The sequence below is a fragment of the Paroedura picta genome, chromosome 14 (genome assembly GCF_049243985.1).
Source record: "Paroedura picta isolate Pp20150507F chromosome 14, Ppicta_v3.0, whole genome shotgun sequence".
Classification (NCBI taxonomy): domain Eukaryota; kingdom Metazoa; phylum Chordata; class Lepidosauria; order Squamata; family Gekkonidae; genus Paroedura; species Paroedura picta.
In genome coordinates, this window is record NC_135382.1 from 17,020,869 (window position 1) to 17,309,226 (window position 288,358).

Below are 288,358 nucleotides of genomic sequence, written 5' to 3' on the forward strand. Positions count from 1 at the left end.
CCAAGATCTTGCTGAGGAAAACTCATGGCCAGGGAGATTTGGTCTGAACCTTTGCCTCGGCGGTGTGAAGGTGGGGAGACTTTCCAATGAGAGGACATTTCCTCATTGGTCCTAAAACTGTGAGGTCGCCTGGTGATTTATAATTTATTTTAAGGTCTGAAACAGCTCCCCCCCCCCCCTTGTTTTTATAGGAATAACCTTGGCGGAGTTAATTAAAAAATGTTGACTGATTTATGTTTCAATTTACAAAACTCTTTACTATGCCATTAACAACACAACCTGGGTTTTTCTCTCTCTGAGTGAGATTTTTCCATTACTACTAGAAAACCAAGGCATTCAAAAGCAGTTGCAAGTTCCAGTGTAACTGGTGGGCTACTTTGGGAAAGCGAGACGAATGAGCTAGCAACGGCTCCCTCTTTTTGACTCTTTTTCTTCCCCTTAAGAAAAACATGATGCCATCCCTGTTAATGAAGGTGGCAATTCTGTGCAAGCGTACTTGGGAGAATGTTCCATTAACCTTAGTGGGACTTACATGCAAATAAAACATGTATAGGAAGCTTTGAGAGCAACATTTGGTAGCTTCAAATCTCTGGATCAGTCCTCGCTTAGAATCCTTTGTCATTCTGAAAATTCTTCAGTGTGGTGTCGTGGCTAAGAGCGGCGGCTTCTAATCTGGCAAGCTGGATTTGATTCCCTGCTCCTTCCCATGCAGCCAGCTGGGTACTGGTGTTCTCACAAAGCAGTCCTGTCAGAAATCTCTCTCAGCCCCACCTCCCTCACAGGGTATCTGTTGTGGGGACAGGAAGGGAAGGCGATTGTAAGCCGCTTTGAGACTCCTTTGGGTAGAGAAAAGTGGCATATAAGAACCAGCTCTTCTTCTTCAGTAATATCAGGGCTCTCTCAGCCCCACCTCCCTCACAGGGTGTCTGTTGTGGGGAGAGGAAAAGGAAGGTGACTGTAAGCACTTTGAGACTCCTTCGGGTAGAGAAAAGCGGCATATAAGAACCAGCTCTTCTTCTTCAGTAATAACAGGGCTCTCTCAGCCCCACCTCCCTCACAGGGTGTCTGTTGTGGGGAGAGGAAAAGGAAGGTGACTGTAAGCCACTTTGAGACTCCTTCGGGTAGAGAAAAGCGGCATATAAGAACCAGCTCTTCTTCTTCAGTAATAACAGGGCTCTCTCAGCCCCATCTCCCTCACAGGGTGTCTGTTGTGGAGAGAAATAAGGGAAGGCAATTGTAAGCCTTTCCTTCTAAGACTTGGTCCCCAGGCCCCGAATCATCTTCATTCCTTTCCTATGCCCCCTCTATTTTGTCCAGGTGCAGTCTGATCGGTATCCAGCTCCTTCACTTCCTGTCGGTCATTTGCTGCAAACTCCCCAGTGAGATCTCAGTTCCCAGGCACATGATTTCCATCAGGACCCTGACATACAGGGAATGGGTCCCAAACCTTTCTGCTCTGCAGCATTTTCCTAATCTGAAATGCATGAGGTGCCTTTTGCCCCATTCTACAGAATCGGGTGAAAAACATGCCATGGTAAATGTTTCAGGTTGTGAAAATGGTCTAGGTGGGAAGGCTAAAGCATCCCTTCCCTTCATGTCACACTGTTGATCCAGATTGGACCTCCACCAGCCAAGGGACTAAATTCCCTTTGTTGAACACATGTATGGTAGGAATAATTTTCGTACGTAGATATAGAAACCCTGTGGTTCAGCTGATAGAACAACTGCTAGGCATGCAGAAAGTCCCAGGTTCAATCCCCTATCTAGGTAGACAATATTGATGGACCAAGGGCCTTATTCAGTGTAAGGCAGCTTCATTTGTTCACAAACAAATAAAGAACCTGCAGAATTGCACGCATGCAGCACATAGAATCTGAATTGCCACACGTCATGATGCAATTAGCTTTTTTAGCGATGCCACTCATTTAGCCTAAAGGCTTTGAGCAATGTCACACTATGTGCAACAAAAAACAAGTAATTTAAATAATAGAACAGTTACCACATTTAAAGTCCTTTAAATTTAATTATGGGCGCAAGAAATTTGGCTACTGCCAGCATAACTCCTGAATTCACAACTGCCAACATTTTAAAAACTTTATCGATGCATTTAGCTTCAACGTAACAGGCCGCCATTTTGATAGTAATTTTCCTATTCATTTGATTGTTTTGTTATAGGTACGTAGGTTTTTCTTCTGAAGAATAGAGACAGCAGAAAAGAAATCAGAACTTTTGAATACAAAGAAATTCAGGTAAATTATGTGCCTTTCCTGTGCACGTAATTTAATTTCCAATAGAATCATAGAGTCGGTTCCTCTTAAATAAAACGGTAAGACCACTGTAATAAAACAGTAAGGCCACTGCTGATTGGCCCCTCACCCAGACTGACAGCCATTCCAGCCAGCCAGCCAGCCAGCCAATCAGGTGAGGGGCCAATCGGCAGGCGTGAAGTGCCTGTCGATTGACCCCTTACTTGACTGGCTGGAGCTCCGTGTTGGAGCTCCAGGCTGTCGGGAGGCACTGTGCACCCACTCACCCATGCTGTGCACCCATTCACCAGCCCTGTGGTGCCTGCACCCGGCCACCAACAGCACGCTGCCCGACGAGCCGCGCCAGCCAGGTCACTGCAAGCCTGCTGTATTTTAACTACAGTGGGCTTAATTTCTAGTCATAGAATAATAGAGTTGGAAGGGACCTCCTGGGTCATCTAGTCCAACCCCCTGCACTATGCAGGACACTCAGAACACTATCACTCACCCACTGTATCCCGCCACCTTCTTGAGCCTTCACAAAATCAGCCTCTCCGTTAGATGGCTATCCAGCCTTTGTTTAAAAATTTCCAAAGATGGAGAATCCACCACCTTCTGAGGAAGCCTGTTCCACTGAGAAATCGCTCTAAGTCAGGAACAGTTTAGATGGAACTTCTTTTGAATTAATTTCATCCCATTCATTCTGGTCTGTTCCTCCGGGACAAGAGAGAATAACTCTGCTCCATCCTCTATATGGTAGCCTTTTACATACTTGAAGATGGTTATCAGATCCCCTCTCAGTTGTCTCCTCTCCAGGCTAAACAGACCAAGCTCCTCCAGCCTTTCCTCATACGTCTTGGTCTCCAACCCCCTCACCATATTTGTTGCCCTCTTCTGGACATGCTCCAGCTTGTCTACATCCCTCTCCAACTGGGGTGCCCAAACTGAACACAGTACTCCAAGTGTGGCTGAATCAGAGCAGGGGTGTTTGTTTTTTACCTGTCCTGTTCAGGATGACACACATTAGCCTGATCTCTGAAGCTAAGCAGGGTCGGCCCTGATTTGTGCTTGGACAAGGAAGTTGAGGGCTGCAACTCAACAGCAGGCAATCGTAAATGATCTCTGCTTCCCTCTTGCCTTGAAAAACCAACAGAGGCTCTCGTAAATTGGTTGAGACTTGATGGCATTTTCTACCACCTGAAATTTGGCAAGAAGGAGTACATTAATAAAGAAATCATATAGAAAGGGAAAAAAAATGTTAACGAATAAAGCAATAAGCCCGAATTAACTTTCTGTGCACATTCCTAAAAGCCTATCTATCTAAACACAGGGGCTGTTTCCACATTTAACAATAATGTTTGGATTTGCATTTTTAAAGGGTTGACTTTTTCGTCCATTTCCGCACTAAAATTTGCTTCTTCAGGTGCAATCCCGATTTGCTCCCTCACTTGCCCTTCAGCAAAGGAATCCCCAGAAAACTGGATTTAATCTTTTCAAGCAGGGTTTAAAGGTAAAGGTAAAGGTATCCCCTGTGCAAGCACCGAGTCATGTCTGACCCTTGGGGTGACGCCCTCCAGCGTTTTCATGGCAGACTCAATACGGGGTGGTTTGCCAGTGCCTTCCCCAGTCATGACCGTTTACCCCCCAGCAAGCTGGGTACTCATTTTACCGACCTCGGAAGGATGGAAGGCTGAGTCGACCTTGAGCCGGCTGCTGGGATTGAACTCCCAGCCTCATGGGCAAAGCTTTCAGACAGCTGCCTTACCACTCTGCGCCACAAGAGGCTCTATTCAAGCAGGGTTTAGCAGAGTCTAATTTGGGGCTGCTCAGTGCAGAAATGTGCCCGATTGAGTTTTCACTGCCACTGCCATTTTCAGTCATTTGGGCATGCCACTTTTCCTTTCCACACCTCTTTCCTCCGTTATTTCTCTATCAGTGCATTTGCCAAGCATATATCTCCTTTGCCTTAATTTGGATTGTTCACATACCTCTTGAAGCCTTGCAAAACTGCCCCCCTATCTCTAAATAACACCTCTCTGCGTAATCAGCTGTGTCCTGGAGCATCTTGTCTAGTCCACTGCATCCTGCTTTGCACACTTGCTGCCTTTAGCTTACTTAAGATTCATATAACAATTTTAATGGTGTTAATCTTGCCTATCAAACTGATCCTGGTTGCCTGGGGATCAGTTAGCAGGCTGTCTCCAGCTTCAGCCTGGAGACTGGCAACCCTAACTGATCCTCTAAACAGTAAGGCAGTCTTCTTGGGAGTTAAGATCAATGCTGGACTGATGCACCTTTTTACCATGTCAGCATTTTGCTGATGTGCGGCTTCCTGCCCGTCCTTCCTGCTGCATTAGTGTATATTTTGGGGAACTGAGATGGAATCCACGAGGTGCCGGAATAGGCCTAGGATTAGTGACCTCTCTTCATTATTTCAACATGTAGTTAATTTTTCAGTGTTGATTTGTTATAATAGCTATAGTAATCACATTTTTGATAGTTTTTAATTGGAATGTACCCCCTCCAATAGATAGTATTGGATTTTGGCACCAAAAGGTAGCTTTTTTCTAAAGTACTTGTTGGTACATTTCTTTTTTAAATGTTCCATGTAGAAACTATTCTGTGTTTGCAAAGCAGCTGGATGGAATGAAGAGGAACTGAACAGTAGCATTGCTAATGTGTGGTCACATAGTTCAGACATGTGTAACATCCAGAGCAAACACATAAGGAAAAAACGCCCACATTCAATCTGAGCTTTATTTAGGATTTGTTATCCTAAATTTAAAAATCAGGCTGGGATGTGATGTCTCAAGCTTATATTTTCAAAGAAGAGTTGATCTTTATATCCTGCTTTTCACTACCCGAAGCAGCTTACAATTGCCTTCTCTTCCTGTTCCCTCAACAGGCAACTTGGGAGGTAGGTGAGGCTAAGAGGTATCCGAGAGAAGTTCTGTGTAGGAACAGCTCTAATAGGACTATGCCTAGCCCAAGGTCACCCAGCTGCCTGCATGTGGAGGAGGAGAGGTGGGGTGGGGCTTGGGGAGGGGGGTACAATGCTATAGCGTACATCTTCCAAAGTGGCCATTTTCTCCAGAGGAACTTGAGATCAGTTGTACTCCCAGGAGAGATCCAGCCACCACCTGTAGGTTGCCAACCCTAAAAGCCAATTGCATTTCACTCTTCCTGCATTTTCCAGGACATGCGTAATTTGGGTCTTTAAACCCCTAAAGCTTCCAGACAACCCACACAATCGGACATCCCTAAAATCCAGGTTATTAAAAAAGGTTTTTCCATTATGCATGAGTTATATACCCTGTACGCATAACATAAAAATGAAGAATCTGTTCGTTAACGCTTCCGTTTTTATTTTGCAAGAACTTTAAACCCCCTGAAATGGAATAGGAATAGATTCCCTCACATCAATAGGAAGGGCATGGCTTTCCCTTCTTGCCTCCGTCTCTGCCACCTTCGGGTTGTGAAAAGTAAGGTAGAAAAACCAACAGTTCTTCTTCCTGCAGGATTTCGGCATTGAGGGATTATGGGTGATGCGTTTGAGGTTTCAGCCTCATAGCAAACAAGTTGTTTTAGGGTACAGAATTTTGCATCGGTGGGCTATTGATGCACCTGTCAGACTCCAGATGGTTAAAACAGTCCCCAGTAGGAACAAACAGCTGTCGTTCCCCACCCCCATGTTTATTTTGAGGCAACGATGAACAGGCGAACGAGGGGATTACTGTCAGAGGGACGAATCCACCTTCTCCAGGACTTTATTTACATCACGGTAAACACAGTAGCGTTGTGAACCAAACAGCTGAATCAAGACTCTGCTGTGAATTACAAGTCACAGTGCATGCAAACATACACACACATCAGCATGAGTAAATGAGTCTGTGCATTTTTCATTCAAACAGTGTGTATATTCCCCACTTTTCTATTCTCCTTGGCACGCCCAGCTTGCTGGATTTTCAGGGGCCTCCTTCTGTGGGTCTTCCCCACCTTGCGGCTGCTTTTTCCTCTGACCTGGATCAGTCATCAGGATGTTGCAGAAAATTAGCTACCAGCAGGAAACGGATGCCATCAGATCTGGCTGGGCGATGGTATTACGGAGGAAGAGCAAAGGGCAACTGAGGACAATGGGAACACACAGGGAGAGTCAGCACCAGAGAAAAGCGATTTCCTTTCAGCCCCTCTGCACATTGAAGCCATTTTGCTATACAGGGTTTTTTTGGGGTGGAATCAGGCAGGGGAGTGGCCATTGGCTCCTTCCCCTGTCCCCAGCTCTCTGGTTTGTCTTCAGATCATGTAAATCTTTCACCTCAATTGTCAGTTGACGTTTTGTGGTTTCCTCTCCATCACTTTGAGGGATGCACTGACTGATTTCACCAGATCTCAGAAGCTAACCGGGGTTGGACCCTGGTTACTGCTTGGATGGGAGACCACCAGCAAAGAGCAAGGTTGCTACTCAGAGTAGGGTGGTCAACCTTCAGGTAGTGGCTGGAGATAAAGATCAGTTCACCTGGAGGGGAGCCTCTATGGCCTTACACCCCTTTGAAGTTCCTTCCTTCTCCAAACCCTGCCCTCTTCAGGCTCCATCCCCCAAATCTCCAGGTATTTCCCAACCCGGAGCTGGCAACCCTAACTCACAAACAGTCAGTGGAAAACCACAAATGGCTTGCCTTAAGTCACTTGCCTTGAAAACCTGATAGCAAGCTCTTTCATCCAGGGTTTTGTGAAACCCTGGGGTTTCTTGACAGCCCCGGAAGGCAGTTAATTAATTTTTAATGTATTTTAAACACATTTCTTAAACATTTATTGGGTCATATAGCTGTATATGGCCATGACGACCTGCTCCCCTCTCCCCAAATGGTCAGTGATGGGCCCGGATGGCGTGGGAAAGGTGAGCATGTACACAGGTGTGCTTCCCAGCCATATTCTGCAGGATCATGCCACTTCTGGGATTTCTCGAAGCCTGAAGAATGTCTCAGGGCTTTCTCAGAGGTAGAAAAGTTGATAAAGGCTGCCCTATGCGGTCGCCATGAGGCAGTTGTGACTCGATGGCATTTCCCGTTACCGGACCCCGAAACAAAACAAGCAGACCACACAGCTGTGTGTGCTACCTTTAAATGCTTCATTGGATGTATTCTCTGCAAACAGAAAGTGAAACACGGAGTTAAACCCACATCTCTCAATGGTTTAAAATGTAAGCCTCAGCTGGAAGCAGGCTTAATGTTCCACCACCCTGCAACACAAGACTTTGTCTAATCACAGCTCCAGGTGTTTCCTTGCCAAACAAGGGAGGGGGAGGGACAAGGAGCGTTATTATTACCATTTTTTTTCCTCCTGTTTTCCTTTGCCTTATAGCGAGGAGTCTGGGGGAAAGGGCAGGGTGGAAGCATTCCTTGCAAAATCTTATATATTTTTTCTCCTGCAACTGTGCAGGGCAAGGGCTGCTCCATTCTGTGGCCAAGCCACACAGCCTATTGGCCGGGCTGTGGGGCTTGGAGGAGCGAGGTACCAAAGCATCTCATGGGCTTGTCTGGTTCCTGGCCACCAGCATCCCAGCCATGGCATCACAGAAGGGGACCGGCCTCTTGTCTCTGGGCTTGTGTCAGTGTGGGTCAGGCCCCAGCACAGTTCCTGTGGCATTGTGAAGCTCTCCTGCAATACAGCCAATCTCCTGGAGACAGAGATCAGTTTACCAGGGGGAAATGGAAGATGGATTGTATTGCATTAGACCCCACTGAAGTCCCTCCTTTCCCTAACACGCCCCCCCTTCAGACTCCACCCCCCTCCAGATCTCCAGATATTTCTCAACCCAGAGCTGGGAACAGGACTTGCAGGGGGATAACATGGCTCTAGTTCATAGTGGCATAGGCCCAAGAATTATTATTATGCCTTGTTCCGAGGCAGAAAAATAACTTGACATAGCCCTAGGGCAGGCTGGTACCCGTAGCCATTGTTGCCTTTAGGCAAACTTATTTGCCATTACTGATCTTTTCCTTGAGGTACTTATGATTTGCTTTCAAAGACTGTCCGTCCTCCCCTCAAGTTTTCTTGGAAGCCATTCTGAAAGCCACCGATTTAGGATAATGTCTAGTAAGGTATATATTTAAGAGCTGCAATTTTGTCACATGCTAGGCTTGACCAGCAGGAGGCTGTTTCCCAACAGCTCAGGTGGTCCAGTGGCTACCTTCTCCTACATCAGGGGTAGTCAAACTGCGGCCCTCCAGATGTCCATGGACTACAATTCCCAGGAGCCCCTGCCAGCGAATGCTGGCAGGGGCTCCTGGGAATTGTAGTTCATGGACATCTGGAGGGTCACAGTTTGACTACCCCTGTCTTACATCGACGCAGCTGCATCCATCAAGGTTTCAGGGAAACGATTCTTGTCTTGTTTATCTCCTGGAAATGTGCCTCCTCATTACAGCGAATGGAATCCTTTCGACATCCTCGGAGAATTGTTCTGACTCTGTTTCTGTGGTTAGAACTCAAAACACACCAGTGTTTAAACATTTAAACCGATGCCTAAGACAAGAAAACTAAGGAGCCAAAAGGAGTGTGTCTCTCTTTTTGTATGTTTTTTTTTGTGTGCGTGTGTGTATGTGTGTGTAATATGAGGGAGGGGGGGAGTTAATGACAGATTTTAGTTTCTGGGAATATTTTATCTTCAGCCTTTTGGTGGCGGGGAGGTTAACAAGATGAGTTTTCATTTCCGGGAATGTTTCACCTTCAGCCTTATGGGAATATTTGAATTGAGAGCAATTTGTTTAAGAGAAATCATATAATTGTGGGACCACAGAAAACCAAATTCCTTAAGCCCACTGAGTTCCATTTTCTCGATGTGTTCTGGGAGAGCATTTCTTTTTGTTTCACCTCACATGTGTTTCTGGAAGTTGGTAGCCCTAATCTGTCATCTAGACCAGGGGTAGTCAACCTGTGGTCCTTCAGATGTCCATGGACTACAAGTCCCATGAGCCCCTGCCAGCGTTTGCTGGCAGGGGCTCATGGGAATTGTAGTCCATGGACATCTGGAGGACCACAGGTTGACTACCCCTAATCTAGACAATGCTAAAAGACCATTTCCAAAAAGAACCTTCGACACGGCCAAAGATCGAGGCTTGCCCAGTGGGATATTGGACTTTTTGACGGGAAAACATCTTATGTGGCAGCCAGTGCTAAGATATGCAATGAAAAATGCAATGGAAACCTGCTACGGAAGCAAATGTTGACTGACAAAATTTAAAGGACATGGAGACACAAGCTGAAAACGTCTAGGACGCCAGGCACAAGGTGCACACTTCACTAGTAAGCCAAACTCCACATGACACGGCCACAGGTAGCAAGCGTAACCCTCCAGCATTGCATTGCGACTTCTTAGTTATTTTTTTTGACAATTTCAAAACTTTAAAAACCAACAGTTTTGTCTTGTCGAGATCTTTTTGTTTACTGCAAGTGTAAACTGTAACCTTAATGCAATCATATTTTGTCAGGGGGGGGGAAATATGGAGTTTTAATGTTTTACGTTTTCACGTACGTCTTATGCGACAATCTGATTCTCACAAATTTTTAACCTAGGAAGAGCAATTCCCCTTTCCCTGTACCCCGGGCTGAATCAAAAAAGGCTTGGCTGCTGGCTGAGAAATGTAACAGAAAGTCCCCCTTGAATGTGCAGAACCAATTGTGCCATTTTTTTTGGATCTGAGCCTCTGCTTTGCACATTCATGTTTCAACAAGCTGGTTTGGCTCACAGGAGGAGGGGGAAAAATCCCTAGTCTGTTCTTCTCTAACTTGCAAGAACACTGGATGATTGATAATGCTTTGCAAAAGGGAAACATTATGAAATTATTCAAATTAATCCTAATAATGTTTATGCCAAGCAGATTGCTCAATTTGTCTCTGATGGGGGAATTAAGGCAGACTGTTTTACAACACAAATGTGCAAATTGCACAACTGAACTTACAGATTTCTTTCTTAAATACTAGGCCATGTTTTGGAAGATGTTGTGAGAGAACTTTTTATGCTCCGGATATAACCGTGATGTGTAGATTCATCTTTGTGGTCTGGAGATGAGCTCTAATTCCAGGAGATCTCTAAGTCCCACTTGGAGGCTGGCATCTCCACTTTCCCTGGTGGCACAAGGAAGTGCACACAGGTGGGAGTATAGGTGATAGCAGTCGAAAGTGGGGAGGGGACTGTAAGCAATGGGTTCTCCTAGAGGCCCTGGGCCTTGGCAGCTGCCCCACCTCAGTGTGTGCTGACACCGGTCCTGGTGTTTTCATACCATGTGTAATTAAGCTTGATAGAAGCATTCTCAATGGCTAAGTCTCCTGTGCCAAGCAATAACAGCTGTTGGATAAGTAAGTGTTCTGAAAGCAGGAAGAGAGCTTGCAGGTTATTTTTCAACTATGAATGACTATTAAGTGCATAGACCAGGCATGGCCTGACAGGCTTATAAAACAATGTGAGGGCTAGTCACTTGGGTGGACAACAGTGAGGAGCTAATTGATCCATAATAAGCATTGTTTAACAACCAGCACATTAAAAGAGCATAAAACATTGAACAGCTTAAAACAAGTCACATAAAACAGCTCCGAGGCTAAAAGCAAACCATTAAAAAAAGGGTATAGATCAATCCCTTAATTAAAAGCCTGGGTAAAAAGGAAATGTTTTAGTCTGGCTCATGAAAGAGAGATGGGTAGATAGCCAGGTGAGCTGCAAGGAAAAAACTGATTTTATAAACCATCTTGGACAAGGAGCCCTGGCGTGACAGCATGGCAATGTTCTAAATATGTAAACAAACAAACAAGGGCACTGTCTAAATATGTAAACAAACATGCCACACTGTGGCATTCATGTCACATCTGAAGGTGGGGACACGGAACGCAGGGCCTGTGAGGAAGACCTTAGTGGTGGGTGGGACACAGGGACTCCCCTTTACACCTTGGGACACTAACAAATAGGTAAAAAAAATAAGTCTTTCCTTAGAGTTGTATAATCGTTCCTCGGTCATTTACAGTCTGTCACATTCACCTTGCATCAATTTTATCTGAATGTGCAATTGCGAGTCAACAATAAAATAACAGTTGAGATTCAAATTAAATGTCTCGTGAATGGAAGAGGAGGTGTCATCCCTACCCATTCCCCCTTCCTACTGCAGACCCCCAGTTGGCCCTCCTCATGCCCAAGGGTCCGCCATTCTACAGGACCAGGAGGTATCAGTGGGCTATAGAAGGGAGACAGGCAAGTTCTGTTCTGCTGGGGGAAGTGCTTGTGGATGCACTCCTAACCTCTACACCAGGCGTAGTCAACCTGCAGCCCTCCAGATGTCCATGGATTACAAAACGCTGGCAGCAAACGCTGGCAGGGGCTCCTGGGAATTGTAGTCCATGGACACCTGGAGGGCCACATTTTGACTACCCCTGCTCTACAATATGATCCCACACTGCCATTGTCCTCCTTTCCAGTGTGGGGATCTGCTTTAAGGATGCAGCAGCTCCTACACTAAGGTTGCCAGCTCTGGATGGGGAAACACCTGGAGATTTGGGTGGAGGAGCCTGGAGTGGGCTTGATGTGGGGAGGAGAGGGATATCAATTGGGTTTAATGCCAAAGTGTCCATCCTCCCCAAAGAACGGATCTTGGTTATCTTCTCGAGAGATCAACTGTACTAGGGGGAGAGGTGCCACTTACCTGGAGGCTGGTAAACCGGTCTCACGCAGAATTGCCATAAGATTGGCCACAGCGGACATATTCATCTGCCTGCAGTCTCCAAGTTTCCTGTTGTGGGTTCTGGTCTTAACTGACACATGGATCTAAAAACTGGGCCTCTTCCATGCTGGGACAGCAGGTGGTCACCCTAAGGTGGCCCACCGGAAGGCCTGCATATTCTTCTCTTTCATGGAGGACTTTGTTTGCTTTGGACTGCACAGCAAAGGACATTATAACAGCCTGAGCCATCATCTTTACATGATGAAATCTCCTTTCTGTTCCAAAAGGGAGGGGGAAATCAGCAAACTTTTAAAAGCTTTTCAAAGAGTTTCATTTTACTAAAGCCAAATGCAGCTTTGTTACTTTTTTTTTGGGGGGGGGAGTATCACAATCCCCCCCTCCTTCCACCATACAGCTTTTGTGTTCACTCTCTGTTAATCAGATCAATTTACAACGTGACCTGAGTAATGGGGGAATTATTGCTATTTTAAACTACAACAGAGACACGCACAAAACCCGCTGTGAACTTTTAACCTTGAAAAGTCTCTTTTTTCCCAATGAAATCTCAGCGCTAACAGAGGAAAAATAATGTTTCTAAATAAAGGCTTCCCCTAGGACTGCATTTTTTGTTTGCCAAAGAAAACTGAACCTAAAAAAAATTTTTTTTTTGTTTCTCTAGCGACCTTCCTTCCCAAGAATAATACACCTGCAGAAACTACCCTTTGCTTCAAATCTGTGTTCTTTTTTTCAGGGCGAGTTACCCTGAAGGGGGCCAGTTTGTTGTAACAAGTTTAATTCACAGATAGCGGAAGAGAAATTTGCTGATAAACCATGCAAACTACAGTTGTTGTTTAAAAAAAAATACTCTGGCGCACGCAACGCATGGGTAGTGGCTAATTAACCATCCAGATTTCAACACGGCTATGTTCTCCATGGCCGGTACGGAAATAGAAGCGTCTCTCTTTCTTTCCAGAATAATTGGCACTTGCCCATTAATGATAAGATCCCGGAGATTTATGAAGTGCTATTATTGTTGTTAATTTTCACCGAGTCATTACTGTACGTAGCACTTTGGTTTAGAGCTCACATATGAAAAAAGGGATGAAGGGGAGGCAGAGACATCCCTGCCCCAGGGAATGTACAATCTACGTTTTAAGCAGGATATGAAAGCAAAAACATGAAGGGGGTGAGGACAGAGTAGGTGGGATAACAGAGGACGAGTGTGCTCAAAGGCCAGGGCCAGTTTATCCATGTAGCAAATGTAGCACGTGCTACAGGCCCTGTGCTTCCCGGGGACTTGCATAGTGCCTTCCCTACCATGGATCAAGGACATATTCTCTCTCTTGTTCCCCCCCCCCTTTTAAAGTACACTCAGACCATTTCCGCACATCGACTAACGCCCTGGTTAGCGGCCATCTGGTTGCGGGGCTAATCCTGCTTCCAGATGATGTCAGTGCTAGGGCTGGCGCGACTCAGGCTCTTGGTTGCCCCGCGGCAAGAGAATGTGTATATGCATTCCCTTCCTTGCTGTGGGCATGATCGAGGCCTACCTCAGTCAAGGCTCCTCTGGCAGAGAAGAACTGGGTCACCCAGGCCCAACTTCTCCCCCAGCTATGGCATCCCAGAAAGTACAGAAAATGCTCCAGCTGGCTCCATGGCACTGCGTAGCCCTGTGGAGCCAGCTGGGGTATTTTTTTTTTTTTTTGTATTTTCAAGAAGGTGGGATTGCATTGTAAAACAATCCCAACCTTCTTGAAAATAGAAAGCTGCCCCACACTGCTGTGAAGCGTGGCACAACCTCTCCACCCTGGTTGCTTCGTCAGCCTCTAATATGGAGTAGACCAGGTCTGGCAGGGAAAATGCTCCCCTGTCCATACCCAGGAAGGAGTGGGGCAAAGTGCCCCATCACAAACTCCCAGTGGCAGCCTAGTGGAGTGTTGCAGGTGTGGGGCAGGTGTCAAAGTGACACCCATTTCCATTGCGGGGGGGGGGGCCCTCCACCACCAGTCTGGCTGCTCCCATTGCAATGGTTCTCTGCTAAGGCTTCACAAATCCTTCAAGTAACTCTGGTGCTGCAGGCCAACAGGTGCCTTCTGGGATGTAAAAAGGAATACAAGAAAACTTGGATTACATGTCAATCACGGTAAGGATTTCCTGTTAGGATGCTTTCTTTTTCATCCACTGACAGAATAACAGATGAGGAAAACAAACATTTTTAAGTATACCCTGTCACCAATTAAAAATTTCACTCATCCATTAACACTCTAGTTGATTCTAGTTGAGTCTACCAACTTGATTGGCCTTGACCAGTCCAGTACTTTTCAACATTTTTATCAATTATGTGGATATGGATGAGGGGGTAGAGGGACTCTTCATTAAATTTCCACATGATATCAAATTGGGAGGAGTTGCGAACACTCCAGGAAACAGAGACAGAGTTCAACGAGATCTGAACACACTGGAAAAGTGAGCAAATGAGAACAAGATGCAATTCAATAAGGAACAGTGCAGAGTTCTACATCTGAGTCACAAAAATGAAAAGCATGCATGTTGGATGGGAGATGCATTGCTGGGAAGCAGTGTGTGTGAACGTGATCATGGGGTACCTCAGAAATTGACCAGGAACCTCAACATTCATCTCAAAAATTTTCCTTAGCACAGTAACCATGAGTTGATCAGCATTTGGAATACAGGGTTCTCATGGCTACAAGAGTTTTCCCCTCCAGTTAAATAATACGTTTTTTTTTTTACAGCTCTAAATTTGGGAATATTCATTTGACCATCTAAACTTAGGCTGTTTAGACTCACATGGGAATTGTGAAGAAGGAATTTTTTTTCGTCTCGAACAAACGTTCTGCATTTCATTTCTTCATGATTTAATTTGTTTTGGGTTCTCCACATTTTTTGTTGATTTTTCAGATGCATTTGTAATGCGGACATACATTGCCAATTATACACCCAATTTAACTACTAATTATATATGCCTCATATGCTATCTAATAAATATACTAAGTTATTAACATCCAGTTACAATGCTATCCTATGTGTAAGTAGGTGTGAGGGAATATAACACATATTTGCTTTGCTTAATGGAGAAACAATACTGAAAAGTGGATTTTGGGGTTAAAACAGTAGGGATGAGAGATTCAGAGATATCCCTACTTACTTCCATACTAGGGTGGTTTTCCATGATGGTCAGCTTGCTGGATAGATACTTTTCCTGGTTGCTTTAGACGCATCTTGCATTGAACAGGAGGTTGGACTAGATGGTTTGTCTATGTCTCTATGAGATACAGGTTAATATTTAGAATGAAATTTCTGGCTTTGTGAGAGCGCATCCACAGAGAAGATTCTCTCTGGTTACCTGCCAACTGCAGCTTTGTAAACCCTTTATTATTATTAATTTTTAAACCCTCACTCATTAACACTTGAAAGTCATAATTAGTTGGGGGAAGGTTTTCTTTCATTTAAAAATTAATAAACCGATTTAAGCCAATCAACGGACTAAATGTTGATCAGCCTATTTGGCACACATTAGTCAGGTAGGTAAACACTACCTAACTAATACTAACTAATACTAACTAAACACTACCTAGCTCTCTACCCCATCCCCCAACGCATACTTCGATTCCAACCTGGGAAATATTCCACCTGCTAAAAGGTCTCTTTGACAGATGGAGGGGAAAGATGACCCACGGCATCTTCTGTGAGAAGACAAGGGAGCGAGAACCTCCGCTGAGGTCCCAAATTCTCAACTCCAAGGCAGCAATCCTGGAGGTACTGCTTGCTGTTCATTAATCCTGTCCTGGGCATTTCTAGCCTGAACATTTAAAGGAAGTCACGCAATCCTGTTTGAAAAGGTGGGTTAGCTGTTGATGTAGATGTTGCTCCCAGACTTGTTGAAGAACGGAGTGCCTCGCCTTGTATTGACTGTGCCACAGGTATTGCATCAATTAAGATGGTTATCTTATAATGAAGGCATTGTTTCTAAGGAGTAGGCTTACACCGTGAAACTAAATTCATGATGCCTGAAGCTGTTTTCTTTTTTTAAAAAAATCTACAGGTTTTATGGTGGGAACAAGTAATCAGTACTTAGCTCGAAGGGGTTTGTCTGCCCTTGATTTATCTGTACAGCCCAGGTTACGTTCAGGCAACTGCTGATGAGAAGATTAAAAGGGAGGGGGATCCTCTGTAGAGAAATTCTTTTAGAAAGAGATTCTGCCCGACGTGAGATTTGAAGGAGGGGGAAAGAGATTTTTGCAGATAAAGTTACCAAATGGTGCAAATGTCATTAAGTTTAGTTCTGGCCTTCCCGCCAAACTGCTAAGGGCAGAAATGCTTGAGTTCTGAACCCTTATTCCATGGGTGACCAAACGGTGGTTCTTCCATGGACCACAAATACCATAATCCCTTGCCAGCATGCTGGAGAAAATGGCAGCATGCTGGCAGGGGAGGTTGGTATTTGTAGTCCATGGACATCTGGAGAGCCACTGTTTGGCCACCCTTGCCTTATTCATTAACTAGTTACTGTAATTTGGTGGACTATGTTAATCTAAATTAATCTAACAATAATATCACAATAGGGCCTAGAGATGGTGCCTGTGGAAGGGGAGGGGAGTTTGAAGAGGGATTTCAGCTTCAAGTTATAACAAACCATGAAGCCTTCCTTTTAAAGCCACAATGTTCTCCAAAGGAGTTGAAACCAAAGAGTCTCCCCCTTTACAGTTGCCATTTTGTATAGAGGAGTTGAAATCATAGAGTCTCCCCTTTCATAGCTGCCATTTCCCCAGAGGAGTTGAAATTATAGAGTCTTCCCTTTAGAGCTGCCATTTTCTCTAGAGGAACTAGTCTGGGATAACTCCAGGCACTACCTGAAGGTTCAAAAATATGGCAAAATATTAATCAAGTTCAATATTCAAATGTCAATCTGTGTCTTTTATTGTAGTGCCAAAATTACCAACACCAAAATGAGGCTCCAGATTAAACACTCGCTTTCAATGTAACATCACCTTCATCAGTGGTAACCTTTTTACAATGTAGTATAAGATGTATTTCTATTCCTTTCCAATTATGTTTACGCATAGCTAAATCAAGGAGACCCAATTCACCACATGAAATGGCCTGTATCTTATAAATGGACACTACAAGAAATCTGTTAGTCTTTAAAGCATATGGAATCCCCACTGGAACTATTCCTGAAAGGAGCACAGTATTATAAAAGATCTATGATCTGTTCCTCTTCTTGATACGTGGCCAGATTTTCAAAGCTACTGTATATTCAGAAGCCTATCATCATTTTTTAAAAGTCTGTACTGCTTTTTTGTAAACAGCACAGACAGTAATCCACAAAGGTTAAAATGACCATTTATAACCCATAAAATACAAAATGGGCATTTAAGATGACCATATTAACAGCAGAAGGAACCTTTCCACATTAGATGTGAAACTAGATCAGCCTTCTTCATTTTTTTTCACCATTGAGAAACACCTGAAAAATTCTTCAGACTTAACCCCCCCCCCCCCCCCAGAAGTGGCACAATCATGCAGAAAATGGTTGGGAAGCAGAGCTATATGCATACCCACCCAGGACCCTTCCTCTTCCCACCCTCTTCAGGCTCATCATTGGCCATTTCGGTCATATTACCCTATACATGTTTAACAAATTAAAAAATGTACTACATATTAGCTCCCACCCATTTGGGAAACGCTTCCAGGGCTGTCAAGAAATCCTAGACTTTCACAAAATTCTGCTTGAGAAAGTCTAGTATAGATAGACAGTTAACAGTTCAATCCTTAGCAGAGTTAATTTTTGTTGTACCCAAGGCAGCGACATCCATCACATTGTGAGCCCATAGAATGCACCAGTCAGGTCCAAATCAAGCCAGTGGCATGTTGACTTGGATCCAGCCAGTGGTGGCAGAGTCCAGGAGGAGATGTTCTTCTCAAGCTGATGTAACTGGGAGATAATTAAGCCCCTCTGACTAATCAGCACCTAACAAAGCAGTCACATGGTTTTCTTGGCATGGCAGACACTGGGTAGCCAAGAAGAAGAAAAACCTCACCCAGAGTCAGCTCAGTGTAGTGGTTAGGAGCACCAACTTTTAATCTGGCGAGCCAGGTTTGATTCTGCGCTCCCCCCCATCAACCAGCTGGGTAGCCTTGGGCTCACCACAGTACCAATAAAGCTGTTCTGACCGAGCAGTAATATCAGGGCTCTCTCAGCCTCACCCACCTCACAAGGTGTCTGTTGTGGGGAGAGGGAAGGGAAATTGAATGTAAGCCGCTTTGAGACTCCTTCAGGTAGAGAAAAGCGGCATATAAGAATCAACTCTTCTTCTGCTTCAGTGATATCAGGGCTCTCTCAGCCTCACCCTCTCCCCTCACAGGGTGTGTGTTGTGGGGAGAGGAAAGGGAAGGTGAATGTAAGCTGCTTTGAGACTCCTGTTGGTAGAGAAAAGTGGCATATAAGAACCAACTCTTCTTCTTCTTCCTATCATCTTGATGGAGTGACAGATGTTTGTCAGGTGACAGGTGAGTGCCCAGGGCAGCCAACTGCAAGAGTAGAACTAGAGGCAGGTGGTGGCAACACTTCTCCCAGGATTCTGAATATACCACCAGCTTCAGAAATTCCTCGGGATTTGGAAATGTCACGAGTGTAAGGTGGGGTTGGAGAAGGGGAGGGGCCTCAGTGGACTAGAACACTGTACAGTCCACCTTCTGAAGGTGCTAACTGAACTCTGCTATCTGCAGATCTGTTTTAATTCCAGGAGATCTCCAAGCCCCACCCAGAGTTGGTCATCCTTATTAGAACCCAACGGGAAAAAGGAAATGTGTTAATTTGTCTCCGGTACATGGGGTTCCCAGAGGAATTTTCAAGACCTGACCCATATACCACAATGTAACGAATGCTTACTCGTTTGGTAACTGGGCCTGTACAGTATCTTCCCCCCTCCTCACCCCTTTTTTTAAAAACAAAAAACCCCAAACCCCAAGCATAATAGGAGCATACTGTACCTGCCGTCCCACCACTGGGAAGGGAAGCGGGTTGTTTGCCCAGCCAAGATGCACAGCAGTTTTACCAGAAGAAAATATATCTTATCCCTCAAGAGCTGTAAGGTTTGGGCAAATGTACTTATCCATTCATCGCTCAAGGCAATGGTAACAAACCACATGCTTGTGGATTAGCCCACTTTTTCCACATTCAGCACCCTCAAAACCCAACGTTTGGTGCCCGTGGTTTAACCTCTGTTTCCCTAACTCCTATTTATGAGTGGAGCGGTCACACGCCATCCTCATTTGGAGGAGGGGGGGAAGTGAACACAGGGGGATAAGGAGGTGGAAGTGGTTCCATATGGCAGAAGAGCAGAGCCTGCCAAGGTTTCTCAGAAGACTGAGAGCAATACGGCTGCATGGGGATGTGGGATTGCAGACGAAGGAGCAGATCATCTGGGAAGTGAAAGGAAACTCTGATTTGTAGGATACGAATCCAGGGGTCACCGGATAAGAAACACAAGTCATGGCCGATCCAATAAAGCTGCAGAGATTTGTTTCTGCCTTCTCTTCCTGTCCTCCCATTTTGAGAAAAAGCCGCAAAAGGAGTTCCAGAAAGGGACAATATTCCAGAAGAGTAGCCCTGTCTCCGTCACAGCAAAAACAGGTAGGAGTTTTGTGGAACGCAGAAGAATACCAGGTTTCTATTGCAGTATAAGCTTTTGTGAAGCAGAGCTCATTTTGTCACATGCATGCATGTGGACAAGTGAAGACCCAGCGCACATGCCTGCCCAGATTGGCTCTGGTGTCATGAATGCACATGCTACAATTAAAACTTGGTAGCTGTTCAAGTGACACAAGAATCCTACCCATACAAGAAAAAAAGAATGCCAAGATGAATGAAAAGACACTACTTGAAATGGAGAGAGAAGAAAGGGCTCATCTCATGGAGGTTCTTACAGGTAGATTCATGGAGGGTAGGTCTATCAGCAGCTACTAGCCATGGTGACTGATGAGATGTAGAGGCACTAAACCTCTGAATCCCAGAGCCAAGAGGCAATGTCAGGGGAAGGCCTTGATTCCTATGCCCGGTTATTGGTCATCCAAAGGAACTCATTGGCCACTGTGTGAGACAGAATGCTGGAGGAGATGGACTAATGGTCTGACCCAGGAGTCCTCTGCTCATTCATTCATTCATTCATTCATTCATTCATTCAGTTTACATACTGTCCCTCACTGTGACGTCTCAGGGTTGTGGACATAGAGCCAATATAACAGAATGTGTTCTTATGTAGATGCAAGGACCACAAAAGAGCACAACAGAGGGAAAATGGGGTTTACAATATTGTAGGGTGAGTTAAAACATTCATACCTATTTCATTTCAGTCGGAAATGTGGATGGATGTGTAAAGTCAAAGCTTTCATTGAATAGGTGGATTTTAAGGAAGGGTATGAAGGAAAAGGAAGAAATGGCATAACAAAGGGGGCGTTTTGGAAGGATGCACATTGCAGGCATAAGGGGCGTCAAGGAAGAACAAGCGGGGCTCATTAAGGTTTTGAAAATGAAATGGTGCTCTTGTTTTCTGAGCACTAGTACAAATTTATTAATTTTCTTAGTGATAATATATATACCAGTAGGAACAAACACCTCCTCCCATTTCCTTATCTACAAACAAAAGCAAAATCCCAAAACTTTATGCATGGATTTTCTGGGGAAACCTTCTTCTAGCTTCTCCATCAGTCCTACAAACAGGAAATTTATTGTGAGGAGGCATAAGAGTATATTTGGGGAAGATTGCCAAGTACCCCTGATCCTAAACCCTGAGATCCACCAGGCAGAATTTGATATCATGAGTCAAGTCCAGTGATGACTCAGAGTGAGACACGGTGACTTCATACTGAATAGCAGTGTTAATAATAGTACTTCCAAGTGGAAGGCCACAACTAAGGATGGGCACAAGCTAAACTACAAAGGAAATCCATCAAGAATTTTGCCCTGTTCATGGTTCACAAAGTCAAGTTTGTGGCAATGTGCCTGGCATGAATTTTCTACAAATTTTGATGTTCATGAAGGTTTGTGCTGGTTTGTGGGTGGATAAATTCCAGAACAGCCTGTCTCCACTCAATCAAAATACCTGCAAAACTTCAAAGCAACAACATGGAGGGCATGAAAAGGAGTACCCAAGGGAAGTCCCTTGTGATTCTGATGTCTCTATGACAGTGCCCCAGGTAAGGCCCGCGATGGACCCCGGACAAGCCCTCAGAGACAGCCCCTGCTGCTGCTGCTCCCCCTGCTGCCGCCAAGCAGGAGCTGCCCCCGCCCCTGCCCCCACCCCGCCCCCACCATCTTGCTTTAGCTCCCTCACAATCTGGTTACCTTAGGGGGGGGCAAGTTGAATGACCATACATAGTCATATCACGTGATAAATGTTTAACACATTTTAAAAATATAATAGAAATTAATTCACTCCGACCTCTTTGGGAAACCCTTCTGGGGGTGTCACATATTGGATAATGCATTTTCAGTGTACTTTAGGAGCAGATTTCCCCATTTCGCCCAGGAAAATCCAGCTGCAGAAGCCCATTGAAAATGCATTGTCCGACGTGTGGGAGGGAACGGGCCAAAGTCAGGTTTGCTTTGCTTCTTCTTGTGCTGGGCTCCAGTCGGCAGCGGGACAATGTCTGAAAACTCATCTCATGATGGATGTTTCAGCACGCACCTCAAGAATGGCTCCATAAACCCGACGAGCATTTCAAAGTAACTTTATAACTCTGCATTAGAACTGGCTCTTTCGGTGGTCAGATGTAGACAAGCGGCCCTTTGAAAAGTAACCTGGAGGAAGCCGCCGTGCAGCTAAGAATCAATTAGTTGTGTGTCCAGGGGAAAGTGGCTTGCAGACATTCTTTGCCAGCCTTCATTTTCAAGCCCTGTTTCCAGGGCCAGCTCCAATGTATTAACTTAGTGAAAAATGATTTACATTTTCATTTGCTGCGAGATGAGGGTGGGATCAAATGCTCATAGACTTCCCCCACCCCTCATCCGCTCGGCTGGGACAAAAACACCTTTAAGAGGAAAAGAATTACTTGTGGGGAGCCTCGTTTCGGGTTCCGGGAGGAGGAAGAGCTTAGGGGAGTGGAGACAGGGCGATGCTCTGTAAGAGAATCCAAGGACTGTTCTCGGATACATCTCTGGTCGAATTGAGAAGGAAAGTCATGCTTTAACCAAATTGGTCATGCTTACGCTCTTTATGTTTCGTGTTAACTGTAGAAAGCTCGTCAACAAAGGACTGGTGACTCTTCATACCCACCTTTTCTGCTAGGAAAAGGATTGATTGACTGAGTGTGGTCCCATGATCCCCTGCCAGCGTTTGCTGGCAGGGGCTCATGGGAATTGTAGTCCATGGACATCTGGAGGACCACAGGTTGACTACCCCTGGTGTAGTGGTTAAAGAACTGCGGACTCTAATCTGCAGAACCCGGTTTGATTCCCCACTCCTCCACATGCTGCCATCTGGTTGACCTTGGGCTAGGTACAGTTCTCTTAGGGCTGATCTCACATAACAGTTCTCTTAGGGCTCTCTCAGTCTTCCCTACCTCACAGGGCATCTGTTCTGGGGAAAGGAAGGGAAAAGTGCTTGTAAGCCATTTTGGGACTCCTTCAGGCAGTGAACTTAAAGCTCTTTTTCTTCTTCAGCATGCATACCTTACACACGCCTGGTTAGGTGTTTAGAGTGATAGTTGATCAGCCGTGTACATTCACCCACTTGTTTCTGCCAACAGCTCAGGTTTTCCATTTGTGGAAGAGGGAGGCTGCAATTTCCACCCTCTCTATGGCAAACACCCATTTTACCCCCAGGCTGTTCTTAGGGGTTACTGATGCTGAGAAACGAATCAGAGGTGACTCAGTTGGCGGCAGTAGAAAAGTGAAGCAAAGAAGGAGAAGCAAGGAAGCTTTGCAGAGCTAGTAATTGGTCAAATAAATGTGAGACTGGTTTGTGGAATAATCACACATTTAATGTGCACAGAGGTAGAGTGGGACTATGGTACTTTTTTTAGAATCATAGAATCATAGAATCATAGAATCATAGAATTGGAAGGGGCCATACAGGCCATCTAGTCCAACCCCCTGCTCAACGCAGGATCAGCCCTAAGCATCCTAAAGCATCCAAGAAAAGTGGAGAAAAAAATTTCTCCAATGTGCACTAGGGGTATGCATAATGAAATACCTGAGCTCAAGATATCAGTGGAAATTGCCTTTTTGGGGGGATTACTGTGATTTTCCAGAACAGTATTAGGAATATGTGATTCTTACTGAAATGAAACTATCCTCCCCAAAGAAATCCATATTGCTTTTGAGTTTGGTAGCTGCTAGCAGGCTATAGCATATGATCATGTTTTTCCTTGATTCTACTGATTTCTTGAGCAACGGCATTTCTCCTTTCCAATCAGGTTCTTGCAAGGGAGGAACATGGAGCCATCATCTTTGGAGATATCCACAGTTCTCTTTCCCTCCCTCCTGTGAAGGGGGGTCACTTTGTTCTTTTATGACTGGTAAATAGAGAGCTGGAGCAACTGGTTTGGTGGCCCTGGAATTTGTCCCCCTGGTCCTACACCTCTCAAAGTGCCTTATGCCCCACCACCTCCAACTTCCTGGTGATCCTTGGCCCCAAGGAAGCTCGCTTGATGTCAACCAGGCCCAGAGCTTTCTCCATCCTGGCCCCCACCTAGTGGAATGAGCTCCCAGAGGAGATCAGGGCCCTAAATGGAGCTCCTCCACCAGGCATTTGGTTGAGGTTGATCTGAACCACCACTTCCTATTGACCCCTGAGCCTCCCTCCTATGGCAATCACTGCAGATCTGTCCCACCCACTGGGCTATCACATGCATTAATTTAATGTTTTCCTTATTGTTCTATTATTCTATGGAATAGTAGTCCCTTTAAAGTTCTATCATTCTACTATGCTGTTTGCTGTTATCACTGTATTAGTGTTATAAATATTGAATTATCTGCATTGTTCCTATTTTATGTAAACTGCCCTGAGCCTTCGGGGAGGGCGGTATATAAATATAATGAATGAATGAATGAATGAATGAATGAATGAATGAATGAATGAATGAATGAATTTGCTTGAAACCTGGTTCTTAGCAGCACTTGCCCCACGGCGATTTTGGTGTCATTGGTTGACAGCCACTCTACACCCCCCATGAGTCATAAGGACAGGATGTACTGACATGAATGACAGGAATGCCTACTGGGAATTATATGAAGTGCCTGAAGGTTGATTGAATATAATGGGAACCAGGAATGCCAATTGACTTGCTCAGATTTCAGTGAAATACAATACAGCCCTCAAATGTTTGCCATGAAAATGTGGAATGGATTATGAGAAGCTGTATGAAATTACTGGAATGATGGTTCCTGGGCCCAGATAAGTGGTTCAGGGACTAGAAAGACAAGCCTCCAAATGGAATGACAATCCCTGGGGCCATATAAACTGCTGTGGGACTGGGATGACAATCCCAGAGCAATGGTCCCATGGGCCATTTCACCATGGGGCTGTCGTCTCAGGCCCGGGACAGGTTTCTTGTAATCTGTTCTGCATTTTCATTGCAGTTTTTATGTACCGTAATGTACGTCAATGGAGCCTATGCAAGTCAGTTGGCATGCATGGCTCCCATGATGTCCACTGAGTCTTCCAGCCTCTCCATTGTTCCCAAGGTGCATTCCTCATATTTGATTGGGTACATTCTGTTATAGCAGACCAATAGAAAGTGATGGGTCTGTGTGCGCAAAGAAAGCCACTTTATTTTTGTGCAAGGAAACAAACTGGCCACAACAAGGAAGGCCAGCAATGCAGTAAAAACTGACCGGTTGATTTTTATAAACTGTCATGAAACTTTTCTGTTAGGTTGCTGCTTGACTGGCATTTTATGAGCAGCTGTCTAGAGCAGCTGTCTTGTGGCGCAGAGTGGTAAGGCAGCCGTCTGAAAGCTTTGCCCATGAGGCTGGGAGTTCAATCCCAGCAGCCGGCTCAAGGTTGACTCAGCCTTCCATCCTTCTGAGGTTGGTAAAATGAGTACCCAGCTTGCTGGGGGGTAAACGGTAATGACTGGGGAAGGCACTGGCAAACCACCCCGTATTGAGTCTGCCATGAAAACGCTGGAGGGCGTCACCCCAAGGGTCAGACATGACTCGGTGCTTGCACAGGGGATACCTTTACCTTTTAGAGCAGCTGTACCAAAAAGCATTTTTTCTTTTCTTTTTTTTTGGGGGGGGGAGGTGTCTGTAAAATTGACCTCCTAGGTCCAATTCAGTTGAAACTTGGCAGACTATAGATTAGACCAGCCTTTCTCAACTTTTTTACCATTGAAAAACTCTTGAAACATTCTTCAGGATTCAAGAAACTTCTGAAGTGTTGTGATTGTGCAGAATATGGTTGGAAAGCAGAGCTGTGGACATGCACCCCCCACACCCCCAGGGTACCTCCCCTTTCCACCCTCTCAAGGCCCATCATTGGACATTTTGGGAGGGGGGTGCAGGATGACAATACTGCATATGGTCATATCACCCAATAAATATTTAATAAATTTTAATAATATATAAACAATACTCCCACATATTTGGGAAACCCTTCCCGGGCCATCAAAAAACCCCTGGGTTTCAGGAAAGTCTGGATTAGAGGGAGGGGTATGTTCTTTTCTTTCATTTTTATACCCCGCTTTTCACTGCCCGAATGCGGTTAACAAGCAGTGTGACCCTTCCTGCTGCAGCCCTTTCTCTCTCCACAAAGGACATCCTATGGGGTTGATGAGGCTGAGAGAGCTCGGTCAGAACAGCAGTATCAGGGTTGTGATGAGCCCATGATCATCCAACTGGTTGCATGTGGACGAACGGGGGATTGCCAGATTAGAAGCCACCGCTCTTAGCCACTACACAGTGCTACTACAGGGGCTACCAGGGAAGGGAAGGAGAGGATAACAGGGGAATGAGACACCTCTGCAAATTGTTTTGGATCCCCTTTATTAAACCCCTTCATAGAAGTCAGTAAGCTTTGTTGTTGTTGTTGTTAGGTGTGAAGAAGAAGAAAAAGAACAGTTGGTTCTTATATGCCACTTTCCCCTACCCGAAGGAGGTTCAAAGCGCTTTCCCATTTCTCTCCCTATAACAGACACCCTGTGGGGTGGGTGAGGCTGAGAGAGCCCTGATATTCCTGCTCGGTCAGAACAGTTTTATCAGTGCTGTGGCGAGCCCAAGGTCACCCAGCTGGCTGCATGTGGGGGAGTGCAGAATTGAACCCGGCATGCCAGATTAGAAGTCCGTACTCCTAACCACTACACCAAACTGGCTCTCAAAAAAGTTTCATACACCAAACGAAGTCATGTCCAACCCATCGTGACTCCATGGACAAGGAACTGTCCATAGAGTTTTCAGTAAGCTTAGAAGGGTATAACTACTGAGAATGGTGTTCAAAAAGGTATTTTTTTTAACCAACCCACCTTGTCACTCTTTGCCCCTTTGTTAACGAGTGCAAATCCTTAATACTTCATTAATATTCCCTCTCACTTGTCCTGTCCCAGGCTGGAATTGGTGAAGATACTTGGAAGTTCCAAGATAACCCCTACCTAAACATTTATTCTAGGAGTTCCTTGGGGACACGATGGAGAACAACAGGCCTTTCTGTGAAGGAAGACAACTTTACCAACAAGAGGTCTGACCTCTTTTCTCAGCCAGGTTTTAGCCATGGAAATAGCACAGATTTCATTTCCTCCTCTCTTGACATCCCATCACATAAACCCTACACTCCCAAGATTGGTGGGTGGCTTTGGTTTAACAAGAAAAACTCATTTATCCAGACCTCCCAAATCTGGGCGCTTCGATGTACTAGACATGCTTTATGTCCCCGCTATATCTCAGAAGCCTCGAGAGGGCAAACACATGTTCTGGATTCCAGGGGATCCGGATAATAGAGGTTCTACTGTGCTTCAGTCCAATCCCACCCTCGCGGCAGTCCGCCTCCGTGCCAAGTGTACGCAGGGAGAAAGCTTCCCGCATGTTTGCGTTCCCAGAGTCATCTCCAAAAGCCTTCCACGGTTTTATAAATCGGTTTCGCTCTGTAGGATTGTTTACCCACCACTTTTTAGAGCGTCTCCAATAAATTAAAATCTGCTGAAGTGGTAAAAAAAAAGAAAGAAAGAAAGAAAGAAAGAAATCACAAAAGACACAACGAATGGCCTGCTGGCGGCACAGAGGGGCCATTATGCAAAGAGGAAGTCGGGAAGGCAATCATAAAAATTTGAAAAATTATACAATAACTTTGTACTTATGGCCCATCTGTATTCCGCACAATGATGTGCTTCAGAAATATAAATAGAACTGGCATGCGTAACAGGTATGCTCTTTGCCTCCAGACATGGCGCGCGGCTTTACGAAATGAAATTCAATTACAGACTGGGGGTGTGGGGGAACAGCGTCGGAAGCCTCCATCAGTGCTTTAAGCAAAGACCCTCTTCTCTTATTTTCCTTGCCTCTGCACCTGGATTCCCTCCCCCCCCCTCCCCCAGTTTCTTCTTCTTTTTTTGGAATAAAAGACGGCACCGTTTAATTGGCTTCATTTGCTGGGCTACGCCGATGCACCCCATGAGTTCATTCTCACCGAGCTTTAAGCCCCGTAAATCACACCTTGGGAATACACCCGTTCCTGTAAGATTCCTCTTTGCCTAATGTTCTCCGCGTTTGGACCACACAACACTAAGTCTATAAAATGGTGATTGACTCAGAGGAGCTTTTCTAGCACACGCTCAATTCCAAGGGCTTAACTGAGATTGGCGTTTAGTCATGCGTGGGCACAACGGGGCTCTGATTCATGAACATACATTGGAGGAAGCGGCTGATGTTTGCCAAGCTGCCACCTCTCCGCACCCTCCCCCAACACACACAACCACCTCTGGCCATGTCATCTACAAATAAAAGCAAAATTCTCTTCCCCCCCCCCCCCCACCTCACTCTAGCGCACACATTTTCCTGCTCCCCTGAACCATCAGAGAACACCTTGGCTATAGAAGAGGCCCTTTAAGGAGTAGTTTGGTGCCAAAGTACTTTTAAAAAACCCTCTTTATTGCATCCCAGATCCATTAGGTCACAGATAGCCGGTTCATAAAGCCAGTACCCCACGCACAAACAAAGCAACGGACAGCAAGAGGGCATGGGCCTGCTGTTACAGCTGGAGGGGCCAGGAGCCTCTCAGGAAAGGCCTGCAGGAACGGCATGGCTTATGCTTGTGGTGTGTCCATGCACGCATGGTGTTTCCTTCTCTCCTCCTGGTATTAATCGCTGGATTTTCACACACATTAAGGTGACCAGATTGTCCCACTTTTGGAGGGACATCTGGGGGCACCTGGCAAACTGTACTTATGTTGAATTTATATATATATATATATATATATATATATATATATATATATATATATATATATATATATATATATATATATATATATATATATATATATATATATATATATATATATATATATATATATATATATATATATATATATATATATATATATATATTACAATACTATTTTTGCATTCTATGAAACTTTTTGTTGCTCCATATAGACCAAATTTTTAATCAAGAACCCTCCCGGTCAATGGTGTCCCGCTTTACCAATGTTAACATCTGGTCACCTTAACTTACATGCCCCCCTATGGCCATGCAGGCTCTGAGAAGTCATTATGGGGCATAGAGTGCAGCCCCTCTGTTAGGAATCAGTGCAGCTTTTTACTCTTCTCCACAAGGTTAGATGCTTGGGGGGAAATTTGGCCTCTGGCTGCAAAGTGTTTTGTGTTTGAATTTTCCAAGGGTCTTCTCAAGAAGTCTACAGAATCCTGGTGGCCCATCTGCAACACCCCTGTAAGTCTCATCTTAATGGAAATGGGAACACAACAATGTCCCACTGCCCGCTACAGTCATGGGACCTTGATGAACAGTGGCAGAGAGCCAGCTTGGTGTGGTGGTTAGGAGTGCGGACTACCGATCTGGCAAGCTGGGTTTGATTCCCCACTCCTCCTCCACATGCAGCCAGCTGGGTGACCTTGGGCTGGCCACAGCACTGATAGAGCTGTTCTGACCGAGCAGTGATATCAGGGCTCTCTCAGCCTCACCCACCACACAGGGTGCCTGTTGTGGGGAGAGGAAAGGGAAGGTAATTGTATGCTGCTTTGAGACTCCTTCGAATAGAGAAAAGCAGCATATAAGAACCAACTCTTCTGCTTCAGTAATATCGAGGCTGTCTCAGCCTCACCTCCCTAACAGGATGTCTGGAGTGGGGAGAGGAAAGGGAAGCCGATTGTAAGCCACTTTGAGACTCCTTTGGGTAGAAAAAAGCAGCATATAAGAACTGACTCTTCTTCTTTTTCTAGAATGGAACAAAGTCTTCTCATCAGCTCTGCTCACTTTCATCCATTAGTTATCTTTCCCCTTCCTCCTCTGCTTGCAACCCTTGCCTCTCCATGATGATGATAACTATTGTTGTTTGTTATTGTTATTGTTATTATACTTTTATTCCTTGCTGACTCAGCATGGATCGCGGCATAATTAAAAGCACAGCCCCTTCTAAAATACAATATAAAATCTGATTAGGTTTAAAATGTCTAATCCCTTCTACATGGTGTCCCATCTACAGGTTCATAATTCTTTGGAATAGGGAGGGACCTCTGGCAAGTGATGGGCTCTGTACTCTTCTTGTTTGTGAAATGCCATGCTTTGTATGTCTTTGAGTACGCGCCAATGAGCAGTTATGATCAACTTGGTAACTATGGACATAGGGATCCTCCCCCTCCGTATTCTGAAGTCACATGATTGCCTCACACACATTATGTGATCCCTGACTGGCTAGGTCGATGTAATGAGGGCAAAATTACATACCTGAGATGGTCCCTGAGTGGCTAGGAACACGTAAAGAGGGAATACGGTATCACGTACCTTATGTGATCCCTGATCCCTAGGCTCATTTTATGATGGAAAAATGTTGGAGAAGCTTCTGCTGGAAGGGGCAGAGAACAACACTGATGTAACATAAAGAAACTCTAACTGGGTGCTTTTTTGCCTCCCTCAGACAAACATTGTGATTTCTAAAAGCTTCTAGTTGAAAGTTCAGCTCTCTTGTATGTCCTTTGGCTTCCCTGATCCCAGGTCATTCTCTTAACTAATATTCTCCATTTTAATTAATTAAAGTCATTTACACTACAGTCACAGTGAGCTTCTCAGTGTCTTACTCAAATACTTCAAATACTTGAGGGGCTGTCATATAAAAGGTGGGGTAGACTTGTTTTCTGTTGCCCCAGAGTGTCAGAATTTTCGGCTAAACATCCAGAAGAAGTTCCTGATAGTTACAGTGGTTCCTCAGTGGAACTGGCTTTCTTGGGAGATGGTGGGTTCTTTGGACATTTTTGAGCAAAGGCTAGACAGTCATCTGACAGAAATGCTGATTTTATGAACTTAGGCAGATTGAGAGTTGGTGGGTGGGCAGGGAGGGATATGCCAGTATTTGTCTCTTGTGGCCCTTCTTTGCACACCCAGGAAATTGCTACTTGCCACTGGGATGGTAGGTGAATTTCCTCCAGGCCAGGCTGAATTCTGGAAATTTTTGGTGGTGGTGTGGGGATCCCTGGGGCATGAAATTGGAGTCACTGTGTAAAGGCTGGTAGTTGTGAGTTCCGGCATTGTGCAGGTGGTTGGACTAGATGACTCTAGAGGTCCCTTTGAAATCTATAATTCTATTCTTCTACTCGTTTGGCCCACCATAAATTCAGGAGGGTAGCCGTGTTGGTCTGAAGAAACAGGACAAAGTTTTGATTCCTGCAGCACCTTTAATACCAGAAAGGTTTGCACACTTCTTCATGCACACCAGAGCTTTTATCCAGAGTTCAACTTTGTGGGTCTTAAAGGTGTCACTGGACTCAAACTTTGTTCTATTGAATTTCCATGATTTGCCCAGTTAAAAATGCTACCTTTGGAAGAAAGTTTCTGGTTATTTCCCAATGTAGAACGTTGCTTTATCCACCCGGCCTCTCCTTTCAGTCTGAAATATCCTGATGATTCAGACCAATATTTGCTTAACCTTAGATGATCAAAGGAATGAGATCTAAGGCCATTTGGACAAACATCATTCCAAAATAAAGTAATGCAGTGAACATAACGATCCATTGTTAAGCCTGTACCCCGAAAAATGATTGCTCGGACAGGAATGGAACACACAACCATCATTTATTTTATTTGAACATCCATTAAATTATGTGGCTATTAAAACATTTACATCTGGCTTCATCTATGGCAGGTAAGGCAAATAATTAAACTAGCTAATTACTAGATCGATTTCCTAGACCAACGACGTCAAGCACGTCTCTGAAAGAGGATAATCTCTCATCTAGATTTGCTTAGGGCAGGTTCTCCTTTCCTGGCACATGACTTCATATTGGGGTATTGTAATGAATTAGACAGCAGCCAAAGCTTATTAGGAGATGAAAGAATGAGTGACAATAGCCGCTGAATGGGGCCGGTTCTTACACGTTTCGAACCTGGCCCTCCGTATTTGGAACATTCCTTTTGTACTGCTAAAGGCAAGGGATGAGGATCCAGGGTAAAACCAATGACGGCGGTGTGGGTGTTATCCCACGGGATATAAAGAGTCTTCTGTTAGGAGAAGCTCTACTGTACTTGCCGTGTTCTGAGTGCCTGACAATATGAGACATTCTCTCTTGCAGACTTCTGCAGGGCACCGTAAAAGTTGTGTTATTTCACCTCTGGAAGTCAACTCCTTCTCTTAGCAAGGATTCAATGACCTGCAAGTTGGGTCCATCTCCCAGGCATGTCTGCTGAGGAGAAGAAAAGGTGAACCCCACGACTGTTAGCACAAGTGTCCCCCCTGCACTAACTATCCATGTTAACCTTATTTCCTCCTTTCAAACATTTCTGTTTTGCTATCAAAATAACCATGGTAAAATAACATTCAGTGGCTGCCACCAGCAGGCAAAATTACCAACAAGATGGTTTTAGAGAGGAGCAAACCAACTATGTCATTAGAAGGCAAGATGTTACAGCTAAAGCTCACTTGCTTTGGACACATCATGCGATCAGACTCGTTAGAAAATCGTTAATGCTCGGCATGGTCAGCGGCAAAAGGAAATGCAAATGATTGCTCTATTATGCCATCACTGCAGTATCCAACACTGTGTGGATGCCGTAAAAAAGTACAGAATTTTTCTAAGATCTCATAGCTGACAAATAAATGCACCAACTGGATCTCAGTGTATTTCAGAAAAGATTAATCCAGGGAAACAATATGCTAATACATATCCTGTAAGACTGATCACGGTGCTGAGGTTTGCATCCAAATATCCACAAAAAGGAAGATGTTTCACAAGTATGCTAATTTCATAGACTAGGGCCTAGTCTGCACACGATAGATAATACACTTTCAATGCACTTTAGAAGTAGACTTTCCTGTTCTGCACAGGAACATCCAGCTGCCAAAGCACATTGAAAGTGCATTATCCTATGTGTGCAGACTAGGCCTAGGGAAGGACAAAAATAGCCCGGCGGGATAAGAAATAGCAGCCCCAAATCCCAATGCAGTTCAGCAAGAGCCCAGTACTTTGTGCCATACTTGGGCAGCGAGTATATTCTATATTACCAAATAATCACAACGGCTTGCCAAATTCATGCTCTTTTTTGCAAAATCCTCCAATCGTAAAAATCACTTATCTTCGTTTGTGGAGAAATCTTTCAGGCATTATGCACATTAATTTGTTCCAAATATTTACAGCATGCAACTCCAAGCAACAAAGCTCAATGCAATTTGTGGTGAAATGCCTTACACTCCAATATTCATCCCAAAGGTCACAACCCAAAGGGATAATACTTAGGTTGCACTAGGCACCGCTATAAAGTCTGTCAGTTTTGTTTGGTGGTTAGCAGGAGGGAAAGAGGAAGAGACAAGTCTGTCAGGGTGAGTCACTTCTCCAAGTACTAAGGCAGTGGTCCCCAACCTTTTTATCACCGGGGACCGTTGAACGTTTGACAATTTTAATGAGGCCTGGGAGGGGGGTAGTTTTTTGCCAAGGGACATCACCGCTGCCTGAACCCTTGCTCCACTTGCTTTCCTGCCAGTGCCCCTGACTTCCCGACGGCCAATGGGGGGCGCTGCCAACAGCAGCTGCGCAGTGCCACACCAAGGCGGAGCCCCAGCCATGGCAGCCGCTGGAGAGCACCAAAGGTGAGCCAGTGGCAGAGTGGTAGGGCAGCCCCCGAGGCAGCAGCTGGGGAGGAGGTTGAAGAGGAGCCGTGGCCGACTATGGACCGGTACTGGTCTCCGGACCGGGGGTTGGGGACCACTGGACTAAGGCATTCTGTGTGACAGAACTGTAGCTGCCCTAGACGGAGAAGAACAAAAGGCAGGCAAAATCCCACCTAATTGCACCTAAAACTATACTGCTTAGGAGATGAAAGAAAAAGCAGACCTTCCACTTAGACAGGAAGAGAAAGAAGGTCTGAAATGGAGGTGAGAAGAAGAGATAGCAAAAACTCTGGCATGTGGAAGAAGTGTGCTCAAAAAACAGGAAGTCTCCTGTTGAACCAATCAGGACACTGGAGGAGATAATTTGAAAATTACCAGGATGTTCCTATCCTTTCTATACTAAATATAAGCGTCCTTCGATGCCCCTTACAGGATACTCTTTATATTCCACTTAGTTGATCACACTGCAGATCTTGCATATTCCAACACAATTCCAGAGGACAGCCATGAAGGCCTGTTGCTGAGACCACATGGCGGAAGCCCCAAAAGTCTTAATAAGGCAGTGGATGATTTCCAGATGCTTGCAAATTCAAGATTTAGCCTAGGTGAATTTAGTCTAGTAATGGTTATGTCAGGGCTGTATTTATATCATATTTTTAAATCTCTTGCTCAGTCTGTTGTGTCTATATATGCTGTCGGCTTGCTGTTTTCTTATCAAACATCCTTTCATTTTTAATACATTCATTCTGGTCCCTGTGGCCCACATGATGCCATGTTTTGAGCCTCATGAACCAAAACAGAAGAGAGTGAAGGGGACAGCAAATCAGCTTCTCCCATGGAATGTCACTCCCCACTGGAATGGCTATTGAAGCTCACGAGATGGGGCTGTTGAGCTCAGCCTACAAGGTCAATATAGCAGAGGGAGACTATAGGCAGGCCTGTTGACTGAAAATTCCTTTTAATTATTGACCTTCTGGTGGCCACAATACCCAAAGACACAGAGAGAATTTGCAAGTAGCCTTGCTGTGTGGGCAACCCATGAGTGCTGCATGATTTTCACACTCCTGTGTGGGCACAAATGAGCACTTGCAAGATTTGTTTCCTTGTACTATATATGAAGCAAGACAACGATGCATGTCACCAGCACTGAGCTGCATGGTCACTTGACCAGAAAACCTACCTAGGTCAGTATTGTATTCCACTGAGGTCCCTCCTATCCTCAAACTCTGCCCTGCCCTGCTCTGCCCTGGACCCATTCCGCACACATCAGATAATGCACTTTCAATGCACTTTAAAAGCAGATTTTCCCATTCTGCACAGGAAAATCCAGCTGCAAAACACACTGAAAGTGCATTATCCAACGTGTGCAGAATGGGCCCTGGTTCCTATCCCAAATATCCTGGATTTTCCCAATCTGGAGTAGTCAACTCTACCTCACAGTCAGTGGCATCCAGCATTGGGAAGTGGTCACCTGCCAGACCACCTCTACAATGAACAGATCCATTTACCTGGGAATCTATAGCAGACAATGCACTCCTTGCGTTTTTATACGTTTAATAGATTGTAGCCAATTTCATTCCACAAAAGAGCAACAAGTTGCAGTTCTAGGTAGGGCACAAGTATGGAGCAGCCAACTAGAAAATCATGGAAAGTGTAGTACAGGGTCCCCCTATCAGATTTCAGGGAGTGCAGCTGCAACACTAAGCCCACAGCTACCATTCCTCGGCAGGAAGGGACAGCAGGGGCCTGGTGGGAATGAGTGATCCTGTCTCACATGTGGGTGGTGAGATTTGGGCCGGGATGGTTATAAAAGACAGGGCTGGTTTGGTTGTTGGTCTCTCCTTCGTCGCCCCAAGGGAAGAGCTGATTTGTACAAAGTGGCTTACACTTGCCTGCCCTTCCTCTCCCACAACAAACACCCTGTGAGGTAGGTAAGGCTGAGACAGCTCTGAGAGAACTGTGAGGGGCTCAAGGGCACCCAGCTGGCTGGATTTGGAGGAATGCGGAATCAAACCCAGTTCTCTGGATTACAGGCTCCTTAACTACTACACCAAGCAATGGAAAGTTTCTCAATTATAAGGCCTACTCTGATATAATCTGGAAGGAATTGCAACCCAAACCAAAAGGATCAATGGGGTATTTTTGGAACACACGTTCGTATCCATGCCGGTTAACACCCACACTAGCATGGGGCCAATACCTTTCTTTCTGACATGCTTTTCTAGTATCCTTTTAATTCTTTATTGATAGAAATAGTCCCTTGAAGTCTGCTGAAAAAAGAGGAACCCCTCAGGAATGCACCAAAGAGGCCTCAGGATAGCAGTGGTGAGGGTGCCCCCCCCGCCCTCCCCTGAGCGTAGAGCAGCATACTTTGGGGTGGGCACCAGAAGTTGCGTTCTCCGACTCCTTCTCCCTTCTCTCTGCTCAGCAACGCTGCTCGCCTAAGGATTGAACGCCGTGTGAGGTAAGCTAGTTTGTACAAGCCCTGGATCCAGCAGCCCTGTGTGGGGGGTCTCTGGAAATTCAGGCAGGGAGGGCAAGCTGTTAACATGTCACAGGCTTGTTAGGGTAAATGCTTTGAAGCGCAGGTGTGCTGCGCCTGCCAACTTTACCCGCTCAGCTGGCCAGCAGCTCCTCCAGCGACAGAGTTATGACGCAGACTTACAAAAGAGCATTGGCTGTTTGCATTTTGGGGTGGGTGGAGGGTGGGTGGGAGAGTCAGGACTTGACAATTGATTACTCTGTTGGATCAGATTGGTAATGAAGTGGGGATGGGTGGGGAGGAAGAAGAAGAGTTGGTTCTTATTTGCTTCTTTTCTCTACCAGAAGGAGTCTCAAAGCAGCTTACAATTGCCTTCCGTTCCTTTCCCTACAACAGACACCCTGTGAGGTTGGTGGGGCTGAGAGAGCCCTGATATTACTGCTTGGTCAGAAGAGCACTATGAGGGCCGTGATGAGCCCAAGGTCACCTAGCTGGCTGCATGCGGTGGAGGAGCAAGGAATCAAACCCAGCTTGCCCGATTAGAAGCTGCTGCTCTTAACTACGAAACCCACTGGCTCACAACAGCCTCGAGATTAGGTGTAGTTCTGATGTCTTCATCATGAAAAATAGTCTTTGGGCTGAAGAGGATTGCTCAGAAGCAGAGCCTGACAATGCAATCCTAAACAGAGTTGCCTCTTTCTCAGACCCTTGACTTCAGTGGACTTTGAAGGACATTATGCTGCTTAGGATGGCGCTGTCACAAAGTTGACATTGGGGTCTGCGGGAGAGTAGAGTTGAGTGAACTGCTTTGTGAAGATGCAGGGTATACATACCTGAAGCGCATGTACTTCACACCAGCAGTGTTATTTCAGAGTTCAGTCAAGAAAAGAAGGAGAAAAAGAAGAGCTGGTTTTCATACCCTGCTTTCCCCTAACCTATGGAGTCTCAAAATGGCTTACAATTGGTTCTCCTTCCTCTCCCCACAACAGGCATTCTGTGGGGTGGAGGGAACTCCGAGAGAGCTGTGACTAGCCCAAGGTCACCCAGAAAGCTTTGTGTGTCTCAAAGCTGGTTACAATCGCCTTCCCTTCCTTTCCCCACAACAAGTACCTTGTGAGGCAGGTGGAGATGACAGAGTTCTGAGAGAACTGTGACTGGCCCAAGGTCACCCAGCAGGCTTTATGTGTCTCAGGATCACTTACCATCCATCGCCTTCCCTTCCTATCCCTACAAATGGCAGCTTGTGTGGTAGGTAGGGTAGATAAAGTTTTGGGAGAACACTGACTGGTCCAAGCAGGCCATGTGGAGGAGGAGGAGGGGGAAACTGAACCCAGTTCTCTGGTATAGGAAGGAATCAGATCCACATCGGCATTCTTAGATTCACAGACCGATTTCTGGAAAATTTGGAATTAACTGTATTCTATAAGAGGGGAGAGATTAAATGCCCCTTTGTTTTGCAGGGGAATATGGAAATTTGAGCAAGATTCAGGGCTTTTCTGAACATTGGCCATTATTGTGAGAAATAATCCCAACTCATTGGCAATCCACATCTCTCGAGCTGTCTCTACTGTTCCTGGGTGCTTTTTGTACATCTTGCACACTTCACTTGCTGCCAGATTGACACATGAACTTCCGGCAACAACCAAACTTTAAAAAAAAATAGACTTATTCATTTAAATGCCTATCCGAATTTTCATAGAGGCACAGAAAATCACAGCCAAGGCACGTGTCTGCCTATTCGTTGCTCCAGGTGGTTCTCCATTTTTAAAAAGAACTTCCTGCACCGGGAAGAGGGGAGAGGGAGGTGGGTGCAAGGTCTAGACATTGGAGGTGGAGATAGCACTTCTTCACCTCCATATATTTCCTTGGCTGGTGGCCTGCTGGTTATCCAACAAGGGATAGCGCTTTTTAGGTTTGTGAATCCACTTTTTGGGATTCACCAACTTGCACTGTAAAATGCTGGACATAGTGAGCAGTTTGCTGGCCAGACACAGAAGATTGGCAACATCACACGGAGTGGCCGGAATATAGTGTCTTCTGATGGTAAGCATGATGCTAAATTTATGGCATGCAGAAAGTACTTGCAATATATTTTCAGAAAACATCTGCCATCGGAAAATCATGAAATATACGTGTAGAATTGACAAACGGCATTGCGCACTGTGGATTAGATATGTCAAAACTGAAAGTATTATTTATTCAAAACAACAACCGCAAGAAAACCACCCGAAGCGTTTGATGTGGAGGTGAAAGCAGTTGGGGAGGGACCCTGACTCAGCAATAGAGCACCTACTTGGCATGCCAAAGATCCCAAGGTTCAATCCCCAGCATCTCCAGGTAAAAGGGTCAGGAGAAGAAAAGGCACCACAATGAGAAAACATCAGCCTGGCTGTAGCTTGGTGACAACATCTTGAATCACTCAATTACCATGCGGCTTGTGCTACATTTGACAAATGTGAAACCAACGGAGGATCAAGAAAAAGGCTAACCTCTCCGTCTAAAACCTCTAAAACTTCTCGGTCTAATATTGCCTTGGCTGAGGCATCCGCAGGTTCAAAGCCCTTGCTTCTCAAACCTCTTCTCATTGGACGGCAAGAACTGTATCGAACCAAGAAATGTCCAAATATGGCAGCCGCGAGTTCTCGTTTTATTACGGCAGTGGCCACAGCAACATTCTCTCTCTTCTTGGCTCTGAGTTGGATCCGGTTCCTATGAACAGATGCCTCAGGTGACATGAGGGAAAGGAAGAAAGAAATGGGGACAGGGAAAGGGTGAATCAGCACCTTGTTCCATCCCTGAGAAGGGGTCGGGGAGGTGGCAAGTTGGTTGGTCCTTCCATGATTTATTGTCCACCTTGACAAGTGGAATGCTGTACCTCTCAGAAAGAGTCCGCTGAATAACTAGATATCCCACTGAAAGCTTTAATGAAAACAGAGTTCTCTTTGAGGGATTAAAATAATAAAGATTTGTTCTCAGCTCATTCCTTGCCATTCTATACTCTTTCCATGCAAAGGGAGGGAGGGAGGGATTGGTTTCTGGGTGAAGGGCTGTTATCCCTCTTCATCGGAGGCCTACAGAATGAGTGCCAGGTTTGGATTTCTTTAAAGTCTTTGCTGTCATCGCACAAAAAGGGTGGTGGTGAAATGGTGTGGTTTTTTTTTTTAATGGAGAGTCTGCTTGTTCCTCATAGAGGGAAACCGTACTGAGCTGAGTTTAACACTTTCTCTGTTTTCATCCCAGGAAATTCTCTACATAAACGATAAAGTTTGAATATGGAAGGCACACAAACCAGTGTGGGCCAACATGCTCCCTTCTGAGCATGGAGCCATGCCGCTGTTTCCTCCACCATACAAGATGGTTTTGGCAACAGTCTGTGAGAAGAAGAGCTGTTCTTTGTACCCCAGCTTTCACTACCTGAAAGAGTCTCAAAGCAGATACAATCGCCTGCCCTTCCTCTCCCCACTAGAGATAACCTGTGTGGTAGGTGGGGGTTGAGAGAGCTCGGGGATCTAGGGTTGCACGCCCTTCAGTGAGCATCGAAACCCGAGGCAGACAACGCTGTGGCACAGAGGGGAGGGGTGGCAGCGGTGCGCCAGCTGGCGCCTGCACACAGGCACAGAGCTCTGCACCTGGACGTGGGTTCTGGCTGGCATGCCACTGCCCTTTCCCTCCATGGCGCTGGCCACCTCGGGCTTCAGTGCTCACTGAAGCAGCCAAAGTGTGCTAGAGCGAGCAACCCCTGGCCCAGGGTCACCCAGCAGGCCCCATGCGTTTCAAAGGCTTACAATCACCTTCCCTTCCTCTCCCCACAACAGGTACCCTGTGATATAGGTGAGGCTGAGAGAGCTCTGAGAGAATTGCAACGGTTCAAGATCGCCCAGCTGGCTGTATTTGGAGGAGGAGTGGGGAAGTTATCCTAGTTCTCCAGATTAGAGGCCCCTGCTCTTTAAGCACTTTGTTTTTGAAACAAAGATTTCTTCCCTTATTTGGGCAGGTGGACCAAAATGGCCAATGAGGAGCCTGGAGGGGGGGGGAGTCGACTCATCCATTTAAACTAGGGGTAGTCAAACTGCGGCCCTCCAGATGTCCATGGACTTCAATTCCCATAAGCCCCTGCCAGCATTTGCTGGCAGGGGCTCATGGGAATTGTAGTCCATGGACATCTGGAGGGCCGCAGTTTGACTACCCCCGATTTAAACCTTTTTCATTCGAGGCTCCTTTCACTTCCAGGGTTGTGGTGTGGCAGGGAGATTCGGCCATCTGACATCTCTACCTGGTACCTTGATGCCTGAACAATATTTCAATGGTACCTTGATAGTCAAAAGGTTGAGAAAGGCTACTTTACACTGTGTTAAAAGCCACCATGTTCTCCAGGGCTTTTAACATAGTCATATCGGGCTGAATTCTGCCCTAAACATTGGCAAATGTGAGTTATTATAAATGAAAAGGGGGAAGGCCATGGTTCAACGGCACAGCATCTGCTTGGCATGCAGAAGGCCATGGGTTCAATCTCCATCATTTCCTGTTAAAAGATTCAGGCTGTGAGTGATGTGAAGGACCTTGGCCTGAAACGCCTTGTCTGTAGACCTCAAAAGAGCAAAGGTCTTAGGCAACTTAGTATCTTCACCAGCATGACGGCAGATGTCAGGGAAGCAAGTAACACATATAAAACAATGCCAGACCCCCTCTCCCAGACCACACGAGGGGTCCCCTGCTTCCGGGCCACACTTCTCCCCACATTAACCCTCCCTAAAGGAAAGAATGTCAGAAATTACCATGACATGCCTACATGACTAAGAAGTGGTGTAGGCCAGTTCTACCATAGTTCTACCCCAAAGGCAGAGCATCCTCCTCCTTCAGTGTGTTAACGTCACTTCCGGGATACATAGGCATGTCACGTTGACTGCATTTGAATGTAGTCATCATGGCTAGTAGCCCCTGATAAACCTTTCCTCCATGGATCTAGCTAACCCTCTTTGAAAACTACCTGTTCTTCTGGGCATCACCACATCCTCTGGCAATGAACTTCACTTTTGAATTGTTCTCTGTGTAAAGAAGTATTTTGTTCTTTCCTGCCTGAACTTACTGCCCATTAGTTTCACTGGATGTTCTCCAGTCTGGCTCTGAAGAGAGAAAGAGGTGTTTGGATTCTTCTCTCTCTTGCAACAACTTGCTTCCTGGTAAAAATGAACAGGAATGTAGCAGGGGGTGGGGGGCTGCCTACCTCTTGTTTGTGGCTGTTGGACAGGACAATATTTAGATATGTGTTTGGAGGGGATCGGGGAACTGGATAATACCTCCATGTTTTTTTGCTTGGGAGTGGTGGGAAATACATTTAAATTTAAATCATCAACATCATGGTCAATCCAGCTCCAGCTGCTATTGTTTATAGAAGCCTACTGGATCTTTTTTCACTGGTTCTCCCCTCCCTGATTTCTCCTTAGTTTGCAAGTTGCAAGTTCAGACTAGATGCATAAACAATGGTGTCTGAATCTTGGGGTGGGGAGGGGGGAGATGCAACCTTACATTCTCTATGGTATTGGCAGGGATTAAGATTGTTAGGAAGAACATGTAGATGCCTCAGCTCATTCTACTGGCTCTCTGATCTCATGAATTTCATCATCCCAACAGCTTGTTGGTGTGAAAGACCTACACAGCTTAAGTCCTTATTGTGAAGATTTGCCAGCTCCAATAATTTCACAATGTCCTTAGACGGCTATCTTCCAGTTGACCAAGACAGACCCTTCGGGGTCCAGCCTCCAGGTGGGACCTGGTGTTCCTCTAGAACATCTTGTCTTCTCATACTGTGACCAAAGTACAATAGCCTCAGTTAGGTCTTTTTATCTTCTAGGGACAATTCAAGCTTGATTTGATCTAGAACTGCTGAATAGAGCGAATCTAAAGGTTTCCACAGAAAGGACAGCTCACTTGCTTTTCTCCAGGTCCAAGGAGCTCTTGCCTAGAGAACTGGACTATCATTTTAACCATCCTCTCAATATATTTGAGAGTGGTAGTAGTAAATGTATGGGTCTACATCCTCAAAATAGAATATTAGATTCTCCTCAGCTACATTTGCAGGCCAGTTGGCTAAGATGGCTGCCAGAAATTTAGATATGGGCTCCCAATAGGGAAGATGATGCAGCACAAGAACAGAGTTCCTCAGCCTGTACCATACCTGAGGGACCTCCTGGGAATCAACTAGAAAATAATATTGATTCAGAACACTGTGGCATCTTCTGACCCAGATGCTATTGTTTGGGATAAGGGTGAAATATGGGCTTGAGAGATGTACCAAAAGCTCTTATTCAAGGAAGGCCAAGTTTGGTCAGCATCAAAGCAGCTGGAGTGCCCTTGAGCAAAATTTGAACCAGATTGTTGATGAGGACATTGTTCGAGCTCCAAATTCCTACGCCATATATGGGTGCAACTGCGGCCTTGAACACTCACAAAGTTATCTTATACTCATTCAGAGCTTTGGTCCAGCATAGCCAGTACTGTGTACTTCGACTGGCAATGGTGATTGGTGTAGTGGCTAAGAACCAGCTTGTTATAGTGCTTAAGAGTGGTAGACTCTAATCTGGGCTGGTCACAGTCCTATTAGAACTGTTCTCTCAGACCTGTAATATTAGGGCTTTCTCAGTTCCGCCTACCGCACAGAACGTCTGTTGTGGGGAGAGGAAGGGAAGGTGATTGTAAGCTGCTTTGATGCTCTTTTGGGTATTGAAAAGTAGAGTCTCAGAGGTGTTTAATATCATCTGCTGTCTGGTCCTTTTAACTGGAGATGCTGAGGATCGAACCAGGGATCTTCTGCCTGCAAAACAGAGGCTCTTCCACTGAGCCACAGCCTGCCCCCCCCCCAAAAAAATTTTTTCTTTTGAGACAATTTCAGGGGTAGAGCAATCAAAAAGCTTCTTTTGGTGCTGTCAGATTTTTAGAACGATCCCCGGTGCCTGAAGAATTGTGGGGTTTACAGTTTACAAGAGAGTGTTTCACAGAAGGTCACTCTGAGATATATTCCAAAAAAGTCAAAATGAAGTCTTTAGAAATGTCAAAAACAATTATTTCTGTTACATTTTGGGTTATATCTTTTGTCTAACTTAAGATGGCTCATATTATCCTTTAAAAAAATTCTGCTTCTCTGTTAATTCTTTACAGCTCTAGGAAATTAGCATGTGCCATATTGATCTGCAACCAAATGCAGTTAAAAAGGACTTTCTACATTAATACATTTTGAAGGAGAAAAAAAGAAGCCTACGTGCCAAAAAAGCATGGCTCCTTTTGGCCCACTCTGACTCCACTGGCGGTCTTCTAGGAATTATTTGGATCTCTCCCTTTTTAAAACTTCCTACCCATGGCCAAGGTAAAATTAGTTACTTTTAAAATAACCTTCCAAAGAATGCAAGCCACCTAGTTGATGTACAAAAAGGTTGTTGAACATGCCGTTTCGTTCCTAAATTGTTTGACTAGCCTAAGTAAAACTTCCCGTCTCTCATTACTTACGTAGTTCTACTAATAGTACCCCCTACAATCACTGAATAACACCTCCATGGTTGAGGTAATAGTCCAAATTCTATATTACCCCTCTGATCCCATCCAGCGTCTTTTGCTAGCCGACTGAATAACCATTGCCAGGAGTCTTTGGATTATTTTGGAGTTAATTCGGCGTTAACAAGACCCAGCGAGAGTCTCAAAGGGTGCAGAGTTTCTATGATGCCCCCTTCTCAAGACCTTGCTTGTGTAAGTTCCACTGTGTTGCAGTCTAAGTCTTAGGTTTAAAAATATAAGCCAGGTTCAATGCCAAATTCCACCATCTGCCAATTTCCAGCTGGGGTCTGCAGCAGGATTGCCAGGTCTGGGTTGGGAAATACCTGGAGATTTTAGCGGTGAAGCTGGAAGCAGGTGGGGTTTGAGGCGGGGAGGGACCCAGTGGGGTATAATGAGATGGAGTCCCCCCCCCCTCCAAACAGCCATTTTCTCCAGGGAAACTGATCTTTAAAGAAGTGTTAGATTACATAAAAAAGAGCCAAAATAATAAAAAGGAAAAGATTAAAGTTTAAAATAAAAAGAAACGGGGAAAGAAAGGTGGGGGTGGGGTGGGGGGGAGAAGCAATTAGAGGAACAGACTTACAAAAGTCTTATAAAATACAGTTCATCAGCCATACGTGTATCATACCCATTGGAATGCATTAAGATATCTTATTATAGTTTAAAAATCCAACCTAAAGTTATTCAATATTTCTATATAGATTAATCTATACATTATTTAATAGCCCCTCATTTAATCCTTGAATCCTTCAGTTAGAGATCATTTTTGTCACGGTAAGGCAAGAAGCCTATAAGAAGTTTCTGTTCTATTTCAAAAGAAGATGTTGATTTCTCTCTCACCAATGCTGTGAGTTTGGGAGGGGAACTGAACTTTTAGGTCAGGAGAGGACCTGTAATTCTTGGGGATCCCTGGGTCACACCTGGGGAGTGGCATCCCTAGTCTGGAGTTCTCCTTAAATTAGACCTGATGTCCAGACAACAGAGAAAAATTAACTTGGAGAACGCTTTAGAATGTAGACCAGGGGTAGTCAAACTGCGGCCCTCCAGATGTCCATGGACTACAATTCCCAGGAGCCCCTGCCAGCATTTGGCTGGGAATTGTAGTCCATGGACATCTGGAGGGCCGCAGTTTGACTACCCCTGATGTAGACGCTATGGCATCATACCCTGCTGAAGTCCTATCCTTCTCCAAGCCCTGCCCTCCTCAGGCACCCCCAAAATCTCCAGGTATTTCGCAACCTAGAGAGGACTGCCCTATAAATACTGCACAAAATTTACCTGCCACAAACATTGCAGACTGACTAGGCCGCTAGACGTTAAGAAGATGGCCCTTTCTAGTTTTGAGGTAGTACTAAGTTTGTATTACTGGCTGGTATTGAATGTACATTACAAGCAAACCTAATTCTCACTGAGTTGGTAAAATTGGGTCTGGACTGTACCATGGCAAATGCCAGGAGCGGGTCTACCTGACAGAATGCTCCCCTATAAATAAGATTCCTGCCCATCTATACCTAGCAGTTTGGGGACAAGCCCGTTCTACACTACCCTGTCCCATGATATCTAGTTTCATTGTGGGAGAAATGTTTGTAAGAGGGGGGAGGTTCTCTTCCACGAACCTAGAAAGATCAAAATAAGGGAAATAAAGCCTTTATAGGGTAGAGCACAATTTATATTTTATTTTATTGAGGCAATGCTATAAGCCTTGGGTTTTTAACGTTAAATATTAGTACTAAATATAAAAATTGTGCTCTACCCTACAGAGGCTTAAATTCATCGCCCTTATTTTGACCTTTTTAGGTTCTTGACTTCGATTTGAGTCAGGATATTTTCTCCTTTTTCTTTTGGGAGGTTCTCTTCCCCCATGAACATTTGAAGAAGTACAGTTTAGACCAGGCTGTCTAAACCAGGGTTTCATGAAATCCTGGAGTTTCTTGATGCCCCTGGAAAGATTTCCACAATGGGTAGGAGTTAATTATTTTTTAAAAAATATTTTTTTAATTTGTTAAACATTTATTGGGTGATATAACCCTATATGGCCATACCGACCTGCCTCCTATCCCAAAATGGCCAGTGGTGGAAAGGGGGGCCCCGGATGGGTGTGTACACAGGTATGCTTACCAACCATATTCTCAATGATTAAAAAGTTGAGAAAGGCTGGTTTCAACACAGGTTTTCCTTCTCAGCTCAAATTAGGCTCAACTGAATACTAACTGTAGCATACAGGCGTCTTTCCTGACTTCTGAGATCTGAGGTACATTTTTGTTCTGGATTATATTGATTCCCCATCACCTACGACCTGACCCTTTCCCCTGAAGATGCCAGAGACTGGACCCTGGACCTTCTGCATGCCAAGCAGAATCCATGGCCCCTCCCCAGTGGCAAAAGTAAAAATTATCTGCCCCCTTCCAGGAGTGGAGCACATCTACCCCATTTATCTCTGACTCACACTGTCTGCAGGATGTCTCCTAGAACAGGGGTAGTCAACCTGTGGTCCTCCAGATGTCCATGGACTACAATTCCCATGATCCCCTGCAAGCAAACGTTGGCAGGGGCTCATGGGAATTGTAGTCTATGGACTTCTGGAGGACCACAGGTTGACTACCCCTGTCCTAGAAGATGAAAAGAGCAAACCCACCACAGCTGCAACTGCTGCAGAAACTCAATATACAGCACCCTCCAGTCACACCTGAGGAGGCCAATTTATTCCTTTGCATAGGGTTGCCAGGTCTGAATTTGGACATACCTGGAGATTGTGGTGGGTGGAGCCTGAGGGGGGTTGGGAAGGGGAAGGGCTTTGGGAAGGGGAGGGACTTCAGTGGAGTTCAATGCCATGGGATCCAGGGGAACTGCTCTCTGTTGCCTGGAGATCAATGGTAATCCCAGAAATAGGGTTACCAGGAATGGGCTGGGAATTTCCTGGGGATCGGAGAGACAGAGCCAGGGGAGGACTGGGTTTGGGGAGGGGAAGGACCTCAGAGGGTTACAATACACCCTAGATTCCACCTTCCAAAGCTGCCATTTTCTCCAGGGGAACGGATCTCTTTAGCCCGGGGATCAGATGCAATTCCTGGAGATTTCTAGCCGCCAGGCCTCTGCAGCCAGGGCAAATGGAAGAGGAATGAGGATTCAGAGATCGACGGAGCTGCGACTGCCTCCGTGGGTGGGTGCCCTGGGCATGCAGGAGCCGTCAATGATTTCATTAATATATTTCTCGTGGCACGGGACTCGTTAGTGCAAACAGTGCACTAATGTACCTGGCACCAGGCTTCGGAATGGCAGGCCTCGAGGAAAGAAACAGCAAATGACGGGTAGGCTAAACCCGCCTTATTTTTCCTACCTGAGTATATTTTGGCCTCTGTGTGGGGTGCGTCACATGCTCCCCCCCCCTAAAATTGCTATATTCTTTGCAGCATTTCCCCTCTGTGCATGCTAGGGGGAGCCAGCCTTGTTTGTCTGAAAGCATGATTCTATTCCCAGCCAAAGCTAGCCTCCTGGAAGGGTCCTCTTGCACCTGGTTGAATACCAGCCTCTCTCTGAATGCCTGGCCCCAGGCCCAAAGATCCAGTGTTATTTCTCCCTTGAGTGGAGAGGAGTTAATTACTCATTCTGCAGAATAACAGGAAACCCACAGAATTTCTCACAATGATGAAGACGAATTTTACCATCTGCAGAGGTCTTGGAGCAGCGGTGGTCTACACGAGGTTCCTGGATTTAATTCACTCGATACATACAGGCACATATATATTTACGCACACACACACGCACACACACGCACCCGCCCCTCTGCAAAACCGTTCCTCCGCTGGCTCTAGACACGAGAAAAGCGAAATTAGCCATGCTTTCTAAACACCAGGAGATCAAAAAAACCTTTCAAGTCATCGTGGAGGCGGACCGTTTCCCCCCATAAGCCAAGCTCTGTAGTTGTGGGTAATTTACCTTAATTGCCCTGACGTACCAATATACCAAAAATATTTGGTTACAAATGACGCTTGCAGCAGGGAAGGCTAACAAACGTGCTCACGTCGGGCTGTGCGGTCTGATGGCAAAATATATCACTTTAGCCGTGTTGATACAAACTTGATTGTAGCATAATTTCACTTCCACTAACAGTGTGCCCAACAGTATTCCAAACAGTTCGGCTCCTAATAGCCCTTTCTCCACACAGAGTGGCTGTATGTCCCCAAAAACCTGAAGGAGAAGTCGTTTAGAATTCTGAAGGGGTTTGGCCAACATACATAAGAACTCATGGCTTAATCCGTTCTCTTGGTTGTTTCCCCCCTGAAATTCAGAATCATGACCCAGTCACTTTGGTGTAGTGGTTAGGAGTGCGGACTTCTAATCTGGCATGCCGGGTTTGATTCTGCGATCCCCCACATGCAACCAGCTGGGTGACCTTGGGCTCGCCACAGCACTGATAAAACTGTTCTGACCGAGCAGTGACATCAGGGCTCTCTCAGCCTCACCCACCTCACAGTGTGTCTGTTGTGGGGAGAGGAATGGGAAGGCGACTGTAAGCTGCTTTGAGCCACCTTTGGGTAGGGAAAAGCGGCATATAAGAACCAACTCTTCTTCTTCTTCTACTTGTAACCAGGAGTTTGTCCTATTTGGTATGACTGTGTCTTCTCACACCATAACATCAAGGCTGTGACAGGAGCAGGCTGAGGCAAGACTCCTCCCTGAAGCTCTAGAGAGCTGCTACTGCTCATCCGAATAAACACTGGGCTGGTTGGTCTGATGTAATATAAGGTAGAAGAAGAAGAGTTGGTTTTTATCCCTGGCTTTTCACTGCCCGAAGGAGTCTCAAAGCGGCTTACAATGGTCTTCCCTTCCTCTCTCCGCAACAGACACCCTGTCAAGTCGGTGGGGCTGAGAGAGCTCTGAAAGGACTGCTCATTCAGAACAGCACTATCAGGACTGTGATGAGCCCAAGGTCACCGAGATGGCTGCATGTGGAGGAATGGGGAATCAAACCCGGCTTGCCAGGTTAGAAGCTGCTACACTGAAGAAGAAGAAGAAGAAGAAGAAGAAGAAGAAGAAGAAGAAGAAGAAGAAGAAGAAGAAGAGTTGGTTCTTATATGCCGCTTTTCCCTACCCAAAGGAGGCTCAAAGCGGCTTACAGTTGCCTTCCCATTCCTCTCCCCACAACAGAAACCCTGTGGGGTGGGTGAGGCTGAGAGAGCCCTGATATCGCTGCTCGGTCAGAACAGTTTTATCAGTGCCGTGGCGAGCCCAAGGTCACCTAGCAGGTTGCATGTGGGGGAGTGCAGAATCGAACCCGGCATGCCAGATTAGAAGTCTGCACTCCTAACCACTACACCAAACTGGCTCTTACCACTATGCCACACTGAAGGTAGCTTCAAATGTTGGAGAATTCCTAGTTCAGTATGAGCATCAGCAATGCTCAGGATCTGCTAGCACAGCAGCAGCAGTTGTGTGTATGTGTGCCTTCAGTTCATTAGGCCAAGAAGACTGGCATGGAAAGCCGGATTCTGAGCCCAAGCAATTAGGACAAGAGAACAACGGCGAGACTATGATTAACCTACTGTTGCTCAAGTTTCACTGGGATGAGTTTACATTTCCAAAGTATGTTGCAGAACACCTTCTTTTATCAACTGTGGCTTGCGTGGGTGTTTTCGCCATCTCCCCCCAATGGGTGTCAAGGTAAAGCTCGCTCGTTGCCATGCCGAAAATAGTCATCGGTTAGAATGTTCAGCGTGGGAATGCCGGCTCTAATCTGTGCTTTCATCTTGGGGTGAACCAGGATCAGCCAAGCCTTAGTCTGTCTCAGAGTGCCTTTCACAGCTTCGGAAAACTCTTGACAAAAGTTTGCTGAGTTTCAAAAGATGACCCAGGAGACCCCTAAGCATTGTTCAAAGCTGCCACATTAATGAGGTTGTTGATGATGGCGGATTTTTGTTGTTGTTGCAAACTATCCAAGAATGAGGTCAGTGTGTTGGAAGGAAGGAGCACCCTGTGACTGTGACTGCTGGAAAAATGGATCTGTGCCAGAAGACATGACATGGACCCATTGTTTACCTGTGGCACAGCTGAAGACGAGACCTAAAAATGTTTCAAAAATCACAAAGGATAATCTGTCTATACCTGTCATGGCTAATCTGCCTACAAATCATATTTCTCCCCCACGCAGTTGTGTTGGTTACTACCTGGTTGCTGACAACACCTCTTATACACAGAGCATCCAAGCTGGGTTCCAGGTCTTCACAAGTTTAGAACTTTGTACTCCAGTGACCTATAAAGAAGACCGAAGACAGAACTGGTCCCTGTATTTGTTCTCACCCTCTGGTGCCTTCATTTCCCACCAGCCAAGTTCTTTTAGGAGGTCTTTGGATGGGTCGTCCCAGACTAGATTTGTTTTCCTCCAGTGATGTGTCCTTGAGGTTCTGCACCTTTCAAGTACTCACATTGCTCCCTCTCGTGATGTGCAAGGAGACTTACCAAATATAAAGATACACAAATTAAAATACTTCAAGTTAAAGCACGTTGTGCTATTCTGTTTGGTCAACTGTATCTTTGTTTGCTTTTGTTTATAGTTTCACATTTTTACGCTCCATACCAGCCTTTTCCAATCTTTTGACCATGGAGGAACCCTGGAAATAATTTTCAGGCTTCGAGGAACAGCAATAAAAAGTGAAATGAGATGAATAAATCTTTGTTGGTCTTAAAGGTGCTCCTGGACTCTGATTTTATTGTGCTACTTCAGACCAACATGGCTACCCATTTGAATCATGCCATATAACAGATAATCCCACATTCTTTTTGTGTGTGCAGGTCTTATGGTCCCCACCGAAGATTTGGTGTTTTTTTTGGTAGCCAAGAAGTACCCCACTTCCTTTTTTCAGCAGCAGAAAAGCTGGTTGGATCCAGCACCAGGAAACTTTTCAACTTCAAGATCTAGGGAGAAAGTTTGATGAGAGAAATTTTGGAAATTTTGGAAGGATCCCTAACTGGGACCTTATCGTCCATGGCAGCAGAAACCAGTTTCTGCTGCCATGGAAGTAAATCTGCAGTTGACTTACACACTGCAAAAGCTCTTTGCTTGAGTCACCAGTGCCAGGCCCTGAAGATGCCAGAGCCTAGAATGTCTTAGCATTTCAGTGTGTATTTTGGCTGCTGGATGTTCAATTTTTCAATTAAGGATAAAAACAGCTTTAGGTAAATTTGCCAAACTGGACAATATGGTTCTTGTTCTTCAGGCAGAAGTTTTATTTAACCTTTGCATTGGTGTTTATATTTTCTTTCAAGGAGAGTATGCTAGATCTGGAGTTAGGCTATGTCGCATTTACCCCCAAAATTAACACAACCTTATTTTTTCAATGAAGCAGACGTTTCTTGAAGACATGAGGCAATTTATGGTAGGAAAGTCCCCCTTCTGCCCTTGAACCTCCGAGTCAGAAGAGGGAAAGGGAAGGTTTGCTCAGAAAGGATGGCTGGCATGTCAAGGAAGTAACATTAGAAAGAGTGACATTCTATAGCCCTGCTGAGGTCTCGGCCCGCCGGAGCCTTGTTGCCTGAGCCGCTGTAGCCAAAGGAAAACCTGAGCTGGAAGGGAATCACACTGCCATCCTAGTAGTGGCCACTCCAGGAACTGCAGTTTAAGCCTATCCAGAAGGCAGGCGATGAAGAACCAATCCCAGCAAGTCAGCAGCTACTTAAGCTCAGCCTCTGGGCTTGGCTCATCAGTCCTAGTGGCCTGTTTTGATGCCGTTACCCTGCTTGCTTCCTGGACTTTAGGAGGAGTAGGCTTTAGAAGCACTTTACCTTCCACTTACTTATGAAATACTACAGCAAGAATGTTTATTGTAAATTTTGTGACTTCTAAACTCTAGAGGAGATTGATCTGAAGCTTGAAGAAGAAGAAGAAGAAGAAGAAGAAGAGTTGGTTCTTATATGCTGCTTTTCTCTACCCAAAGGAGGCTCAACGCGGCTTACATTTCCCTTCCTTTTCCTCTCCCCACAACAGACACCCTGTGAGGGTGGTGAGGCTGAGAGAGCCCTGATATTACAGAACAGAACAGAACAGTTTTATCAGTGCTGTGGCAAGCCCAAGGTCACCCAGCTGGTTGTATGTGGGGGAGTGCAGAATCAAACCCAGCTCGCCAGGTTAAAAGTCCGCACAGTACAAAATTACCAGTACAAGGGCTTACTTGTCACTGATGGAACTGTGAAAGTACCAGCATAACCATTGGTGCTTGGGCAAGACATCTTTCTGAAGATGTCAGCCACAGATACTGGCATAACATTAGGGACTAAACCTACCTGACCATGGCTACACATCTGGAATACCCACAACAGCAGGCTTGAATCCACTTGTACTGAACAGACTGGAAAAAGCCACCATTTTGATAGGAAGACACACAGGGACAGGAAGATGGGTAGTCCAAGATGCATCTCTTCAGCAGGAACCACAAAGTCCCCTTGGAAAGTCTCTCCAACAAGGATTAATTCCATTGGAGGAACCTTTTGCAAGAAGGGAGAGCAGAGTTACTAGGTCTAGGAACAAAGGGAAAGACAACTAAATGCTTACAAAAACAGCTCTTCTCAATAATTCTGAGATGACAGGGAGAAAGTTGGAATGATGGCCAACCTCACCTTTTCTCCAGGGAAACAGGGGGAGCAGACAGGACGAGAACACATAACTATTTAGTGGGAGCATTCAAAGGATGGAGCAATGCTAGGCCCACGGAAATGCCATTCCTTCTGTGCCCTGCAAATCAGACCTGGAGGGGTTGCAGACAAGAGCCTCGACTTGCTCCATAGCCCCCACTGAGAATGCATGACATCCTAGGTTTAACCCACTCAGAGAAAGCTTGGATGGTAGACCCTTCACACAGGGACCCTGTAGCAATGGGCCACTTACAACACTCAATTGCCTATAATTCTCTCTTGCTGTGCTAACAGATCAGTCACCCCTGCCAGCATGGTGTGGTGGTTAAGAGTAGCGGCTTCTAATCTGGCGAGCCGAGTTTGATTCTCCGGTCTTTCACATGCAGCCAGCTGGGTGACCTTAGGCTCATCACAGCAATGATAGAGCTGCTCTCACACAGAGCAGTCCTGTCACAGCTCTCTCAGCTTCACTTACCTCAGAGGGTGTCTGCTGTGGGGAGAGGAAGGGAAGGCAATTGGAAGCTGCTTTCGGACTCCTTCAGGCAGTGAAAAGCAGGGTATAAAAGCCAGCTCTTCTAAAAACTCTTTGCCTCCTGTAACAAAGATGAAATGGTTTCTGTTGTCAACATTCCAAGCATGACCAGGAAGATTCAAAGGTTGGGGTGATGGAGGAATGTCCCATCCTGGGAAGAGGAACAGAAACACCTTGGAATCAGACAGTTCTAATATATATATTTTCTTTTCTTTAACGCCATGGATAGTGTGCCTGTCTCTCTGGGAGTCAGTCATTGCTTAGCTGACTAGCAAAATGACACTTGTGAATAACTTTCCCTCACCTCTCTGGACCTTGGATCTTCCTGTTGCCATAGTGAAGTGGGTTGAGCTGCAGCTTCCTGGTGTAAATTAAGCTTATGGGCTGGCTTGGCAGTAAGTCTCAAATAAGATATTAAAGTAAGACCTCAGTCCTTAGATTCTGTTCATTCTTGGCTTCTTCTGTCCTGAGCTGTCCCCACCAGTTGGTCAGAGAAGAAGACTGGTATTTAGTCAGCTAAATGACCCATCTAACTAGCAAACATGTTCATGCTTTGGAAGATCTTGTCTGCATCCTTTTTCGACTACCTGAACTCATTCCACCCTGCACCTTCAACATTGTTCTTTTGTGCACCCAAATAAACTTCTTTGCTTCCAGATGGAATAAATTGTAGGTACATTTCCCCTTTTGAGCTGTCAGTACCCTCCTAGATAACCCCTCCACTGAGCTTCTGGAGGGAAGTTGGGAAGGGGTTAACCTTCCCAGCTTGCATCTGTTCTTTCTCTTTCCTAGCTTGATTTCACATGGGCCACTCTCCAGGGTCCTGAATGAGTCAAGAGGTGGAGCTGTGAACATCTTTTCCTTGGCCAAAAGCACCCTGCAGGTCTTCCCTTGCTTTGTGCTGCTCCCAGCTGCTTCTTCCCTTCATGTCACTGAGGACAGATGTCTTGTGTTACCATGCTTCTCTCCAGTCTGCTTCTGCCTACCTCTATTTTCTTCAGTTTTCTTGGCTTACTGCTTATTATTCCAGCCAAATAATAACTCTGGGAGGGGGAGGGAATGCACAACCTCTTATGGACCTGCCATAATCTCCCCCTTGTGATATAAAAAGTAGTCAGAGAGTAGAGGATCCTCTGGAACCTCTGCCCACCTACATCCTGAAGTCCTAGTAACACATAAGAATGGGGAACGATGCCTACAGACCAAACCTTATTAATGCTGAGAGAACGGTGGAGTGACCCGAACAGTCCAGGAAGAGAATGAAGAATGCAGTGAACGGGGTCACCAAACTTCTTGTTATAGTGGGGGACCCGTTCCTTCGGAATCCATAGAACAGACACCTGAACAAAAACTGGGAGAAATTTCTCCCATTGCTTCATCCTCATATTGGGTATAAATTTCTCCCATCAGTCTGCTGCAACCCAAACAAGAATGGTGTAATGTATTATTTTACTTGTGCATTGTTTGATTGATGTTGCCCAGCACCCTGAGCCAGTATACCAGAAGGGCAGTATATATATGGAATTAGATAGATAGATAGATAGATAGATAGATAGATAGATAGATAGATAGATAGATAGATAGATAGGAATGAATATACCAACAGAACCTATCCCAGGCTATCAAAATGCATATACACTTTGATATTTGTATACTACACATCAATAAAATATTACAGCAAGCATCAAATGTATCTTATCTCTATTTAATAATTAAAGAAGCAACCAAAAGAGACTCTAGAGTTGAGCCATTTGCAATGCTGAATTTTCATCAGTGGTTGTTTCCTCCTATAATTGTCAAAATTATCATTGTAAGTTTCCAATATTCCAATATTTTTCTGATTTTATATTGCTGACAATCAAGTCTTTTGATTATATATCCAACTCAAAGTTGTAGTGTCAATTCTACCCATATAACACCAGCCTTCAGCTCGCGGGTATGGGAGAGCTTTGTCAAAAGACCCTGATCCTAGCATTCACACATCGCATGAAACCATGGCTTAGTTTAACTAACTATGGTAAGTGCAAATGTCTGAACTCAGGAAGCTCTACTATGTTTAATTAGATCCCCCCCCCAAAAAAAAAACAGGATGGGAAACCATGGTTTGAATTATTATTACCCAGAGTTACTCTTAACCATGGTTTCACATGTCATGTGAAGTGGACCTCTTGGATCATTCCCTGGTGCTGTTCTTGGCTGTAGAGATGCCTGCATTTGATGAGGCAAAGCAGGCTTTGAGTTATCATCTGCAAAGTTAATCTTGGTTTCAGCTTAATTATGGTTACAGTCAACCAGGGCATCCTGTAATGTCTGACCTAAGTCCTGAGCATTATGCCAATGTTATTGGGTGGCCAGCCTTGCTCCCATAAATGTCAAGAGATCTGGGGGGGGGGAATGCTTGGGGAGAGTGGAAATTATAGGGACATCACTTCCTCCATGCCCCTTTAGGAATTCTTCCAGTCTCTATGGTCTTTACTATAGAGATTGGAGAAATTCCTAGAGTATCAGCATGGGAGGGGAGGTCACTGGCTATGATGTCCCCTTCTATGTGACTCCCTAGGAGAGTGTTAATGATAACTCTCTAGTGATTTCTATCAATCAGTTTTGGTTTTTACCACCGAGAGAGTCACATAAAAACCAAAACGGATTGACGAAAATCACTAGAGAGTTATCATTAACATCTTTTCCCCTTCTGTCGCTCCTGCTATATAACTAGGGTCAGAGGGGTGGGGAACAAAGGTTTTGTGCTGTGACTGAGCAAATAGTAACTCTATGCAATTATAATAAACAAGTGTGTATGTGTCAATTTAGCCCCAACACCTCTGCTGTTGGGATTTACCACTCACATGGCGTAATGCAACTGACTCCACTGGCGTTTGTATTGGAATTGCAATTTTTTTTCCTGATCAATAACATTTTTTACGTTAAGCTGGAGCAGTTTTGAAACTGAAATAAAAATCAATAATGACTTATCTGGGCTATTAAGAAATACTATATGATGTTAAAGGTAGAAAGGGATTTTTAAATGAAACAAAGGAAGGGTTGCTATTTTCTCATAGAAGCAAATTTTTGCTGCCTTTTTCTTCCCAGGGCAGTCTGTGGTGTGCCCTTAAATCTTGCACCCCCGCTCCCTCCCAGGAGGTGTCCATGGACCTCGGAACAGCATGGAGTTCCAGGAGAAGGAGAATGGTGTGGAGTGAGGGTTACAAACTTGAAAACAAATGTCTAACAAACCAGAGAGTGACTTCTAGTTATTTAACCAAAATAGCATAAGCCTCTCTCTCTCACACACAATCTCTCTGTCTTTCTCTCACACAAGGAGATTTCTGAGGCCTTTCTCAGCCGGTAGGTGAGGCTGTGAGAGCTCTGAGAGAACTGTGAATGGCCAAAGGTCACAAAGGGGCTAATAACACTCTTAACCAGTACACCATGCTGGCTCTTCAGCTTTGCACAGTGAAGATGGCTGAGCTGCCACAGAGAGAGAGGGAGGGAGGGAGGGATAGAGAGACACAGAGAGAGAGACAGAGAGAACGAGAATGAGAACATACATGCATGTGCACACATAGAGGCAGAGAGAAAGATAGAAGAGAGGAATCAGAACCCTTTCCACTCCAAATCATGACTCTGGGAAGCTGTAGGAGCATTTCAGGAGTTTTTAAAAGTGAATTTTTACTTATTTTACTTATAGTCTGCCATTCTCACCACGGCATATAGAGTGGCAGTAGGCAGATTACACTTATTCCAGCTTCACTTGAGAGTCAACAGGGTGTAGTGGTTTAGATCGGCAGCTGGGTTTGATTCCCCACACCTCCTCCACGTGCAGCCAGCTGGGTGACCTCGAACCTGTCACAGTTCTCTCAAGCTCTCTCAGCCCCACCTAGCCCACAGGGTGACTGCTGTGGGGAGAGGAAGGGTAGGCAACTGGAAGCTGCTTTGAGACTCCTTCGGGGAATGGAGAGTAGTGTGCAGAAAGCCAGCCCTTCTTCTTCTCCCTTGTTCCTGAGATATGAGTTTGTACAGAATGCCATGTGCTCTTTTGAGCAATGGCCACCCCACTTGGTGTGTCAAGGAGATAAATATTTAAAACCAAGGCTTCCCCCCTAAGTAAAAAGAATTACAGACTTTATTGTGTGTACTGGATTCACTGGCTAAAACTTATGAGCTGTGAATTCTCTTTGCAGAGATTTACAGGGTGGAGGGACTCCTGTACACACAACTCACTCTTCTAGAATGGCTGAGAGAACAAAGGAGCCAGCCTGAGAGACAGACCAAAAAGCATTCCTAGATGCTCTTGTTACCAGCTCACGATGTTTGGGTCTCTCTTTTTGACCACAAACCCACAGCCCGGACACAAAGCAAGCCTTCTCTTGACAGCCTTAGAGGGACTTGCTAATGCTCCATATCTGGCTTTATAGACCCCCACCATGACCGCCTCCCGGACCAAGCTGTGAAAACACCTTTGATTCCCATTAAAAAATTACATCTTCCACTGTCTAAACATGAGTTTAATAAGCTTCTGCCTGTCCGATTTTTATTGTTCTCATTTTGGCTGCCTCGAGTCTCTTGCCTGGTGCTTTTTAGAAGGAGCACCCGGGGGCACTTCAGGAATGAAACATTGCCTCCGTTATCTCTGGATCTTGGATGTTACTCGTTCCAAAAAAACCCAGAGTTTTTCTAAGAACTGTAATAAAAGATATTTACAGAAGAGCATCCGATTCCAGGTTTGAGTTTCTTCAACACAACAGCTCTGGCACAGACAGACATAAAGAAAGTAGGTCGTAAAAATACTTTCCTTCACATTTGTCATTGTTTGAAGGACATTTGAGAAAGCGGGCCAATGCCTCATTTTCAGAGAAAGGAAAAGGAACTGTGCATGAGAGGAACTGTAACTGAAGGGCTAATGCAGGCAGTAATGTAAGTTCAAAGCTCCCCGTTCTTTAGTCTCGTTTTGGCTGAGGGCTCCCAACCAACTGCTGTTTTCCAGACCCAACCAGTAAAACTGTACTTTGTCAAGCAACTGGTTCCAAGAAAGCAATACACGACAGATTCTGGTAGTGCATGAGTTTTGCCATTCGTCCACCCAGAGTATTAATCCTTCTACCTCCCTATCATCAATCCCCTGCCCTGGCAAAAATCAGGAATGGGAAAGAAAAAAGCCTTGAAAATGGACTTCATAGTAACACTCTAGGAATTTCCCCATGTCTCTGTAGGCTTTGCCATAGAGATGAGAGGCTATTTCTAGAGTGGCACCCAGAAGGGATGTTATGTCCTCTTCAAATGCCACCCTTCCCAGGCACTACCCTCAGAACATCTTGCCAACTGACAAGGCAGTGCTGGCTATCTTATGCTCCACTCATCACGGCTGTGTTTGGATAACTCATCCTCCTTGATTCCCCCAGATTCTACCCTCTGGGTTCTGACTGGACGTCATCTCTTTGGGTTCTATTCCCACTGGGTTCTGACTGATCATCATCTCTTCAGGTTCCATTCCTATTCGGTTCTGACCGAACATCATCTCTTCAGGTTCCGTTCTAACTGGGTTATGACAGAACTTCAAAACTTAACCTCTTCAGGTTCCGTTCTCACTGGGTTCTGAAAGAACACCTATTCATAATTCCATTCCCACTGTATTCTGACTGAACATTATCACTTCTGGTTCTATTCCCACCAGGTTATGACTGGACGTCATCTCTTCAGGTTCCATTCCCCCTGAGTTCTTTATTTTCTTTATTTCTTTATTATTTAAACTTGTATACCACTGTTCACCAAAAGGTCTCAAGGCGGTTCAAAATAAAACATTAAAATCACAATAAAAAACCTATAGGTTCCCATTATATGTTACACAATAACAACAATGATGGCGTTCTAATCCTACAACCCTGGCCGGCTCAGTTAGAGGTCATAACGTTGGTCTCACGAGAGAAGGAGCTGGCCGATGGATCTAAGAGATCCAAGATGGAACCCGGGCTCTGCCCTGACTGAATGTCGTCTCTTCAGGTTCCGTTCCCTCTGGGTTCTGACTGAACTTCCCCTCTTCAGGTTCCATTCCCATGGCCATATCAGGCAGCCACTATTTAAGACCAGAAGTCTGTAAACCAAACATCACCAATGTTAATGAAGAGTTGTACCTCATTTTAAGCTCATCAAGGCTGCACATCATTCTTTAACACACTGAACACAAAGTGCTACAAAACTCAGGGAAACATGCTTAGGTCAGATTAATAGCCAATTGCATGCATTTTATTTATTTATATTTGGAATTCAAACAGCCACTCCCGGACGAAGCCGGCTCGTGGAGGTTTACATAACTCCCCCATAAAGCAGAATAAAATAGAGTAGTAGGTGGCTGAATCCCATCTATTCCCTCCCACCTCACCAGTCCGGACCCAGCGTTTTGTTATGTTCTTCTGCTCTGCTTTTTCCTGTGTCAGCGGGGCTGGAGTGAGTGACTCAGCATGCCAAGTCATAGGAGGATGCATGCGGGTGTTGTCGCCTTGAATGGGATGCTGCTCTTTGCCTTAACCTGGGAGCTGCCTCTGCCTTCTCTTCTAGGGAAAATGTGGCTTGGTTCATGGTTCACGGCTGAACTACCAACTGAACCACAAACTGAACTGGGAGGCTTGTTCATGAACTGGCTTGCAGTGTTTTTGGCCCCACAAAACCTATTGAAACAGTTTGCAGAAAGCCTGAAAACAACTGCTCAGAGGTTGCCACTCCGCTGTTTCAGCTGTCTTGTGTAGTCCCTTTAAAGTTTAAAGGGGCTTCAGAATACTGCCTAAAAGAGCTGTGCTGTTGGGTTCGCTTCCTCAATGCTCAGCAGTTTTTCAGGCTGTCTTTTGCAGTCTTTTTAGAGTGTTCTGCAGACTGTCCAAAACAGCTGAGGAGCAGGGGGCACCCCCCCCCCCGGCTGCTTGGTTGTTTCACAGGGAAGAGGAAGCAGTGGGTTAAAGGGATTTAGAGTCCCTTTTAAGCCCTCACTTTCTGCTACACCCATTAAACAACATGAACCACACAAACCATTCTACATTCTACAAGAAAGTGGAAGTTCATGATAGCGAACCTCTCACAAACTTCTGTTCATGAACAGGGAAAAGGGCAATAGACAGATGCAAAGGCCAGGGGACCACCAACAAATTGGAATTTACTGAGCTGAATGCTTGGGGGACCTTAAGGGTTAACAGCAGCACCTTAAACCTGATCTGGAATTCGACCAGCAGCCAGTGCAGCTGCTGGAGAAGAGGTCGAACGTGGGCTATCCACAGGGTCCCTGTGAGGATCCAGGCATTTTGGACCAGTTGTAATTTCTGGATCAGGGATAATGGAAGGCCTGCTTACTGGAGATCAATATCACTTTTGTAAGGCTTTATAAATCCTTGCTTTACTGGTATGTTGGACTGTGATGTTGTCATGCAATATTAATGTTTGTAAAAGAACTAAACATCTGAGGATTTCCCTTGATCTACAGAATCTATTGTACTGAATCAAATCATTAGCCCACCTGCCTACTCAGGGTCACAATGGCTCACCAGAGTCTTGGGTAGGGGTTTTTATCCTCACTTTCTACCAGATCCTTTCACTGGAGATGCCAGGGATTGAACCTGCGACTTGTTCTACTGATGAGCCATGGCCCCTCCCCCCAGTCCTGTCTGCCATGATTATTCTTCAGCATTTGTATGTCTGCTTGTCCCACCAAAAGTACCCTGACCCTTCTCCCTATCGGTAAGGACACAGAGAAGATGCTGTTGTCATGGACATCAAAACGATGGAGTTCCTTTTTCATGTGGAAGAACAACGAGGCACCCCCTAGCTGGGCAGCCCCTCTGTGCCAGTGGTGGATAAGGCCCCTGCCAAAATCCACAGGCATCTGGCATTGCAGGCTGGCTTCATCCCGCTGAGGCGTAATAATTTGACACTTCTGCAGTAGCAGGGCCTGCAACCCTGACAACTGTGGCTTTGTTCTCTGTCCCTTAAGCTGTTTGAGTGCATTACAAAAAAAAATCACAGTCAGCAACATCCAAGGTGGATTTCCCCCCCTCCCCCTCCCCCGCACACACACACACCTTAGCAATTCTCTCGCCACTCTGATGTGGGCTCGGAGATACACTCTGTGGTATCACTGTTAAGTTTTTCATTTATTTTTCCATGCTTACCTCCACAGAATGAAACGCTCCCTGTTCGACGCCAGCCCAAATTATTCAAGAATACTTTCGACAGCTGCCAAGTCATTTAGAATGATACCTTCTTAACATCTTCTCAAAACAGACTTGACAAGCCAGAGGAGAAAATCCCCCCCCCTTATTTAACTATTATATAGAGACGCTGACCCTGACCAAGAGTATTTCATTTCATCCAAGTGCCGGGATTATTCCCCCTTCCCCTTTCTAGACTCACAGAGGGACTCCATAGGACGGCAGATTAGAATGCACAACCACACTTACAAAGGCCCTCGGTCAATTAGCCTCCCCTCTTGTCTCCTAAACTAATATGGCATTCAGTGCCACTAAGTGTCAGAGCCCTCGTTGCCTTTGGAGATGGGTCAGTCACAAATACGGGTAGGGTGCCAATCTTTACAATGCATTCTAAGACACCTCTGGTCAGGGAGGAGGGAAAGAAGGAAAAGTTGACAGAATCTCATGTAGTTCTGTGCTTCAAAGATAATTAACCTGAGGACCTCTACTGCATCTGAAGTCCCTCTGCATGGTATGCAATGTTCTTCTTCTTCTTCTTCTTCTTCTTCTTCTTCTTCTTCTTCGTCACAGAAGACAGACATATGGTAAGCCCATTTCCCCCAGCTAGAAAATTTCATATTTCAAGACTGAAATCATGGCTTGTTTCATTCATTACTCTGTGCCAGGGTTTCTGCTGTCCTCACTGCCACCCACCCCTTCCTGCCCTTGCTGTCTCCAGGGATGCCTGCGTCCAGGTGGGACCTGGCGATCCCAGAATGACAGCTCGTCTCCAGACTACAGAGATCAGGAGGAAGTAGATTCTTCAGAGGGTGGGTTCTATGGTATTAGTCTCCATCCCCAAATCTCCAGGAGCTTCCTGAACTGGAGCTGGCAACCCTACCTCCCCATCACCTGCTGGTGGCCAAGGGGGAACTTAGCAATTACTTCGCCTCTTGACAGACACTCCCCTGGCAGCTGGGCCTTGCCCTGCAAATGGCTGGTGGTGCAACCAGGAGGAGGACGCATTTTGTGCCCGGCTAAGCAGTCACCAAATGTGTCTGCATTGAATGGAGTTCAACGGCTCCATTTCCCGTTGCCGCCCCCATCTCACTCCGGCGCCAAAGCGGAGCTGGTAAATGGATCCTGCTCTGTAAACACCACAGCAGAGAATACAGCAATTCTCTGCAATTGACTGTAATCGTATATTCTTGAGCAAAATTCACATCATCATTATGGGCTGCTTGTTGGCCATGGTTTCTCTGCATCCTTTAACCGTTAGCGCATTGGTGGTGCCCAAATGAAGCTGTCGACACCTGAAACGAGAATGTCATCGCATTTCTTGTTGGAGACACACAGCTGGTTTTGTTAGTTTTGCTGCCCTCCCTCCCCCTTAGCCAGACAGTTTAAGTATTTAAATGATATCAGATTCCTTTTTTTTTTTTTGAGAGAGAGAGAGAGAGAGAGAGAGAGAGAGAGAGAGAGAGAGAGAGAGAGAGAGAGAGAGAAGTTCTCAGTTGATTTACTAAAAATAGTGTTACTTGTTGTCAGCCATTCAGTTGAGTCCGACTCTTGGTTATCCTATGGCACAGCCAATGCCCCAGTCCCCGATCCCACACCATCTCCCTCAGCCATGCAATGTTCTGGCTGGTGTCCATCTGGTGTCCATCTCAACCACATTCAACCACCACGTTCTTTGTCAGCCTGGTTTCCTTTTTGCACTGATCAATCCTAGCATAATCTCTTTCTCCAGTGAGTTGGATTACATAATATGGCCAAAATAAGTGGGCTGGAGTGTCATGATTTTGCCTACCAATGATATATCAGACTTTATCAGCTCTCTTGTTTGTGACTTCTGCTGTCCGTGGAACCTGCAGGAGCCTTCTTCAGTACCAGAGTTCAAATGAATCAACTCTCCTCTTGTCCATCGTCCAACTTTCACAGCCATTAGTGGCTACTGGAAATATGATGGATGCAATTAATCTACATTTGGTAGTCAGGCTTCCATGTTTGGTTCAAGCTCATCATTGCTGAGCGACCCAGAGCAATCTGAGACTTTATTTCCATACTGCAATTGCCAGTCTCTTCAATTTGCGATCCAAGACAAGTGAGTTTGTAGAGGCAGGGAAATGTTCTTCAGCTGCACATAACCAAGGTGACTTCCCTGTGAGGTCTAGCCTCCATAGGCTTGCCAACCTCCAGGTGGCCACCGACATGAAGGTGATGACAGGAGATCTCCTTGGATTACATCTGATCTCCAGGTGACCGATGTCAGTTCCCCTGGAGAAAATGACTACTTTGGAAGGTGGACTCCATGGCCTTCTACACCATTGAAGTCCCTCTCTTCCTCAAGCCCCACTTTCCTCAGGCTCCACCCCTAAATTCTCCAAGTATTTCCTCACCTAGAGCTTGCAGCCTTAAGCCTCCAGCAGATGGGGGCTACTGACGGTCAACTTTTATACTGGCTTACAAGGAGCCAAATCCTTTGGTTGTCTTTCTTCTCTGAATGTTTGCAGAAAACATGGCTTGCAAGGAAGAACTCACAATCATTGAGTGAGGAATGGGTTGCTCTGCGGTGATGTTTACAATCAGGCAGTAAAGTTTATTTATTTCATTTTCATGCTGCTCTCCAGGAATGGCTCAGGGCGGTCTACATCAATATGATAATACCAGTAATATAAGTTAATTAACATCAATAACACATGAAACCCTTTAAACACATCCCATGGAATCAGTGCAGTCTCATTTCTAGCATAGTGTGTTGATAATATTCTCCGTGGGTGGGTGGTCTTCCCTTGGGGGGCTCATTTGATGCCGTTGTTGGGTTAATGGCCCTGACCAAAAGTTTGGGATCTCTTGTGGACACAAGCTAACAAAGAATTAATGGGTCTTTTATTTTTTGCAAAAAGTGATCCTGAACATAGGATCTGGCGTATTAAGTATTCTTAAAGCAGACAACCTACAAACAGCTGCATTACTTCACAGACAAAAACAAAACTTAAATAACACAATACCTTTAATTAAGATGACAGCAAAAAAAAAACCCAAAAACTCACAGCATACTGTGCAAAATTTCAGTTCCTTTAAATCTCTTTAGCAGGCTGCATATTCAGTATTAAAAAGGGTGGTTGGTGGGAGAAAATAATTGGCTTCGAGGTGTCATGAGAAAGGCCAAAGTCTGGGGTTATTTTTGTGTGTTCTGTGCTGTAAACTAGCAGTACAATCCCGAGTAGAATTACCCCCTGCTAAATTCATTGACATTAACTGGCGTAGAAGAGTCTGTTTAGAGCATATTGAAAGCTGCAGACCTAGGAACACAATAAGGGGCATTATGCACGGGTGTTTTTCCTCCCTTTCATGATGCACATCCATCAGGTTTTCCTTGTCATCCTGCATTGATTTTCCTCGGTTCAGCACTCAGTTTACTTTCTGGACACTGTTTTCCCGGAGTTTTCTCAAATTGTTTGTGTGCTAATTGTTTCAAAAGTATACAGATTCCCTCAGATTTCTCCTCTGCCCTCTTGCTGCCCCTCAAAGGTCAATCCCCCGGCCACATTGGGATTGTTCCACCACTCTGTACCTTCTTCTACTCTCTCCCCTTCATTAGTGTACAAGCTCCATTGCCCCCTCATTTTATTTTATTTTATTTTATTTTATGAGCAGAATGAATCTAGCGATTTGAGAGTACCATTATTCCTGGACTGTGAAATAAATAAATTAAAATGGCAAGGGAAATGTTTAAAAAGTCCTGTGCCAGGTTTAGTTCCCTGCTGGTATTGATGTGAATCAGAGAGGGGATCAGAGAGAAGGCAAGATCATTAGACTGTAGGGTTGCCAGCCTCCAGATGGGTACTGGAGAGCTTCTGGAATTACAGCTCATCTCCAGATGACAGAGCTCAGTTCCCCTGGAGAAAATGCAAGTCATCTTATGGGTCTACAGGCATATTAAAAAGAAAAGTTGTGTAATACTTTCACTGGAACCAACACTTTTTCAAATGTTTTTGTCTCTCTGTTGTATAGCACTACTAACCCGGTTGAATAAACCAGAAATATTATGCTTGACAAATATTATGCTTGACATAAAACAGCAAAACAAAAGATTACAAGACACTGGAAAGTTCTATTGCACAACTCTGCTGAAATGTTCATTTCATTGACTATTTATGCACTGGAGGTTTCATGCCGGGCTGCAGGCTGGAGTTTGAGTCGTGGCAGGTTGCTCTTCCTCTTCCTGCACCCGCACAGGGGAGCATTTGGCCCAGTGCACCTCATCTATCCCCGATTTGTACTCCTGCAGTGAAGTTCCCAGTGCGTAAACGGTCATTGAGAGAATATCCCAGAGACTTGGGCTCCCAGTTATTTACTAAGCAAATACTTTTAAATGCACAAACACACACACTTTTTGCTTATGGCTGTAATTTAATGCAACAAAGTAGCGGGAAGATGCATTGCTTAAGATCTGTTGGTCTTTAATCAACGCTAATTGTATGGATGATATTCAGCTGACAGCTCTGGATTGGAATGATCTGCTGATGCATGCCACCTATTCATTAATTCTTGGAACAATTTCTATAATTGGAAATACTCATGAAAAGAGGTGTACCATAACTGCAAAGGAAAGCAACTTTAATTCATTTCAAGGGTGGATTGCAAACTGTAAATATTGTGCCCTATGTAATACATAGTTTTCTTACAATCACACGACCTTCCTCATCTTGACATGTCTTCAGAGGACAACTCTAGTTCCTGCTCCCAAGTTTTGTAGGGTGCCATCAGTAATGCACATGTTGCTCCAAAACAGGGGATTAATGAGCCATGTACATCTTACAGTGAGATAAGACCAACAGGTCTATGGTTGAGGCCGGTGCAGGAAGGAGATCTGATTGGGCCCCTACCCTCTGGAAGACAGACTTCCGGCTTCAGGACATCTTGGCTGATGACTGATACAGCCCTCTGCTGCCCGGTGGCATGCATGCCATTAAGAGGGTTGATTTTTTACCGTCATGTTGTAATGTGTGATGTGTTTTAATGGTATTTTTAGTGGGGTTTTATTGGTGTGGGATTCATGCTGTAACCCCCCATGAGCTGGCATGACGAAAGTGGCAGGAAATGAATGAATGAATGAATGAATGAATGAATGAATGAATGAATGAATGAATGAATGGATGGATGGATGGATGGATGGATGGATGGATGGATGAATGGATGGATGGATGGATGGAGGGATGGATGGATGGATGGATGGATGAATGGATGGATGGATGGATGGATGGATGGATGGATGGATGGATGGATGGATATTCCCTGTGATTTCTTGTAAATATATTTCATTAGTTTTATGCTGGCTTTAACAACTACTACTACTACAAGAATTACTACATTCTTTTTATAGCCCTCCCTTCCCAGTTGGCTCAAGGTGGGTAACCGGAGGGGAGGGCGTTAAACAGATGTAATAAAATAAACAAATATAATAGATAACAACAGGATTCATGCAATTAACCTTACGTTGATACACAGTTGAAACATTTAAATTGTGCTAGATGCCCTCATCTGCCTCGCCTTTCATTTAGTTTCGTTCCGTATTCATCGTTGTCCCAGCAAAGAGCTACACGGAAAGAATGGCTAGCAAGTCCACACTGCTTCTGTAAGTGCCGAAAGTCAGCTTTGCTAATATTTACAATGCAACAAACATTTAAATATTGTAGTTTAGATTTTGCCGCCTGGCCTCAAATCTCAATATTCAAACACAAAACCTAGTTCTTGCTAAACGTATGACGACAACGTTATATGAACTACGTTCTATTGCAAGTTGTTATCGGATGCTGTCAAATTCTGGCTGCAGCCACAAAATATTAGGATATCTGATACTCATGCTGTGATAAAGTATTCACATTATATTCAAACACCCAAGGCCCAAACACTACACTAATTTTCCCCCATATGACTTAATATAAAACCAATTCTCAAGTTATTTATTTCCAAGTAAACATGGTGATGTTATTTCAACCAGCAAACTGACCACAGTTGTTCTCAAAACCACTGTATTCCGGCAAAAGCACAGCAGAATTCAAGCCAATGGTCGCTGTGAGGGGGGAGATGTTTTTGAGAAAGTTATGGCCTCTTTAATAGGCATTAATTTCCTGTGAAGAAACCTGGATGCAAAGCTTTTGTCAAGCAGAGCACCTGGGAAATGCAGACTGCATTAAGACTTCAGAATGTGTTTCAAGACACAAGTTAAACAACTGTTTCATATATACCCTTGGAAGCCATTTCAGTAGGGCTGTAAACGCAAAGAATAAGTAAACCTCTGGGCAAAAGGGAGAAAGAGGCGGCTGACTCCGACATCCTGCTTGTTAAAGTTAAAATGGAACATAATCGCGTGTGAGGGGAAATGGCTGTTGTTGTTTTATTTAAAGGAAGTGGCTCAATGCTACGTGGCATCCATGTAGATAACAAAAGCTGGAGCATTTATGGACGGGAGGACTTTGCCATCGAATTCTTTCATGAATTAGAGGTTAAGAGTGGCAGTTTCTAATCTGGTGAGCTGGGTTCGATTCTCTGCTTCCCCACAAGCAGCCAGTTGGGTGACCTCGGGCTCGCCACAGCACTGATAAAGCTGTTCTGACCAAGCAGTCCTGTCAGAACTCTCTCAGCCTCACCTACCTCACAGGGGTAATTTCTGCATGGCAACAGCCAAGCTGGGCCACCTGTGGTGTGTCCCCCACACGGCTTTCTGTGTCCCCCAGGAAATGCAGTGGAGGCAGACAGGTTCCATCACATGTGGGGTGGTGGGTTTTTAAAAATTTTGCAGGAAGCTGGGATTGCATGGAACGTAATCCCACCTTCCTACAAATTCTTTTTTTTCTAAGCCCTGGTCCACCTGCGGAGTGGCAAAGCACTGCAAATCTGACCGGGTCATTTTTTGCCCCCTCTGGCCCATTGTAGGATGGGGAGGAGCTGGGCCTTCTTCCCTGTCCACATGAGCCTGCCACTGGATAGGCCCCACTGGCTTCTGTTTTTAAAAAGGGAACCTAAATTCTTCCACATTCCCTTTGGGTAAGGCAAATGATGGTCTGATTTGGGAGGAGTCCGGCCCGGCGTTGGTGTCATGTGGAATCGGGAATTAGCCCTATTTCCACATGAGCTCCCTCTCGAATCTTGGCCTCTTGCCCGTCCAGAATCGGCTAGGGTGTTGTTTGTGGGGAGAGGAAGGGAAGTTGCTTTAAGACTCTTTTGGCACTGAAAATGAGGGTGTAAAAACCACGCCTTCTTCGTCGTCATCTTCTTAGAAGATAGAAAACTGTCAGATTCCTCGATGTTGTCACATAAAAAATAGCCCCTGTGGAAAATGTGTGTGTGTGTGTGTTTTTTTTTTTTTTTTACTTTTTCAGCTTCCGGTGCTTGAAAATACAGAACTGTAAAAAGCCACTCTCCGCCCCCTCCCCCCCCAGATTGTGAGCATTCTGCACAAACACATATTTTTCTGATGCAATGCTGCGTACAAAGGGCAGGGGGGTATTTGGGGGTTTAACCCCACCCAAGAAAAGATTAAATAAAATAAATAATACTAAATAATACAAAAAACTACTCACTGAATCAATGAAAACCTATTAACAATGGCCTGAGATAGAAATATAATGGAAAATCAGTTTAAAAATTCAAGAAAAGGGGAGAAAGAACTAAGTTTCACAAAGGTACTGGAATGTATTGTGCCCCCCGCTTCTTTTAAAAACCCCGTGTGCTGCCCTTTTCTGTTGCCGATTGTTTGAATAAGAGTGAAGAAACCAATCAATCTGGTCAGAGACATAGGACTATTTTTCTGCTTTAGGACTTCACGGGCCTGCGTTACTGCATTATTTTGCATGCACGTGTAGCTTTGCACAGCCTACACCAAGAGCCAGTTTGGTGTAGTGGTTAGGAGCGCGGACTTCTAATCTGGTGAGCCGGGTTCGATTCTGCGCTCCCCCACATGCAACCAGCTGGGTGACCTTGGGCTCGCCACGGCACTGATAAAACTGTTCTGACCGAGCAGTGATATCAGCGCTCTCTCAGCCTCACCCACCCCACAGGGTGTCTGTTGTGGGGAGAGGAAAGGGAAGGTGACTGTAAGCCGCTTTGAGCCTCCTTCGGGTAGGGAAAAGCGGCATATATGAACCAACTCTTCTTCTTCTTCTTCTCCTCCTCCTTCTTCCTTATGGGAGCTGTAGCCTTTCCCCCTCCATGGTGCTATTTAATTATCTGACCCATCGAACCAGAGTAAAAAAAAATCACCTGAACTGGCCCAAAGAAAGCAGGGGAGGAGGAAGGGAAGCACTTCCACCATGGTAACTCTGCATCTGCAAAATAATTTGGTAGTTTTTCAAGTTGGCTGGCCATGAGACAAGGAACTCAGACATCTTGGACCATGAATGATTGCAGCTGCTGGAAATGGTCTGTCTACCAGCTGCTCATGTCCACTATGAAATTTAGAATATTCCCAAATGTATTTATTTAACTTATTTATTAAAACATTTCTAGTTCCCTCGTGGCAAATAAGGCAGCTTCTTGATCCGCTAATGTTTTGTCAAAATCAGGGGTCTTTTGCAGAATGTAGGCCAGAGGTCCCCGATCTTCTTGACCCTGTGGGCAGCTCTTCTGGAATTTTTGGAATGAAAAGGGGAAACCACAGAATAGCAGCCTGAGGTGCGGGGGTCAGGCATAAAACGCCGGAAGGCAAGTATCCATCTATGAAGGTGATGGCCATTTCCTGCAGAGAGCTTCCCCAATGGAAAGAGGCTTATCTACACATTAAGAAGTCCATGTGTTCATCAAGGATAAGGATGCCAGCCTCCTGGTGGGACCCCTGAAATTACAGCTCATCTCCAGTCTCCAGAGATCAATTCCCCTGGAGAAAATGGATGCTTTGTGGCAGGGGTGGTCAAAGCGTGGCTCTCCAGATGGTCATGGGCTACAATTCCCCGGCCAGCATGGCCAATTGGCAAGGATTTATGGGATTCCTGATAGTTCACGCTCAGCGGTTTCCCACTATTGGTGCTATAAGTCTTGTTTCTTCTACTGGGCAATGTTTCTGGTGTCACATTTTGATAGTTCCAGTCTTAGACTAAAAATATAGATCACTGACGTCAGTCAATGGAAGGAGAAGCAGATTCATGATGATCACAAGAAGCAGGCACTGAAGGCACCCCGAAATGTCTACATATTCTGATTCAGTGCAAGCATTGCTTAAGCACAGAAGTTTTTTGCTTTGGACACAATAGGGGCAGCTGCCGAGAGGTCTCTGTAAACTTCTGAGAAAGCAGCAGACGCATCCAAATTTGTTCAGACACATCCGAAAGCAGCATGTCAGCCAACCCAGCAGGAGCCCCTGCCTGATTCCAGGTTTGTCTACGTCTTCCCAGCTTGGTGTTGTGGTTAAGAGAGGTGGCCTTTCATCAAACCAGGTTCTATTCCCCAGTCCTCTACATGCAGCAGCTGGGTGACCTTGAGCTCTCAGCCCCACCTACCTCAAGGGTCTCTGCTGTGAGGAGAGGGAGAGAAAGTGATTGTAAGACGCTTTGAGACTCCAATGGGTAGGCTTGTGTGCTTTGGTGCGCTTGAATGGCCAAAGCGGCCATTCAAGTCCAAGGTGGCCAGCGCATTGGTGTGCGGGGGGAGGGGTGGCGGTGCCAGCAGCGCGCCAGTCGGTGCACACATGCAGGTGCAGAGCTCTGCACCTGCATGTAGGTGCCGGGTCATGCGCCACCACCAGTGGCACCCCTCCTCCCAGCGCCAAAGTGGCTGAAGCACACCAAAACGCACAGGCCTAGCTACGGGTAGTAAAAAGCGGGCAATCCCTAAAGTATAGCACCCAAGACGTAGCATGGTGCCCCAAGACGTGGGATTAACCGTCAAGGAATTATTGAGTGTTACTTCTCAAAATATTCATATCATCTGTATTTGGGGGGGGGGTGTAGACAGGCAATGACTGTAGGGAAATCTCTGGAGCCTGATTTGAGTCTCTAATATTCCAGGAGGGAGGGGGTCTGAAAGCTCTGCTCCGGAATCAGCCCCTCCCCCCCCATGTGTTTTTACAGTTTAACTGTCATCTTCTTCCTAGAATCATTTGTTGTTGTTAGGTGCGAAGTCATGTCTGACCCATCGCAACCCCATGGACAATGATCCTCCAGGCCTTCCTGTTTACCATTCCTCGAATTTCATTTAAGCTTGCACCGACTGCTTCAGTGGCTCCATCCAGCCACCTCATTCTCTGTCATCCCCTTCTTCTTTTGCCCTCAATTGCTCCCAGCATTAGGCTCTTCTCCAGGGAGTCATTCTGTCCCATAAGGAGACCAAAGTATTTGAGTTTCATCTTCAGGATCTGGCCTTCTAAGGAGCAGTCAAGGCTGATCTCCTCTAGGACTGACCGGTTTGTTCGCCTTGCAGTCCAAGGGACTCGCAAGAGTCTTCTCCAGCACCAGATTTCAAAAGCTTCAATTCTTTGATGCTCGGCCTTCCTTATGGTCCAACTTTCACAGCCATACATTGCAACTGGGAATACCATAGCCTTGACTAGACGCACTTTAGTTTTCAGGGTGATGTCTCTACTTTTTAGGATGCAGTCTAGATTTGCCATAGCTTTCCTCCCCAGGAGCAAGCGTCTTTTAATTTCTTTGCTGTAGTCCCCATCTGCAGTGATCTTGGAGCCCAGGAAAATAATATCCTAGAATCATAGAATAATAGAGCTAGAAGGGTCCTCCTGGGTCATCTAGTCCAACCCCCTGCACCATGTAGGACACAACCCTAGCGCTCATCCACTGTAACCTGCCACCACCTTGAGCCTTCACAGAATCAGCTTCTCCATCAGATGGCCATCCAGGCTCTGTTTAAAAATTTCCAAAGACCCACCATCTCCCGAGGAAGCCTGTTCCACTGAAAAACTGCTCTGTCAGGAACTTCTTCCTGATGTTTAGATGGTATTTCTTTTGAATTAATTCCTCTCTCCTGTGGTGAGGACTGTTATTGTGGTATATTTAAAGAAATCTACATGTAAATAATTATTAAACTCAGCTTCAGCTTTCTTAATATAAATACATGCGCTGTAGATCTATGATATTTTCTTCCGCTAAGAGGAAACTTCAGACTCTGCTACATTAAAGGAAGAAGGTGGCATATCCTGCACCGGGTGAGGGCTGGGATATTACCCCAAGGGAAGAGACAGGCTGTCCCATCTTTAACAGTGAAAACCAGGAAAACCTAACAGAATGCATTGATGCATCGGCGGCAGCCCATTTCAGCAAATCTATGCAAGTTTACGGCATGTTAAATCTGTCGGCCTTTGCAGTGCTGGAACATGCTAACACAGCACCCACCCACCTTGGGACTTTGTCATCAATATCTGAGGTGATTGTGACACATTCGGAACTAGTACTAGCCAAAGAGCAGATCCCAGGTTTAATCCTCTTATCTGTCTCTGGTGTAAAGAATCATCTGGTAAGTGAGGTGAAAAGCATCTGCCAGAGACCCTTGGAGAACTGCTTGCTGCTAGGGGTTCCCAACCAGAATTCCTGGAGCCCCAGGGGTCCATGGGAGCTACAGAGGGGGGGGGGCTGCAGCCTTTCCCCTCCTGCCTTAATGAACTCAGTCACAAGCTAGGGAACTAGCTGCTTCCATTGCTCCCCCCGCCCTGCGTGTGAGTTCTCTTGTGGTTTCTGGTCAAGACTAGGCTGACTTCTCTAGAGCCAGAAATCACCAACTGTTTGCTGAATGTAGTGCCCTCCAGAGAACATGAAGAAGAAGAAGAAGAAGAAGAAGAAGAAGAAGAAGAAGAAGAAGAAGAAGAAGAAGAAGAAGAAGAAGAAGAAGAAGAAGAAGAAGAAGAAGAAGAGTTGGTTCTTATATGCTGCTTTCCTCTACCCGAAGGAGGCTCAAAGCAGCTTACAGTCGCCTTCCCATTCTTCTCCCCACAACAGACACCCTGTGGGGTGGGTGAGGCTGAGAGAGCCCTGATATTCCTGCTTGGTCAGAACAGTTATCAATGCTGTGGCGAGCCCAAGGTCACCCAGCTGGTTGCATGTGGGGGAGTGCAGAATCGAACCTGGCATGCCAGATTAGAAGTCTGCACTCCTAACCACTACACCAAACTGATGAGTGAGATGGTCCCTCAGATCACAATCACACAGAGCTGGAAGAGACCATCAAGGGCCATCCAGTCCAGCCACCCCAGATATGTTTTGCGAATACTCTTTGCCATCTTCCTAGGTCCTTTTTAACACCAGGTTCAAACACATTCAAGTTGGTTGGTGTCAAAATGGATTTTGTCTTTTCCAGAAGGCACCGTAAAACAGATGTTTCTTTACATGGAAACCACTTGACTTTGTAGGTTAAGTCTGAGGATAAATTGTCCAGAACTCTAAAAAATACTTCCCACTCCCTGTCCCAAAGAAACTCCCAGCTACTTAAGAACTTGGGCTGATGAAAGAGATGGGGACCAGGAGGGAGACGAAGCCAAGGGCCCTCACCCCCTGTGGTCTCACTTTTCTCAAAGGAGAGGATTATCTTTGAGGTAGAGGTGGCTTATTGAAAAGTGCGTATTTACCCCACTTCGGGACCAGCACGTCTCTCTTCAGAGTGTGGTTCATAAGTCACTGGAGGAAAACCACATGCTGCTGAAGAACATTCTTTGAGCAACATTCTTTGAGTAAGCTCCGGTCGGGCAAGCTGCAGAGAGGCCAGTGACTGGATTTTTCCAAATAAATAAAGCAAACAAGTTACTTCAGGAAGAAAATCACAGCTATATGATTTATGGGCGCAAGTTGGTCTGCTGAGTGTAGAATGAACGCAGTGAATCAGCTGTCAGAGGCCACCCATAAAGGTCTGCTCGGCCTCCAGCGCCTGACCTCATTCTAAGTGGTACACAACCACCAGCAGTGGCCGACTCCTCCAACCCCTCCCACCACCACCACGGCCCAGCTTAACTCCAAGCTCCCAAACTGATGGATATTAATGAGAGAATATAAGAATCCTATTGACAGCATTTCTGGCGCTGGGAAGGCACAGGGCTCTTTTTTTTTTCTTTTACGAAAAAAGACTTCCAAAATCAACATTTGTTTTATTGAGGGCCTCCCTTAGGTGTGCCTTGGGAACAATTCCATCTATCCGACACAATTAAGTCGTGCTGCGCATGCCAGGCCAGAGGAGTCTGTGGTCCAGGATCAACAGCCCAATGGCCTTGAGCAGAACCAGAGACTCTGTATGAAGGAGGGAGGAAAACAAAGCTGGTGACCCAGTGACTAAGGAATGGGGCAGAGTGCACAACAGGGCTGGGGAAATGGGTATCTGGACTCTCTTCCTCTTCGGTCTGGGACCTGACATAGGAGCTGGGGCCATGTTCAGGAATGTCTCCAAAGGCCTGTTTCCTTGCATTCAAGCCCTTCCATATGTGGGAGCATCTGTGTATTCCTCCTCCTCTCTTTCAGGACAGAGGAAAGTTTAGGTCCTTGGGGGACAGACCAGATCCCATGGGATGAAATTAATTCAAAAGAAATTCCATCTAAACATCCAGAAGAAGTTCCTGATGGCTTCTCACTAGAACAGTCTTCCTCGGGAGGTGGTGGGCTCTCCATCTTTGGAAATTTTTAAACAGAGGCTGGATAGCCATCTGACAGAGAGGCTGAATCTGTGAAAGCTCAAGGGGGTGGCAGGTTACAGTGGATGAGCAATAGGATTGTGGATGTCCTGCTTTGTGCAGGGGGTTGGACTAGATGACCCAGGAGGTCCCTTCCAACTCTATGATTCTATGATTCTAAGTTGCTCACCAACTACAAACTCAAAACTGCTGCCAACAGTAGGAATGCCATTGTCCAGGTGAGACCTGGGGTTCTCTGGTTTTATACCTCCTCTCCAGACCACAGAGATGAGTTCCCTGCTGGGGAAAATGGATGCTTTGTGGTCCCTGTCCTCCCAGGTTCCATCCAGGTGTTTTCCAAACTAGATCTGGCAACCTACCCCACCCCCCATCTCCTGGCAATATCTTCACCAACAGTGGCATGAACTCCAGCTAAGACTGCAATCTCAGCCATTCTTGTATAGCAGACCATTCCAAAGAGGTCTGAACTGCTTCCTTGGGTAAATGCTTTTAGCTTGAGACAACATGCAAATCTGAGTCCACCAGACAAAACACTTTAGACTAGTAGTTTTCCAGGCTGTTAGAAGCACGGCCCATTGGTAATCTTGCCCTACATTTCAGCAAAATAGAACAGGAGTCCGGTGGTGCCTTAAAGATCAACCAAATTTATTCCAGCTAAAATTTCTGGTAGTCAGAACTCACTACATCAGATGTAAGGGTGATCTGGCTCACAGAACCATGTGTGTGAAATAGCGTTGTTAATCTTTTACGGGCCACTGGACTTTACGGGCTTGCAAAATGGAGCTTTTCCTCCAGGCATGGTTGAAGCTGGTGCAGTGAGGAAGATCTGATCCCCCCCCCCCCCAGTTAAGCAGCAGCTGGCTATGTGTCATCTGTGCCCCCTCTTCCCACTTCCTTATTAGATATTATTGTGGGGATTGGAGGTTGGGTTACACCGCCATGTTCCTTGGGATTTTTTACTTCTTGCTATATGATTTTTATGTCCTAGTGTGTTTTAACGGGGTTTTATTATGGACAATTGTACCCCGTCATGAGCTGATTCTGGGAGTGGCGGGAAATAAATTGAAATAACAACAACAACAACTTGTGTTTTAATTTTGCTGCTACAGACTAACCCATCTGGGATTATCGTCTGAAGAAGAAGCTTTCAGAAGAAAGGCACTCCATTACAGAAGACAATGACTTCATGTCATTTCCCTCTTTACTGATGTAAAAGGCAAGACTCTCACATCAGTGAAAAGATTTCATTTTCATGTTTAATATTTATAAATGTATGGCTTTATGGAGAAGTATGCTATATTTCAGGGACATTTCAAAAATTGTGTCAAGGCAAACTCGAACTTGCTATCAATAGTCCCAAAGGGATCTGGTTGTAGCAAAGTATCATTCTAAATACCTTTGGTAATATTTATCCGTTTTTTTAAAAAGTTTGGTGGACTCCAGAGCACCACACAGAAGTGTTCCATCCATACTCAGAACTTTTGGTACTCTGCAAAGCATCATCCAGTTTGGTGTAGTGGTTAGGAGTGAGGACTTCTAATCTGGCGTGTCGGGTTTGATTCTGCACTCCCCCACATGCAACCAGCTGGGTGACCTTGGGCTCACCATGGCACTGATAAAACTGTTCTGACCGAGCAGTGGTATCAGGGCTCTCTCAGCCTCACCCACCTCACAGGGTATCTGTTGTGGGGAGAGGAAAGGGGAGGCGACTGTAAACCTCATTCAGGTAGAGAAAAGCGGCATATAAGAACCAACTCTACTTCTTCTTCTTCCTCTTCCTCTTCCTCAAAGCACTCCAGCGGTAACTGAGGCCTTGAGGCCCATGAGCCATGACTTCCAAGATGGTACCATCAGAAGGAAAGATCCCTTGTGGGCCCATTTTGAAAGTTTAATTTGATTTTTTTTTTAAACTCGGTTTGAAGCCTCATTTAAAAGTATGTGTGAAATGCCTGGTAAATTCTCAGAAACAACCAAGGCAGCTGACTAAAATGTTCAGTGTCTCAGTGGAAAACAGCAAGACTGTATGAAAAGGCAGAATATCTTCAATCAAGTTCGTATCAGAATTTTAAAAAAATTTGTCATTAAGTATTTTAAAATCTTTTTGGATAGATCAGGCATGAAGAAAAACTTCAATATTTTAAGTTAGGATTTAATCAGAATGTAAAGTATTGTTACTGAGTGACAAGAAAAATAGATGTAAACAGAATGTACCTATCAGTGCCATAATGCAGTGGTCCCCAACCCCTGGTCCGGAGACCGGTCCCGATCCGTGGATCAGTCAGTACCAGGCTGTGGCTCCTCATCCTCCTCCCTGGCTGCTGCCTCGGGGGCTGCCCTGCCACTCTGCCTCTGGCTCACCTTTGATGCTCTCCAGCAGCCACCATGGCTGGAGCTCCCCCTCAGCGTGACACTGTGCAGCTACTGCTGGCAGCGCCCCCCAGCTGGTGGCAGGAAGTCAAGTGCACCGGCGGGAAAGCAAGTGGAGCAGGGGCTCAGGTGGCAGCATCCCTCAACAAAAGTCTACCCCCCCCCCCTGGGCCTCAGTAAAATTTTCATGTTTAGGATTTATAAATGTATAAATGGTCCCCGGTGATAAAAAGGTTGGGGACCACTGCCGTTACGCAAGTTTTATTAGAAGCTGTGTTTTATTTTTTATTTTTCTTATATAATAAAAATTACATCTATTAAAAATTGGCGAGACTATGTAAATACGATAAATTATGCCATCTGTCCACTGTATACTGCATTTTAGCTTGGCGTGGATTTGCTAAACAGCAGAGGATACAGTCGTCTGTCTACTCTCCAATAACCAAAATGGTGCCTCAGATCCAACTATACAAATGGAACCAGCACACCACGAATGAGCCAAACACTTCCTGTTCCCAAATTGGGTTCTAGAACTGCATGCCCTCTGGAGAAACATGCTGAAATGCAAAGAATTCTCTCTTGTGCATATAGGCTATGATCCCAAACACATCTCTTTGGAATTCAGTGCCATTTTATATATGACTGAGCAACAAAACCCATTTGTCTTTAGGTATATAATCAGGAGGGAACTGCAAGCCATTTGGGTTCACAGACCCCCCACCCCCACCCCAATACTCATTTGCCAAGATGAACTGATCATGTTTACATTACATTTTTAGGGATGTGGCAATTGTAAGCTGCTTTGAGACTTCGATATAAACCTTGAAAACTTCAGTGTTTGAAGAAATGCTGAAATCAAAGTTGATGTGTTTAGGATCAATAGTTTTTATAAAGGTGAGCCTATTTATTCTTGATGTTGTTGTTGTGCATCACCTAACTCATTTCATCTCATTTGAGATTGGGAATACAAAAAAACCCAAAATCAAGATTGATCAGTGTAGCAGTAAAGAGTGTCTGCTTCTAATCTGGTGAGCTGGGTTTGATTCCCCGCTCCTCCTCCACATGCAGCCGGCTGGGTGACCTTCGCCATGACCAGTTCTGTTAGAAGCTGTTCCCATAGAACAGTCTCTCTCAGACCTCTCTCAGCCCCACCTACCTCACAGGGTGTCTGTTGTGGGGAGAGGACAGGACGGCAATTGTAAGCTGCTTTGAGACTCCTGATAGAGCTGCTCTTACTGAGGAGAAATATCAGGGCTCTCTCAGCTTCACCCACCTCACAGGGTGTCTGTGGTGCAGAGAGGAAAGGGAAGGCAATTGTAAGCCGCTTTGAGACTCCTTTTGGTAGAGAAAAGCGGCATATAAGAACCAACTCTTTTTCTTCTTCAGTAATATCTAGGTTCTCTCAGCCCCACCTCCCTCACAGGGTGTCTGTCGTGGGGAGAGGATGAGAAGGCGATTGTAAGCTGCTTTGAGACTCCTTCAGGCAGTGGAAAGCGGGGTATAAAAACCAACTCTTCTTCTTCTTACAAAATGAGATTTGGGGATGGGGGGAGGCGTGTGTTCTGGAGTCACTACTGAAGTAGGTGGCAACTTCCAAAACCATTTTGTTTACTTCTGCAGAAGCAAGCCTAGACTTGCTACCTGTGTGTTCTCTGCACATCAATGGGTCCTCAGTTCCTTGGGACAAACTTTTGCAGCAGCACAGATTCTGTGAGCCACTTTTAACTTTGCATCTTGGTTGCTTTACTCAGCTCTCCGTTTGCAAACACCTCGGGCTTTGGATCTCCTAAACTAAAACAGTGTGCCAGTTACATGAGTCAAGTGTACAGTATTAAGACTCTGATGTAGGTATGCACATGGCCAGATTATTCTTGGTATAAAGCAAACTACACAGGAGTTTGGGTGCGTTTAATAGCGGATTAAAAAGCTGTCATGCATCATAATTTATACTCTATGGTAGTAAAAAAACAAACAAACCCCAAACTCCATTCAAAACTTGAAGTGACTAGAAGGGGGAATAGAAAACATCTGAAACTTGAAGTGAACAACACATATAACTGAATATAAAACAGACTTACAAAAATTCATAGCAAGCAATCCAATGTTCTTATGAATTGTTGGCTATGCCACAGGAAGCCTGACTAGAGAGAAAAGCATGAACAAGCTTAGCACATCTGCAGGGTTATTTACTTCTCTGGATTGTACAGGAGGGACGGCGGCCAATTGCTTTGGAGGGCTGGGGAAGCAATGCTCTTAGAGAGTGACTCGCCACACCATCCCTGGGTCTCAACACAACTCCAAACCGTTATTGGACGTCATCAGCTGATAAGAGAGGGAACTGCTGCTTCACAGATCTGGTTGCTTGGGAGTCCACTCCAGGAAGGGAAATATGCACAGCCCTTGAAGTACTTGTCAGACTCTAAGACAGGTGAAACCAGTTTCATGATGCCCTGGGGTTTCTTGAGGCACCTGGAAGGGTCCAAATGAACCTTCCAAATGAACCAGACCAGAATAAATGGAAGTGATTTTCATTAAGAAGAAAATGTTAAAGGCAACTAGCAAACTTCGTCAGCAAGACAAATGAAGGACACACACAATGATTTAAACTAAGGGAAACAGGGTCGAATGGGTATGAGAGAGGGAGTGAAAGGAAATTATAGCTACCGTCATGACATGGAGGAAAAGGTCCACAGATCCAACTAAACACCCAGCACTTTAAGAAAACAGAAGAGCCTGAGCAGGCAGTGTATGCAGGCCATCTAAGGAACGCACACGTATCGATGGGTGCTAAGTACCTGCTTAAATAGGAAATGTGTAACTTGGGCTAGAGCCTCTTGTGGAGCAGAGTGGTAAGGCAGCAGACATGCAGTCTGAAAGCTTTGCCCATGAGGCTGGGAATTCAATCCCAGCAGCTGGCTCAAGGTTGACTCATCCATCCTTCCGAGGTCGGTAAAATGAGTACCCAGCTTGCTGGGGGGTAAACAGTAATGACTGGGGAAGGGAATGGCAAACCACCTTGTACTGAGTCTGCCAAGAAAATGCTAGAGGGTGTCACCCCAAGGGTCAGACCTGACGCGGTGCTTGCACAGGGGATACCTTTACCTTTAACCTTGGGCTAAGGTTTGGCACAGTAGCTCTTAGAACAATATACTTGATGGGCATGACAAAGAAGCTGAAAGGCATGTGATGGGGGAACCCTGAGAACTTTCCCAGGAACCAAACCAATAAACTTAATGGTTCAACCAGGGTAGAACCAGAGATGGAAATGTGTCTTGATGACTCATGGACTGCAGGATGTGAACTAGCTAGGGTGCAGCATGCCTTTAGTGGTACATTCGGTTCACCCACGTGCTGGTACTTACCAGGATTTGTTCAGTATTTTGAAGCCAAATGCAGATTCTCTAATCTGCTTCAGCTACTGGTACAGCGGAGCCGAATAAAAGCAAAATGTTTAGATTTCAAAGGTCAAGAAGCAAAGGGGACTGCTGGAATAGCTTATAGCCATTTAAGTATTTCAGTGGGTGAGCTCACCCAACCTGCTGTAATGCTGTAATGGCTGCAAGTGTTCTTTTCCGCTTGCCTCCTTTTGGAAGGGCGGTGGCGGGGGGGGGGGGGAGCGAAAGGGAAATCATTGACTGCCATTTAAACCCTGATGTAAACTCTTCCTGTTCAAACAAGGACTCTCAGCATACCCCAAGTTGATATGGCATAGACTTCTCTATGGGATCAGCTATTTATCAGACTCTCTGGTTCCAACTGGGTTCCCCCTCGCAGACCTCAAGCTGAGCCTGCGGATCAGCTCTCCAGGATCAGCTATTTAAAGGGCTCAAGGGGGGGGGGAGTTTAAACTGGGGCACTCAGAGGTCCGAAACCCATCCTACAGAGAGGGTCCTCTCTACAGGATCAGGTGTTTGGTGGGCATTTAAATGAATCTCAGTCCCTTTAAATGCCTGGTAGCTGAAAATATTCAGCTTTCCCAAATATTTTCTGAATTTGAGAATATTGGTAAATACTAATATTTTTCAGTTTCAATATACCCGAACTAATACCCCACCCCCCTTTTTTTTTGCACATGCCAAGAAGTTTTTGGTTGTGGCAGGGAAGGAGAGAGTAGATTACCAGCACCTCCCTGGAGGCCCTGTGCATCCCGGCTTTGGGTGGGGAGAGAACACAAGCACTTAACTCCTAGCCATCTCACTAATCTAATCTAAAGTGCTCAGGGCAGGCCTGGAACCCTGGCAACTGGCCGGCATCCATGATGGTTGCTCAAGAGCAGACTGAGTACCATTAATGCATGGATGCAGTTCCATCTATTCCCAGTCCATTTCTCCCAGACAGTACATTGCAAGTTGATCTTTGCAGATGTTGTAGAAGGACATTTATATGTTGGCTCACTATAAACTGCCCCTCAAGAGTGAGGAGGGCTCTGGCTACTAACAACAGTGCTTCAGATTATTCTTCAGTTCCTGCACACATTTTTGTGCATTGACTTTTTTGGGAGGGAGGGGTATTTCATAGGTTTCCCCCCTGGTTCTTTCGAGCCTTTTTCTGGAAGCCAGTTTTGAGTTGCTATTTCCCTCCTGAGTAATGGTTCTGTCACTTTTCCTTGTCTCGCCCACTCTGACCCACCTCCAGCCCACTTTTCAATTATTGGACAATCATCATCGTGAAACCACTCCCAACCCTCACCCTGAAAGAAAAGTAGTTTCAGATTTTATCTTCTTTTTTACACTATCCACTCTGGTTGTTTAAACCTAGATCTGTTTCTACACACTCAGCTTAATCCTGATCTTCTTGGAAGTCCATCCACAAACACTGGAATCCGATTGGACATGCCTGTTCTTCACATCTTCCCTCATTTTGCATTGTCACAGCTGTGGAGTCAGCTTATTGTCTTCTGCATTTAAATAGTGAGGATTTTCAGAAAATCTGCCTGAACTATCATTATAATGCTGTCGATACGCTGATATTTTAGGGGGGATGCTCTGATGCCATGATGACAGCACCCTCTCATGAAATTCCACATTATTTAAGGCATGTGCAGAATAAACTGACCCCACAACTGTGAAAATGCGTAGGGAGTGCAGATGTGTGGAACAACCATGCCCAAACAGCATTTTATTTATTTATTTAATATTTATATACCACTCTTCCCTGGGGCTAAGCTCCAGGGAAGGGCGGTTTACATAAAACTTGGCAGAACAGGCACAGTGCAGAGAAATCAGTGGCTATAAATAACAATAGTAGTAAACAGTAATAGCAATAGAACAGAATCCAACCGAACAATAGAATAGTAAACAATGGAATAGTAGTGAACAGATTATAGCTTGCTGAGGCCCATCGTTGGACAATACAGGTGATGGGAGGGAGGCTCGGGGGGGGGGGTAGAAGAAGTAATGGTTTAGGTCAACCTCCTCTTCAAGCAAAGGTTGGATACACACTTTTCTTGGATGCTTTAGGATGCTTAGGGCTGATCCTGCGTTGAGCAGGGGGTTGGACTAGATGGCCTGTATGGCCCCTTCCAACTCTATGATTCTATGATTCTATGATCCAAATGCCTGGTGGAGCAGGCCCTGCGGAATTGCTCTAGTTCCATTAAGGCCCTGATGTCCTCTGGGAGCTCATTCCACCAGGTGGAATTTGTGGTTTGACTCCTCAAAAATTCAGGAGTGTGCAGAGGACATCTAGGTTTAAACCGCCAGAGCTGTTTGTGGACAATGAACCAGGCCCTCTATCTCGAACAAAAACATTTTTCAGATTAAAGAAATCCTCTTTTCAGGAATGAGTCATTAAAAAAATGACTGCCAAAATGCCTAAAATGTACACGGATCAAAAGGGCAAGCAAATTTATTTAAATGACAGTTCTTAAAAGATATATTTTTTATTATTTATTACATAAAGCGTTTACAGAAAGATAAAGAAGAAAAAAGCGACCAGCTAGTAAACTAATTATTAATACATATTATAGTATAGTCTGATATTATCATAAGAAGTATGTAGTCAGTTCCCATTGCAAGTTAACCCCAACCTAACAGTTACTGCTGTCTTTCTTAAGACTACCTGTCCAGGTAGTTGCTCCACTGTTCGTCAGACAGTTCTTAAAAGATATTGATTAGCCTACCCTCTTTTCTTTTCTTTTTTTAAACACCTCTCTTTTAAAGGCTTTCCCTTTTGCACTGCCTGTCATGGAACAATTCTTTACTAATAAGTGTTCCCTTTTACAACACATGATGTAAGAAATCTATTTTAAAGTTCTTTTAATTAACACTGCTGAGCCTAATGCTGGAAGCAGCTGTAATGAAGTCATTTATGACACACCATTCGGGAGCCAAACGAGAGACTGTAAACCAAATTCCAAGAGGATGTAATAATGGCTAATCATCGACAGAAGTTACATTTAAACAAGTTGCCTTTAAACAAGAAGTCAGAGAGACCATTTACAATTCCCATTCTGCCTACCTTAATTTTTCTTTTCAGTGAATCTCAACTAAATTTTTTTAAAAAAATATATAATTTGTTAAACCAAGCAAATTAAGCAGTGCTGTTCTACCCACAGACCCCGAATGAGCCTACCCACCACTTCTCCTGTACACCATGGTTGACCTCTGAACAGAACAGGGCTCTGTACTGGGTCAGGCCTTACACCTTGCTGGGCTAGCACAGCTAGTCTGAGGTTGGGCATTGTTAAACAATTGTTAAACAATTGTTAAATTGTTTAATGATATATGCTGTCGTTCCTATAATGCAAATATTATGAGGGGCATTAGATTCAGATTCCTTGATCATGGACTCCAAAGTAAGATCACAAAGTAGATGGGTGTGGTCCAACTCATGCTTTTGGCTACTGAAAGGAGGGGCTTCCCCCCTCCCTTGAGCACCAACAAAAGATTATTCTGGGAAGCAGTTGTATCCCACCCTGCCACTCAACTATGTCCCACAAGGTGTCAAACTGCAGTTAAAAGGTGTTAAAAATCAATACTGAAAATCAACTCTCTCACACACACATGCATGGGGGCACTGACAATGGAGCAGGTTAAAGGAGGGGTTCCCAACATGGTGCCCATGCTGTCCACCAATTATCTGCACTGGTGCCCCCCAAGGGTTTTTAGAAAGTGACTGGAGTATTTGCCCAGCAGGGCTTCTGACTGGATACTGGAGATCTGAGTGGCTGGCCAGATTAAGAGAGTGTTGCGTCCAGGGCAGGTGGTACTGCAGGATTGGTCTTATTCACCTCTCCTCTCCCCACAACAGACACCTTGTGAGTGGGTGAGGATGAGAGAACCCTGATATTCCTGCTCGGTCAGAGCAGTTTTCTCAGTGCTGTGGTGAGCCCAAGGTCACCCAGCTGGTTGCATGTGGAGGACGAGCAGGGAATCAAACCCAGCTCTCCAGATCCGCCCTCCTAACCAAGTCCGCCCTCCTAACCACTACACCAAGCTGGCTCTCATTACTTAAGCTTCATCTGTGTGCAGCTTCCTCTACATGCCTCCTGTGGCGGCCATTTTGTGGTGCTGCCCACCACTCTGTATCAAAATTCCAAAGACTCTCTTCAGACCCCAAAAGCTTGTTGAGCTGTGGGTTAGAACACAATTACTTTGTGTCACTCAATTTTCCTCCACAATGCCATTCTGTGGTTGCCAATTGTGTTGTTATATGCAGTCCCACACAGATGCCTCTTCCCTCACCTGTCTGTTCTCCTGGGATCACTGGACAAGCCCGAGAGACATGGAGCCACTGTTGAGAAATGTTTGCTAAGAATCAGGCTTTAGGAGGAAAAAAAAATCCTACATTTAGTAGAGCCAACTGTCAAAATGTTTAAAATACCACTGAAAGAAAGAAAAAATAGACCAGCATGAGTGTTTATACTTTCTTCATTCCTGTGCCACATTATTCATGAAGGACAATGGAAAGAACGTAAAATATGCTGGTTTTATAAGGAAGTCACAAACTTGAAGAATTACAGGCGAGGTAAACAACTGTGAAACGACTGTGTATTAAAATGTCTCTTTCTTTAGAGACATACGGGTGTCTCGTTTATTGCAGAAAAATGGCTCGTTGTCTGTCTGTAAAATGCTCCCTATAAAATAGATACGATGGTACAAGGAGTGCAACCACGTACTCTAGCTCTCTGCACACAATGGGACTGATTGGTGGCCCAGACGGACAGCTCTCTCTGTCATCATAGCTCCTTATACAGCAAAGCTACTGGAAACTATTTATAAGATTTGAAGAAGATGAGAAGAAGAGTTGGTTCTTATATGCCGCTTTTCTCTACCCGGAGGAGGCTCAAAACGGCTTACAGTCGCCTTCCCTTCCCTCTCCCCACAACAGACACCCTGTGAGGTGGGTGAGGCTGAGAGAGCCCTGATATCACTGCTTGGTCAGAACAGTTTTATCAGTGCCGGGGCAAGCCCAAGGTCACCCGGTTGGCTGCTTATGGAGGAGTGAAGAATCAAATCTGCCTCGCCAGATTAGAAGTCCACACTCCTAACCACTCCATCAAACTGGCTCTTGCTTACCTTTGCATCCTGAATGTTAATTGAAGGCCCCGAAATAGCTCAAAACACTGCGGTGGGTCTGGCCACCTTCCGTGGACCTTTCCTCCATCTTGGCCATTGTGTTGTACTTGGAAAGTGGCTTCTTAGGCCGGAAGAAGCTTTCAGGAATATGATTCACCCTGCTGAGAGGCTATTTAAGAATTTCCAATTGTATTTTTTTTATTTATATATTGTGATTTATAGCCTCCCCCCCAACTCTCATACAAAGTGGCTCATGGTGGGGAACAGTAATAAAATGTAAAACTTTAATCCCATAATATTAATGGATCCATGAGCAAATATGCATATAGCGTTGACCTCGCGGTTTGGCGTTGCAGCCCCAACAAGGAGGTAAGTTGGCGCCCTGAGATCAAGGGGGAGCATAGCTGTACTGAGCTGGAAGTACCAAACCCAAGCAGAGTGCTGGGACAACACACAAGCAAAAACAAAACACGGCACAACGCCATTTGAGTACTATTAGTCTTATTGTATGCTTTACGCTAATTTCAGTACCTGTCTTGGAATCAAAGTCTGAAGAATGTTCCAGACTCATTTTCAATCAATCAATCAATCAAATACCTTTATTGGCATAATCATAATAATAAAACATTTATACAAAAGACAAGGTGGTTCAGATCCCAGGTCACTTGGAGAAAATCCCATGAAGGAATTTTGCAATGCCTTCAGTTATTTGAGGCAGTGGTCCCCAACTAAAGCAGCTGATTAGCTTGCAGCCCAGCAAGCTTCTTTTTGCGGGAGGGGGGGAGAGGGAAGTGAGGCCTCATGCACAAACGCACATGCACGTCCAGTCCACGCATGCACATTTGTGCTATGTGCGACTGCAAACGTGCATGCATGGCAGTTTCACGCATGCATGCATGCATGCATGCGAAGAAGTGCAGTACATGCGTGGAACTGCCACACATGAGCATTTGCGGCTGCGCATGGCACAAACGCGCATGCATGGACGCTGGATTGCCCTCCCACAGCCACCGGTCCGCAGCCTAAAAAAGGTTGCGGACCACTGATTTGAGGGTTATGATCCGATAAGAGAAAGTGCGCTATTGTTGCAGGACTGTGAGTCTTGCTTGCTCCCACAAGAGGAAATATGTGCCATTCTCTGAGATGGTTATGTTGCTCACAAAAGAGGAGAACGTGTTCCACTGACTCAGGTTTCTTTGCAGGACATGGGCAGAGTCTGTCGGTATACTGGATTTTAGCATACCGACCTTTAGTCACTGCTGTTGGTAGGAGGTTCAGCCTCATTTTGTCAGAGGACCATAGTTATGGCACATCCCAATTAATTTGCACTACTCTTTTGCAGATTCCTAACTGTTTCTTGTTACTTTCAGTTCTCACACAGTTTTGATTACCAAAACTACCTTTCCCTCTTCTTACTAATCCCTTGGTTAGCTAAATCACAGATTTAGACAGGAAATCAAATGACTTGGTAAATATTTGTTCCACTTGCCATTCTTGCACGCTGATCGACAGCACGAAATAGAAAAACGAGTCTTTGACCTCTGTAATGAGGACTTAGCATCTTCTTTTCTTCACCATATTTGATGCTCCTTTCAGCAGCACTGTAGCACAACATGGTTTTCCTGCACATAAATAACTCAGCAAATTTATGTTCGCTTCCCCTGCAAATCTGGTGCAGCTTTCATGGTGGGAGAAGGAAGTGGGTGTGGATGTTGTTATGGCCATCCTGTCAGGGGTGGAATTGCCCATTAATGGCCGATGTGAGCAGAGCGCATACTGAAGAGGATCTTAAATTATCCATGATTGGTGGGGTGTTTTGGTATGCCAGAACAGCAAAGAATGAGTCAGTGGAATAGCTCTGCTGTTTCAGTATAGCTGTAATAAAATTCTTTCTGTGCAAACACACTTAATGCCAGATTGCTCTTGTTTGCTCTGCTATACTTTGGGTGCTTCCCTGATTTTGTTCTTACATAACTGGCTATTAGTCTTTTGCACTGGTCAACAGTTCCCTTTACCGGTTTCCTTTGGACTTGATATTCTCCAGAGTTCAATGCTATGATGATCTTTTCTGTTCTGGGTTATCTATTTAACATAGGTTCTAATGTACACAATTGATTATTTATAATGATCTTGGACCTCTCTGATTCCATCATGGCCATCTTTTGCCATCTTCTCAGTCCATTATGTTAAATCTGATCTTTCTAACATTGGCTTTGTCAGTATTCAGGCCATGAATCCTCTATGACCGTTTATGCACTGGAGGTTTCATGCCGGGTTGCAGGCTGGAGTTTTAGTCGTGGCAGGTGGCCCCACCTCTTCCTGCACCCACACGGGGGAGCATTTGGTCCAGTGCACCTCATCTACCCCCTATTTGTGTTCCTGCATGAGAGCTGGGGCAGTAAAGTGCCCAGTGCATAAACGGTCTATGATAGTCTTTATCTCCTCCTAAGTATAGAACATATGGCTCTCTCTTTTATTTCATTTATTCAAGTCACTGCCAGATCCTGCTACTTTTTAAGATACATTTTGAAATTTTAGAAAGCAAAGAAAAGGTGTGAAGGAGATACAGAAATACAAAAATAAAAAAGGTTGCATATCACAATGATGTATATATATATATATATACAAAATTATGTAACGCAGGATATATGAGACAAAAAGCCCCAATACCCGTTTCGTGATAATTTTATCTATAAAATAAAATGATACTTCTGTTGGGGTACATTTATATACATCATTTTACATTCCACATTCCATAACTAAACTGTTTTACATCTTCATTACTGATTTCATCTTTACTATATATTTGGTATTATATATTTTTGCCACCTCTGTCTACAGAGTGTAACTTTTAACAATGATTTATCAGCGTACAGAAAGTAAATCTGTTATATATCTGTTTTATATATAAAGAGGTAGAAAATATTTCTGCTCAACACCCACTTCTTTATACATTTATATTCACAATGTTACATTTAAAACTTATTCTCATTCTGCTTCTACATTTCTATCCATTTGTATACAATTTTTTAAAAATTTCTAAATTTGTCTCATACTTGCATAATAAATCCTCAAATTTTGTGATTGATCTGTTTCTCTGATAAGCTATTAGTTTTGCCATTACTGCATAGTTGGGAAGTTTATTTTCCGATTCTTCTAGGTGGAGGCAGTCATCTAGTTTCCATTTTGTAGTGTATATAATTCTAGTCATTGTCACAATGTATTTGAATATCTCATCCAGAATTTAAATCTTACTACATTCTGTACCCCCCCTTAAACTTTTTAATAAGTCTACCACATATGAAAAAAGTTCCATGTGACTTGGCAATTCCAGCATTTTCCTTTGTAGGTTTTGTCTGCTTTCTCAATGTCTTTTGGAGTTATACATCATCAAAAAAGATTTTGTATCAATTTTCTATTAATGCCTGTCTGGCTGTAAACTTGATTTCTTTTTCCTGTAAGCATTCCCACTGATCCATAGATACCCATTCTCTAAAATTTTGCATCCATTTGAGCATGCATTTTTTCACTTGCTCCTCTTTTGTTTCTATCTGGAGTAACATCTTGTATATCCATTGTAGTCAATTATCTTTTTGTTTTGTAATCAAGTGTTCAAGCTCGGCCCACCTTCTGTGTTAATCTTCTACTTTAGTTATGGGATTGATTGCTGATATAGCAACCACTGAATATTTATTCCTTCATTTTGGTGTAGTGGTTAAGAGCAGAAAATTCTAATCTGGCACGATGGGTTTGATTCCCCACTCTTCCTCATGCAGCCAGCTGGGTGACCTTAGTCATAATGCTGATAATGCTGTTTATACAGAGTAGTCCTGTCAGAGCTCTCTCAATCTCACCAATCTCATATGGTGTCTATTGTAGGGAAAGAAAGGGAAGGCAATTGTTAATGGCTTCGAGACTATTTGTGGAAGTGAAATGTGGAGTATAAAACCAACACTTCTTCTAATATCTTGCCAAAATTTGATTCTCCTCTGAGCCTTTACCATGTGTTAAAAAGTCATTTCTATTTTTTGTGTATTTATCACAATAGGCATCTATAAGGGATATAAGTTTGAAGGATTCAGTAAATTCCATATTCTCAAAAGATCACCTCTGATTATATGGTTTATTTCTTGTGCTATAATCATTTTGATTCATTTCTTAATCCATTAATAATTGTGTAAGCCATCTTTTAGATCTACTGATTCAAATTTATTTGCAGTCCAGATCAGACCTGCTGCTTAATAATAGCATTTTATATTTGTTTTATAGTTGTTGTTGTTGTTAGTTGCAAAGTCATGTCCGACCCATCGCGACCCCATGGACAATGATCCTCCAGGCCTTCCTGTCCTCTATCATTCCCTGGAGTCCATTTAAGTGTGCACCTACTGCTTCAGTGACTCCATCCAGCCCCCTCATTCTCTATCGTTTCCTTCTTCTTCTGCCGTCAATCACTCCCAGCATTAGGCTCTTCTCCAGGGAGTCCTTCCTTCTCATGAGGTGGCCAAAGCATTTGAGTTTCATCTTCAGGATCTGGCCTTCTAAAGAGCAGTCTTTAGATTTAGAACTGCTAATCCTCCTTTCTTGGATTCTTACCATTCTAAATAAATTAATCTATCTCTGCCACTCTTTCAATATTCTTTCTATTATACGTATAAGTTAACATTTAAAATAAGAAAAAATTAGCTTTAGCAGCTTATTCATTTTGATTTCTGAGATTCTTCCTAGCCATGACATTTCAATTTTTTTTTCTACTTAGATAAGACTATTTGTATCACTTTCTAAATTTTTCTGGTAATTTTTTTTAAGTTACAATTTTCCCAGTAACATTTACTCCAAAATATTTATTGGGGTTGTTGGTTACTGTGCATTCTATACATTTTATAATATCTTTTTCTTCTGTGTTAAAAATTTCATTATCATTGTCTTTTTTCTATTGATTTTGTATCCTGATAATGATCCAAACTCTTCAATATGTTTTATTACACACTGTAGTGATTTTTGGAGATCCATGATATTTAGAACCACATTGTTTGAATATCTTTTCATTCCAAATTCTTTATCGTCCATCTACTTTTATTCCTTTAATCCTTTTCCCCTTGTCTGATCTTTGTAGCTAAAGTCTTTAATGCTAGGATAAATAGTTGTGAAAAAGGACATTTCTAGCATGTTCTTTTTTTCTACAGAAATTGTTTCATTAATTTCTCATTTATTAAAATCTTAGATTATTGGTTCAAATATTTACTTTGCTATCAGATCCAGAATTCAAGGCCACAGATTAAATTTTGATTCAATAAAATAAGTTACATTAAATTGTCAAACACTTTCTCTGTATCAAAAAATAAACACACTGCTTTCTTTCTCCTCTTGTTTACAAATTCAACTGCATCTATTAGATATCTATGCTATCTTTCATATGTCTCTTTACCATAAAGCCTGCTTGATCAATGTGAATAATTTTTCTGCCAGAATTGTAGCAAAGATTTTGTAAGCTACTTTCAGGAAAGAAATATATCTGTATGACTGTAAGACTGTTGAATACCTGATTCCTTTATATATTAACATTATATAGAAGAAACAGACTTCTAGTGTAATCCTAAGAGAACATTGATAGATGTTTCTTGTATTTCTTTTTCTGCATATGTAATTTGATTCCCCCTTTTCTGACAATCTGCCAAATATCTGCCAGGTTTGTTCACATGCTCAAAATGCCTTTTCAATATTTTAATGTTTTCTGTATCTCTTCCATTTCTAACATGTCTAATTGTCTCATCTCTGCTAACACGTCTTTATGAAGATTTTAAAATGTTCTTCCAAATCGTTGGATTTTTTTCCTGCTATTATCATGGTGTGTTCTGATTTTTCTTGTTTCTTTTTTGTGGTAGGTTCTTTTGATAAAAGCTTTGGTTGCTTCCCAAATGCTGAGGACATTTCTTCTGTAGTGTTTATTAAAATTCATCCAGGTTTTTTAAATACTTCCTTGAGATATCATCTTGCCATGGAGATGCATCATTTAGCCTCCATCTTCCTCTCAGTTTTCTGTTCCATTGCCAAACTACTTCTATGGCATCATGGCCTGCAAATATCTTAGGTTGAATCTCTGTCTAGATTTGCTAGTTTTTTAAAATATCCATCACATATGCTTAATATCTATTGGAGAAGAAAGTTAAGTCTCTGCCCTCTGGGTGCTTGAGCCTTCAGACATCTTCTGATTCCAGCATTTCCAAATTCTGGAATACATTTTGGGGAAATTTCCCACATTTAAAATTCCTGGATCTGTCCTTCTTTGGATCTCATACTCTGTTCATGGCTCCAAAAACCATTAAATCTTCATCTTGAAATTCTAGAACAGTTTGGAAAAGTTCTCAAACTTCAGCATTGTTTGGCGCATAAATTGTTGCTAACATGGGAGTCTCATTTTTAGGATTATATGTTCCTTCTGGGTCTTTTAATTCATCTATTACTTCTAATTGTGCATTGTTTATATAAATGGCTAACACACACTTTTTATTTTGAGCTGAAGCAAGGTATACTTTACCGTTTTTTTAAAAAATAAAGTGCATTTTATAGGCAACAGTTAAGACAAATAAATGAACACTAAAAGGCTATTTATAATCACATTAACTTTAGTCCTGCAGTGATTTTCCTGGTATGACACACATGAGACTAAGCTATGACTTTTCCAGACACCTTCAAGTTTATTCAATCCGAGCCTGTAAATTAAATGTCCAGTCTTGTAACTTTTGCTAGAACACTTCTTTTGAGGACTTAGGACCTTTAGGTAAGTGTTCTGCATTCTAAAATCAACCTCCCAGAACATTTATTGGTTCCAAATTTTGAAATATTCTATATGCTTAATACCTTTGAGTATATACCTAGTCCTGCACAACACAGAGGGATGTGGAGCTTGTGTTTCTTAGACATAGGGGCTCTACAGCCTTACAGCAAGCAAAGAGGGCTTTCTTTAAAGGAAAAAAATGGGGGGAATCTTCCTGGGGGTGCCAAAGTTCTTCATCAGGCCTATATGAAGTCTTTGGACTCTAGCCAGCATCTTTGAAGAGAACTGTTTTTTAATTCCTTGCTTTTCATTACATAGAGGGGGTCCCAAAGTGGCCTACAAACACCTCGCCCTTCCTCTGCTCACAACACCCTCTGGAGTAGATGGGTCTGGGAGAGCTTTGAGAGAACTGCTCTGTGATAAAAGCTCTGCAAGAACTATGACTGATCTGAAGTCACCTGGTTGGCTGCATGTGGAGAAGCAGGGACTCAAATCCGGTTCCTGGGATTAATTCCCGCCTCTCTTAACGACTAAGCCACCCTGGCCATGCAGCCATCCAAGATCAGCTCCTACAATTCAGTTGACCTGAATGTCTAATGTGTTCTCTACTATTTTTCTAGCAGCAAAGGTTGAATTTTTCCACTTTGGAAGCCAAATCTATTGGACATGAAAAGAAAGTTTGTACATGTGTGCAACATGATGATAAATTTATTTATGGCCCTACGTTAACAAGCATTCCATTCAAGGAATTCGAACACTCACGTTTTTCAACTTAGGCCTGAAGCTGTGCTTGCTTGGGGCTTTCCCCATGTAGGAACTGAACCAGGCGGGGTTGGGTATGCGGTGCCAGCGTCTTTCCACTTTTCTGGGGCACCCGTGAGGCTCAATGCTATGGCTTCTTTCTCTGCACCTAACTAGAGGGTACCCTGTCCCAGATTGTACTTTGAAAAATAAGAACAGCAACATTTGCCCATCCAAGAGAGGAAGAAATGGCATTTGAAGCTCCCTGAGATCTGAAGCCATGGCCAATGGTATCGACATCCTGATTTTCTGTTCGGCATTCTTCAGATGTTGAAGAGATGGATTCAGCAGACAGCCAGATAAAAAGAAGTGGGGGGAAAGAGGACAATTTTTTACAAAGCCTCCTACAGAAGCAACCCTAATTCCTGTTGTTCATGCCCAGAAGAACAGGAATGCATACTGCAGTAGCCCCTGGAATCACCGCCTTTCATTCCTGGTGAAGTTGCATTGGAAGAGTTATTGAAGAAAGTGTTCAGCGTCAGGTGCTGCATCGGGGGGGGGGGGGGGATGTGGCTGAATTCACTCAAAGACTGAAACGGTCGGTACCCATAGCCTAAAGTCAACCCTAACTTTTCCCAGGGTCACATAACAGATGCTTTTGGTCTTCTGAAGCCACACATTCAGTATCCACTGTTTTGCAGTCTAACTGAGAGAGACAGACAGAGAAGGTCAGGCCAAAGCCATGGCCATTTTCTGAAAGACAATCAACCCCTTTGAACCTGGTTTGAATGTGAAAGCCCTTGGAAGCTTAAGAGACAGGAAGGAGGAGTCGGAGCAAAGAGCAGTTTAAAAATCATTTTTCTTAATGCAAGGTTTAATTCCAGTCTGGTTCCAGGGCACTTCGAAGCCTGAAAAATAGTTCAGGAGCTCTGATTTAGCAAGATACAGGGGAAAGCGGGGGACATCTGAGGGCCAGTATAGCCACGGAGTCAACTCCCTGTAATAAAGTGACAGAGCAGTGTGTCTGCTACTCAGCAAGAGTGCCCGGATGGCTCAGGCCAGTTTGCTCGGAAGCCTGTTGGTGTGTGCAGAATGAACCTTTGGAACCTTTAAGAGACTAACCGCTGAGATTTCAGGTCTTTCAAATGCAAATTATGAAATTGAACTGAACCCTAAAGGTACTAAGCATAAAATTGAAACATAAATATCAGAAAAACCAATCAATCAGATATGCTTAAGTCTTACTGTGAAAGGAGCAAATTAGTGTAGTTTGTCCACACTAAGGTAAAAGGTGCATATGTATTTGAGGATTTGGGGCAGTTGCACTGACCAGGTAGGAAATGGATCTAGATCCTCTAAAGCAGGGGTAGTCAACCTGTGGTCCTCCAGATGTCCACGGACTACAATTCCCATGAGCCCCTGCCAGCATTTGCATGGGAATTGTAGTCCGTGGACATCTGGAGGACCACAGGTTGACTACCACTCCTCTAAAGCAGATTTTCTTTCAACTAAGGCTTCATGAGACCATGGGGTTTGTTGAAGACCCTTGAAGGGTAATGGGTGGGAGTTAATTTTTATATATTTTTAAAATTTGTTGAATATTTATTGGGTGACATGATTCCCCCCCCAAAATGGCTGAAGATGGGCCTGGAGGGGGTGTGAAGGGGAGGGGCCCCAGGTGCACATGTTCACAGCTAGTTTCCCAAATATATTCTGCATGATGGCACCAGTTCTGGGGTTTCTCAAAACCTGAGGAATGTTTCAGGGGATTTTCAATGGTAAAATAGTTGAGAAAAGGTAAAGGTGCAAGCACCTGTGCAAGCACCAAGTCATGTCTGACCCTTGGGGTGACGCCCTCTAGCGTTTTCATGGCAGACTCAATACCGGGTGGTTTTGCCATTCCCTTCCCCAGTCATTACCATTTTACCCCCCCCCCCAAGCTTGGTACTCATTTTACCAACCTTGGAAGGATGGAAGGCTGAGTCAACCTTGAGCCGGCTGCTGGGATCAAACTCCCAGCCTCATGGTCAGAGCTTCAGACAGCATGTCAGCTGCTTTACCACCCTGCGCCACAAGAGGCTCTAAAATAATTGAGAAAGGCTGCTCTAAATGCACCCTATTTTGTTTCTACCATAGGTGACCTTGGGGCAGTCACGCTATTAACCCCACACACTTTGCAGGGCTGTTGCAAGTATAAACTTTGCATCCCCAATGGGGGTTAAGGAAGAGTATTGATAACATGGAAAGCAAGTTGCTGGAATGCGAGCAGCACTTGCCAGCCATTGTGTCTGGTCATAGTGTGGGCACTTGGGGAATTAAAGCCATACAAACAGGGCGGGAACATCACCCTTGGAGCAAACTAGTCAACTTCATGCTGGCTGCACAATAGAAAAAAGAACCACAGAAAGCTACCAGGGTGGCATCTCATGATCCAACATTTTGATTTTGGCATTGTACAAGTAAAAGGGCTTATGGTTAATTTATAACTAAAGTGTTGCCCGTTGACAGGACAGAAATGAACTGGGCATCCCCTGGGTCACTACAGATCTGTGACAGACAGATCATTTCCCTTAAACGCTACTGAACAGCCGCACAGGGCCTTTGGAGCCTTGACAGAGCAGATGGGAGGGGGACGTTGGAGTCTAAAGCCCTTAAAGGGCCATTTTTCTTCAGATAGGATTTAACTTCCCCTGAGGCAAGTTAGGGAATCCGTCTCAGGAGACAGGATTTATAAAAGAGTATTCAGGAGAAGGAGGCTGGCAAAATGTCAATCCTTAGGAGAGATGCATACTTTGTGTTTCATTAAGCTTCTGTAGTCTTCCAAGGCTGAAGGACAGGCTCTGGTTTCATTTCAAACTATGGTAGCTCCAAGTCTGGGATTCAGCAGCCCTGCGTCGACCTTCAATTCTTCTCTCAGAAAACAGATCAGCTGTAAATCTGCTCATTTTGCTCAATGTGCACGGCACAATCAGTGGCTGACAACAACCAGTAGTGTTCTTGCACCCAGCTGAAGCTGTCAGGTACATTTGTAAATATGTATTAATTTTATTATATTATATTAATTTATTTACAAGTCTCAACAATTCTTTAACCCTTCGCAAGATTCATCTTCATCTTAGAGGAAGGTGACCAGCCGTGTACCGCAGGGTCCTGTCCAAGGGCTGGTATTGTTAAGGATAGGGATGCCAGTCACAGAGAATGCTGATGCTAAGAGCAAAGAACAGATTTTTTGAAACATCCACATGAATGTTTGTCTGTGCAGCAACATCATCTTCCAGCAAGCTGACAGCCATTTTTTATTCCAGGGAAGAATATAAAAGTCGCCTTTTAGTGTTAAATTTGCGTCTTCTTTGAACTCCCTTATATGCCAAAAACTTTAATATTACTTCCCATCAGAGTGTAGGGGGAATTCATTTTTGAAACTAGCTAGTGTTACAATACTAGAGGACATACCCTTTCCCACTATAGTAATATTATAAGGCACATGGGTAGAAATGGGAAGGGGTTAAGGACTGCATGTTACGCTAGTATATGGTTTTTGTACATTTTATAATTTGTAAAATTAGAATAGAAGTAAGCATGCAACAACTTTCTGTCTGAATGAAATGGGGATAATTAATGGCTCTGTTTTGTTTTTTGCATTCATTCTGATAAAAAATATTAAATGGAAAAAAATGGAACATTCCTGGGCCATTCTGAAAATGCACAAACCAGGTTATCTAACCCCTATAATCTCAACTGTTAGATTTCATGGGCGTTAGCATTACAGCTGACTACAGGTTGATCATGAAAACATACAACAACTAATTAGGCCACCTGATTGGTCCTGAATCAACAACCACAATCCCCAAGGTCTTAGAGAGATCATCTGCAGCATTCCGATGGGCAGCTTCATAAAGTCAGCTCAAGGGAGAAGGCTAGTTTGTTCTTCAGCAGTCGACGGAGGCTCTTCTTGTAACAGAGCACTGAGTTGCTTCTGTGCACATGAAAGGAACAGTTCCAAACTGGACAGGCTACGTTGACGGATAACTTGATCAAGCTGTCAGGAGAAGGGGGAAAAGGACACGCTTAGGAAAGACATCGGCATTCACACGGATCATGAAAACTATTTAACCCAAACACTTTATCTGACTCAAACAATCTTATGCGGGAATTCGGCTCATGATACATATTGCATAGCATCATCACATGGCTGGTTTCTTTCCATCTTCAAATATGACAGGATAAGGCAAAGCCTGGTCATTATTTTATTTGCAAGGAAACGTCCTTAGCTATCAACTAGGCCAGGGGTGGGCAGACTGTGGCCCTCCAGATGTTCATGGACTACAAGTCCCATGAGCCCCTGCCAGCATTTGCATTTGCTGGCAGGGGCTCATGGGACTTGTAGTCCATGGACATCTGGAGGGCCACAGTTTACCCACCCCCTAACTAGGCATTGCTTTAGGTTACTGCTAGACATTTCTGCATTTGGATTACTAGATAACGTCAACAGATTAAGCACTGTCAATCAATCAAACTTTATTACAGTCGTTCAGACCAAGTTATATGAAGTCAATACATAGGAGACCAAAAGAATTTGGTCATTTAATGTAATACAATTTAAAACAGATCATAAAGTAGAACTTAAAATTATGCTACTTTAGAGCATCGGATTTTTATGGTGGTGGCACAAAACATAGCCAGCTGAGTTGTCACCTGGGGGGATTCATCACTTAGCAGCCTCTTTGCTCAATCTATATTAGCGATCCCCAAATTGTGGGCCGCGGACCACATGTGGTCCTTCGACTAATTGGAGGTGGGCCCCAAAGGACGCCTTCTCCCCCCCCCAGCCCTTTACTTCACCCCCCCCCCCGGCCCTTTACAACACACTTCGGGGGTCATTGTCTCCCATCACTCCCAGATGGGACTCTCTCATTGCAGAGAAACAAGCTCAGGGTTCCCACTGATTTGTCATTGTCATGAGTTAAAATTTCCATGAAAATAAAATGTTCCTTATGTTCATTGTTGTGGCGTGTCTGTATCTTATTTGGAAGGGATGTTTAAACATTACCATAGCGATCAGAGAGCGTTAGGGCAGTGGTTGAGAGTAGAGGAGTAAACTCCCCCCCCCCCCACCAGGCCTCAGTAAAAGGCGTTGAGTGGTCCCCGGTGATAAAAAGGTTGGGGACTACTGATCTACATCATGATGTTCTGGCAATTTTTAAAGGAGTGGTTCAATCACGTTGCTACGAATGTCTACATAAGCAGGGCAGTGGAACAATATATGCTCTCTTGTATCAATTTTGCCACTCCCACAAAAACATTGTCTCAGTGAAAGGGGAATGTTCTTATAGCGACCCTCTACAAGAGCTGAAGGCAAGACAGAGCATCTTGCAAGGGTAAATGCCCTTCTTTGTTTACTTATTACCAGCTGAGACAGATAAGTGGCAAGGGCCAGAACTGTATTGTTCCAGGCCAATGATATACTGACAATACATTTCTCACATATGATTGCAAGATGTGAACTTCTAAGGAGGATTTATTTTAATGATAATTTAAAAATACACATGGTTTTGCCCCAGCACTCTCTTTTGTTACTGAATTCCCAAACAAAGCCAGTATTTGGCATTCATTTTAGTATGAATTCTTCAGTATTTAAAGATTTCTAGATGAAACGGCCCATGTATGCTGGACTTTTCTTGTTTATTTTCATTGATTTATGACAAAGAAAAGGAGAACATTCACTTATAATATATGAGGAATTTCTAAAGTTCCACTGAAATAGCCCAGCGCAGCTGACCTGCCCATTAGATTTTCATATTTCCATAAAACAATCCTTCCCCCCCACAAAATACAGCGAACAAAACATCTCAACATTTCCACTTCTGACAAAATATTGTGAATGAGTGTACTTTAGGGGGGGGGGATGTCCCAAATATGACTGAAAAGAATTTCAGCAATGAATCCACTGACAAAAGACAGAAGGTGGTTTATCATCATCACATTTAATAAAATGTTTTCAGGGTTTCATACTTCCTACCAGCTGTTACCAAAGTTTCTGAACTTCTGCAATGTAGCACTAGAGTTGAAAACAAGACAATTCTTAATGCTGCTCTTTTACACCACCTTTTCAGTCCCCTCCCTCCCTCCCCACGTAAATTGTATATTCATGAAGCAGTCCTAAGAAATGGACATTGGTACACTGAATCCTGACATGTTTGTACTGCCTATGTCCTCTGAGGTTAAAGGATCCACCTTGGTTTCTTTCAGCATTAATTTATTCAGCCTCTTTCTATGCAACAGTGGGATTCGCAGGATTTGTGGCTCTGAGATAGGACGCTGGAACTTCTGCTTCTTTCAAGCTGCGTGGAGTTTGCACAATCCCCATTCACAATCCGCCTAAGTTCATAAAATCAGCATTTCTGTCAGATGACTATCCAGCCTCTGCTTAATAACTTCCAAGGATGGAGAAGCCACCACCTCCCAGGAAGCCTGTTCCACTGAGGAACCGCTCTGACTGTCAGGAACTTCTTCCGGATGTTTAGCCGAAAATTCTTTTGAATTAATTTCAACCCTCTGGTTCTGGTCCGACTCTCTGGGGCAACAGAAAACAACTCTGATCCATCCTCTATATCAGGGGTAGTCAACCTGTGGGCCTCCAGATGTCCATGGACTACAATTCCCATGAGCCCCTGCCAGCGTTAGCTTATGGGAATTGTAGTCCATGGACATCTGGAGGCCCACAGGTTGACTACCCCTGCTCTATATGACAGCCCTTTAAAGATGGTTATAATACAATTAACTAACTAACTAACTAACTAACTAACTAACTAACTAACTAACTAACTAACTAACTAACTAACTAACTAACTCCCACCTATTTGGGAAACCCTTCCAGAACCGTAAAGGAAACCCAGGTTTCCATAAAACCCTGGTTGAGAAAGCCTGGTGTAGACAGTACTGAGAGGAAATCATAGAGGGGCTTTGATGCTCCCACTTGCAGCATGCTGCTGAATATGAAGAGCTCCTAACTAAAAGAACACAGATGCTCCCTATCACCAGTTTTCAAGTAGGATCCACCTGTGATTCCTTTCCTCCAATTGTTCTCTCTCTTTTTTTTAAGGAACTCATAGCGACATGCTCCTTCCCTCCTCTATTGAAGTATTTAACCAAACATGTGAGGTAACTTAGACGAACAGTGCGCATGTGGTTCTAAAGTTATCTACAATTTGCTGGCAGAGGTTCATGGGAATTGTAGCCCATGGACATCTGGAGGGCCACAGTTTGACTACCCCTGCTCTACATATTACAAAACTGCTAACTTACAGATTTCAGAAATCTGGTCGAAAGGTTTGATAATACTAAGAAAGGCACTTTGCAGCTCTCTTAAATGTCTTTTCCATTCTACGAGAACATTTCAAGATATCTGATCCAAGAAAAATCAAGATGGACCAAGGCAAGAAGCCAGGACAGTTATGCAGGCCCCAGGAGATGGAGTGGCTAAGGGCGGAGGGCTTTGGCTTGGCTCCCAGAAGGTCCATGAGTCAAGAAAAAAAAAAGTTCTTGCTGTAAAAAAAAAAAAAAAGTAAAAGATTGGTTTCTAGAAGGACCTGCTGATGCTGCTGCCCTCCCCTTTTTCCCGGCTGGAAGTGGCTCGTTTCATTCAACACTCTTGTGAGCTTCCCCCTCGATAGAGGAACAGAAGTGGACCTGTTTGCAGAAGTCAGATATTGGAGGGCCTACACAGTCTCCTGCCTCTAACAGCGGCGGATGCTTCAGAGGAAATACATGAGACGCCACAGGGTTACTCAGGAAAGGAAACAGTTGCTCTTGAGTTCACTGGAACTTCAGTCAAGAAATATTTTCTAAAATCCCTAAGTCAAATACTGCAGAACAATTCTCCCATTTATCTTATTTCCTCCCCCCTCCCCCATTTTTAACAAACCTGGAAAACGAAGCGTATGCCTAGCTTAAGAGGGAAAGAAGAAGAAATATACAAAACCAGGCCAAAATAAATAAATAAATTTAGCAGGCCGTAAGAATCGCTAATGGAACACGAACATTATCACGCTGCAGTCACTGAGCTATTCTTCCAATTTGTTTTTTTTTTTTACAGAAAGCGCAAACGGTATTTCTGCACCTGTGGAAGCCCGTTTGCCCAAAACAGGGGTTTAGAGACAAGAGCTGAACCCACCCTCAATCCAGAGCTACCCTTTTGCACATTGGCACCATGCACAAGCAGTGGCTCCGGAGCTGTGCGCAAGCAAGCTCCCTAGCCCACTGGCAGGCCTGGGCAGAGTCCTTCCGCGTGGTGGGGGAGAGAGGAGCCTGCTGCTTGGCATGGAGGTCTGAACGACTTCCGTGCAGGAAGCCGTTACCTGCCTGAGAGAGAAACGGATCAGACGTTAAGCTCTTTGCCAGGAAGATTCACTATGAGCTCTCTGTGTGCGAAGAAAGGCGGTATTTAAGTATTTTAGCATCATATAAATAGAAGGCTAGAGCCCTTCCTTCCTTCCTTGCAGATCACCACGCAGTGAGTGTCCGGTCAGCTTGCTGCTTAAAATGGAAGCTGGAGGTTTGTGAATTTGTGAATAGGCATCAGTGCAATCCTGTGCAGTGTTACTCCTGTCTAAGCTTGGACCGGAGTATTTCCACACAGGACTGCAGTGGGAGGCCGCCATTTCAGGCAGCAAGCTTACCCGGAAAAAACTGAAACATACATACCACGACAAATCTCCAGCTTGATTAAAGGTTTGCCAGGGTTTGCCCTGTGCCTTCCATAGCATGCAGTCAAAAAACAATTGCACTGTATGTTAAATGCGGTTTGTAGGAACCTCACTACTGTGTTTTATTGAAAGGCACGCACGTGAACTATCCTTTCAGTAAGATGGAGACAGGGGAGGGGGGCCATTTCTTACTACACAAATCTTCCACTCTCTCGTCATTGTTCCCCAAGGGGACATTAAAACGCAAACAATTACCAACTCACAGAACTTTAGCAAATTAACAGAGACAGACTGCCTCTGGCCACTGGCAGGGGATGAGACGCAGGGTTTCCATTCCAGGTCAGGAAAGCTCAGGGACCTATATATAGAGTCCACCCTCCAACCCATCCATTTTCCCCAAGGGAGCTTATCTATGTAGTCTAGAGATGAACTGGATCCTCGGGTCCCGCTTGGAGGCTGGCCACCCCAGTTATGGCTCCTGATGATGGGTTTCACTCTTCCACCTCCTCGTATCTTCTGGATGCACCTCTGAAACTTTATACAGACACTTCAGCCCAATATCTCCTTCTCAGCAGCTATCACCTAAAGATGTTAGGGTGGCTCTAAGTCATCCAGGAATACCACCGAAAGATGTTAGGGTGGCTCTAAGTCAGCCAGGAATACTCCTTTCTGGTTGTGTGAGTGCCTGCAGGCCTGTGAGACAGAGAAAGTGAGTGTGTTCAAGTGGGGTGGAGCTCCCTCTTCTCAGGACCAGATGGTGTGAGCTGGATCATGCAACAGTTTTGTGGGGAAAGTAGCCCCCAAATCTCTGGAAAGCCTGAGGTTTTCTGTTCTATACAAAGACACAAATAAGATCACCGAGAAATGCTATACGATGGGCCAATCCTATTTTTATCTAGCAGATTTATCTAGACTGGAAAGGTGGTGGGGAAAGTCCCTCTTAGATTTCACAATCTGAGGATGTTTTAACTTTGTATTGATGTTTTATGAATTGATTTTTATTGTACATATATGCTGTGAACCGCCACGAGCCAGCAATGCTGGGAGTGGCGGTATATAAATCAAATTATAAACAATTTGTCAGTCGGACACTGGAATGTAAACAGGAGCTAGCTTTTCTCGTCCCGTAAACAAGGATAACTTAATTTGCATTCAGTGGACAAAATTGCACACTGCACACTAACAGGTGTATTGCAGACTCATTGTCTGTAAGCAGCTCGAGCAAGAAGCCGCTTGGAAATTTAATAAACACCCCTGAAAGCATTAGCCAAGCTGCAAGAAGAGCCTTGCAGAATACAGCTTAACTTTCTGACCACAGGAGCAAGCTACTATTACAGCTCTAGGATGTGCTGAGAATGACCAATCTTTAAATGAAGTAGGATTTCTTGGCTGGGTAAAAGTTTGTAGAATTTCAACTGGGAAGCAAACTTCACACTGGTTAGGGGAAGGTAATGGGTGCAAGCAGAAACTAATGAAGCTCAACACAGTTTGAGCTTTAGGGAAGCTCTTCCTCCGTTACAAATTTTATCCAGAGAGGTAAGTGCTCAGTGTCGTTTTATAAGAACTTTACTGCTCTAATAAAGACATTCTTACAATACTGTAGTTAGAGCCTCTCATCAAAGTAAGTTATGTTCATGAGAGTTCTCTGCTAAAAGAAACTGTCTGCTTCCCCAGGAGTCTTTTTTGATCCCAGCAGTTGGTGTTCTAAGCAGGTCAATTCTGCACTACCTCTGATCTCTGGTGTGGTGCTTAATTCCTGATGGGAAGGAAGAAGGCTTATGTTTTGTTTTACTCAGCGGAGCACCAAATGCCAGAGGGGCTGTCCTGGAACAATGAAGAACTGCTGTACACACAGTCCGGTACAGATGCCATGGGTGAACAGGCACAACAGTGGGGACATGCCTTTATGGAAGTGTGAGAGATGGCACCAGGAGAATGAGTGTTTGCAAGAGAGATTCCCAGACACAGACACATGCAAAGGGGTCCAAAGGACATTCTGGGATCCAAGGAGGAGTTGGCATTACATTTCTTGAGCAGCGCCTCTTAAAGTAGGATGGCAGGATAAGACTGAGAAGAAGAAGAAGAAGAGGAAGAGGAAGAGGAAGAGGAAGAGGAGGAGGAGGAGGAGGAGGAGGAGGAGGAGGAGGAGGCGGCTCAAAGTGGCTTACAGTCGCCTTCCCTTTCCTCTCCCCACAACAGACACCCTGTGAGGTGGGTGAGGCTGAGAGAGCCCTGATATCACTGCTCGGTCAGAACAGTTTTATCAGTGCCGTGGGGAGCCCAAGGTCACCCAGCTGGCTGCATGTGGGGGAGTGCAGAATCGAACCTGGCATGCCAGAGAAGTCCGCACTCCTAACCACTACACCAAACTGGATCTCAAGAAGCCCCTTGAAAGAAGCTTTGAACATTACAGGGATAACGCAGGTCTACCTTTGCAGGTGAAAAAAAGATTTTTTTGGACCAATTCCCGAAAGTTACATTGGGAAAACTGTGTTTCCACTAGTTTCTAATGGTAGTGTTTTGCATAAAAAATTAAAAGCCCAATTAAAATTTTATATACCTTATTTCTCCTCTCTCCCTAGCTCTGTAACAAGTTTCTTTTTAAGTTACAGCACATTTTAGATGACATACAGATTTGCAAAGCTAGCTATCCACACTATTTTAAAAAGTAATCAAATAGAGCTAAAACATTTCTCTGAGGCTGCAAAAGGGAGCTCTTCTGCCAGGCATTTGGTTGAGGTTGAGGTCGACTGGAACCAGCAATACCAGCTGGGCCCCTGGACCTCCCTCCCAGGAATCTATGGACCTGAACTGAACCATAGACCTGTTTGATGGTTATCCTGTTAAATTGTTATTCTCTGATATTATTACTAGTACCCCTGCTGTATTTCTATTTGACACAAAAACTGTGTGAACCACCTTCTGAACCACCCTGAGCCTCAGGGGATGGCGATATACAAATATAGTGAATGAATGAATGAATGAATGAATGAATGAATGAATGAATGAATGATTGGGGGGAGGGTTAGAAACTTGCTTGCAAATACGCATGAACGAAATCGAGCTTCAGTAATACAGATCAAGCGATGCTACTACTCTCACTGAGTCCTCATTTCCAGATGCCCAACTATCACATGGATTTTTCCAGATATGAAAAATGTGAAAGCTTATTTCTTGATCTTGGTAGGCACAGGGCACGGCTTCACTAGGCCTTGTTCAAGGAGAGCCAGGTGCACCAACTCATCTTACACTACAACTTCTCACAAATCCCTTACTTAATCTTCTGGGTTTACGCTGCTTTTTTGAACTAGGGCAAGCAGCAGCGTGAAAATGCTCCTAGAACCTCAATGTAAATGTTTCTTTAATCTTACGAAAGCCACAAAACAGGCCTAGCTGACCGAGCAGGAAACTGAGCTCAGGAACTCTCCGTGACCTCGTCCGCACTGTCACTTTTGGCACTGGCGGGGTGGTCACAAGGTCACGCCGAGAACGGGTAACGACAAAACCCAACTCGTAAGACCTCGTTTATATGTATCAGTTGGACCAATCTGTGTTCTGCGGTGTCTGATGTTGACAACGCTTTGATCATTCGAGTTCGATACCAATCTCTCCGACTGCGGACTGATTACACAACTCCTTGCAAACAGTTTTACTTCCAAATTTGGACATGTCCAACAGTCGAATGTGATATTTATTGCTTTTGGTTTTACAGTGCTTGGGACGGTGGGAAAGTGGGGGGAGCCACGAGGAAGGGGCCTGAAGTGACAAGAGAAGCGGCTATTTAAAGGCACTCAACGTGACACCGCACTCTTCAAAAACCCCGGAAAAGAGGTCACTTAACATGTGTCGGTGGTAAAACGTAGGGCTTGGAGGACTATCATTAACGGGGCCTCTGGTGAAAGATAAACACACTTTCTGAAATTAAATCTTTGCATTTGCCCACCGCAGTCAGTTGCTGGCACGTCAGCCGGTATCTGAGGCCTTGCATCCAATGCCAAACCAAATACTTAGGAACAAGAGGAGCAAGGACACTCTCCTTTTTGTCCAGTCATATTAAAACACAGAAAATGGGGAAAGAAATGGAGATCCCCCCAGTTCTTAGACTTAAATGCACACTTGTACTTTTGAGCCTGCCTGACATATATGGATTATAAACAAGACGAACAAAAGAATATGAAGAAAGAAAGAAAGAAAGAAAGAAAGAAAGAAAGAAAGAAAGAAAGAAAGAAAGAAAGAAAGAAAGAAAGAAAGAAAGAAAGAAAGAAAGAAAGAAAGAAAGAAAGAAAGAAAGAAAGAAAGAAAGAAAGAAAATACCTGGAAGATGTTTTTCACCTCAGCGATAAAAGTGATCCATTATACCTAAGGATGCTGAACCCTCTTAGGTTTTACAATGGGCTTATGGAATACAAGTTTTACAGTGAAGATCTGTATTACAGCTAAGATGTATTGGGAGAAGGTGATTAAAATAATTTCAATAAGCTTAGGAAAAGAGATCCATATGAAACCAGGAATAGTTTTATTAAACTACCTTCCTGAACTGAAAGTAGAATACCTGTCTGTGGTCCTCCATATGTTAACAGCAGCAAGGATGAATTTTGCTAAAATTTGGAAAAATAAGAATCTGCCAGATTTGAATACCTGGGGCAGTAGAATTAAAGAAACTTATCCTTTGATCAAATTGACATTCTATCCAAAGAATAAAAATGTAGAGAAACTTGAGAGTATCTGGGGACCCACTATGTTAAGAAAGGAGAAGGAGTTAAATGCACTAGATTTTCATTATAGGAATTTATTAGGGTTGGGCTTGTTGTTAAATATGCTTTGAAATCATTTTATTTTTGTAAGTTAATATTTAAAAAAAAAGTTTTACAAGGAACACAGTTTCAGGTGGGTATCCATGTTGGTCAGCAGTAGAAGAGTCAAGTCCTATAGGACCTTAAAAACGGACAAGATTTCCGGGGCATAAACTTGCGAGAATCCAAAGCTCCTTTTGTCAGTGAGCTTGTCTTCTCGGAAGCTTGTGCAGCTGGATTTGAATCTTGAAGTTTTATAGATGGTTATGGTAGAACAAAGTTTGAGACCAGTGGCCCCTTTAAGACCAACCACATTTTATTCAAGCTATAAATTTTAGTGCAAGCACATCTATAAATACAATGAAACAAAATTCAGCTGTACAAATGAGTAGAGGATGGGAGGTATAATTATCAGGAAGGTTTAGCTACAGTTCAGATGCATCTACTGCCCCCCCCCCCAGCAAAAGGAGGGTGGGAAGTGATATAAATACCCATTTGTTGATGTTGATACTGCTTTAATGTGTTGAGTAGTTTGAACTTTTAATTTAAACTTTCATTTTTAATTGAATGGTTTAACTTGTTGTATGTTAAATGAAGGACACCACCCTGAGCCAGCTTGCTCGGAGGGCGGTATATAAATTAAATAAATAATAATTAATTACCATTACTAGCAAACAGTCTAGCTCTCAAAACTTACTCTATAAGGTTGCTTAAAATATTGAACAATGTGAGGACTCACTATATGGCTGTCCAGGAACGTTATTTATGTTATTAGGCTCAGGGAGGCTCACAATACAGCATAATACAGCAACAACAGCAAAGCTATAGTTCTAAGAAAATTAGATTAAAAACCAAGTAATATTACACACAGCTTAGGGCATAAAAATCTACTCTGTTGATAGCAGGGTCAACCAGAATGGCTTTACTGGAATTCCCGGTGAAATAACTCTGTCTTAGAGGCCAGGCAAATGCAGACACGTCTTGCAGGGCACAAGTCTTCTCAGACAAGAGAATTCCACCGGGTTGGGACAACGACTCAAAAGGCCCTCATCCTTGTTGCATTCAGGCAGGCAAACCAAGGGTCAGGCCCCACCGAAAGCCCACATGTGGCTGAATGAACAAATTGTTAACACATATTTACTACTATTCATCTTTCTATAAAGGCTGGAGTGGAACAGGGGTCTTCGGGCAGCTGGTCTTCAAACTGTGAACAATGGAGACAGTCCTATCAAAGTACTGATCATGCTAAAGCTATTGAAAATTCATCCAAGTAACACTGAAGTATAATGCTCGGGCTTGGATGAGGAAGCTGTCCAATTATGGGACACTTGCTGAGAATTGCTATCTACGGCGCCTTCAGAATCAGGTATATGGATATACTGGTCAGGATAAAATATAGCCCCCCCAGCCAATTCCCAGATATGGTCATGTATTTTTGACAGCCAAGCTTTCTGCTGTTCGAAAAATAAAGGCCTGCATCTTAGTCGTGCAAAGCTGATAAAGGAAGTACCTGTTGTAGCCCTGGCATCATATCATTATACATAATCAAATCTGAGTGACTTACATACGGCACCAGTAGAAAAACCTCCCAATGGTTCATCAAGACCCAGCTCATGCTGAGCCCATCACAGCAATCTAATCCAGTGGTGGCCAACTGTGGTTCTCCAGATGTCCATGGACTACCATTACCATGAGCCCCTGCCATGTCAGCAGGGGCTCATGGTAACCAGGGTCCAAGGATATCAAGAGAGCCATGGTTTGGCTGCCCCTGGTCTAATCTTAAAGGCTGGAGTTCAAAATTTGCATCCTGCTGAAAGTAAACAAACAAATAACCCACCCTCCACACAACCAATGGTTAGTAACAAAAGATGCATCACATATGTTATGAATCACTGACTTAAAAGAACAAAATATACTGAAGGTGCGCTGCAACTTGCTCCCACATTGGCATGACAGTGCTTTGAATAGCATTAATCTTTTCATAAGTCCATTCTAACTCCCCACCGTCATGCCACATTTTCCCATTTGGGGATATTCTTCTCTATTATCTTGAAAAATGCAGAATGGAAATGGGCTTGTGGACTAGAGTGTTCTTACAGTGAAAGGCTCCCAGGGTAAGAATTTATATCAGTTCTCCAAAAACAAGGTGCTTAAATAACGCACATGGCTTTAACATTTATTTCTTCAGTGTGATTTAAAAAAAAACAAACAAACAAAAAGGAATTTGAATTTGCTGTCGTGTTTATTTGCAGGGAACTATAAAACAGCATTACAAAGATAAGTTTGGATTCGCCTGGTCTTTGTGGGTGAACATTAGAGAACATTTCTTTCCCAAGAACATATTGACAATCTGATGATGGAACTCACTGCCTCTCTAAAATTAAAACTAAATATAATCCCACGCAAACCATCCAAGTTCCTAACTTTCACTTTGCTCGTCCCTGGAAACAAGTTTACAAAATTGCTAAATTGTAAGGTGTAGTTCAGAGCCTCTTGTGGTTCAGGGTGGTCAGACAGAAATGCTGTCTGAAGCTGTCTGTCCATGAGGCTGGGAGTTCAATCCCAGCAGCCGGCTCAAGGTTGACTCAGCCTTCCATCCTTCTGAGGTCGGTAAAATACCCAGTACCCAGCTTGCTGGGGGGTAAACGGTAATGACTGGGGAAGGCACTGGCAAACCACCGCGTATTGAGTCTGCCATGAAAACGCTGGAGGGCATCACCCCAAGGGTCAGACATGACCCGGTGCTTGCACAGGGGATACCTTTACCTTTAAGGTGTAGTACCCAAATGTAGTACCTAGTGTTGGCAGGGGATTGCTATGATTGCCTAGCAATGTCATTTCTTGGTGATATTCCCAGAGCATTGTGGCCATGTTGACTAGAAGGGAAGTTGCTGCATCCATGGGATCATTCCTCCCCCACATCCATTTTCTCCTTCTGTGAGGTCACATAAAGCAGGGAGAGAAGGTGGGGATCAACAGGCAATCTGGTAAGCCTAGTAGTAGTAAAATTAATGATTTACATACTACAGTCTGTTATAATGGAGTCCCTGCTAGAATATTTGGTGCAACACAGCTCTTTAATTCTTCTGGACAATGAATTTCACTGGATGATTATTATGCTTATGATTTGCTATACTGCCTTTTATCTTTCTCACCGTTATTTATTGTACACGAATAGAAAATTCCTACTCATATGGCCATCACTTCCCATTTGACATTGCTTATGGGCTAAAATCTTCCTGGAGTAAAGTCACTATGTTTTATGGACACATCTGTAAAATCACCTTCTTTCCTGGGAGCACTCTGTAACAATTTCCTCCTTCAATGGACGTACAATTCTAGACTACTATGGGTACTGGAATAGCCCCTTCAATATCTCTGCCCCACTCAAGGAATGGACTCCCATTCTTGTCTAAGTAGAGTGAACTTGAATGGATCACGCTCCTTTATTGTGCTCAGTCAACTTAGAAATGCCATGTTTAAGGTTGCCCGTTCTGGGTTGGAATTATCTGGGTCTCTTGGAGGTGCAGCCTAGGGAGGATAGAGTTTTGGGTGGGGGGATATCAGCAGGTTATAATGCTGTAGAGACCACCCTCCAAGGCTGCCAACTTCTCCAGGGGAATTGATCTCTGTCATCTGGAGATCAGTTGTAATTGCAATAGCTCTCCGGATGTTACTTGGAAGCTGGCAATCCTATCCATACCCTGAAGCTGAAGTGAGGTTTAAGAGGCTTCCCTTAAGTGGCTGTAATCTTTCCTCCAGGGTTGGAGTCAGAGGGTGACTCTAGGGGAGAGAACCTCCTGACTGCCCTAATACATGGAGTTCTACAGGGAGACATTCTTTCTTCAATGTGATTGGACACCTATATGAGTTCCCTTCCCCTTGCCCAATTGATCCAGAGGTCTAAAAACACCTAATCCATGGCCTCTCGTGACTGACTCAACTTACCATCTTTATGCCCCCCCCCCCGATAGAAGAGTGGGCAATCAGTTTAACCACCTGTTTTAAACTCATAACAATATATATATTGAGGACAAAAGAACAAGGGGACAACAGAGGATGAGGTGGCTGGATGGAGTCACTGAAGCAGTCGGTGCAAACTTAAATGGACTCCGTGGAATGGTAGAGGACAGGAAGGCCTGGAGGATCATTGTCCATGGGGTTGCGATGGGTCGGACACGACTTCGCACCTAACAACAACAACAACAACACACACACACACACACAATTATATTCTTATTGTGAACTGCCCTGAATTTTTTATGCGCTAGGGTGGTTAATAATTATAAATTAATTAAGTAAATGAATACTACCAATTACCATTTGGTAGGGGCAGAAGCTCACCACCTACACTGTTTTGCTGTGGTGCTTCTCAGGGCTCTATGAGTTTAACTAAGTTGTTCATTCTTATGACAGTGCTGGGAGAGATCGTCCAGGGTTACAGGGTTAGGTGTCCCTATGTTAGGTGACACAGCTGTTTCTTTTCCTTCCATTCAGATCCCGTCAGGCAGTGGATGCCCCGGATGACCTAATAACGAGCTTGCCGGAGCATCTCTTTGTAACAGAATCCCACACCAGCAGAAGCAATTCCATGGCCAGGTCTTCCGACTGACTGTAAGGGGTGGCACAAATGGGAGGGCACTCGTGCACAAGAGAGTCTTGGCTTGCTCTCACCCACGTGTGGAGATCCAGCAACACAATAGTTATAAGATTTGTCTCTGGGACCCTCTTGCAGCATTAAGAAGTGCTGATGTGTGTAAAGGGAGTTTGGCAACAGGAAAACAGGGCTGAAGGTACGTCTCTTGCTAAAGACTAATAACGACGAGATGATGTGTACACATCAGATTAGGCCGGGAGAGGTTAAAAAGAGTGTCGACTAAAATGTAATTATAAACAATCTTTTAAGAAGTATGTTTTTTGGGAAAATGGTTGTTAGCTTGTCAAACTGTGCAAACAAAGGGGGGGGAAAAGCTATGCAGAACTGCCTATCAAGCAGATTTCAATTGGGGTGGGGATCTAGTGATGAATGGGACCATTCACATTAACTGACGGAGCCAATGAACTGCAACAGGGAGCTTTTGGGTCCCCAACTGGTAGAACAGGAGAAGAGCAAGTCTGATATCTTCTGCATCAGATGCTGGAAGGAGAGACTTATGCACGTGACGTGAAACTGACCATCTCGGATCTCGAGAACTTTTTGTTCTGGCTGCTATTTTTCTTCCCAATTAAAAGAGGCTCAAGCCCAAGTACGTAAATTAAACGCTTCTAGAAATAGTGTTTAAAACGCAGGCACACAAAGTCAGTCTTCAATGTTTCAAACGATACTAACAATGGAAAAAGACTATCTTGAATTTCTTCCTAAGCAGGGGAAGGGGAAAATTAAATCCCCTCCCCCCAATTATCTAAATGGCTGAGCACTGGAAGTGTGTGCTGTTATTTTGGTAAACATGAGTCAGGGAATGAGCTTGCTCAAATTCTCTGCAAAGGTTATGAGACACAGCTGCACAACTCACTTGGGAGGACAAATGAATACAGTAAACTCTGCTTACAACTGACACATTCCTCTGCCAAGCTTTTGTCATTAAAATTTAGAGGGATGGCGAAGTGACAAGGGTGTGCATGTCAAAGGGGGGGGGGGAGAGAACAGAAATAAACGGAGGATTATTTAAAAAGTTCCGAAGTTGTTTTGAAGTTGGTTGGAGCTGCTTGTGTACACCAGGGTCGATTCGGTGTTTATTCCAATTCATTTTGTTGTCAGGAAACAGAGAGTGTTTTATTAAAGGAAGCCCAGTGTCAAAGTCAACAGGGGAAACTTCACTTTGGCTGGCTGTGGTAGGTCCTGAACCTTGAGACCATAAAAGCAGCCATTACTGTGAAACATTTCATGATTTCGGGGGGGGGGAGTCTGTTTAACTAGCCTGCTCAGCAGGGTATGCTGGGGCTCAGGCCGTCCTTCTCTTTCGATTCCGAGCGTCCTGGCTTAGCCTCTCACAGGACACACAGATCACCAGAAAGTACATTCATATGCCGTTCTGACAACAATTAGGATACTATTTTTAAAGCGTGGGCTTTCGTTGACTGTGGGGGATACTGCATTTTTGACTTCTTACCAGTCGCCTAGTCAGAATGACAGATAAGTAAGCAAAAACCGGGCCCTCCTGCATCGGCGTACATCCTGCCACTTGACTGAGAGCCATTTGAAGCCTTCCTTCTGACTAAGGAGCCTTCTTTGGATTTAAGTGGCTCTCCTGCCAGCAGCAGGACCACTTAAGATGGAAGAAGGTTTCCAAGGTCTTAGGGCAGAGGCCACTATTTGGGGGTTCTTAATTCACGTACCAAACAAAGATCATGGCAGCCGGCCCTCTGAGTTCCTGGCAAATAGATGGGGAAGAAATGGAGATAGTGACAGATTTTATTTTCCTGGGCTCCAAGATCACTGCAGATGGGGACTGCAGCAAAGAAATTAAAAGACGCTTGCTCCTGGGGAGGAAAGCTATGGCAAATCTAGACAGCATCCTAAAAAGCAGAGACATCACCCTGCCAACAAAAGTGCGTTTAGTCAAGGCTATGGTATTCCCAGTTGCAATGTATGGCTGCGAAAGTTGGACCATAAGGAAGGCCGAGCGTCAAAGAATTGAGGCTTTTGAACTCTGGTGCTGGAGAAGACTCTTGCGAGTCCCTTGGACTGCAAGGCGAACAAACCGGTCAGTCCTAGAGGAGATCAGCCCTGACTGCTCTTTAGAAGGCCAGATCCTGAAGATGAAACTCAAATACTTTGGCCACCTCATGAGAAGGAAGGACTCCCTGGAGAAGAGCCTAATGCTAGGAGTGGTCGAGGGCCAAAGAAGAAGGGGACGACAGAGAATAAGGTGGATGGATGGAGTCACTGAAGCAGTAGGTGCAAACTTAAAAGGACTCCAGGGAATGGTAGAGGACAGGAAGGCCTGGAGGATCATTGTCCATGGGGTCGCGATGGGTCGGACACGACTTCGCACATAACAACAACAACAACAAATTCACGTACCTCTCTCACCGCCACTATAATGGCATTCAGAGTCATGCTTAAGTCAGACTTAAAAGGAAGTTCTTAACTCAATTTAGCCCTTCAGGGCAGCTTTCAGAAACAAAAGATCTGCTGACTCAAAGGGTGGTGGAGTCTCTTTTGTTGGCTGTTTCTAGGAAGAGACTGGATGAGCATCTGTCAGGAGCGTCTCTCCCCCCCTCCCCCCGAGAAGGTATGCGTGTGGGGGGAGGGGCTAGACTGGATTGCCCTTGGTGGTCTATTCGGCCTCTGTGTGATTCTGATTCTGTAGAACATGAGTTTCACTGGACAGCATAAATGGGAATCGGTTCCTAGGTGGAAGGCATTAATAACCAACTCCTGCAGACCATTTGTGTGATATTTGGCCCCTTAGTTTTTCTTGCGGGCCTCAAACACCAAGCTTTGCAGCTTTGAGGCTGTGCGGTAGCATCAATGCATTTCTTTATGGTTTTCAGAACCATAAAACAGGTCATGAATACTCTGCTTTTCATCCAAGAAGAAGAAGGGCTGTACTCCGCTTTCTCCTACCCGAAGGAGTCTCAAACCGGCTTACAATCGCCTTCCCTTCCTCTCCTCTGTGAAGTAAGTGGGGCTGAGAGAGCTCTGACAGCACTGTGAATGGCCCATGGGTACTCAGCTGGCTGCATGTGAAGGAGCAGGGAATCAAACCTGGTTCCCTAGATAAGAGGCCACCACTGTTAACCACTACACCAAGCTGGCCCCAGGGATTCTGAGGACATTCACCAATAATGTCACATATGACTATTAAGTCCTCAAGTGTTGTTCATTTGCCACCTTTGCTCACAAGGACTCTACAGTACCCTCCTTTGCCATCTCCTGCCAAAAAAAAAAAAAAAAAAGAGTACAACTAGCAGGTCAACTGCTACCCCCCAGTGTCTAGCAGCATTTCAAAATGCATCAGACATGCAAGTCCACTGCTATCTGAAAGCCATATATATCAGTGGTTCCCAACCCCCGGTCCGGGGACCGGTACCGGTCCGTGGATCAGTCGGTACCGGGCTGCGGCCCCTCCTCGTCCTCCTCCCCAGCTGCTGCCTGGGGGCTGCCCTGCCACTCTGCCACCAGCTCACCTTTGGTGCTCTCCAGTGGCCAAGACATGAATATCCACTGATATCTCACAAGACTACATTCTGAGATATTGGTGCCCATTTATAAAACATTTCAAGCCTTGGTTTTTGTCACTGAAAATTGGGGAGGGGGAAGTGACCAAAACAGGTAAAAGATGATAGGGAAGAAAAAGGGAGAGGAAAACCTGATGATAGTTAAGTAAGTAGGAGAGAAGAAAAGGAGAGAAGCTGCCAGCAGGAGGAAGGAAAAGCTGAAAACTGGCAGGGGGAGGGGAGATAGATTTGCTGATGGGTTGAAGGGACAGAGAATGGGAAAAAAAGAGAAGAAATAGCCATGGGGTGAGGGAAATGAGTTCTTGCCCCTCCATTTTTAGTATATACGATTCCAGCCTAGTTAACTATAGTTTGAGATGATGACAAGAATAAACAGAACACTTGTTCTGGTTACTCTGAAATTGTTAAGTCCTTTAATGAAGACAGCAGATCCTTGCTGCTGAGTGGCTTCTAAGTTGTTTTTGCTGGAGCTTGACAACTATGCTGGCATGATCCATTCCTCCATTTCTTCAAGCAGCCTCTCTGGCAGCAATCCTGATTGTACTACACAACAAGTGGCAATACAGCCTGTGAGGCCAGAGCAGCTATCCAAGCGGTTCACTGGCGACGTTAAATGAAAATAAACGACACATCTTCTAAAATGACTGAGACCTGGAAATAATTACTTCTCTCCAGCCTCAAGAACAATCTGCAGGCACAATCATGCAAGAGTGGTGCTTACCCTTTTCTGTTCCTTGATATATTCCATCAGCTCTTCCCTGGTTTGCCTCACAGCTTCTGCTACGACTTTCTCACTTTTCTTTTGCTCCTCCATGATGGCTGCCTTTATAGCCTCCTATGGTATTTTAAAAAGACCATACTGGAGATGAATATTGCATGCATGCACATATATAGAGAGAGGTGTGTGTATGTATGTATACACACACACACACACACACACACAAACACACACATATATATATACACACATATACACACACACATTTATATATATATATATAATATATAATATTATATACACATACACACACACACATATAAAGGTAAAGATATCCTCTGTACAAGCACCGGGTCATGTCTGACCCTTGGGGTGACGCCCTCTAGCGTTTTCATGGCAGACTCAATACGGGGTGGTTTGCCAGTGCCTTCCCCAGTCATGACCGTTTACCCCCCAGCAGCAAGCTGGGTACTCATTTTACCGACCTCGGAAGGATGGAAGGCTGAGTCAACCTTGAGATGGCTTCTGGGATCGAACTCCCAGCTTCAGACAGCATGTCGGCTGCCTTACCACCCTGCGCCACAAGAGGCTCTTTTACATATATGTACATATACATATATATTTCTCCCCACAGAACTTCTGCCTCACTAAAATGCTTCTTTGGACATCAGACCTGCAGAGTCTGCTCTCCACTTCCTATACAGATCAAGGATTTCTTTAGAAGACCTTTAAGATTACAGAATTATTCTGTAGACCTATTCTCTAAAACAGCCTTTCTCAACGATGAGAAACCCCTGAAACATTCTTCAGGCTTCAATAAACCCCAGAAGCGGCATGACTGCACAGACTATGGTTGGGAAGCACAGCTGTGGACACGCCCACCTGTGGCCCCTCCCCTTCCCACCCCCACCAGGTCCATTATTGGCTGTTTTGGCATGGGGTGGGTGAGTCGACATGACCATGTATCATCATATCATCCAATAAATGTTGAATGATATTTTTAAAAAATATATAAAAAATTAATATCCCTTCGGGAAACCCTTCCAGGGCTGTCGAGAAACCACAGGGTTTCGCAAAACCCTCATTCAGAATGCCTGCTCTAATAGATCCAAAGACATCTAATTTAGACTGTTCTTGAAAACAAAACAAAACAGAGCTGCCTTGGGCAGGTTTCCTGGAGAGGCAGCAAACATTTTGTCTACATAACTAACTAACTAAATAAGTGGGGGAGGCATCTTTTATACACATGAATACCTGAATTCTTACATTGGTTCAGTCCCACTGAGACGATGAGGACGATGATTTGGATTAGTTGGCCAGCCTTCCCCAACAGGCTCGGGGCAGCTAACAATAGCTTAATTCACTTAACACACGCACCTGCTAACTGTCTTTTGAGAAAGAACCAGGATATTCCCAGTTATGCGAGATGTTTTTTTTTTAAACAATGTACAGTAAATAAGTTGTTGGGATAGAACAACTTCTAAGAAGCCAGGGGCCTAAAGCCAAGTCACCTGTGGGTTACGGAGGCCACAGTATTTCTCAACATCCCCTGAAAAATAAACAAATATCTTTGTTTTGCAACATACGATTATTACCTCATTACTGGCATAAGAGCTGGGTACTGCTTTACAGCTGCATTATAATCTAGCATTCTGATGTACTGGCAAGAAGACTATAATCGTAAATACTTTATAGATGCAAAAAAAAAAGGTAAGAAGCAGCTCCAAGTGCTACTTCTCCTCAAGATCCACTTCACTAAAATGTGATTTGGATCCCTGAAGAACATCATTTAGTAGGTTAGGTTCAGCTGGGGTTGACAGCTCTGGGTTGGGAAATACCTGGGAACTTGGGAGGTGGAACGGGAACTGGATAAGATTTGCGGTGGGGCAGGACATCAGCATCGTATAATGCTATGGGGTCAACTCTCACCTGGTGAACTGATCTTTGTCACCTGAAGATGAGCTATAATTCCAGGGGATCCCTATGTCCTACCTGGGGACAGGCATCCCTAGGATCAGTCATTCATGGGCACAAAGGCATGGATCTTGGTGCAGTGGTTAGGAGTGCGGACTTCTAATCTGGTGAGCCGGGTTTGATTCCCGGCTCCCCCACACGCAGCCAGCTGGGTGACCTTGGGCTCGCCACAGCACTGATAAAGCTGTCCTGACCGAGCAGTAATATCAGGGCTCTCTCAGCCTCACCTCCCTCACAGGGGGGTCTGTTGTGGGGAGAAGACAGGGAAGGAGATTGTAAGCCGCTTTGAGACGCCTTCGGGTAGAGAAAAGCGGCATATAAGAATCAATTCTTCTTGTTCATCTCTCTTCCACCCCCCCCCCCAATAAAAGTGATTTTTGGAGTCACAGGATGCATGTGAACTATCAGTCATAAAAGTCCAGGGAAAATGAGTCAAAGCCACCCTTCCTATGTCTCTCTCAGCAGCACTATGCTAATGGAAGAGGGAGAGGGGAGCAATTTGTCTGCCACCCTCTTCCTCCTCTCAGTGTTTATTTATTTCCAGAATTTATACTATACTTTTCTGCCCAATCAGGGGCACCCCAGCGGCTAACAACCCTTTTAATGGAATATCTACTGAACCTGTCTTACAATTTAATATCCAAAACTAAATATAATGGGTATAAAAATGATGCAGCTTTTAACACTCAACATTCTGAACCCTGTTCTTTGTTAACAATGTCAGGAGTAAATAAAATGTCCTCAAGTTATTGCATGCATCTTCTATGAAGGTTTCTCCTAAATTAAACTGCAGTCTCTTGCATCCCCTAACTTGCAGACTGAATGTCTGTCATAAGCAAGTTCCAAGTATCACAAAGATGCCCAAACTATGGTTCATTTAAGTTATAAGGTCAGAGATAAGGCACTATTCTAGGCATTTAACTGGATACACAAGAGACTCTCAAAGAATGCAAGCAATTAGAAGCGTCTGCGACAGAATTAAGCCGATAATTGAGTTACGCCGGGGACCAGCCAGACTCTATGGTTTTATAAAACAAAAGCTGACCTGATTCTTTGAAAGGATCAGATAGGAGCAAGTTATCTCAAACCCCACAGTCATCAGTCCTTGTTGATGGGGGAGAGAAATTTAATTGCCAAATTATAGCTGAGTCAACGCACTTTGAAGTTTGAGACATGGCTAACGGCTGCATGCAAAGTATTTTTGTAATGGCTTAGCAAAAAACAAACCAATGTAACGGCAGCCGTTTCTTTCCCACCCACTGCCGGTAAAGTACACTTTCTTTTCCCAGAGAGCATCAGGCTACGATAATCTTGCAACTGTGTTCAGGGCTGCAATATAATATGGTATACTATCATTCAAACATATCCCCCCCCCATTCCTCTAAGGAGCTTAGAGAAGACTATATGGGGTCCCCGTTTCATCTGCGCATCAGCCCTTTGATGTGATGGGCCACTCAGCACAATCCAAGGTAGAATGGGGATTTGAACCTAGATTGCCATTATCCTTGTTTGGTACTCTACTTTCAAAGTCTCTCTATCACACAATATACCAGGGGTAGTCAAAACTGCGGCCCTCCAGATGTCCATGGACTACAATTCCCAGGAGCCCCCTGCCAGCGATCGCTGGCAGGGGGCTCCTGGGAATTGTAGTCCATGGACATCTGGAGGGCCGCAGTTTGACTACCCCTGCAATATACAATGAGGAAAAATGAGAGAGAAAAGATTGTCGGGGCCCTCTTTAATGGCCCTGAAATAGGAACTTTCCTAGTTAACAGCATCTAGTTGCATTTCAGGCTGACCTTCTTTCACCTCACATTTTTATTTTTTATTTGCATTCGTAATTAGAAAATCTCATGCACCACAGAGGCAGGGCATGCACAATGTAAATGCGACAAGTCTAGGTGTTAGGGGTAAGACCTTTCCAAGTTCAGCTGTTTGGGGAAAAAAAAAAACTTCACTCATGAAGTTATGGGCCATATGAGACTGACGGTCAAGGATGAAGTCTCTTCTCCAAGTGTTTCCAACCTCAAAAGTTAAGTTGATGACTCCCTGTGGTTATATCTTGCCCTTGGAACTGTCTCCTGGATGATCCCTTGGTGTCATTTGTTCAGGTGAAATCTACCCTGTTGATACCTAAGCTTCTCACTTCTTATGCGTTTCGATTTTACTGATTTTTGTAAATTGCTGCTGCCCTTTAATACCACTACATAATATATCAGAACCACTGTGTGCCACTGTGTAAGACTGAGAAGATCCCTTCCAAAGTCATCATGAAGTCTGGAAGATTTTGATATCCTCCTCCAAGCTTAGGAAGAAAGGCAGGGGTCTTCCCAGAAGAAGAAAAAAACATCTTCCCAAGTAATTTAATTGCTTCCTCCATTAGGAAGAACTTTCCTAACTGGCCAGTGTATTCCCAAACACCAAACAGTGCATTTGTCAATTAGCTATATATTCGGTTTCAAGTGGGTGAAAATCATACAGTCTCTTTGTTACTCAGAGATGAAAGGTTTAAAACAATTATAAATGTCTTGTTATGTTTTAAAATTCCCTGAATATTTATCTCTGGTATGTATACATAAAGTGTTTGCAAATCAGAACTTCACGGAGTTTCAAAGGCAAGCAACAAACAGAGATGGTTGGTAGAACCTTAATGCTAAAACTGGAGCTGTAAAAAATGGATCCCCTCCTCCCTTCAGTGTCTGGATTTCCAATACCCATGCTTACATACATTACGAGAACCTAAATACTGCCAAAAATTTGGGTGGTACAAGATAACTGTTAATGCCAGTTTGGTGTAGTGGTTAGGAGTGCGGACTTCTAATCTGGCATGCCGGGTTCGATTCTGCGCTCCCCCACATGCAACCAGCTGGGTGACCTTGGGCTCGCCACGGCACTGATAAAACTGTTCTGACCGGGCAGTGATATCAGGGCTCTCTCAGCCTCACCCACCTCACAGGGTGTTTGTTGTGGGGAGAGGAAAGGGAAGGTGATTGTAAGCCGCTTTGAGACTCCTTCGGGTAGAGAAAAGCGGCATAGAAGAATCAACTCTTATTATTATTATTATTGTGGGAGTAATTTAGCTACTGAGTCATGAGAAGTGTTGCCTATATTAGAATCGACTGAAAATGTTGTGGCTATAAGAAGCTGAAGAGCTCACATTTCTGTCTTTCTAAATATTTCAATTTTATCATCTATGCATACGGTGTGGATTGCTGGGCATATGCCTTTCTCTTGGCCAACACATAATTTCCATGGCTCACAATATATATCAACAGGGGTAGTCTTTAAATTTCCTTGCTTTCAATTTCCCCGAGATGCGTGTTTTCAAATGACACTGCTCTGCTTATGGAGAGGCACCAATAAGTTAGGAATTTGTCATTCCTCTGATTGGATTTCCAAACTTGGTAAGAACTCCTGTCCGTGCTCACTTTCCTCCTTCCATTTTATTAACATTATATTCACGCTTCCCCTTGGAGGCAACCATGAGCCACTGAACATACTGAGACACTGGGCAATTTTAAGCATGCTTTTGTTACATTCATGCATTGGCATTCCTTTCTTGTAAATTGGGCTTCCGTCCAAGCCCATTATCCTGATCCCTTTCTTGTCATACATAACCCCCTTTGGCTATGGACAGAGAGGCACGTAGATATCAGAAAGCACAGCCAAGGAAGTAAAAGGGCCCGGGGTAGCATTCCAATAAAGATGGCTACACGGCCATGTATTCACTTCTTGAAGACTGCAAGACTCTGAGGCCTCTATGGAATGGCCAGAGAAAGAGGGGCAGAATGCATTCTGGGAAACTAAGAGAAAGGAGAGTTTTTGAGCATATGTTCACACATGTATGTTTAGTTTATTAGATTTTTAGACTGCTCTACCAGTGAACTGGCTCAAGGTGGTATACAACAAAATATTAAAGAAAAACAGATCACAAGATATAAAATTACAGATAAAACAGATTACAAGACATAAAATAAAATTTTAATTTTAATTAAAATAAATAGTGACAGATTAAACATTGATGATACATTCAGGATGACTTGGGGTGGAACTGAGTGGGTGGAGCCATAAAGAGGTAGGTAACTAGATGTTAACTTTGGCCCCAACCGAAAGCCTGGAGGAACAGCTTCATCTTACAGGCCCTGCGGAATTGTGCTAACACTGAATTAAAGTTCCAATATGAATCCTATCACCTGATTCCAGCTACTACAACTGGCCATTCTTCTGCAGCCACTGTGAAGCTAACACTAAAGTCCAAGAGCTTTCTGGTCCCCCTTGAGATATGCAGGTTTATCTAATCTGGCTAATGGCTTCCAAGACTAATGGTTTCCAACCAAATACCTGCAGGAAGACCCTCAGCAAGACGTGAAGACAATAATTTCCCCTTCATTTTGTTTCTCTGTCTACGAGTGGTATTTGGAGACTCCGCACACACAGATTCTATATACTTATTGTGGATAATGCCTGTTGACAAACTGTTCCTACACTACTTACCCAAATATTGAACCCAGTCCAATAGTGCAGATTAAAAAAATCCACTCCTTGGGGCCATGGGAAAAAAAAAGAGTTATTTCTGCAAATCTGGGGTGGGGATGGGGAATGCATAGACTGAAGAAAAAACATATAAAAGGGAAAAGAAAACTTGTAGGAAATTGAAAATGCAGAAGCGGCACTCGCTATAGAGTTAGGAAGTTTCCTAAAAGTTTCCTAAAAAGAAAGAAACACTAATACATTTGTACACAGGAATTTACATTAAAAATGCACTGTTTCAATGTACATGATTACTTTTGCGTATGGCTAATCTGAAAACAGGTGTGAAGAATCTGTTTTAACTAGATGGAATAGAAGTCTGCAGAAAAGTAAACCGTGTGCCGATTCTGAAATTACAGAATTACAGAAAGAAAGATGGAGTAAGATGGGGAGACAGATGGGGGGGGAGAGATAAGTTTTTGCCACTGGGATATATAATTTAATGGGGGGATTCATAATATTATTGTAGATTAGATTAGATTATTTTATTTACAGTCATTGACCAGCATCAAAGTATGAAAATATTATTGTATTGTATGTGGGGTTTTATTACATGTAACCCGCTGTGAGACAGCTTTACTGATAGTGTTGGGTAATAGCAGCAGTAGTAGTAGTAGTAGTAGTAGTAGTAGTAGTAGTAGTAGTAGTAGTAGTAGTAGTAGTAGTAGTAGTGGTAATAGTAAGACACCAGTATAGATAATGTTTAGGGGAAAAAATTGTAAACTGGGATAACAAATATGACCCCCTCTTAATTTCACACTACTAACTACTACATTGTTGTTACTATAATCAACAGGCAATCTACAAAAAGTTCACGGATACAGTGGCCCCTAGTTCCAATATACTGCTAAAACTTGGAGATATAGATGGAAAATCCATCACAGTTCCGCAGGGCCTGTAAAAGAGAGCTCTTCCGCCAGGCATTTGGTCGAGGTCAGTGACAACATCTATTGGGCCCCCAGAGCCCCCTCCCATTCAGACAACTCTCCTTATGGGCTTGCGGAAAAATGTTACCTGAACATGTTATGTTATGTTAAGACTGTTGACAGAGTTCCCAAACTTACGTTGTCCTCTGTTACTCATCTAATGTTTTCTGTAAACTCCCCTGAGCCGCAGGGGAGGGTGGTATATAAATGCAAATAAATAAACAGAAGGGTCAGCCTCAGTTAGTGTTTGGATGGGAGACCTCCAAGGAAACTAGGATCATTATGCAAGGGCACACAACCTCCGCATGTCTCCTGCCTGTCTGCCAGACAATCCTACAATCGTAGGCTCTCCTGGCTATGCTACACACATGACATATGATAAACAAATAGAGGCGCTTACTGTTGAGCAAACATGCGTATGGCCAGGTGGCAAACTCACATATTTTCCATCCTTTGAAAGGGGGTATAACCCTGCTTCCAAGTTTAATAAAGTCTTGATTTTATATTAAATATTGGTAGAATAACGATTATTCTTTCTTTCTTAAGCATAAACCAATAAAAATGTGGTCTATAGCTGCTTATGGCAGATTTTATCCTTTTCAGATGATGGCCCACGAATGCTCCTAGTTGAAAAGAACCAAGTTAAAGGAAGAATCCTCCAAGGGTTCGCTCTGACATTTGCTATATATATATATATGACTTGGCCTGTGAATTAAAAGAGCCACGTCGAATATAAGCAAGACGCTAAAGATAGAACAAAAACAGTGGAATGCTGCCAGGACACCGTCCTGCCTGCACAGTATGCAACTTCCACACCAATGACATTTCAGCATGTGGTAGAAAGATCATTAAAGCCTCTGAGGAAGGCACAAGCCTTTTGCTGTAATCAGAACTCGGCTTTCGTTAGGAAGCCATGCTTCTTTCTCTTATATTACAAGGCAAAACAACGAGGCAGCTATGCAGAGGCCCCTCTTTGAATAAAATAGTTCTCCTTTTATAATTTGCGCTTATCCACCTGGATAACATATGTCTGAAATGGAAATCCCTGGCATACCTTACTCAAGGAAACAAACAGTCTTTTTTGGGCTCACTTATACCATACATCTGCTGCGGATCCTGTTTTTTTAAAGAAAAGTTCCAATATTCCCCTGGTGATCCAATATCATTTATCTCTGTCATATTTATGTCTCCCCGCAGAACAATATTTCCAATTTATTAAGTTACTTGGCAAACAGAAGCACAGACACCTTAAGCCACGGAAGCAGGAAGTTTCATTACACAAGGCAGCTGAAATACGTACCTTGAGGTTGCCGCATTGTATTAACAGCCTAGCACCCCCGATTGTGAGCTCACTTCCCTTTGAAATTCTACTGGTTTCATTCAGCTTTCCTTCCCTGGGAGCGTGCTTAATCTTAAGCCATTCATACTTTTTTTCTCTAGACACCAAGAGAAGCCAACTCGCTTCCCATACCACCTTTCCCGAGCTGCTGACTACCTTAGATCTATTCTTGGGTCTAATTCTCATTGATGTAGTAAACCTATGACTGGACTCTTTGTAGGTGACGGAATGGTCTTCCATTTACAAAAAGAGTTCTTCGTACATGTTTTAAAAGTTTACTTATGGTGTCTTATGTACTGTTTTTATCGGGTGCATTTTATATGCTGTTAATATTTGGGGAGTGAGTGAGATATAAATAAATAAAAAAATAAACAAAAATAATGAGGTCAAGGAGACAGATTTTAGACTAGCCTTTATAGGACAAAAATACATTTCACACATCTCTTGTGTGAATAGGAGGTCTAGAATTTATGGTTCCTGGAATATGCTGGATACCAGGTGGAGTTTTTGCAGTTCAGTTTAGGTAAAATACCCCAAACAGACACACCACAAAATGTCCACTCCTCGGCAAGACATCTGTACTTGATTTCCTTTACTTCAAACACATGACCAAACAAAGTCAAAGAAGAGAAGAAGAGATTTGCACTCTGGCAGAAAATGTGGCTTAACTTCAAAGAAATTGCAACAAAAATGCTTTTAAAGCAATCCGTGCTCGTGAAGATATGCTCTACCCGTGCTAATATGCCCCAAGCCAAGGAAGTCATCCCACCTCTTACAATGGCCATTCCTCTCAACAGCTAACTCACATCATGCTCACTTTTCAAAAGAGAAAGCAATGATATGCATATAGGAGAAATGCATATGAAATGCTGCAAGATCAAAAAGATTTCCAGAGTATAAGCTTTCAAGTGTCAAAAGGTTTTGGAACTCTTGAGAGCTTTTACCCTAGAAATCTTGTTGGCCTTCAAGGTGTTACTGGACTCGAACCTTGCTCTTCTGTGGCAGCCCAACATGGTTATCCACTTGAAACGATGAAATGGTTATGAACTCTCTAAAGCAGGATTTCTCAATCAGAGTTTCGCAAAATCCTGAGGTTTCATGATGGCTCTGGAATGGTTTCCCAATTGGGTGGAAGTTGATTCATTTTTGATGTGGGAACACAACTACTGCCATGTTCCGTGGGACGGAAATGTCTTCCCACCCCAGGAAGTATGCCAGAAGCGGCAGGGAGGCAGCCAGCACAGAGGCGGCCAACAGTGGGGGCGGAGGCGGCAGTGGTGGGGGCACTGGCAGAGGCAGAAGCCGGGCCTTGGTGGAAGCCGAGGCAGTGCTGCCGGTGGTGGACACCAAGATAGCAGGAATGCCAAGGCAGAGGCAATGGTGACAGAAAAGCCCAGAAGCTGGCAGCTGCAGAGATGGCTATATTCTTCCATGGTATTGTAGATACATATTAATGATTTTTGGTGAAGACAAAAAGACAAATAAATGACCTCTAGACCCCATCACTCTCTCCCTAGATGCCAAAATGCCTAAACGGAGGCTATTGTACTTTAATCACCTTCTGAGAAGACAAGAGTCAGTGGGAAAAGACAATAATGCTGAGAAAACTTGAAGGGAGCAGGAAAAGAGGAAGACCCAACTGGAGATGGATAGACTCAATCAAGGAAGTTACGGCCCTCCACTTGCAAGACCTGCCAAGGGCTGTTCACAATAGGGCATTTTGGAGGACACTCATTCATAACATCACCATTAGTGGAAGAAACCTGCTGGCACTTCACCTGAGTTCTGGAGAGGCTTAGCCCCTCTCATGCTCCTGATATGTGTATTAATTGGATTCCCCCCACTAAAGGGAATAAGGAACTCCCAAGGGAGTAAAAGATCCACCTGAATCTCTTGATCAGAGCATGTGTACAGCAGCATGCTGTATTACAGAAACCCTCCCAGAAAATAAACACACGGGTAACTTCAGATCCAAGTGGATAGCCGTGTTGGTCGGAAGTAGCACAACAAAATTTGAGTCTGATGGCACTTTTAAGACCAACAAAGATTGCTTCAGACAATGGAACAAAAATAATAAGAGTACAGATATAAGGAGAAAGTAAATTGGTAGCAAATTAGTAACCACATCACATCCGAACTATAGAATCATAGAATCACAGACTAGAGTTGGAAGGGCCTCCTGGGCCATCAAGTCCAACCCCCTGCACTATGCAGGGCACTCACATCCCTATCACTCATCCACTGTAACCTGCCACCTCCTTGAACCTTCACAGAATCACCCTCTCCGTCAGATGGCTATCCAGCCTCTGTTTAAAAATTCCCAAAGATGGAGAACCCACCACCTCCCGAGGAAGCCTGTTCCACTGAGAAACCGCTCTAAATGTCAGGAACTTCTTCCGGATGTCGAGACGGAATTTCTTTTGAATTAGGAATTTCGTATGCAGTATGATAATTCCTTGCTAGAAAAGCTAATCAGTATTTTGGGTCCAACTGTTATTCGCAAAAACATAGGGGGAATAAAAACGCCCAGGTTAGTGCTTAATGGCAGACACTTTCCCAGTTGTGAAAAGAGGTACCGTATTTGCCGGCGTATAAGACGACTGGGCGTATAAGATGACCCCCCAACATTTCCACTCAAAATATAGAGCTTATTACATTACATTACAGTACTATGGGCCACTATGGGCAGCTATGTCTATCCCAACTGAAGTGCACCCAGCGTATAGGACGACCCCCGCACTTGAAGGCATGTTTTTCGGGGGGGGAAAAGTAGTCTTATACGCCAGCAAATACTGTAATTAAAAGAGACAAAGCTGAAGCGGTCAATATGATACAAAAACGCACGTGGCCCGTCAACAGGAAGGCAAAGCGCACTAACCTGATTACTTTGCCTGTGTTCTTGCATTGCATCCTCGACCGCTTGAGCAATCTTTTCACGATCTTTGCTTCGCTCCGTTTCCCAGCGCTCCTTTTCTTCTGCGTGAAGCTTCTCCATGTTCCCTCTTTCTTCTTTCACGGCGATCAGAATGGCAGCTTGCACGTTTTCTTTTTCAATCTTCGCAGCCGATACGGGCGACAAAATTGAAAGGTTAAAAACATTTACAGACCAATGCCCTAGGTCCTTACTCGGACGTAAGGCCCACTCTGTGCACAGAACCGCAGTTTTTGTGACATTTCGTTAAGACCCACTGGGTACAATGTGTCCCACGGGCTTTTAGTTCACCAGTTCAAAACTGTCTTTTAAGACAGGCATCTCGGGAGGCTTCAGGTGGACTTGAAATTACCAGCTATCCCTTCAGAAGTAGTCTAAGTCAGGGGTAGTCAACCTGTGGTCCTCCAGATGTTCATGGACTACAATTCCCATGAGCCCCTGCCAGCAAATGCTGGCAGGGGCTCATGGGAATTGTAGTCCATGAACATCTGGAGGACCACAGGTTGATTACCCCATGTCTAAGTCATCCTAATTGCAAGGGGCAAAAAAACAAATAAAGAGAGCGGAAGTATAGTCTGTTAACTTCCAGACACAACAATACAAAGGAGATCCAAAACAATGTGGATGTTATTAAAATGATCACCATTCCTACAGTTTGCAACAGCTATTAATTTTCCGTGATGGAGACTCCCTTGTAAAAAGCGGGCCTCTCTCCCCGAATTGTTTCAATCTGTCCCAAATGGCTTCGGCTTCAGCCAACATGTCCTACAAATGGGCCGACACAGGCTGGATTAAACTTTCTGGTGTCATCTTTAAAAAAAAAAGAAATGGTGGGAAGAAGAGGCCCTCCGTTTTATTTTTGGCCTGTTTCTGAAAACAGAGTTGTTTTGTTGGTGTTCTTTTTCAATAATGTACTTGTTGAGCCAGAGTTAAATTACTTGCCACCCAAAGCTTCTGGCCTTTGTGCCATGATGTCAGCTGTCAATGCCGGCTAAAATTACTAGAGGGATAAATGAAAAACATAAACTTTTAACTGCAGTTTTCTAGTTCAATCTTTGCAGTTCGTATTGCATCCATCATGTAATAACTGCACGTTGCCTTGGATACAGAGGTTTTCTCTGCAGAAAAGTGACTACATGCAACGACAGTGACTTCTTCTGGCTATTGACAGAGTATATTCTGTTTTCAAAGAGATTACAGGGCCCTTTTTGACTGAGGCCCCAACATGGTAGAATGAGCTCTCTAACAAAACCAAGGCCAGCTTGAAGAATTCCATGACAATGATGATGTCATCCGTTCAGTCGTGTCCAACCCTAGGCAATTCTATAGGAAAGTCTTCACCATGTGCCCCTGTCTCTGGCTGCTTCTTTTAGTTGGTTCATGGTCATCCCTGTGTCGGCTTCGATCGTGTCGAGCCAGCGGATCCTTTGGTGACCACGTTTCCCTTTGCTGCTGACCATGCCGAGCATTAATGATTTTTCTAGTGAGTCTGATCACATGATGTGTCCAAAGTAAGTGAGCTTTAGCCGTAATATCTTGCCTTCTAATGACATAGTTGGTTTGCTCTGCTCTAAAACCGTCTTGTTGGTAACTTTGGCTGTCCGTGGTATTCGCAGCATTCATCTCCAACACCATAATTCAAAAGCATCTATTCTCCTGTCTTCTTTCTTCAGGGTCCAGCTTTCTCATCCATAACAATCCATAGGTTGTTATGGGGAAGATAACGGCATTGATTAGCCAGCACTTTGTATTAAGAATTCTATAGGGCCTGCAAAATGGAGCTCGTCTGCCAGGCTTTTGGTGGAGGCAAACAATGGGTCGTCCCTACAATCTGGACCCATTCCTGCAAGGCAACTGATGTTCCATATGGTCCTAGATTTATGATTACAGTTTGACCGTTTATGGTTCCTTATCATTTCAGGAGCAACATTGTTTTAATGTATTTCAAACCGAAATTCTTTGTATAGGGTTAATCCATTGTGTAAATCACCCCAAGACCACAAGGAGAGGGCTGCCGATAAACTGAAATATTAAATAAATGAAAAAAACAAACAAATAAATGCCTCCAGTGTACTTTCTTAGTTTTTTACTGTTCTATGTACACTGCTCTGAGATGTCATAGTGAAGGGCAGTATATAAATTAAATATAATATAAATAAATAAATGCTTTTTCATGGGCTAAAAACCACTTCAGCAGTTCATAAAGCTTTACCCTTATTTGGCAACTATGCCCCCTCCACATGAATAGGGTGACCAGCTTCCAGGTAAGAACTGGAGATCTCCTGGAATTACAACTGATCTAGACAATAATTTTACGCAAATGGATCCTGGTCAAAAATTTTAGTTTCAGGGACAACGGAGGCGAGGATAAGGTTTTTATAAGAAGTCCTACATTTCCGTGCTTTCTCAGATGGAATTAAAAATGGCTCATCTTTCAAATCACTTTACTCCTACACTAAAAATCAAAAGCAACAATATTCAACTCAGCCATAACAAACAAAATTTAAACAGGACTTCAGCAACTCTATCAGTCTCAGAGGTACCTTAGCAGCTGTGGCCAAAGCTTCCTTGTTTCTTTGCCTTTCATCTGCCATACACTTGTCCAGGATTTCCTGCAAATACAAACCAAAATAAAACAGATTAAAGAGTGGGAAGTTATATTCCCAAACTCTCAGAAAATGTGAGTTCAGTGGTACTTTTAAGACCAACAAAGTTTTATTCTGGGTATAAGCTTCTGTTTGTGTGCACATGAAAGCTTGAATAAAACTTTTGTTGATCTTAAAGGTAGTACTGGACTCAAACTTTGTTCACTGCTTCAGACCTATATGGCGACTGCACCCCCCAATCTATCTCAGTAAGATTCTTAGCTCCTTTCTGTGATTTTTTTTACAAAGCTATGACAATTAGGACAGGACATAATTAACTGAGGTAAATCCTTCAAGAGAACCATAACTAGCAAGCAGAGATAAAAATGAAATACTTTTGAACACAGGGGCTGCTGTAATTAGGAAAGGCACAGATTAGGAAAAGACAGGTTTAGGTAGGTTTTTTTGGTTGTCAGTGTAAGCCAGTAAGAATACCACGAACACCAGAAAATCCGAGATTCTGCTCTGCTCTGAATGAGCGTATTCTTACGCTTCAATTTTTCTATTTGTCATTTTTGCTATGTCTCAGACACCATGTCAACTAAGAAATGAAGGGCTACAGAGAGCAAATATCTAGAATCTCTAGTTTGTCATTTACAATCTGGATTTTTAAAATTGATCAGTAGGTATATTCTAATTTGTCTTGTTTATTTTGCATTATGTTTTGAAATCTTTTAATAATTTTAATTCATTTTGTAATGGCCTATGACTACATGCAAGTAAACTGACAGACATTTCTCTTTGCTTCCCAGTTAATGCCTCAAAAAAAGGGATCTTCCTTCTGAGCAATTCATCTTCTCCTTATGACAACCCTCCAAGGGCCTCAAGCATCGTACAAAATACCTTATATTCCTGCAACTGCTGTGTCAAGGATTCTTCTATTTTTTCCTTTAATGCTTCACGCTCCTTGTTCAGAATATCAAGCAGCCTTTGATGCTGGGAAAGAAGACAATCACACAGGTGTGATAAGCTACATAAGGGCATGACAACCAATGGGAGCTCGTAAATGCCAAGCGGTATTCCTGGTCATCTGACAAAAAGCAGCAACGGACTACACATTATATGTATTATACTGATCAATTACCATTTATCCTACATTTATTTATTTATTTAATTATTTTTGCTGGTATTTATATACCGCCCACCCCCAAGGCTCAGTGCTGTTTACATAAAACGTAGAAAAAAGTACATGGAACTTAGTTATTCAGAACAGGAACAATAAAATTAACATTAAAACTGAAACAGAGGTAATGGACTATAACAATGCAAACAGGTCCGGAGCAGAACGCATGGGTAGATTTCTGGGAGGGAGGGAGGGAGCAGGGGCCCTGTAGATATTGCTTGGTCTCAACCAAATGCCTGGTGGAAGAGCTCCCTTTTGCAGGCCCTGTTTTAGCTCCGTCAAGGCCCTCATCTCCTCTGGGAGCTCGTTCCACCAGGTAGGGGCCCATCCCCAACTCTATCAAGATAACTAACTGATAGGGCCAATTCTGAAAATTCGCTGGTAATATTACTAAATACTTACTCTATGTGACTTCTGAAAAGATAACTATCATTCTCCAGCATACTTCTTTATTTTCTATTTATTTTATGCTTGTACACTACCCTTCCTCGAGGGCTTAGGGCGGCTGACACAGTTTAAAATATAATAATAATATATACAAATAAACTTTAAATTCATCCTTATCAATTTAAAACATAATTAATTGATATATATATATATATAAATATAGAGAGCGATTGGTCCCTTAGTCAACTGTGCATGGGTACTTCTCACAAGGGCAATGGTGGATTACTGCGGATTATTGTGGACCATTGTCATCAACTGTGGATGGGTGGGGGGAGGGAAATAGATCAGATTTTGCTGCCAATATTGGTTTTTGATGTGGTTTTATGGATTTTATTGTCAACCGCCACAAGCCGGCAGAGTCAGGAAGTGGTGGTTGATAAATAAAAATAAATGAAATAAACAGTGTCCACCTATTTGACCAGTCTCATTATTCTGGGGAAATGGCATCGGGAGGGGGAGACTCAAAGTGCATTTTCAAAGCTGTCGTTCAGCCAGATCTGAGAAGGGAGGCCAGCAGTATTTTGGTGTAGGGTGTTTGAGCCTCTACCACAGGCCTAGTAGAACAAGCTCTGTTTTGTGAGCCCTGCAGAATAAATCAAGGTCCCGCAGCGCTCTGATCTGGTCAGGTAGAGCAGGGGCAATCAACCTGTGGTCCTCCAGATGCTGGCAGGGGCTCATGGGAATTGTAGTCCATGGACATCCGGAGGACCGCAGGTTGACTAGCTCTGAGGTAGAGCATTCCACCAGGTTGGGGCCAGGGCGCTGATAAGTACAGTTATGATACAGAAAGGTACACATTTATTTGCATATGAAGGAATCCGGAGACAATTGTCTGTTCCTTGGCTGTGCCGTTCTAGCAATAACTGAAGACAACTGAATGCTTCCCATCTCTCTTTTTTACTAATATTTCTTGGTATCTGTCAGACTTAAACTATATATATGAGAGCAACAACCTTATCTGATGTTCACATCTGCCCTATTTATGTATATATGTAGGATGGGTTTAATTTCTACTTCCAGTACCCCTTGGCGTTTGCTATTGGGGTGGATATACTGCATGTTATACCTCCTGGGCTCATATGGACATTGTTACCAGTTGGCATGGGGATTCCTGGGATTACGTTGGGTTGATTAGAGAGGGTTTTTTAAAGGCTGTCAATTATTGTTTTATTGTATTTGATATTGTTGTGAGCAGCAGTGGGTTGGCCAGTACTGGGAGCAGTGACATATAAGTAGAACAATTTTTTTTTTAATTAAAGATGCAAAGGGCCACAAACTGGACCCCAGCCCCCACCTTGCCTGCCTGTGTGTCTCTCCCCCCCCCCCCCCCGAGATTTGTGATATCGCAAAACAGCCAGCACTTTTAAGGTATGTCAACATTCATGGCTGTTCTACTGAATTTTGGCTGACCATTTTATGCTTTTCATTTTTAGCATCTACCTATTTTCAAAGTGCTTGGAACGGCTTTTGAGGGAGGGCACATGGCTAAAGAATTATCTCCTAACATTTACAATCATCATTTTTTTTAAATCAACAAACTTTTGAGTCATTGGAATGAGACTGGAATCTGAAGAGCAAGGATCAAAAGGTACAAGATTGACTGCAAAAGGATTCTAATGGAATACTGAGATGGATATTCCCCGTATCAAAAGGGAAGAAAACTTAAAGAAATAAAATAAAACAAACCTTAACTATTGTGGGAAAATAAGAATTCATAGATTTCAGTGTGTTACATATTAATTTAACTGTTTATACTCTACTCCCCCCCCCACACACACACACAAAGACCCAAAGCAGCCTTTTGGAGAAGCAACAGATTATACATTTCCTAAACAAGTCCTCACAACCACATTGGCCCATTATGCATGGAGTTGAAGGTCCGCATTCGGGGTGGAATGGTAGTGGCTAAAATCACCAATTATGCACGCTGCAGGAGGCAACCGGGCGCAGAGTCAACGTATGCCTTTGAAAAAGCCGTGTTAGCGAGATGCGGAAGAAAGTGGAGCTTCCCGGGACCAGGGTGCAACCAGAAGCTGCTCCGGAGTAGCCGTGTACATAATTGGATACTCTGGGTTTTGCCATTGTTGCGTTCCATCCCGTGCATAAGTGGTTTGCTTCGCTTCTTCCTCCTCCGGGTTTCCATGACGCCATTTCAACGGCTGTGCATAATATGCCATTGTGAGATAATTTAGGCTGAGAATCAGTAACTGGCCCAAGGTTACCCAACAAGCTTCCATGGGACTCTGAGGATGAGAACCAGATCCTAGCCATACTCTCTAGCCACTAACACTATTGCAGCTGATGAAGATGCGTCTATCACTGCTCACTTGACTGGCCTGCTCTTGCATAATAATAATGTCTAAACTGGCTCTGGAATACAAGGCAGATTACATGGAATACAAGCAACCTCTGGCTGCTATGATTTCTAATTTGTGCCTATTTCAGGAATTACTTTTGCACATACGTATACAAACATTTTAAAAAGTACTGTCTGCATGAACTTTCAGTAAGTACATAAAATAACAGGATGGACAGAAAAACGCAGCACTCGTCTCTCCGCATGACTGTAGTGTCCCTGACACCCTCCCATGCATTATTTTGGTCTGTCTGGCCCTCTCTAGTCAGTGTACCAATTCAGGCCCTTATAGCCAGAAATGAACTGCAAATCATCAAAGTCTGCTTAGTGAGACGAACCATGTCTGACTGTTTAAGGTTGCAAATGTACTTTGTGCCATGTTAAGGTTAGAATCATAAAATCATAGAATCATAGAGTTGGAAGGGACCTTATGGATCATCTAGTCCAACCCCCTGCACTATGTAGGACACTCACATCCCAATCGCTCATCTAGAAAAGACACAACCCAACTCTATTTGGAAAAAAGACTTTCAGTGTTTGTCAAAATCTTATATATTCGGTTTCATGTGTATACGTATATTTACTCGAGCTCTGGCTACCTGTACTGATTTGTGTTTTTATGCCATTAAAGGTAAATCTATATCGATATCTTGGTCTCTCCAGTTGTTGAGGCAATGACAAAAGGTTATGGAAATAAGAGTTGTACTTGCCAGGTAACACCAGCCCCTAGGAATGGACATGAACTGAAAAATCTGGTTTGGTTCAGTATGTTCCCAAACCAAACCAAAAGCCCTGAAATGACCTGGTCAGGTCAACCATTTCACTGTTCGATTTTGCTCCCTCTTGGTTTGAAATGAGAGAAATTGAAATGGATGGTTTAAATGGTCTGCAGTCATTTAAACCTAGTAGCTGATGGGCAGACCACCCTGCTCAGCTGCTAGGTTTAAATGGCCCAAACCGCTGAACTGAACCAGAGAAAATTCAGGGAAATGTTTTAGGGAGGTCATTCTATAAGGGTGATGGGCTTTCCTACCACTGTTCTAACTGTATGATAATTCCTATATCCTTTGGTGCCAAAAGGAACCTAGGAAAGGCAAAAGGGTTTACATTGCTGAGCTCAAACTCTAAAAAGTTAACTGAACAGATTTAAAGTTTAAGAGCAGAATATGTTTGCAAATAGGGAGCAAGGCCTGGACAGACGACATCAAAACCATTCCATAAAATGGTTTTGCCAGAGCTGCTTGCAGGTCTCCCAAGCAGTTTTCTCATGGTTGATCTTTAAAGGAGAATCCCGTGACTGAACCACATAAAAAAAATCTTAAAATCTTTAGGGAGAAATTAAATGGAAGAGTTTATGTAAAACATTTTTGGAAATGGTTTCATATGTAGAGACAGGAAACATTTGCTAAAATAATTTCAGCCAGTTACTGAAGAATTTGTGTATGTATGGGCAGGGGATTGTAGAGGAAAAGATACAACCTAACTCTATTTGGAAAAAAGATTTGGAAAAGTATTCCTTAAAACTCTTTTCCACGCTGACTTGAACTTTTATTACTATTGTAAAATGCAAACTTGATACTATTATTCCTACTGAAGATTAACAAAGTTTAGGCGTACAAGCTTTTGTGAGTCAGGCAATTTAGCCCAGCACCAAGATGCATTGCACTGTACTACAGCATTGTACTGTAAAACAAAGTTGCGCTTAGTTGTAACTATTGTTCATTGAGAGTCTTTTGTGCGGGTACACATGGGGACTGCTCATGAAGAGGCCTGTCATCAGAGAAGTTCTTACAGCTTAAATCCTGCTGGAGCTGGAAACTTGTTTCTGCCCAGGGATGACATGTTTCCACACAGCAGCACCCCCACCCTCAGTATTTCTACTGCTGTTGAAACCACAGCATGCATCAAGGCAGGAGGGAGGGTATGTGTGTCTGCAGAGAAGAAATTTGATGAATGACAGTCACAGCTAAGTGCAACTTTGTTTTCATCATCGAAATTCTGTACAGTCCCACATTAGGATTTTAGCAAGCTACTGACCTGGAGGTGGGGCATGCTCTCCTCACTTGACGAGTGAATGAAGCACTGCCTTCCTGACTTGAGCTTCTTGCCTCACCTGAAGATCCAAACCATAATGGCATACAAACATGTCTGCTGACAACCAAGTAGCAGCTTGGCAGATTTCCAGCAATGCTACTTCATTGAGGAAAGCTTCCAAAGAAGCCATGGCTATTAGAACATGGGCATGAATGTTTAACAGGCAAAGCAACCTGGCAAAACCATAGCATTCCCTAATGGTTAAGTCCATTAAGACAAAGTTTGAAATGAAGCCTTCTTTCCTCTTTTAGGACTGGTGAAACAAACAAACAGAGCTCTAATCCTACAGAAATCCTGGGTTCTTTAAAGATAGAATAATAAAGCCCTTCTAATATCTAGGGACTGCAGCAATTGCTCCGGGACTAATGGAGAACTCAATAACCCAGGGGAGTGAGTTCTTTCAAGGTAACTGCTTCACCTGACATTTAGCTGGCAAATACAAATACATACAAAGAGAGACACAAACAGAAGAACCGAGAGGCTGATATCTGCCAAAAGAGAAGACCTAGGTTCCCAAGAATGTTGTGTTCATCATTGATCTTCTGTGCTGTCCCACATGGTGACTGCATGAGTAGGAGACTCTGGCTCATGAAAATGTTTGCTATTACATTGAATTAATATTTAAAATATTTAAACTAATTGAGATTTAAAATGTTAGATTCTCTAAAACAGCAGACCAGGGCATATAGCCTGGAATACCTACAATAATCAGTTGACTCTAGTTGTGAAAGCCTTCAACAATACATTAAATTGTCTTGTTTTGTCTGCAGTTCTCTAACGTGATTATCCCTGCACTATATTTCCGTTATCACAATGAATATGAGTAACACATTTACATGTCAAATGGTTCATTTGGAGTCTAATTTCACCTTGCCCTATGGTTAACATGCGTGCATGACAGGGCAGCTCAGGCTATATGCGGCGCTTCTGCTCAGAGAAGTTCAGTGCTCAGAGTTCTTTGTTGCTTTCTATCAAACTTAAACAAATAAGGAAGAAACAGAAAGAGAGAGCAGAATAATCCAAATAGATTTTTGAACATATTCTTTACGGAGCATAGATGTTTAAACCAAATGCAGATAATCAGAATGAAAGTTTTTTTCTCTAGACAAAAAGAGATCTGAACACGGTATAGTAAACCAAATCGAGAGTCCCGTAGAAATGGCTGGGAAAGCTTACACAGACCTGCCAGACACAAGACTAAAATATAGCTGGTATGGTGTAGCGAGGGCCAGCATGGTGTAGTGGTTATAGCACTGGATTTGGTATATGGGACACCCACATTCAAATCTCCAGTCTGCCATGGAAACTTTCTAAGTGTCCTTGGGCTAACCATCTCTGTTGTGTGGATAAAATCGAGGAGAATGCTGTTAGCCACATTGGTCCCCAATGAAGCAGATAAATGAAGATGCAATGAGCTCAGAGTAGGTCCATATGGGACTTATCATCATCAATTCTATTTTTTGCTGTCCTTCCTTGAAGGCTCAAGGTGGCTTACCAGGTTTAAAACCACATAAAAGACATCATTGGTAGTCATTGTTAAAATCATCACAATCATCATTAAAATACATAAAACTACATAAACCTATGTATAGCTGGGGTAGAAGAAGGGACACATATATCAATTCAGAGGTGTTCTCATTGGGTGGGTTCTCAGTTAGGGAGTCCAGCAGTTATGATGGACCCTTCCTGCCTCAACCATCAGAATGGAGGAGCAGCTTTGTCTTGAATGACCTGTGGAACAACGTAAGGTCCTGCAGGGCTCTGGTCCAGCAGAGCATTCCACCAGGCTGGGCATGACCCTTAGCGGCTACTGCCACTGCCACTACCACCCACTGGGCATGGATCCTACCCTAATAAATGATTTTAGTCTATTTCAATAATTTATGACTTGCTTTTCAAAGGGAGATTCTCAAAGCAATTTACAGATTGTAAATGTTATTAGATACAATAAAACAATTACAATTTAAACCCATTAACTCTGTCAAATCATTCAACGCCACCATCAACCATGATATAGCACTCTATAATCAAAAGCAAAGCCAGCAGCAATCAAGGGCAGATGTATTTATACATCAAAAGCTTGAATGAACAGAACGGTCTTCAAAGTCATTTTTTAAAAATACAGCAGAGCTCAAATTCCAGAAAGATCGGCAGGCAGCCGATTCCCCGGGGGAGGGGGGGTGGATACATGAGGATACCAGTCTGATAATATGTGAACTTTTTAAACAGATCTGTGGACCTCAGTGAATAGGAAGGAATGCAAGGGAAATTTCCTTAACTTTCTTGGGCTTATTTTGTCAAAGACTTTAAAAGAACTATTATTTCAAATGTAGCCCAGAAGCAAATTGGCAATTAGAATAGAGAACAGGTGTAATATATTCTGTGCAGCTCATTTTCCAAATATTAGCTTGGTTCAGTGTTATGGACCATGTGTAGCATCTGAGTGAAGTTACTAGTTGTCTGATGGCTTTTTCCCTGTTCGCTACTGTCACAACGAAGGAGGGGGAGACAAGAATGTCAGAAGTTGGTAAGGAGGAAATAACCTGAAGGAAGGAAAAAGGAACCGCTTTACCCTGCTCTGGTTTGGCCTCGCTTGGAGTACTGTGTTCAGTTTTGGGCACCCCAGTTGAAGAGGGATGTTGACAAACTGGAGCGTGTCCAGAGGAGGGCAATGAAGATGGTGAGGGGTTTGGAGACCAAGACGTATGAAGAAAGGTTGGGGGAGCTTGGACTGTTTAGCCTGGAGAGGAGATGACTGAGAGGGGATCTGATAACCATCTTCAAGTATTTAAAAGGGTCCCATATGGAGGATGGAGCAGAGTTGTTCTCTCTTGCCCCGGAGGAATGGACCAGGTCCAAAAAGATGAAATTAATTCAAAAGAAATTCTGTCTCAACATCCGGAAGAAGTTCCTGACAGTTAGAGCGGTTTCTCAGTAGAACATGCTTCCTCAGGAGGTGGTGGGTTCTCCATCTTTAGAAATTTTTAAACAGAGGCTAGATAGCGATCTGACGGAGAGGCTGATTCTGTGAAGGTTCAAGGGGGTGGCAGGTTACAGTAAATGAGTGATTGGGATGTGAGTGTCCTGCATAGTGCAGGGGGTTGGACCCATGAGGTCCCTTCCAACTCTATTATTCTATGATTCTAGGATTAAGGAGGGCTGGCCTGTTACCCACTTTCAGCATCATCCTGACCCACTGAAATACACTGCAGCAGCTTAGCTGGAAGATTATCAGGGCATACCACAAAAGCCAAGTTCTAGTCTAGGTAAGGGCACAAGGCAGATAAAAGGTGCTCTTGGCCATAGATTATTTCACCCTCTGAAAGAAAATAAAAGTCCAGGAACATTCCTAAATCTTAACTCATTTCTACCACTTCACCAGACATTAGGTAAACCACTATCAGCAACTGCATCTTGTTACTCACCCTCACTACTTCATGAGACACATGTCCAGAGATTAAATTGCTTTTCTGGCTCCTTAAGAAAACAGGGTGCCATCTACAAATTGATGAACCCAAGCCTAAAGGAGATCTGTAGGCTAAATAAATTTTCTAAAGTATGTATTCATTTGTTTCTTCTTTGTTATGATTTCACAATTTTAATCAACAATAGTCCCAAGAGTTCTATTTTCATATTTTCCGTTTCTTAAATATGACCAACAATCAAAACGGCATCCCAGGTATTCTGCCCAGTTTCCTACACCTTCGTCAGTAATTGTTAATCTTAATATTGGATATCACATAAGCTTCTGCTCAGAGATTCCTGCCTGTAAGCATTGGGGTCATACCGGAAACAAATGAAGAAATACCTTAGAAAATGTATTTAGCCTACAGATCTCCTTTTGGTTTGGGTTCATTACTTGGAGGAATCGACTGTTCGGCTACTACCTACAAATTGATGGCAACCCATTCCATGACTCTCCAAGAAACTGAAAGACAGAATAAAGCCCTTGAGATCCCATGTCAGTGACACAGAGCACAACCACCACGACATCATGTTTGTGCAGATTAGCCAGCAGGTCTGCAAGGACTCCACAGGTCAATTTAATCCAAAATCACTGAAGACTAGGATAATACATAGGTTCATACTCCCTTTTATCTGCCTCCTGGTGAAGACAGGGCCACCAAAGAAGCCAGTGCAAATGCCAGCTGAGCCACAACTAAATCAGATTCATATAACCCTTTTCGTTAAGAAGCATTTGAATGACAAGTCGATTACCTTCCACTGTAGTGCTTCAAGAGGGCATCTGTGCATGCACACTGATGGGATTTAAATCTAAGCAGGATAGGTTCTTGGAAACCTCAAGAGCAACAAAATAGCCACAGAAATATTCCTCTCCCCATGATATGGAACAGACCACACATGCTCCCAGAGGGGGGGAGGTCATGCCTCTCCTGCCAAGTTCCTTGGCCACAGTCAAGTTAGAGCACCTGCTGTGGGTTTTTGTGAATGCACAGATGACCACTTGAAGAACAGTTACATGTAAACAACTTGCCCTCACTACTTAGTGGGCTTTGTGTATCACACTGATAGGTATAGACCAGCAAGCTGCCTTAATAGGGGGTATATGTGGGTGACTAGGAGAGACTGCAGGAAAGCTCAGACAAAAGAAGCACCCATATATGTCCTGCCAATGCCTGAAAAAAGTGGAGGGCTGGGCCTAGGTTGCAGCATAAAACAGTTCTGGCAAACATATTCTCTTTGCAAAGACAGAGGAGGTGGTTCTCACTTTTGTATAGTCCGAGGTATCCAGTAGCTATGATGTTGAGCTAAAAGGAGTTGTCCCTTTTTACTTCCAGAAAGGACACAAAAAGCTTCTTGAGCTGCCTGAAAGAAGATGTCCAAGTATTTTTGAAAATTTGTTCTATGGTATGTGCAATGCAGCCAGGAGGTTTGAGGATTATCCGGCCACCAGGCAAAGGATGTCCAGAGGTGGTTTGCCATTGCCTGCCTCCGTGTCATGACCCGTAATGTTCCTTGGAGGGATTCTACCCAAATCCTTGGAAGGTCTTCCATCCAAATGCTAACCAGGCTTGGCCCTGCTTAGTTTCTGAAATCCGATGGGATCAGGCTTGACTGGGCAATCCAGGTCAGGGGATAACCAAGTGTTCCTTTCACATCCTGAGTCTCTTAGCTTCTATTGCTAGTGACAGGAAGAAAATGGGCAAAATTGTCTGTATTTAGATGGAATTCTGTGACCACCCCTAGAAGAATGGTAGGGTCAGGACGAAGAGTTGCCTTGTCATCATGAAAATGGAGGAAGGGTGCATCTGCCCTAAGTGGAGCTGGTTCTAGTCCCCCTCTAGCAGAGCATTTTGTGAAGTCTGCCTTTTGTGAAAACACTGTTAATGTTACAAGCTACAATGGCCTAAGAGGTTTTCCTGCCAGTTGTGTGAGGACAAGCTGGAGTTTCCACTCAGGAATAGGAGGGAGCACTGGAAAGTAAAGCAGGACGACGCCCTTTCATCATCTCTTGAGCAAAGATGGAATGACCTTGAATAGGAAGTTGGAAGGTTAAAATTGCATCCAGGGGAGAGACGAGCATATGAGACTGAGAGACCAAAGATGGAGAAGGGACTGTGGTGCAAAAGTATTGCACCTCACCCAGGGTTCTGGATTTTAGACTCCTGGCTATAATTTTAGAACCGTTTTAATGTGACTAAATTATATTACTACATAGGGAAGGGATGTATGATTCCATTCAGATTGGCCAAAAAGAACCCAAATTAGCCTTGATTCAGATATGAATCTGCCAAATCTGGTTCGAATCACCATTCCCCAATAAGTTTAAATGGTCAAATCAATCCTGTTCAAATTGCTAAATTATGATTTGGCAAAATTCAGTGATTCAGACAAGCAACATTTAAACCTTAACGGGAAAGGGAGAAAGTTCCTCTTCCCATCTTTTCCAGGCTCTGGGCTGTTGGGATTTGAGGTAGAGGCATCAAACTTGCAGTGAGGTTGCAGGAGTTTTACCTCAAACAAACCGCTCAATTGCAAAAAGATTGGATCGGGGGGGGGGGTCCAATGCTAGGGTGCCCCAATCCAACCAAAGGGGGTGCCCCCATCCAACCTCCCTTATTCCCATGACAGGAATTTATCAACAGACCAAATAATCTATTTTGTTTCTCAACATAGGACATAATGGAGGTTGGATGGGGCACCCTCCTTTCCATCCCATTTCACTGGCAGCTCTTGTCAGAATTGAAGTGGATAATATGATTTGTTTTTATTTACTTAAATTTCTGTACCACCCATTCCAGTATATACCTGCTTGGGGTGATGCCACAAAATAGTGGGAACATGTGACCCAGGATTGCCACTTTTTAGAGGCATCCTCCCTCTGAGCTTAATGCCTGGTTCTGCACACATCATTTTTAATGCAGTTGAAACAAAAAGCACTGCATTATATTCCCGGTCTTAAAGGAAGAATATATAGTATTAATTCGCCAATAGTGAAAAGCAAAGCAGATTCATTGTAAAAATTAAGCTCGATTCAACAGTCATCAATGTAGGGTTTTTTGAACAACAGCCCTAAATGAAAACATTTGAACGCAGTCAAATATAAATATAGTTCCTGTGGCTTTTCCTGATTCCTGTAAAAAAAATAAATATCAAAAGAATACGAAAAAAAATCGTTTATTTCCTGGAATGTGACTCAGAGAAGATACTGTAAACAGATTTAATCATGTCCGCAACTGGTTACAATTACTTTTATATTAAGTCTGTGTCTGAAACATCATGGCAATGCATTCTTCAGATACAGGCTTATATTGTCACAACTGTTTCTCAGAACATATCTATGCACACACTGCTAAACCAATGCTTATACCAGGCTTTCTTAACCAGGATTTCATGAAACCCTGGGGTTTCTTGACAGCCCTGCAAGGGTTCCTCAAATGGGTGGGAGTTAATTAATTTTTTTAATTTGTTAAACATTTATCAGATGATATGACTTTATATGGTCATGTCAACCTGCCCCACCCTCCCAAAACAGCCAATGATGGGCCTGGAGGGGGTGGGAAGGGGAAGGGCACAGGGTGGGCGTGTACACAGCTGTGCTTCCCAACCATATTCTACACTAGTAAAAAAGCCCATTGTATCCAGAAGACAATGGGCGCTAGCAGGCAGGGACCAGAGCGAGGGGCAGCCGAGGGACAGAGCAAGGGACAGGCTACCTGAAAGAGGAGGCGGGTGGCGGCTCCTCGGCGTCTCGAGGTTTTTGGTGGGGAGTCCCAGGCGTGGTGCGCTGGGCTGCGGCGGCTCCTCTGCGTTTTTTTGATCTTCTGCGGCTGGGGGGGGGGGTGGGTTCTTTCTGCTGCTTCTCGGAGGCCACGCCCGTGGATCGGGCCGCGCCCGGCCGCGCCCGCGGATTGGGCCGCACCCGCGAGCCGCGCCTGCGGATCGGGCCGCGCGGGCGCGGCCTGGCCCTGATTCCCTCTCGGCGGCTGGAGTCTCGGCGGCTGGAGGTTCTCGGCGGCTGGAGTCTTGCCGGGGGCTCCCTCAGGGGCCGGCCTGACGCGTCAGGCCGGGAGCAACTGGCTCGCAGTTACTGGGGCTGGGAATCAGAGGGACCAATCGGCAGGCGCTTCGCGCCTGCCGATTGGTCCCTCTGATTGTCTGTCTTGAGGAAGGGTCCAATCCGGACCCTTCCTCATCCCGGACACATCCCGCCCCAGAACCCCTTACTATTTTATTTAGTCCGTGGCGCCCGCGGCGCCACGGGCGGTGTACAGATGATTGCACCACTTCTAGGGTTTCTCAAAGCATGAAGAATGTTTCATGGGTTTCCTCAATGATAAAACGGTTGAGAAAGGCTGGTTTACACCTTTGACATTCCAAAGAAGTCAGCCTTGTACTGAGAAAGTTCCAAACATCTGTGGACTCAGTTGTGGAACTAACTCCCCATGTTATAACTGTACTGGCATTTTCATTAATGACGTAAAGTGCTCAGCTACATGGTTTACAACAATGGTTGGAAGCAGGTTTCCAAAATGGTATGTGGGCTGGCTGTTAGTGTGGATGTAACACTATCGTTCCCTCCGAAGAAGAAATGGAGTAGGCAAATGAAAAGGAACGGAGGTAAAATATGTGTGAACTCCCAAGAAGAAGAGCTGTTTTTTGCACTACCCAAAGGAGTATCAAAGCGGCTTACAATTGCCTTCCCTTCCTCTCTCCACAACAGACACCCTGTAAGCAAGGTGAGGCTGAGAGAGCTCTGATAGGACTGTGACTGGCCCAAGGTCACTCAGCTGGCTGCATGTGGAGGAGGAGTGGGGACTCAAACACAGCTCTCCAGATTCGAGGCCACCATTCTTATTCATTACCCCAAGCTGGCTCTCTGAATAGTTCTGAAATTGAACAAGGGGGGGGGGACACCATGTGGGGAAGGAAGACTGCAAAAGCTTCTTGGGCCGGTTTAACATTGGACAGCATTAATCTTTGAACTGGGCCACTGGAGGAGGCAGGATTGAAAATCAACCGCATCAAGAATCATATCTACTATGGTCCTGCTCTCACTGCATAATATTTCTGCTCCTGTAATTCTAACATTTCTTACATTGTTTGACATGTCATTTTTCATACTTGTTTCAGACATTATGCAATGTGCCTTGAGTTGCACTGAGAAAGGCAGACTCTACGCAATGAATAATTAGAACAATACTTTTAGCAAAGCTGTAAGAACACATGACTCCCCATGAAGAACTTAGTGCCGAGTTGTGGTAAAAGACAAACTTTAGATCAGACAAATTTCTGGACAAAATTAAATCTTTAAAAGTGTGGCCACTTAGATGTCATTGTTTTCAAGAACCAAAATGTATGGTAGCTCCTTTTGACCCAAAGCGCTGGCCATTTTACAAGCTACCCCCTCAAAAACGGTTTTAAAAAATATACCTGTTTCAAAAGAATTGTCGAATGTTTACAATACTTAAATATTCTAAGGACAATCATTTAGTCTAAATGAATACATTAAATTAAGATATTCCAATACTGAAAACACTTGCAGTTTAACAAAATCAGGCTCAAAATAATTTTCTATGCCAGGATGTCTGCACATCAAAAAGTAAAAAATACTAAAACAAATATGGTAATTTTATATTTTGTACCTGATCTAGCAGAATTCTGCATGTGAATGAAAATTCAGCCTTTCCTTTCTGCAGCTAAATAGATTACAAATTAAGACCTGATTTATTTCCCCTCCAAATTTCAACACGAATGAATTAATGTCAAAGATACCTAATGAACAAGAAAAATATGAAACTTAAAAAAAAAGTTATTCCTATGATTTTGTTCATTCTTTTAAATTCGTGAGGTTACATCATTTGGGCTAACTGAACTATAGCAGAGAAGAGATAGGCAATTAGCAGTGTACAACAAGAATGACAAGTTGAAATCATGGAAGTCAATTAAGATTAAAGACCACACTTGGATAAAGGAGACCTAGATTCAGCTATGAAGCTCATTCATTGAGACAAACCTTCAGTGAAACATGAAGCAAAAACAAATACATTTCTCCTTATATAACGTTAGTTCAAATTTTGATGGATTATGTACACTGTCTCTGCAGTTCAGCGAATTTGCCATCATAGCATCTAAGGAAAAATATTCCCCTCCCCTCCCCAATGATGGACAAATTTCTACTGTTTTTATAGATGCCTGCTAGCCAGGACTGAAAATTATGCAAACAATTAGGAAAACATAAAATAATTGACTTAAAACAACCATAATAACATCAGAAGGGGCCTGCTGTATCAGAGCAATGGTCCATCTACTCCAGCATCCTGTCTTAGACAGTAGCCAACCAGTCCCTCTGGATGACCAACAACAGAGCACAGAGTTCAGAAGCCTTCCCCTGTTGTTGCCTCCTGGCTCTGGGATTCAGAGGATTAGTGCCTCTGAATATGGATGTTCCCCTCAGTTGCCATGTCTAGCAGCTACTGATAGACTTCTCTGTTACAAGACATTTTAAAATCTCTCTAATGCTGCAAAATATACTATGTGGATCATAAGTATATGTAAACCCTTTCCCTTCTTCAGTTGGCTATCATGGTATTCTAAATGCTAACAAAATAAAGTTCCTTGGGTTGACTGTAGAATATGCTTAACAATGCTATGACTTTGTCTGAAGGACCAGCAACTGTCATTAGACCACTAACATGAAAAATGCAATTAACAGTTGCACAAGTTTATGTTATTAAATCATCAGAGTAGTTTTAACTGTACCAGCATTATGGGGGGAAATGTCTGGGTGGAAAATCCCCAATCATGGCTCCAAAAGAAACATCTCAACAGCTTTTGTTATCCTTATAGGGACTTCTCCTTATTAACTGGAAGAGCCACCCAAGCTTCATCATAAACTGCTTGTGAAACATTTTTTGTTGGTTTCAAAAGTGGTTCTATCGATGTCCACATATACATAGATCATTTTGATTCTGATGGTTAGTGGCTGTTGGGCGACCAGCAGGAGGTTTGGGGGTAGGAACACGGGTGAGTGTGATATTGGTTGTGTCACTTTCAGTGAAAACCTGGAAATGATATAGGGTTGCTCTAGGAACTGCTGGAAACTTAGTGGTAAAACAATAGAGTTTCCAGGGATTCCTAGAGATAGCATACAATACTTCCAGGTTTTCCCCAGAAGTGGTAGAACGACACATCAGCTTTTTAAAAGACACATTCTCCCACCGCTACTCTGAACGAAAGGGGGCACAACTAGGGCTGCCAGGAAGTCTGATGGCCCTAATGGTAGTCAGTCAACCCCCCCCCCCACGCACACACACAAAGTACTTGAAACAAAATACAAAGAATAGATATTGGGGAGAAAATATGACCAAAGCACATACTAGATACTTATGTGACATGTTTCTGACAGCAGACAGTCATGCAACACAATAAGCACTGACTGAATGGAAGGAAGTTTTCAAAAGCAGTTTGTAATATGACAGAGGTGTTGCCGCAGTTTTCGGTAGGAGGGCATAAGAAAAGAAGAAGGGACAGGAACAGTTTACATAGCTATTTGAACCCAGGTCAAAATATGTATACTTTTATGACAAAACAGTGCAGTTACCTGAGCATTAAGGAGCTCTTCACACTTGTGTGCTTGTTTTTCTATCGCAGATACATACTGTTTTTCGACAGCTTCTTCTCGCTGCTGAACTGTGGACTGCAGCAAGGTCTGAAACGAACAATATAGCAGTCAGGCATAAATGGAGTAGACAGCCTGCCCTGCCGCTTGAAATATATATATGCAACATTTGCAAGCAACTGCAATTTGATATTGAAGTACACCCATGGATCAGATATGCGGGACATCTAAGACAAATATTGATATATTATATTCTATTTTTTGAGTAAGCGGGATTGCTCCAAACGATCCTCGTGTTTCCCTACAGAACTGTCTGTATAAAAGACCCGTAAGAAGCGAGGAAGGTGAGCAGTTCTGTGAAACATATCCAGTTCAGTTGGACCACACAAGATGAAAGGCAAAGGAAAGCCAGTGGGGAATGGGGGTGTGTGGAAGCCAGACATATTTCACTGGCTGACAAAGCTCCACATCCTCTCTGCACACTGTTAGATCCCCAGGGCCAAGCATGATCTTCACAACCACAAGTCAAGTAAAAGCAGATGGAAATTATGAGTTATTTGAAAATATAGAGCCAGTGCCCCCAAAATAGTTCTTGATCCCTTGAAGAGACTAGAATCACAAGTGTGAAAAGGAAAGAGCAGAAAACACCTCCCCCCTCCCCAAGCACACACATAAAAAACACAATTCTAAAATGCAGACAGATTTATAATTGTTTTATAGGGGGTGATCCAACCACTGAACAAAATGAAAAGAGAAACCAGATTAACATCATATCTACCCATTCCCTTTACATTTTTACCAGATTATCTCATCCTTCTATGACCAGCATGGTGTGATCCTCATTATTTTAAGTACGGTGCCACATTCCCCTCCCCCAAAATGCTGTGCTATACACATGCAACAGATATGATGCTCTGCATGAAAAAAAATACAGTGTTTAAACAAATCTGAATACTGACCTGTTTACAATTAAAATTATGCTAAAAGGAGCTCCCTTTATACAAAACAGAATTCTGGCAAGCAAGGAAAGTGTTCCCAACCTCTTAAAATAGACTTTTGTTTTTAAAATAATAGACATGCTCGGTAGGAAGCGTTAAGCAAGATGCTGCATGTATGCAAACTGCCTGGAACAGAAATTCTGTTTTTGAACTATTCATCAATTTTTTTTCCACGTATGGGGTGCTGTAAATGTACTACTACTGCAGAAATATTAGAAGTCTTGTAACACATCACCAATTAAACCAGGCAGCAAAGTCCTGAGTGCGCTACGCTACAGAACTTGCTTATACCTACTGCACTTACCGTTGGAGCAGAAATAATTTAGTTTTGCAAACATTCATATAATTAGAAAAGGTATGGCTCATGTAATGTAGTAGCAAATTTGAAAAAAATGGTAAAAATTGATCATTGTCACTGCAATTGTCACAATATTAAGTATCTAAGGGCAAATTAGGGCTTGTTCCACAGGGCAAATTAATAGGGTTCTTAACTCTTGTTAGCAAATTCCAGGTGATCCGGCGATGGAGCCTAGGGAGGGTGTAGTTTGGAGGACGAACTTTGGTGGTGTATAATGCAAGAATTCACCTCTCCAGCTCCTAGGTCCCACTTGAAGGTTGGCAACCAACAAATAGAGGAACAATCTATTGTTCACAGAAGAAATTTCATTTCTTCATTTCAATCAAGGCTTTATAAACCTCACCGTCACGGTTATGTGCAAGCGTCATGGGTACCAGAAAAGAGTGCAGTAATGCAATACATCCATTGTAGTTTCCCTTATATAAATTGTATTGTTTAAATCAGTTGTTGTCCCTGTATTTTTGGAATTTTCTGCAAGCTGATTTGGGTCCCCTTTGTGAGAACAGTAGCAAATCATGTCCAAATATAACATAAAACTAAACTGCCAGTCTACACTGCTAACAACGCTGTGAGACTGCGAATATTTTTCAAGTTTTATGACAACGTTTCATAGGCCAGGTAGGGTAAATACCACAGCTGATTCATCAATCTTCAAATGAACTCCTTAGGTGCATTTAATAAATTCCGGCTTACCAATAAGCAAATCTGTGTGATGCTTGATTCCAAACCAAGGAATCCACGGTGGCAGGATTTCCAGCACACCTAGAAGCTTCCCCCCTTCATTAGCATGTCATAAGCAAAAAATTGCTGATGGCAGAAAGAAAAACTGTTCCCTCGTCCATAATGACAACAAAATACTTTCTGCACCTTTCCAGATGTAGATCGATCGATCTATCTATCTATCTATCTATCTATCTATCTATCTATCTATCTATCTATCTATCTATCTATCTATCTATCTATCTATCTATCTATCTATCTATCTATCTATCTATCTATCTATCTATCTATCTATCTATCTATCTATCTATCTATCTTTATCTCCAAGTCTCGTGACGGTTTACAGAAATTCATAAAAACAATAAAATCCCATAAAAACCCATTAAAACATAATTAAAACAAAATATCGTGATGGCGGATAATAACCCACTCCCCTCTCCCCCGTCCAGCAAGGTCGATTACTCCCTATCTGTAGCGAGCTTATTGTGTCAAAAAACCCTTATGCATAGAGAATACAGATTTCCTGAAAGGCTCTACTTGGAAACCAAACCAGCAATCTGGAGCATTAGTCAGATATCTTGGATTATCGTGTCCATTTCAGTTTAACTCTTCTAGTTAAGTGGCGAGAAGTCAAAAGCTTAAGATAGCATCTACTGAAAAACCTGGCATTAAAGAGAAGGTTGAAAAGGAGAGGGAAAATGGCCTCTGAAATGGAACGCATACCTTCTCATATGACTCAGCCATCACTCACAACCAATATCCCCAGAACCTGGCATGATTTTTCGTTCTACTAGTGAGTAGTTCCATCAGGTAGAATAGCTAGATTCTATGAATCACAAGGGCAAATGGCAGTCACAGATGCACAGTTTTGTCTGTCTCCACTATTCTATAGCTCCAAGAACTCCAAACAACTGATGCTCAGAATCCTGGGAGCCCAGTGACCAAAATAGGAAGCAGCATAAAGGGCTGTTATGAAGATGAGTAACTCAGGCAACATGGCCTGTCATTATCCATCCACTGATAGGGTTCCTGCTGCTTTGTTAGTGTGAATGTGGATAGTAGTGTTCCCCGATTCTCACATTGGTCACCCTTGGGGAGGTCTTTGGAGGCTATTAAAGGGGGGGGGGCAAGATAATGCATGTCAGATTATCTACCTTACAGGCAGCTCAACATTCTCTCCTACTGCTGAAATTGTTTCCAAGTGTAGTTTGCGTCTAAACCTTATTAAAAACTGTCGACTTTTTCTCAACCCAACGACTATCCAGAAACATGTTTTCTGAATTCAGAATATTATCATTATGGTGTACACTGATATTGTTGGGTATTTTCACATTCTCTTTCTCTAGCAGTTTTTCAGGAAAAGACATTGGATTCTCCTTTGGCTCTAGAAATAAGGTGCTGTAGAAAGGTAAGAAACAACAAGCACATTGTGGAAATAACAACAACATCATCATCATCATCATCATCATCATCATCATCATCATCATCATCATCATTATTATTATTATTATTATTATTATTTATTGGACTTATTGCCTGCCACTCTCAGCAAGCTGGCCCATGGTGGGTTACACGATAAATCCCCATACATAAAAACTCAACCCCAATTAAAACCCTATTAAAATACAGAAACACGTGGAAGTAAAAATAAGACCCACCCTATAACAGTACACCTGGTGGCAGAGGGTCGGTAATGCACCAGCTGACCATTACTAGTGGTGTTACAAAATTGGTGACAAGCCTCTTCCATGGGGGGTGGCATCCGATCCTGCACTGGCCTCAACCGTAGACCTGGTAGGACAGCTCTGTCTTGCAGGCCCTGCAGAACGCTGAAAGTCTTGTCCTCACATGGCATCCCAACTGTCCTTTTTATATGAGCCAAGCAACAGTTATCTGCTCATAAAATGAAATTTCCATATGTCTATCCCACAGGAAGATGCCCATTTCCATCAGTCGTAGTGCCGCGTCCCGGATTTCTACTTGAAACCACGGTAAATCTATTGGCATGCCTTTTTAAGGGATATGGCTCATTTCCAACTGAGTACATTTCCAGCTGTCCAAAGAGTTTTTATTTATTTATTGGCTTTCTACCCTTCTCTATCGGCAAGCCATCTCACGGCGGGTTACAACGATAAAACCCCGCAACAAAAGGTAAAATTGCAGCATTAAAACCCACTCTGATCCAGCAGTGAACTAAAACCCAACCCCACACGCTTGACAACTACCCACCCAGCACCTCAGGGCAATGGGGAAACTCGCCGTTCTGGTTAGAAAATGAGGAGGAGTTATCCTAATATCAAGATAACACCAATTTTTGCCTCTGAAACAAAACTGTCAAAACAGACAAATGCAGTAATTCATCCTCACAGAGTAATATGATTCTTGGGAGTAGGCATCCCTTTCTATAATGGCTCAGTATTCAGACTCAGAAAGCCTTCACTGGCATACAAGGCTCAATATTAAATAAAATATTTGGGAATGTTCTGAAAAATTATAATAATACAATTCAAAGTAACAGATAATCTAGAACAGTGGTTCTCAACCTGGGGGTTGGGACCCCTTTGGGGGTCAAATTACCCTTTTACAGGGCTCTCAGCAGGGCAAGCAGCTTGGCTGGGAGGGCACCATCTACACAACAGCCTTGTGGGGTAAATCGAGATAGAGAGTTCGTCTGTCTGGAGCAGCAGAAAACAGCAAGATCGTCATGGTGGGATAAGAGGCAGAACTGAACTGAGAAACCCCAGGGGGGAAGAACCAATTTATATACAATCATGAACAATGGATCTTCACGCCATTGGTCAGTTTGGGTTTAATTTCTGTGAAAGAACCCTTGCATGATTTTGTGGCTGGGGGTCACCATAGCATGAGGAACTGTATTAAAGGGTCGCGGCATTAGGAAGGTTGAGAACCACTGGTCTAGAATAATGGTTTGATTTACATCCTCTTTTGTAATACAAGGCTTCCTTCTTCCCATGTACTTAGTCTCTACTTTATTATAATGAGCAGACAAGAAAGAGGGTTGGGGGGGAGAAACATTTAACATCCAAACTGATGGTGACTGAGTAAGCTTGGCTCTGGAGGAGGATCTAACTCTTTCCAACTTGGCACCACCTTCAATAGCTTTGCTGGCTAATCAAAGATTAAAAGTGGCCAAGTTTTAAATCTCATACTAGAGTCTATAGCTACATAATGGTTTATAAGTCAGGAAAGGAAACTGATAGTTTGATTTGTTGTGTGAGTTAAAAAAAAAAAAGATCTCCTCTGATCAATGTGCCAGTGTTATAAGTTAGGTAGAAAATAGAAGCAATTATATTTAGTCTCAAGAGGGGGGGGGGAACACACACAAATAGAACACAACCAGCTATCTGGAATGCATTCCATTTCTCCTGCCATATCCCAATCTCTCTAAAGACTAGTTACATGCATTCAGCTGTTCCGCAAACCATACATTTGGAGACACAAACTTATGGAGACCATTACAATCAGCTCCACATCCAGGTTTGTATCTCACGTGGTGCTAAAAATGTATCATGGTCTGGCTGAAAGCTCACATTCCACTCTTGCGGTTTGCACTGTCATCTGGGTAAGCCAAGTGGAAGAGTTTTACGGAGCTCTCACATTTTTTGAGAAGCACTTCTCCAACATCAAGGGCCACCTGGCTCGGAGGGACTCCTAAAAAGCTTAGTCAGGAAACAAGTCCTTCTCTGAAAATGTAGGCTTTGTGCCTATCATTCTTTCCATGCACAGTGGTACTAACTCAGGATGTCTGCTTCGAAAAGATGAAACCAAGTTATGCGAACCCAAAAAGGAGATCTAATCTTTTTTCAAGTCCAGTACAACATTTGCAACATCATGACTTGTAAGAGAGAAAAATCTTGCATGGAATTTTGTATGGCTGAATTTTGTATTGCCTAAGACAACACATTTACATTAAGGCAGTCCATAGAGCTAAGGGTGAGATCTCAGTGCTGAATAATGGAGAGAACACATACGTACATGAATCAGGCCACTGACTTCAAAAGGTGTGATGGGAATTCACAACATTACTGCAAGGACATAGGGATTTAAAAGTTTCTCTGCTTGATTTAACCGCCAGAGGTACTATCTCTATGATACCACAGCAGCCTACAAACAAGAGATCTGACATATTATAGATACCAAGACCGTTTATGCACTGGGAACTTCAATGCCCTAGCTCCTGTGCAGGAGCACAAATCGGGGGCGGATGAGGCACACCAGGCCAAATGCTCCCCTGTGTGAGTGCAGGAAGAGGTGGGGCAACCTGCCACAACTAAAATTCCAGCCTGCAGCCCGGCATGAAACCTCCAGTGCATAAACGGTCCAAGAGAGCAATCCTCAACAGGTATCCTTTGAAGTAAGTCTCTTGTTATTCAATGAGGCTTACTCCCAGGAAAGTGTATTTTGGATACACAATACTGATGAATGACAGATGAAATAAAATATCATCAGGAAGAGGAGAGTTAAATCCCTTTCTACCAACAAAATAGCCATCTCTGTCACAAAACACACAGAAAAGATTGCTCTGGTGTAAACTGTAATAACTAAATACCATAGAAAGGAGTGGAGGCTGAACAGTCTTAATGCAGGACCCTCACTTTCAAAATTAATAGATGCAAAGTCAGTAGGCAACCAAATGGTAAATAACAGCGGGAAAATGTTAAAAAATACAAATGTTGATGTGAAAACCAATACGGAACACAATATTTTAGAACAGAAACAACTAACAGAAAGTAACCCAAGACTAATATTTATCTGAACCTCAGCATGTGAAGGATGTAAATTCATTGGTTCCGGAAGCAGAAAACGGGCTTAAGACTGACAAAAGTATTTCTTCACAAGGAGCCCTATTCATCTGTCTTGCAATTCTAGAGATGGGTTATGACTAAACAACAGCAAATGCTGTAAAATCAAATATTTATTAACCTAAGCATAATCATGCCATCAAATTGTGGCAAGTTCTTAAAGAGATGGGAATATCAGAGCATCTAATCTGAGAAACCTATATGCAAGTCAAGAAGCAACAGTGAGAACTGGGCATGGAATCACTGATTGGTTCAAAATTGAGAAAGGAGTTCGGCAAGGCTATATACTGTTGCATTGCCTATTTAACTTGTATGCGGAGCACATCATGAGAAAGGCAGGGCTAGAGGAGTCACAAACTGGGATTAAGATTGCAGGGAGAAATACCAACAATCTCAGATATGCAGATGATACCACTCTAAGGGCAGAAAGCAAGGAGGAAATAAAGAGCCTCATGATGCGGGTGAAGGTGGAGAGCGCAAAAGTTGGCTTGAAACTCAACATCAAGAAAACGAAGATCATGGCATCCGGCCCTCTCAATTCCTAGCAAATGGATGGGGAAGAAATGGAGACAGTGACAGATTTTATTTTCCTGGGCTCCAAGATCACTGCAGATGGGGACTGCAGCAAAGAAATTAAAAGACACTTGCTCCTGGGGAGGAAAGCTATGGCAAATCTAGGCAGCATCCTAAAAAGCAGAGACATCACCCTGCCAACAAAAGTGCGTCTAGTCAAGGCTATGGTCTTCCCAGTTGCAATGTATGGCTGCGAAAGTTGGACCATAAGGAAGGCCGAGCGTCAAAGAATTGAGGCTTTTGAACTCTTGTGCTGGAGGAGACTCTTGTGAGTCCCTTGGACTGCAAGGCGAACAAACTGGTCAGTCCTAGAGGAGATCAACCTTGATTGCTCTTTAGAAGGCCAGATCCTGAAGATGAAACTCAAATACTTTGGCCACCTCATGAGAAGGAAGGACTCCCTGGAGAAGAGCCTAATGCTGGGAGCAGTTGAGGGCAAAAGAAGAAAGGGACGACAGAGAATGAGGTGGCTGGATGGAGTCACTGAAGCAGTAGGTGCAAACTTAAATGGACTCCGGGGAATGGTAGAGGACAGGAAGACCTGGAGGATCATTGTCCATGGGGCCGTGATGGGTCGGACATGACTTCACACCTAACAACAACAAATCATGCCATCAAGCAGCTGCCATTAAGATTAAGGAGCAACACTAAACAAATCACAGCAGACTTTTGCATGATATTCATCTTGAGTATCAAAACTCTGGCTTAAGAAGCATCTTACTCATCGCCATGAGCCAGAATTTCTGAGAATGGTGGTATATAAATCACCAAATTATAAATAAATAAATAAAAATCATACTTCACAGGAGTTTTTTTCCAATGCTTCTCCAATTCCCCTTCCCCCCAAAAAATAAATTCACATCTCTGGCATTTCATAAGTATGATAAATAAATAAATAAATACAATTCAGCAGAACATAGCCCAAGAGATAAAGCTGCATCAGCATCCCAACTAAAATATCAAGCACGCTTTAATAGCTTGTACCACTTCCATATTTTCCAAGACTGAACAATACATTACAATGTTTTGAGGAAAGCCTAAATGACATTGGCCCAGCTGAAACCAATCCAGATGATACTCAACAGACTGAAACTTGTTGGGACTGGAAGCAACTTCTGTTTGCTCAATGAAGAGCGTATCCATATGTTCAAGAAGTTGGAATCACTTTGAACCTCCATTCAAGAAAAGCAAGACTCGGTTTCAGCCTCTACAACAGCAACAACAACAAAAATCAAAATACAAGGAATTCAAAACTTGGCCATGTTCTGAAGTCTTGCACTCACTTTTTTATTTTTAGAAAGGATGTATTAATTTACAGTTGGGAAAAAAAAACACAAGGCATTTTTTTGAAAAAAATGTTGGCCCCTACCTACTCATTTGAAAAACGATCTTCTAAGAACAATCCCAAACTCTGGGAAAACAGATGTATTGATTTTAATTTTCATGAAGGAAGAAAACATTTTTACATAAAAACAGTAGAATATATATGTTCCCCATCCCTGTAACCAGGAGGATACCACGAGCACAGAAAGGTGGCCGCAGAACAGAGAGAATAAAACCACCGCTACCCACGGTGGCCACCCAGGCAAAGAGCAAACTGGCCACGTTGGGTTAGCGATGGTTTTACTTCCTTTTACTTTGGCAATCTCACTTGCTAGCCCAAACCGCTGTGCTCTACGCTGAACAGAGTGGGAAGCCATTTCCCTTATTCCAGATCCAATGGTGGGGAGAGACAACCTTCCGTGCACAAAGGCACTTTATTAATTTAAAAGTTTGTTGCATAATTAATATTACGAGTTCTATCCTGGATTGCCCCAACCCAGGCTTGTATTGCTTTGTATTACCCCAACCCGGACTAGCCCAATTTCATCAGATTTTAGTAGCTAAGCAGGATCAGTCCCGCTTAACATTTGGGTGGGAGATCCCCAAGGAAGGCCAGAGTTGCAACGCAAAAGCAGGCACTGGCAAGTCGCCTCTGAACATCTCTTTCCCTGAAAACCCAATTGGGGTGCCAAAAGGCAGCTGTGACTTGAAGGCGTCTCTCCCTTCGTATTATTCTATATGTACATTTGGTGGAGCAGAGCATGTAGTAATTGTGCTGCTTATTTTGGTCGATAATTGCAAATGTGGCCCTCTGTGGCCCATTATGCACGGAGGGGAAGCTCCGCATTCAGGGTGGAATGGTGTCGCCTAAAATCACCGATAACGCACAGCGCTGGCTGCAACCGGCCGCAGATTCGGTGCATGCTGCCGAAAAAGCCGCGTTAGCGAAACGTGGAAGAAAACGGAGCTTCCGGGCGACCGGGGCGTAACCAGAAGTGGTGCCAGGGTCGCCGCATGCATAATCGGTTACTCTGGGTTTTGCCGCCGTTGCGTCCCGTCACATGCGTAAGCGGTTTGCTTCGCGTCTTCCCCCTCTGCGTTTTTCATGTGACCCGAAATCGCCGTTTCGGCAGCCGTGCATAATAGGCCTGTGAGCCGCAAAGTGACTACCACTGATTTGTCTGCGCTTAAATCTCTTTCACTGGAATCAATGGGATGAAAAGATATAATGAGCTGGATCATGCCCATGAGGACTAATATGCCATATAAAACTGAGAGCCTGTGTGGTGTAGTGGCTAAGAACGGAGGACTCTAATCTGAAGAACCGGACTTGATTCCCCACTCCTCCTCCCCATGCAGCCAGCTGGGTAACTTTGGGCCAGTCATGGTTCTCTCAAAGCTCTCTCAGCAACACCTGCCTCATGAGGGGACTGTTGTGGGGACAGGAAGAGAAGGGGATTGTAAGCTGTTTTGAGACTCCTAAGGTTAGGGGAGAGTGGGGGCATAGAAACCAACTCTTCTTCATATAAAACATCATCTTGAAACAAACTGACTTTCTACAGACTAGAATGTTTTCGTCAGTACTAAGTATATCCAATTCCTTGATTCACTGTTTAAACATGGTCAATACAATTTTGGAGGCTAACCTGAGCATTAACCAATCATGTGGTATAAAAAAAATATAAACACAGTCCCTTCAATTTTTTTAGAAACTCTGATTCCAGGGCCTACGAACTAAAAAAAAAAAGCCACTACAATTTCTAGCAACTGTTACAGAATATATTTTATTGATTTAAGCTATCTAAAACCCTGCATTTATTCTAATGTACCCAAGGGAAGGGGGCTAACAACAAATGAGAACCTTAAGAACAATACTTGACTTGCAGAAGGGCAGCCTGGGCTCAAGGAACACAAGCACACATTTCTGTTGGCTTAAACAAGGCCACGGCTTTAGTATTACTCCACAGGAGAGTTGGCACCGCATGGGAGAGAGTGGGCTGACCACAAGAACCTGGACCCTAACAGCACCCTGGGATGCACCCAGGTCCCCCACTGGGAACACAGGTCCCCTTGCCACTGGGATCCTATCCAAGGGTAGTGTCCAGCAGTGCCCTGGGGCCCACCCAGTTCCCCAGCCAGGAACATGGGTTCCCTTGCCATTGGATTCCCACCGTTGATAAGTGTCTACCTGGTGCCAAGAGGAAGCACACACTTCCCTTGGCCCCACCCCAAGCCATCTAGCACTGTAAACTCTGGGGTGTCAAGGAGGGGTTGCCCACCTCCCTTGGTCCCAACCCCAGGGTACGTGGCACTGCAAGCCCCATGCCTCCCCTGCTGGGACAGCCCCACTTTCTGACTCATAAGGAGGCCCCTAACCTGGAGAGTTCGATGTGTAGACAGAACTCCCATTCTTGTGCAACTAAATGGGGGGGGGAGGGGGGAAGGGGGGGTATTTTCACTGATGCCCTAATGCAGCTTCATATCAATGCTAATTTCCTGCCTGTCGTACATTTACACTTATTTATTTATTATATTTATATACCACCCTCCCTTTAGGCTCAGGGCGTTTTACATTATAATTCTCATATGCAGTACAGTACAATGAACGTTCAATATAAAACTCATTTAACAGTGAAACTTGTAACAGTGTAATATAACAACAGTACTTAATAACAACAACAAACAATGTGATATAACAACAGTACTCAATAACAAACATCAGTTTTCTATTAGTGGTTAGTGGCTTGTTCACTTGTCTTGGCCAAATGCCTGGTGGCTCCTTTTTGCAGGCCTTGAGAAATTGTTTTAGATCTGGCAGGGTCCTGATGTCCTCTGGGAGCTCATTCCACTAGGTGGGGGTCAAGACTGAGAAAGCCCTGGCTCTACTCACTGACAGACAAGCTTTCTTGGGGGCAGGGATCACCAGTGTATTGGTGATGGAGGAGCATAAAGTTGTTTGGGGCCATAGGTGGAGAGGCAGTTTCTCAGATACTCAAAGTCCAGACCATGTATGGCCTTGAAGGTAATTACCAGAATCTTAAGACTAATCCAGTAGTCAACTGGTAGCCAGTACAGCTGTTGGAATGCAGGCCAAATATGGGCCCTCAAGATGTTCCCGTAAGAACCCTGGCTGCCACGTTTTGCACCAGTTGGAGGTTCCAGGTAAGGGATAAGGGTAGGGCTGCATAGAGTGAATTGCAGAAATCCAGCCTAGAGGTGACCATTGCCTGGATCACTGTGGCTAGATGTTCTGGGAGCAGGTAGAGCGCAAGTAGCTTAGCTTGGCAAAGGTGGAAGAATGCCAAATGGGCTACTTTTGTGATCTGTTCCTCCATGGAAAGGTAAATGTATCCCCTGTGCAAGCACCGAGTCATGTCTGACCCTTGGGGTGACGCCCTCTAGCGTTTTCATGGCAGACTCTATACGGGGTGGTTTGCCAGTGCCTTCCCCAGTCATTACCGTTTACCCCCCAGCAAGCTGGGTACTCATTTTACCGACCTCGGAAGGATGGAAGGCTGAGTCAACCTTGAGCCGGCTGCTGGGATCGAACTCCCAGCCTCTGGTCAAAGCTTTCAGAAGGCTGCCTTACCACTCTGTGCCACAAGAGGCCCATGGAAAGGGAGGTGTCAAAGATCATGTCCATGCTTTTTTCTTTGTGATTCTCTAATTCCTGGTTGTGTCTTTGGCAGTTTTTTAATGCCTGTCCTGTGCGGACTGCACTCTTCCTCCAAATGGATAGATCCCAAGCAATACAAACCAGGAAAAAATATCAACCAATTTCTCAATTGAAACTGTAGGAGTTAGGGTACTTTTCTTCGTTAGGTACAGAAAAGCGGGGTATAAAAATCAATACTACTTCTTCTTGTGCCTAGCAGAAATAAGCTAGCTGCCATATGATTAATACAACTGCAATCAAGTGGTACATCGGCCCTACCACTGAGCTAAGAGCCTTGCCCTGGATTCCCTTGCAATGAAGATGATTTCCAAGGACAAGCAGACATCAAATTGTGTATCATTTAAAAATTTGTTTTTAAAAAGCATTAGTTTAAGGTGGGGAAAAACCCCTGTATAATTCCTACTTGGGCTGCGTTGGAATTTTTAGTGAAACAGGCTCTAAGTGGAGTAAATAAAAACAAGATGTTCATTTTTTTTCCTGGACATCTTTCACTTTTATTTAGACATGCAACTCAAGTTTTGCAAAGTTACTGCTTTGAACTTTAAAACATTAGCCCAGCCAGTATTTCCTTCGGAAAATTCTTCTCAGACATTATTAGAGTTGAAAAAGAAAGCCTTATGTGAAATCAGGCTATTAGAAGGCCATCTTCCGTACAAAGAAGAAAAAGAAGCGTTGGTTATTATACTCCACTTTCCCCTACTTTAAGGAGTCTCAAAGTGGCTTACAATCGCCTGCCTTCTTCACAATGGGCACCTTGCAAGGTAGGTGAGGTTGAGAGATTTCTGAGAGAACAGTCTCTGGATGCCTACTGTTAAAATGGTGGCTGAGCCACATGGACCTTCTGAGAGCTGCCAAACTTAAGATTTGCTTGGGATCTGTCCATCTGGAGGAAGAGTGCTGTCCGCACAGGATAGGCTTTAAAAAAGGTCACCCAGAAGGCTTCAAGTGGTAGGCTTCAAGGGATTAAACCTGTTTCTCCAGATTAGAGTCTGATACACTTGTCTTTCAAAATGCAAAGACAGGTGGTAAATCCCATCCAGGAATTTTATCTAACATGTGCCAATGTTTATAACATTCCTGATGTTAAAAGCAAATGAATTACATTCCAATACACACACCATTCTATTCTTACCCTTTGGTTTGTCCTTAAATAATTCTAATCATGGAAGATTATTAATTCTACTTACAGCATTATTGTGAATGGAAATGGGGTAGCCCCTGTCTTTACATTGTTGAAGGAGGCATTTAGCTGCCTGCTGAAGATCTAAGCCTTCACTGCAGTCATGCTTCAAATGCAACAATTGTGAAAATGGAAGGTTTCATTAAATGCTGTGAGTGGTGGGAAGAAAAATGAAACAAGGAATTCTTACCCATGGGTTTAGAAAAAGCTCTTGCCTCAAGACTTCTTCATTTTGAAAACCACCCAATCCAAAAATGATAAAGACTGTAGGTCATAGGATGCAGAAAATTGAATGGTAGGATGCAACTGATTGATTCAAGTGAGGAAATCTTTGAAAATATATTGAATAGTAAGAAAATGTCACCAATATACCTAATATAGTAAGCAATAAATTGAAAGGGCTTACAGCAAAATCCTAACCCCTTCCTTCCTCTTTTTTGCTAACCTTTGAATGATAACAACATACAGGTAAGGAATTTTATCTTTTAAATGTTGACGGTCTGCTTCTGGCTGGAAGATAATTTTATCTATCTCATTTTAGGCTGCCCAGTGTGTATTTATATCCTTTATCTATTGGGTGTAGTGGTTATTAGTGCGGAGTTCTAGAGTTGGTTCTTATATGCCGCTTTTCCCTACCCGAAGTGGCTTACAGTTGCCTTCCCATTCCTCTCCCCACAACAGACACCCTGTGGGGTGGGTGAGGCTGAGAGAGCCCTGATATCACTGCTCGGTCAGAACAGCTCTCAGTGCCGTGGCGAGCCCAAGGTCACCCAGCTGGCTGCATGTGGAGGAGTGCAGAATCGAACCTGGCGTGCCAGATTAGAAGTCCGCACTCCTAACCACTACACCAAACTGGCTCTAAATAGAACATTTCAATATTAAAAAATCAAGACATTAAAATAACATTTAAAATACAACTGCGTATCAAATATTTAAACAATTTGATAAAACAGAAGCATGCAAACACACATAACATCCCTGCCAGGAAAGAGGGTTAACAACAGTGAGTGGGGGAAGACCCAACAAAACAAAACAAAACAAAAGTCATTACCTGCGGGCAGAAAGCAACAATAAAGGAAGACAGACAATCTCTCTTGGGAAGGTGTTCCAAAGTATCAGCACCATGACCAAAGAATGGCCCTTTCTCAACTTGTGACCCTTCTAGCCACAGATGACAAGGGCATCCAAGATGACCAGAGGCGGCAGGTATGTTCATACTATTGCGCTGCCCTATTTTTATGGCATGCATTTTAATGGCTTTGTTTTGTTAGCTGTAAGCCACCTTGGGCATGTCTCTGGAGAGGCGGCATATCGATTTTCTAAATTAAATAACTTCCATCCATACCCTTTTAAAAGGAATTCGGCTGGCTAATATTTTAAAACAAAACAAATGAAGCAGGCAGACTGACATTCTCCCCATAAACCCATCAGGTTTTCCAAATATATGCAGTACTTAACTGGCCGATGCAACCTTAGCACATGTATTTAATTTTTCTGTCTGAAAAGGGCAGGTGCAAAAGAGAAATTAGAAAAATTTTGTAGTAAAAGGAAATACATTATTTAGACCAAAGTAATCTCAGCACCGTTATTCATATCAGTATGCCAAGTCAAACTTTATTATACTGAGTTTTTTTAATATGTTGGATCAGGGGTAGTCAAACTGCAGCCCTCCAGATGTCCATGGACTCCAATTCCCAGGAGCCCGTCAGCATTCGCTGGCAGGGGCTCCTAGGAATTGTAGTCCATGGACATCTGGAGGGCCGCAGTTTGACTACCCCTGTGTTAGATCTAGCAAATTAGGACCCAAAAGTAGGATGATCTGAGAGCCCAAGTGATAACTAATATGGAACTGTGAAGGATCACAATCACTGAGGAAGTTTACGAAAATGGGATATAATTTACCTAGGAACCTGTTTTGGCTGTGATTTATTTCTGTTATGATTTTTGGTGATTTGCAGATATTTGAATCACTATAAAAAGAAGAAATAAAAAGATCCATGATTGATTTGGAATAGCCTGGGCAATTCCTATTTTATTGATTGGTGCTCTTATTCATATCAGCATGCCAAGTTAAATTTTTATAACACTGAGTTCTTCAAAAACACCTTAGATAGCATCTTCATTGTTGTCAAAAATATTCACTTCTAATAGCAAACCAAAATTAAGATAAAGCCAGATTCTTAAATAGGATGCTTGAATTTCAAGTGGTGACTTTTGTTGTTATCCTCACAGGGTTGGCACACAAAATACCCGTGCCATGTTCAACTTTGACCGTTACCCATGCAACATGGAAATCCAGCTATGACGCCAAAGTAACTTGTGAGTGGGATCAGAGAACCTGACTGTGACATGGCACTTCGTATTAACAGGTGGCCTATAAAACATCAACTTGCAAATCTTTAATAGGGAAGATGGGGAGTCTGTTATTGTTCTGTACAAGTCTTGAGCAATTGTTTCCACCCTCCAGCAAAAGGGCCTTCATCATCCACCCTCTCAAGGAAGGAAGGAAGCACCTAGATCCTGGCAGCAGAAGCCATAAAGAAACCCAGCTGATGTTCCAAACCCTTCTGCGGTCCAACATGATTGTGTCATATGACATGCAAGGGTTATTATAGACAAGCGTATTGAATTACTCTGTCTTACTCATGATATTATTTTATAGACTGCCATGGAACACAGGCAGAGTCTAATCCAGGTAGTGCTTAACTTTCACACCATTCCCTGGGCCTCTCCCTACTGCAGAAATGGTCACATCTATCAGCTTTCCCACAACTACCGCCATAGTTTCTCAGCCTAATTTAATCCACAACTGCAAGTTTCAAAACATGCCATGCTTCTTATAAGTGACAAGATAGTATTTTAGCTGCGGTCTCCAGGAAAATTTGGAGAGCATCTTTTTTTTAAAAAGACTCCGGTTTCTATGGAAGGAAGAAGTCCCCCTCACTGGCAGAAGCATTCAGATGATTAGTAACCATGGGGAGTGATCCAAAAACAAATACTGTCCAATAACACTCCCTGCTGCCATTTTAAGCCTCTTTAAAAGTTTTCAGTCAATACTACAATATATACTGGCTGGTATACACATTTGCAAAAAGCTCAAGTAGTCTTACAATGTTTATTTGCAGTGTGACAATTCCAGAACAAAAGCATGGCTAAACATGCCAAATCCTCCTGTTCCTTGGAGTAAATACTCTGGAAAGATGGTATTATCCTATCAAAACCTTTTTGAGAACTGTATTTGGTTTCCCCACTGGTAATGATCAAGGATAAAAGTTTAAAAACACAATAGCATCAAAGATAGAAATTAAGCCAAATGAAGGAAACATGAGAAGGCACTTGGATGGCAGCGTTCAATTTGCTTTCTCTTTCGATAAAAGTTGAGATTCTCTTCCCAAGTTGCTTGTATGCCTTTATTTGTTGAAATTAATAGGGGAGATCAAAATTCTTAGCAGCAACTAAGGATCCATACCGCATAACTGTCCCAAAGCAGATTTCCATGGAATCAAGAAATCCATGCCCACTGGGAACTCCCCACAGAGTTTGGCTCAGGTTACATGTCCACCACAGTTTCACTTTATTGTATTTCATTTTTCATTGGTCTTCGGCAACATTCCACATTCCCAGAAGTGAAAAAAAACAACTTGGTCAGAAGCTGACAGCTCTGAAACTCTACTATGGGAGATTTCCTCCTCAAAAATGCAAAGCCGCAAGTTTTCAGTGCATTTGGCTGAGATATTTGTCCAAACATCAGCTGTCTGATCTGGTTTGTCAAACCCATTCCAATCTAGCACATGGTTTCTTTGCCAAAAAGGGGCCATCCTGGCCACTCCAGCTGATGACTTCTCTTGGACCACTCAGTAACCTTTGATGCCATCAACTATTATATTCTTCTATTCCATCAATAAAGGATGCATCATCCTCTGCCCATTCTAGTTCTACCTAGAGGTCAGCTTCCAGAGGCTAGATTGGGATTTTAGATAAATTCCATAGGGTTCCATTTTTTCCCTTCCTCCATCCCAACCTTTTTCAACTTTTGGACCATGGAGGAAGCCCTGAAATAATTTTTCTGAGTTTGAAGGCCCTGGAAGTGGCCACGCCCCCTACTCCTAGGAAATGACATCACTACCCATAGTCCTCCTTTTGATGCCTCCTCTCACCTGTATTATGGCGGCATTGCCTCATGTAGGCCAGAAAGAAGAGTAGGAGCTGAGAAGGCAGCCTGGAAAATACACATACACCCAATGGCACATCACATAAGAGCTGTTGCAAACCCCCTTCAGAGCTCTTGTGGACCCCCAGGGGAATCCCTGCTCTATGTAGTTTAACATCTACACAAGATCATTAAGAGAAGATATCCGGGATTCAGGATGCGGCATCATTAGCAGGTTAAGGATACTTGGCTTTATTTCTCCTCTCAGAAGCGCTTTCAGCCTCACAGAGTCTCTGTTGTGGGGAGAGGAAGGGAAGGTGATTCTGAGCCACTTTGAAACTTCACTAGACAGTGAAAATGGGGTGTAAAAACCAACTCTTCTTTTCTTTAACATGTCCAGAAACAATAATAAAATGGACTAGTCTAACAAACTAAAACTCAAAATGATACTGCTACTGCTGTGGGTTTTGGTTTATGAAAGAGGGGCATTCAGACTATGCCAGATGAAGTTGTACCTTAAGTAGTAGGCTGATAGCCAGGGTGCTTTTCATTCACAGACTATACAACCTCCTGGGTCTTCCCAACCTTGGTGTCTTCGGTCCTTCTTGCACACAAATGCCCTTGGCAAAGTCACTCATGCTCTGGCTATGTCCCATTTTGATTACCGTAATGCTTTTTGTGCGTAACTACACTTGAATACCGATTAGCTGGTTCAAAATACAGCAGCCAAATGTAAACACCACATCTTGTGATCTATAAAGCCCTCATAGTACTAGGACCACAGCACCCAAAAGACCACCTTCTCCCATATAAGACCATATATTCATGTTTTGATCGGGGTTCCCGATCCAGTTGTTTCTGAAGTTAAACTGGAGGTGATTGGAAGGTGCAGACACATCTTTATCATGGGCTGCTCAGAGACATTCACTTGCCATGTCCATTGGTGAGATTTACGCATTCAATGAAGACCAACTTCTCTCAGGAGTTTGTATGATTCTGCTTTCTAGTGTTGTGGGTGTTTTTGTTTTTGGCTGTCTTTCCTATTTGCTGTTAAACTTACTTATTGTCCAATATTCAATTCAGCTTTGAATGATACTTTAAAAAACTGCATGCTACTTTGAGCATTGTTAATAGAAAAGCAAGGCGGAAATAGTTTAAGAACATAAAATAAGGCAGGCTACTGTCTTCCCCATATAAACAGTTTCTCAGAATAACTGGCAGAATGAGCTAAAGCGTTACGTCTCGAATGCCAGTTTTTATACCTCCAAAAACTTTTCAATTTCTTTCCTTTTCAGCAACTCAATGAATCTGAAAATAAGGGTTACAAGGAATTTCACATTTTTAGGAAGCAGCACTAAATACATTGAGCCAAGCGCTGTCTTGATTTTTTTTCTCACCCATCTATTGGCAGACCTTGCAGTTTTGTGGAATACAAGCATATACTTTTGATCTGATCTATTCATTCTACTGGGGAACAAGGGGAATGAACAGCTTATCCATGCCCACTTGTCAGAGGCTACTGTAAATCTGCTCATTCTTCTTATCTGGAAAAATAAGGGTAGAACAACCACTAGGCATTGAGAAGGCAGCTGTCCACAGCAGACCACAAGAGGATGCGGAATGTCTCATTTCTTTCCTACAGCTTCTCCAAGAAGGCAGGATGTGGGAATCAGGGAAATAGTATGGTTCTGATTCTGGGGTAGTGCTGTTGGGAACACTGGGAGGTAGAAATTGAATGGGTTAAGGATGGCCTCGACCCAAACATTATTCAAGCAGACTCATCCCTCAGCTGCTCAGCAAAGGACCCTCATTCCCAAATACTTCTCTGCTCAAGTCAGGAAAGAAACTTGCATCCCACGTAGAAGAGAGGAAGGAGTAGGTAAGTCCTGACCATCCAATTGGGGTGAAAAAGAATGGAAACAACTACAAGTGTACAAGAGAACTGGAACACAGGTCAGCTGTCACCTCAGAGCTAAGTCTGAAGAGATGAAAACATGGGCAACAGAGCTAAATAAGCAGGGAACCTTTAAAATACTTGCCGGGGGCATCTCATCTCCCTCTCCTGCACCATTTCTTTCCCATCCCTAGAAACCCTTATCACTTTTCCTGCTTCCTTCTCTCCTTATCCACAAACCTTTACTCTGCCCACCCATTTTGAGCCACATTTTCAATTTAGTTACTTTATTTGCACCCTAACTTTCTTGATTAAGATGCCAAAGCAGCTTATACTACTCTCTTCTCCTCCACTGTATCTTCATGATAGCCTTCTGAGGCATGTTAGGATGAGAGTATGTAACTGGTTACACAATGGGTTCCAAAAGAACAATGGAGATTCAAATCTAGGTCTCCAAGATCCTGGTTTGAAATCCTGGCCACTTCCACTCTGAGTTTCTGGGGTGGATTCTGTTGAACAATAGCAAGCAGTCGAGCCTGGTTGGGTCATGCAGTTTGGATGATAGCTAATCACCAGTTAGCCTGGCCCCAATGAGTCTTCTTTCAGTGGCCTAAAAAGCCCTGCCTTTTACTGACAGAAACTAAGACCTGAAGTCTGGCAGTAGTGTTGTGTTTGCCTAGCAACCCTACAATGGTAATGGATAGGGCATTGTTATTTTTAAGCTACAGGCACTATTTTTCATGGGGTGTTTAACCCCTCCAGGGTTTTTTTAATATTTCAGAATTTTCAGGCTTACATAAAGAAATATACATAGCCCCAATCTCTGGATTTAAATATCCACAGATGGAGCCAAGTTGAGAATTCGATACATTGATGACAGCCACCTTGAAAATTCTACTGGATTAAAAAAGGCAATATAGCCATAACAGTCAATTAATTCTAGCTAAAATGACGCAGCTCATCCATGTTTAATTCTAGCTAAAAAAACGCAGCTCATCCATGTTTCTAAGGCCAACAAAGAGTACACCTTGCTACTTCTTAAAAGTGGTTTCTTGCATGTGATCTTTAGACACAACTGAGAGCAAAACACCTCTAGCTTTTTCAAGCATTAATTAAGTCAGAAATGCAGACGGTTTGTCTGAGTTACTGAAGTTTTTCCTAATGAATCTGCAATGATTCAAAGCAAGGTATCTTCTCCTTTAGTAACTGTTCAGTAGCCCAGCATAAAATGACATGAAACAACATCTGTCTCAAGTCATAATGAAATGCCATGAGAAGCCTTTATAACTTACATTGTTATCATCTTCCTAAAGAATGGAAAATTGTGAAAAGCCAGTAACATTAGTTCAGCAAAGAAGAAAAATGGACCCCTCCCATTTTCTAAAGTTCACTGACAGCCGCCCAACACTTCAAGCAGATGTCTGATTTAACTCAAAATAAAGCATATCAGAAAAGGAGAGTTGTTGTGAAGACCTTTTACCTTGAACTCTTCCACAATAATAGCCAAGGCTTCATGTCCAGCTCTTCTCATGTCTTCCAACTCAAGTTTATGCTTCTCCTGAAAGCAAATATATAATCATATTGTGAGTAATCAAATTTGTTGGAGGGGAGAATCTTGCATGCTGATAAGCCTTCTGGGATGCAGAATGCCATGTGCAATCCCACAGGCATCATGATCTAATAGTGCACTGTGGAAGGGGGTCAACAGCAACCTGACTCCTCATTAGCAATGAGATGTCTTGAATTCTATTTATCTACAAGAACACAGCCTATTGCAACAGACGATTTCAGACAAATTATTTTTGTCTGTAGCCGTACGCCAATTTTCATACGTTATGTAACACTGCGCTAGAAAAACTATGGAAAAAGTTTGGCTTGCCCCAAAGTGAAAGAGATCTGTTTAAGTAGCTACCGCTCTGTATGGTATATACATTCTATTATGTCTAACTTTTTCTTATGAATTTTATGCCTCACTCCCATATTAGCAACCCGATGTCCCTCGGCTAACGTGGGGCGGTTTGGGGGGTGGGGGTTAGCGGGGTTAGTTAGTGCTCGCCTGTTGCTTAATGTTGATAATGTTGATAGTGTAGATTGGTTTTAATGGTTTTAACTATGGGTTTTATTGTAATTTTTATCTTGTAAAAATTATCTTGTTTCCTTAGGCTCACGGCAGTATAAAAGTTTAATAATAATAATAATAATAATGAAAAATACTGCCATCTGCTACTGCTCAGTCTATTGGCATTTTTTAAAAAGCATATAGAAAAGAAACCAAGAGGGAATATAATTTAGTATTGCAACAATCATTATATGCAGATCAGGCCCAGCTGCAAGGCCAGTCATACTATTAAGTAGAGTAAGGTAGGAGAATTGGGGGGAGGCATTAAAGAGCAGCAAACCATTAATTATCATGTTTGGTAACCCCAAAGCATTTCAGGTCACCGCCTATTTAACAAAGTGCTAAGCTCATTCATGTCCAGCACACCAAAGCTATGCACCTTCAGCTTGACCACAGACCATCTCATGTTTCTGGGCTCAGAAACCACCCCACGGCGGTGAACAGGACAAACCCTTTCCTTTGGAAAATTAAATCAAATAGCACCTCTTTGCCAAAGCAAACTTCCTGTCCTAACTTTCCACCATTCCCTCGACAATGGAGGTGCTTCAGAATAACCCTTGCTCCTAAAGAGTATCCATTAGGAAGCTACTATCATCATAGGGCAACACCTGGGCTAGATTTCCTGACATTTTGCAGCAGTCCGTTCTCTGGTGGCCCCCACTGTAGTCTCTCAAAGTGCTGAAAGTTCCTGCACGCTTAAAAAGGGTTATCTTAGTTTTTGAGCCAAACAAGGATAGCAACAAGCATGATGGCTTTGAATCTTTCTGGTTCTTCTACACGTTATACCCCTAGAATGTATTTTCACTCCTAGAACTTTATATAAGACTGCATCTTTGAATAACTTTATTTTGCTTGGACCTTAACAATACTACTGTAGTCACAAGAGACTGGCATTTCTGAGTCTGCAGAGATATCGGGTAATAAATACAATATTATTGTTTAAAGAAAATCTAGACACATTTACCATTTTGTTGCATCTAGTTATTTATCTGCTAAATATTGAATCACACTGTATGTTTTACCCCTAAAAAGCAAACCTTCCCGAGCACCGTCTTTTCTTGCTCAAAAATGGCACCCTAAAATTCTGAGCCTACTGACTCCTTGGTTTGACAACATGGAAAATTAACAAAAGATTCTACCCTTAGGATACTCTTTATTTTGGCATGCAAATATCTTTAACTTTGAAGTTACGGAGAATGAAACTATATAGGCAAAAGGAATGTCTATCCACAATAGACGAAATGTATATTCAATCTGGAAAGACTACAAAACCAATTTTTCCATTTCACTTTATGTTTTTAAAAAGCAAAAATGGCATTTGGTTCTAAGTGCTGATGCACACTGCAGATCAAAAGCTTTAGCTTTATTGTTCTCTTTACTGATACAGCCAAATATGGGATACTTTGGCCACAATCCATTCCAATGTGCAAACAGAGCTCTATTCATTACATGCTACAGAAAAGGAAGACAAGTAATACTCTTGTGGAAGTCCACCTAAAAGGGGGGGGGGGGCTTTTTGAACCTCAGGGCACGATGCATAGCATTGGGGGTACAGCCACAAAATGGCTGTAAGAGGAGGTGGAGCCATCCATAAAATGACTACTGCAGCTTACCTTTAGTAGATTCTTCTGCTATGGCAGCAGCTGCTGCCAAAGCAACCTTCTAAAAAATGTACACAGCCAATCAAATCTCCGACGCCAATCAGAAGTCTTGCCGGGCAAAAGCCCCACCCACTTTCTAACAACACTTGGTAGGCCCCACAAAAGATTTCCGTGAACACCATGGTACCCAGCAAGCGCCACACTGGGAATCCTTATCCTAAAATACTGTAAAACCATTCCATTTGTGAGGCTCTGAATCTCAAGTACAATAGTACTAAAGGTATATGCTGAACAGCAAGTATTAACTGTACTTATTAATGCTGTGCTACTTCCTTACAGTATCAAAACATCTGAAGAAGAGTGCTTGCACTTGAAAGCTCACACCTTGAATAAATCTTTGTTGGTCATAAAGGTGCTACCGGACTCTGATTTTGTTGTGCTACTTCAGACCAACAATGAAAACATCTGAGAATGTGCTTAAGGCATGACAGGCAGCCGTCCAGGTGGGGGGGGGGGGGGGGAAGAAAAATCAAACACACCCAGCGCTGTCTTTCTGGCATGAATATAATAGGACACAATACCCTTTTTAAAAGACAGCATGCATTTTAAATATCTGAAGCCGAAAACAAACCAACATGTTAGAAAAGATATAGGATCCGGTTTCTATTGCATAATGGAAAATGCATCAATCTGTCATGCCCCTGTCACAGACGTCTTGCTCTAATATACCTGCGATGAGTTACCTGCTAATGTAATTTAGGAAGTGGTGACAGGATGAAAATGTGTTGAAAATACGAAACACTATCCAAAGGATTACAACACATATTGTTAAGAGCTGCTGTTTATTAAGTATTTTACGTGTTAAACCCCCCCCCCCCGAGAAACACAGATAATCCTTTACTCAGCTTTAACAGGTTAAAAAACTCACTGACTGACTTTGGACTAAGCAGTTCTCAGATCTTCTGATTTCAAGGAATGTCCTGTATACCAGCCTCACTACTGAGAAAAACCCTTCATGTCTGTCACACAGAACCCCAGCACAAGAGATTCTGAAATTTTATTATTTATTTATTATTATATTTATATACCGCCCTCCCCGGGGGCTCAGAAATGTATTCTGAGGCGCACAGCCACTTTCTGTGGAGAAAATATCAGGCCTCTGAGGTCTCACTTTCAACTATGCAACCTAGAATACATCCAATGCATTTTTGTATCTCTGCAGGAATGTGCACGAGTCTTGTCACACCTTAAAGACTAACCAAATTTGTGGCAGGCTATGAGCATTTCAAATTATTATCACTAATAAACTTATCTTTTAGAATGAGTGCGAGAAGCCCTGATCTGTCAGTCAAGGTGGAAGTTCGCTAACAATGCACAGGTGGTGTTCCAAGGTGGAGTCCTTCATACCTTCAAAATATACCATTGTTTGAGCTTCATCCAACCAGATGTTGGGCCCGTGATGGCCAAAGACTTCCCCCTCCTCACTGGTGATCGCCAACTCCTCTTTGATGGGACACAGGAAATTGTTTGGTGCCGGGAGACCCCCCCCCCCTCCCCACTGATCTGTCTGAAGAAGTGAGCAGTCAACTCACAGAAGCTCCTACCCCGCCACACATTTTGTTAGACTTTAAGGTTCTCCTGGACTCTTCCTTTTTTCCTGCTGCTACCCATCTTGACTTCTCTGCAGAAATATGGGCAACACGATCTCACACTATTGGAGACCTTGTTAATGGAACACAACAAGCTCCTGAGTTCCCAAAGCACAATCAGAAAACTGCTTCTTTAATCCTTGTGTTCCCTGCATTACTGAAGTGGGCCTGAGTCACTGTCTGGCCACTGTGGATGGGAAAGGACAAGTTGAAACTGCCTCTTAACAAGACAAAAATGATGCTGGTTGGGAACGCTGAGCTTTTAGAAGGTACTGTACTTCCCACACTGGATGAGGTTCAGCTGCCCCTTGCTGGGATAGTTTGTTGAGAGCCAGCTTGGTGTAGGGCAGCTGACTACCCCTGGTGTAGGGGATAGGAGAGGCAGGAAAGCAAGGGTTGGCTCCCCGCTCCTTCACATGCAACCTGCTGGGTGACCTTAGGCCAGGCACAGTTCTCACAGAGCTCTCTCAGCCTCACCTACCTCACAGTGTGTCCATTGTGGGGAAAGGAAAGCTGGTGATTGCAAGCCATTTTGAGACTCTTTTGGGTACTAAAAAGCGGGCTAATAACAACGCACAGCTCCTCCTCTTCTTGTTGTTCATTTATAACAGCTTTATCCCTCCCTCGCACAATGCCCAAGGCAGTTTTGCAAAATACACCAGCGCAATTAAGCACATGAACAAAATACATCAAGATAAAAAAAACAATGCAACACTGTCATTAACGGCTGCGAGAGACATTCATTAGTTAATTACATTAAAGCCATGCCAAAATCATTCTGCTTCTACAGAAAGAAGACAGTATATGAGCTTTCTGTACTACTTCTGGCAGGCTGTTCCAAATTGTAGGAGCAGCAACTGAAAATGGGCTGTAGCTGAGTGGGGGAAGCTGTTCATATAAGAAAAAACGATCCATTACATATGCAGGTCTCGGTCCATAAAAGGCTTTAAACCAGTGGTTCTCAACCTGGGGGTCGGGACCCCTTTTGAGGGTCGAATGACCCTTTCACAGGGGTCGCAGCAGGGTAAGCAGTTTGGCCAGGGAGGGGGGGGGGGGCGACACCACTGTTGGCGCTCCTCCTGAAGGCACCTATCAACTTATATACAATTTATAACCAATTTATATACAATCATGAACAATGGATCTTCACTCCATTGGTCAGTTTTGGTTTAATTTCAGTGAAAGAACACCTGCATAATTTTATGGCTGGAGGTCACCACAACATGAGGAACTGTATTAAAGAGTTGCGGCATTAGGGAGGTTGAGAACCACTGCTTTAAACGTACCAGCCAGCATCTTGAATTATCTACCCAGGAGCAAAGAGGTAACCAATGTAGCCGCTGAAGCACAGGTGTTATATGATCACAGTGGTGTCACCAGTCAGGAGACCAGCAGATTCTATACCCATTGAGCTTTCCAAACATTTTCCAGGGGGTAATCCTACATATAATGCATTACATTACATAAGTGCATAAGAAGAGACTTACAATCATCTAAGCCAGGGGTAGTCCACCTGTGGTCCTCCAGATTTTAATGGATTACAACTCCCATGAGCCCCTGCCAGTGTTTGGTGGCAGGGGCTCATGGGAATTGTAGTCCATGAACATCTGGAGGACCACAGGTGGACTACCCCTGATCTAAGCCCCAAGATTACAATGAAAATCTAGATCAGCATGGGAAAAGCAGCACGATCAAGACAGGGGGCCAAGGTGTCACCCATGATACAGATAATAGAAAGCATCCCTAGCTGCTTCCTCAGCTTCCTTTTCTAATATCACGCCCAGGCTTTTCACGATGATGGAGAAGCAGGGATTTGCATTAGTGACAACCCTCTCCTACTTGCATTCCTACCAGCATCATGTCAGTTTTTGTTGGACCCTGTTTCCACTTGACCAGTGCTCCCAGAGAATGCTTTAGCACTGAGGCTGCTGCCACTTCTGGTGGCTTGGGGAGTAGGTGCCAGTCAACCCCAAGGCCTCAAGTGAGCTCCACCAAAGGGGGTGCACGCAAATGAAAGTTCGTGTTTCTCTGGTCATGTTTCATCGATATGCTCACTCCCACCGACAGCCACGTTTCGGGAGCTGTCAGACAGAAGGAACCATTTCAGTGCCAAGCCTTTTATCCCAGGCTTTCCAGACACTCTATCAAGAAGGGAAAGGTAAACGCTGTCAAAAAACTGCCAAAGGGTTCAATAAAACCAACAAGGAGTAGCTCTGCTTGTCAAGGCTGTAGTTTATGGCCCTGTTTGTTGTATGTATCATTGTCAGGGCTGATTTGGTTTTGAATTTCTGTAATCTAGCTGCTACAGTGTTTTCAGTGTATCTTACGTTTTTTTGGTCCCCATCGTTTATTCTGATTCCGCAACCTGCTTTGAGTTTGTTTCGACAAGAAAGGCAGGCTGTAAGCACAGCAAATAAATAAATGTTTGCATTTTGGGGACTTCTGGAACAAAAGCCTAAGCCTTTGTCCAAGATAGTCATAGTGCAATCCTAAATGGAGTTAACACCCTTTTTAACTCCACTGAACTTCAGTGGGTTTAGAAGGGTGTAACTCTGGCTTGGGATTGCCCTTTAGACTTCCTACGCACATTCGTCATTCCCATTTCATCTCAGAGTGAGTGGGCCGCCTTCTGTTTCCTTGGCAGAAAGCTGTTTCCTTGTTTCCATCAGACTTGAAAGCAACCATCAGCTGATCTGTGCAATTAACAGATTAAAAAAGTGAAGTTTCATTGACTGCTGGATCAAAGGTCTCAAGAACAATACCAATATTGTGTGTTGCAAAACCCAACACAATTAAGCATGGCATGGTTACATATGATGTTCATTAAGCTCCATATTGAATATGGGTTTACTTTTAGTAACCATAGACTTCTGTTTTAGGGAAGGTCTTTTTTCTGATTCATTTTTCAAGGGTCTTGACCAGAACCTGCAAAATTTATTATTTTTAAGTTTATGCAACTGACATAATTGAAAAGAAGCTGAAGCTTCTTGACAACAGTGATACATTCAAGGATTCTAACATGATTCTATGTCCCTGGTTTGTAAAATTAGAAAGGCCACCTTAAGTACCTTGTCTTCTGGAGATGTGAGGTGGCAACAAAAATGTATTATCTAAATAAATTGGATCCTAATCCTGTACATCTTAAGGACCACTGATAGTTCTTTGGCAGCTGCGATCTCTCCTTTATCACTAGAGAGTGGCCTCTTGAACGTACCATCTGTGCAACAAGTCAGAACAAATACATGGAGAACAATAATCCTGGTGACGCAAAGTTTGAGTCCAGCGGCACCTTTAAGACCAACCAAGTTTTATTCAAGGTATAAGCTCTCATCATGTGCATGCATACTTCTTCCAGATGCCAATCTGAAGAAGTGTGCATGCACAGAAATTCATATCTTGAATAAAACTTGGTTGTTATTAAAGGAGCCAGGGGGCTCAAATTTTGTCCTGCTGCTTCAGACCAACACGGCTACCCACCTGAATCAATACATGATAATGTTCTTCTGCTCAAGAATATTCTTAATTCATCAACCTTGAACAAGCTTTGGAACTTGCTTGGATTGTGTAAATATGTAGTAAATGGGGGACGTGCATACCTTCCCTGGTGAGCAGTCACCTCTCAGGCGACCAAGAAAAAGATCAGTCTCCCAAGATCTCTGAGAACTACAACAAATGGAAGTATCTACCTTATTTGACCACAAATGATTACAGGCTGTTAAAAGCCAGAGCAAAATTTGGCATACTTCTAACTTTCTATTGACTATTGATGAAGTGTTTGTTTATTTTTCAAAAAAACTTGGTATTAAGTTTTGTATGGGATGGTTATTACAATCTATGAAGGTAAAACAGATGTGCTCTTTTGGTGAGCCTGAATGGTCTTAGTCACCTTACATTTGACTCCGGGATTGTCTGCCTTTGTGTTTAGCCATCTGGCCAGGAAGAATTTTTAAATCATCATGAAAAGTAACTGTTGATTTAAATAAGTTTTCTATTTCCACTAAACAAGAATGCATGTGGATTAGTTGCTTTAACAGCTAAAAGATCTGTTTGCATTTAGAGTTCTTGTATTAATCAAAACCATAATCCAAAATCTCTGATCAGGCAGAGAATATGCCATTCATACTGCAGAACTTACATTTCCTTAGGGGAGTGATTGTGAAATGAAGAATTGGTTTGGCTTTCTCTATACGCATAGAAGGACACCAAAGCCCTTATTTGGAGAAATACATTTTCCAAACTTTCTAGACTTAAGGGTTGGTAATTACTGGGCAGTGTGTTTTTCCATGACATGGCAAGTCAATGACTAAGTAGTTTGGTTGACAGAGGGTCAATAATTCATAAACTGCACCATTATAAATACATCAGCTATTAAACATTTTATTCCACCTTTCCACCCAATCAGGGCCACAAAGCAGAGAACTCAACAAACATTTCAACCATTAAAATACAGTTAAAATATAAAATTCAATTAAAAACACATAAATAGCATTAGGAGGGGGCCCAAAAACCATTATTGGGGATATGTCAATTTATCATGTTCATTCAGAAAAGGCATAATTCTTGCCCCTGGCTCACTCCTTTGGCAAAGAAAAATAGGCATGAACATAATGTCCTTGAGATGGAGAACAGCAAATTCAGTCTATGACTTGGATCCAGTGGACCACAAAAGGAATAACTTTCATAATTTATATCTTTGCTGACGAATCCTGAAGAGCTGGTCCTGAATGGTTTGTTTGTTTGTTTATTTATTTATTTATTTATTATATTTATACTAGATTTAACACCCATTGTATTGGAAAATACAATGGGTGCTAGCATGCCCCTGGCTGCCTGGCCCCCTTGCAGCCCTCCTGGCAGCACCCCCCCCCGCTGCCCTCCCCCCTTCCTGAGGCCCTGGCTTCAGCACAGGGAAAGGAGCAGGCCCGCTGTGTCTTCGACGAGGTGGCCCTGCTCCTTTCCCAGCGGTGAAGCCTCTCCTCCCGGGCCACTCACCCCCGAGTCCAAGATGTTTCAGATGGGCCAAGGTGCCAATCGGGAGCCGCGCACTGCACGGCTCCCAATTGGCCCCGGACTGACATTCGGAGGGACCAATCGGGAGCCACTTTAGCACCTTCAAGTTTTTATCCCAGACTTGCCCTACCCCCTTCTCCTCCCACATAGCCCTTACCCTTTTATTTTTACTGCTCCCGCGGACCGGTTTACAGATACTGCCCTCCCCGAAGGCTCAGGGCGGTTTACAGGGAACAGGAAAAGTTACAGATAACATATGGTAACAGGTGACAACAGTAATAACATTATAACAACATGATCATAACAATAACATTAGAACATGGAATTGTAAGAACCTCAGCTTAACTCTTACTGGGATCTGGTGGGTTGGGCAGTTTGGTGTCAGTTGTAGTAGGGGGGGGGGTTTGGGGGCCAATTGGAAGCGATGGTTTGGGTCGACCAACCAAATGCCTGGCAGAGGAGCTCCCTTTTGCAGGCCCTGTGGAACTGTTTAGGTTCTGTCAGGGCCCTGATCTCCTCTGGGAGCTCGTTCCACCAGGTGGGGGCCAGAATGGAGAACGTTCTGGCCCTGGTTGAGGTCAAGCGGGCTTCCTTGGGGCCAGGGACCACCAGGAGGTTGGAAGTAGTAGAGTGCAAGGCTCTTTGAGGAGTGTAGGTATACTGGGCCCAGACCGTGTATAGACTTCCAGACCATACCTGGCTGCCCCCTTTGTACAAAGTATAGCACCCAGTCTTGGATCAAAATAAACAACACCAGTAGACTGATGTCTATCTGTAATCCCAGGTTAGAAGTACCCATTTTCAATGGGCAAGCATCACAAACTATGACTTGAAGGATACTTATGACCCTTTTTTACACAGCTTTTGTTGTTGTTGTTGTTCTTGATAAGATTTTTTTTCCTCTGAGGTTTCCTATAGATGAAAGTAGCTTCTATCAGCTCTTATGATTCTGTTCTGCCTTCAAAGTAGAAGCATTAAACTCTGGTAAGAGTAATATGATGCTAGTAGGCAAGAAGTAACTCTTGTGCTATTGCACATGCCCAGTATCTCATTGAAAACAGCAACTTACAGATGCACTATTAGCATGTTACCATAATGACTGGACCACAGATCTACAATGTACTAACATGGCACATATAATACGCAACTTCAATGAGTACCTTTTTTGGCATAAGATACCTGGTTACATTCAAGGTTCCAGTTATGACCTTCATGGTCTAGGACCCAATCATCTATGATTGCCTTGCCATGGGCCCCATGCACCAACAACAATCCTCAGGCTGCTACCCAGTTACTGTGTTGAAGGTAGCCCACCTGGCATCAACTAAAGTCCACATCTTTTCCAAGACAAATCCCTCTTCATAGAACTGGGACCCTGAGGAGGTGGCGTCAGCCGTCTTTAGACATTTTCAACAGGCACTGCAAGGACATTTTATTTGAAGAGATAGTCATGGGTATAACCCACAAGTATCTTGGGATGTGTGGATGGAATTATTTAGGGTCTTATTGTGATGGTTTTTGATTGTGGTTTGAGGTGGTTTACATCAATTCAATGCAATTTTTAATCCCACAACCTCACCCCCCCCCCCACAAACACACACACACCCCATCTCCCCTCCTGACACTCAATGGACTGCAAGCACTTCTCACATCCCAACAGAGGGGGATTCAGAGGAGGGAACCAACTGATGTTTTGCCACTGAGCCTCAACCAAACACCTGGAAGAAGAGCTCCACTTTACAGGCCCCATGGAACTATGAAAGCTCTTCCAAGAGCTTGTTCTACCAGATCAGGTAGAACCTGGGAGTTTTGAGCTGTCTTTGAACAACAAGGAAAGGTGTCTTTGAGCAACAAGGATAGGTGGGATATAAATATTATAATAAAATATTTTTTTATGACTGCTTTTGTTCATCATGTCCTTGGGATATATACTTGTTCTAGACAAAACCAACTTCCTAGACAACCCCAAGCACCAAATGCTGGCTGATAGAGAGACCAATGACAAGGCCAGATGTGCCTCCCTAAGGAAGGCATTCAACAGTTTTGGGCAGCAACTGAAAACAGGTATTTTGCTGTGCAAGCTACAGAATGGTGTGTCAGGGCATTACACTTCACCACAGTAACCTCCGCAAAACAGACTCTGTGGTTCTGGACGGTTCGGAAAATGCAGTTACAGAATGAAACATGGAAAAGGGATTTTTAATTATATGTTTTTGAAAAAGCAATTTCAAATCCCCTGGCAAAACCTTTCAAGGGCAACAGGCAATGCCATATGCCCAAATACGTGTAATCAATTATCAAAAAGACAAGCAGCTAGGTAATTTCATTGTTGTTTCGTTCTGGGCTTTTCTCACAGTGCTGCATAATTTGAGACTCTTCTGCGGCCGAAAAAAAAATTCTTGGAATGTAATCTATAAATTTAATGGCAGGTATAGTAGGTAGTTTTTTAACACCAATTTTCATTATTAGCATTCTGTCTCCTCTATGTCTGCACCTAAAACCAACCTAAATATTTTGTTAGAAGATGGTATTTAACAGGATATAAGTCACATTGGTTTTAAAAGAAAACATACATTTCTAGTGCTCTTAGCCACAGAAATCACCTACCTCCAAGATTCACTTCCAAATACAGATTCATTTAACCATCTTGTTCATATTCATGTATACTAAGCAAAAACAGCATTGCCAGCCATTTTAAAGGTGGATTTCAAACATTCATATATTTTAATTAAGGTTGAGACCATATCTATGATCAAACAAAACAGGATAGCAGCGGATGCATCTCCTTCAACTGGGCCTGCCCCAATCAGGTATAAAGGAGAGAGCATATGTATATGGAGTGGAGGATAACTGCAATAGCAAAAGGGGCATGCAGGAAATGAATCAGAGCGCCTCTGCCTCACCTCCACACAGTCCCTCTTGTCATGAGGCAGTCCTCGACACAGGAGGAATCTGCCTCTTATCAATTTGGATCCAAATGTAACCAGCAAACAGACTGAAGCACAGTCGGTTCATCTCCTGATAACAAACCTCCCAATGCCTGAGCCATAAGCACTTTCAGGAGACAAATAACCTCCCAATGCCTGAGACATCAGCACTATCAGAAAACAAGCAATTAGGATGTGAGTGTCCTGCATAGTGCAGGGGGTTGGACTAGATGACCCATGAGGTCCCTTGTACCAGGTCCAGGGCTAACGTTAAGCACAAAGGACTACTTCACACCCGCAATATCACAGGCTGATCTAATAAGCAAACCCAGTATTTTGAATTGTCAGTTATAAAATTACACTGAAATACAGAGGGACAGACCAGAGGGATGAAATTAATTCAAAAGAAATTCCGTCTAAACATCCGGAAGAAGTTCCTGACAGTTAGAGCAGTTTCTCAGTGGAACAGGCTTCCTCGGAGGTGGTGGGTTCTCCATCTTTGGAGATTTTTAGAGTCTAGATAGCCTCATGACGGAGAGGCTGATTCTGTGAAGGCACAAGGGGGTGGCAGGTTACAGTAGATGAGTGATAGGGATGTGAGTGTCTTGCATATCGCAAGGGGTTGGACTAGATGACCCAGGAGGTCCCTTCCAACTCTATTATTCTATGAATCTATGATTCTGTGATCATTAGTAATATACAATGCTGAGAAGGAATTTTCCACCAAGCTTTTAAGCTCTATTTTTTATTAATTTGATATTTCCTAATACACTTTAGTTACAATGTAATTAATAATATTTAGATTTATTCTCAATCAGCTCCACATAACTGACTTCCTGAACTGCTTCACTGCAAATAATACCCTTTTATTAATTTATGCATTTTGCTTATACTACTGAAAAAGAATAGTTAGTAATGTTACTCTTGAACATCCATGGATTATTCTAAATAAGGAAAAACCAGATCCATTTTTTCATCCTAAATCTCAACAGAGGTTTAACTAAATTGTCTTTGCTATGTGAATTAAAACTGGCGGAATCCAGCCAGTTTTTAAATATGCAAGTTTCAAAGACAAGGAAAAAGGGAGGGAGAGGCATAAAGGACAAGCATTCTTAAGTGCTTCCAAATCAAGTTTGGGGTTTGAAGTTAATTCAAAGGAATAGAGAACGAATGCCAAAGTTTGTTTTTAAAAAAATCTTGCAACTATATTTGAAATCAAAGCCGCAACCACTTAAATTACATTGTTTTTTGAGAAAACAGTGTTGCACTAACATATAACTTAGTGCTGTAGGGAGGAGCACGTGGCCATTACATGGGAAAACGACCTCTAAATCAGGGGTAGTCAACCTGTGGTCCTCCAGATGTTCATGGACTACAATTCCCACGAGCCACTGGACAACTGGAGGACCACAGGTTGACTACCCATGCTCTAAAGAGCTTGTCAGGGGAGAGCCTCCCCTTGGACCAGAATAGCTGTAAGAGAGGCTCTCATGGTTAGTCCATCCCAATGGATGCCTGCACAGAAGATACCTTGCTGAACAGCAGTTACAGGTAAGGGCAACGCTGCTTTCAGCTACAGTCTTCTGTGCAGTCTCACAATGGGAGACTACAGAGCTCTTTACCTTGCAGGTGGAGTGTTTCAGTTGAATAAGGAGTGTAACATGGCTCTCCCAACTGCTGAATCCCTTCTCACATTCACATACACAGAACGGTACCCAACAAAGGTTTTCAATGATGACCATGTTGCTGCCCTGCAGATGTCTTTCGAGGGAGTGCTTCTCCAAAATACCACTGATGTTGCCTGTGCCTGTGTAGAATGTGCACAAATCTCCAGAGGACTCGGTAGATTGTGTTTTTCACTCCCCAACCAAACAGAGGGGACCATCAATTTCAAATAGCCTATGCTGAGGCTCCCCTTTGAACTACCCGAGTAGCACATTTAAAGGTGCAGGGACTGCCCCAAACAAATGTGTTCTTTCAATTAAAAAACAAAACAAAACAATAAAGATCCCCTGTGCAAGTACCCAGTCATGTCTGACCCTTGGGGTGACGCCCTGTAGCGTTTTCATGGCAGACTCAATACGGGGTGGTTTGCCATTCCCTTCCCCAGTCATTACCGTTGACCCCCCAACAAGCTGGGTACTCATTTTACCAACCCCGGAAGGAGGGAAGGCTGAGTCAACCTTGAGCCAGCTGCTGGGATCAAACTCCCAGCCTCATGGATATCGCTTCAGACAGAATGTTGGCTGCCTTACCACCCTTTGCCACAAGAGGCTCTATATTGGATTTATACTGCAGTCCTAAACAGAATGGCATCTTTTAAAGCTAATTGAATTCATGGCAAGAATTCTACTTGCGTTCAGATCAAATCATTTCAACAGGAAAGAATCAAATAACACTCAAAAAGAACCAAATAAATAAATGTATTTTAGTGGTCTGATCAGGTTTGTAAATGTGCTAGAAATAAATAGGTGCAAATTTTATGGTACTCTGCAGATTGTGGGAAAAATAATAACATTATTCATTCATTCATTCTTCACATTTATATTCTGCCCTCCCTGAAGGCTCAGGGCGGTTTACATGGAACTGAAGAAACTATATGGAAAACATTACATATAACTAATTCTTAGAAACTGGATTTTAGCATTTGACAGTCCATGATTGGCAGTTAATAAAATGTTAGCACTCTAATCTAAATGTACTAAATCAGGGGTCCCCAACCCCCAGTCTGCGGCCCGGTACCGGGCGGCAAGCGGCCGCGCCTGCCTCCCCCCCCTGCAGCAAGAGGGGGGGAAAGAGGCCGGCACGGCAGCCGGCACGGCAGCCGGCACGCTAGCGACGCTAACGCGCACGCGCGGAACTGCCGCACGTGCACGTTTGCGCCACCTGGTGGCCAAAACGCGCACGCGCGGCAGTTCCGCGCGTGCGCGTTTTTGAGCAACTGCGGCAGCCGGGCCTCTGGCTCTCCCCCACCCCCGGAGGCGGTCCCCGACCAGATGAAGGTTGGGGACCGCTGTACTAAATAATCATATATTTTAGCACCATGCTTTCTTCTGATACTAATGGGAAAAATTGATATCTTTATTAAAAGTTATAGTTTGTTAGTCCTGACAACCACCGAAAAAGAAAAATAATGCAGGACATTTGAGCTTTAACCCCCCCCCCCAAAAAAAAAATTAATGTTACCTGGAGCTTACTGTATCTTTCTTGGTGTGAAATTAATTTATCCTCCTTGTCTTTCAGGAAATCAGTTTCCAGAATCCTGTATTTTTCCAACAAGTCTTCCAACTCCTGCAAAAACAGATTGAACAAACAAACAAAAGATTTATGACTGCATTATATTTTCTAATTACCTTTAAATAACATCAATCAATCCATAAACCTTTAATGGAAAAATAACATCTAGCTTTAAATAGAATAGGCTATTCACAAAATAGCCCAAAGTCCATAAATTATTGGCCAATTCTTATGGGTCAAGAAATCAGACAGCAATTTGATGTTCGTAAGTTGGTTTTAAACCAGAAAGTTGAACAGTATTAAAGAGACTGCCCTTAGAAATCTTTTCACTCTCTCTCTATAAAGGGAGTCCCTTGAATACCACCAAGACAACATTTTGCTGTCATGTTCTCTAAAGGCACAACTTTTTTTCTTTTTTCTAAAATGTTCCAAATAAGTCAAACTGAGTCAGACACCCAGCATGGAAAACAAACCAAAACAGTTAGAGTTTGGCAACGCTAACAGCAACTGAAGACAGGATCTTGGAGTGGAAAGTGTTAGACAACCCTAACGATAGGTGATGTTGCCAACTATGACCATAATGAAACTGCCCGTGTACTTCAAAAGCCGGATCGGTGGACCTCGAGCAATACCTTTTTTATTTTACATTTTTCTTCGTCGGCTACTTTCAGCTTAACTTCCAGACTTGCAAGAGTTTTTTGAAGATGGTCCTTTGATTCGTTTAAGCCCAGTTTTTCATTAGTGTCATCAACATCAGGAGTTGTTTCTAAACCTCCAGGCAGACTCAAAGTAGGAACCGGGACTTCCAAAGACGGACCAGTTGACAAGGGCGCCTGTTTCATGGGACACAAGAGAGAATAATGAAGGGCAGGATATTTGTGGAGGGGGGGGGATGTGTGTCCAAAACATGTCCTTTTATACAGTTCTTCTGAGCGCTGGTAAGGGTTGAAGTCCTTCTCTGTAGCTGAGGATCGATTGAATCCCGCCTTTCCTTTCCTTCTTTCTATTTTATTTTGGTTTATTATCTTTATCTAAAGGTTGATTGTTTGCTATTCTGCTCAAGAGCAGGGCTCGGGAGCTCCTACCTAAGCAGGAGGGCAATGGAGACTGGAGAGTCAGGCTCTGGGGCTCAGATGGGCCTCCTGCAAAAATTTGCATTTCAATTGCCCTACCTGAGCCAGCAGAGGCTTGACCTAACCAGGCTGGATGACTTCAGCCCCACTGAAGGAGAACATGTCCTTTTACGCAGTTCTGCTTTTTGAAATTCCTTATAAAACATTCATATACTTGATCAATCTGTGAACACTGAAAATGAAACACTATTGAGAATGATTATTTGAAGAATGAGCAAATGATTTACTAAACGAGCCTTAGGGGATGGTTGTATATAAATGTAATAAATATAATAAATACATAAATAATTATGCAGGATTGCCAGCTTTCATCATTTCAGAGGACGTTTCCTCCTTTTTGGGTATTCATCTTCTTTTGGAATCTTTTTAAAAAACTGATGATGGGTTTGGAAGGTTAGGAATGTTACTAGTTAGTAGCCATGATCACGGTTTAAAAAGTAGAGGCATTTAAAATGAGATTTGTCACAGTGATCGCTTGTTTGAAGTGGTCAGTTGGGAAACATGTCCTCTGTTCTGCCTTCCAAAATACTGTAACCCCTATCAATACTTGATAAACACCAGTGTTTAAAGACTACCTTGTGTGTAAGACAAAGTTACAGTGGGACGGAAATTCTCTGGAATACTTCACTGTTTTTGTTTCAACACCTTTCAGAGATTGGTGCTTAATTCCAATTGAACAGAACACACTTGTCTGAAGATTGCAATTGCCACTGTCCAATGAAATGTGCAACTACTTTGATATGCCCAAAGTTACTTAGGCATGTTTTGCCAAATAGCAGCACCCTCTTTCAGCCCCATTCCATCCACCCCCAAACCCACTACACAGAGAGACATGTTTGGAATTACAAGAATTCTCAAAAGGAGTTTAAAACATCGGATACATTGATTGTTTTTCAAAGAGGAAAAAGCCAAGAAACCAATTAGGTATAGAGGATTGACCTAAAGTAGTTCTTTTGCTCCTGTTCTTACTGAAAACTTATGGAGATGTAAGCGGGAAAGTCTTAACTGGTAAAACTGTACAATTCTTTTCTGATCAATCAATATGATAATTTCTGATCCATCTTATGTGAGCTATGGCTTAATACCATCAAAAGCAGTCAAGCCTTAAATGAATTTGTTCTACTGGTTCAACTTAATCTCTAAAAATGCTTATTTAGCATATGATGTTGCATTTTCTCCATCCCAACATAATACACATCACAAAGAAATTAAATGTACAAAACTGATACAAAGAAAAGTCAACAGACTGCAATTTTACCTGTTCTTTAAGATCAGGTAGGTTTAAAGCCCCCGATGACAGTGGATTATCTGTCACAATTTCATCTGAGGACGTTAATGGATTGGCAGGGACAAAGGGGGCAGACGTTGGGGCTGCAGCCTGCTCCGCAAGAACCTCTGCAGAAACCAAATGAGATATGTTCGTTTCAGGTGCTAATGCAAAAAAACAATAAGGGGAAGAAAGCAAATGATGAGTAAAAGCCGCCCAGCATCATTTTAGTGTATAAACCCGTTTCTAACAAAACACGAAAATACTAGTTTACCAGAAAAAATAAATCCAACTAGTTTCTACCAAGCAAAGGAAATGTGCTCTAATATTTGTTTAAAGTACAAGATCAAATACACATTTAAAAGCAATATTCAAACTGATCCTTCGACCACTACTTTTAAAAATAAGTTGGCATTGGTTCTGTCTGTTTTCCCAAGATACAATGCAAACCACAAACTGAAAAATGTTAACGAACAGAAGCAACACGTTGTTTTTCAAGGAGGATTTAACTACAATGTGCTTTACTTCAGAATCACATCACATTTGGTATAAAAGGATTCTTAATTATTCCTGTGTCAAATTTGCATGTTCTTATATCAAAACATGGTTGTCAGGTTGTTTTGTCCATCATTTTGCACTCTAGAATACAAGATCTGAAGTTAGGCTTCTGGTACTGAAAGGCAATGGATGATGTATATCTGTGCTCTGGCACTTATAGAGATTCAAATGACTTTAAGGTCACCTAGGTGAAGTAGGACAACTGCATCCCCATGAAGATCCTGATCCAGGTCCATCAGCCTCCCAAGTTCTCATTAAATGTAAGAAAAGCTGGGTAAAGGTAAAAGATAAAGGTATCCCCTGTGCAAGCACCGGGTCATGTCTGACCCTTGGGGTGACGCCCTCTAGCGTTTTCATGGCAGACTCAATACGGGGTGGTTTGCCAGTGCTTTCCTCAGTCATTACCGTTTACCCTCCAGCAAGCTGGGTACTCATTTTACCGACCTTGGAAGGATGGAAGGCTGAGTCAACCTTGAGCCGGCTGCTGGGATTGAACTCCCAGCCTCCTGGGCAGAACTTCAGACTGCATGTTTGCTGCCTTACCACTCTGTGCCACAAGAGGCTCTAAAGCTGGGTATCCTCTGCATTAAAAACTACGCTCAGACCACTGGAATCCCATTCACAGAAACATTGCTTTGGCACAAAGGATTCTGTTTTCAAAATATTCCATAGACTGCTGCTCTTTTCACTGATCATTGTCTTCAGCTGACAGGTCTTTCTGATTTTCAGATCTTTTATGAAAACAAATCTTGTCTTTAGCCCCCTTGTTGTCTTGTTTCTAACACACGCTGCCCTACCAGCGGGGGAAAACTGTAGCAGGGGTGAGTATATTATTAGGTACAGTGTACAGGAGAGAGAAGAGCCTCTTGTGGCGCAGAGTGGTAAGGCAGCCGTCTGAAAGCTTTGCCCACGAGGCTGGGAGTTCGATCCCAGCAGCCGGCTCAAGGTTGACTCAGCCTTCCATCCTTCCGAGGTCGGTAAAATGAGTACCCAGCTTGCTGGGGGGTAAACGGTAATGACTGGGGAAGGCACTGGCAAACCACCCCGTATTGAGTCCGCCATGAAAACGCTACAGGGCATCACCCCAAGGGTCAGACATGACTCGGTGCTTGCACAGGGGATACCTTTACCTTTACAGGAGAGAGAGACAACACAGGGTTATATCCAATCCAGTATGAGCAGAATTTTGACTCTATCCAGTACATTCCCCCCCCCCCAAAAAAAACTGCTCGTCTCCAGAAATAGCAACAGGTGCTCTGCAATGACACAGCAGAACTGGTGAAAATCTCACAAGCACAAACACACCAGATTGCTAGAGGCACCCTTCTGACAATGCAAAACAGCAGAGATGTTCTCCTTTCCCATTACAGTGTATTGGAACAGCAATAAAACAGACTCCCGAGTCAGCTGTGCCTGTAGGTGGCACTCTGTGTATACAAAGCACTTCCAAGTTACCCTCCTTCCTCCAACAGGAGGGTAGCAGATTCACCTGCTCAAGATGGGAGGCTTCCCCAATGATATAGTGTGGGGGAAGCTCCAGTTTTAAGATCAAACGAACATACTTAACTCCCTGCACCTTTAACCTGTCCCACTAAGAAACTGCCAAGAGAGAGGCCAGCAGAACAAGGAGCAAGAAGGTTCAATAGCTCTGTGCCCCTCGATTGCCTAGTCCACACTACATGAGTAGGAAAGGCAGCCCAGGGACCCAAGTCTATATGAAATCATTCAGACATTTTCACAGCTCAGCAGTTAAAACAGGCTTACACCATAAGCCCAAAGGAATCCAAGAAACTTTCTGGCTAGTAAGAATGCTTCGATAATAACTATCTTACCCTTGGCCATGCATAAAGTGAATTTTAAAAATACATATTCACAAAGGAACACAGAGAAGTGTTCCTGATGCGTTAGACAGTTTTAATGGCATTTCCAGAGACACTAGCTACGCATGTTGGCAATTTGAAGATGAACTGTGGCTTCTTTGAGGATCATGCCAAATCGAATTCTAAAACAAATTCACACAGAGAGACACGGTGCCATTTTACCTAGCTGCTTAAGCCAGAACTCTGCATATAAAAATACTTTTAATGCTCAACCACCTTAAACATAATACAACATTCTAAAAGAATGCCCATGTTCCATCTGTTGCTAGGGGAGGAGGAGGACGAAGAAGATGGCGACAACACCTGGGGCACCTCAGAAACTAACAGGTGGATTGATGGATTGAGCTTCCCTCTGAAGGAACTTACTTCAACAGATGTATGAAATGGGCGCTGAGAATAAACAAGAAGTATATACATTAAGTTTGAGGAAGGAACCTAATAAAGAAAGGGAGATTTAAAAAATCAACACAACGTGGAAAGCAGAGATATCGAATGCTGGTGAATCAGTATATGTAAGCAAGTTTCAATCACAAAACAGATGGCAACCCCATTGATGAAGAAGAGTCACGTCTCAACAAAGAGACCACCACATGAGGGACAATGACTATAACTTCTAGAGAAGTTCTCAGACCCTGCCAGTTCATGTCTCATTGCAATCCTGCACCCTGAATAGCCAGCTGCAATCGAACCGCTGGAAACCAGCTGAGCACCAGATTCAAGACAGGGAGTTTCTGATGTTGGTATTGACACCAAGATTATGAGTCAAAATCCTCAGACAATAGGGGAACTGCACATGGAGCAGTTACTATGGTTGGCCCACAGTGTCCACTAGCAATGCTTCCTGTCATATATAGCTAGGAAGACACATCTCTTCTCACTTCTTTGGTAAACTTTTAGATAATAAAAGTCAGCTTTTTATTCAGGACATAGCAAGAGTCACATCCATATGAGATTGGTAGTTTAACAAAGAAAAACCTATTGTGCCGTGAAGAACTGTCCGCTGCCCCCATGGACATGGGCAAGACAGTTTCCTTGAGGGGAAAGTACCAATTCTGGGGCTAAAGCTCTTGATGTTCTGAAATGAATTCTCAGCAGGCTGTGATTATGAAGAGGAAGCCACTGATACCACATTTAACCACACATGGGTGGTCAACCCACCTACAAACAATCAAACACATACACCACAGATGATAGATAGATAGACAGACAGACAGACAGACAGACAGATTTGTTTATAGCCATAGGCCTTTACAAAATATAAAATACAAATTTATAAACAGTTAAATAGAATAAAAGGAACTGTATAAAAATATAAAATTTAAGACCAAAGAACTGAAATGGCATACATGTTGGTTTGTCATCAGATCACATGGAGCTTTAGCCATAATACTAAAGACTTTCATCAAACACGTAGAAAACCTTGCACACTGAACTGGCATGACTATTCTGTTCCTTCCAATGTCATTAAGAGATATGGTCTGGATCCAAAATTGCCTTTGACTAAGTGAAGAAGGATATAATTTTTTTGGATTCTTCTTTCCCACTACAGCTCCATAATATATTGCATTCCCGAAGGTCCCCCCATCCCTTGGGAGCATGAGAGGAATGTAATGTACAGGGAGTCACAGCAGAAAGAAGAAAATGGGAAACCAACCATGGCATTCCAATCATTTGCAGCTGGATCAAAGCAAATGATAAAATGGTGGTGGTGGAGGGAATTAACTAAATATCTGGGAGGAGGAGTGAAACATGCATAAGAAATTTTGTTCTTTTTTAGGATCAGGGCAAGGGATCAGCAGTCTGTCCAGTCCAGTAGAGCCAGTTAAAAATATTGGCCATCACATACCAAAGTCATCCCTGCAAGAGCCAAAAGTTGGTTTCTTTTGAATAAAAACAGCTGGATTCTAAGAATCACATTGAATATAGTTTTCTTGTTATTCAGCAAATCAGGAATCACAGTTGTAAACAAAAAGATTCGGCTACAGGGTAAAATAACTGAGGACAAATTAATTACTTTTGATGTTGGGCAGAGGCCCATGATATGTTTGCAACCTTTCTTAGCCTTCTCAAAACTTCCAGAGGGAAGTTGACAGGACTTTGGTAATAGGAACTTTTTACAAATAACCAAGAAGTGAACAAGTTCTGTTGCAGCATATTGCTAACAATGGTCTACTCTGAACCCTCGCTGCTACCCCTAGTCAGCACACATAGATGCAACTGGAGCATGCCAACTTTTACCTAGAAATAAAGAGACAAAATCTACACAAGAAAGCCAGAGACCACCTAATAGTTAACATTTCCAGGGTATAATGGATCGAATATATTCAACATTCCCAAATATTGCCAAATCCCAATACTGGTATTTAGGTATATTGGCATATACCAATGTTTTTCAGGCCTGATATACCTGAAAAATACCACCTTTTTCACATACCTACTTGAAAGCACATGGCACCCATAGATGTGATTTTGCAATAACAGAACTGCACAATACCATGAAACTGAAAAGTTGAAAGCAAAGTATGGAAATAGACTAATTTTCTTTCATGATTCTTGATTGATTTAATTTGTACTGAAATAATTTATACTTCCATACTGGCTCAGGGCGGTGTACACCAGTAAAAATAACAAGCAAGTAAATTAACAATACAACATTAAAAACAATTTAAAATGACACCTCATAATTAAATTTCCATTCATCAGCATCATTGGCATAGTCACAATTATTTCTAATGTAGAAGCATAATTGACGTTCTCCATGGAAGTTGGGGGGGGGGGGAGATCCGATAATGTAGCATCACTGTCCCCAACCAAAAGCTTGGTGGAAGGGCTCTATTTTGCAAGCTCTGTGGAACTGAAGGTTTGGTTTCAAGAAAGAAACTACAATCAATTCTCTATTTCACTTCAGCTATAAAAAATGGTTTCATGGGTTATTACTATGAGTTTACACACAGAGACAGCACAAGATTACATAACTCATGGTTAAGATCTGGATGCTCCCATTTGACATGCTAAAACAGGGGTAGTCAAACGGCGGCCCTCCAGATGTTCATGGACTACATTTCCCAGGAGCCCCTGCCAGCATTCGCTGGCAGGGGCTCCTGGGAATTGTAGTCCATGGACATCTGGAGGGCCGCCGTTTGACTACCCCTGTGCTAAAACAACACTCAGCTTTGTTACCTGTAGGAAATGCTGCCCATGGAATCGCTGGAGAAGTTGCCTGCGGTTCCCCGTTTCCACCTTCAAAGGTCTCTGCTGCCTAGAAATAAAAAGCATATGTTAAAACTTCAAGGCATGGGCTTTTCAACGTCATGTCCTAATCAAGTGTGCATACTATATTCAGACATTTATTTTACACCGAACACCAGGCCATATACTTTTATTAGTTAAAACATGGTTTGGTCATTCTGCTTCATGAATGGCTTGGGAAATGGCTTTCGAGGCGTAAAGGGAATTCACAATGAATTACAAAAAGGGAATGATTCCATACTTATTCCGCATCTTTAATCCTGGAGCGTGGGGCACATTTCAAACGGGAGTTTACTTCCTATGTCTGTGCTGCAGCATCCATACAACTGACCTGCCCTTTTCCCCCACATCTCCCCATTTCAGCAGCCCTTCTGCCAACTTCTATGACCAACCCTCCTGAGATCTCTAAAGCTATAAATTCTCATGGACTGCAGGCTTCCTCTTGGTCACTCAAAAAACAACTCTACAACTGTTTTACTAAACCAGAAAACACTTATTTCCAACTATGGGCCCTGCAGGAGCGTTTGGTGTTCCATTGGGCCTGCAAGATGGAGCTCTTCTGCCAGGTTTTGTGGGTGAGGCCAGTGCTGAGAGAAGATCTATGCCCCCCCCCTAAGGAAGATACTTCACCTCATTTGTGTGGCTGTCTGTGGTGGCCAGCAGATGTTGCCCTGTCGCCTTGGCAGGGAAAGTTGTTCCAGAGTGGGGGAGAGCTTTTGCCGCCATGCTTGTGTGTTGTTTTTAATGTTAATTTAAATTGGGTTTTAATGGGACTTTTATTGTATTATGGGGTAATCCGTCATGGGTCGGTGTGCCAGGAATGGCGGGGAAACAAATTCAATAAATAATAATACTTCGTTTCATCTCTTTTCTTTGTACATTACCATATGCCTCTTGCCACCTGTCTTTCTCTTAATTAGGCCTTCATATATTCCAGCATGCTCCAGTTACGATGAGAAAAACTCTCTCTTCTCCATCAATTAGCACTCTCCTCCACTGCTTCCTCCCCCAACAACCTGAGTCTCAGATAGTAGCTCTTCCCCAGGCTCTACAAACTCTTGTCCGCTACTCAAGCTCAATCCTTCTCATACCCCATCACATGCCTTCTCTCATCTCCTCCATGCTAGAATAAAAGGTAAAGGTAAAGGTATCCCCTCCTGTGCAAGCACCGAGTCATGTCTGACCCTTGGGGTGACGCCCTCTAGCGTTTTCATGGCAGACTCAATACAGGGTGGTTTGCCAGTGCCTTCCCCGGTCATGACCGTTTACCCCCCAGCACAAGCTGGGTACTCATTTTACCGACCTCGGAAGGATGGAAGGCTGAGTCAACCTTGAGCCGGCTGCTGGGATCGAACTCCCAACCTCATGGGCAAAGCTTTCAGGCGGCTGCCTTACCACTCTGCGCCACAAGAGGCTCTTCCATGCTAGAATATACTTATGCAAAATGCTTGTTAAAGGTAGCACGGTGAGAACAGCTGCAACTGCTTTAGTGTACCAGAATTTTTGACGCCGCAGATGCCACAGGGTCACAACTGTATTTTTCACCATTAAGTACAAATCCCAGCCAAATGGGGCACTAAAATTCAAAATGACTTTTTCAGCCATTGCAAATAACATAACACTTGCACTGATGATTTGGATGGGAGATCCATGTTGTGGCAATGCAACAACAAACCATTGATAAACCCCTTCTTGGCCCAAGAACAGGATATATGAAAAAGTCCATGCTCTGCTACAGTTGTGGCCAGACATGGTAATCTTCATCTCAGATCTTGCTTCCTCCCATCCCATCTTCATAAGCAAGGAGTGGAAATAGGCCTTTTGATCCTCTCTCCTTCCACAAGCAGGCATTATTGCCTATTTTTTAGCACAGGCCAAGAACTTTTTCCCCCCAGCTGGTTTTGTACTGAACAGTAGATGGCTTTGTTTCTTCCTCCTTTTTCATTCTCCATGTATTCAAATCTGGGCTGCTTTTCTGTTAAATATTATTGCTTTGAAATGTGGCTGGCTGTTTAAAATCTGCTAACATTGTTTGGCAGGTCACAGTTTTGTTTTAGATGATAAAATCAGAGTCCAGTAGCACTTTTAAGACCAACAAAGATTTATTCAAGGTGTGAGCTTTCGAGGGCAAGCACTCTTCGTCAGACTAAGACCTGTTTTAGATGATAATCTTGTTTTAGATGATAATATTTGAGGCTGCTTTATCATTGTGAGCTGTCCAGGGCATTAGAAGAAATTGTTTTTATACAATAAAAAATGTGTAGAGAAAAAAACGTATCACGTGTTATTAAGAAACCCATCCTTCTGGCAATCTGTAAGCATTTAAATTTAGTTCTCTGTAAGATACCTATTATTTACTTACAAAGTCTGATTTAATTTTGTTTTAGGTTAGAAAGACCCAAATGGATCAGAAAATCTGGCATTCCTAAGGTCCCAGATTCAATCCCGAGCATCTCCAATTTAAACTGATCAGGTTGTAGGCAATTGGTTTGCCCAGGTTCTTCCTCTCTCACTCTTACTGACATTAACTGCCTTGATTTAATGGGTTTGATTTGGTGCACGGTAGCTTCATGTGCTCATGAGTCAGAGGAAGAGTTTCACTGCCTTGCATACCCTTTTGTTCTTCCCCAGGAACAATAAAACCAGAACAAAATAACACAAGGACAAGAAATATATAAATCGAACAAGACTTTATTCACTCACAATATCACTAGGGCTACAGTTCTATGCATACTTACTATAGCAGGGGTAGTCAAACTGCGGTCCTCCAGATGTCCATGGACTACAATTCCCATGGGCTCATGGGAATTGTAGTCCATGGACATTTGGAGGGCCACAGTTTGACTACCCCTGTACTAGAGAGTAGTTCCCACTTAATTCAGCGGGATGTTCTTTTGAATATACATGCTTAGGATTGTAAGGCTGCCATCTTATGAGCATTTCCCTGGGAGTAAAAACCTACTGAATAAAACGGGTTGTAATCCCAAGTAGACTTGCTTGGGGTTGATTCCTAAATTCAGCTTTTATTGGCAAAGAACATGGATTTCCAGAGCACAAAATTTATTTTTAACACCAAAAAGAGTCAGTCCAGCCCTGACTATAAACACCTTGGTATTAGCAGCTTCATACCTCAAAGCCTCCAAAGTCATCGTCATCCATTTTCCAGTAAATACCTAAAGAACAACATAAAATATTTATTAGTGAAATAGACTAAATCAAATTAACAAGACGGATACATACAATAGTCTGAAGGTAGGGTTATCAGATGTCCTCTTTTTAGAGGGCATGCCCACTCTTTTGGTGTCCATCCTCTTTTGGGCACTTTTATTATTAAAAAAACAAAAACAAAACCTGATGAAAATGTCTTCTTTTTGAGTTGGATAAGAATATTCCTAAAGGTCAAGGTAAAGGTATCCCCTGTGCAAGCACCGAGTCATGTCTGACCCTTGGGGTGACGCCCTCTAGCGTTTTCATGGCAGACTCAATACGGGGTGGTTTGCCAGTGCCTTCCCCTGAATATTCCTAATATATTCCTAATATATTAGGAAGAATATTCCTAATTAGTAGCAATTATCACATCTTAAATCGTAGGGATTTTAAAATCAGGCATCATAGTGATGCCTTGTTTAAAGCAGATGGTCAGGGGATATGTCCTCTTTTGTGCTTTTCAAAATACGGGACCCTTATCTCATTAGATTTTACAATGGCAGCCACCAGTAAACCCCCAAGAGCAAAAGCTTTCCCTGTAATGCAACTACTACCACCTCCCCTCAGTTTGGATGCTATGTCCCCACGGTACAATCTCACAGCCCTCAGGGTGACTGGTGTGTTGCAGGAAAACCCCAACAAAGGTGAACTCTCTTCATCCGGATAGATTCAAATGGGTAGCAGTGTCGGTCTGAAGTAGCACAATAAAATCAGAGTCCAGTAGCGCCTTTAAGACCACCAACAAAAATGTATTCAGGGCATGAGCTTTGTGCTTGCACTTGAAAGCTCACGCCCTGAATAAACCTTTGTTGGTCTTAAAGGTGCTCCTGGACTCTGATTTTATTGCATCTCTTCATCTGGAGATTTGCCAATTTACCAATGCTAAGCTGAGAATGTATGGAAAGTTTTATTTGTAAAAACTTGTTTCAGCAAGTTTCCCACGTCTGCGCCAAGCCAACTGCTTTGCTACTGATATTCTACCATGTGTATCTGTATTGAAGACAGGCTCCTCAAACTTTAAGAACCCACCATCGACACAAGAAAAACTAAAACTCACAACGTACAATACATTAGTTCAGGGTGGGGGGTAAAAACATTGGCCAAGGCGTGCTTTCATATTTATATCTCTATTGACCTTATGCTCTGAAGTTTGAGAGCCATGAATGGAAAGATTTTAACATTCTCTATTGCCGTTCCAAATTGGCACGGCCGCTTATTTCAATAATGCTTTCCTGCTTTTCGCATTGCCGCCTCGCTTTTCTAGTAGCTTCAGCACAAACTCCAGCTTTACACATGACTGCGGTGACTACCTGGAAATGTATCTGCCCTCACAGAAGTTCTGCCCTAACTTTCTTTAAAAGAGTTCATTTACAGTTTGAAAGGCAATTGGTATGTTTATGACTTCTGTGGGTTTTTTAAATATATATATATAATTTAGCTAAAATAGTTCTGCTTCTTTGGAAAAATTCAAAGTTTGCTACTCGGCTAATGAAGATATATCCAGCTATGTTTTGACCATGGAAAAGTACATGAGAGAACACACACACGCAAACACACCGTTTCTCTCTTTCCTTGTTCTCTCTGGACAGAGTTAAAACAAATAGAACTCACTGCATGGGACCAAGAAGGTCTACTCAGGAGTCCTTGGCCAACACAATGCTTCTCAGTCTAACCAACTTCAGATGGTGGCTCAAAGGATGAAATGGGATGGGGACAGACATAGGTTGTTCTTCCCCACTCATTCCTCTGGAGAAAAGGCAGGATGGTGATATAGTTCATGTCTTTCATTTCACCTAATGGGGATCCAAGACATCTTATATGTTCTCTCTTTCCTCCATTTTATCCCCCCTCCCCAACCCTGTGAGATATGTTAGGCCAAGAGGATACAGCTGGCCCTAGGTCACTCAGTGAGCATTCATAGGACAATGGGGATCTGAATCAGATCCTATTCAATACACTATATTACACTGGCTCAAAATTAAAGTCACCTTTGCACCAAAAAGTATTAGCATCATAAATAATGACCAGGCCAACATTCCAGGAAAGTTAACCCCAGGAAAGCCAGGTTTGGTATATTAAGTTCAAAATGAAGGGTATCAGCAATGAATGGATGGATGGATGGATGGATGGATGGATGGATGGATGGATGGGTGGATGGGTGGATGGGTGGATGGGTGGATGGGTGGATGGATGGATGGGTGGATGGGTGGATGGGTGGATGGATGGATGGATGGATGGGTGATTATTCTAAAGCTAACCCCTTTGTATTTACAAAAGAAAAAATGCATACTCATTTTGACTTCATTAATTTACACTGACAAATCTATACTGATACATGGTAAATGCAGTACCTATTAATCACAAAGGGATACATTTATTTAGACAATGGGATCAATTGGTAGTTTCTCACAACAAACTATACTATGTTGGGCTCTTCTGTATGGATTTAAATGTTATATTCTGTTGTATAATACACAATTAAAAAAAAATCACCAAAAATTATTTTATAACCCTCCATTGTTGTTTCACAGCAAGCCACACATTAATTCTGAAACCCCCAAATTAACTCATTTTATCCAACTGTCATTATCCTACTCTTGGATAATGCAAGAAGTTTTCTTCAAGTTTAACAATCTTAACACAAGTCAGAACTCTCTCTAATTGACAGCAGAGAAAGTAAGATTGAGCAATCACTCAAGAAGAGCTAGTTGTTTATACCCAGCTTTTAACTAACTGAAGGAGTCCCAAAGCAACATACCTCCCTCTCCCCACAACAGACTCCCCATGAGAGCTCTGAAAGAACTGTGACTGGCCACTTTGGTATACCACATTCTTTCAAGGCCACTGTTCCTTCAGCTGGGGCTTGGAGCCCAGGAATGGCCATGGCAACAAGAAAAGCAGGGATAGGGCTGAATCCATGGACCTACACCGTGGGAGGGTTCAGGACCCCTCAGCTTCAGTACAAGCCGAAACACCCCAACTTGTCATTTAATCTTTGTTTTGTCTTTATGGCCTATTTTATTTTATATTTTAAAAGATTTTTCCCCCCTACTGCTGAAAAGGAAAAGAGGGGTCCCTTCTGACCTCCTCAAAAGGTTACGCTGGGGATCCTTAGGTATAGAACCAACACTGGCAAAAACAGGCAGAAGGGGAATTGGGTGAGACTGAGTGAAAAAGCTCTCTGAATCCAACTTCAAGTTGTTTCAAGATACAATAAATAAAAGTGCATGAATGTACCAACTTTTTTGAAGAACACTGAGGTCAAATTAGTAAATAAGAGTCCAATCCTTTAAGATCTCATTGGAACTGAGATACACTAGAAGTGGGAAACTATTGTTTTTATACAGCACATTCAGCTTCTTCTGAAATTTTAGAATCTCCTAATGAATTTTAGACATTTCAGAATCTCCTAATGAGTTAGCACAAAATGCAGATGTATTATTAACTCAATAAATTTCTGCTCTTTTCTACGGCACCACCGACTTTGTTGAATTCTCCCAACCTTTCACAAGTGACTGGTGTAACGCTTTTGTTTTTCACCTTACAATATATAACTGATAAAACAAAAGGCTGTAAAATTGTTAGCAATTAGCTTTTTTTAAAACAGCATTGAAAACCTAGTCAGAGTGTAAAACACAAACACCAAGCAACTTGTCTCAAACAGTTCAGACTAGGTTCAGGTGGGTAGCCGTGTAGGTCTGAAGTAGCAGAACAAAATTTGAGCCAAATTACACCTTTAAAAACAACAAAGATTTATTCAGGAAGTGTGCATGCACATGAAAGCTCACGCCTTGAATAAATCCTAGTTCAGACTAGGAGTGGACTATGAAAACGACAGTAAAAAATTAAAAACCTTGGTGAAAAGGAAACCCTTTGGCTTTGCAAATGAAAGAGAAAGGTAGGTGCCATGTGAGCCTCAAGGGGGAGGATGTTCCCCTAGTCAAGTGCTACTGCTGAAAAAGTCAAGTGAAATGTTTTTCCAAAATCCGCTTTGCCTATGACTGAGATCCATAACTGTTGTGAGTTACGACCCTGTTTCAGTGGAGCTGTTGCTGTTGCTGTTGCTGTATGGAGCTGTTGCTGTTGGAAAAACTGGGACTGGAAAGAACACGGTTGACCTGCCATAAATTATCAAGACCTAATTGGACCAGGTCGATTTGTTTGAACTCTGGTGTTGGAGGAGGCTTCTGCGGGTTCCATGGATGGCAAAAGTTACAAACGAGGAAATACTACAGCACATAAAACCTGATCTATCACTGGTAGGCAAAATCACGAAACTCCGGCTCACTTACTTTGGCCATATCATGTATTCCAACTCATTGGAGAAAGCGATTATGCTAGGATTGGTCAGTGAAAAAAGGAAAACAGGCCGACAAAACACACAGTGGTTAGATATGATCAAAATTGACACAGGTCAAAACATTACACAACTAAAAGAAGTGGTGCAAGATCAGAAATCATGGCGGCAGTTGTGCCATAGGATTGTCAAGAGTCAGACTTGGCTGAATGGCTAACATCATCATCAATTGGACAAGGAGGGGACAATGGACTTCCAGAATCCTACTTTCAGGATTTTCAGTTCAACAGTAGGGCAGAGGAGGGAGAGGACAGTTGTCTTGGTCTATAGCAGTCTTTTTCAATCTTTCAACTATGAAGAAGCCCCTGAAATAATCATTCAGGTTTCAAGGAGCCCCAGAAATTATGGCAGCTGGCCATGCCCCAGATGACACACCGGGAAGTGATACCACCATCCCTGTTAACTGGCAGGCTCAAGGACAATGGGAGGAGAGAAAGAAAGTGGCTTAAGCTGGGAGTAAGCATGCAGGCTTCACCCATTTCCCAGGCACACAAACCATGAGAGAATTCACGCTTGGGAGGGGGATCAGTGGAAGTGGTCAGTTCCCTAGCTTGTGGCTGAGGTCTTTATGGCAGGAGGGGAAAGGCCATGGATCCCTGGTTGGAAATCCCTGCTCTATGGTGCTATGCTCCTAAGAAAGATTTGGTTTTCTGTTGATGTACTATCCACACTGTTTCCTAGTATAGTCCCTGTCTGAGCCAGCAGAGGTCTTCTCGGGATTGACAGACTTCCATATTCATGCCAAGGCACTGTTTTTTGATGCAGTTCAGGGTATGACAGCCTTGAATCTCTCAGAAAATATTCGGCCCATTCATTCAGCTAATCACACCTATTTGTATTCTGTGCAAACTGGGAGTAAAGTCTAATGTTACTCCATTGACTTCCACGGATCATTATATGCTAAAGTTATGATTAAAGGCAAGTTAAAGCCCCTGCAGTCATAGAGGACCAAGGAGGATGGAGTTGAATCATTTCCTGTCTGCTAGGGGAGGGATCGTCCTACTAAAATAATCACATGTAACATCTAGTGGACCTCTGGGATCTTGAGGGCCAAATGTGTAATTGGCATAGTGTTATCTCCCTTGGGGATCCCCTTGACTTACAGTTCAGTTAGGGTGCTTGTGGCATCAGGGAAGACTATTAGAGCGACAAAGGAAAACAACTTAGGCCAAATTTTGAAAAGCCAAGTTTTTACTGAATAATAAAAATAAAGAAAATTCTCTACCACTATCATAACCATGCTACCGTATTTGCTGGCGTATAAGACGACCTCCCAACATTTCCACTCAAAATATAGAGTTCGTTACATTACATTACAGTACTATGGGCCACTATGGGCAGCTATGTCTATCCCAACTGAAGTGCACCCGGCGTATAGGACGACCCCCCCTCTTGGAGGCATGTTTTTCAGGGGGGAAAAGTAGTCTTATACGCCAGCAAATACTGTACTTAGGATATCAAGAGATCATTTACAAGCAATTAATGGAACTCTCTACACTGCAGAGTCTGCAATCTCATTGTGACCCATTTACTAGGCATTGAGTGGATAAATAGTGCAATTCTAAGCAGAGGTACATGCTTCTTGAAGTCAGCAGACTAGGACCCATGGCTATTGTCACTTATAGCCTGGTACTTAAGCAGGGTCTCTGCTTAAAATTGTACTGAAAACCATTTACATCTAAGGCCTATTTATTTATTTATTGTATTACATTTCTATACCACCCTCCCATGAGGCTCTGGGTGTTTTGAATTCTGCATTAATGTCCGTTACAAGAGGCAGCTCATGGATCCAAGGAAGATTTGTCAAGGCCTAATTTAAATGACATAAAAGAAACGAATCAATATTCATCGAGCTATCTGATAGCCAGGCAATATTAACGAATAGTTGTTAAAGAAATCCCACAGGCATTCCTAGAATGCAATGTTTTGAAAGGTATGCATGAAGGTTCAACTTACCATCACAAAACCAAATGAGGATTCAGTTTTCAAGTTAGGGAGAACACACTATACATTCTTGGAGATCGCATTTAAGCAAATTTACACAAAAATTTCATTAATAACTTGTGTTGAAAGAGGAGGAAATTCAATTTTTTTTCAGAGCTGTGGTCCAAACTATTCTGCTATGAAGAAATCTAGCACTCAATTTAGAGTTCACTTCTCTAATGAACTTGGATATAGTAGAACTGTTGAATGAGCTACCTATAAAATGTTTGAATGTAGCCAAACACTAAACACACAGCCATTTACTCAACAGATTAAACTTGAAAATATAGTTAGCAGCAGATTCCAATTGACTTTTTAAAAGCCTGCTTGAATACCCATCTTTAAACACAAATATTACCATCTTCCGAAAGACAGAAAGATTTGCCCTGGAGTCTCTGATTGATTGCTGCGGTATCTATAGATCTGCACTTACATATATAAGCAATACTGTCATTTCCCTTCTGCATCTTGAACCCTTGGCAGCGGGATAACAGGAACGCAGATACACACACCCCTCTTAGCTTGAAGCATTTAGCCTAACCTAGCAGAAATGTAAAGACTACAAAGGTAAGATGAGATGAAGCACCTAGCACATCACCTGTTATCTGATCTTTTTACTAGAAGCTGGGCTACATAAAAAGAAGAGCTGCAAGCCAATCAGTTTTCTAACGTTTTTACAAACCGAATTCTTTCTGATCTGCACAATTCCCCAAAATAAAGGCACCCTCCAACTGCTTGGTAAAGCTCTCCAACTTGACTATTGTTAACTTGAAAATAACCCAATACTGCTTTCAAACTGACAGAATTGTAAGGCCTCCATTGTTAAATTTTTAAAGAGAGGCTCCGTTTAACTACGTTACTCCTGGTTTTTTGGAATAGTTTATAAATTCACGAGGAGGAGGAGGAGGAGAAGGAGGAAGAAGAAGAAGAAGAGTTGGTTCTTATATGCCGCTTTTCTCTACCCGAAGGAGGCTCAAAACGGCTTACAGTCGCCTTCCCTTTCCTCTCCCCACAACAGACACCCTGTGAGGTGGGTGAGGCTGAGAGAGCCCTGATATCACTGCTCGGTCAGAACAGTTTTATCAGTGCCGTGGCGAGCCCAAGGTCACCCTGCTGGCTTTATGTGGGGGAGTACAAAATTGAATCTGGCTTGCCATAATAGAAGTCCATACTCCTAACCTCTACACCAAATTTGAAGGAAAAGTTATTCAAAAGCTAAGAGGCAAAACATACAGAGTTACCTATTGCTGTTGCAACAGAATTAAGTAAAGAATTTTCCCCTTTGGCTACCCATACCTGTTAACCACAGCCATGACTTTCTTCATTAACTAGAACAAAAGATACACATGAAAGAACGCCTTTTATGTCAAAAGCAAGCTGTCTTCGCATTGGACCATTTATCTCTGGATCTAGAAGGCCATGAAATTTGTTCCCCCCCCCATGCCCAAAAAAACCCTCAGAATCCAGGATTTCTATCAATGGCACTCAGCAAATACAAGGATTACTTTTTATAATAAGCATCACTTTAAAAAGGCAGATGAGAATGTTTGCCATTCAAAGTAAATTATTATTAATATATATGTTTTATCAATATTTTTGTATTTATTTTGATTTAATTATTCAAAAAGTTGATTATGCATCAATGCTTTGACACATATTTACTTGGACTGAAATTGTCCTTGAATATTCAAGGTTTCTTTTTCTTCTCTTTTCTTTTATTTTTGTATTTGTGATTGGATTTAACCAATAAATATTGGATTTGACGCAATAAATATCTGATGGATTTGATTGGTTGGACTGATTGACCTCACTCTGATGACATCAAGTAACCAAATCTGATTTGCTGTATCTCACTGACATCAGCATGATGGGCCCATGATTGACAAGTTTGCAGTAGGAATCAAGTTGGTATTCCAGGGTCCCTAAAGAGCTTTGATTTTGATTCTTCCAATGCAAAGGGCATGCCTTAAAATTTGCTATCCATTGCTTGCACAGAGCGACAAGCTACTCTTACTTAAAGAGTGGCAGTTGATTACATCAAGTCTCAAGTGTTTTAGGTCCATCAAACAAAATGCTCAACGGGACTCATATTCTCTAGACAATTCTATCTTTGAAAGAAATTACTACCACTAGCTGCCATTGCTCTCACTTTTGAAATTTCAGAACAATAGAGTTGGTAACTCCACCTTCCCAATGTTGCCCAGACTCAATCTTGATTTTTTCCCCTTTACCAAGCTCAAGGGCACCATCTTGTGGACAGATAAACTCATTGGGAGATTGGTGTCTACAGGACCCATAAAATTGGATATAGCTCTATGGTTTTCAGAAACTGGAGGAATCACCAAATAACAACCTACATTCTGAATGACCACAATAGAATAAGTTATTTTCCTCAAGAGTGGCCTGTTCAGACCATGTGAGAGAGCTGAGGTCTCTCAACCCATATGGCTCCATCAAGTTCTTCCCATCCAATAAGCATTCACTTAGCTTAAAATCTCTTGGGGGGGGGGGGAGATAGTGGCAATTTGCCACACACTTAGATTGGGTGCTGTTCTTTCAGTACCCTGATCTTTTTATCATGAAAAAGCAACAAGGAAAATTAGATGAATTCATTACTTTATGACAAATTTTTCAACACACCTTAACATCTTCACTACTTCTAGCCCAATTCACCTTCTGTACATTTTAAGTGTCTTAAATAGTAGCATTCTACCACTTAAATGCAGCTATTTGTAAGCAATCCATCATTTTGTAGGATCATCACCAATCTAGCACAAGAAATGCTCAATTTTCCATCAGTTTATGTGTTTTAAATCCTATTATGGAAGCCTATTTTCCATACTAATTCAGAAGAAAATCGTAAATGTATGTAAGATAAGATGAAGGGGAAGGGAGATTTTCAAAAGTTTGAGATTTAACTGGACTTAAATTTTCTAACTAAAGAAAACCTTCTCCGAGAATTACACCCTTAAAACCTAGTGTCTGATGTTCATATAACTTTGACTTTTACATAACTAATGCATAGGCATGTTTAACTTAAGATTCTGAAGTATAATCTAATGCTGATGCATGGCAAGTTATTTGTTAACATTTGTTAGAATCTGTTTATGTAATAGTCAAACATTCAGATGCAAATATGCTTTAAGATTTCTCTTGAAAATAAGAGGGAAGAAAGTTTAAACAAAACTAAACTAGATGTAGGACACAATGAACCACTTAGGAGACTGATGCTGGAAGAGGCATGCATCCTATGACAACACTATTGCCGTCCAAAAAACTGAAAACTCAATTAATTAATTAATTTATTTATTTATTAGATTTTTAGTCCACCACTCTCAAGAGACTCGTAGTGGGTTACAATATAAAATCCCCATAAAACATATAAAACCCCATCTAGTCCCACAAAAATGCCAACAGGACATTAAAAATAAGCAAGAAGAAGAAGAAGAAGAAGAAGAAGAAGAAGAAGAAGAAGAAGAGGAAGAGGAAGAGGAAGAGGAAGAGGAAGAGGAAGAGGAAGAGGAAGAGGAAGAGGAAGAGGAAGAGGAAGAGGAAGAGGAAGAGGAAGAGGAAGAAGAAGAAGAAGAAGAAGAAGAAGAAGAAGAAGAAGAAGAAGAAGAGGAAGAAGAGGAAGAGGAAGAAGAACAAGAACAAGAACAAGAACAAGAACAAGAACAAGAACAAGAACAAGAACAAGAACAAGAAGATCTGGCTGCATGTGGGGGAGCGCAGAATCGTACCTGGCTTGCCGGATTAGAAGTCCGCACTCCTAACCACTACACCAAACTGGCTCCTACTAGGAAGAGCCTCGCTGTTCCTAACCTTGACCTCAGCCAAAGACCTGGTGGAAGAGCTCCGTTTTGCAGGCTCTTCAGAACACTGATAGCTCCATCAGGGCCCTAAGCTCTCCCAGGATATCATTCCACCAGGTCGGGGCCAGGAACGAAAAGGCCCTGGCCCAGGTTGAGGCCAGATATGCTTCCTTAGGGCCAGGGACCTCTAGTAGGTTAGCACTCGCACACCTGAGAGGAAACAGGCAGGGCCCAAGTAGCGGGTGGCCTTAAAGGTCAGCACCAATACCTTAAACCTGATCAAGAATCTTGTATCTTAAGTGATACAAGCAGGGGGAAAGGGCAGAGTACCATTCTGAGCATCTACTACTTAACAAATATTCCAGAAAAGTCATTGCTTGTTGCAAACTTTCCCAGTGTAAGAGAATAAATCAAAAATCACAATCTGCTACCCATCTAATCACCCACTAAAGGTAAAGGTATCCCCTGTGCAAGCACCGGGTCATGTCTGACCCTTGAGGTGACGCCCTCTAGCGTTTTCATGGCAGACTCAATACGGGGTGGTTTGCCATTCCCTCCCCCAGTCATTACCATTTACCCCCCCAGCAAGCTGGGTAATCATTTTACCGACCTCGGAAGGATGGAAGGCTGAGTCAACCTTGAGCCGGCTGCTGGGATCGAACTCCCAGCCTCATAGTCAGAGCTTCAGACAGCATGCCTGCTGCCTTACCACTCTGCACCACAAGAGGCTCTAATCACCCACTAGAGGTAAGTAAAATTATTTCCAGTTAACCAGGAAATACTCCTGCTGGCCATATGACTTTCTCAGTTTTCCTTCTAATTTTGAGATGCTACACCTTCTTGTAAAGCAACAAAAGGAACTACGCTGTCTCCTTACTGCAGTTCACTTACTGCAGTACTCCTTACTGCAGTAAAAAAAGAGAAGAGCCTTGGAAGTGGTCCACAGAACTCCTCCTCGACTCTCTCCAAAACTATGTGGAAAGAAAGACCACGTCAAATCTCTGAAAGCCATGGAGCGGTTTTCTCTGCAGAATAATTAGCAACACAGGAATAGATGGCAAGGATGTCCAGACATGACAAGAACTTGATAGCAGTATAATTATTCTGTGCTTCCAGGAAAGTAGATTATACTTCAAAAAAAGCTGTCAACAAACCTCGGTTTCAATAATTTTTTATACTAAAGGTCTGCACAAAAACATACAGGACTGAAATAGAAACCTCAGGTTATTGCCACCTAAATACCTAAAAACTTGACACTAGTGGAAGTTTCAGGCTACAGTACACAGCTTGTACAAGCCTGAAATATTTTTCTACCCCCACATAGACACAGATATTTACTTCATTAAGTTACATTATTATAAGCTTCTAAAAGTTGCTCAACTAAATTCAAAATTACACAAAGATCATAGCTATTATTTATATTCTTTAATAGCTCGGGTAATGCAATGTATTTTCACTTACGCAGCCAACACCAATTAAACATTTATATATACACACAACGCATATATCATGTACCTCATCCTGTGTCAAAATTCTCTCAATTTGCTTAATGTGTCTTAAACCAGGGGTAGTCAACCTGCGGTCCTCCAGATGTCCATGGACTACAATTCCCATGAGCCCCTGCCAGCGTTCGTAGCCCATGAACATCTGGAGGACCACAGGTTGACTACCCCTGTCTAAACCTGAAAGTCCATGATAACAAATCTTGAAAAACCTCTTACTTAAGAGTAACCTGTTAAGCTGCTTCTAGCTAGAGCAGGCTTTCTCAACCAGGGTTTCATGATATCCATATATTGGATATGACCAGATGGTCTTGTTGACCCCCCCCCCCCATGGCCAATGAGCCTGGAGGGGGTAGGAAGGGGACGGGCCCCAGGTGGGCGTGTGCAAAGCTATACTTCCCAACTATATTCTGCACAATGGCACAACTTATGGGGTTTCTCAACAATAAAAAAAGTTGAGACTGGCTGAGCTACAGGATTTCCCTAGATGTGAGACTAATCTAATTACAGTGCAATCCTAAAGAGAATTACTCCAGTCTAACCCCATTGATTCCAATGGGCTTGAGTGAAGTAAGTCTCCCTAGGCTTGCACCATTCATGCATTTGGTCCTCGCAAGCCCCAACATTAAGCTTCGAAATGAGCTAGGTCGGCACAAGTGGTCATAGTGCAGAAATGGGACTTCAGCAGAACTCACTGAGCATCTCTACACCACTCATTTCCAAACACTGCTTCCTATACCGAGCACTAATTTGCACAACCGGCATCACACAAAGCTGCCCCTCTCAATACAAACCAGCAGCAACAGCAAAAAAATGATATGGTGCTTTGTAAACAAATATTGACTACCCTTTTTCAGTCTGTTTTTCTTTTAGTGTGTCCCCCCCCAATCAAGAACACTAATCTAAAGAGGGGGGGAAAACTCAAAACCACAAGCATTTTGCATTTCCTGTATAAAACCACCTTCTCCTAGCTACAAAAAAATAAGCTGCTTTCTTGAGCCAGAAAGTGAAGAGGCCAGTCAAGGACATTAAGAAGAGCTTGGCTTCCACACTCCACCTTTCATCTGCAGGAAAAAAAAAAACACTGCCCAAAGGACATCTGATGGGGTCAGTCCCAGCATCAGTTCATCTTGGACCATCACAATAACATAGTGTTTGATTCGCCGCTCTTCTTTCTTAAAATAGTTCTGTCAAACTAAGTTAAAAGTCTCAGAGACTTTTCTTCATTCAATGGAACATAACTCTACAAATGGCTTTGATCAATCTACAGGCTTCCAGAAATATTACCTCCACATTTTATACGAAAACACACAAAATGCACCATTACCCTCTTGTGAAGTTTCTCAGAGAAATCTTTGCTTCCTGCCTCTGCTGCCAAGTGTATTGATTTCAAGAGGTTTTCCCGCGGGGAGGGGGAGGCTGCTCATGCACAGCCCACTTAATAAGACCAGCTCATTCTGAAGTTTAGATGTCCATCACCATGGTCTGGAATGGGAGATAAAAGTCTGCCAAAAGATTATAACAAAAATTCAACTGCGCACATTGTTGCTTTATTTTTTTAATTATGTGGTTCTGTAACTCAAACCTAATGGAGGGGCAAGGGCGGGATTAATAAAGAACTGCACAGTAGCCCCTACTGTAAAAAAGTTACTGCTCACATTCTATCCTTCATCAGGTTTACCAAATCCAGATGTTTCACAATCATTTACAGTTTAACCTAGCTAAACACAGATCTGAATGCTCTTCTATGCGATCCTATGTCGAAAAACCATCAGAAATATCCCCAGGTTTGGGGGGGGGGGTTTTAAATGTAACCATCAATTATCCAAGACATCTAAGGCAAGCAACTGAAACTTAGCGTAATGATATCAACAAATTTATGGTTTATGAAAAAGTTAATCATAGCTGGCTACTGGAATACAGTTACACAAAAAAGATCCAATATAAAACCAATTTCATTTTATAACTTTGCCACTTCATTCTTCTTCAAAAGCAAAAGACTGTTCAGGAAGGCTGGCAAAGAAGGAGGAGAAGCAGCAGCAGCAGCAGCAATAATGGGGACTTGAAACAAAACACAAAGCAGCCGAAGCTCGGATGATAAACTCTAGGCCTTGCATTATCTGAAACACAAAGTCTATCGCTGGGCTTGGCTAGCAAATACACACACAAAAAAAATCACTTTTTCCCATTATGTAAGGCATCGGGACATCTAGTTCTATTCTCCAAAAGATGCAAATGACAACATTTGGTATCAACAGCAAGTCTGGCAAAAATACATCGCCAATGATGTTTGTTTTCTTTAAAAGCCCTGGGATGTTGAGTTGCCCCAACAAAGAAGACATTACCTATTTTAAAACCATCAACTGTGCTTTTCAGTCAGTCAGTCAGTCAGTAACCTTTTATTGGCATAAAATGTATAAGACATATAAAAATAGGGTTTAAAATTTCAACAAAATAATAAAATGGGGTTACATGACCAAACAGATCTTAAAATGATTAAATAAACTATAAGAGATAAAATACAAGGTAGGCAGCATATTATAAAAGCATCTTAGTTAAAACTCTGGCAACTAAAATGGTTACCTCTGGGTCTTTGTCAGAGAGCAGAAATTGCAAGGTCATAGATTTACTTACAGAAGGCTTGTTTCCCAGCAAAGCAACAAAGCTGTCATCCCGACACTGCTCATATAAGGGGCAATCTAACAAAATGTGTGAGACAGAGTCAGGGCAACCAGAACCACACGGACAGAGTCTCGCATGGTATGGGACAATGATGTTTGTTTTCTTTAAAAGCCCTGGGATGTTGATTTGCCCCAACAAAGAAGACATTACCTATTTTAAAACCATCAACTGTGCTTTTCAGTCAGTCAGTCAGTCAGTAACCTTTTATTGGCATAAAATGTATAAGACATATAAAAATAGGGTTTAAAATTTCAACAAAATAATAAAATGGGGTTACATGACCAAACAGATCTTAAAATGATTAAATAAACTATAAGAGATAAAATACAAGGTAGGCAGCATATTATAAAAGCATCTTAGTTAAAACTCTGGCAACTATCTCTGGGTCTTTGTCAGAGAGCAGAAATTGCAAGGTCATAGATTTACTTACAGAAGGCTTGTTTCCCAGCAAAGCAACAAAGCTGTCATCCCGACACTGCTCATATAAGGGGCAATCCAACAAAATGTGTGAGACAGAGTCAGGGCAACCAGAACCACACGGACAGAGTCTCGCATGGTATGGGACAATGATGTTTGTTTTCTTTAAAAGCCCTGGGATGTTGATTTGCCCCAACAAAGAAGACATTACCTATTTTAAAACCATCAACTGTGCTTTTCTAATCCTCCCAAACAATTGCTTCACAAGAACCTGGTAACATGAACTTGAAACACGAAAAAAGATACTGGCATTCAGGAAAATAATTTAATTTTTTTACATTAACTTATTCCAAGGTTTCTGTAAGAGAACAGTCATCAGTTTTTGAGGTAGGTGCTCATTATCACATGCTTCCTCCCCAATGCATACTGCTTGATTCAGTATTCTTATATTTTTATATATATATATATATATTTATATATTTATATATATATACACTGCCCTCCCCTGAGGCTCAGGGTGGTTTACATAGAACATAAGAGAACATGGAATAGGTACAGCATAACTCAGTAACAGCATGTAATGAGCAACTGTGGTAACAGTAGTAACAGCAATAATAACAGTAACAGTGGTTCAGTGATTGGTTGAACAAGACTACCATGGTAACTATCCCATGGTTGGTCAATTCAGAGATCATGGAGATCATAGAGAGGGAGGCATCCAGGATCACACAGGTTCCTGGCAGAATGAACCACGGATTGCTGTACTCAGTCTAGGTTGGGCAAACGCGCTTCCTCGCTTGGACCCTTCTCAGCCATAGGATCTCAGTCTTTGAAGGGTTGAGCTTCAGAGGACTCTGCTTGAGCCATCTTGTCATTGCTTCCAGGCATCTGACTAAGGTTTCCGGGGCTGAATCAGGGCAGTCATCCATCAGGAGGAAGAGCTGGGTGTCATCTGCATACTGATGACATCCCAGCTCAAACCTTCACACCAGCTGGGAATGAGGGTGCATAAAGGATGTAGGACCCCCCATGGTGTTCCTTTGAGGACCCTGGCCACTGCATTCTGGACCAGCTGTTGTTTCCGTACCAAGGTTAAGGGTAGACCTGCATAGAGCACATGGACAACAGTAGGCACAACAATAGCCACAGTTCACTCATAATCAAGGTCCCTATATAAATCCTAGCAGATTGGCTAGATAGCCAAAACCTGTATGCTATGCTAGTTTGATTCCCTGCCATATGCTAGGGCAAGCAATCAAAACACAGAAAGCCCAATACAAATTGAGACTAGTTACTGCAACCACAAAGCTGCCACTAATGCTTCCCTTCTCCCATGAGAAGATTACACACTTTCTTTCAGGTCTGCTTGAGTGTAGAAGCCTGCAGCAGTGTATGTGGAAGAAAACAGAAGACAATCCCATAGCACAAAACTTCTGCAAGTCTACTTGGTCTGTAATTCCACAGAAATATCTTTGTTTGCTTTAGTTGTAATAAAAAAGCATGAATCTTGTGACACTTTGAAGACCAACACATTTCTAACACAAGCATCCATAAACTAGAACCCACTCGGTTAGACGCATATAGCGTGTTCTTGCCACACGGACATGCACGATTATAAAGGGGAAAAAAACAAAGTGGTACACAGCAGAGTCAAAAGGTAGTAGCAAAACTTGGAATCCCACAATGACTGAAGATGTGAAGTAGCTACATGGTGGGAAGCTATAAGGACTTTCAGGAAGTACTTCATTATCTCCAGTTATCCCCCTCCCCATATCATTTGCTCTCGTATATCCTCAACTTTCCCTGGCTCTTTTTTTCCTCACCCACCAACCAACAAAACTGTTATCTGCCCACCATCTCCTCCACAATATTTATTATTTACTTAATATATACCATATTTTTCTTCCCAATAGGGACCCAAAGCAGTTAGGGTGGGTTAGGGCAGGGGTAGTCAACCTGTAGTCCTCCAGATATTCATGAACAACAATTCCCATGAGCCCCTGCCAGCAAATGCCAGTTCTAGCGGGGGCTCATGGGAATTGTAGTCCATGGACATCTGGAGGACCACAGGTTGACTACCCCCTGGGTTAGGGTGAGAGTATGTGAATGCCCTAATGTCACCCAGTGAGCTTCCAAAGCAGAGCTGGGTCACCCAAATCCTAGTCTGAACCTATAACAGTTATACCACTCTGGATTTCTTAGTGTGACTCCTGTTGAACAGCAACAAGCAGCCAGGCCTGGGTGATTAAAACAAGTTGTCTCATAGCAACACTTCCAGTGACTGCTGCTTGGCCTCAATGACTCTTTCCTCAAAGCCCAAAACAGCCCGGGGAAGAACCCTGTCCACTTTCCCCTGCCTTTAACTGATGGAAACCAAGGGTGCAAAGCTGGCCATATATGATCATATTACCTGAGGGGGATTTAGTAAGAACCATAAAACAGAAAGTACAAACCTTTTAAAAGATAGGCCTTGCCTGTAAAGATAAAAATCTCCGGCTAAGTTACCTGTATCAGTGAGAAAGTAACTACTGAAAGATTCCTTTGTGCTTCTACTTGGTTACATCAATGACCGTGTCAATGATCCTTACCATTAGCTAATGAAAATGTAATGACAACTGCAAAGATTTTAGTGGAAGCAGAAAGACTCCCCACACACTCTAACCCCTATATCATATCATCCCTTGGAGACGTGAGCCTTCTGATTTTGAAAATTATGTACTGCAGGAATTTAAACTATCACTGTCAATAGACCTGGTGAACCAGGCCTAGGGAGAGTCCAGGCATGTTGATCCGAACGGGAAAATAGGAGGGACTATTTTCCATGTTTACTTATTCTAGTGTTCAGGACTTACATTGACACTTAAAGTGGAACATTTTCAGTATACTGCTATATATATATACATACACACACACACACACATATACTCAGTGCTACACACTGCCTATGAGCATCATAGTGTCATTCCCCCCAAGACACAAAGGTCGTTCAGGTAATAGGGGCATTCATGACAGACTACATGGCTGTCTCCAACACATGCCTGAACGCAGCCCCTTTTCCCAAGCACGGCCCACATGACTCCCTTGTTAGCCATTAGCATCCAGTTTGATTTGAACACACTCTTTCCCCTGCCATAAAAGTTCCCTCCAGAAAGTTATCTCAACTCCTGTCCATCTAGTTTCCAGCAAATGCACAAATGAGTTTAATTCACTTTCCTACCTTCTCCCTTTTACAATCAGCAACCCTGCTCACACACTTACACCAATCAGCACGTGATTCACCAAGAAACAAAACTGCCTCCAAATACAACGGAGCTCTTCCTCGCTATTTAGAAACGACAGCGGCATGTTTCCATACACAACTAGTAGGAGATCTTGGAGTTTCAGTAGATGGAACAGATGCTTTCTATATAACTGGAACTGCTAAATTTGTGGGTTCAAGGAAGCCAGGACACTGGGAGTTCAATCAGCTCTTTATTGTGATCTCAGCACGATGTTACAAGGGACAAAACTGAACTGAAAAAACCCTAACATATACAGTAGTAGGAAACAATGAATCTTCCCGCTAGTGTACACTACTGGTTTAAACTTACTAGCTCCTGCAGACAGGATCTATTGGTCAGTTTCAGTTTCAACTGACTACTTCCTGCAGACAGGATCTAGCTGTACACTGGTCAGTTTCACTGCTTGCTTGGATCCTGCCTGGGACCTCAAGCTCAGACCTCAGCAGAACCACAAACACAACAGGAACACAGCTCCATAGGCCCATAATCATTCACTGGAATCAAAAAAAAAATATTTTTTCCTGAGACCCCCATCATTCTTTAACAGACCTTGTAGGTCCCTCCACATGGAAGGCCCAAAGCAACTGTCCCTTCTGTGTACTAGATAAGTGGCCCCGATATTTCTTTTTGAGGCAGGATCCTTACCTGTACACTCATGCTATTTGAGGTGGCAATGAGCAATCAGGAAAAGGATCCATGAAACAAACAACATCTGCAGGGCCTCTGCTCCCTCCCTCCCAGAAATCCATCAATGCGTTCTGCTTCTGGACATGTTTGCACTGTTACCATTGTTACAATTATCAGTGTTAATAGTAATAATGTTATGGTTACCTATATGTTATGGATTGTTTCTTGTATTGTTTTCTATGCTTTATGTAAACTGCCCTGAGCTTCCAAGGAGCACGATATATAAATATATAATAAATACATAAAACCGAAGTGTGAAACAGTCAAAAGGGCTTGCACATTGCACAAGAGTGAATATTATGAATGGGATTTAAAAGTATGGCAGTATAACAGCTTCATATAAATCTGTATCACAGACACATTTAGAATACTGTGTCCAGTTCTGGTTACCTCCTATTACATATATCCTGAAACTGAAGAGGAGCATGAATCTGGCAAAGATGGAACAACTTTCCTATAAGGAAAGTCTAAGTACGTCGGGGGGGGGGGGGGGAGGGAACAACCAGAGGCAGGAAGAGGGAAAGGATAAGAAATTACTTTATTACATTTTTATACTGCCCCTTCCCTCAAGCTCAGGGCAGTTTACATCATAAGAAAATACAATAAATAAAACATAATCAAATACAATAGAGTTTTAAAATATTTTACATGCTGTGTGTGTGTGTGTGGGGGAAGCAGAGATTTCATGAGAATAAAATAAAGAAGGCAGCAAAAAAACCTTTGCTTCCCCAACTAGGAGAAAATGGGGGTACAAATTGAACTTGCAAAGGGAACAGCTGTGTTAGGTTGCTGTACCAATGTAAACAACCAAAAAATCCATAACTCATCTGGACATAAATATGGATAGTCTTGAAAGCAGATGCAAGATTTTTGGCTTTATAAAGTGACCCAAGCTTCCATGGGAGCTGGAACAGGATGCAGAGGTGGAAAGCTCCAGAGGAATGAAAAACATTATACTTGCTTGGGCCATCCAACCTGGTGAGGTGGTTATGAGTGGTGCCCTCTAATCTGGAGAGTTTGATTCCCCCAACTCCATATGCAGCCAGCTGGGTCATCTTTGGCTAGTCACAGTCCTGTTGGAGATGCTGTCACAGAGCAATTCTGTCAGAACTCCTTTCAGCCCTGCCTACCTCACAGGGTCTCTGTTGTGGAGAAAGAAAGGGGAAAGTATTGGCAAGCCCCTCTGAGAGACATGCAGCCTGCTGGGTGACCTTGATCACAGTCCTGTTAGAACTGTTCCGACCCAGCTCTCTCAGCCTCACTGGCCTCCCAGGGTGCCTGTTGCAGGGAGAGTAAGGGAAGCCACTTTGAGACTCCTTCGGGCATTGAAAAGCGGGATATAAAACCCAACTCCTCTTTATTGTCCACAATGGCTCCACCTGGCCCCACGTTACAATCAGACGATTTCTCGAATGGCAGAGCTGCACACAGACAAGGAGCATACAATAATATATATGCATAATACATACAACATGCAGCATAATGCATACAACTACACACACACACACACATATATATATATATAAAATAAAATAATGTAACACAAGCCACCAAAGCGGTACGATGGCACGGAGAGGCGAGGGGGCTCCCAGGCGGACGCACAGCTGCAGCCTCCCAGGTCTGGGGTCCTCCGGGCCGCCCCCCAAGGCTTCCTCCGGCCCTGAGGCGCGGCCCCTACGGGAGACCCCGTCCCTCCGTCAGGCATCCCACGCCAATCCCCCCACGCCCACCGTTACCTGCCGCAGCAGCTTCCACCCAGCGGCGCCGCTCAGCCCCGCCCCCTGCCCGGGGCCGTGTGCGCATGCTCGGGACGCTGCCCCGCCTCCATGCTCGAACCAGGCCAGAGGGGACCGCAACAGAGAAGCGGCTCGACCGGAAGTCGACGGAGCACGGCGCGCGTCACGTGAGCGCGGCGGGCTTCCGGTTTCCCGGTCCAGTCTCCTGGGCAGGCTCGTGGCTCGTACGGCCGTTGGGCTTTTTTTTCGCGTTCTCGCTGTTGGGGAGCCTGAGGCTGGTGGGAAGGCAAAGGTAAAAGGTCGAAACGAAAAGTGTTCCCGATGGGGTCTTGGCCCCTGTCTCTGGAAGCCACCTGCTTTCTTCTTGAGGCCCCTGAAAGGGAGGGGATTTTGCGCCTGCAGAGACCTGTGTGGGCCGCAGTCACGTTTGCCAGCTGTGGGGTTGGAGATACCTGGAGTTTGGAGGGTGGGGGAGGGGATTTGGGGAGGGCGGGGGTTTAAAAAGTGGAGGAACTGTGGTACTATGCTATAAAGTGCAGTCAGGGTCTCAGGTAGGAGCCTTTCACGCCACTTTCTGCCTGATCTTTTTGGCTAGAGACTAACCTGGGCATTGTGCTTGCAAAGACGGGTGTACTGTTTCCCTGGAAAGTGAAAATCGTAGCTTGCCCCAGCTGGTCACTTGTAAGGCTGCCTTTAAAATTGGTGATTTCTATGTGTCTTCCATAGTCATGATGACAGACATCAAATTGAAAGGCAAAGTAGTATTCCCTTTGATTCCCCCCCCCCCCCCGTAAGGTGACCAGATTTTAACATTGGTGAAGCGGGACACCGTTGACCTGGGGGGGGGTTCTTGATTAAAAATTTGGTCTATATGGAGCAACAAAAAGTTTCATAGAATGCAAAAATAGTATTGTAATATATATATTTTTAATTTCAACATAAGTCCAATTTGCCAGGTACCCCCAGATGTCCCTCCAAAAGTGGGACAATCTGGTCACCTTAACCATAGAGGAAAAACTTACACATCAAGATTTACTGTGTGAAATAGTTACGCAAGTGGGGGCAGAGCATATTCAAACGTCCCGTTTGTGACCGATGGAGAAAGAAGTATTAGGCAGCTCTTTCCACACATCCCAAATGTGTATCACTGGAATAGTATTTTGAATGATGTCAGCACCTGTATTAAAAAAACATAAAAGAACCAATGGCCTGAAGGTTTTAAAAGATGACATTGCACTGCTTTTAAATTCAGCTTCCAAAAGGAAGAATATCAACACAATTATGAGCAGTGTAGCCTCCTATGGAGCCAACCCTTCAAATAGCACTTCAATAAAGAACTGAAGGGCATATCAAACCATGCAGCCAGATTATTTTTAAATCAGAGATTTTTAGCCTTCAAAAATAATGTTGTACCAACCGATAACATTTGTAAAAACATTAAGTCATACACAGTGACTCAGATTGGAAGAAAATGCCTGTAGATTGCCGTATACATTCAATGTATCATATGCAAACTTTTTTCTTTGTGAATTCCAGCAAGCATATTGGAAATTATGCACTCAGGGAACAGTTTTCATCCTTGCATAAAACAGGAGAGTCCCAATTCCCATCTTACTTTACTCTGGTGACAGTTCTGGATAGTATAAAATTGGGCAAGCCCCTCTATGAAAATGGGAAGGAAAATGGGACTACAAAGAAAAGCAAACTTCTCTGGCTGAATTTTGGTAGCTGAATCCTGCATAGACTCCGGGGGAGTTACTCTCTGCCCAAAGACATTACAGTGTCAGATGCTAATGGCTGCAAAATGTATGCTATACTATTTTCTGAGCCTCCCATCTGTTCCTGTGCCAATAGTAAGCTCTGTTATCATTAGATATGTTGAAAAAGTGAAACCCAGATATAAAAGAACTGGAAAAAAGGCGCAAAGAAATATCTATAATTATATAGATATAATCACCTGACTCACTTGGAGGGTGAATTATATGATGACAGTGCTGTGCTGGACAACCCAGGGAACACTGAAGTTATACTAGGCTAGTTCAGAACCTGAAAGAACCAATGCTTCAGGGCTTTCTGCCAGGAGAACCATTTTCAACCATTCTACCCCCAAAACAAAAGAGAGAGAGACTACCTTTATGATCCCTGGAACAGAGTAGCAACAGAAAGGAACAGAAAGGTGGTAAAATGCACATCTTTATAATGTGAAGTTTGGAGTATGGTAATAAGATGAAAATTCAAGTCAGCCAATTCAGTTTACAGTTTAAACACTCATGTTGATACAGCCATGGATGCTTTTCTGGAGATCCATACATGTTGCACTAGGGACACTTTACTGGTTCTGTTCAAAACTGAAGTCCCCAGTCCTGGGCCTTTCATTCTACTTGAACAAGTGGTATTTAATGCATTCCATTATTTTGTATCAGTTCCTTGTTTTATTTGTACCTTTGTTGTACCTTTTGTTTCAACATGAGGAAAGCTAAGCACTTTTGCACATGCTAAATAATGCACTTTCAACCCACTTAAGCAACCCACTTAAGCAAGTGGATTTGGTCATTTCCCACAAAAGTTGCAAAGTGGATTATTTAGTACAATAAAATCAGAGTCCAGTAGCACCTTTAAGACCAACAAAGATTTAATCAAGGCGTGAGCTGGAGAGGTGATAGCCTTTGATCAAAGGCTATCAGCTCTCCAGCTCACGTCTTGATTAAATCTTTGTTGGTCTTAAAGGTGCTACTGGACTCTGATTTTATTGTGCTACTTCAGACCAACACAGCTACTCATTTGAATCTGTATTACTTAGTGTGTGTGAAAGTGCCAAATGTTTCAAACTCTGACCATAAGACCTTTTGTCAGCATCCTCTATGGGAAGAATGGCCAAACTGGCTTTCCAGATGTCCATGGAGTACAATTCCACCAGGGGCTCATAGGGTTTGTAGTCCATGGACAGCTGGAGAGCCACAGTTTGGCCACCCCTGCTCCATGAAATGCCAAGGGGTGGCATAAATCATAACATACAGAGCTCTTGTTCAGGCTGGGTATGCGTGTTAATAAGGTGAAAGGAAACAATATGTGTTAATAACTTGTGTTAATAAAAGTATTGGCTGGGTTTGCTGAGTTGCTTAATTTTATTGGTATATAGACTAAGGTTGCTACCAAACTCAGATTAACAGGAGATTGCATCTGTGATGCACCTTTATTCCAGCAAGGGCTTGTAAGAGAGAGCTATTCCAATAGGCTTGAGACCTAAAAAAAATAAAAAACTGATCTGTTGGCTTCCCTGTCAGAATCCACTGGTGGACTTATACAGCCATCTTCTGATCCCCCCATGCCAGAAGAGCAAGCAACTAGTTTTAATTCCTGTTAACAATGTATTTAAATTGGAAAATTTTGTGTTATATTTGTACTGTAACTGTAATCTGCTCTGAGTTCCACAAGATGGGACGGTTAATAAATATGATGATAATAATCATGTGTCCCCAGTAAACGCCTGATTTTCTATTTCTAATCATATTCTTTACATGGTTGATTCATAAGATTCTGCTGAAAGAGCAGGAAAGCCTTCACACTTCATGACTGACTATATGGTGGTTTATTAAAAGTCATATTATTTAATTAGGCTACATTTGTGATTATGAAGGTCATGTCTAGGGAGGGAGTTTAAATTGATAATCAATAAACAAAAGGCATAACAAAAAATAGGTTGATCCCTGTTCCTACCATGCTCTGGCACTATGTGTTCTTTAGAAATCTTTGGCAATAATTCTCTTAAAGACAACCTTGGAGGATCTATTTTGATACTAAGGACATCTGTACACTTTGTGCCTAAATTTGGTGTCAGTATTTTAACCTCAAACTCGTGCTGAAATCAACAATGGTTCATCTTTCTGGTGCCGCTGGACTTCAGTCTCCCTGCAACTCTGCCACCCTCCAAAAGATGTCTGGTAATGCTTTTGTGGAGAATGTGCCATTTGACATCTTTTTGGCTACTAAGCAGCAATTATTTGGCTGAAAGTGCGCTGGGCTGCTTTACATCTACAGATCTTTTTAATTTCATTTTTTTAAACAAAATAATCTTATGTGTTTTGCAGATGGAATAAGCAAAATCTGGACAAAATGCAAAGTAGCTCTTGCAAAGCTATTAGGTTTCCTCCAGCTTTTCTTGTGGGTCATGGTTTATTTCTGGTGCATTACAAAATTATTACAGGCATCATTGCAGAAAACAGCTTTATTGGTGACTCTTAGACATAACAGCTAAAGGGAACTTCCATATGCATAAAGTGTATAGTGGCAGAAAAGAGCAAGAATCCGGGAGCAGTGACTCATGAAAGCTCATCCCCCGCCACAAATTTGTTAGCCTTTAAGGCACTACTGGACTCTTGTTCTTTTCTGCTGCTCCAGACAGACTAATACAGCTACCCGTCTTCATCTATCTATTTATGTTGACATTGATACACTGGTTTTCTCCCCAATGGGGATTCAAAGCAGCTTACATCATCAGTACAAAAATATAAACCAAATTCATTGCATCTTGAGCCAGTTCAGCAAAGGCTGCAGGCTGTTAGTCAATAGCCCTTTGGCTCTTCAACTTGTGACTCTAGTTGAGGCCAAACTTTACACCTGGAACGGGAAGGGAAAACAAAATTCCAGATGAGACAATCTACAGCTGGCAGAGATGTTCCTCCCAATTGCCACCTCCTCTTCAGGAAGCAGCCTCTGGCCCTGTTGGAACCACTTCATAACAATTGTTAAGGGGTAACAGCAGGTGTAGGCTTCCCAAGAGCCTCTGGCCTTCTCTTGTGGGAAGCAGGGCTGATTTTTGACAGACAAGACCATCTTGTAGTAACAGATGAACAGGTCCATTGATGCCTTCTAGAGAACTTCCATATTCAGAGGCAGCAGAGCTCTGAATGCTAGGGCCTGAGACTGTTGATATATGCATGATCTATAGTATTCATAGGCTCTGAGTACCTGAGAGACCTTTTCTCCACCTATGCCCTCCCAATGAGCACTATGGTTTGCAGGCTCCAGTAAGCTGTCCCTGGCTCTAGGGTGGCTTGTCTGGCCTCGACCAGGGCCAGGGTCTTTCATTGTTGGAACCACCACCCCCCCCGAAGTTTTTTGGGGGGAGCCAAAATAACTCCACTATTTCCTTATTTTTCCTGCCTTGGATTTCCCTATCCTGCCTTGGTGGACTTGTAAGGGCAGAAAAGCAGAATATAAACTTTCTGGATGTGCGTAGACAGATAAGAGCTTGTGATACTGCTGCCTTTTACGGAATTAGACCTTTGGTCTGTCAAGGGCTCATTATGCACGGCCGCCGAAATGGCGGTTTCAGGTCACTTGGACAACACGGAGGGGGAAGACGCGAAGCACACCGGTTATGCACGGGACGGGGCACGACGGTGGCAAAACCCAGAGTAACCAATTATGCACGCGGCGATCTCGGCACCTCTTCTGGTTGCGCCCCAGTCACCCGGAAGCTGCGCTTTCTTCCGCATTTCGCTAACGCGGCTTTTTCAGCGGCATGCACCGAAGCTGCGGCCGGTTGCAGCTGGCACCGTGCGTTATCGGTGATTTTAGTCGCCGCCATTCCGCCCCGAATGTGCGTTATTCCCCCCGTGCATAATGGGTCAAGGGCAGTATTGCGTTCTCAAACTGGGAGCAACTTGGTGTAGTAGTGGTAAAGAGTGCCGGCCTTTAATCTGGAGAACCAGGTTAGCTAATCCTCTCCTCCTCCACATGCAGCCAGCTGGGTGATCTTGGGTCAGTCACAGCTCACTCAGAGCTCTCTCAGTCCCAGCTGCCTCACAGGGTTTCTGTTGTGCGAGAGGAAAGATAGGTGATTATAAGCTACTTTGATACTCCTTTGCATAGTAAAAAGCAGGGTATTAAAAACAGTGCTTCTTTAGAGTCTCAGATTAAGTCTTTCACATCACCTACAACTTGATCCTTTTAACAAGATGCTGTGGATTGAAGAAAAGACCTTCCTCATGTGCAGCCATAGCCCCTCCTCTCAACACAAAAACACATTCTGCCAGGTACAACTTCTTCTCCGATCGAAACAGCTTTATGTGAAAAACCACGCCTGGCCCAGTTCTCGCTTATGTGCAACTCTTACAAGTACAGCAGCACAAACAGCTCTGTACCACAATCGGATGGGCACGCTCGCTAATTAAAAATGCATTGATTTATTTAAAACATGTTGACATCTGTGTGTGAAACAGCATGCTGGAAGATTCCGCTGCACATTGTATTTGCTGTTGGGCTTTACTTAATCAAGAGAAGCTGTGCCTCTTGGGAGGCCCTGTCACAACCACCGGCCCGCACATGTCCATGCTGTAAAGCTCGCAAACCCAGTTCCCAAAGAGCAGTGGCCTCCCACTGACTTCACCATCCCTCTTCCTCACTTGCTCATTCTAAGTAGGAAAACCACAAGCAAGATCCAAAGAGTAATGGCAAGAGGTCCACACTGGAGGGGCAAGATCATCCATCACTACTTGAAGTGCCTAGAGGCACTGCCCTAGAGAAAAATCATTCGAGGCCAGTACAGGTGCCAATTGTTGAAGAAGCATCAGGTGTGTTCAGGGTAGGGATGTCTGTCTCCAGGTGGGGCCTACAGCTCATCTCCAGACTGCAGAGATCAGTTTCCCTGAAGAAAATGGATACTTTGGAGGATGGACTCCATCTCATTATACTAGAGATTCATCTCCTGCACCTTGCTTTATATTTCATTTTTATATAAAAAGGTAAAGGTAAAGGTATCCCCTGTGCAAGCACGAGTCATGTCTGACCCTTGGGGTGACGCCCTCTGGCGTTTTCTTGGCAGACTCAATACGGGGTGGGTTGCCAGTGCCTTCCCCAGTCAGTACCGTTTACCCCCCCCCCCCCCCAGCAAGCTGGGTACTCATTTTATCGACCTCGGAAGGATGGGAGGCTGAGTCAACCTTGAGCTGGCTGCTGGGATTGAACTCCCAACCTCATGGACAGACAGCTTCAGACAGCATTTCTGCTGCCTTACCACTCTGCACCACAAGGCTCATTTCATTTTTATATACCCATCCACAATTATTATCTCGACTCATATTTAGACTGTGGGGTAAAAAAGTGAAAACGTTAATCCATATATCCCGCCCCCCGGCTGGAATGGCAACAAAGTTGCAGGTCCTGAGGCTACATACAGCAGTTTGAGGACATCTAGGTTCAAATAACTGCTCTGCCCTCGAAATCTGCTGAGTAGAGTTGCCAGTCTGGGGGGAGGCGGGGGCTGGACCTCTCAGAATTGCAGCTGGTCTCCAGATTACAAGGAACAACCCCTTGGGACAAGGGATTTATATAAGTGGTGCCAATGATGTGTAATTCTGGAGAGCCCCCAGAATGACACCTCATCTCCAGACTACAGAGATCAGTTCCCCAGGAGAAAATTGATGCCTTGGAGGGTGGAGTGAGTGACATTGTGCCCCACTCAGGTCCCTGTCCTCCCCAGGCTTCACCCCTCTCCCCAAACCTCCAGGAGTTGCCCAACTTAGATATGGAAACCCCCTCCAGTGGCCCCAGAGTACCTGGCAACCCTAGTTCAGTGGTAGGGAAAACGCTTTCCTGCCCCCTCCCCTAGTATTTCTTGCCGCTTGTTTAAAAACAAGAGAGAAAGCCATAGGAAAGCAGAAAAGAGCTGTGTATTTGTTCATCTCGTTATCTGGGGAAGGGGAGACATCCATGTTCTGGTTCCACTCTCCCTCCTCTGCTGATATTTCTGTAGATGGGCAAGAGAATCCTTCCCCCAGGCTCTAACCAGGTACCAGAATTTGTCATTTCAGAACCTGGCAACCCTCTTCTCCAAGAATCCCCATGTCTGAGATCCCTTGCCCCAGACGGGGGGCCTCCAAAGCCAGAAGTCTCCGTCTCCCTCTCCTTCAGTGTGTGGGTGTGCATGTGGTTTTCCCAAGCAGCTTTCATTTAGATTTTTCCAAAGAGAATCAATCTGGGAAAGATGTTGACTATGTAAACTGATATCAAATATTTTCCAAATATTGTTAGAACTGTTCTTCCCATCTCCCACTCACATCTATGAATCATGGGTCCTGTAGGCTGCCCCAGCTTTATTTCGGGGGAAATGCTGGCTAACGTACTAGAATGTATCTCGAAATTCTGTCATCGGTTAAAGCCGATCAAAGCAAACCCTTAAGACCAAGTTGCCATTTTACTGCCTTGTAAGAACCAATAGATTCAAATTAGATTGCAAATGTTTTCTGCATGTATTTTGTCTTGTTTTATGGGTAGGGGGAAGATCAGAATATCTTTATGGAGTATTTACAAGACTAGAAATGATGAAAGCCTTTTCTGTCTTTTAAAAGAGGGGCTGGGATGAAAGCCAGTTATTTAGGGATGCCAGCCTCCAGGTGGGACCTGGGGCTCTCCAGGAATTATAGCTCATCTCCAGATTACTGAGATCAGTTGGAGAAAAAAGGATGTTTTGTAGGATGCACTTCATGGCCTTGTATCCTACTGAGGTCCCTGTCTTCTCCAGGCTCCATCCTCAGGAGCTTCCCAACCGAATTCCAGGCTTAAGGTCCCCTTTGCCCCCACAATCAGGGAATGTGGGAGAATCTGCTCCCCCTTTCTAGTTGCAGCGCACAACAAGCTGCAAAGGGGGAATCATGTATGAAAGAAGAAGAACATGACAGTCTCACTAGCGTTTTGCCCACCCTTGCACCCACCCTCCCCTCCCCATTTCTGGATCGCTAATTAAAAAATAATAATAATGGTGTGATCCACATTGTTACGGGACTGCAAAACGACAAGCCCGTGTATCAATGGAAATAAAATGTACTGCCGTGTTCTCTTCAGTGTGCACAGTAACATGGCCAGCCTATCAGAAATCGACCCGAACATAAATTGAGACCATTATACAACGCATCTCGAAAAGAAATCTTTAGAAATCTTTTGTTGTTATGGCATGATCCTTTAGCAACACAGAAGTGTTTTGTTTTGGTTTTTTTTTTAATTAATTTCAGGACTGGGGGGGGGGAGGATGGAATGCCCAAAGCCACCGCCGTGTGTGGATTGGCGGCTTGTGTTGATTGACAACCTGAGGAGTGGGAGGAAACAGGATTGTCCACTCTTCTGTCTTCTCCGCTGCATCGTTGGGAATGGAAGAGCTGTGGTGAGACGGCGGGGTAACCCAGGAGGGGTCTCCCATCAGGAAGCAGCCAAATGTGCGGTTTGCAAGCAGGGCAGCCTATATTGTCAGCCTCTGTGCTGAAAGGGTCATTGTTTTCACTATTTTTTCCTCAATGACAAGACGTTTTGCATGGAACTGAAGAAATTATACAGGAAACATTACATGTAACTAATAACATTGGTATTATTAACTAATAATAAGTAACTGCATAACATTAAACAATAATGATACAACAGGTCCAGGAGTCTTGGTGGATTTCTGGGAGGGGAGGGGGGAGGAGAGGGAGATATGCAATATGAAATATGCAAGGTGTGTATTAAAGTACAATAAAGTTAATCATATGAATTCAGTTATACAATCTTCTTTTTAGCTTACTCTGGTCTAATATTCCTTTTACGGAGAATCATACTTCCACAACAATCAGTCTTATTTTAGGCACTCTGTAAAATTAAATAACATATCGTTGTAATACAAAGTATAGAAATGTTACAAGGTAGCTTTTTTAAAAGCTCCTATTTAGCCAGGAGCTCTTATTTTAAGATGTCTGTGGGCTGTTTGTCCTATACTTCAATGCTGCACTGGGTTTTAATGCTGGGTTTTAATTAATATCTTTTTAATTTTTTACAATCATTTTTATTTTGAAAACTACCTAGGGCAGGTTCCTGTGGAAGTGGCATAAAATGTTTTTATATAAAATAAATGTGGCGTGGTGCTTAAAGCGTTCAGCAAAAATCACTGTCATGTAGGCCGCATGATGTCATTCACAGGGAAACTCTAGAAATGATGTCATGCTGCTCTAGGATTCTGAGGAAACTCTATGGTTTTATGGTTTGGGAAAACATGCTGTGAAGCAGAAGTGAGAGCAACTCTGTGAGTGTCGTGCAGGGAAAAAAAAACAGAAAAAGAGTGTTTGATTCCCGATTTCTCTACATGCAGCCAGCGGTGTGACCTTGGGCTAGTTACAGAATCATAGAATCAGAATAATAGAGTTGGAAAGACCCTCATGGGTCATCTAGTCCAACCCCCTGCACTATGCAGGACACTCACATCCGTATTGCTCATCCACTGTAACCTGCCACCCCCTTGAACCTTCACAGAATCAGCCTCTCCGTCAGATGGCGATCCAGCCTCTATTTAAAAATTACCTAAGATGGAGAACCCACCATCTCCCGAGGAAGCCTGTTCCACTGAAAAACCTCTCTAACTGTCAGGAAATTCTTCCGGATGTTTAGACAGAATTTCCTTTGAATTAATTTCATCCCATTGGGTTCTGGTCAGTTCTTACAGCTGTTCTTGTAAAGCAGTTCTCTTAGAGCTCTCTCAGTCCCCACCTGCCTCACAGTTGTGGGGAGAAGGGAAAGGGGTTTGTAAGCTGCTTTAGAACACCTTTGGGTAATGTAAAGCAGGGTATAAAAAACCAGCTCTTCTATTTAGTATCAGAAGGAGCAAAATCATCCACTAAATACTACCATACATACATTTTCCTAAACCAGGGGTAGTCAAACTGCGGCCCTCCAGATGTCCGTGGACTACAATTCCCAGGAGCCCCTGCCAGCATTCGCTGGCAGGGGCTCCTGGGAATTGTAGTCCACAGACATCTGGAGGGCCGCAGTTTGACTACTCCTGCCCTAAACAGTCCAACCTGTTTCTACCTTTGTGCATGCTGCACATCACCTGATGAGTAAGAAATATGCTTCATGGAAGTGTGTGGCCTGCAGAGTTGTGCCAGCAAACCTGCTTAGGAGGCAAGCAAGGTTGTCACCAGGTCAAGAACACGGTGTCTTGCCTCAAGCTAAGAATATCAGAAGAAACCTGCTGGATCAGACCAGTCATCTATCTAGCCCAGTATCCTCTTTTAAGCAATTGCCTCGGAGGGCTAACAAACCCTCCCCCGAGTTTGCCTTCCAGCCCTGGGGTTCAGAGGTTTGCAACCTCTGCAGATGAAGCTCCCTCGAGTCACGGATGGATCTCTCTTCCCTGACCAATCCCATTTAAAAGCTCTCTCTGCTCCTGGCCATTGCCACCTCCGCAGGCAATGAATCCCACAGTTTAATTTGTTTTCAAGAAGTATTTCCTTTTGCCTTTCCTGAACCTACGGCCCCTAAATTTCACTGTGTGCCTTCAAGTTCTGTTATTATTGCATGGGGCGGAGGGTGGGGGGGAGGGACAGCTCCTCCTGTCTATGCTCTCCACCTCATTCATCATTTTATAAACAATTCCCCCCCTCCTCAGCCATCATTTTTTACACTGAAAAGCCTAGAGGAGGCATTCTCAACCAGGGTTACTTGAAAATGAGTGGTGTATGTCCTCCATGCATTCAGGCTCGGTTGAAGGATTCATATCACCAGAGCCAGTTGAAGGACTCGGGGGGGCTTTAGAAGGGCACAATTGGCGCTGTTACTTGTACCGCACAAATAACAAGTCCCCCTCCCACTGGGGAATCGGATCTTTAGAGGCAACTGATAGCTTCACTTTGCTGAAAACATTTCTCCAACCTAGGTACAACTGTCCCAATATCTAAGGGGACCTTCACAGTTGCAGGGCTTGTGGCCTGCACACATGTTCCATGAGTGATTATTAACAGCTTGCATATCGCCCATTTTTGTTCTTGTGGTTCACAAGCCATGTAAGTATGAAGACCCTCCCCCGCAACAATCACAGTGTGAAGGCCCCCTTAACATACAGCACCACAGGGCCCCAGGCACGATGGGTCCTGTAGTACATAGTTCATGTGCTACTAGGATGAGCAAGTGACTTGAAAGGGCACAAAGGCCAAAGAGCGGAAGATTACGCAAGCATTCTCCACCTGCCATTCCTCTGTTCCAAATAACCACTCCCCTGGACTGTTTTCAGTTTTAAAATACGTTGGGAAACAAACACTGTTGTGAATATCTTCACAGTAACGTGTCGTTTTGGTTTGAAATGCTATTTATTTATTATATTTATATACCGCCCTCCCCTAAAGCTCAAGGTGGTTTACATAAAACAGGGAACAATACAGATAACTCAGTAGTTGTAACAATAGACAATATAATTGAACAGTAGAACAATAAAACAGTAGAACATTAAATCAGCTATTGCATACTGAAGGCCCAGGGGGGTGGATAAATCGCCAGTGGTTCCCATAGGAGGGAGGCTATGGGGGCCAGTGGGAAGTGGATGTTTCCGGTTGACCTCAACCCAATGCAGGCCCTGCGGAACTGTTTAAGTACCAATAGGGCCCTATTCTCCTCTGGGAGCTCATTCCACCAGGTGGGGCCCAGGATGAAGCGGTCAAGCGACCTTCCTTGGGGCCAGGGATCACCAAATAGTTGGGGTAGTGGAGCATAAGGCTCTTTGAGGGCTGTAGGCAGAAAGGTTATCCCTCAGGTACACTGGGCCCACACCACATATGGCCTTGAAGGTGATTACCAGAATTTTAAGCCTGATCCGTACCACAGGGTATCAAAACATCAGATGAGAGAAGGGCCTATTCCTGCCGCAGTTCTGTCTTTTCCACACAGAGAACAAAACAGTACAGTAAAGACCATCAGGGAAGAGCCAGGTAAGAAATCTACCAGGAAAGCACTTGTTCTTTTCTGCTGTGCGACATACATCAAATGCACAATGTTTTGTTTAATGGAAATATATATATCAATCACCTTAGACATCTTTGCTGCTAACACCATGCTGGCCGCATCAAGAGATGCATTTTATGCACAGTCCAGTGCTAACTAGTACATTCCAACATGCACAACTGCATGTAGATGTGCGCTCTCATCCATAAGTCATTAAGGTGCAAAACACAACATGGTTGCTTTGATTATCAGGAATGAATGTGGCCACCCTTTGAAATGTTCAAAGAAGTGCCACCTTTATAAACACTTCATTAATATTGTCATTATAGTGGGTATTTGGACCATTTCCAAACGGGGAATCTGTTACTGGACAGCCTTCAAATGTTGGCGGCTTTTAGAGGCCTCTCCACATGATGTTGCGTGCATCCCAAGGCTGTCCAGGACCTGGGTCAAGTTTTGGCCATTTTAAACTTGTGATTTTGGGAATCGATAAAACTGGATTTACATCTCTGAATTGCATGTACCATCAGCGAGCAACCAATGAGGAAGCAGGGATAAGACCATATGGAGGGGAAATCACATGATAGTCTCAGCAGCTTTGTCCCACCCTCACACCCACCCTCCCCTCTCCATTTTCTGCTCCAAGTAATTTCTTTGTTACATGGTGCGGCCCACGTTGCAGCACGACCACAAAGCTTCACTGTCAAAGATAACAAAGTCTTCTCAGTGTCGATGGTCTTTTGGGGATCCGGCAGGCAAAACACAACCCCTTTTCTGTTTCCTGGAGGTGGGGAATGAGATGGGAATACTCTAGTGAGTATTCAGATGGGAGACCAGCAAGGAAGTCCAGGGTTCCTACCCAGGGCCAGGCAACAGCAAACCACCTCTGGACCTCCCTTGCTTCGAAAACCCTCTGGGGTCATCACAAGTTGGCTGCGACTTGGCGCCACTTTCCACCCCCAAGCACCTGGCGCCCACAAAAAAAAATTCCATAAATGCTTTGGTGCCAGGTGTTAAATGGAACAACTTATGCCTGTATAAAAACATCAGCTCATTAGCGTGAACTGTTGCTAAATTTCGGAAGCAGACAAAACCCGAGCTTTGCCAAAAAAGCTAAACCCAAGACGACGCAACATACCTTTCCCCACCACTCCCCTTTCCCTTGTGTGCCTCGTCTCTCCCCTCGGGAAGCCGGAGGGTTTGGAACCCTGCCTGCCTTTATTGATTGTAGCCACCACAAGAGAGGATTGTCTGAAGAGGGGAGCAGAAATCTAGAAAGCCAATTTCTATATTAAGATGCCATCCAATGCTGTTAGGGGCACTTCTTCGTTTTAAGAAGGAAAATACCCTCTAACCCGTTAAACCAGGGGTAGTCAAACTGCGGCCCTCCAGTTGTCCACGGACTACAATTCCCATGAGCCCCTGCCAGCATTCGCTGGAGGGCCACAGTTTGACTACCCCTGCATTAAACCCTCTACCCCTCCAAAATGCAAAGAACAGCAAAGAGAGTTGTTTCGATTAGACAGAGTTGTGATGAAGAAGAAGAAGAAGAGTTGGTTCTTATATGCCGCTTTTCCCTACCCGAAGGAGGCTCAAAGCGGCTTACAGTCGCCTTCCCATTCCTCTCCCCACAACAGACACAACAGACAGAGGGGAGGACGGGAACCTCAGTGGGGTACAATGCTCTGAAGTCCACACTCCAAAGCACACATTTTCTTTAGGGGAGCTGATCTCTGTAGTCTAGAGATGACCTGTAAATCAAGGTCCCACCTGGAGGTTGGCATCCCTACTTTCTTTTGCAGTTTATAGTCTGAAATAAAGTCTGGAGGGGCCTCGTCACATGATTTTGAATTGCTCTTTTGAATTCATTTTTCCATTAAACCAGTTCTGACCGAGCAGTAATATCAGGGCTCTCAGCCTCACAGGGTGTCTGTTGCAGGGAGAGGAAAAGAAAGGCGAATGTAAGCCGCTTTGAGACTCCTTCGGGTAGAGAAAAGCACCATATAAGAACCAACTCTTCTTCTTCTTCACTAATATCAGGGCTCTCTCAGCCTCACCTCTCTCACAGGGTGTCTGTTGTGGGGAGAGGAAAGGGAAGGTGATTGTAAGCCGCTTTGAGACTCCTTCTGGTAGAGAAAAGAAGAAGAAGAAGAGAAGAAGAGTTGGTTCTTATATGCCGCTTTTCCCTACCCAAAGGAGGCTCAAAGCGGCTTACAGTCGCCTTCCCATTCCTCTCCCCACAACAGACACCCTGTGGGGTGGGTGAGGCTGAGAGAGCCCTGATATCACTGCTCGGTCAGAACAGTTTTATCAGTGCCATGGCGAGCCCAAGGTCACCCAGCTGGTTGCACGTGGGGGAGTGCAGAATCGAACCCGGCATGCCAGATTAGAAGTTCGCACTCCTAACCACTACACCAAACTGGCTCTGGTGAAGAACCAACTCTTCTTCTTCTAAATGACCTTAGAAGGGCCTGACTCTTTTTAGGATTGCACAATGAGTTTTATTACATAGAAGAACTGTTGCATTTTTTAGACCAGTATGTAAAGGACCCATTCCACACCCATAGGATAATGCACTTTCAATGTGCTTTGGCAGCTAGATTTTCCTGTGCTGAACAGGAAAATCTACTTTTAAAGTGCACTGAAAGTGCATTATCCTGTCAGTGCGGAATAGACTACTTATTGAGATCACTAAAAAAAAAAAAAGAATACATTGCCCTTTAACAGAATACTTTGAGTTTCTATACAACCACCTTTGGCCTTAAATGCTCCGTGGCCAAGCAGGTCCTAACACAGTAAAACCTTTCCTGGGCTGTTGCAGTTCCCAAAACAGGCAGAATGGTCCCTTAAATAAAATCAGGCTCCCTGGGGTAGAAGCAATCTTCTTGACGTCTAGCTTTATGTTGGGGTGGAAAGCGGTGTGAAGTTGCAGTCTATTTATGGCGACCTCAAAGTTTCCAAAGCGAAAGAAGAGCAGAGGTGGCTTGCCATTTTCTGCAGCCTCTTGTTATTATTATTATTATTATTATTATTATTATTATTGTATTTATACCCCGCCTCCCCCCAAAGGTTCGAGGCAGCTTACATAACCCCGTCCCCTAAAAACCATAAAATAACAATAAGATCCAATAATTTACAATAGTGGCAACAACAATGGCTTAATCTTACTCGTTTAGTCTCTGCATCCTCAACTACAGGAGGGGGGGTGACACTCTCTACAACCAGTTTGTGAGGGGGGAGCTGATCTTCTTACTGCCCAGCCTCAGCTATAAGCCTGGCGGAAGAGCTCCGTCTTACAGGCCCTGCGGACTGCTGGTAATTCCCGCAGGGCCCTCAGCTCTTTCGGGAGCTCATTCCACCAGGTTGGGGCCAGGACCGAAAAGGCCCTGGCCCTAGTCGAGGCCAGGCGGGCTTCCTTGGGGCCGGGAACGACCAGTAGGTTAGCCCCCGCAGAGCGTAAAGCCCTGCAGGGGTTGTGTAGCCACAACCCATCCAAGTATGAATCAGGGTCAACTTTCCTTAACTTCTGAGAGTTCACAACATGGGGTTAGCCGGGGCCATCTAGGTCTTGTTTTATACATGCATGGAATTTTCACAACAGAGATTGGCGGTCATACAACCCAATGCATGTTGTCTGAAGTAAAATGGTTTGGGAACAGTGTCTTCTGGAAGTGCCTCCCCATTAAAATAAAGATGGCTGCCATTTTGCTGTCTGGATATAACAGCCCGCCACCTTCCTGCCCCGCAAAACAACAGCAACTTTAAGAGCTACTTCTTGGCATTTTTAAAAACTATTTGGCTAAGGAAATTATTGGATGATCTCCAGTCTGTCATTTTTTTAATCTCTTGTACCTCACAAAATTACTGCAAGGATAAAAGTGGGAACCATTATATAACCCTCAGACATTTGGTGAAGAATAGGATTTAAAAAAAGAATTCAGCTGTCTTACAGAGACAATTCCTCTCTCCCAAGCCCCAAAGGTAGTCTGTAGTAACCAGGACAGTCACTAGTGCTTTACAACGAAGGCATAATTCTGGCCTCCATTTTATCAGAATGAAGCTTCACATATAAAGCACGGAATTGTGGGTTCTTGTCCAACCGTTGTGTAACTTTTGGAATTTCTCAGGTTGGTACTCTGTGTGCCAAAGTGTTCAGGTAAAGAGAATGAATGGCCCCATTGTTAAGAAACATCAGATGGAAAAAATGATTAGTATTACAATCATGATACTTCAGATTGACAACTCCCGATACTTTGCCACGGAGTCTTTCGCATAAGCCAGTTTCCACTGGAGGTGTAGCTTGTAAACATTTGGCAAGCATGTACGTGTGTTGCAATAGACTTTGTATGAGGCACGTACAAGCCTGTGGGATGGATCAGCAGACGATGAGACTATCTTCACCTTATTCTTTGTTATCATTTAAGTGGGGATGCCTGTAGTGGAAAGTAAATGTTAAGAGTGGTGTTGAGGCTTTTCAGCTGTTGGAATATGCAGTGGACATCAGAGGAGATGCATCTTTAGCATAGTTAAATTAGGAACTTCCTGATATTTTTCAAATATTCTCCTATGTCCTGATTGGCTCCTTTGGAGACTTCCGTTTCTTTTGAGTACACTTCCTCCCTGCTTGCCTTCAAGAAAAAAAACAGCAGTTAAATAGACTGCTAGGATTCTCTCTCTCTCTCTCTCTTTACAATGTTGATTCTTTTCTGAATAAAACTATGTTATTGTTTAAGTAGTCAGCACTTTACCCGTTGCATTTTTAAACTCTGCCAACACCAACTATTCTGTGCATTTGCTCAGCTGTCAGTTTAAGGAGTCTTCCAGATGAGGCAGCTGCAAAGGGATTATTGTGGGTAGGAATGTGCAGAATGTTCCAGCAACATTTCACTGTTCTTCAAACTCTTTTTGGAGTAGCCACCAAATTTGCCATTAATTACTAACTTTACAAAAACACTGAGGCAATAAAAATGTAAACAAAAATTGAATCCATAGGACTGACTGGCTGTTCTAGCAAAGAATGATCATACTGCATATTTGGACTTATGATGCTGTTTACTAATTTGCTACTAATTTACTTTCTCCTTCTCTCTCTACTCTTATGATCCCTGTCCATTGTCTGAAGAAGTGTGCACGTCCATGAAAATTCACACGTTGGATAAAGCTTTGTTGGTCTTAAACGTGTCATTGGACTCAAATTTTGTTGTATCCACGAACTAGTATCTGATGAAAGTCACGGAAGATGACCAGATTGCTGCTCTGCAAACATCTTGTATTGAAACTCCCTGGAGCAAGGCTGCAGAGGATGCCTTACCCTTGGTGGAACGTGACCCCAAATGAAGTGGACACAACTTGTCACCAGCTTGCTCGTAACACAATTTAATTGCTGCAGCATTTCATCTGGACAGCGAGATGCTGCCACTTTACCCTTTGGAGGCCCAGCAAAACAAAAAGTTCTGAATCTCTTTTTCAAGGAGCTGTTTGTTTTCAAATAAAATAAGAGCGCCCTCTTGACGTCCAATGTATGTAATGGCCTTTCAGTATCCGAAGGAGGGTGTGGGGAGGGAGGGAGGACATCACTGGGACTGTGATGTCTTGTGACAGATGAAAACCAGCAACGACTGTAGGCAAAAAAGCCAAACTGGGGTGTAAACTGACCTTCTCGTCATGAAACTTCAGAAAGGGAGGGTCAGGGTGTAGAACTGCTAACTCACTGACCCTTCTGCCAGAAGTATCTGCCAATACGAATGCCACATTTTTAGACAACAAAGCCAGATCACAGCTGGCAACAGGCTCAAAGGAGCTACGCATCAAGTAGGCAAGGACCAAGCTAAGAGACCATTGCGGAATTATTGGGGATCCTGGTGGGACCATCTGGGTTATGCCATTTAAAAGACCCTTGGAAACCCTATGAAAGAATAGTGTCCTGCCCTATAAGGCTGAGATAGCACCCAAATGCACTGACAACAAACTAAGATGACTTTAGAAATCTCAACAGTTCAGAACTTTGGTCAATGGACAAGTGGAAGGTCGCAAACTCTTAGACTTAGCGCACTTGGAAAATCAAGTCACCTTTAGCCTGTACAGGGGCTTTGCAGCTACAGATTTGTAAGCACCCCCAAGGGAGACGGTTTATTCCCAGCTATAAAGCAGAACTGAGGAGTGTTGGAGTTGACCCTTGTGAGTCGTCCACATCTGCTGATCCACACAGATGAAAAACAGGGTGGATGTAGAGGTCTGTCCAGGACCATTTTTCTTGAGAGAGCCGATTTCTGTTCAAAGTTCCTATCCTTGGATTTCCAGATATCTGAGGAAGTGAGCATGAAAGCTCACATTCTGCCACACGCCTCTTTTGGCGCAGGGTGGTAAAGCAGCCAACATGCTGTCTGAAGCTCTGACCATGAGGGTGGGAGTTCAATCCCAGCAGCCGGCTCAAGGTTGACTCAGCCTTCCATCCTTCCAAGGTCGGTAAAATGAGTACCCAGCTTGCTGGGGGGTAAAACGGTAATGGCTGGGGAAGGCACTGGCAAACCATCCCATATTGAGTCTGCCATGAAAACGCTAGAGGGCGTCACCCCAAGGGTCAGACATGACTCGGAGCTTGCATAGAGGATATCTTTACCTTTAAGGTGCTACCAGACTCTTCCTCTAGAATTGGTGCAACATCATACATATAAAATTCCATTATACAAGCTTTAAATGAGTCCAACTAAATTCTGCATCTAAGCTTTAAGACACTAAAATACCCATTCAAATATCAATGATTACAACGTTAAAGTGGCCTGGGATGCTACAGGAGTGGTTTAAGGATTTTGCGGGGTCCCTAGCACCAGAGCCAGTTTAAAGATTCGCAGGGCCCTAGCATAATACAATTGTGGCAGGAGCACCCAGACTGGGGGCAGAGGGAAGGGGCCATAGTGGAAAGGAGTGTCACTCTGATTGTCCTTAAAGAGGGAGAAGGGGGCGGGGAGCAGGGACTGTAGCATCTGCTACATGAACTATGTGGATAAACCAGCCCTGGGATGCTATTTTTTATGAATGAGGGAAGAAGATCCTATGGAAGGTAAGTTAGGCAGAGAGGTCATCAGATTCTTTCAGTGTAGGCCTGGCAGAACAGCTCTGGGGCCAAACCCAGAGTGCTTTTGTTCACGTGCCATCGTGTACGCTCTAGTTATGACTGTGCCTTGCCCAACACAGTAGTGGTGCTCCTGGGCAGAAAGGGAATGGGGAATTGAACCTATATCTGCAGAGCTCCCTGGGCCTAATTCAGGGGGGTTCCAGCTAGTTTCCAAATCTGGGTTGGAAAATATCTGGAGGTTCTAGGGGGCCAGTCTTTGGAGGGTTGGGTTCGGGGAGGGAAGAGCCTACAAGGGGGCATAATGCCACCCTCCAAAGCAACCATTTTCTTTGGGTGAACTGAACTCTGTTGCATGGAGATCAGCTGTAATCTCAGGGGATCTCCAGCCACCTCTTGGAGGTCCAAACCCAGGAACAAAACACTGAATTGAGGGTCCAAAACAACTGTGATTAATGTCACTAGTTATCTGAAACAACAACCAAAAACCACACTGGTTGAGTGATTTGAATCACTTTATAGACCAACCTTTCTCAAATTTTTAACTGTTCAGGAACCCCTGAAACATTCTTCAGGCTTCGAGAAACCCCAGAAGTGGTGGGATCATGCAGAATATGGTTGGGGAGCACAGCTCAGTATATGCCCCTCCCCTTCCCACCCCCTCTAGGCCCATCATTGGCCATTTCGTGAAATAGGGGGAGGTCAACATAACTATATATGGTCATATCACTTGATAAATGTTTAAATAATTAAAAATATATTGAAAATTAATTAACCTCCACCCATTCTGGAAACCCGAGGGCTGTCTAGAAACCCCAGGGTTTCTTGAAACCCTGGCTGAGAAAGCTTGTCATAGATGATGCTCTGTTAGATCAGACCCCCATAAGATTCTTCATACTACAGAACTGGACCTTACTTAGAAATTTGTCTCTATAACTCTTGAATATTGACTGCTGGACTCAACCGGTGTGGTTTTCAGCTCTTGAATCAACAGTAACATTTATCACAGTTGTTTGGGGAGCCTCAACTCAATGTTTTGTGCCTTGGTCTGATCATCCCACCACTGAATGGTCATCTACTTGTTTCTCACCACCTGGGGGTTGGCATTTCAACGTCTCAAGCAAATGATTTTTTAAAAATTTAAATACTCAATCTCTCTGTGTGGGGGTTTTTGTTCGGGGGGGGGGAACTGGTGTGCTTCTGCTTCATGTTATGCAACCTCGTTCGCCTTCTTCTTGTTAATCCATCCAATCTGCATTCTCGACATTTCCCAGCGCTTTCCCTTCTCCGTTTGTTTGTTAGCAAAGGGCCCACCCCATTGAGCATGTGGTCGATTTAGCACCTGAATGCACATCCTCCGTGCCAAAATGGACTCCCTCTTTGCTTTCCTCTCTCATCCCTTGCCAAAGAGGAAAAATATCCAGTAGCTTAAAGATCACTTCCTGATGTCGGACCCTTGGGCAGCGCACCACCCAGGGCGTGACCTCCTTCTTTCCCCGGCTTCCCCCCCCCCCTCAAGAGGTGTGGGAAAAAGAAACTGCTTTCATGTTTTAGCAACTGTTTCTCCTCCACCTATTTCCTTCTCAGTTTTCTTATTCACTGTATATTTCACAATACACTCACAATAGCCTTGTTTCCACAGCTGCACTGATTATATTTCTCCTTTTTTTGGGAACTACTAGGGTGGGTTATTTTCATTCACGGCAACTTGGAACAGCCTATAATAATATTGCCAAAGAGTTTGATAATAGAGGCAATAAGCACAGCCCACTCTGACTTCTCTCTTGGTTACCAACTTGGGAAGCCTGACCCCCCCCCCACCCCCTTTCCCCACTGGACAGGAAGCCTGGAAAATTCAACTATTTAATAGGCATATTCGAAAAGGTCAGGCTGTTTAACAGTCTCTCTGCATGGCTGTCCATGTTTAGGCTGTACCCTATCTGGTTTCCTACTTAAAACAAAGTAAACAAATCTTTAGGATGAAAATTCTCCAAAGACTTGAACATTTCGGTTTGTTTTTATTTTGAGCGAGTGTCTTCATAATGTCGCTCCGGTTGTCGACAAAATAAAATCTGATTCTAATTTGCAGCAGGGACTCTTTTTCTTCTTCCGGTAATTTAAGAAGGCCGAGAGGGATGCAAATCAGGTTCAGTCCAAAACCCAACCTTTCAGAACTTTGATACAGAGAACCAGTTCTCCAAGGTTTCAATGGCTTCCAGTCCATTTCTGGGCCCCGCTTAAAGTAGTCTCTCTGTGCATTTTTATTCCTTTATTCCTTCACCAAGGAACTCAGTACATGACTTTTCACGTCCCCTTTTTATCACCACAAGGGTGGTAGTTTAGACTGAGAAGAGTCATCCTTCTTCAACTGTGTATTGCATTGCTGCAACCCACCCTGAGACGCCTGATACAATAGGGGCAGCCTATGAATACAAACACAAATCTAAATAAATACAATCATTGGTACATAGGGTTTCCAACCCCCAGGTGGTGACTGGAGATCTCTTGCTATTGCAACTGATCTCCAGGCAACAAAGATCACCTGGAGAAAACAGCCACGTTGCAAGGCAGACTCTCTGACAATATGTCCCATGGAAGCCCCTCCCTTCCCCACACCCCACCTTCCTCAGGCACCACCTCCAAAACCTCCAGGTATTTTGCAATCCTCAGCTGACAACCGTATTGGTACATCTTGGCCTCAGCTGGCAAGTGTGGTCCTACGTCAGGAGAAGGATGTTGCATGACTGCCTCCTTAAACAAATGTCACTTGTTTAAAGTACATTTAGGACTCCGTATAAAATGTAACAACTGGTCAGAATCCGGATGTGCCAGTGGCATTGTTTTCGTTCTAGATGGGGTATGAAGGGAATGTGCCAGCATTGCCTCCTGACTCTATACAAGGGAATGATCTGATGTTATAAATGAGGCTGGATTAAGTGTCTCTGTACAAGGCTTGTTTTTTGGAGTGGGGGGTGGGGAGGTCTTGTAAGGCTCTGACTTCCAATGCTTTGCTTCTGCAAGTAATCAAAGAAAAAGGGATTCCGTTTCACATGTTATAAGAAGAGGGAGATCGTAAAAGAAGTTTCCAAATCTCGACTTTTAAAAATGGAGACAGCAACAGTGACATGAGCTTGCCGATGCTACACATTTTCATCAGTTTCATAATGTTTTAATTGCCCGTGGATTTGCCCAAAAGAACTCTAGGAAATGTAATCTAGCAAAGTTCTGAGAACACTTCGCTAAGGATCCCTTGGCACCTTCCCCTGTCACTGTTCTCAGGGGACCCTGAACACAGAGCTTTAGCCCTGAAGCACAGGTAGGCGGAAAGAACCAGTGGGGGGGGGGAATCCAAAGTTCTCTAGATAATACAGTTCAGAGCCAGTTGGGGCTGCCAGCGGCAGAGAAGTTGGGCAGCCAGAACTGTTATGTCTGTGGGCATTTGGCCACTGATGCAAATGAGGGCTCCTATCAGCCAAGGAACTAACCAATCAAAGGAAGCTGATCACTCTGCTAGAGCCAATTGGATTGCTCCACTTAGGGGCCAATCGGATTGGTTCTCTTAGGGGCCAATCGGAGGCAGCAGCTGGCTGCCTGAAAGGTATAAAAAGTGTATGAGTTTGCCTGTCGGAGCAAACCTATGGGCTGGCCATTTATTAACTTTTTAAAAAGGCTAAGTACAGAGGCTCAAGATCACTTCAAGTCATGTATCCCAATTATTATTGTTATACTTTAATCTCTGTCCTGGAATCCCTGCCTGGTCAGCCGGAGAAAAACGATGCAGAATTAGCATAGTATTTTATCATTTTAAAAAACTAAACAAAACATGTTCTTGGAAAGAGCTCTGCATTTAAGTTATACCACCAAGAACATTAATGGCTTCATGCCACAATTGTCCATATGTTTCCTTTGCTTGGTATAAAATATTGCAACACAGAAACTTGGCAAACTCCCGTCTCCCAAAATGCACAGATCCTGGCATTTCAATGAAAGCTGTACCAACAGCCCAGAGTGATCAGCAAGTGAAATAAGATCCAAATCACATCACTTTGGGAGACCTACGCCAGAAAAATGAGGCTTGCTTCACAATAAGCGGCGGGACTTATTTTTAGTTTAGTCCAGTTTGCCAATGTTTATTAGGGAGACTCAGCTCAGATTACCTTTTCAGAGAGGACAAGGCTCAGGCCAAAACACTCCATGGCATTCCTTCATTTGGTCAAATTACTATTATCAAATCGTAGGAGTTGCTTGTCTACCCCGGGCCCCAAGCACTTGCAACTGATCATGGAGCTTTCCTTAGCCATGTGTAAGAGCGTGTTTCATGAAAGATGTCCACAGTTTGGGTGGCTGGCGGTTGGAGGAAGATGTCAGTGATTTCCTCTTGCGGCTGTAGAGATGGACTTTGAATGTTTTCCCCATAGCATTCTGCACAAGGCTTTCTCAACCAGGATATTGTAAAGTCCTGGGGTTTCTTAATGGTCCTAGAAGGGTTTCCCGAATGGGTGGGAGTTAATTAATTTGATACATTTAAATTTGTTAAACATTTATTGGGTGATATGACTATATATGGTCATGTTGACCCACTCCCCCTCCTAAAGTGGCCAATTATGGGCCTGGAGGGCTGGGAAGAGGAGGTGGGCATGTACATAGCTATGCTTCCCAATCATATTCTGCATGATCGTGCCACTTCTGGGGTTTCTCAAAGCCTGAAGAATGTTTCAAGGGTTTCTCAAGAAGTTCTCTAAAAACATTGAGAAAGGCTGGTATAGGGAATGGGAAAAAAAAATACTGTATGTAGTTTTAAAAGTTCATTTTGTTTTTTTAAAAAGATACTCTTCATATTGCCCTCAAATTTAGGTTGACCATATTTTATCTGCACAATGTACATGTTTACAACATGGAGCAGATTCAGGGCAGTCATTGCAGAACCCTAGACAGCTTGTCTCCCTGCTGAGCGCTGACTCACAGCCAGAAGGCCAGAACTAAAAGGGCACATTCCATCCGGAATCACCCCTCCACATTTCACACAATCAAATTAAGTAAAATAAAAATAGTGGGTCAGACTGGTGTCTCCCATGTTTAACATAAAATCATTGAGGAGGGCCTTTCTGAACTGCAGTCAGTGAGAATTTCCATACATAATTATAACCGCGTCATTCCAATGGAGAAAACCAGAATGTGATTTGTTAGACATGACTTCTTCCCAAGCCAAGCAAATTCTGAAAGCGTTTTTAGCTGGAGTTCCCATCCCAGTGCTGGGATTTAAAACAGGACAGCATTTGACCTATAATGTGCAATACTAATTAGTATTTGGCACTTGGTCGCTGTTGGGTTTTTTTTTTTTTTACACTGAAGCTTAACAAACTCAATGAGAGGATGCTTTTACAAGATGTATAATTTTTCAAAAAAATACATTTGTATGTTTGTAGATATTTTCTTGATGGTTTTATTGTATTGCTTGTTTTAATATTGACAAACTGGCTTGACCCTCTTCAAGAAAGAAATGAAAGATGTACACAGTCAGAACAAAAATTCAAGTTTTGTTTCAAAACTTCTCACTTATTTTTACTGTGCTAGTCTTGGAAAAGTCGCCAGACTCCTTTAAAATGTGCGCATCTTTTTTCTCTCCCAGTTGTAATATTCAAAACACAAGACAAAAGTTTCCAAAAATCTCACCAAAAATATAAGCCTCCCCACAGTCTTGCACAATTAGTGCAAGAACAATTGCATAATGCCTAAAATGCTGCTAGTGAGAGAGTATTGTGTCCAACCAATGTTTAAAATATTTAATTGTGTATAAATTCTATCAAACGCTTATGTCAATTTTAAGCCTTATAGGGAGGGGCAGTGAATAAATCTCATAATAATCAAAACAACCTGTTTTTCTGATAGTGAAAAAGAAAAGAGGGGATTCCTTTTGACTCCCTAAAAGGCTATGCTGGAAATCATGGGACCTTCATGTACGAAAGCCATGTGGATTGGGGGCTGTAGCAAAGGGAAGAACTATGATGGGTTGGATGAAGAAACTGGCTGTATCCAATCCATAATATTCAATGGAATATCATATAAGTCTAAGGTCTTCCTTCGCCCCCCATCCCACCCCCCTTCTTCTACTGGAACAGAAGGAAAGGATTTTCATTCTATTTAGTTGCATGGAATGAGATGAAAGGTTTCCAATCAGGAAAAGCAGGAATTGACTGCACAACTTCAACCACAGTGACCCAAGTATGGGGGTTGGATATAGAGTTTTGTCCAGATGTTGTATTTTTAGTTGCCCTGGAGCCCATGGGATCCAGCTAGGGCATACAAGTCCCTGTACAGCTTCTTTGTTTCAGCTGTCCCTGCAGAATCGTTTAATGTGAGTGAAGTAAGAATCACAAAATTTATTCCCATATATGCTTCTAAGGCCTGTTACACACTGGTGTTTTCCCTCACTTTTATTGTGAATATCTATCAGGGGAGGGGTGTGTTCTTCATTGATTTTTCATTCTTCAATGCTCAGTTCATTTTCTAGTCACTCTTTCCCCATGTCTTCCGAGATTGTTTTTGTGCTTATTTCCTCCTTGTTTCACTTCCAAGCTGAAGGTAATTCAAAAGTGTACAGATTCCATCAGATTCCCCTCTGTTCTTTTGCTGTCCCTTGAAGGTCACTCCCACATCAATGTCATTATGCCCACTCTGTACCTTCCACCATCCTCTGCCCTTCAGCAATATACAAGCTTCATTGATTACTCTTTCCCTCATTGATTTAAGTTTTTAAGTTTTTGGACAAGTAGTACGAGTCTAGTTATATGACACTATTGCTAGTCCTGGATCACTGAATTTAAAAAATGTAAATGACAGGAGAAAGTTTAAAAGGAGAGAGACACTAGGGTAGGGAGCTAAAAGCTTTGAAAACATTTTCCCATTAATGCTTTAGTGAACAAAGTTTGGGAAGGGATTCATTTTGGTAGTCTCTGAACTACCATGTGTCACATGGATCTTCTGCAAATCAAACTTCAGAATTGCTTGGGATCAATCCATTTGGAGGAAAGAGTGTAATTGGCATAGGAGACACTTTAAAAGACTGACAAGATCCCAACTCGTGTGTTTAATCAAATTAGAGAATCACCAAAAAGAAAACCACACAAATTTGCAAGGAAGGGCAGGAAATTAGTCCTGCCCCCAACCTGATAGAATGAGCTCCCAGAAGAGCTGCGGGTCCTGTGGGAATTGTCATCATTCCGCAGGGCCTGCAAGATGGAGCTCTTCCACCAGGTTTTCAGTTGAGGCCGGGCAGCAAGAAGATCTAGCCCCCCTCACAAATGTGACAGTCGTGTCTGTCATCTGCCCCCTCCCTTTCCCTTCTTAGTGGGTGTGGAATTGGGTTAGTTATATTGAATTTTGCCGCCATTCTTGTCTTAACTTTTGTATTAATTGTATTATGTTTTATTGTGTTTTTATTGTTTTAGGGGGTTGACTTTTATGTGACCCGCCTCGAGCCTCCAGGGGGAGGCGGGATATAAATATAATAATAATAATAATAATAATAATAATAATAATAATAATAATAATAATAATAATAATAATAATAATAATAATAATAATAATAATAATATGCTGGTGCCACTGAATACTTGATTTATTCGGCTGCTGCAGTATATCATGGCTACCCCTCTGGAATGATCAATTACTTTTCAAACTGCAAAATAGTGCAGTTTAGACACTCAATATTAAACATGAAAGCCAATTCTCCATCTCATCTTTGTTCAGGTCAGTGAACCTGAATGTGACAGATACTTTCCTAGGTGAAACAATTTGGGCTAGTGGCCCACTCCAGAGTGTCTTCTGATACCAGAACCCCTGCTGCTTCTGTCAGCATAGATGCGCACATACATTTTACACTCATATGCACACAGCTCTCCTAAAGCAGGGGTAGTCAACCTGTGGTCCTCCAGAAGTTCATGGACGACAATTGCCATGAGCCCCGGTCAGCATTTGCTGGCAGGGGCTCATGGGAATTGTAGTCCATGAACATCTGGAAGACCACAGGTTGACTACCCCTGTATTAAAGGATAGAAGTAGGCACTATTGTTTAGTGAAGTGCTGTTCCACTAAAGGAAGCAGCAGGCCTGAAAACTTAACTCAGGTTTTATAGCCACGAGAATCTCTCTAACAGACGTGCATTTGAAAAAGAGCATCGGGATCTTGGTATCAAGGGCAGAATCCATAAACCACAGTCACTCTGAGGAAATAGGTTTCCTGTCTGCTCTTGTTTTTGTGTGCGCTTCTAATTATATGCAGACTTTTGGCTGCTGGATAATTTTTCCAGAGATATCAGAAAATAAAGTTTACAAGCCTAGAGAAAGACTAATAGATGCTTGATAAGAATAGAAGTGAGCTCAGATTCTTGGTAGATTCCTTCCCATCCACCGCATATCAAATCCAGACCTCCCAAAGCTGACAAATATTGAGTATTTATTGCAGAGAAATGGGCAGAGCATTAGATGCACCGGGGATATTTGGATTCAGCTCTCTATTGAAGTACGATCCCCATGCGACAGCCTCTCGCAGTCTAAACTATGCTACAGAACAGTATGAAAATAAAATGCAGTCGCCCAGAGAAACCTGCTCGGAGGTCCTTGGGGGAATGTCAAGGCTGAAATGTGATCTACAACGTATAGCCTCAGCTCCCAAGCTAACTTGCAAAGGCAAGCATTTTTTTCCTTGTGGATCCGATTCTGGTTTCTATCAATATCTGTATTGTGAAAAGGAGAATAAGAGTTGGTTCTTATGTGCCGCTTTCCTCTACCCAAAGGAGTCTGAAAATAGCTTACAATCGCCTTCCCTTTCCTCTCCCCATAACAGACACCCTGTGAGGGAGGTGAGGCTGAGAAAGCCCTGATGTTACTGAAGAAGATGATCTGTATTGTGAAAAGGAGAAGAAGAGTTGGTTCTTATATACTGCATTTCTCTTCCAGAAAGAGTCTCAAAGCGGCTTACATTCACCTTCCCTTTCCTCTACCCACAACAGTCACCCTGTGAGGTAGGTGAGGCTGAGAGCCCTGAAATTACTGCTCGGTCAGCTTTATCAATGCTGTGGCGAGCTCAAGGTCACCCAGCTGACTGCATTTGGAGGAGTGGGAAATCAAATCCCAGTTTACCAGATTAGAAGCCCATGCTCTTAACCACTACACCAAGCTGGCTACAACTAAGCTACAGCAATATGACAAAATCTTCATGAAAGTTGGTTAACTTGCACTAACCTCCCAGATAGAGTTTATTCAGCAAAATGAGGAAAATTGTATTATGCCCGGTGACATCAGCTCTTCCTTGCCGATTTCCTTCTTATTTGAAAATAAGTCTTCTTTAGTAAGAACAAATATGTTTAGTTACACACTAGTAAAACATTCAAACTTTAAGTTCTAACATTAACTTTCTTCTTAGGCACAACTGGTTTTCAGAGACACCCCCCCCCCATTTTATAACAAGTCACAATTGGTGTTGTTGCACTGTTTCCTCTTTGACATCCACAACACAGAAGCAGAGATTTTTTATTTTCTGACTAACTTATAAACATGACCGGAGAGACTCATTTTCACCACACAAACCAGTCACTGTCAAAGCTAACAGAAACAGGATTCACCCATCACACATCACTTCCGTATCTGTGAGGGAGCATGCGAAGACGTACACACACAAAAATCCAACAAATAGTTCTATCTATGGAAGTTCACCTAGTTCCCATGTACATCTGGAGCTAGACGCTGAAGTTAAAGCTTGTGCCTAAGAACTGACGCCAGTTAGCCTCTGCTTCTGACCTACCTCCCATATTTAAAGGGATAATGAAAGCCAAGCAATATGCAGTGTTTCAACCACAATGAAAGAGGGAATCGTGACCGGTTTGAAGACAGGGTTGCTGATCTTCAGATACAGCCTGGAGATCTTCTGGAATTTCAGTTGCTCTCTAGTTAGCAGCAGAGGGCAAGTCCCCTGTGTTGGAGGGCAGGCATTATGGTCACTCTCCTCCCCTCCCCTCCCCTCCCCAGCCTCCACCAAACAATCTTCAGGGATTTCCCAACTCAGACTCAGCAACCCTATTTGGCCATGTGGTACCTGTGGCCATAGAAAGAGGTGTGGTTTTGCCTTCCTCCTTGCCATGCCTACCAGCCGATAGGACATCCAGGTAACGTTCCAGAGCCTCTTAGGAGGCATGCATTGTGTTCATTGCTAAGCCTTGCAGGACTGTTGCACTATCCAGAAGACACAAATATAAGGGCAAGTATAACAAGATACAGTAGCAAGAGTTGTACAAACCAGTCCAGAGTCAGAGATTCAAGGTTTCTGTCCAAGAATTCACCAGGCTTCAGGGGCAAACAGAGGGTCAGGGAAGAGTTGTTGGACAAACAAGCCAGCACTCAGAGGAGTAACAAACAAAGTTGTTTCCACACCAACTCTTGCTCAGTGTGTTCCTTTTATCTGCCTCTTCTGTTGACTTATCCTCCAAGGCCCAGGTTTCATTTCTTACAGCTGCACTTCCCCTTCCTACAGAAGCAGGTCTTTTACCGTTTCCCTATCAGCTTGTCAGTCCCGGACCACAAGGACTCAGGAATTAATGCTGATTGTTGCTGAGCAGCCTGGTGGGGTCTTCGTTACCTCCCCTGAGCTGTCAAGTGCTCTCTCCTCCTTCTACATTCTGCTGGCTCAGGAGAGGCTGGTGGGGATTCTGGCCTCTCTTTCTCCTCCTGGGAAAATGAGCAGCCTATCCTGGACTAGAAGGCATTTTTGTTTCCCAAATGCCTCTCCCATTAGGTCTGCTGCCAGATCTGGCTGCTCAGGTGAGGTTTCCATCAATATGGGACACAGTTCTTCCAATTCCAAGGAGGTGATAGCTGGCTGGCCCATGACACCCAGCTAATAAAGCAGATGGTGGAATGGACACCGAAAGAAAAGATTATACCAAGTATTCATTCACAGAAGAAGCATTTCTTTTGAAGTATTATGTATTTTGTATTATTTTTAGAAGCCACTTTATAGAGCTGGGAGAAGAAGGGACAAACATGTCCTAAGAAAATAATTTATGAAGTGGGGCCAAGGGAGTACTTTCTGCCACTTGAGACCCCTTTGGACACTACCTCTGTGATCTAGGAGCCATGGCTCCTTTTGGCTTCTTTTCATGCTACTTCCTGCTGGGTCCTTTACAGTCAATTTTTGCTCTCCAGCCAGCCCAATATATGGCCTGCATAACTCCATCATTGTTACACACTGGTGATTTGTTCCCCTGAGTCTTGTGAAAGAATGGTGTGGCGGTCCCTCCCAAGAGAACTTTTCTCATGCTAGTTAGCAGCCCTTATCTTCAAAGCCTGTTTTGTGTCTTCCACCCACTGGACACCAGGTGCAAGATGTGTTTGGAATAGATTAATTAATGATTAGTTGACTGGTAGCCAGCATTTAAGGTATAAGATGCCTAGTTTTAGTTATGCATGGCGTCGTGGATTCTGGCAAGCTTAATTTTGTGTGGGCCTGCTTGAGGGCCAGATGATGTAAGCTTAGCCTGCATTTTCTGATAATCCGATGCTGTATTTAAAAATCTCCCAGTGCCATTTCCTTGGAATTTCTGCAAATCCAGAACACCAGAAAATACCAGTGTCACTGGCCCTACTAACACTGATCCAGGTGTCCACACTGGAATGGGAGAAATCCCCAGTAAAGCAGCTTCTCTTCCTTTGCATGGGGTCCCCAAAGCGATGGCAGATGGTCCCCAAAGCAATGGCAGTCCATTCGCCCTCATTCCAGTCTATACTGAAAAAGCTATGAACTCTCTGAATGTCCAAATCAAATGAAAGTACAAGCAAGAGATCCTGATGAGGCTAGTTCCAGGCTGCCCCAACCCTGTCAGGGCTCAGAAGCTAAGCAAGGTCAACCCTGGTTAGTACTTGAATGGGAGAACTCCAAGGAAATCCTGGGTTGCTCCCCAGAGGCAGGCAATGGCAAACCACATCTGTTGGTTTTTTATCTTGACAACTGTGCAGGGGTGTCATACGTTGGCTGGAACTTGATGCCACTTTCCACCACCACTAAGAAGAACAGGCAAATGGCTGTGCTTTAATTGTAACTTACCTGTATAATGAAGGGTTGGCTTATTTCATACTTACTGCAGTAACACGCCTCCAGAAATTATAATCTTGAGAATGGTTGCTAGTTGTTATTCTTAGGAAAAACTGAGTGTTGCATGGAAATGCTAGCTTCTGCCTCAAGCATCCTTAGGCCATGTGGCTAGGATTGCCAACTTCCAGGTGGTGGCTGGGGTGGTGGCCAAGAGAGCCAAAAATTGTCTGGCAGCCAGACAAGAGATATTTGGAGGTGGTTTGCCACTGCCTGTCTCCATTTCATGATCCCTAGTGTTGCTTAGGAACTAGCAGCTTGGTGTAATGGTTAGGAGTGCAGACTCCTAATCTGGCGAGCCGGATTTGATTCCCTGCTCCCCCACATGCAGCCAGCTGGGTGACCTTGGGCTCACCACAGTATTGATAAAGCTGTTCTGACCGAGCAGTGATATCAGGGCTCTCTCAGCCTCACCCACCTCACAGGGTGTCTGTTGTTGGGAGAGGAAAGGGAAGGTGAATGTGAGCCACTTTGAGACTCCAGTTAGAAAAAAGCGGCATGTAAAAACCCAACTCTTCTTCTTCTACCACCCCAAATCCTCAGAGGTCTCCCATCCCAAAACAAGCCTGGTTCAGCCCTGGTTCGCTTCTGAGATCGGATGGGTTTGAGCTTGCCTGGGCTGTCCAGGTGAAAGCTAACTTGTGGTCTTCTAGGGATTTCCTTCCTATGCCAGTGATGGACACTTCACAAAACTGTTGATGGGAGCTCTCCTCCATGGAAATGGGTGCCCTAACCAATCTGCTATCCTTTGTGTGTGTCTGTATGTGTGTGTGTGTGTGTATGTGTGTGTGAGGGAAATGATCTCAGTTATATTTTTCTTCTCTCCTCACCAACAGGCATCTGGCCAAGTATTCAGTTGAAGCTCGTACTGATCTCCCTCCCATCCCTCAGCCCGAACGGCATGGCAGGGCGGCAGATATAATTGACAAGGAATGATGATGACTTCTTTTGGCTGCTCCAACCATAAACACTTTCCTTTCCATTTTCTGGATCTAAAAATATTTGGACAAATTGGGGGGGGGGATGAAAGAAGTGATCTTGAAATTCTACATACGATCCTGCATCCAGAGAGTACAGAACTGAGTGCCAGGAAGACTAATTTCATTCCCAACCTTTAAACTCCCTCAAAACAGGGAGGAGGGGGGAGCCTGAAGGATTTCCAAACTTTTGTGAGTATAGGCATGAAAAGAGAACACTGTTTGAGTCCGGTGGCACCTTTAAGACCAACCAAGTTTCATTCAAGCTCTAATTTTGGCTGTGCATGCACAGTTTCTCAGATGCTCTACCTGACATAATCTGTATGCTCATGAAAGCTTAGACCAGGCTTTCTGAACCAAGGTTTCATGAAATTCAGGGTGGTGGTGGTGGTGGGGGGGGAGTTTACAGTTCTGGAAGAGTTTCCCAAATGGGTGAGAGTTAATTAATTTTCATACATATTTTTTAAATTTCTTAAGCATTTATTGGATGATATGACCATATACCCCCTCCCAAAATGGCCAGTGATGTGCCTGGAGGGTGTGGGAAGGGGAGGGCCCTAAGTGGGCATGTGCACAGCTCTGCTTCCCAACCATATTCTGCACCATCGCACCACTTCTGCGTTCTCAATGTAGCGGTAGAAAGAATGTTGGGGGGGGGGAGGGTTCTCAACAGGAAAAAAGTTGAGAAAGGTTGGCTTAGTCTCAAATGTGCTACTGGAATCAGACTTTGTTCTGCTGCTTCAGGCCAACACGGTGAGCCAACTGAATCTATGATTTTACAGGTATATATAGATCCTTCAGTTACCTTCCAAAGTATTAGAGAGAAAGGAATAACATTTCTTTCTTCAAAAAATCTAGGGGACTTACACGTTGTTGTAGTTGTTTGCCACATTAAAACTATAGTGCTGTTCCTCCCAGACTAGCCAGATTTTGTGAGCTTAGCAGCGTGGGCCATGGGTTGCCATGCAGAGGGAGGCAATAGCAAATTACCTCTGTTATTTTGGACCAGCATGAGTTTCCAGACAGCCTTCAATGGCATCCCTACAGAGAGCATGCTTCAATAACCTAACTCAGAGTCACCAAAGCAGGCCTTTTCTCCAGGGGAACTGATCACTGCCTCCAGGAGATCAGCTGTAACACTGAAAGATTTCCAGTCATCACCAAGAGGTTGAAGAAGAACGAAGACCAGCCAGTCCAAGACGAAGCAACCGGAGAAAAGGAATGGCCAGCGGCTGTACACTCAACTTCTTCAGAAACAAATTCTTAAAGGTGATATTCTCAAATGCTTTATCCAACAAGGGGCTTGGCTAGAACGGGGTGTGTCATAACACTCATTTTCAATAACACAAATTTGTCCGTATGAGTTCAGTTTGTAAGTTTTCGTTTAACTTTGTAAGTTTTATTTTACGATTGATGATGCCATTGAGAGTTTGTAATTTTGTCCTTGACCGTTTATGCACTGGAGGTTTCATGCCGGGCTGCAGGCTGGAATTTTAGTCATGGCAGGTTGCCCCACATTTTCCTGCATCCACACGGGGGAGCATTTGGCCTGGTGTGCCTCAACTGCCCTCAACTTGTGCTCCTGCATGCGAGCTGGGGCAGTGAAGTTCCCAGTGCATAAACGGTCCTTAGGGGCCACGCTACTGACGAAGTTGCATTGTCGGAAACAAGTGTTATCGCGTACATCATTCTAGCAGGGCCCCCTGTTGAATAAAGCATAAAGTTACTTCCGAGATTTTGTTTCTGAAGAAGTTCAATATGCAGCCGCTGCCTGTTCCTTTCCTCCGGTCTCATCACCTGGAGGTTGGTAACTCTAAACAACATCCTAACCATTGCAGAATGCTCTCTTGCACACTAAAAGGGAAGGTGTAGAAAAGCCCTTAGATGCAGCTATCCAGGAGACCTCTCTCCTGTCAGCCTTCTTGATTTCTTGGAGGCAACTTGTGTAGCCTCCCTCCCTTCCTCAAAAAGTTTATGCGGAACATGCAAAGATGGATTGAGAACAATGCCCTTTGGGATTATTCCACTCAGAGAATTTATGATGCTTCCCCCAGCAGCTCAAACATCAGTGGATAGGACGTACGAATGAAATCAGGAAATAAGTTGCAGATATATTCATCTTTTTTAAAAAAGAAAGAAAAAGAGTACCCCTGCCAACTTCCTTGCTGCCAACAGTTCTTTACATCCTCACCTTAGGCAGGGAGTTTCCTAAAAGAAACCAAGCCTGCCAAATTTGACAAGCTGCAAGTCATATATCAGCAATGCAAAGGCTGACAAACACGTTCCTTTAGGCAGCATTTAAAAAAAAATAATTACATTGGTTGATTTATTAAGAGGAGGCATTAAATCATCCTGTGAGTTACGGAGGGGGCCTTCGGTTTGATTGTAGGTCCAGCACAGCCAGGAGGAGAAGATACGGGACGTTTGCAAAGTGAAACTCGGCTAGGGCTACTTTCAGTTTGCAAAGTCCAGAGGTGGTCAAGAGATGCTGTTGATTTCCAGAAATCCAGGAATCTATTGTTTGCAATGGGACTCTCTGAATGCCTCAGCGTTTGCTGGTGGTGGTGCTGCAGAATCCTTTGGGCAAAGTGACCAAACCGGTCTTTTATGGGTCCTGCTAGTGTTCCAGTTGAAAAAAACGACTACAGGTTTGCTTCTGGCGGGCTTTTTTGTTACATTATTCTTTGTTATTGCTGGGTGGCCAACCTCCAGGTGGTGGCTGGAAAACAATTGGGATTATAACTGTTTTCCAGAAGAGAGAGAACAATTCCCTTGGAAAAAGGGTTGATTTTTGTACCCCTGTGTTTTTTTACTACCTGAAGGAATCTCAAAGGGGCTTGCAATTGCCTTCCCTTTCTATCCCCACAGCAGGCACCCTGTGAAGTAGGTGGGGTTTATTTTTTTTTAATTAATATATTTATTTCTTAAATTTATTACCCGCCAGTCCCGAGCCAGCTCGTGGCTGGTTACAGACGTCCAATAAAACCTCCAATAAACCTCCCATTAAAACAGACAGCAAATACAATAAAACCCAACTAACATGGTGGTAAAAGTCCAGAAAACTCCTTCATTCCCCCCCTTGAAAGAGCTTTGGTCCAAGGTCACCCCGCTGGCTGCATGTGGAGGAGCGGGAAATCAAACCTGATTCCCCAGATCAGAGGCTGCCACTCTTAACCACTACCTGCGCTGTTTCTCAGAAAATGGCTGCTTTTGAAGGTGGACTCTGCAGTAGTATAACCTAGCGATCCCCAACCTGTGGGCTGCGGACCACATGTGGTCCGTCGACTAATTGGAGGTGGGCCGCGAAGGACGCCTTCTCCCCCACCCCCCAGCCCTTTACTTCATCCCCCCCCGCCCTTTACAACACACTTCAGGTGTCATTGTCTCCCATCACTCCCAGATGGGACTCTCTCGTTGCAGAGAAACAAGCTCAGGGTTCCCATTGATTTGTCATTGTCATGAGTTAAAATTTCCATGAAAATAAAATGTTCCTTATGTTCATTGTTGTGGCATGTCTGTATCTTATTTTGAAGGGATGTTTAAACATTACCATAGCGATCAGAGAGCGTTAGGGCAGTGGTTGAGAGTAGAGGAGTAAACTACCCCCCCCCCACCGGGCCTCAGTAAAATTGTCAAGCGTTGAGTGGTCCCCGGTGATAAAAAGGTTGACTACCCCTGGTATAACCCACTGAAGTCACTCCTTTCCCCAAACACACCCTCCTCAGGTTCCACCCCCCAACTCTCCAAGAGCCAGAAGCCCCAGTTCCTGCATTGTCTTAGCAAGTTAAATGATTTTATGGGATCTGACTCCAGAATTAAATTGACTGAAGCACAAATGATTGGGGGAGGGATCTGGGGGGAGAGTGATTTGAGAGGATGAAGAACGATGCATCCCTCCTCCAATCCATGGATTCTCTCCTCCAAATGCCTGCTCCCCCAGTTCATGGCAGTTCTGCCAATGGTTTTGTGGGAGAAATGTGTCTTTCCACCCGTAGAGCAGCACACTCAAAGCCCTTCCAAAAGCCCAAGCCAGCACAATGATGTTTTCATGAGCGGTTTCTATTTTGCATTGATGTTGTGGTGCATTTCCTCCTTTAAATTGGTTCAGGACATTAGGCTAAACAGTATTTACAATCATACTTATTAGAATTACTTGCCAGTTGGAACAATTTGCTGCTCACATATCATCTGGGAGGTTAAGACTGAATTGTGCTCAAATGTCAATCACTTTTCACTGGGGGGGGGGGGAGGAAGAGGCAAGGACTGTGGCTCACACCAAATTACATTCGAGTGCTGAAACACTCCAGAACTTTACAAGGGACGCTTTAACAAAACATTGTCTTAAGAGGATGATTAATTTTGATTTCCGCATCCTCTGAAAGCTAAATGTGGAAATGTTAGTAATTCCTTATGTAACTGCATGCAAAGTCAAAACATGTGCTCGGATTCCCTCTCCTTCCCCTGTTGACAGATTTCTGCCATGAGGCTGGCTTGGCTTTCTGAGTCTCCTGACTGTCCCCTTCACTGCCACTATGATGATGCTCACTGTTGGTTCCCAAAACAAAGGCCTTCCATGATCACCGAGAACCACTTGGCTAGATTCTCCTTCAGCCTAGCAGTGGGTAGGGAAAGTTTACGGGTCCCCCTACCCTACTTTAAAACAGCTGCATTTCAGGTGTCCTGGGCTGGTTTGGCTCCTACAGGGATCAGCAGGCAACATCTGTCATGATCAAGACTTACAGCAGGGGTAGTCAAACTGCGGCCCTCCAGATGTCCATGGACTACAATTCCCAGGAGCCCCTGCCAGCATTTTGACTACCCCTGACTTACAGGATCAAATGGATGGCGTGGATGGAGCCAGCCCACCCTAAGGTGGGCTTTCATTCAGCCCACCCTAAGTCCTCACCTTTGTCCAGTGCTCATGCCTCCCGGTTTTCACACATGATAATCTCATGGTCTTCAAGAGAGAAAAAAAGAACCTGTCCAACGGCTTAATCAAACATTGTTGAGTCCGGGTGGAAATTATAATGAAGAGATAAAAGAGACTCTTGCAATTTGAATATTATTTGATTAAGCCATTGGAACAGATTCTCCCCCCCCCCTCTTGTTGTGTTTTTGGGATCGTCCACTTTCTTCTTGAATCTCATGGTCTTCAGCAAAGTCCTCTTTGGGTGACCTGACCTTTCTCTTCTCTTCTTTTCTTTTCTTTTTTTTGCCGGCAGAAAATCCGGTTGGCACGAGCCTATTGTTCCCAGGCGGCAGATCAGAAATGCGCGGCGTGTTTTGATCCAAATTCATAGCTGATGAATGCAAACATGGGGAGCCAGGCAAGCAAACTGGGCAGGGCTGAAATAATAGACAAGCCCTGCAGCTTTCCCCCGACCACCCCGGCAGGATGAAGACAGCCAAGGAAAGCATCCCCTTTGTGAGTTAATTATTTTCCTGTCTGGTCAGACAGCAGACAGAGTAGGGGAATAATGGGAACATCTGTGAGAGAACAGTGTGAGAATGCACATGTGCAAAACATTTGCAATGCAACCGGGTGGGGTGGGGATGGGATAGGGATGAGTGCTCAAGAGGAAGTAAAGTTTTGGTGCAAGCGTTGCATTGTGATTCGAACAGAAGAATATTCGCACACTGCCACCCATTGGTTTACCGATGAGAAGATGTCCGCGTAGTCAAGGGCCACTACCAAGTTAGCCTTATGTTGTTGTTGTTGTTAGTTGCGAAGTTGTGACTGACCCATTGCAACCCAATGGAAAATGATCTTCCAGGCCTTCCTGTCTTCCACCATTCCTCAATGTCCATTTAAGTTTGCACCGACTGCTTCAGTGACTCCATCCAGCCACCTCATTCTCTGTCGTCCCCTTCTTCTTTTGCCCTCAATCACTCAATCACCCAGCATTAGGTTCTTCTCCAGGGAGTCCTTCCTTCTCATGAGGTGGCCAAAGTATTTGAATTTCATCTTCAGGATCTGACCTTCTAAGGAGCAGTCAGGGCTGATCTCCTCTAGGACTGACCGGTTTGTTCGCCTTGCAGTCCAAGGGACTCGCAAGAGTCTTCTCCAGCACCAGAGTTCAAAAGCCTCAATTCTTTGACGCTCGGCCTTCCTTATGGTCCAACTTTCACAGCCATACGTTGCAACTGGGAAAACCATAGCCTTGACTAGACACACTTTCGTTGGCAGGGTGATGCTGTCTAGATTTGCCATAGCTTTCCTTATGCATATGAGCAAAATGTTAAGTAGGACCAATAATCTGTGACGCAGCAGAATCCGATCACCTCTGACCCATCCCTGGCTCACCGCCAAAAATCATAACCATGTTTTAACAACATAGAGTCCATTGGATATAGAACCTTGTACTCTTCCTCCTCCAGGTTGGTCCAGTCAACGCACTGAACTTCATATGCATATGATGGTCTCACATTATGCCAAGTGTGGGAAAGTGTGGAAGACCAAGGATCCAGAAAAGGAGAGAAGAAAGCTGATATCTTCTCAATATGCATTGACACCTGTTAGATCTGTGGGTTCAAAGGAAGTCAGGACACTGAGAGTTCAATCAGCTCTTAGTTGCGACCCCAGCATGGTGGTACAGGAGTCGAAATTGAAGCGAAAGCCCCCTGAAAACCTCCCAACTTATATACACAGGTGGACAAGAGGTCTTCCTGCCAGCGCACATGATAGTTCAGTTACAGTTTAAATGGACTGGATCCGGAAGACAGGATCTAGCCATGCATTGGTTGATTGTGGTGCAGGATTACATTCCTGCCTCAGACCTCAAATGTTGTCCTCCGCAGGCATACAGACCCAAGAGTACCTGTGATTTGAGACACATTAAGTGTCACTGAAGATGAATTTTAGAGGGACCAGTTTGGAAATGCCATGCATATGGTTGCTGGTGGGTCAGTGGTCAGAGGTCAAGTTCTTTTCACTACATAATAGTTAAATGGTTAAATGACGCACACTGCCCTGAGCTGGTTTACTGGGAGGGCAGTATAGAAATTCAATCAATCAATCAATACAATTAATAGCCGACTATTTCCGGACTCTGGAAAATTTTGCATTCTATCAGAGACTGTAAAGAAATTTACAAAATGGTGTCTTCTACAATTACCTGTATTTATTTATTTAATAATTTAATTTGTACCCTGCCACTCCCAGAAGGCTTGTAAGAGTTAAATGTCCTTCTAACATTCCATGAACGATACTTATACCTGTTTGTGTTAAATTAAGGCTGCATCCCACTATCTACTACAGATCGTCTACAATGCCAAACTCCCACACAAGTTTCCTCTTCTCCAGACATGCATCTGGCATGCTTGACATCACCTTGAAAAAATGCACATGCTTAACTGAACAAAAAACATCCCGTTCCATATTCACACAATGCGAATCTAAATCGTTAAACACTTGACCCTTTTCTGGCAATGATGCCAAACTAGGTGCTGCCCTTTCGGACTCTTGGAGAGTTTTCTACTCCGTAAGAGAGAAGCAGAGCTGTCAGTGAGAACGGCTTACCTTTAGGAAACCCCACAATTTGCAAGACTCCATCTTGGCTGCTGCTTCAGGGATGTGACTGGACAAAGGAAGGTCCCCTACGCATTAGACCAGAGGTAGTCAAACTGCAGCCCTCCAGATGTCCATGGACTACAATTCCCAGGAGCCCCCTGCCAGCATTCGCTGGCGAATGCTGGCAAGGGCTCCTGGGAATTGTAGTCCATGGACATCTGGAGGGCCGCAGTTTGACTACCCCTGCATTAGACAGTTCCTAAGAATGGAGGGATTTTACAGTCAGATTTCAGCCGATAGCCAAAAGAAATGGCAAAGGTGATGGTCACAATGGCCTGAAGGACGGTAGGATTTAGAGGTGGAAACAGATATTTTCCCCAGAAGTGACAAGGGTGATAGAAAGGGATTATAACCTGGTTAAATGTGGATTGTGCGATTGATTTACTCTTAATTTACTTATGGTTATTTGGGGAATTGGGGGGAGGGGAATCACTTGAACTCATGTTCCTGAGAGATGATGACTTTCTGAGTTGGATGCAGAGAACATACATAGGCTTCCATTTGTTGTGGTGATGTGAGTTTGTGCCTGGTCCAGCTGCCTTGCTGCAACCATCCCGATAATAATCCAGCAACTATATCATGGGGGCCCTAACCTTACCTGGACCAGTAGTAATAAAGTTCAGTTCCTCATACCTCCCTGCCAGTTTATAACGGAGACCAACAGGCTGCAACCCAAAAGTAGAAATTTCGCAGTTCTGGGTACAAGGAGCAAGTGAAGACAGGTCTAGCTAGAATATTTATTTAAAATATTTGGAGGTGTAAAAAAATATGTCCCCCAGAAGTGACAAGGGTGTGAGAAAGGGATTATAATCTGGCTAAATAGCGATTGTAGGATTGACCACTCTCTTAATCTATTTACAGCAAATCTCACAATTACTATTTAGCCAGGTTATAATCCCTTTCTTACACTTGTCACTTCTGGGGAAAATAGGAGCCAATGTGGTGTAGTAGTTATGAGCAGCAGACTCTGATGTGGAAATCTGTGTCTGATTCCTCACTTCTCCTTCACATGCAGCCAGCTGGGTGACCTTGGGCTCATCACAGTCCTGTTGGAGCTGTTCTCAGAGAGCAGTTTCTCTCAGAGCTCTCTCAGTCTCACTTACCTCACAGAGGGTCTGTTGTGGGGAGAGGAAGGGTAAGCGATTGTAAGCTGCTTTGTGACTCCTTCAGGTAGTGAAAAGCAAGGGATTGAAGCAGCCAGAGGCTCATGTTCTCCTTTGAGTTTGGGACTTTGGTCAAGCTACGCATCCCTTTTCTCATATTTTTTACCATTTAACAGCCACCCAACTGCGGTGAGCATTTATGTTAGCAAGATTCTACGAGGGAGATTCTCAAAAATGCCCTATTCTGGAAGAAGACGGCCCTGTATTTGAGACTGTGTTGAAACTATCTTCCTTTTTTTTCTGATTGTCCACTCTACGTCACTATCCGTGGGCAGCTCATGATCCCACTTCTTTTGAAACAACATGCAACTGAAGATGAGGCTAAGATCATTTTCTTGCTAGCAAACAAAAACCCTCCAGTAATTGAATCGATTGCCAAGTTTCTACAGCTGGCTATGAGGTCTTGCAGTTGTAGAACAATTAACACTTTATGATGTATTTCCCCCCCGTTTTCTCTTTTCGTCTGCCAATAAAGGCCTGATTCGGAATACTTATATCCTGTCTTCTTTGCTTGGACTCGATGTGGTGAGCAATATGAGACTATTAAGAAACATATCCATCAACGCACCAAAAAATGCAGAGAATTAAAAATGCAGCGTTAAATGCAGGGAAAATGACATGCATTCCCATTCCAGGACCTGTCGTTTAGATACCTGTATGCAAGTGTGTGAGATGTTCTCTTCTTCTATTCTTCTGCCCGACAGAATCCCTAGTTTGCATCTCCTTTTGATATGGAACAAGAAGTACTTTCTGAGGACCTCAGCCACTCTGAAATCCAGTATGTTTAGGGTAGGCAAAAGCTTCTGCTATTCTTAATAAGAACCCGATTCTTATTTCTGACATGGTTGTAAACAGAAGGGTTACATAAGAAAGGTTGAAGAGGAACCTCACCCCAACTGATCTTCAAATCAGAACCATTTGTGATGGAGAAATGTTTCTGGACAGTAAAAAAGAGAGACGTTTGCATCTCTGGCATTCACTTAATTCTTATTCCATTAGAAAGACACCAGGCGAGTTTAATAAAGCTTGTCCCAAGGCTAATAAAGTTGAACAAATAAGGACAGTTATTCACCCCCTTCTGCTATGGAAAGTGAGTCGCTCTCTGACCTCACTGTTTCCATCCAGCTGCAACTGAAGATGAAGACTGCGAATCGGATGACTCAAGGAGATGATAACGTATCAACATGGATGCATTTCAATTCTATTCACGGTTCTGAACGGAAATCAAACCTGACTCCTCCTCATGGTTCCCCTTTTAAATTCCCATTTGCCTTAATAGTCCTGAGATCTTCAGTCAGTCCTAGTTACCAGAGGTATAGGCCGAACACACGTCATAACTATCCGAGGAGGGCCGCGTTTGGCTCAAGGATCACCATCCTATGAGAAAAAATATTTATTTCTGCACTTAATTGTTTCTCAGATTTATAGGATAACACTCTGGCTCAAGTAGAAACTCGAGTCAGCTCACTATAAAACTCGGAAAACAATGTGTCCGTCAAGAAAAGTACAAACGTATCTCTTTTCAAACTGCAAAAATAACCAAATTGAAGTTTACATTGCTGGGGCCCCGTTAATTCAAAGCAGCAGCACTAGTAAAACAAAGCAAGCAAAATTAAAAACAAGCATTTATCAGCCTTGCAATCTCACTGAAAAGAAAAAGTTTAGTCGACTCTCTGAAAACTACAAGTGAGTCAATGAGTCAAACTTGGTCGTAGATTCTGCTCATACATATTGAGGAAGAGGAAGAAGAAGAAGAGTTGGTTCTTATATGCTGCTTTTCTCTACCCAAAGGAGTCTCAAAGCAGCTTACATTCGCCTTCCCTTTCCTCTCCCCACAACAGACACCCTGTGAGGGAGGGGAGGCTGAGAGAGCCCTGATCTTACTGCTAGATTAGAACTGTTTTATCAGCGCTGTGGTGAGCCCAAGGTCACCCAGCTGGCTGCATGTGGAGGAGCGGGGAATCAAACCCGGATTGCCAGATTAGAAGTCTGCACTCCTAACCACTACACCAAGCTGGAAGGGACACTACTATCCACAATCCATAGCACATCCTATCTTAATATTAGTTCAAATATATTTCAAGGTTGTTTGTGTTTCTATTATGTTGCATTAATTTTGCAGCTTCCTTTTCCCCAAAAGGTAGACATATTATTTATTATTTACATTATATGCAATCCTCCTTTCTTGCTAAGAGTCAAGGCAGATTCCCTAGTCTAAGTCAAAAACCATCAGCAAGATGGGACATCTAATGGTGCAGTAGGAGTTGGACTATAGGAACCCAAAGTATTAATTATTTCATATGAAATAATCAATGTAACAGTTCATGACATACCAAACTCATTGGGGTGGCAAAATACTTGGGTTATTTGTGTTTACTAAATCAGACAAAGTAGTTTAATTTCGAGCAGATTAATACGGATGATGACTTGGTCTTTTTTGTTAAAGAGATATGGTGGTGTCATGGCTTTTTACATTTGCAGAAAGTTTACCGGTCATTCTGAATCTCTGTTGTGGGGAAAATAATGGGGCAGATAGTAAGGGGGTCAATCTGCAGACATCTGAAGAAAAACTTGGTGATCTGGGAAAGTCAACACAGACTTGTCTCTAGGTCTTGCCAGACCAACCTGATTTGCTTCTTTGACCAAGTAATGGGCTTAGTCAATCATAGAACTTCTGTTGATGTTACTTACCTGGATTTCAGTGAGGCTTTTGACAAGGTTCCCCATGATCTGATGGGCATACTGGAGGACTGCAGACTTGGATAGTTGGATGGATAGGGAACTGTTTAGAAAATCACACTCAAAACATAGTGATCCGTGGTGCTTCACTGGATTGGAGGGAGGTGAGCAGTGGGGTGCCGTAGGGCTTGGTACTGGGTCCCGCACTTTTCAACATTTTTATCAATGATCTGGCTGAGGGGGTGGAGGGACTATTCAAGCCCTATGAGGAAAGGCTGAGGGACTTGGGGATGTTCAGCCTGGAGAAGAGACGACTGAGAGGGCACATGATTGCTGTCTAAGTATTTGAAAGGTTGTCACTTGGAGAAGGGTAGGAAACCATTCCTGTTGGTAGTAGAGGATCGGACCCGCATTAATTGCTTTAAACCACATATAGAAAGGTAAAAAGGTAAAGGTATCCCCTGTGCAAGCACCGAGTCATGTCAAAGCCTTGGGGTGACGTCCTCTAGCGTTTTCATGGCAGACTCAATACGGGGTGGTTTGCCAGTGCCTTCCCCAGTCATTACCGTTTACCCCCCAGCAAGCTGGGTACTCATTTTACCGACCTCGGAAGGATGGAAGGCTGAGTCAACCTTGAGCCGGCTGCTGGGATCGAACTCCCAGCCTCATGAGCAGAGCTTTCAGACTGCATGTCTGCTGCCTTACCACTCTGCGCCACAAGAGGCTCTTATATAGAAAGATCCTGACTAGATATTAGGGGGGGGGGGATTCAATAAATACATATTTTTCAAAGGTCTTCCACACAAGTTGCACCTGGTGAAAAATGGCATCAGTCTCAAAAGGGTTTGGGAAATGTGATCTGGCCTGGGCTAAGCACCTGGCAGAGGTTCTTTCATCCATCGCGCCACCCATCTTGTACCGGTATCTTTAATTATACCTCTTGTAGCCATGTTTTGACTCCACTTTCTCTCCTGCTCTTTTCTCTTCTGTCTCATGACTCATCGTGGTGGACACCTTTTAAGCACGTTGCATTTTTATGCTTAGCATTAAATCTGATATCATGCTCAGGTGATTTCATGAGCTAACATGAACAAACCGGTGCGGTTGTAATTGCCCCAGCTGTTGACAATAGCTTACAGTTTCTACATCCTGGGAGTTAAATAATAATACGCAGTGCTGGAAGGGCTCCTGCCAAGCTGAGAAATAACTTCAGTTAACCCTCTAGCAGTGTTCATTTTTCGAGAACTTTATGGGTTTCACTTGCATTTCTAATTAGCAGAGGAGTGCCTTGAAGTTTTACTTTTCATAATCCTTCAGAAGACCACTTGCAAAGAGCAATAACAGAGCAGCCTTTTAATGATATAAAAAAGAACTACAGTTAATAAATACCCTTATATCAATACCCACCAGAGAATCACAAAACAGTGCGTTGTAGTCTTTCCTGTTCCCCAAGATTCTCAACCGCTTGGATTATAATTAGTGCACAAGGCTTCCCAGCTCTCTGGTTCCAGAAAGCAACCAAATGCAGATGCTGGGTTTTTCCAACATACACTGTGACAACTTCCCACTCCCTTCCCTGTTTCCCCAATCCCCCCCCCCCCACACACACACACACTTTCCAGCTCAGTTCCAACGTCACACCAGGAAAGCACAAGTGTATGGAAGAATTTTTTCTTTGACTGATTCTCAGTCCAAATGGCATTCAAGTTCTATACCATGCTTAAAGGAATAGAACAGAAGCTCAGTGCAGACAAGAGAGAGTGATCACTGAGGACTGCAAAGTCAGCCTGTCCCAGAGGCAGGGCCAGTTTATCCATGTAGCACTTAAAGCGCGTGCTACGGGCCCCACACTTCCAGGGGCCTTCCCCCCCTCGGTCATGGCTGTAGCCTCTCTCCTCCTCCCTTTTCCTTTTTAAAGGACACCTCTTTCCACTGCTGGGGGCCCTTCCGTTCCCAGTCTGGCTGCTCCCGCAGCAATTGTACTCTGCTAGGGCCCTGTGAGTCCTTAAAGTGGCTCTGGTGCTATGGGCCCCACTTAAACCACTTAAAGTACTCCTGCCTAGAGGGAGTTGCATTCCCTGTGAAGCAGTAGATTTGTAGCTTGAGGGTACTGCTGGTAGTAGGAGGTACATTAAGTCTCCTGCAGCTTTAGCCTCAAGTCTCCCTGTGGATTCTTTTACCAGCTTCTGCAGATAAGTCATCTATGTGAGTGTTCCTCAAAAATAAATAAATAATATATATATATATCCCCCTTCAAGGATCGCTGCCTTGTTGTGGCAAGGGGGCTTGCGTAGTTCAGTGAAGCTATGAGCTATGCCGTGCAGGGTCACCCAAGACGGACAGGTCATAGCTGAGAGCTCTGACAAAAGGTGATCCACTGGAGAAGGAAATGGCAAACCACTCCAGTATCTTTGCCATGAAAACTCTATGGACAGTTCCAATAGGCATAACGATATGACGCTGGAAGATGAGCCCCTCAGGTCGGAAGGTGTCCAATATGCTACTGGGGATGAGCAGACGGCTAGTACGAGTAGCGCCAGAATGAATGAAGCGGCTGGGCCAAAGCCGAAAGGACGCTCAGTTGTGGAAGTAACTGGTGGCGAAAAGACAGTCTGATGCTGTAAAGATTTTTATTCCATAGGAACCTGGAACGTCAGATCCATGAATCAAGGCAAGCTGGACGTGGTTAAACAAGAAATGAGAAGACTGAACATCGACATTTTAGGAATCAGTGAACTAAAATGGACAGGAATGGGTGAATTTAATTCAGATGACCATCAGGTATACTACTGTGGACAAGAATCTCGCAGAAGAAATGGAGTAGCCTTCATAATCAATAAGAGAGTAGGAAAAGCAGTCTTGGGATACAATCCCCAAAATGACAGAATGATCTCAGTTCGAATCCAAGGCAAACCATTCAACATCACAGTGATCCAGGTCTACGCCCCAACCACTGCTGCTGAAGAGGATGAAGTTGATCAGTTCTATGAAGCCCTACAACACCTTCTAGAAGCAACGCCCAAAAATGATGTGCTTATCATCATGGGGGATTGGAATGCTAAAGTAGGAAGCCAAAAGATAACCGGGATAACAGGCAAGTTTGGCCTTGGAGTACAAAATGAAGCAGGGCACAGGCTGGTAGAATTTTGTCAAGAGAATACAATGGTCATAGCAAACACTCTTTTCCAGCAACCCAAGAGACGACTCTACACATGGACATCACCAGACGGTCAACACAGAAATCAGATTGACTATGTGCTCTGCAGCCAAAGATGGAAAAGTTCTATCCAGTCAATAAAAACAAGACCAGGAGCTGATTGTGGTTCAGATCATGAGCTTCTTGTTGCAAAATTTAAGCTTAAATTGAAAGTAGGGCAAAGCACTAGGCCACTCAGGTATGAACTAAATCATATCCCCGACGAATACACAGTGGAGGTGACAAATAGATTTAAGGAATTAGATCTGATAGACAGAGTGCCTGAAGAACTATGGACGGAGGTTCGTAACATTGTACAAGAGGTAGCAACTAAAACCATCCCAAAGAAAAAGAAATGCAAGAAATCAAAATGGCTGTCTGAGGAAGCTTTACAAATAGCTAAGGAGAGAAGGGAAGTGAAAGGCAAGGGAGAAAGAGAAAGATACACCCAATTGAATGCAGAATTCCAGAGAAAAGCTAGAAGAATGCCTTCTTAAATGAACAGTGCAAGCAAATAAAAAAAAACAATAGAATGGGGAGGACCAGAAATCTTTTCAAGAAAATTGGAGATATGAAGAGAACGTTTCATGCAAAGATGGGTATGATAAGGGACCAAAATGGTAGGGACCTCACAGAAGCAGAAGAGATCAAACAAAGGTGGCAAAATTATACAGAAGAACTATACAAGAGCGAGCTTAACATCCCTGATGACCAAAATGGGGTAGTTACTGACCTGGAGCCAGACATCCTGGAATGTGAAGTCAAATGGGCCTTAGGAAGTCTGAGCAACAATAAAGCTAGTGGTAGTGACAGCATTCCAGTTGAACTATTCAAAATCTTAAAGGACGATGCAGTAAAAGTGCTACACTCAATATGCCAGCAAATTTGGAAAACTCAACAATGGCCACAGGATTGGAAAAGGTCAGTTTACATTCCAATCCCAAAGAAGGGCAATGCCAAAGAATGTTCAAACTACCGCACCATCGCACTAATTTCTCATGCTAGCAAAGTTATGCTCAAAATCCTACAAGCTAGGATCCAGCAATATGTGGACCGAGAACTTCCAGAAGTACAGGCAGGATTTCGAAGAGGCAGAGGAACTAGAGATCAAATAGCCAACATACGCTGGATCATGGAGAAAGCTAGGGAGTACCAGAAGAACGTCTACTTCTGCTTCATTGACTATGCTAAAGCCTTTGATTGTGTGGAGCACAACAAATTGTGGCAAGTTCTTAAAGAGATGGGAATACCAGAGCATCTTATTTGTCTCTTGAGAAATTTATATGCAGGTCAAGAAGCAACAGTGAGAACTGAACATGGAATCACTGACTGGTTCAAAATTGAGAAAGGAGTTCGGCAAGGCTGTATACTGTCGCCTTGCCTATTTAACTTGTATGCAGAGCACATCATGAGAAATGTGGGATTAGAGGAGTCACAAATTGGGATCAAGATTGCAGGGAGAAATATCAACAACCTCAGATATGCAGATGATACCACTCTAATGGCAGAAAGTGAAGAGGAACTAAAGAGCCTGTTGATGCGGGTGAAGGAGGAGAGTGCAAAAGTTGGCTTGAAACTCAACATCAAGAAAACAAAGATCATGGCATCCGGCCCTCTCAATTCCTGGCAAATAGAAGGGGAAGAAATGGAGATAGTGACAGATTTTATTTTCCTGGGCTCCAAGATCACTGCAGATGGGGACTGCAGCAAAGAAATTAAAAGACGCTTGCTCCTAGGGAGGAAAGCTATGGCAAATCTAGACAGCATCCTAAAAAGCAGAGATATCACCCTGCCAACAAAAGTGCGTTTAGTCAAGGCTATGGTCTTCCCAGTTGCAATGTATGGCTGCGAAAGTTGGACCATAAGGAAGGCCGAGCGTCAAAGAATTGAGGCTTTTGAACTCTGGTGCTGGAGAAGACTCTTGCGAGTCCCTTGGACGGCAAGGCGAACAAACCAGTCAGTCCTCGAGGAGATCAGCCCTGACTGCTCTTTAGAAGGCCAGATCCTGAAGATGAAACTCAAATACTTTGGCCACCTCATGAGAAGGAAGGACTCCCTGGAGAAGAACCTAATGCTGGGAGTGATTGAGGGCAAAAGAAGAAGGGGACGACAGAGAATGAGGTGGCTGGATGGAGTCACTGAAGCAGTCGGTGCAAACTTAAATGGACATTGAGGAATGGTATATATATAATTTAGACATGGTAATCCATGCTCTAGAGCCTCTTGTGGCGCAGAGTGGTAAGGCAGCCGTCTGAAAGCTTTGCCCATGAGGCTGGGAGTTCAATCCCAGCAGCCGGCTCAAGGTTGACTCAGCCTTCCATCCTTCCGAGGTCGGTAAAATGAGTACCCAGCTTGCTGGGGGGTAAACGGTAATGACTGGGGAAGGCACTGGCAAACCACCCCATATTGAGTCTGCCATGAAAACGCTGGAGGGCGTCACCCCAAGGGTCAGACATGACTCGGTGCTTGCACAGGGGATACCTTTACCTTTTTAATCCATGCTCTGCTTCTATCCAGATTAGATTACTGTAATGTGTTCTACATGGGGCTGCCTTTGAAAACAGTCTGGACACTATCTGGACACTAGAGTCAGTTTTGTTGATTGACATAATTTAGAATGTCAGAGAAGGCTCTCTGCCCACCCCTGGACCCTGACTGACCTCAGCTGACCTCCAGTTGTACAGACTGACCCTGAGTGACATCCAGTTGTACATTAGCAAGACAGCAGGCTTCTTAGGGAATATCTGGCAAGGTTTCATATACCTAATGATGTGTCTTTTCCCTGAGTGCCCAGCTGGGTGTGGTGAGAAGAACATCATATGTGAGTGGCAGGTTCTATTTCTGCCCGCCTCTTCCTTCTGTGGAGCCACTGATTGACATATTGCTAGCCAAGATGTGAAGCTTGCCTCATGGATGGCTTCTCCCTCAGTAATATTCTATTCCCTCCCGTGTTTCCAACATGAGTGTGTGCAGCTAGATCAGCCTTTCTCAACTTTTTATACTGTTGAGAAACCCCTGAAACATTCTTGATGCTTTGAGAAATCCCAGAAGTGGTGCGATGTTGCAGAATATGCTTGGGAAGCAGAGCTGTGAACAAACCCACCAAAGGCCCCTCCCCTTCCTACCCTCTCCAGGCCCATCATTGGCCATTTTGGGAGGAGAGGCAGGTCAACATGACCATATATGGACATAAAGGTAAAGCTATCCCCTGTGCAAGCACCGAGTCATGTCTGACCCTTGGGGTGACGCCCTCCAGCGTTTTCATGGCAGACTCAATACGGGGTGGTTTGCCAGTGCCTTCCCCAGTCATTACCATTTACCCCCCAGCAAGCTGGGTACTCATTTTACCGACCTCGGAAGGATGGAAGGCTGAGTCAACCTTGAGCCGGCTGCTGGGATCGAACTCCGAGCCTCATGGGCAGAGCTTTCAGACTGCATGTCTGCTGCCTTACCACTCTGCGCCACAAGAGGCTCTATATGGGCATATCACCTGATAAATATTTAACAAATTGTGTGTGTACGTGTGTGTGTGTGTATATATATAAATGAATTAACTCCCATCCATTCACGAAACCCTTCCAGGCCCATCAAGAAACCCCAGAGTTTCACAAAACCATGGTTGAGAAAGCCTGATCTACAGGCTATCTTCTTTAGCTGCTGATTAAAGAGAGCTTAGTTCTCAAGGAAACGTTCAGAGTTTCTAACCCCCATCCTTCTGATCTTTTTCCCCCTCCAGCAAGGTAGGGCAATAAGCTACTTGATAGTGGGTATCTATGTGGCTTAGTGATTGGAGGGAGAGGTGAGAAGGTCAACCACATGAGAAGAGTCAGGTCAAAAGGGCCACTGAGGCCATGAAAGCCCTGCAAGCTGCCCTCATGAAGATCAGGTATCCTTCTAGGTGCAGAAATGCACCTTGCCTTTAGGAGATGTATACAGCTACAGCCCACCTTGTTTTTTAAAAATAGTTTGCTCCTTCTAAAAGACAAATATGTTAAGGAGTTTTTGTCCCCAGTGCTCCCCCTTTGGGAGGAAAGGCCTCAGGAACTTTTTTCAGACCTTCACTTTTCTACTTGGAAGTAGCTCTCATTAAAGAAAGGTTTGGTGACCCTTGCTCTAATAGGCCTAAATCTAGTTGAGTGAATGTTAGAAATTGGATTTTCCAAAGATACATATATTTCATGACTTTCATCCACCTTATTTCTTTAGTGCTTTCCTAGTTCTCTTATGCTGCCTTTTTCCTAATTTCGCTTGGGCATGTTTTAAAATCTTCCAATATAACCTTCACTTGCATTTCTAATAGCCCAGGCTTTCTCAACCAGAGTTTTGTGAAACCCTGGGGTTTCTTGGTGGTCCTGGAACGATTTCCCAAATGGATGGGAGTTAATTAATTGTTTATATATTTTTATATATTTTTATATATTTTTAAAATAAAAAAAAGGTTTATTGGGTGTCATGTTGACGCACCCACCCCTCCCAAAGTGGCCAATGATGGCCCAGAGGGGGTGGGAAGGGAAGGGCCCCCAGGTGGGCGTGTCCATAGCTCTGCTTCCCATCTATATTCTGCACAATCCCACCACTTCTGGGGTTCCTCGAAGCCTTAAGAATGTTTCAGGGGTTTCTCAACAGAACAACAAGTTGAGAAAGGCTGGCTTAGATGAACAAGCCTTCCATCCTGTGTGTTTGTGGACTTCTGTTGCTGTGATTGTGAGGAAAAGTGTCTTTTCAGAACTTGTGTAGAAGAGAGACCTCAACAAGTGTGCCACACAACCCGTCGGCAGTTTTAGAAAAGAACAAGAGGCCAGGAGCACCTAAAAGAGTGACAATTTGTGACAGGGTTGGAGCTTTTGTGAGTCACTGCTCACTTCTTCAGTTTCTGCAGTTTGCGGTTCAGAGCCCAGAGATTAAAGGGACTTTTGATTCACTTTTCTCCCTGACTTTGGGACAACTCAATACAATGTTTCAAATGGATCTACTCCCAGTTCTGAACCCATTGTTTTCTCCAAATTTAAATAAAAGCTATTTTTAAAAGTCCTGTTTAGGTTTTGAATGGGTCACCCATGATCCTCTGGCCATTAAAATATTAATTGTGGACACATTAGTAACATTTAAACAATAAATATCCTACTGTATATTTATGCCTATAGTCCACCCAGGAATGTTTAATCATCTTATCCTGTGTAGACCAGGTTTTCTTGACAGCCCTGGAAAGGTTTCCCAAATGGGTGGGAGTTTATTAACTTTTTATATTTTTGGCCAGTCTTCTGCCAACTGCCTTTGCTGTCCCCACAGGCCGTTTTTCCCCTGTGGAATTTCTTCATAAATTCTCATCTCCGTCAGGAGAAAAATGCCTCCACTTCTTCTCTGTGCTTCTCTCTTGGAGTCTACCCACTTCTTTCTCTTGTCCTGTCACCAGACAAGCAGTCCTCAGCCCCCCTGTAGAAATCGCCACCCTCTAGAGGGCAGGGTTTCCAGACCTGGCCCCACTGTGTGAATGTGTGTATGTGTGGGGGGATGTGTCCCAAATTTTAAAGGATAGGGTAAAGGTAAAGGTATCCCCTGTGCAAGCACCGGGTCATGTCTGACCCTTGGGGTGACGCCCTCTAGCATTTTCCACACCAAAATCACCAGCTCCATTTCAGTCAAAAGCTTATTCCCCTTCATATCCTCTAATGCAGGGGTAGCCAAACTGCGGCCCTCCAGATGTCCATGGACTACAATTCCCATGAGCCCCTGCCAGCGAATGCTGGCAGGGGCTCATGGGAATTGTAGTCCATGGACATCTGGAGGGCCGCAGTTTGACTAAAGGTATCCCCTGTGCAAGCACCGAGTCATGTCTGACCCTTGGGGTGACGCCCTCCAGCGTTTTCATGGCAGACTCAATACGGGGTGGTTTGCCACTGCCTTCCCCAGTCATTACCGTTTACCCCCCAGCAAGCTGGGTACTCATTCTACCGACCTCGGAAGGATGGAAGGCTGAGTCAATAAATAAATACAAGTCTTACACTTTCTTTTAGGTGCCAGATTGAGAAACATTATTTACCCACGCTTTTAATTAGGAGTTATATTTTCAGCTCTTAAAACTGCCTGTGTCTATTGGGTGGGCGGTTTTTCCACTTATGTCCAATCACTTGTGTTTTACAGTATAGTTCTAGTGTTTCATAGTGTCATTTCAAGCAGGAATCTGAAGAGGTGGCATAGAAGTATAAATAAATTATAAATAAACATATAGAATGCAGAGCAAGAGATGGGAGGGACCCGCACAGGTTGGATAAGGCACTTTCAAAGCACTTTAGGAAGAGAGTTTCCTGTTTCGCACAGGAAAGTCCAGCTGCAAAAGCACAATGAAAATGCATTATCCGGTGTGTGCAGAATAAGCCATCGATTCTTGGAAAAGAGTAAGAGAGGGGAAAGTCAGATTCAAGAAACAGGATAAGGGGAGAAAGCTGATGGACAGGTTTTGGGAAGGAGAGGGAGAGGAGAGGGAACAGGTCAGTTATTGTACCCTTCTGGGACCAGATAAGGGCACTAAAGAACTCATTTATTTTCTGATTGTACCTGGCTGGCAGGAGCTACGTTGCTAGCTTCTGGCAGCCAGAGCTCTCCGTGACACCAGTGTGCAGGGACATTCCCTGTAAGTGAGCTGGCCAATTTCCTTCTAGATTACTGTATCTCAGCTAGGGTGCACTACATTATTGTGGTAAGCTAAACACTCCCATTCAGAGGAAAGACAAAAGAAAACCAGACGCGCTGCTTGGAACAGCCCTGATTCACAGCCCTTTTGAGTGTGTACTTGTGGAGAACCCCTGCAAATAATCTGCTGTGCTATCGGGACAACATGTGATTCCCCCCATCAGTGTGAGATCACCTTTTCTTTTGTCATCGTGATCATTTCTACTTCGAGTCTGCACGAATGCACAGCTGTTCAAATTCAACTAGTCAGCTACCTCCCCACCCTACAAACGACCTTACATGCCTCTGGGAAAACATGCAATGCTTTACACAGGAATGATTTGACAGTAATGCCCTGCTCTCTTATCTGTGCATTTAGAATCTGGCAAAGAATGACACAGAGTTATCCATAACTGGGGGAAAGCATGGAATACAGCAACCATACTGGCATTCTTAACAGCCACGTGCAGGACAAAATGGGAACTCAGCTGCAAGACGGACTTGGTGACGGTTGAGAAGAGGCACATCTACTCTAAAATGCCCCGTTATATAAAAGAGAAAGATGGGATTTCTGTGAGCGTGTGTCCAAAGGGTCATGCTTCAACAAATGATAGAATAAAATATTGATTATTATATAGTGCACACCTGTAAAATTAAAAGCAGGGTTTGACTGTCATTCTGTACAATTTACAAACCTTCCTGGTGGATTAAAAGGAAGGAAAGTAATGGGTTTTAACTACAAGTACAACGATATAGGCTAGATATCAGGAAAAAGTTCTTCACAGTCAGAGTAGTTCAGCAGTGGAATAGGCTGCCTAAGGAGGTGGTGAGCTCCCCCTCACTGGCAGTCTTCAAGCAAAGGTTGGATACACACTTTTCTTGGATGCTTTAGGATGCTTAGGGCTGATCCTGCGTAGAGCAGGGGGTTGGGCTAGATGGCCTGTATGGCCCCTTCCAACTCTATGATTCTATAATTCTATGATTCTATGATTCTATGAGTATGTCTTACGAACCACATAAAACTAGATGCGTTTCGGCTTCTACAGCCTTCCCCAGTGGTTACCAATACATTAAACATACATAACACGTATTTATATTCTTTGTCTAACCACATAGTTTAGGAGAGAACAACACCTGGTTGTGAACAATATATAATAGTCTCTGAGTGTTATGTATATTTAATGTATTGGTAACCACTGGGGAAGTCCGTAGAAGCCAAAAATGCATCTGGTTTTATGTATAGTCTAGCATTCTATGGTTTTAAATTTTTATGTCTTCTATGGTTTTATTCTATTTTATTTCTTATGAACTTGTCCTTTTATTTTGTAATGGCCTACGGCTATCGCACATTATATAATAATGAATATTTTATTTTTCATTTGTTGTCGCTTGACCTCTTTGACACTCATTTGAAGTTTTTGGGTTGAGCTTATTTCCCCTCTTTTTGTTGTTTGCTCATTTCTGTGAGCTTGGTCCAAGTCCAAATGACCTTGAGTTCTTGGGGGTTGGGAATTTTTCTTTGGCCCATGAATGACGAAGTCTAAAAGCACATCCCCCCCCCCAGACACATAGACCATTTATGCACTGGGAACGTCACTGGCCCAGCTCCTGTGCAGGAACACAAATTGGGGGTGGATGAAGCACACTGGGTCAAATTCTCCCTCGTGTGGATGCAGGAAGAGGTGGGGCAACCTGCAATGACCAAACCAGCAGAGCAAGAAAAACAGGAGCAAGAAGAACCTAGAATCATAGAATCATAGAATCATAGAGTTGGAAGGGGCCATACAAGCCATCTAGTCCAACCCCCTGCTCTACGCAGGATCAGCCCTAACCTACCTCCAGCTAGGATGTACTAATTCTGGGAGCTCTCTAAGGACCTCATCTCTTGCATTGGCAGAAGCCAGAATGGCCCAGCTATTTATAACAGGAGTGGCCAAATTGTAGCTCTCCAGATGTCCATGGACTACAATGTCCATGAGCCGCTGCCAAAATAGCCAATTTCCAGGGGCTCATGGAAATTATAGTCCATGGACATCTGGAGAGCTACAGTTTGGCCACCCCTGATCTACACCATGAGAATTTAATTAGAGCAGCTGGAACACAAAGCTGGCTTTCTTTCCCCTCCTGTTAATCTTTTAATTTTTTTTAGAAAGGATAACAATAAATCTGAGGAGGCCACACTATACCTACAAACCAAGGGCAGTGGTGGATTCAAAAACATGTCCGTTGTTTAGCAGACCTTAAGAAAACACCATCAGCTGAGTTAATTTTATCACAGACAAGTGAGCTGGGCATCTGTTTCAATTTTCCCTGACCACGGAGAACAATTTGCCTTTGAACTGGATACTCCTTGGTTTATTACAACTGCGGAAAAGCTTTAAACAACCAAAAAAGGAAGATATTCCAGCTCCAGAAACAGCAAGTATGTGAGGAAAAAATTCAAATATTAACAGCAACGAGGAATCCAAACATTTACTAGTTATTAAGTTCTAAAGGATGAACTCATGCTACCTTATGACCAAAAATACAAGTACCACTGATAAACTAGAAGAGCAGTTCCTCAGAACATTCCTCTGCCCAAGAAGTAGATCAACCATCAAGGCCACCAGGAGAAGTCCCAGTGGGCTGTTGGCCTAGGGAAGCCACCCCTGCCTGTGGTCATCAGTGGAGTATGGCATGGTATGCCATAGAGAAGAGGCGGCCAACTGTGGCTCTCCAGATGTCCATGGACTACAGTTCCCATGAGCCTCTGCCAGCATACAGTCTACACACTCCCAAACAGCCATTTTCTTCAGGAGCCTGGAGATCTGCTGTAATTCTGGGAGGGCTCCAAGCCTCACCTGGAGGTTGGCAACCTTTGCTGCCATTACTACCACCACCACTGGTTGCCTAGTTACCCCTGGTTACTAGCGGGGAGGGGGGAGGGTTACCAGATCCAGGGTGGGAAACTGTTAGAGATTTGGGGATGGATCTTTGGGAAGACCAGGACCACCTACACCTTCCAAAATATTCATGTTCTCTGATGGAACTGATCTCTGTAATTTGGAGATGAGTTGTAATTACAGGAGATCATCAGGTCCCTCCTTGAGCCTGGCATCCTTGCCGCTATCACTACCACTGTATAGGTGAAAGAATAGAAGGTGTAGAGCCTGGCCCAGCCCCAAGAGCAGTGGGGAACAAGGGACATGACACAGCCTGATCCTGTAAAGTTAAACTTGGTGAAGTAAGAGCCAGCTTGGCGTTACAGTTAAGAGCAGCAGCCTCTAATCTGGAGAACCAGGTCTGATTCCTCACGCCTCGACATGCAGTCAGTTGGGTGACCTTGGGCCAGTCACTGTTCTCTCAGAGCTCTCTCAACCCCACCTTCCTCACAGGATGTCTGTCGTGGAGAGAGGAAGGGAACGTGATTGTAAGCTGCTTTGGGACTCCTTTGCATAGTAAGAAGGGAGTACAAAAACCCTAGCTGTTCTTCTTAATGTCTCACAAGACTCTTTGCTGTGGTTTAGTCAGTGTCGTGAACCAGGTTTGCATTTTCCCGATTCCATCAGCAGTTTGGCACACTGAAACGGAGTCAATCTAATTTTAATTTTTTAAAATGCTTAATCAACAAATCTTATCTACATGCCATAAGTAATGCATTGAACATCACGTCTTGGTTTAATTGTCCTGCTTTTGGTTGTAAGAGGATGCCTGGCTGGTGTCTTGAGGCTTTAGTACTGAAGTCAAGTAAGCAGATTGACCTATTTTATGGAGAAAACGTCCTTCAAGAACATTGTTAAAAACATAAACATGGAATTAAAATATCTTGCAATAATTTACAAAATTCCCCTGGTATTCTATTCTCTAGGTTTTGGATTACAGACTTAATGGTGTTATTTCCTTTGCTTTGGGGTCCCTGCCCTCTTCATCAATTCGACATCTGCCTAGATAGGATACCACGTTTTGTTTAAGTTAGGATTATCCTCTGTGTTCCATTACTGATAATGTTGCACTAATAATTGATTAATATCCTCAGTTTTCTGTAAGAGAATTCGATACTCATTGCACATTTTCGCGACTCTTTCTTGCTGCTTCCCCCCCCCCAAAGCCATTTCGCAAGCATATGGAAGCTCTTATTACTAAGCTCATACCATGATTGATCTAAGTAGGCCAGAGATTTCTGAGCCTTATTAAGTCTCCAATAACTCCAGTTGTTCGCAAATTTCCTGCAGGTGTCTAGAGATATTTTACACCATTATGCTGTCCATCTTTTCAGGGGGGCGGGTGGTTTTTGCCATTTCCTGGTACCATTTCTCTTCTCTTTGTTGTAAGCGTTTGATGTTCCTTTAATCCTTTTAAGGACACTATAAAAGACCATCTTTGCGTCCAATCCGTTTGAGAAATCTGGTGAAATTCTGAACAAAAAACATTCACCCCCAAAATACCCCACCCCCTGCACAAACATAATTAGACAAGCGAACCACCAGCAGCAGAACGAAAGTTCAGTACAACTGCAGGGCTGATCTGGGATTTAGGTGGGCTGGCTCCTTCAAGGCCCCAGATGTGAACTTGTCCAGCAAGGCCCCAGATGTGTCATAAGCTTGGGCCAAAAGCCTTGTGTCTCTGGTAGGGCAGCCAGCCTCCAAATGGCACCTAGAGATCTCCTGTTACCCCCATTGCTCTCCAGATGACTCAGATCAGTTCCCCTTCAGAAAATGGATACACTGGAGGGAAGATTCCCTGGAGGGGTGGCCAAACTGTGGCTCACCAGATATCCATGGTGTCTAATTCCCATGAGCTCCTGCCAGGATGAGACACCCTGTGAGGTGGGTGGGTTGAGAGAGCTATAAGAGAACTGCTCATGAGAACTGTGACTAGCCTAAGTTCACCCAGGTGGCTGCATGTGGAGGAGTGGAGAATCAAACCCTGCCCTCCAGATTAAGAGGCCACCACTCTTTAACCAGTATATCGCACTGGCTCTAATAAAAAAGAGTGTATAGCTGCTTCCCCAAGGGGTGTTGGGGAACTTTCCCTACTCATAGCTGCCTCTCCAGACCAGTGGCAATGAGTCAGAGGCCAGACAGGGTGTAGTTCCCTCCTAGTTCCATTGTCTCATATTGGCCACGGAACCGTTTACACTGAACGTTGTGAAAACTTGCAGGAGAGATGAAGCAGAGCCCTATCATCACCCATCAAATCGGTAGGAAATACCGTCTGTCAAAGGACACGGGCCCCAAGGAGACGTCGTCTGAGCTTTTTTCCTTGCATGACAAGAAGTTTTACTGCAATTTCCATACTAAAGAAAATAAAGCATTACAGTTCCCCAAATTACCCAGCAATTTGCTTCCCCCTTTGATGCTAAAAAGCATCAATTTGATAACAGCGATGGGCCTTTCATCACCCTCCGCCATTCCTTCCGTCGAGTCGCTAATTGGTTTTTCCGCACATCTAGTAATATGGCGAAGCTTGGCTTACGTGGGACAAGCGCAGGCTTGTGTGAGGAAGCAATTAGGAGGATGGGTGAGACGCTGGGAGGGCGGGGAGGGTGCGTGCTGTCTGCGCACATACTTTCCAGCTCGCGCAACCCTGCATTTGCTTCCCATAGATTTGCTCTTTTCTTGTCCTAAAGCTTCAGTTATTCTGCCGGAGAGAACATAATGCAAGCTTAAGACTACCTGGCCTCGAATGAGATCAAGGTGTATTTATTTATTTTTAATAGTTACATCTTGGTTGGGCAAGTCCTTGCTGTTTGCTAATTTCTCTGCATAGCGCGCTGCCAGCATAAATACTTATTTTGGGCTTCGGGGGGAAGTGGCCCCCTCCCACAAATCCCAGCCTAATTCCAAGGTACCGTTGCCAGCAACTCGGCAAAACAACCAGCCTCTCTGATTTTCCAGCCTTCTTCTTCTTCTCATTGTTTTAAGTGATCCTCCTTAATGTTAGGCTAGAGGAAAGTTTGTAGACTGGATTGTGCACCTGCTAGAAGCCTTGGTGGCCTATCTACAGGCTTGTCCCTGGATCTGCCCTGGTTTCCCCCGTGTTTCTTTGTCCAGGTCCAGATGATACCCTTCCAGGACCTGCCCAAAGATCAGATTGCACTTTTAATAAAGTCTAATTTGTGCTTATTCAAGAGACATGTTGAAGTACAGAAAGCCGTAGCCTGATATATCAAGGAGGGAAAGGGAGGTAAGGGGGAAAAAAATATTATATAGCATGTTTCACAACAAAGCCAAGCATTCTAGGCAGCTTTTATAAGCACATGAGGGCTTCTGATGACATCTTCCCATAGATGTCTTGCATTTAGCAGAGGCCAAAGATCACCCCAGGTCTACATCATCTTTGTCTCTCATCCCTGCACCCTCTCAATTGTGTCCATATTCTTTTTGAAATAAGGCCTCCAGAACTGCACCCAATGCTCCAGGTCTAATCAATGCGGTATACAGCAGGACTTGTGATTTTGATAGTACAGCCCAAGACTGCATTTGCCTTCTTTACCACCACATCACACTACTCATATTTAGCTTATAGGCCACAAGTACCCCAGGATCTCATTCATATACACTGCTACCCAGAAATGTATCTCCCATCCAGTATGCATGCTTCCCATTTTTGTGACCCAGATGTAGAACTCTGCCCTTCTCCTTCTTAAATCTTCATTTGCCCACTTTTCCAGCATGTTCAGAATTCTACCTTTTCTGGGGTGTTCACTACTCTGCAAATGTAATGAGGACTCCCTCTGCCCCATCATCCAGAACATTGATAAAAATGTTGAAAAGTACCAGACCCAGGACCCAGCCCTGTGGCACCCCACCTCCCTCTAATCTGATGAAATCCCATTGACAACTACTCCTTGGGTGCAGTTTTCCAACTGGTTCCCTATCCACCGAACCATCCAAAAATCCAGTCTGTGGTCCTCCAAATTACCCATCAGAGCATCATGGGGGTTTATAGCATCATGGGGGGCCTTGTCAAAAGACTTACTTAAATCCAGGTAAACAACATCAACTGAATTTCTACGATCTAATAAGCCTGTCAGTCAAAGAAGGAAACCAGTTTGGTCTGGCAGGACCTGTTGGAGACAAATCCACGTTCACTTCCCCGGATCAATGAATTGTCCTTCAGACATTTGCAGCTCACCCCCTTTAAAATCTCACATATGGCACCACTCCACCTCCTCTTTGATCTCATCTTTTTTTACCTTCCCAATCAACTCATATTCATCCACTACTGCATTCCAGTCATGGGACTCATTCCACCAAGTATCTGTCATGCCTACTAACCTATACCTCTCTGTCTGCATGAGAACCTCAAGCTCTTCCTTTTTATTGCTCATGCCTTGGGCTTTTGTATACAGGCACCTGAAGCCTCTCACCCTTGGTTCCCTTTGACTATTACTATTTGCTCTCCTACATTAGAATCCCAGTTTTGGAGATCTCTTTCCCCTCATGGCTTCATTTTAAAGCTCTCCCGATGAAACAGACACAGTATAGGACCAGGTACATGGCTACCCTCCTCGTACAGAGACAGCCACATTTAAAGGATTTACACAAGGCATCCTAAAAATTACAGTACCCATGCACTGAAGTGAAAGAAACAGCTCAGTAAGACCAGACACATGGCCATTGATGGTGTATTGCTGGACAGGCACAAAAGATATCACAACAGAATGTCACTGGTTGTCACCTGCAGCTGAAATTACCCAAGGCATCATCAGGGATCTACAGTCTATCCTGGATTTTGATAACAATCTTCCAAATGCCTCGCAGGGCAGGCTTTTCTTTGTTTCCCGACAGGCCCCCAACCAAACCAGCTTCCTACCTACAACTGTAAGCCATTGAAGAGAGACAGAATCCCAGAGGCCAGTTATGTCCCCATATTCACTAAGGCAATGCTATTTGAGGACCTAATCATATCAGGACTGCCATTTTAGGCACATCTGCTTTTGTACCCTTCAGTGTAATATATTCCACCGTATGTCAACAGTGACCTTTTGCTCCCCTCAGAGCTCAGAGGTCCGTCACTGCATGCACACACGAAAAGTCACCCATCTGACATTAAAACCATAGTATTCAGAAACCGGTGGGTGAACATTTCTGTCTCCCAGGGCATGAAGTCACCCTTCTCCAACAAAAGAAAACTGCTGAATTCAGATGAATCTAGAACTCCACTTCCCAAAGCCTAAACAAAGACCCGGGATTCCTTAACCATCACAAGAATTAACCGGATTAGCAAAACAAGAGAGATTGCATTATCACCAATCTCTGCTCCTCTGAATGGTCCCTGTACCTTTCTTTATTGCCTTTGATTTTACGCTATTACAGTTCCTGTGTTCTGTGCCCTTTGACCCTAATATGTTTATGACGACATGCATGCTTAACACATGAGAAAGCACTTTGAACAAGAGTTGGGGCAACACCAAGGGGCTTTTTGCACGCCTTCAAAATAGCACAATGGTTGCCAATTGAAAACGCTACTGATTTGCTGTTTTGCACAACGTCGTCGACAATCTGCCACACACCTGAAACCAATCTGCAAAAAGCGCTTCCTTGTAGCGCTTTCAGGGAAATCCCCAAAAGTGGATTCACCCTCCGGAAAGCGATACACTCCTGCAACCAATCTGCAACACTAGCGAAAAAGACCTGTGCGTTAACATTGTTGCGGTTTCTACAAAGTCCCTCCCCCTGGCTCTCTTCTCTGATCTTCCGGCGAAGCGATCGCCATTTTTTTTTTCTCCGAGCGAGCGGGGATAAACGCACCAGCGAGCCTCTTTCAGTTTAGAGGCTTCCCCGGCTTCAGTCCCTCCCCTTCAGTCACTAAGCACACTTCAGTCACTAAGCACACTACTAAGCAGTCACTTTATTTTTTACACATGCATTCAGCCGAAAATCGGGCCCGTGAGAGGGGGGGGGGGTTTCACTCGGAGGGAGCGTGGCAACGATCAAACGACAGCTCAAACACACCAGGCATCTGGATGGGTCTCTCCGTTGCAACGAATTAACACAGATTCGTTGCAATGGGTCTGTTTTTTTTTAAAAAAAACCTTTCTTAAAGGGAAAGGGGCTGTTTGGGAGCATGCTAACGGCTGCCCATTGGCTGCTTGACGGCCAGGAGCGGGACGAGCTCGGCAATAGCGCTTCCTTTCTAGCGATTTCTGCCAAGACCGGAAGCCTGTGGGAAACGCTACAAAACGCAACTGGATTCCACTACAAAGGCAGGTATGCATAACGACTAATTCCACTATTTTAAATGGCGATTTTTCATTCAGTGACCAATTTGCTACAATGATCCCGGTGCGTAAAGCCCCCAAGAGTGGTGGCTTTTGAACGACATCCCACAATGCGGGCTCCTTATTAGACGTTCTTATACATAATACATATCAGTTGGAGCTTTACTTGCTAGATTTTTTTTACCACCTAGCAAGCCCTTAGATTATATATTTCTGTATTGTATAATTTAAACTTATTTGACCATTGAGGAAGACCTCTTAAGGGTCCTTATGTGTCCCATGTGTTAATGTTGATTCTGTACTTGCTGTACTATATGGCAGGGGTAGTCAACCTGTGGTCCTCCAGATGTCCATGGACTACAAATCCCATGAGCCCCTGCCAGGAAATTCTGGCAGGGGCTCATGGGAATTGTAGTGCATGAACATCTGGAGGACCACAGGTTGACTACCCCTGCTATATGGTATATATGACTGAGATTTTATTAATGTTTTAAACTTTTATTATATTCACGTAATTATAATAAATATTGGGATTTTAAACTTTTTTTTTTGCAGCTCAGACTTTAGGTTCCTATCTAGAAGTGGCGTCAACTAAGTGGATGCTAATATAAACTTTAACCATTAAAGTTGATGATCCACAAGAAGACTCTTGTTCATCATTGCTTACAAGATTAACATGGCTACTCCTCTAGAACTTTGGGGTTGCAGCCAGTTAGCATTTTCACTCAGTCTTGCCCAAGTTCCCTCCTTACTACGCCTCTCATACCACATGGAATTTGTCCACATGGGTCCCCATGGCAACTGGCAGGAAAGTCGGAGGCGGGGATATGATGTGAAGTGGGGTGTTACAAGCATGACGATGTCACTTCCAAATACAGCCCAGAGGTGACAATGGGTAGGTATAGGAATCCCTAGTAACTCAATGGTTTTACCATAGAGTTTCCAGCAACTTCAGAGCTACTGCTGTTACTTTTGGACTATACCCAGAAATGATCAATGCACCTGTGACGTTTATTAATTTATTAGTTTAAATTTTAATTTACCCAAGCAGTGGTGGGAAACAGAAACTCAGGTCAGGGGATATAAACGTTTGGCAGCCCAGTGCCCAGTATAGACTTTTTTTGGTGGTCAACACTGAGGGGCATAACAGATGGTTGGATCCCACACACTGTGGTTATTATTGCCTCCACTTTTTCTTTCTCTGGCTTCACTAGAATTCTATTATGGACCCTTTGTTTAAAAAAAAAATGGAAGAAAAAATATCTTTGCAGGAATATAAAAGGTTGAGTCACCACACCTCTTAGAGGAAGTATAAGCTTTTAAGCTGTCTTAATTCCTCAAGAGGGCATCAAGTATCTTAATGGCTTTCACTCCTGAAAACAATATAAGCTCCCGTAACCCTTTTTTGGTGAAATAACTGCTTAAGCTGCATTCAAGATGAAAAGAAACAAGGGCCTAAAACACTTTTGTTACTTGAGTGGGAGAGAAGGGAGTTGAGGCTGCTGCTAATCAGAGTTCAAAAGGACAGGGGTTAAAGCGGTCAGTCGCTGGGGTGGTAAAATGGCACTTAAAGAGCGTCAACTATCCACAAATCCATTAATCTGCCACTTAATGGGAACTATGCCCCTAAAGAAACATAGCCTGCATGATCTGAGATGAACAGGGTGTCATCGCTTGTGGAGGAAACAGCTCCACGGTAGGCCGCCTGATCTCCACCCAGAAGGTCCCATATTCAGTCTCTGATAACTCCAACAGGAGGTCATATGGAAGACCTCCACCTGATAGCTGCTGCCAGTCAGGGTAGCCAATGCTGAACTTGCTAGACCTATGGCCTGATGTGGTATGGGGCACTTAAATGTGTTTTCCCCACCACGTGGCCTTCAAGAACCATGAAAAACACTAATGAAACCCAAAGATGTGATGACTATTTCCTCTCTTTCTCATCCTAGATTATGTCATTTTAAAAAACTATTTTCCACGTGTAACCCAGATTTGTGCAACTGTTTTACCGTTGAGAAACCCCTGAAACATTCTTCAGGCTTCAAGAAACCCCAGAAGTGGCACAATTGTGCGGAATATGGTGGGAAGCAGAGCTGTGTCCATGCCCACCCAGGGCCCCTCCCCTTCCTCTCCCTCCAGGCTTATCATTGGTCATTGGGGGGGGGGGGGAGATATCAACATGACTATATATGGTCATATCACCCAATAAATGTTTAATAATTTAATATATATTTATATATTTAAAATTAATTCACTCCCACCCATTCAGGATACCCATCTAGGGCCATCAAGAAACCCCAGGGCCATCAAGAAACCACAGGGTTTCATGAAACCCTGGTTATGGGATAGCCTGGCCTAGGGGAAGCTCCCTGTAGGAGTCTGCCCTGCAGCAGCATTTCCTATAACAGAATTGTTCTCTATAGTCTTGAGATCAGTTGTGATTTTGGGAGATATCCAAATCCCACCTGGAGACTGGCAGCTTCAGCCTATCTGGAGTCTGGCAGCAGAGGAATCTGGAGAGCTCCCACTATTACAACGCATCTCCAGGCGACAGAGATTAGTTCACCTGGAGAAAATGGCCACTTTAGAAGGTGGAGTCTACAGCACTATACCTCATTGAAGCCCTTCACAAGACCCAGCCTCCTCAAGCATCATCACCCTTCCAAATCTCCAGGCGTTTCCCAATCCAGAGATGGCAACAACTACTTAACAATTCATACATGCTCGCTGTGTGTTGACAAATCAATTGTACGAAAGATGCAGAAAGGACTGTAGCACTGCCCACAGAGCACTGCAGAAGAATGTCCCAGCATATGAAACTATTGTTGGCAAAGTTTAAGTATGCAAAGTGAGGCAAAGCATCGAGCTGCTTAAAATGGATGAAATAGTTTTATTTAGAAGAGGAACAAACTTTGTAAAGAGAGAGAGAGAGAGAGAGAGAGAGAGAGAGAGAGAGAGAGAGAGAGAGAGAGCTAACTGTCTAACTGTTCTGTTTTCTTGATTTAGTCTGTTTTGGAGGCAAGCAGGGAGGAAGTGTGCTCAAAGGAACAGGAAGTCTCCAAATGAGCCAACCAGGACACTGGAGGAGATTATCTGAAGAATACCAGAAAGTTCCTTATCTAAGTATGCCAAATATACGTCTCCACTGATGCCCCCTATAAGATATTCTTCGTATGTTTTTTAATCGTGCACACTACAGATCCTGCATGTTCCAACAGCTTCGAAGGGCATTTTGCTCTCACCAAGAGAGAGAGAGAAAAAGAAAGGAATGCTTCTCTCGTTATATCTGCATGAATTTTGCACTTGTTCTGCTAGCTGTGAAATGTGATTTTTCTGATGTTTAATCAGGTGGCTCACATGGCCCAGACTCATAGCTTCAAATGTCTCCACCTGAAAAAATAAAGTTTTTAAAAGTTTAGCTACCCTAAATTTGCTATTTTTGTAAACTGTATAAAACTAACAAGATTAAGAAAGAGTTTGAATGCTCAGAGAAGGATCACAGAATCGCCTCAGATGGCATATGAAAGGTCACATTGTACAAGTGTCTCCACTCCCACGACCTCTCCCAGGCAAACTTGGCATGAAAAGTAATCCAGAAATCTTCATTCTAACTTGCAAGCTCAGCTAGAGTTGCCAACCTCCAGCTAGTGGCTGGAGCTCTCCTGGGATTACAATGAATCTCCAAACAACAAAGATTGTTTCCAAAAGCTTGAAAACTGCTGGAGTGTGTTAAAACCACAGGAGAGTATGTATTATTAGTAAATCAGTAGCTCAAACCACATCTGCAAACAATTCTTTGCACAAGTGTAGTCTCGATGGCTTAATTAAAAAAGATAGTCACTTTTTTCCAGGGATATGTACATTATCCCAGCTTCAGTAAGGCTGCTAGTCGCCTGTTGGGGCATGAGAACCCCCCAGTTTGGCACCTTTCTCCCACTTCAGGGGTTTAAAAAACTGGGAGAAATTCCCCCCAAACAAGCAAGAAGCCTGGGGGAAAAGTGACATGTCTACATCATCCAGCACTGATGGGGAGCGATGCTCTGGTGTCTGGCCAAAACTCTATAGTAAGAAGCTAATTCTAACATAAAGTTTTGCTCAAAAACCAGAGCGTCACCCCCAGCTTGTACTGTCACAACTCCTAGTAAGTTCTCTCCCTCATCTCCTGCCAGCTGGTTTGATGGGCCTGGCAACCCAAGGCACCATAGGTAGAGAGGCAGCAACAATCCCATCTGCCCACCCTTGGGCAATGCCAAGGACCTGCAGGAGGTGCCTCCAGTCCTAGGCTGTTCCTTCCTTCCCTCCCTTCCTCATATGGGCAAGCCAAGTCCTTTTCCTTCTTCCTTGGCCACCCACAACCCACTGTGCTGGGGTGGTAAAAATGGGGCCAACATCACCTCTTTTGTGGCTTGGCTCACCTCTCTGCCTATGCCTCCGAAAGAGCACTATGCTCAGCCAACTCCAACCGGCTGGTGATCCCTGGCCCAAAGGAAGCCTGCCTGGCCTCAACCAGGGCCAGATCATTCTCCATCCTGGCTCCCATTTGGTGGAATGAGCTCCCAAAAGAGATTCGGGCCCCCATTTGTAATATTAGGGCTCTCTAAGCTTCACCCACCTCACAGGATGAGGGAGAGGAAAGGGAAGGTGACCATAAGCCACTTTGAGACTCCTTCTGGTAGAGAAAAGTGGCATATAAGAACCAACTCATTTTCTTTTCTCCACCTTTAACCTCGGATCTAAAACTGTCCAACACTTAAGAAATGCACAGGGTGTTTCAAAACCTCCAGTGTCCCAATTATAGAAGCCAACAGTTCTGTGATCCTTGCAAAATAACACTGTCCAGAACTGAACTTGCTCTGCCTGTAATATCTGGCAACTTTCCCCCCTCTTGCATTGATCCTCCCAATGCTTGAATTGCTGAAAAATGCACAGTTTTAAAGGAATGGATTTCAAATGTACACACTGCATTTGTGTATGGGCAGTTGTTCATCATCCCTCTAGCAACAAGTCAGTAACGGCTGGTGGCAGGGGCTTGAAAACTCCATGATCAAAGCCACAGCTGAGATGGTCTGCAGCTAGCTAGATTCCCCCAGTAATGATTCCTCTCCCCGTCTCTCTTCTCCAGGATCAGGGCTCACACACGGAAAAAGTCTTCCCCAAGTGCAATGCTTTGCAGAAAGTAGAAACGGTAGAAATGTCAAGTGGGCTGACTCAGCTAGGGGGGAACATGACAGATTCTTCTGGTTGTATGACAGCTAGCATTTAGAAGAAGAAGAAGAAGAAGAGTTGGTTCTTATATGCCGCTTTTCCCTACCCAAAGGAGGCTCAAAGTGGCTTACAGTCACCTTCCCTTTTCCTCTCCCCACAGCAGACACCCTGTGAGGCAGGTGATGCTGAGAGAACCCTGATATTCCTGCTTGGTCAGAACAGTTTTATCAGTGCCGTGGCGAGCCCAAGGTCACCAAGCTGGTTGCATGTGCGGGAGCGCAGAATCGAACCCGACAGAATTTATTAATTTATCTACAATGTTTTTACTCCCTGCTCACCCAAATGGTCTTGCGATGACTTACAGCACTTAATATCATAATATTAAAAAGTTAAAAAGCGACAGTAACAGAGATAATCTGTTTGCAATATCTGCACCATACGGGACTCTGCACTATAGCACTGCCAACTCAGCCCAGAACCTCTAGTTAACCTCCAAAGGCCAGCCTAAATAATTAGCTCTTGGAAGCTCAGCACAAAAAGCAAGTCCTGCAGGGTGCGGATGTCACTTGAGAATGCATCCCACAGGATCATGACCATAGCTGTCAAAGCTGTAGTAACATCTGCAAGAAATTGAACAAAGGGAGCACGAGGAGTTATAAGGGGAGAACTATGACGGTCCCAGACTGTAGTCAGTGCAGGTAATATGAGCTGAGCATGGTGTTCAGGTCAACAACCTGACAGCTGCATTTGGAACCCCTTGCTGTTTTTGAAACCTCTTAAAAGGTAGCCCTACGTGAAGTGAACTGCAGTACTCCAGTCTGCAGGTACACCTGAACTGAATGGAGGAGAGCAATGTAAGCCACTTTGGGTCACCATGGGGGAAAGGTGGGCTGTAAATGGGGGAAAAAATGAATAAATATACCCAGAAGAACATTTTCCATCTGTGAGACAGCTCCTCCACGTCTTTCCCAGAGGGCCTTTGAGTTGGCTTCGTGAATGACAGCGGTGCAGAGAGCAGTGGAAATCTACTGCCCTGTGATTTTCTTGAACTGATTGATTTGATCTGGCCGCATAAACCATCGCGGGGTCTTCTCTCCATTGTAAGGCTGTCCGTGAAATAAATAAATAAAGGAATCAGTCAACAAAGATGACACGTCGATCCCTCACTCGGTGCCAAGCCAGCAAAGCCCTTCAGATTCCTCTGGCACGACACAGAGAGGCTCTTTTGTGGGAGATGGCACGGGTTCAGCCGCCTTCCGATCACTCTGCCTCTTCCCCTCTCTCATCCTCCCATCCCTAATGAACAGTGAGGAGACACCCTTTAGCACTTCGGGTTTTAAGTTACACGACAGAGCGCTCTTTCTTCTACCCAGTTAATGGCGAGGTGGTGATAAGATGTCCTAACAGGCAGGCAGAAGAAAGGCCTTTGTGTGGCATCAAGACGGCGGGTTGACAGACTCCCTTCGCCTGTGCTTGGATTTCTTCCTCAGAAAGAGCGACACCCTTTCAGTACTGCAGCGCTGAATACTCCCGGCCCTCTTCTCCTTCACAAAAGCCTTTGCTGCCCAGGATCATCGGCCAGTCTGAAAGGGAGACTGTGTCGCCATTCCCTTCCTCTCTGTTACCACCTGTCCATATTGATGCAACATGGCGTTCATGCAACAGTTTAGAAGTGGTGGATTCTAATCTCATGATCCAGCCTTGATTCCTCGCTCCTCCACATGCAGCCAGCTGGGTGACCTTGGGCTCATCACAGCCCTGATAGTGCTGTTCTTTCCAAGCAGTCCTGTCAGAGCTCTCTCAGCCCCACCTCCCTCACAGGGTGCCTGTTGTGGGGAGAGGAAGGGAAGGCGATTATAAGCCAGTTTGAGACCCCTTTGAGCAGAGAAAAGTGGGGTATAAAAACCAACTCTTTTTCTTCTAAAAGCCATCTTGATGATGGCCTATTTCTATGTGTTGCGTTACTATGTGCTTTGGAGAACCGTAGTGGTTAAAAAGTGGCGGACTCTAATATGGAGAACTAGGTTTGATTCCCCACTCCTCCACATGCAGCCATCTTGGTGATCTTGGGCCAGTCATAGTTCCCTTAGAGCTATTCTTGCAGAGCAGTTGTGTTAGAGCTCTCTTAGGCCTGCCTACCTCACAAGGAGTCTGTTGTGAGGAGTAGAGGGAAGGGTGTTTGTAAGACTCTTTGGGACTCCTTTGGGGAGTGAGAAGTGGCGTGTTGCAGTGGTTAAACCAGGCTTTTCAACCAGAGTTTCGTGAAACCCTGGGGCTCCTTCATGGTCCTGGAAGGGTTTCCAAAATAGGTGGAATATATGAAATATGTTCAACATGGTCATATGAACCCACCTCGCCTCCTAAAATGGCTAATGAAGGGCTTGGGGAGGAGCACTCCTTGACTTTCTCCTGCGTGAATCAGGGATGGCTTCTCACGGACAGTAGGTGGTCCAGTTCTCTGATCTGCAAGAGAAAGCACCGTGCAGAATCCCCCCCTCCAAATACACCCTTCCTTGTAATATCCAGATTCTCCTTCCAGACAGACCTCACCCATCTCAATGGCAAGCAGCCCAGTTGTTTTGCAGACAATATTTTCCCCCCTCTTCTCCAAAGGAAGGAAACGTAGCCATGCAAACAATGGGCATTGTTCCTTCTTGGAAAATAGAGACTTGGAAACCCAGAACATGCAGCCGGAGTGGGGGGGGTGTTTTTTGGACAGAGGGAAGCTAAAAGTCGATGCCGAGGTTAGTCATTGAACAAACACTAGCTGGGAGAGCGTGAAAGGGGTGCTGGATGTACACTTGAGAACTTGAGGAACTAATTGCAATGGACGTTCTCCAGATAGTTCTAAAACAATTCCACTGAAGCTTGCCATAAGCATCTTAGGTTTCCATTTGGCCGGGACTGTTGCCTGACCTGCTAACCAAACTTCCTTGAAGCAGGCATTACTTCATGGTACTAGACAATAGAGAAACCACAGAATGAACACAGGGCTGTTTAGTGTTTCCTCTTTTCCCATTTTCATCCATACATATATAATTTTAGAAAACAAAGTAATAGTATAGAGGGGATACAAAAAGGAGAAGTGGGATTACATAACGTAATTGCACATATCAAGAATAATTATATATTACAGAGAACATAAAACAGAAAATATTTCTCCCCAACATCCCCTTCATTACAGTTTTTAAGACATGATCTATGAAATGGTCCTTGCCATCAAAAAAACACAGGACTAAGAAACCTGTAGGGGAACACTTCAAGCCTTCCAGGACATTCAATAAGAAACCTCAAAGTTGCTGTTTTATTGCAAAGAAACTTCAAGAAAAAAACGGAAAGGGAGATTGCAAAGATGCAAGTTATTACAACACTCAAAACGATGGAATCCCCAGGACTCAACAAGGATATTGGTTTCTTATCTCACTGTGTGTGCTAACCTCATTCAACTCTTAGATCTACATTTCTTACAATCCCTTTTTTATTTATTTTTATTATTTATTTTTTTATTTATTTAGATTTATATACCGCCCTCCCCGAAGGCTCAGGGCGGTTTTCATTTCATTTGGGACAATGGGACTGTAATGGGGTGTTTGTATGTAAGTAATATAATTTAGAATCTAACTCTCTGGTCTTCGGACAGAAGAACAAACAAAGCAGGGCTTGTCACTTGGGGGGGATGCTTCCATGCTTGGATGAAGATGGATGGGCCAAGCTACAGGTCTCTTATAATTACTTCTTTCCACAACTGGGAAAGCATCTGCCATTAATCACTAACCTTAACAGTTTTATTCACCCTATGTTTTTGTGAACAACAATTGAACCCAAAGGACAAATTTGCTATTCTAGCAAGGAATTATCTGATCTTCATTATCATGCAGCATATCTGTGGATGCCTTTGTGTTTACTAATTTACTGCTAATTTATTCTCTCCTTATATTTGTACTCTTATTATTCTTGTTCCATTGTACACCAAAGCTCACACATTCAATAAAACTTTATGCTATGGGACCCAATTTTTCCCCCTACTACTTCACATCAACACAGCTACCCACCTAAATTTATCATTAGGGTAGGGCCTGCAGTCAAAGAAGACATGCTCTAAAGATTCTGGGGTTTCCTCTCCACGTATACAGTTTTTCGGAAAGGATCCAGTAAATTTAGCCTCAAGAACAGCAGAGGGTAGCACCTTGTACCTTCAAAGAGTAACAATTCTCCTATAGTTAAAATTCATCAAACATTTAAACCCAAGCAGGCCTAAGCAAGTCTGCTTAGAAGGCAGTCTCCTTTTTTTTTCAATAGGGCTTTCTTCCAGGAAAGTGTTCCAAGGATTGTAGCCTCTCCGTGTAATCCTGCACAGAATTACATCCTTCTAAACTGGAGGGGGGGGGCAACCGTGACCCTCCAGATGTTCATGGATTACACTTGTAGTCCATGGACATCTGGAGAGTCACAGTTTGCCCACCCCTGTCCTAAGCCCATAGAAGTGGATGAGTTCAGAAGCGTGTGAGTGTAACTGCAAAGGATGCCACTGTCCATCTCCTAATTCAGACTTGTAGTTTAGAGATTTCTAGTCTTCATGGCTCAGCGTGCAAATTGCAACACATCTATAAAATAGAAGAAAGAATTAAGTATGCCGTAAAAATAGCGTGGCAGGTGGATTAAATTTCAAACGCTTCCTCCTCCTTGTCATCCTCCTCCTCCATGCATTAGCGCTGATCAAATAACGCAACCTTGCAATGTTTCCAGATAGCGCACTCCTAAGCATGTTTACTCAAAAGCAAATCCTATTAGCTATGCATGGGATTATAGCCTGTGACTATCTCTTTGTGAACAATTTGTCTTTTGTGTTTGAACGGTGGGGAAGTTCCCGGATAACTGGGATGGCGTAAAGCCTCCAAATGTCAGTTTATGCGCACTGGGTATTTGAGATCCTGAGTTCTAATCCCCCAAAGGTCAAGAAAACAGAGGGAAAGAGAATGTGTGCGGAGGAGGAAGAGATGGGAGTGTTTGAATTTTAATCCACCTGCCATGCTAGTTTTATGGCATACTTAAATTCTTTTTTATTTTTAAAATTCTTTCCCTCCGTTTTTTTGACCTATGGGGGATTAGAACTCCGGGCATAGGAAATAGACATCCCAGGTGGTAGTGCCTGGGAGCTGTTCTTGAAACGTTGTGTTCAACACCTTCTTTCCCCCCACCCACATTATTCTTGGCCATGGCAGGGGGGTTTGGTCAGCGGGCATCACTCCCAACCCAGTTCCAGGGCCCCTCGAAGCCTGAACAATATTT

General features: G+C 43.7%; 1 protein-coding gene across 1 annotated transcript; it reads right to left on the bottom strand.

The window, feature by feature from the left end:
- Positions 1–96,151: 96,151 nt before the first annotated feature.
- Positions 96,152–214,594, bottom strand: CCDC91 (coiled-coil domain containing 91). The gene is made up of 13 exons (XM_077310086.1): positions 214,458–214,594; positions 193,923–193,966; positions 190,725–190,803; positions 185,098–185,270; positions 183,339–183,539; positions 182,656–182,760; positions 167,644–167,721; positions 146,451–146,558; positions 130,209–130,301; positions 129,264–129,332; positions 126,667–126,843; positions 115,023–115,136; positions 96,152–96,658 (listed from the first exon to the last, which is right to left on the bottom strand). Exons 1-13 carry the CDS (start codon positions 214,522–214,524, stop codon positions 96,524–96,526), a joined length of 1,443 nt encoding a protein of 480 aa, XP_077166201.1. The 5' UTR covers positions 214,525–214,594; the 3' UTR covers positions 96,152–96,523.
- Between the last annotated feature and the right edge of the window lie 73,764 nt (positions 214,595–288,358).

Excerpts from the sequence above, each read along its gene's own strand:
- CCDC91 (XM_077310086.1), bottom strand. The coding sequence starts at position 214,524 with ATGCGCACACGGCCCCGGGCAGGGGGCGGGGCTGAGCGGCGCCGCTGG. Across the intron at positions 146,559-167,643 it reads TTATTGTGGAAGAGTTCAAG|ACCTTGCTGCAGTCCACAGT; the intron begins GTAAAAGGTCTT and ends TGTTCGTTTCAG. Across the intron at positions 126,844-129,263 it reads CTTTGGCCACAGCTGCTAAG|ATTGAAAAAGAAAACGTGCA; the intron begins GTACCTCTGAGA and ends TCGGCTGCGAAG.